The following is a 223762-nucleotide window of genomic DNA, read 5'->3' as shown; positions in this document are numbered from 1 at the left end:
CCGGGTCCGGTTAGAAATCTTCTCAGTCAGGGCGAGCTCTGTAGCTGCCAGCCCCTGACTCGTTGTAACACTGCTCCCCACAGAGCTCCTGATGTTTCTTGCTATGCTGCTTCTCTTCTCTACTCTTGTTCTGTCTTCTTTCTCACTCACTCTGCCTCAGCCCCGGGTTTATATAGGGGAAGTCCTTCCCCTCCCAAGACTGGGCAGGAGGTGTAGCATGCACAGGATCCCTGACCAAAGGACCTCCCACCTGCTCTCAGACGTAATATCTCTATCACTGTGGCAACCAGACCCCTGGGGTGTCACATTCCCCCCTAGTGAAATTTAGTACTCCGGGACTAAACATATTTTTTTAGAAAAACATAACAAGGTATAGCAATAACAATACAACAAGAAAAACACATAAGATGGTTACGGCGTGTCCGCAACCGGGTGCAGTTTTGAAAAGCAAGGTGTCCATTTCACCAAAACAGGGAGACGTAACCAGGTAGGGGCCTGTCCTGCCCCGAGTCCTTAACAGTCTTTAGTCCATCCTGGGTTACGCTCCAACTATGTACAAGGATTCCCGGTAAATCCACCAAGGACTCCTAAAAAGAACTAGAAACACAAAATTATACACAAGCAACTATAAACAAGTAAACATTATAAGATAGCTTAAACATTTAGATCCTCCAACGTGCGGGTAGCTGGCCTCTAGTGGCCCTAGTGGACCTACGGAGCTGACTGTCTGGCCCTGAACTACAGGGTGTAGGAGCTGTCAAGGGTAAACTGGGCAGCTGTCTATGGGCCCTCTGGCTCACTAGGGGTATGGCAGGCTCACTATAAGCAGAGGGTTGACTTTCCGGGTCTGCTTGTGTAGAGTCTTCTGCCTCCTGGACCAGCTGTTCTTCCAGCTCTACCGGTTGCTCCGTAGGTTCTTGGGATGATGGTTGGAGGAAGGTGAGTACGGGTACCACAACTGCACCATTGACTTGAGTCCAAGACCGAGGGAAGTCCCCGAGCACGGTACTAACCATATCTTCCCTTTCCTCTACGGGTCGATGGTCTTCTTGTTCCTCTTCAGGGTTTCTCAGTTGTTCGGGACACTTCTTCAGGTGGTCCCGGGATACAATGGCTGTGGTTTCCCCTCCGTCTTTACTGATGGTACAGACCTTCGGGTTTTCGTGGCTTGAGGGCAGTACGGTGTAAGGGGCCTTCTCCCACTGGTCGTCCAACTTGTGGAGCCGTCTCTTCCTCTTCAAGACCTGCTCTCCGGGTACCAGGGGAACAGCGGGAGCATACTGGTTATAAGTTTTCTCTTGTCTTTCCCTAGCCTGACAGAGACTTCGCTCCACGCTCTCCTGTACTCTCCGGTACTGCTGCTGCCTCTCTGTGTCCCAGTCTGTTTCTGGTGAAGTGTCCTCGGGTGTCAGGACTCCCATTTCCAGGTCAACAGGTAACTTACCAGGTCTTGCCCTCATTAGGTAAGCCGGGGTACAGTTGGTGGAACCTACCGGGATGTGGTTGTATAGGTCCACCAGATCGGGCAACTTTTCAGGCCACAGACTGCGTTCTTCCAGGGGCAACATTTTTAGAAGATCCATTACCACCTGGTTCATTTTTTCACAAAGTCCATTAGTCTGCGGATGGTAGGGTGTCGTCCTTATCTTCCGGCAGCCATACAGATTGCAGAATTCCTGGAAGACCTCCGCTTCAAAGGCAGGTCCCTGGTCCGTCAGTACTTGGTCCGGGTACCCGTGTGGACGGCAAAAGTGCTGCTGGAAGGCTCTAGCTGCTGTTTGAGCCATTAAGTCCTTGACGGGGACGACAACCAGAAACCGGGAGTAATGATCCACGATGGTTAACGCGTAGACGTAGCCACTTCTGCTTGGGGTCAGTTTTACATGATCCAAGGCTACCAGTTCCAACGGTTGCCGGGTGACGATGGACTGCAGGGGAGTCTTCTGGCTGGCGCGGTCCTTCCTTCTCAGGTTGCACGGGCCACAGTCTCTGCACCACTTCTCAATGGTTCCCCTCATGCCTACCCAGTGGAACCGCTCGCGCAGCAGGAACTCCAGCTTCTTCCACCCGAAGTGTCCAGCTCCGTCGTGGTATGCCTCCATCACCATGGCTGCGTCTCTTCGTGGCACCACTACTTGCCAGAGTAATTCATGCGTCCGGGAGTTAACCATTCTGCGGCACAACTTCCCTTTGTAAAGGAACAGTCGACTCTTCTCTGCCCATAGTTGTTTGGCTTCCTCCGGAGCGTCTGGTTCAAGGCGAGCCTCCAGCCGAGTCAGCATCTCCTTCACCAGTCGGACGGCAGGGTCGCTGTCTTGCGTTTCCGCCCAGTTGTAGTGAGGTAAGGGGTTCAACGTAGCAGCCTGCTTACTCCTTACCCGGTGGGAATACTGGATAGTCCCATGACGGTGGAACGCAGGGAGTTCAATCTCTTCCAGTCCCTCCGGATCTTCTCCTTCGTCCGGCAGGTTGGGCATCCTGGACAGGGCGTCCGCGTTAGTATTGGAGCGCCCTGCCCGGTATTTGATTATGAACTCGTAGTTGGACAGACGGGCCATCCACCTCTGCTCCAGGGCACCGAGTCTTGCCGTGTCCAGGTGTGTCAACGGGTTGTTATCCGTGTACACGGTGAACCGGGAAGAAGCAAGGTAATGCTTAAAGCGCTCAGTGACTGCCCATACCACGGCCAGGAACTCTAGCTTGAATGAGCTATAATTCTCGGGGTTCCTTTCAGTGGGTCGCAGTTTTCGGCTGGCGTAGGCGATTACTCGTTCTTTCCCCTGCTGGATCTGGGACAGTACGGCTCCTAGCCCGATGTTACTGGCGTCGGTGTAGAGGATGAAGGGCTGGCTATAATCCGGGTACGCCAAGATTTCATCCCCCGTGAGGGCCATCTTCAGCTGGCGGAAGGACTCTTCTTCTAGCTCTTCCCATTTGAAGGGCGGCTTCTGGTTCTTGGCCTTCCGGGACTGGCCTATCAGGAGGTCCTGCATAGGCGCTGCCTTTTTGGTGAAACCGGGAATAAACCTTCGGTAGTAGCCTACCAACCCGAGGAACTGCCGCACTTCTTTTACGCTGGAGGGGCTTGGCCATCCCTTAATTGCGGTGATCTTATCGGGGTCGGGAGCCACTCCGTCAGCGCTCACCACGTGTCCCAGGTACTGCACCTTTGGTTTCAGGAGGTGACACTTGGAGGGTTTCACCTTTAGGCCGTAACTCGCCAGAGCTTCGAACACCTCCGCCAGGTGTTTCAGGTGGTCCTCATAAGTTTTGGAGTATACAATGACATCGTCCAGGTACAACAGGACCATCTCGAAGTTTCTGTGGCCCAGACAGCACTCCATTAATCGTTGGAAGGTTCCTGGGGCGTTGCAGAGTCCGAACGGCATGCAGGTGAACTCGCTAAGTCCCATCGGGGTGGTGAATGCGGTCTTCTCCCGGTCCGCCTCTGCTACAGGAACCTGCCAGTACCCGCTAGTGAGATCCAAGGTAGAGAAGAAGTTAGCAGACCTTAAAGCAGCCAATGACTCCTCTATCCTTGGTAAGGGGTACGCATCCTTGTGTGTGATACGGTTGATTTTCCGGTAATCTACACACATCCTCATGGTGTTGTCTTTCTTTTTGACTAAAACTAGCGGGGCTGCCCAGGGGCTACAGCTATCCCGGATTACCCCAGCCTCCTTCATGTCTCTAAGCATCCCCTTGGCGTGTTGGTAATGTGCAGGGGGTACGGGTCGATACCTCTCTTTTATGGGAGGATGATCTCCCGTGGGGATGCGGTGTTCTACCCCCTTGACTCGCCCGAAGTCTAACGGGTGTTTACTAAACACTCTCTCATACTCTTGAACCACCCGGTAGACTCCCTGTTTCTGGTGGGAGGGAGTGGAGTCAGTTCCCAAGTGTAGTTGCTGACACCAATCCTCCATTACTTTCTTAGAGCCGTTACCTTCCTCCGGGTGAGATGGAGGCAAGGGTTCCACAGACTGTATAGAGTTTTGGTTGATGGTATATAATTTTGCTAGCGTGGCATACCGGGGCAGGTACACTTCCCTCTCCCCGATATTGATTATGCGAACGGGCACCCTCCCATGGCGTACATTGACCACCCCCCGTGCTGTCAAAATGGTGGGCCTACTGTCTGAGTAAACTGGTTCTACCATTGCCTGGTAATCTCTACCTCTCGGACCAATAGCTGCCCGGCACCAAATCATCATTTCACTTTTTGGGGGCATGGCAATAGGGAAAGGGTCACACATTCTTACGCTACCAATCTCACCGCCGGAGAGTTCCACCTGTTGCCGTCGCATCAGTGCCCGGATCTCTTTCTGGAGCACTCGCTGCTCGCCGGAGCTGGCGTTCTTGGCAACCTGCTGTAGAAGGAAAATCACTTCTGCAAGACAATTCTCAATTACATTAGTTCCTAGAGTTATTTTTGGGTGGCTCTCATGTTTGTCAATGTCTACAATGATCAGTCCCTGTGCTGCCAGTTCGACTCTACCGATTTTGATGGTCACCTCTTTAAATCCGATTTGTGGCACGGGCTGGCCATTGCTGGCGATGATACTCAAGTCGTCGTCAGGGTAGCGGGTAATATCCGAGTCATTCCAGTACTGCTTAAAGAGCACGTACGGGATGGTGGTGACCTGTGACCCGGTGTCCAGTAGGGCACTCATGGGAATGCCATCCAGTACCACAGGCAAGACTGGACGTCCTCCCACATATCTGTCGCGCCAGTTCGATGGGCCTGGTGATCTTTTTCCTGGGGGTTGGCCCTCTACCCCAGGTTGTGCCCGTTTAAAGAACAGTACCTTTCCATATGTCCGGGTTGATTGCAGCGGCGGCAGATGGGTCGTCCGTCCTCGCTGTATCGGTCACTGGGTCTTCCTCTGGCCGGTGGGGTCCTCCTTGGTCGACGCCACGGGATGTCCTCCGGTCCGGATGCCAGCTGGATCTTCCCTGGGGTGGAAACCTGTAAAGACTGCACAGTTCGGGTTAGCGCAGCAACGCTCTTAGCTAGCTCTTGGACCTGATGGCGTAGGTCTGGAGCCGGGTCATTGTCCAAAGCCTGCGCATCAGCTCCCACAGGCCCTGCCGACAAGGGCGCCGCCTCCTGGTGGTAAGTGATAGCTGGGCGCCTGTGGGTCACAACGCCACCCGGTGCCGGTTCTCGGAGCACCCGGATGGCTCTGTCCTTGAACTGTGCAAAGTCCAGATGGGGATCTTGTAAGGCCATTGCCCGCAACTGGGTTCGGTGGGCATTGCAATATAAACCCTCTATAAATTGTTCAGTCAACAGCCTGTCCTCGTTTCCCACCCCATCAGGGTCGGTCTGCTTTATGGCCCTCAGGGCCTCTTGTAGGTTTAGTGCATAGTCCCTTATACTCTCATGCGCTCGCTGCTTGCACCCGTAGAATCTAAGCTTAATCTCGGCTGAGGTGCGGGTATCAAAGGTGTCCTTCAGCCGGGTTAGTATCCCTGCGACAGTCTTCCTCCCAGGTGGCCAGGATTTTACTTCCCTTTTGGCTGCCCCGGTTAGTTGGGCCACCAGGATGCTCACTTTTTGCTCTTCTGTGAGGGGGTACACCTGGAAGAGGCTATCCAGCTTTTCTCTAAAGTCATGCAGGGTATGTGACTCCCCTGAGTACTGGGGTAGCCAAGCTGCTCCCGGGATATAGGGCATGGTGAAGGGCATAACTGCAGCAGCGGTGGCGCTGGCGGGGGTTGAGGCAGTGAAGCTCTCCTCCGTATCCGACATCTTCCTCCCCCCTAGTGGACCGTGGCCTACCTTGCGATGATCCTGTTCCGTAGGCCGCGGCTCCGCAGTGGATCGTCAGGGTTGAGGACCTTCCGTCGCGCTCCGGTGACGTCGGCGTCTGCTGGGCTCCTTCCAGGACCTTACGCAACGTCCGGACGTGAGGCGGGGCTTCAGTTCTCGCGCGCTTTCGGAGTCCACGCCCCTCTTCTTCCCGTGCGGCGTCCTCAAGATGGCGTCCAATGGCGGGAAAACTCCACGGATGGCGGGAAGAAGGTCGAAGATGGCGCCGGATGGCGGGAAAACTTCGCGGATGGCGGGAAGAAGGTAGAAGATGGCGCCGGATGGCGGGAAACCTCCACGGATAGCGGGAATCTTCACCACTGGTAAGTTTGAACAGTCTTTGATTTTCAGGCACGCAGTACCCGGTGGTTGCGGGCACGAAATCCTGCCGACTACGCCAAAGTTGACGCGCCCCTGGGCCTGTGTCGCGCTGCGTTGCGCACGCGGGAGCTTACCCGGAGCCGGATCTCTTGAGGGTTGTAGTCTCGTGGCGGCGACCCGGTCCGTGCCCAGGGAGTCAAACTGAGCGGCGATGTACTAGCAGTAGATGGTTGGTGACTACGCCACCCGTTGAATGCAGCTATGGAGCTGCCGCTGCGGGGCAGACCGCTGAGGCCGGTGGAAGGATGGTGCAGCGTGGATGGTATAACCCCCAACGGGAGGGGTATGGCCTCAGGGCAGCCGACGTGGATGATGGGGGTAGCAGGAACCACTCAGAGACGGTGCGGTGTAGTTCAGGGTCTTTACTGGTGACAAAGATAGACCCTCCCGGAGTACTTGCTAGTGATAGGGGCCTGGTCAGTCCTTGAGCAGATGGGATTTCCCCTGGCCAGGCGGAGTTGTAGGCCTTCCCAACTAACTGTACTCTTCTGGCTACCTTGCTAGAGGCGGGAATAAGTAGCCCACGTCCCTGAGTGTACCGTGTGGTGCTCACCCTTATGGCCGGTGACTCGGGGCCTTCTAATGGCTTCCGCTCCACGATGGCGGTGCTGGTCCCACGCGTGTGACCGTGCCTTCGGGCTTCTGGGCCAGAGGACCTGAAATCCTCTGCCGGACGGTTTCTGCTGCTGGGTAGGAGTTAGTCCCCACAGCCTCGGACTCCGGGTCCGGTTAGAAATCTTCTCAGTCAGGGCGAGCTCTGTAGCTGCCAGCCCCTGACTCGTTGTAACACTGCTCCCCACAGAGCTCCTGATGTTTCTTGCTATGCTGCTTCTCTTCTCTACTCTTGTTCTGTCTTCTTTCTCACTCACTCTGCCTCAGCCCCGGGTTTATATAGGGGAAGTCCTTCCCCTCCCAAGACTGGGCAGGAGGTGTGGCATGCACAGGATCCCTGACCAAAGGACCTCCCACCTGCTCTCAGACGTAATATCTCTATCACTGTGGCAACCAGACCCCTGGGGTGTCACACATGCGTTTTTCCTGCAGAATACATGCGGATCCACATGCAGATTCACATGCGTTTCCGCATGCAGATTGACAAGCGCTTTCCAGGCGATGTTAGCATCACCTGGAAAGTGCTTGATAACTAGGTCACACTATATAAATCCATGCAAACAGCATGGATTTATACAGTGTGAACCGAGAGAGTGTATATACTTACCTCCGATGGCCCGCGCTGTCCTGCTCAATCTGTTCTCCCTCGCCGGCAACTTTGAATTGAAAGACCTGCCGACGTCAGCGTCACGTGACCCGTCACATGACTCTGACGTCACCGCAGGTCCTACAACTCACTGCAAGTGCCGGGAACCAAGCGGGAGCGCTGCGCGGGCCGACAGATGGTAAGAATACATTTATTTTTTATTTTATTCTTCTTTTACAGCTTTTTTAATGGTACCTGGGTGTGGATGAGACTCTCCTCTCCTCTACACCCGGGTACCATCCGCACATTAGAACGCACCAATTACGCAAGTACAGATGCAGTCTTGCGGAATTGGCGCGTTCTAATGCAAGTCAATGGCGGCGAAATCGCCGCGTTTCCGCAAAATTAATTGACATGCTGCGGATTTTTGACCGCAGCGTTAACGCTGCGGAAAAATCCGCATCATGGGCACAGCACATGCGGATTTCCATTGGGGAACATTGCTTCCCTTCTACCATGCATTTTTCATGCGTTTCCGCGGCGTTAACGCAACTGCAAAAACGCCGCGGAAACGCATGAAATACGCATCGTGTGAACTCAGCCTTAATAAACATCAGAGAAACCACACGGGAAAAGCCCCTTTTCATGTTCAGAATTTTGGAAATGTTTTAATCGAAAATTGTATCTTCTTAAAGGGGTTACTAAGAAAAAAAACAAAATAATTCAGCTCAACCATTGAGGAATCCAACGCTCAGGAAACCAGCCATGCAGCAGGAATACAAATCGAGAGCAGAAAAAAATCCAGCTTCAATGACTAAAGACCTTACTGTCTGAAACGTGTCTGCTAGAAAATATTTCCCCCTCTAGAGGTCGTAACATCCATGCTGTTATCTCAGATTTTTTATATTTACTCAATAAAGCAATGTTTTTAGAGGATCATTGAAGCTGGATTTTCTTCTGCTCTCGATTCTTAAAGGGGTTGTCCTCTACTTGGACAATGCTTTGTCATTCCTCATGTTTGGCCTCGTTAAATGTGACACCAGCGCTGATTGGGCTCAGGGCTCACATGGCGAAACAACCTGACCTGAGCCCCGGGAACACAAGTGCTGACGCCGATGGAACGGCACAAGTATGGGGGGTTTGTATAGTTCTTATAATAATTTTTGTAATAAGTATATTGTTTATCCATTATGTATATATTCAGTGTGTTCATTAATAGAGATTTGAATCCTTAGTTCTAGAAATATAGGTTTATCAAAAGATCATAACAAGTCTACTTTTCAGTCGTGCTCTTTGCGGTCAGAAGCATCTAACATTCTGAGATACAGTGGTGTAAAACAAAGTGTTTGCCCCGTCCTGATTTCTTATTCTTTTGCTTATTTGTCACACCTAAATGTTTCAGATCATCAGATTTAAATATTAGACAAAGATAACACAAGTAAACACAAAAAGCAGTTTTTAAATGAAGGTATTTTATTATTAAGAGAAAAAGAAATCCAAAGCTCCAGGACCCTGTGTGAAAAAGTGACACCCCCCCCCCCCACACACACACACACACACACACACACACCACTTAAAACTTAAATTAACTGTGGTTTATCACATCTTTGGGAATCTGAGTTAAATTTCCCTAGCCACAATCAGGCCTGATTGCTGCCACACCTGTTCTCAATCAAGAAAATACTTTAATAGGAATTGCTTGACAAAGTAAGGTAGACCAAAAGATCCTCAAAAGCTAGACATCATGCCGCGATCCAAATAAATTCAAGAACAAATGAGAAAAAAGTAATTGAGATCGATCAATCTGGAAAAGGTTATAAAGCCATTTCTAAAGCTTTAGGACTTCAGCGAACCACAGTGAGAGCCATTATCCACAAATAGCAAAAGCATAGAACAGTGGTCAACCTTCCCAGGAGTGGCTGGCCGACCAAAATTACCCTAAGAGCGCAGCGGCCACTCATCCAAGAGATCACAAAAGACCCCACAACAACTTCCAAAGAATTGCAGGCCTCACTTGTCTCAGTTAAGGTCAGTGTTCAAGACTCCGCCATAAGAAAGAGACTGGGCAAAAATAGCCTGCATGGCAGAGTTCCAAGACTAAAACAATTGCTAAGCAATAAGAACATAAATGCTCTTCTCAGTTTTGTCTGAAAACATCTTGATGATCTCCAAAGACTTTTGGGAGAATACACTGTGGACTGACGAGACAAAAGTTGAACTTTTTGAAAGGTGAATGTCCCATTACATCTGGCATAGTAGTAACACAGCATTTCAGAAAAGGAACATCATACCCACAGTAAAATGTGGTGGTAGTGTGATGGTCTGGGGCTGTTTTGCTGCTTCAGGACCTGGAAGACTTGCTGTGGTAAATGGAACCATTAATTCGGCAGTCTACCAAAAAATCCTGAAGGAGAATGTCCGGCCATCTGTTTGTGACCTCAAGCTGAAGCGCATTTGGGTTATGCATCAGGACAATGATCCAAAACACACCAGCAAATCCACCTACCTCTGAATGGCTTAAGAAAAACAAAATTAAGACTTTGGAGTGGCCTAGTCAAAGTCCTGACTTTAATCTGATTTAGATGCTGTGGCATGACCTTAAATAGGCGGTTCATGCTCGGAAACCCTCCAATGTGGCTGAATTACAAAAATTTAGCAAAGATGAGTGGCCAAAATTCCCCCAGAGCGTGTTAAAAGACTCATTGCCAAACTGCAAATGCTTGATTGCAGTTGTTGCTGCGAAGGGTGGCCCAACTAGTTATTAGGTTTAGGGGGCAATCACTTTTACACACAGGGCCCTATAAGTTTGGATTTTTTTTCCCTAAATAATAAAGAGCTTCATTTAAAAACTGCATTTTGTGGTTACTTGTGTTATCTTTGTCTAATATTTAAATTTGTTTGGTGATCTGAAACATTTAAGTGACAAACATGCAAAAGAATAGGAAATCAGGAAGGGGAAACATTTTCACACCACTGTATGTGTAGAAGCCGTAACCGTATCTTTTGAAGCACAGTATGCTTAGAATATTATCTATAGTCGGCAGCAAGTATTAGTGTTAGCTGCCTGTCATATCTGATTGTGTATATTTTGCATTGCCTGTATAAGCTTGATCGGAATGAATTAGCGTCAGACAGCCTGCTGAGTATCTCACTTGTCTCCTAAACAAAATAAACAGATTTTTACTGCGGACTTCAGGATGATCTCCTATCTCACTTGGTAAAAAGTGAAATATTTCTGTCAATAATTGTTTTTATTTTAACAGGGTCAAACATGTGGAATGTTTGTCCACTACTTGGACAACCCCTTTAAACGTCAAAAATCCCACAGCGGGAGAAGTCATTCTCATACCAAGAGTGTGAAAAATTAATTACTGAAAAATCAATTTTGTTGACCATCAAAAATAACTCCGATGGGGAGAAACTATATATGTTATTGACAAATTGTACAAAAACATATAACATAATTAACCCCTTAATGACCACCAATACGTCTTTACTGACCTGATATATAAGAGAATAGCGTCCTCCAACAGGTGACAATCCAGCTGTACACTATAGCTGACAACTTGCTGCATTGGCCACAATCAGTGTTGGAACCGACCATGGCCGTTTAACTCCTTAGATGCTGCTGTCAATAGTAACTACAGCAATTAGATGATTAAAGGGAAGGTGCCATAAAAAAATGTAAACAATTAAAAAAATGTAAAGTATTAATGTTTTGATTTTCTTTTTTTAAATAATATTATTTGTTTTTAATGAAGTAAAATATGAAAAATAATTTAACAAGGTTTGGTATTTCCACTTTTAAAGACTAGGGGGAGCAGCTGCTGAAATTTTCCATGAAAACCTTGTGTACAACTAGCTCACATTACGACTGCAGTAAATGTGGGCTGGGTCTGCTCTCCTGTGTGTGATGTCGCTCCTCTCCTCCCCTTCTGGGTGTTTGTAACAGGATAAGAGAGGATGAAGTTTAGGATCACAGTGTGGAGCCATTTTGTTGGTGACTGCCAGTGATATTGACAAGTACAGTGTCACCGAGGACGGCCGGCAGCGCCACTTCTGTTAGTGCTGCTCTCTGTATCATACGCTGGGGTTAGATACTGTCTTGGTAGCCCTTCCAAGAATCTGGATTGAGATAATTGAGATTGAGAAAGAAAATAACATACAGCCAGTGTCTGAGTGTATAATTCTTGTCTGCCCTCAGAACCCAAGCAACAGGTACTTTATTACACCCCAAGAAGAAATGGGTGGCTAACATTACCTAAGAAAGAAAGTATTTTAATTGGAAATAACAGTCGTGCTTGAAAGCAGCTCTGTCTAATTTACTAGACTTTTAAAAACAAGGAAAGCTTAACACGAAGACAGCTCTATATTTCATACAATGCCGTGTTATCGCTTTTATGAGTAACACTTATAAGGCTAATATTAAATTATCAAAAATATATATACATAGTACATAGTTTGTAAAGCCGAATAAAGACTTGCGTCCATCAAGTTCGACCTGTAAGTTCTGTAGTTGCTAAAGTTGATCCAGAGGAGGGCAAAAACCCCAAATGATTTAGCCAATCTTCACCTGAGGAAAAATTCCCTCCCGACTCTGAAACCAGCAGTCAGAATAAATCCCTGTATCAACCTACTATTTTATTCTATTTTTAAGTATATGCAGAAATCTGCCTGGTATCTAGAAAAGCATCCAGTCCCCGCTTGAACTGGTGTAGTGAATCCAACATTACCGTCTCCTCACTCAGTGAATTCCATATTCTCACTGCTCTTACCGTAAAGAACCCCTTCCTATGCTGGTGCTGAAACCTTTTCTCTTCCAGTCCAGTCTTATAGGTAGATTTAATTGTCTAAAATAATAATCAAAACAAAGTATAAATATTTACCATAACAATACACGGCGTGTTACACACACTGGGATTATTCACAGCACATGATACACTACACATATCTAGATTCAGGGCTCAGTGTAGTGTATCACATGATGGGATTAGATACACCAGTCCGGGGCGTATCGCACACGATGACGGGATTAGATACATCAGTCCAGGGTGTATCGCACACGATGACGGGATTAGATACATCAGTCCAGTCCAGGGCGTAATGCACACGATGACGGGATTAGATACACTGGTCTGGAGAGTATCGCAAATTTTGTTAGTGACCGCCAGTGATACTGACAAGTACAGTGTCACTGAGGACGACCGGCAGAGCTGATCCTGATGGTGCTGCTCGCTGTATCATAAACTGGGGTTGGATATGTGGACTGTATCACATGCGCGATTAGATACAGGACTAAGTGTAGTGTATCACATTATGGGATTAGATATTGAGCTCAGCAGAGTGTATCATACAGGATGGAATTACATACACAGTTTCTAATGTATGGAGCAGGGCCACACCTTACACCACTGCTCCCATAGAAGTGGACGAGAGGGGTCACACCTTACACCACTGCTCCCATAGAAGTGGACAAGAGGGGTCACACCTTACACCACTGCTCCCATAGAAGTGGACGAAGTGGAGTCACACATTACACCACTGCTCCTATAGAAGTGGACTGAGCACAGTCACACATGACACCACTGCAACCATAGAAGTGGACTGAGCGGGGTCACACATGACACCACTGCAACCATAGAAGTGGACTGAGCGGGGTCACACATGACACCACTCCTCCCATAGAAGTGGATGGAGCGGGGTCAGACATTACACCACTGCTTCCATAGAAGTGAACAGAGCGGGGTCAGACATTACACCACTGCTCCCAAAGAAGTGAACAGAGCAGGGTCAGACATTACACCACTGCTTCCATAGAAGTGGACAGAACAGGATCAGGCAAAAAAAAAAACAAACCTGTTGTCCAAGTCTCAGGAATTCCACATATTCACAGGGATCAAATGGAATCTACAGGACGGTGAGGAGTTGGTCTCCAAAGCATACAACCACATGGAGGTCTGCGGAACACAGAAAAGCCACAAAGGACCATCCATCAACGGTTGGATCAATCCAGGAGAGGAAAAGCCATTCCATAGGTGAGAAATGGATTTTATTCATGACTATTCTAAGAAAACTAACATACAGTTTGTTTCTTCATAGTCATACAGATGCACATTTATGGTCTAGTTTGTATAGCCAATGTGAAGCAGAGAATCTTAGTACTGATAAAAGGTTTCTCTCTGTAAAATAGTTACAGAGAAGGCTTCAAAATGTGATGCATATGGTCCGTGTGTACAATAATTTAGTCTTTGAAGAAACTGACACACGGAAAGCATGGATTATCACACAGGACATCAGTCATACTGACAAACAGGTGGACACACAGGAGACCAGTCATACTGAGACACAAGACGCTGACGGGGATTACTCTGATTGTCCTAATTGTTTGATTTTGGCAGAACATATTGAATAATTGGATCAAATTGATCCTTGGACAGAGTTATTGTCCAAACTACACCAAGACATAAAAAAGGTTTCTGTAAGTACAAGATCCAATAGTAAAAGTGAAGATAATACCTCCACATCATTTGTACCAGACACACAAAATCCAGATATTTCAGTAGAAAGTTTACAGGGAAATGAATTACAAAGGAAAAAATTACATGACAAAGCAGCACAAATCAATCTTAAAATACATGATCAATTAATGAAAATTGTAAAAGACTTTCCAAAGTACAATGATAAGATGGATGCTTTTTATAATGCAGATATTTTTGAATCTAATAAAGATAAATTCAATCTTAATGATGAACAAAAAAACAAGACATTCAGAGTTTGGTTACCCTCACATATGGCAAAAAGATTACAGATCACGCCCAGACTAAATGAGGATAATGAACTGACACATAGTACAAAAGAAGACAGACTTAGACAATTGCTATTATTTACCACAGGAGACTCGCCCTCTCTTGACATTTTGCGTCATTTGAGTGCGAGTATCCATGATGACCCATTTGCTTTTTTGGTCAAATTTGAACAGGTCTATAGAATGGTGATGCCTATTGTGGGGCCTAATGAGGAACCAACATCGATGATCAAATTGTATGTAACAAAATTAAAGTACCTAGATCCTGTATCAGTGCAATTGGCTAGTGTTCAGACATCATTGCAGGAGGCAACATCTTTTATTGACAAAATTAGGAGATCCATGAAGCAGAACCAGGTCAAGGCAAAAATAGCTGTAGTTCATGAGGAAAAAGATAGATAACTGACATCAGAAAAAACTCAACCAAAACCTAAACCCACATTAACATCTAGGAACAGAGATTACACTGAACATAGAGGTAAAAATATCACACAGAGGAGCAATATTAATTGTTATTTTTGTGGTATACTTGGACACTTAAAGTGGCAAGGCAGGAAATTTTTGAGAGCAAAATCAGAGGCAGGTACACCGGGAACAGGTAAGCTTGCAAGGGAAAACTGACTTATTCCAAAATCATCCAACAAACCTTCCGCCCCTCCATTCAATTCTCTCACATACCCTCACACTGACAGTACACAAACACAGTCACCATATGCTCCATTAATCAGACAGATCAGAGAAATGACCGTGAAAGTCAAATTGCAGGGACACTGGTCTGCTCCCATCTCCTCCATCTCTCTGACTAGCAAAGAATGCTCCCACACCCCATCCATTGGAATTTGTGACTCAAGTTACATTGGATGACTGTGGAAGACCATTTCTCAATGTGATTTTGGCAGAACAGAGTGCTGTGTTTCTTATTGATACGGGGGCACAATTAAGTGTTACTAACCTTGATTTGATGGTAAAACCAGAATCTCCAAGTTGTAATATTATCGGATTCAGCGGAAAAGGAAAAACAAACGCAAAGCTCGTTCTCAATGTTATGTTGGAAATACCAGGTTCTTTCAAAACAGGAATTGACATTTGGTATTGTTGTGATTCTGAGAATATACTTGGCACAAATTTTATGCAGAAATTCGAATGGGTAATTGATCTAGGGAATCAAGTGATCTGGAACCTGTAGTCATTGACCCTAGTGAATTTAGCCATGTTGGAAGTATTTGCTTGAATGATGTTGTGTCATCAGATCATTTATGGCCTGAAACTGGTGGTGATGAAGTACTGACTGAAATTGTGCAATGCTTCCCTTCTCTTTGGGCTCAGTTCAGTTATGAGGTTGGGTACAATGAAGGATGTAATTGTGAATGTAGAAGGATGTGATCCTCCTCCACAGCGTCAGTATAAATTGCCTCCAGATTAAATTGGTTCTATGTCTAAGATCATACAGGAATCGCTAGCTCAAGGTGTCATACCTAAGGCTAACTCTGTAAGTAACAATCCTTTATGGTGTGTATAGAAATCTGATGGTACATATCGAATGATATTGGATTTGCGGATGTTTAATAAACATACTCCCAATGTTGCTCCCATTGTTGCAGATACTCATGACATGATGGCAAGGCTAAATGCAAAGGCAAAATATTTCTCTGTACTAGACATCAGTAATGATTTTTCAGTATACCTCTTGAAAAGAGCTGTCAGTACAAGTTTGCATTTACTTTCTTGGATGAGCAATATCTGTTTTGCAGGTTACCGCAAGGAGCACATTTGTCACCTAGTGTTTTTCATCAGGCGTAGGTAAAGGTATTATCCAGATTTTCTAGGCCTGATTGCATACTGCAATATGTGGTGATATTCTGTTGTCTACTGAGGATAAGGAGTCACATGTTTCTCTTTTGACAGAATTGTTTGAACTGTTGTATGATGCAGGGTTGAAATTTAACACTAAAAAGGTCAAATTGATGCAGACCGAGGTCAGGTTTCTGGGAGTGTTGTTGAGTCCAGGAAAAAGACAGCCATTGCAGGAAAGAATAGAGGCGATCGCTTCTCTCCCAATCCCAACCACACACAAGGCATTGCGACATTTTTGGGGTCTTGTAAACTATTCCAGGAATCTCATTGAAAATTTTGCTGAAAAGGCCAGGCCTTTGTACGATCTTTTGAAAGGTGAAAATACTGATTATTTTGGTCCTTGGGATGTTGAACAACAAACCTCATTTGAACAATTGAAAATTAATTTACAGAATGCACCTGCTTTGTCCATAGTAGATTCTTCAGCTCCATTTGTTTTGCAAGTTCACCCATCAGAGACATCGGTGTCTGCTGTTCTGTTACAATTGCAGGCAGAAGAGTGGAGAATTTTAGGCTATTTGGTAGGTGTCTTCTTTGCAGTGAAAGCAACTGAACGCGTTGGTTTTAAAAAAATCATTCTACAAACTCCTCATTCTACACTAAAACTTCTCTTTGAGAAAAATATCCCAGATATCCCACATCAGAGATTTGCTCATTGGTTACTGTCATTGTCTCCCAATCAAATTGAGGTAGATTATAAGGTCAAATATGTTCTTCCTCAGTTGATGCAATATGAAGGGCAAACTCATGATTGTCTCCAGTCTTTTCAGGATCCTATTCCATCATTTTTCAGACGGTAGGCAGAGGTAACAGATGAAGCAGTCTTTGTAGATGGTTCCAGATTCTATTCAGATGGGCACTCTTATACAGGATATGACATTTTTTATCCCAAAAGAGGACAGGTGGTAAAGCACAAGTTACCGAGTCATTTTTCAGCTCAGAGGGCAGAGCTAGAAGCGGTAAGAATGGTGCTACAGCTGAATGAGGCTGATGATCAGTGTCCCATTGTAATCTACAGTGATAGCTCCTATGTTGTGAGATCACTGACAGATTACCTGTCAGTTTTGAAAAAGAGATGCTGTAGATTCTTCTAAGGCTATGTGCCCACGATGCGGAAATGCTCCGGATTTTTTCCTGAGCGTTTCTGCATCTCCCTGGCAAAAAAACGCATGCGGATTGTACATGCACATTGTACATGCGTTTTTCCTGCCAGGGACATGCTGATGTGAAGCGTTCTTCACATGCATTTCCACATGTGGGTTGTCAAGCACTTTCCAAGCGATTTTAGCATCACTTGGAAAGTACTTGACAACTTGGTCACACTATATAAATCCATGCAAATGGCATGGATTTATATAGTGTGACTGAAAGAATGGTAAAAAATAAATATCATACTTACCTTCCGATGGCCCCTGGAGTCTTTATTCAATGTGTCTCGGCTTGCCGGCAGCTCGCGGTACACTGAAGGACCTGCCGACGTCAGCGTTGCGTGACCCATCACATGACTAAATGACGTCAGCGCAGGTCCTTGACTCTACCGCGATCTGCCGGCAAGCCAAGACAAGCACACCGGAGGCCATAAGAAGGTAAATATAATATTTATTTTTTATTTTATTCTTTTTTTCACAGTTTCTATGGTACCCAGGTCCGGAGGATAGTCTCCTCCTCTCCAGACCCGGGTACCATCCGCACATTGAAACGCATGGAATGCGCATCTACAGATCCAGGGATGCATATTCCATGCGTTCCAATGCAAGTCAATGGTGGCGAAAACGCAGCGCTTCCGCAAAATAATTGGTAGTGCTGCATTTTTTTCTGCAATGATAATCCGCAGCGGAAATTTCCGCAGCATGTGCACAGCATTGGGGAGCATGGCAGGCCTTCTACCAAGCGTTTTTTAAGCGTTTCTGCAGCGGAATTGCCGCTGCAGAAACTCTTAAAAAATGCATTGTGGGCACACAGCCTTACAAGACTCTTGTACATAGTGACACACTGAAAACAATTTTTGAGATAGCTTCAAAAACCCCTAATAGTTTTGCAATTGTCAAAGTTCCTGCCCATAAAAATTCTGATGATGAATTATCTGTTGGAAATGCAACCGCAGATACATTAGCCAAAAAAGGCAGCCCTGACAGGAGAAGTGTTTGAGCCTAAACCTCTTGAGGTTTCAGCAGTTCAAAGAACAGACACGCATATCCCTTCTTTTGCGGAAGAACAAGAAAAAGATACAACTCTTGTTGCTTCCCGGGTTTTGTGTCATGACTTAAATGGGGACTTGCGTCCTGTTGTACCAAAACATCTACAGGATGAGTTCACGAGATATAATCATGACAGCTTGGGTCATTTGGGCTAACAGAGATTGTTAGGCATTCTCAAAGAGAGATTTTACTGGGAAAAGATGGAAGAGACTGTACGCAATATTGTTCAATCATGCTTCATTTGTGCCCAAATTAATCCAAGACCAAAATGACAGAAACCGCCACTACTGAGAACCGCACCTGCAGATGGTCCTTGGTCTACGTTACAAATAGACTACATTGGTCCATTACCATCAGGTAAAAATGGTCTCAGGTATGCATTGATTGTAGTAGATGTTTTTTCTAAATGGGTTGAATTTTTACCTGTCAGGAAAGATGATGCTTTGTCTACAGCTAGAGCATTAGTTAATCGTGTCTTTTGTACTTGGGGGATCCCCAGAATAATTATCTCTGATCGAGGAAGTCACTTCACAGGAAGAATCATGTGAGCAGTTTGTACTATTCTAGGGGTACAATAGTTTCATGTACCTTACCATCGACAGTCTGCTGGTATTGTGGAAAGGATGAATAGGATAATAAAATCCAGAATTGCCAAAATGTTATTGGACAAAGGTAATACTTGGGTGGATGTAGTACCTTTTGTACTGTTGAGTGTTGGAGGAACAACTTTCTCCACAACTCAGTTTACTCCTTTTGAACTAATGACAGGAAGAAAAATGCCATTGTTTTTCCCACATGAACCATTTTTGTCCACACCTCAAAAAGATGCTGTTCCAAGGTCCAAATGGTGGCAATTGTTGTAGGAAAACTTGAAAACCATTCTTCTACATCCTGCATCAAGAATGCAGAGGATGAAGCCACCATATGAATCCAAATTCAAAAAAGGGGCTCTAGTCATGATTAAAACTTTCAGGAAGAGTGGACCTTGGGAAAGTAACTGGGAAGGTCCCTTTAAAATAATCGATACCATGGGACGAGTTAAGATCCTAGTGCAACCAGCATCCAACGTGGTTAAAACTACCCGCAGACAACAAAAATTGTGGGTACATGTTGATCAATGCAAATTTTATATTGCAAAATAATGATACTGCATTTCTTTTAGGAAGAAATGGATTCCAAAAAGAGCTGGAATGCAGAATACCATGTCCTTGATGGAAGGGATTCAACATCAATCCTTCAAGAAAAGAAAGTTTCTCAGGAAAGCTACTATCTGATGGGAACCACATTTCTGCTACTTTGTACTATTTTAATTGTGGTCTATGCAGAAGACATTTTATATCATGGAACAAATACTAGTGAAGTGGATGGACATATCAAAGGAACTTTACACTCAAGGAAACCAAAAGGATCAAGTATACAAAATCTAATAGAGGAAGACATACCAGATGATTTAGTAGATATTACTGGAAACATTTGCATGGGTTATGGTGTAAAATGCTGCATTGAGCTACACTTCATACACAACACTGCCATAATATTACATGCTGCCATAGGACCTAAGAGTAAGTTTACACAGTTACAAGGAGATTATATACATAATAATAAGACAGGCACATGGGAATGTAATCCTACAGATGTGTTATACTGGAATATAGAGATAAGAGGTGAAGAGAAAGCTGTGTGGTCGAGTGATATTACTAATGATATGCTCGCAAAAGGGACAGTTAGAACATCCGAAACCGAGATTGTGTTAAAGACACAACGTTTTGGGAAAATTTTTGATCCTTCATTACTTTCTATTACAGAAGGAGATGAAGATTGGGTAAAAACATGGAACTTCCAGAGAACCAGTACAAGTACAGGTATCTGTAGTTTTTACAGTAACAAGTACTATCGCTCCAGAAGTAAGGGTCGCACCACAAGCAGTACATAGTCAAGAAAATATGTCTCCTCTTGAATTGAAATGCAACACAAGGTTAGAGTTACGTCCCGAGTGTTTGTTAACATGGACCAGAAACCAATTATTTTTGGGAAGTTTTTCAAATGGTCCAACAAATGTTATACCCAGAAGTCAATATGGGAATGTGAGATGGTTGGATAAGAATTTTTTTTTTCTCTAGATAATCCATCTCTTAAAGATTCTGGACTTTATCAATTTGTGTTTTAACTAAAAATAATTACAAACAATGTAAAGATGTAAATGTTTGGTCAGGATTAGATAATGTATGTACACAGACAAGGTTTCAACCATCAACTCCTTTCCAAATCAATCAATTCCAATCTAAACCTCTATTAAGGGATGGAGTGTTGATGACTATGGTCTGGACTTTTAGCATGTCTAGTTGGAAAATATCATCCAGATATCCCCAGTGTCAATCACATCTCATCAACATGGAAATGGGAATACAACAATGTTTTGGGAGAAGAACTTCAACACAGGTTAGAAGTAAGAGGGGGATATTAGAAGGTATTTTGGGGGAATTAGGAACAGTGGGAAGTTAAATTAACATTATGGACATACATACACTTAAATCAGATTTGGAAAATATTGGGTATATCGGAGGTAAAGGGGTAAAAATTCAGAAAAGTTTGAATCAACTCCTTGAAAAGATGGTTTTGAACACTGCTGCTGTGCTGGGATCTTCAGTGTCACATCTACAAGATGCTACTTTAGCTCTAATAGAAAGTGAGCAGGAATCCCAAGTGGCCGGAGCATGTCTAGAAATTCAGATTGAATATTCCACCAATCTGAAAATGATTGCACAGGCATTGCAAAGTGAAATTACACCTTTAGGAATAATGAGAATTTTTCATACAGAATATAATTTTGCAATAAATCACACAGATTTGTGGGTAAATAAGTGGTTAGGATGTGAACAGAACATTTGTATAGTAACATCGCTAATCCCAATATCGGGAAGAGAAGAACCCATGGTTCCTATTACTGGGAATTCCTGTTAGTAATACATAATTGCTGTATTATCTATTACAGGACACAGATTTTGCATTTGATGGTACAAACACTGGACAATTAGACATTTCTTCATGCTTACATTTCGTTTCTAAGGTAATGTTCCTACCTGGACAGGATAAAGTCATTTATAACTCATGTTTCCATAATCATACCTCATGTCATGCCAGAGTTGAGAATGTGCACACGATACATGACTTGGTGACTCCAATAAGCTCAAACAAAATTTGTTTCCAAGTTATGTCCAAAAAATATGTTGTTTCTGCATTCTTCTCATCTTGTGTACATGCTGAAAATCTGACAATAGGTTTATATTGTATGGGGGGAAATGTGAAAACTATCTACAAGAAGGAAGAAAGTATTAATATTACGTCAATAGGGACAAGAAATCTGAAAATCCTTCCAATACAGTTCAATTTGTCTCAAATATATAATTTCCCTTGGGATATGTGGACAAATGAGATAAAGAAAGACAAAGGTTTGTTAACAAAACAACTAAAAGAAGCTGAAATTGTATTCAGACATGAACAAGGTAACTTAAATTATGTTGAACATGAATGGACAAGTATGTCAGGCTCATCTTGGTGGAGAAATCTAGGAAGATCGGTAACTAGTTGGTCACAGTCTTCAGAAAAAATGCCAGCAGAAAATGTATTAACAAACCCAATCATAATCATATTTATTTTGGTCTTGCTGTGTATTTTTTATCAGATTTTTATTATGTGTAAAATTAAGAAAATATACAAAAAAAGATAAAGACAGAAATTAATGATATTTTAAGAGAAAATGTTAAAATAAAAAAATATAACTTTTTGATTTTAATTTTTAATTTAGAAGTTTTTGGGAACTCAGATGACATTCAATACAGATGTTGATACAAGGTTTTCAGAATAAAGAATGAATGTGATACGAATGGTGAGAGAATGAGTTTAGGATTGATTATGATAATTTTTAAATCATAATCGGGGGGACTGTAAAATATTAATTTCTTATGATAGAAAAATATATATACATAAGCTTTAACATGCTTAGGCTCTAACCATGCTTAGATTCAAATACAGAGAAAGAATGTGCAGTTATTCTGGTACCTTGGTAGAAGCACCTGTCAAACCTATAGGACTCTTGTCTATATGGGTTATTTGGAGATAACTAATGATCCTTAAAGGTCACTAACCATATGTTTAAAATATACCAACAAGAGGTGATGTGCACGTAGCTAAAATGCATATGTCACAAGTTACTAGTTTTGTTCTAATATGGTAGAAGCTACTAATATACCAGCAAGTCGCCATATTGGGTTATGAAACTGTAAAAATATTCTCCAATGTATGTCTATGAGGCAAGATGGTATATAAGCAGAGCCAGAAATGAATGGGGGAGATCACTCATTCCTCGAGTATCTCCAACACGGATCATGCTTCTATTCTAGATACGTAAGAACCTATAATTGTTTCCTTTCTCTCTTCTAACCTAATACTTCTTTTTTTGTGCTATGAAATATTTTTCTTCATTTTTGTAATCACTTTTGAATGAACATTAAATAAGCTTTTGTTTTATCCACACAATTCAAGATTGTTTTCTTCTCTATTCTCACCGTACCCTTACCTAAAGTAAGGAAGTGTTAGTTTTTCTAACACCAACCAACAACCTTTTCACACTGCTCTGGCTTCAAGAGTGGTATTACGCGACCCATAGCAATTGGGACAGGAAGGTAGTTTGACATGATGTGGGTGCCTGTTGTGCTCCCTCAGCAGGCACAGTTTCATGTTGCCCACGGCCTCGGCGTGCATGTCCACTTCCCCCTCCCTTGTTACGCGCCTTGCCCATTTTAAATGGAGTTTAATATTTGTCATGTTGCCAAAAATGTCTGTATTATTACCACAGTAATATAGGATCATTAGGCAATGACCTGGGACTCAGAGATGCTTCGAGGGGTCTTCCCCATGCTGTTCCCATGTCTTTTCAGCACTGCATGGATGTGTCTGATCATGTCTCACACACCACATGGCCAGATAAGGTTGTAAAATGTTAAAATGTCATTTACCGGTGAATGTATTTTTCACAGTTGAAAGCAATGCAAAAGTGCAAAAACGCATCAAAAACGCTATGTGTGAACATAGCCCAAGATGTGGAGAAGTATTTTTGTTTTTGGTTATTTATTTTGCCTTATATACAAGTCATTACCCTGGAAAGGATGTTCCTTAATATATTTCCCAGAAAAATCCATTTTGTTTTTGTATAATTGTGAATCCGTAAAAGTGGCGTAATACTCTGACAACGTTGTTGACAGCAGTGACCTGGGAGTCAGAAATGCTTCCAGGGGTCTTCCCCATGTCATTTGAGCACTGTTTCCATCGATTTGGGCAATTTTTAGGCCACCTGCAGACCGCCGGGGGGAGCCGCCTGAAAAATGCTCAAGTTTCCCATAGACTTACATTGGGCTCGTTGCTCGGGTCCAGCACCAAAGCATTCCAATTTGCTCGACCCGAGCAACAAGCATTTTAGTGCTCGCTCATCACTGTTTCATTTTAAATCCAGATTAGTGGCCTGCAGAGCTGAAATCACGAAGATTCACTGTCCAAATATTTCTGGATCTACCTGTATTCATATATTTACACTAATGGACAAATATTGCATTTCTTGCCCCCACCCCCCAAAACAAATCCCAAAATGTTCTCCTGCCCCTTTTCCTAACTCCCAATTCGAAAATAGACAAGGACATTTGGCGTTGCCAATCCTTCTTCTTTTGTAGACTTCTGGAGATAAAGCATCTTCAGCCTCGGCTCTTTACCTCCTACAAACATTTTTTATTACATTTTTTAAAGGGAAATTTCAGTAAAATGTCCCCAATCCATTTTTTCCTTCTCCCAATCCATAATGCTGGGGTAAGATTATCTCTACAGAGACCCCTGTACAGGAATATTAGGGCTCCAGAGACATCACATCTATTATACAGAGAATAGCGCTATCTCCATAGCTCTGTACACAAGGACATAGAGATCAGACAAGGTCCTCATATTCAGGCAGCTTCTATTTTACTCCAACCCTCTTTATAAGAACAAGATCAGAGTCTCATTATACCGAGCAGAGAAGCTCCAGGGACAAAGACCCCGTCTGCTCCTAACACGCTGGGGGCCCGGAGTATCCAGCCACGGGGCCCGGATTCTCTCATTTGTGGCCCCAGCGTTTCTTGTAGAATAAATCCCTTTCTCATCCAGTCCTGTAGTAATGACTTTGTTATCAGGTTTTGTAGGAGGGTTCGTCTGACTCCATCTTATGTTATCAATATCTGTGCGAGAAACAGGAGACGTCCGAGCGCAGTTTTACAGAGTGTCCAGAGTCAGTTCTTCTACAGTCTGATAAAGAGCCGCGGTGTCTCTGACCGAACCTGGGAGTATACAGCGTACACACGGCTCCGTAGACACACGGCTCTGCTCAGTACACCTCGTACACGCATGGCTCCGCTCCGTACGCCTCGTACACGCGCGGCTCTGCTCCGTACGCCTCGTACACGCGCGGCTCTGCTCCGTACGCCTCGTACACGCGCGGCTCCGCTCCGTACGCCTCGTACACGCGCGGCTCCTCTCCGTACACCTCGTACACGCGCGGCTCCTCTCCGTACACCTCGTACACGCGCGGCTCCGCTCCGTACACCTCGTACACGCGCGGCTCCTCTCCGTACACCTCGTACACACGCGCGGCTCCGCTCCGTACACCTCGTACACACACGCGGCTCCGCTCCGTACACCTCGTACACACGCGGCTCCGCTCCGTACACCTCGTACACACGCGGCTCCGCTCCGTACACACACGGCTCCGTACACCTCGCACACACGGCTCCGCTCCGTACACCTCGTATACACGCAGCTCCGCTCCATACACCTCGTACACACGCGGCTCCGCTCCGTACACCTCGTATACACGCGGCTCCGCTCCATACACCTCGTACACACGCGGCTCCGCTCCGTACACCTCGTACACGCGCGGCTCCGCACACCTCGTACACACGGCTCCGCTCCGTACACCTCGTATACACACGGCTCTGCTCCGTACACCTCGTCCACACGCGGCTCTGCTCCGTACACCTCGTACACGCGCGGCTCTGCTCCGTACACCTCGTACACGCGCGGCTCCGCTCCGTACACCTCGTACACGCGCGGCTCCGCTCCGTACACCTCGTACACGCGCGGCTCCGCCTCGTACACCTCGTACACGCGCGGCTCTGCTACGTACACCTCGTACACACGCGGCTCCGCTCCGTACACCTCGTACACACGCGGCTCCGCTCCATACACCTCGTACACACGCGGCTCTGCTCCATACACCTCGTACACACGCGGCTCTGCTCCATACACCTCGTACACACGCAGCTCTGCTCCATACACCTCGTACACACGCGGCTCCGCTCCGTACACCTCTTACACGCGCGACTCCGCCTCGTACACCTCGTACACACGCGGCTCCGCTCCGTACACCTCGTACACACGCGGCTCCGCTCCGTACACCTCGTACACACACGGCTCTGCTCCGTACACCTCGTACACACGCGGCTCTGCTCCGTACACCTCGTACACACGCGGCTCTGCTCCGTACACCTCGTACACACGCGGCTCTGCTCCGTACACCTCGTACACGCGCGGCTCCGCTCCGTACACCTCGTACACACGCGGCTCCGCTCCGTACACCTCGTACACACGCGGCTCCGCTCCGTACACCTCGTACACACGCGGCTCCGCTCCGTACACCTCGTACACACGCGGCTCTGCTCCGTACACCTCGTACACGCGCGGCTCTGCTCCGTACACCTCGTACACACGCGGCTCTGCTCCGTACACCTCGTACACGCGCGGCTCTGCTCCGTACACCTCGTACACGCGCGGCTCTGCTCCGTACACCTCGTACACACGCGGCTCTGCTCCGTACACCTCGTACACACGCGGCTCCGCTCCGTACACCTCGTACACACGCGGCTCTGCTCCGTACACCTCGTACACACGCGGCTCCGCTCCGTACACCTCGTACACACGCGGCTCTGCTCCGTACACCTCGTACACACGCGGCTCTGCTCCGTACACCTCGTACACACGCGGCTCTGCTCCGTACACCTCGTACACACGCGGCTCCGCTCCGTACACCTCGTACACACACGGCTCTGCTCCGTACACCTCGTACACACGCGGCTCTGCTCCGTACACCTCGTACACACGCGGCTCTGCTCCGTACACCTCGTACACACGCGGCTCTGCTCCGTACACCTCGTACACACGCGGCTCTGCTCCGTACACCTCGTACACACACGGCTCTGCTACATCCACACTGTAAACCCCTCCTGACCCCACACATAAACTTCAGCTCATCCAGCACCATGACAACCAGCACAGCAGAGTCCTGCATCCACTGAGGCCCCTGATCATGTGACCCCTGACTCCTCCCCTCCTGTGACCTCATCACAGCTCCTGTGCGCACAGAGCAGCCATATATGTGGTGGCGGCTCTGCAGGTGGAGGTATGTGGAGACCCCCCATTACTGGGCGCAGGGGGCATTAACCCCTTCAGCACGGAGACTCTTTTGGGGTCTTGTGTTGCCCCTTTATAAGAATCATAAGGCTTTTGTTCTGTTTCCTGTAATAGATACATACGACCCAACTATGGAGACAGGAAGGGAGGAAACGTATTGTTCTCATAGTACAGGACCCCTTTACTGGCCCCACAGTGTAATGCCCCCATTATGCCCCTTATACAGGATGTATGATGCCCCCCACAGTGTAATGCCCCCATTATGCCCCTTATGCAGGATGTATGATGCCCCCACACAGTGTAATGCCCCCATTATGCCCCTTATGCAGTATGTATGATCCCCCACACAGTGTAATGCCCCCATTATGCCCCTTATGCAGGATGTATGATCCCCCCACACAGTGTAATGCCCCCATTATGCCCCTTATGCAGGATGTATGATCCCCCACACAGTGTAGTGCCCCCATTATGCCCCTTATGCAGGATGTATGATGCCCCCCCACAGTGTAATGCCCCCATTATGCCCCTTATGCAGGATGTATGATCCCCCACACAGTGTAGTGCCCCCATTATGCCCCATATGCAGGATGTATGATGCCCCCACACAGTGTAGTGCCCCCATTATGCCCCTTATGCAGGATGTATGATGCCCCCACACAGTGTAATGCCCCCATTATGCCCCTTATACAGTGTGTATGATGCCCCCACACAGTGTAATGCCCCCATTATGCCCCTTATGCAGTATGTATGATGTCCCCACGCGGTGTAATGCCCCCATTATGCCCCTTATGCAGTATAGTAGATGAAATTCATAGGAACAATAGCAGGGAGAGCAATATATATCATATATCAATCACAATAATACAATAATAAACTCCTACCATTTATTAGGACTAAATATCACGGCCAATCGCCATAAACATAAACAAAAACCGAAGAAAGACGATGTAGAGGCCGTATTGTAAAACTACAATATTCTTTATTAGTATCTGTAAAGATGTGCGGTTGTAGATTTTAATAATCACCTAGGCAGGTTATCGATGCAATTAGTTTTATTCATTCCGGCCACTGTGAACAGCAATTCCAGATAAATGTCCAACAGGCAATTCTCTTAGTCCTCGAGTTTCCAACCTGGGATCAGTAGTTCCACTGCCCCGTACCAGGTGATACCCACTGTCCCCCAACTTTTGGTTGGCCCACAGCTTTTTGTATCTCCCGCAGGTATATCGGCAGTCACAGCATATGCTCCTTCGGATGATGGATATTACGACCGCAGCCGGTGATACCACCCAGCTCTCAGTCCGACTAGCAATGAATCTTCTTTCTCTATCTTCCCTACTGGCGTCTTTGTGCATAGCCATTTGCACTGTGCTCTGTTCACTTCCATAGTAACATAGTAACATAGTTTGTAAAGCCGAATAAAGACTTGCGCCCATCAAGTTCGACCTGTTAGTTCTGTAATTGCTAAAGTTGATCCAGAGGAGGGCAAAAACCTCAAGTGATTTAGCCAATCTTCACCTGAGGAAAAATTCCCTCCCGACTCTGAAACCAGCAGTCAGAATAAATCCCTGTATCAACCTACTATTTTATTTTATTTTTAAGTATACGCTGAAATCTGCCTGGTATCTAGAAATGCATCCAGTCCCCGCTTGAACTGGTGTAGTGAATCTGACATTACCGTCTCCTCACTCGGTGAATTCCATATTCTCACTGCTCTTACCGTAAAGAACCTGTAACGGGTCTGGGAGGCGGAACCTCTGAGCTACTATACAAGGGGGCGGTCCTTGTAAGGGAGCGGGTGGCGACCAGGGAAGACGGGCAGGCAGTCACAGCAGGTGACCGGGACAGTCTCTGGGTGAACGGGCTGGAGGTCACGGCAAGTGACCGGGGTAGTCTCTGGATGAACGGGCAGGAGGTCACGGCAAGTGACCGGGGCAGTCTCTGGATGAACGGGCAGGAGGTCACGGCAAGTGACCGGGGCAGTCTCTGGGTAAAGGGTAGGTATGACCTGTGATGGCTGAGCCTCCAGGTAGGCTAGCAGGCAGATGGTAGATGTGTGCTCCCAGGTGAGCAAGCGAGAGTCTCTGGATAAACGGGTGGTCACAGCATGTGACGGCGGAGCCTCCAGGTAGGCCAACAGACAGGCAGCAGATGAGCGCTCCCAGGTGAGCGGGCAGGAGTCTCTGGAATGGCAGGTGGTCACAGCACGTGACGGCGGAGCCTCCAGGTAGGCCAACAGACAGGCAGCAGATGAGCGCTCCCAGGTGAGCGGGCAGGAGTCTCTGGAATGGCAGGTGGTCACAGCACGTAACGGCGGAGCCTCCAGGTAGGCTAGCAGGCAGGTAGCAGATGTGCGCTCCCAGGTGAGCGGGCAGGAGTCTCTGGAATGGCAGGTGGTCACAGCACGTGACGGCGGAGCCTCCAGGTAGGCTAGCAGGCAGGTAGCAGATGTGCGCTCCCAGGTGAGCGGGCAAGCTGGTCCATAGACAGACTGACAGGAGTAGGAAGGCAGACCGTCGGACCTCAGGCTAGCAAGCAGGTAGGAGGAATGTCAGGCAGGAAACAGACAGCAAACTGGCAGGTTTCTGGCAGGTAACTGGCAACGGGACCTGAGGGCTGAAGCAGAGTAGTGAACAGTGCAACAACATTGCTCGGGCACCTCCATTTTGGAGGAGGTGCCTTATATATGGTGAAGTCCTCCGGCCATTGGCCGGGGACTCCTGAGGACGGCGCGCGCGGCCCCTTTAAGAGGGAGGAAGCGCGCGCGCGTGCGCCCTAAGCACAATGGCCGGGAAGAAGCGCGCGCTGCCAGCAGAGCGGGAGGAGGACGCCGGGCTCGGAGCAGAGGGGTGAGGGAGCAGCGTCCCTGCCTAGCAGAGGGCAGGGACGCCGGCGCTACAGTACCCCCCCCTTTAGGCCCCCCCTTTTTTAGGCCAGAGAGAAATTGATCAAGGATAAGAGGGGCATGGATGTTCTCCCGGGGCTCCCACGTTCTCTCTTCAGGACCAAACCCCTTCCAATCTACTAGAAAAAAGGTCTTCCCTCTTACCCTTTTGGTGGCCAGAATGTTCTCTACCTCAAATTCGTTTTCAGCGGAAACCGGAGCAGGAGGCGTACCTGTAGACTTGGAAAAAGAGTTAAGTACCACAGGTTTGAGGAGAGATACATGGAAGGAGTTAGGGATCCGCAAGTTGGCCGGGAGTTTCAATTTATAGGCCACCGGGTTGATCTGACTGATGACCTCCAGAGGACCGATGAACCGAGGCCCTAACTTATAGGAAAGAATCTTGAGCCGGACATACTTGGACGAGAGCCAGACCTTATCCCCTGGACGGAATTGAGGAGGATCCAGACGTTTTTTGTCAGCATGTCTTTTCATGCGCTCGGATGACAGAAGGAGTGCGGACCGGGTACTCTCCCATATGGAGGAAAATTTGTTAACAAGAGATTCCGCAGCCGGATTGTCCACCGAGGTGGAGACGGGAAATGGGATCCGAGGATGCTGACCGAAGACAACAAAAAACGGGGATTTGGAGGAAGATTCGCTCTCGTGATTGTTGTAAGAAAATTCGGCCCATGGCAGGAGATCCACCCAGTCTGAATGGTGGGCATTAACGAAGTGCCGGAGGTAATTGGTCAGGTTCTGATTGATCCGCTCCACTTGACCATTAGACTGTGGGTGGTAAGCGGAGGAGAAGTCCAGGGTGACGTCTAGCAGTTTACAAGTGGCTCTCCAGAAGCGTGAGGTGAACTGTACCCCACGATCCGACACTATGTGGAGGGGCAGTCCATGAAGACGGAAGATGTGGCGGATAAAGTCTTTAGCCAGCTCGGGTGCAGACGGGAGGCCTGGCAGGGGAACGAAATGAGCCATCTTGGAAAAGCGGTCAGCGACCACCCAAATGACCGTACAACCAGCAGAGACGGGGAGATCAGTTATAAAGTCCATTGCTATATGCTGCCAGGGGGCAGCAGGTACTGGGAGCGGAAGGAGGCGACCGGCTGGCAGATGTCTCGGAACCTTGTTGCGGGCGCAGGACACACAGGCAGAAACAAAGTCTATTACGTCCTTGTGCAGGGTAGGCCACCAGTAGTGCCGAGTAATAAGTTGGAGGGTCTTTTTCTGACCGGCGTGGCCAGCTAGTTTAGACGAGTGACCCCAGTGTAGGATCTTCTCCCAATCAGGTACTGATACGAACGTCTTACCGCAAGGGAGACGATTTAGATTCACGGGAGCCACCTGCATTACTCTGGCGGGATCGATGATGTGTTTCGGTTCTTCCTCGAGATCAGACACCAGAAAGGATCGGGACAAGGCGTCCGCCTTGATGTTTTTGTCAGCCGGGCGAAAATGAAGAATAAAATCAAAGCGAGCAAAAAACAAGGACCACCGAGCTTGGCGCGGGTTAAGTCTCTGGGCATGCTGGAGGTAAGCCAAGTTCTTGTGGTCAGTGTAAATTATTACCGGGTGAAGAGCCCCTTCGAGCAGGTAACGCCACTCCTCCAATGCCAGCTTGATGTCCAAGAACTCTCGATCTCCTATGGAATAGTTGCGCTCAGAAGAGGAGAAGAGTTTGGAGAAGAAGCCACAAGTTACCATTCTCCCGGAAGATGATTTTTGGGTAAGTACCGCTCCTGCTCCAGAGGAGGAGGCGTCAACCTCCAGGAAGAACTGCTTGTTGCCATCTGGGCGATGCAGCACCGGGGCGGAAGAGAAGGCCTGTTTTAAGGAAAGAAAGGCCTCCTCTGCTTCGGGCGGCCACTCTCTGGGATTAGTGCCCTTACGGGTGAGTTCGGAAATTGGGGCAGTCCGGGAAGAGAAGTGCGGTATGAAGAGGCGGTAGTAGTTGGCGAAGCCCAGGAACCGCTGAATGGCCTTCAACCCCTCCGGTCGGGGCCATTTCTCGATGGCAGACAGTTTCTCTGGATCCATTCGTAGGCCGGTCTGAGAAATAATGTAGCCCAAAAACGGAAGCGAGGTCTGCTCAAAGAGGCACTTCTCATATTTAGCGAAGAGGTGATTCTGCCTGAGCCTGAGCAGGACCTGACGAACGTCTCTCCGGTGAGTCTGGAGATCCGAAGAGAAGACCAAGATGTCGTCCAGGTACACCACTACGCAGGAGTAGAGAAGGTCCCGGAAGATGTCATTGACCAACTCTTGAAAGACGGCAGGAGCGTTACAGAGACCAAAGGGCATTACCAGATATTCATAGTGGCCGTCCCGGGTGTTGAATGCAGTCTTCCATTCATCCCCTTGACGGATACGGACCAGGTTGTACGCCCCACGGAGGTCCAGTTTGGTGAAGATTCTAGCCCCTCTCAGACGATCAAATAATTCTGGAATGAGCGGAAGGGGGTACTTATTCTTCACCGTGATCTGGTTAAGGCCTCTATAGTCTATACAGGGACGGAGAGAGCCGTCCTTCTTTTTTACGAAAAAGAAGCCCGCTCCCGCCGGGGAGGTAGATTTCCGGATGAATCCCCTGGCCAAATTCTCCTCAATATATTCGGACATCGACCGGGTCTCAGCAGCGGACAATGGGTAAATACGCCCACGGGGAGGCGTAGTACCGGGTAACAGGTCGATAGGACAGTCGTATGGTCTATGAGGGGGTAATGTCTCTGCCTCCTTTTTATTAAAGACATCAGCAAATGACCAATAGGGAATCGGAAGTCCAGGTAGATTAGTTGGGGTAGGAGAAGGACGGGCGGGATGAACAGGAACCAAACAAGTCTTATGACAGTCCTGTCCCCAGCGAAGGACTTCTCCGGTCTGCCAGTCAAGCACGGGTGCATGACTCTGGAGCCAAGGTAGGCCTAGCAAGAGGGCGTGAGAGAGTCCAGGCAGAACGTGAAAAGAGATGCTCTCAGAATGCAGCATTCCCACCTGCAGAGTTATGGATTCGGTGATGAGTTGGATGGGACGTGGTAAGAGGCCCCCATCCACAGCAGCGACAGATAATGGTATAGCCAGAGGTTTGGTGGGAATGCGGTATTTTTCTACCAGGGCCTGTGAAATAAGATTCCCGGCCGCTCCAGAGTCAAGTTGGGCTAGTTCGAAATAACGATTCTCCCCGCAGATAATTGAGACTGACAGCAGCAGAGATGGAGAGGATGTAACGGGTCCGGGAGGCGGAACCTCTGAGCTACTATACAAGGGGGCGGCCCTTGTAAGGGAGCGGGTGGCAGTCTCTGGGTGAACGGACAGGGAGTTACGGCAAGTGATCAGGGCAGTCTCTGGGTAAGGGGTAGGTACGACCTGTGATGGCGGAGCCTCCGGGTAGGCTAGCAGGCAGATGGTAGATGTGTGCTCCCAGGTGAGCAAGCGAGAGTCTCTGGAATAGCAGGTGGTCACGGCACGTGACGGCGGAACCTCCGGGCTGGCAGGCAGGTAGGTAACGGAGAAGCGCTCCCAGGTGAGCGGGCAAGAGTCTCTGGAATAGCTGGTGGTCACCGCACGTGACAACGGGACCTCCGGGCTGGCAAGCAGGCAGGTAACGGAGATGCGCTCCCAGGTGAGCGGGCAAGAGTCTCTGAGATAGCTGGTGGTCACAGCACGTGACAACGGAGCCTCCGGGCTGGCAAGCAGGCAGGTAGCGGAGAAGCGCTCCCAGGTGAGCGGGCAAGCTGGTCCATAGACAGACTGACCGGAGTTGTAAGGCAGACCGTCGGACCTCAGGCAAGCAGGCAGGTAGCTGATGTGCGCTCCCAGGTGAGCGGACAAGTTGGTCCTTAGACAGACTGACCGGAGTTGTAAGGCAGACCGTCGGACCTCAGGCAGGCAGGCAGGTAACAAGTATTCAGGCAGGAATCAGGCAGGTAACTAGCAGGAAACTGGCAGGAAACTGGCAGGTAACTGGCAACGGGACCTGAGGGCTGAAGCACAGGTGAGACACAGGTGCAAACAACATTGCTCGGGCACCTCCATTTTGGAGGAGGTGCCTTATATATGATGAAGTCCTCCGGCCATTGGCCGGGGACTCCTTAGGACGGCGCGCGCGGCCCCTTTAAGAGGAGGGGAGCGCGCGCGCGCGCCCTAAGCACGGGGGCCGGGAAGGAGCGCGCGCTGAGAGCAGAGCGGGAGGAGGACGCCGGGAAGGAGCGCGCGCTGACAGCAGAGCGGAGAGAGGACGCCGGGCACGGAGCAGAGCGGTGAGGGGAGCAGCGTCCCTGCCTAGCAGAGGGCAGGGACGCCAGCGCTACAGTACCCCCCCCTTTAGGCCCCCCCTTTTTTAGGCCAGACAGAAATTTAGCTAGGATGAGAGGGGCATGGATGTTCTCCCGGGGCTCCCACGTTCTCTCCTCAGGACCAAACCCCTTCCAATCTACCAGAAAAAAGGTCTTTCCTCTTACCCTTTTGGTGGCAAGAATGTTCTCTACCTCAAACTCGTCCTCAGCAGAAACCGGAGCAGGAGGCGTACCTGTAGACTTGGAAAAAGAGTTAAGCACCACAGGTTTGAGGAGAGACACATGGAAGGAGTTAGGGATCCGTAAGTTGGCCGGGAGTTTCAATTTATAGGCCACCGGGTTGATCTGACTGATGACCTCCAGTGGGCCGATGAACCGAGGCCCTAACTTATAGGAAGGGATCTTGAGCCGGACATATTTGGACGAGAGCCAGACTTTATCCCCAGGGCGGAATTGAGGAGGGTCCAGACGTTTTTTGTCAGCGTGTCTTTTCATACGCTCGGATGACAGAAGGAGTGCGGACCGGGTACTCTCCCATATGGAGGAAAATTTGTTAACAAGAGATTCCGCAGCCGGATTGTCCGCCGAGGTGGAGACGGGAAACGGGATCCGAGGATGCTGACCGTAGACTACAAAAAACGGGGATTTGGAGGAAGACTCGCTCTCGTGATTGTTGTACGAGAATTCGGCCCATGGCAGGAGATCCACCCAGTCAGAATGGTGGGCATTAACGAAGTGCCGAAGGTAACTGGTCAGGTTCTGATTGATCCGCTCCACTTGACCATTAGACTGTGGGTGGTAAGCGGAGGAGAAGTCCAGGGTGACGTCCAGCAATTTACAAGTGGCTCTCCAGAAACGGGAAGTGAACTGTACCCCACGATCCGACACGATGTGACGGGGCAGGCCATGAAGACGGAAGATGTGGCGGATAAAGTCTTTAGCCAGCTCGGGTGCAGACGGAAGACCTGGCAGTGGAATGAAGTGAGCCATCTTGGAGAAGCGGTCAGCGACCACCCAAATGACCGTACAACCGGCAGAGACGGGTAGATCAGTAATGAAGTCCATCGCTATATGCTGCCAGGGGGCAGCAGGTACTGGCAGAGGTAGGAGGCGGCCGGCCGGCAGGTGTCTCGGAACTTTGTTGCGGGCGCAGGACACACAGGCAGAAACAAAGTCTATTACATCCTTGTGCAGGTTAGGCCACCAGTAGTGCCGGGTAATAAGCTGGAGGGTCTTTTTCTGACCGGCGTGGCCAGCTAGTTTAGACGAATGACCCCAGTGTAGGATCTTCTCCCGATCAGGTACTGGTACGAACGTCTTACCAGGAGGAAGACGATTTAGACTCACGGGAGCCACCTGCATTACTCTGGCGGGATCGATGATATGTTTCGGATCCTCCTCGAGATCAGACACCAGAAAGGACCGAGACAAGGCGTCCGCCTTGACGTTTTTGTCAGCCGGGCGAAAATGAAGGACAAAATCAAAACGAGCAAAAAACAAGGACCACCGGGCTTGGCGCGGGTTAAGTCTCTGGGCATGCTGGAGGTAAGCCAAGTTCTTGTGGTCAGTGTAAATTATTACTGGGTGAAGAGCCCCCTCGAGCAGGTAACGCCACTCCTCCAATGCCAGTTTGATGGCCAATAACTCTCGGTCTCCTATGGAATAGTTGCGCTCAGAGGAGGAGAAGAGTTTAGAGAAGAAGCCACAAGTTACCATCCTCCCGGAAGATGATTTTTGAGTAAGTACCGCTCCGGCTCCAGAGGAGGAGGCGTCAACTTCCAGGAAGAACTGTTTGTTGCCATCTGGGCGATGCAGCACCGGGGCGGAAGAGAAGGCCTGTTTAAGGGAAAGAAAGGCCTCCTCTGCTTCGGGTGGCCACTCTTTGGGATTAGTACCTTTACGGGTGAGCGCAGAAATTGGGGCCGTCCGGGAAGAGAAGTGTGGTATGAAGAGGCGGTAGTAGTTGGCGAAGCCCAGGAATCGCTGAATGGCCTTCAACCCCTCCGGTCGGGGCCATTTCTCGATGGCAGACAGTTTCTCAGGATCCATTTGTAGGCCGGTCTGAGAGATAATGTAGCCCAGAAACGGAAGCGAGGTCTGCTCAAAGAGGCACTTCTCAAATTTAGCGTAGAGATGGTTCTGCCTTAGCCTGAGCAGGACCTGACGAACGTCCCTCCGGTGAGTCTGGAGATCCGGAGAGAAGACCAAGATGTCGTCCAGGTACACCACTACGCAGGAGTAGAGAAGGTCCCGGAAGATGTCATTGACCAACTCTTGAAAGACGGCAGGAGCGTTACAGAGACCAAAGGGCATTACCAGGTATTCATAGTGGCCGTCCCGGGTGTTGAATGCCGTCTTCCATTCATCCCCCTGACGAATACGAACCAGGTTGTACGCCCCACGAAGGTCCAGTTTGGTGAAGATCCTAGCCCCCCTCAGGCGATCAAATAATTCTGGAATGAGCGGAAGGGGGTACTTATTCTTCACCGTGATCAGGTTTAGGCCTCTATAGTCTATACAGGGACGGAGAGAGCCGTCCTTCTTTTTGACGAAAAAGAAGCCTGCTCCCGCCGGGGAGGTAGATTTCCGGATGAATCCCCTGGCCAGATTCTCCTCAATATATTCGGACATTGACCGGGTCTCAGCAGCGGATAAAGGATAGATACGCCCACGGGGAGGAGTAGTACCGGGTAGCAGATCGATGGGACAGTCGTATGGTCTATGTGGTGGTAATGTCTCTGCCTCCTTTTTATTAAAGACATCTGCATAAGACCAATAAGGAATCGGAAGTCCAGGTAGATTAGCTGGAGTAGGAGAGGGACGGACGGGATGGACGGGCACCAGGCAGGTTTTATGACAGTCTTGTCCCCAGCGAAGGACCTCTCCGGTTTGCCAGTCTAGCACGGGTGCATGTCTCTGGAGCCAGGGCAGACCTAGCAAGAGGGCGTGAGAGAGTCCAGGCAGAACATGAAAGGAGATACTTTCAGAATGCAGCATTCCCACCTGCAGGGTAATGGATTCGGTGATGAGTTGAATGGGGCGAGGTAAGAGGCCCCCATCCACGGCAGCGACAGACAAGGGTACAGCCAGAGGTTTGGTGGGGATGCGGTATTTCTCAACCAGGGACTGTGAAATAAGGTTCCCGGCTGCTCCAGAGTCAAGTTGGGCTAGTTCGAAATAACGGTTCTCCCCGTAGATGATCGAAACTGACAACAGCAGGGATGGAGAGGATTTATTCTTGTCTAGGTGGACCTCTCTGAGCGAACCTAGACACAGGCGTTTCCCGACCTCTCCGGGCAGGCACGGATCCGGTGCTCCTTACTGCCACAGTAGAAGCAGCTCCCCTCGGCACGGCGTGAGTCCTGACGGGTTTTGACCATCTTGGTCTGGTCGACCTGCATAGGCTCAGGAGAGTGTACCTGGGGAGAGATGGAGGGAATGACGGGTTTCTGGAAAGTAGGAGCTAAACGTGGAATCCTTCTCTCACGGGTGACCTCTTTGGCACGCTCCTGGAACCGTAGGTCAATCCGGGTGGCAAGGGTTATTAGATCATCGAGAGAGGTAGGAATGTCCCGACCAGCAAGTTCATCTTTAATACGACCGGACAGACCCTCCCAGAAGACGGATACCAGAGCGTCGTTATCCCAGGCCAGCTCCGAGGCAAGGGTGCGGAACCGTATGGCATATTGGCCCACGGTGAGACCCTCCTGACGGAGGCGTAGCAGAGAGGATGCGGATGAGGTCTTCCGTCCGGGTTCGTCGAAGACTTTCCGGAAAGCCGAGAGAAAAGCAGGCAAGTTGGACACCAGGGGGTCTCCTCTCTCCCATAGAGGATTTAGCCAGGCCAGGGCCTCCCCGGTGAGATGGGACATGATAAAGGCAATTTTGGCCCGGTCGGAATTAAACTGATGGGACAAAAGTTCAAAGTGCAGGGTGCACTGATTTATGAAGCCCCGAGCCTGGACGGGGTCGCCTCCGAAGCGAGGAGGTGCAGAGAGCCGGGGTAGGATACCATAGTATTAGTGGGCAGCGGAGCTGCCGGATTGCAAGATATGGCACTGGCGGAGGTTGTTGGTGGATCAGACAGAGTGTTCAGGCGAGTATTAACATTCCGCAGGTGACCCAGGATGGCCTCCTGTTGGGACCTCTGACGGGACAGTTCAAGACAGAGGTCCGAGAGCGAGGGAGCTTGGGTGCCACCGGGTTCCATGGCCCGAGCAAACTGTAACGGGTCCGGGAGGCGGAACCTCTGAGCTACTATACAAGGGGGCGGCCCTTGTAAGGGAGCGGGTGGCAGTCTCTGGGTGAACGGACAGGGAGTTACGGCAAGTGATCAGGGCAGTCTCTGGGTAAGGGGTAGGTACGACCTGTGATGGCGGAGCCTCCGGGTAGGCTAGCAGGCAGATGGTAGATGTGTGCTCCCAGGTGAGCAAGCGAGAGTCTCTGGAATAGCAGGTGGTCACGGCACGTGACGGCAGAACCTCCGGGCTGGCAGGCAGGTAGGTAACGGAGAAGCGCTCCCAGGTGAGCGGGCAAGAGTCTCTGGAATAGCTGGTGGTCACCGCACGTGACAACGGGACCTCCGGGCTGGCAAGCAGGCAGGTAACGGAGATGCGCTCCCAGGTGAGCGGGCAAGAGTCTCTGAGATAGCTGGTGGTCACAGCACGTGACAACGGAGCCTCCGGGCTGGCAAGCAGGCAGGTAGCGGAGAAGCGCTCCCAGGTGAGCGGGCAAGCTGGTCCATAGACAGACTGACCGGAGTTGTAAGGCAGACCGTCGGACCTCAGGCAAGCAGGCAGGTAGCTGATGTGCGCTCCCAGGTGAGCGGACAAGTTGGTCCTTAGACAGACTGACCGGAGTTGTAAGGCAGACCGTCGGACCTCAGGCAGGCAGGCAGGTAACAAGTATTCAGGCAGGAATCAGGCAGGTAACTAGCAGGAAACTGGCAGGAAACTGGCAGGTAACTGGCAGGTAACTGGCAGGTAACTGGCAACGGGACCTGAGGGCTGAAGCACAGGTGAGACACAGGTGCAAACAACATTGCTCGGGCACCTCCATTTTGGAGGAGGTGCCTTATATATGATGAAGTCCTCCGGCCATTGGCCGGGGACTCCTTAGGACGGCGCGCGCGGCCCCTTTAAGAGGAGGGGAGCGCGCGCGCGCGCGCCCTAAGCACAGGGGCCGGGAAGGAGCGCGCGCTGAGAGCAGAGCGGGAGGAGGACGCCGGGAAGGAGCGCGCGCTGACAGCAGAGCGGAGAGAGGACGCCGGGCACGGAGCAGAGCGGTGAGGGGAGCAGCGTCCCTGCCTAGCAGAGGGCAGGGACGCCAGCGCTACAGAGGATTTATTCTTGTCTAGGTCGACCTCTCTGAGCGAACCTAGACACAGGCGTTTCCCGACCTCTCCGGGCAGGTACGGATCCGGTGCTCCTTACTGCCACAGTAGAAGCAGCTCCCCTCGGCACGGCGTAAGTCCAGACGGGTTTTGACCATCTTGGTCTGGTCGACCATAGGCTCAGGAGAGTGTACCTGGGGAGAAACGGAGGGAGTGACGGGTTTCTGAAAAGTAGGAGCTAGACGTGGAAACCTCCTCTCACGGGTGACTTCTTTGGCACGCTCCTGGAACCGTAGGTCAATCCGGGTGGCAAGAGTTATTAGGTCATCGAGAGTGGTAGGAATGTCTCGACCGGCGAGTTCATCTTTAATACGGCCGGACAGACCCTCCCAGAAGACAGATACCAGAGCGTCGTTATCCCAGGCCAGCTCCGAGGCAAGGGTACAGAACCGTATGGCATATTGGCCCACGGTGAGACTTCCCTGACGGAGGCGTAGCAGAGATGATGCAGATGAGGTCTTCCGTCCGGGTTCGTCGAAGACTTTCCGGAAAGCCGTGAGAAAGGCAGGCAAGTCGGACACCAGGGGGTCTCCTCTCTCCCATAGAGGATTTAGCCAGGCCAGGGCCTCCCCGGTGAGATGGGACATGATGAAGGCAATTTTGGCCCGGTCGGAGTTAAACTGGTGGGACAGGAGTTCAAAGTGCAGGGTGCACTGATTTATAAAGCCCCGAGCCTGAGCGGAGTCGCCTCCGAAGCGAGGAGGTGCAGAAAGCCGGGGTCCGGGGTAGGATACCATAGTATTGGTGGGCAGCGGAGCTGCCGGATTGCGAGTCATGGCACTGGCGGTGGTTGCTGGTGGAGCAGTCAGAGTGTCCAGGCGAGAATTGACATTCCGCAGGTGACCCAGGATGGACTCCTGTTGGGACCTCTGACGGGACAGTTCATGACACAGGTCCGAGAGTGAGGGAGCTTGGGTGCCACCGGGTTCCCTGGCCCGAGCAAACTGTAACGGGTCTGGGAGGCGGAACCTCTGAGCTACTATACAAGGGGGCGGTCCTTGTAAGGGAGCGGGTGGCGACCAGGGAAGACGGGCAGGCAGTCACAGCAGGTGACCGGGACAGTCTCTGGGTGAACGGGCTGGAGGTCACGGCAAGTGACCGGGGTAGTCTCTGGATGAACGGGCAGGAGGTCACGGCAAGTGACCGGGGCAGTCTCTGGATGAACGGGCAGGAGGTCACGGCAAGTGACCGGGGCAGTCTCTCTGGGTAAAGGGTAGGTACGACCTGTGATGGCTGAGCCTCCAGGTAGGCTAGCAGGCAGATGGTAGATGTGTGCTCCCAGGTGAGCAAGCGAGAGTCTCTGGATAAACGGGTGGTCACAGCATGTGACGGCGGAGCCTCCAGGTAGGCCAACAGACAGGCAGCAGATGAGCGCTCCCAGGTGAGCGGGCAGGAGTCTCTGGAATGGCAGGTGGTCACAGCACGTGACGGCGGAGCCTCCAGGTAGGCCAACAGACAGGCAGCAGATGAGCGCTCCCAGGTGAGCGGGCAGGAGTCTCTGGAATGGCAGGTGGTCACAGCACGTAACGGCGGAGCCTCCAGGTAGGCTAGCAGGCAGGTAGCAGATGTGCGCTCCCAGGTGAGCGGGCAGGAGTCTCTGGAATGGCAGGTGGTCACAGCACGTGACGGCAGAGCCTCCAGGTAGGCTAGCAGGCAGGCAGCAGATGTGCGCTCCCAGGTGAGCGGGCAAGCTGGTCCATAGACAGACTGACAGGAGTAGGAAGGCAGACCGTCGGACCTCAGGCTAGCAAGTAGGTAGGAGGAATGTCAGGCAGGAAACAGACAGCAAACTGGCAGGTAACTGGCAGGTAACTGGCAACGGGACCTGAGGGCTGAAGCAGAGTAGTGAGCAGTGCAACAACATTGCTCGGGCACCTCCATTTTGGAGGAGGTGCCTTATATATGGTGAAGTCCTCCGGCCATTGGCCGGGGACTCCTTAGGACGGCGCGCGCGGCCCCTTTAAGAGGGAGGGAGCGCGCGTGCGCCCTAAGCACAGTGGCCAGGAAGGAGCGCGCGCTGCCAGCAGAGCGGGAGGAGAGGACGCCGGGCTCGGAGCAGAGGGGTGAGGGGAACAGCGTCCCTGCCTAGCAGAGGGCAGGGACGCCGGCGCTACAGAACCCCTTCCTATGCTGGTGCTGAAACCTTTTCTCTTCCAGTCTTAGTGAATGCCCTCTTGTTACCGTAATATCCCTCCTTTTGAACAAATCCTGGGCAAGATCTCTATACTGTCCCCTAACATATTTGTACACATTTATTATGTCCCCCCTCAACCTTCTCTTTTCCAGGCTGAATAGTCCTAGTTTTGCCAACCTCTCTGGGTATTGCAGTCCCTCCATTCCCTTTATTAATTTTGTTGCCCTCCTTTGTACCTTTTCAAGCTCATTTATATCCTTTCTATATATTGGGGCCCATAACTGAGCACAGTATTCCAAGTGGGGTCTGACCAGTGCTTTGTACAGTGGAAGAACAATGTTCTCATCCTTTGCAGCTATACCTCTTCTGATACATCCCATTACCCTGTTTGCCCTTACAGCAGCGGCCTGACTTTGGGCACTCCAATTTAGTTTGCTATCAATCAAGATGCCCAAGTCCTTCTCCATCTCTGAATTCCCCAATGATTTCCCATTCAGTGAGTACTGGTGACTTCCATTTTTCCTTCCCATATGTATGACCTTACATTTCTCCTCGTTAAACCTCATTTGCCATTTAATGCTCCACCTACCCAGCTTATCCAAATCCCTCTGTAGGTCTGCACTGTCCTCTTTTGTATTAATTGTTTTACATAACTTTGTGTCATCTGCAAATATTGATATTTTACTATTTATCCCGTTGACTATGTCGTTAATAAAGATATTAAATAACATTGGGCCTAGTACAGACCCCTGTGGTACCCCACTAGTGACGCTTACCCAATCTGAGTTTATTCCATTTATAACCACCCTCTGCCTTCTATCCTTTAGCCAGTTAGCTACCCACTTGCAGACATTTTCCCCCAGCCCCATCATTCTCATTTTGTATACCAACCTATTATGTGGCACGCTATCGAACGCTTTTGAGAAGTCGAGATACACGACATCCACTGGTTCCCCCTGATCTAATCGAGAGCTAACCTCCTCGTAGAAGTCAATCAGGTTTGTTTGGCAGGAGCGATTCCTCATGAATCCATGTTGGTTCGGGATTAAAAGATTATTAGCATCAAGATGCTCCATAATTGCCTCTTTAATGAAGCTTTCAAAAATTTTGCCCACAACGGACGTCAGACTCACCGGGCGATAGTTTCCGGCGTCACTTTTCGCTCCCTTTTTGAATATTGGCACTACATTCGCCTGTCGCCAATCAAGTGGTACAGACCCAGTCTCAACAGAGTCCTTAAATATAAGATATAACGGTCTGTCTATCACATTACTTAGTTCCCTTAGTACCCGTGGGTGTATGCCATCAGGTCCTGGTGATTTGTTTATTTTAATGTTACTGAGGAGTTTCTGTACCTCAACTTGGGTTAGATTAGTCATACTTAGTGGAGGATTAAGCTTGTCACTTCTCATTTCTCCTGTTAGTTCTATTTCCTTTGTGAAAGTTGTCGAAAAAAAATTATTTAATAGATTAGCTTTATCCTCATCTTTCTCTATGATTTTGCCTTCTTCACTTTTTATTGGTCCAATATTATCCGATTTAATCCTTTTACTATTTATATACGTAAAGAACAGTTTGGGATTTGATCTACTTTCCCTAGCAATACGTTTCTCTGTTTCCTCCTTCGCTATTTTTATTTGTTTTTTACAGGTTCTCGTTTTTTCCTTGTAACACATTAGTGCCTCCTTACTGTTTTCCTGTTTTAATCTCTTGAATGCCTCTTTTTTGCTATTTAACGCCCCTTTTGCGTTCTTGTTCAACCATATTGGTTTCCTCTTATTTCTGGCCCTTTTATTCCCATACGGTATATACCTCTCGCACTGAGTATTCAGAATTCTTTTGAAGGTTTCCCATTTACTATTCGTATTCCTTTGATTAAGTACTTTGTCCCAGTCAATAAGTTGAATGTTTTCTATCAGCTGATCAAACTTCGCCCTCCTAAAGTTTAATGTTTTTGTTGTTCCCTTATTGATAACCCTACTGAAGGGCATTTTGAAGTCGATAATATTATGATCGCTATTACCTAGGTGCCCCCCTATCTGTACCTCAGTTATTCTATCAGGCCTATTAGTCAATATTAAGTCCAACACGGCCTTCTCTCTCGTTGGTTCCTGCACTAGTTGGGAGAGATAATTATCCTTAATATTTGTCAAGAACCTTTTTCCTTTCTGAGATCTACAGGTTTCTGTTTCCCAGTCAATATCCGGGTAGTTGAAATCCCCCATTACAATCACTTCATTATGATTTGCTACTTTGTCTATTTGTCCTAATAGCAGATTCTCATTCTCCTCTGTTATATTTGGTGGCTTATAGCAAACCCCCAGTAATATTTTATTATTATTTTTTGCCCCCTCTATCTCTACCCACATGGACTCGACCCCCTCTTCTCCCTCTCCTATATCTTCCCTTAGTCTGGGTTTTAGACATGACTTTACATATAAGCAGACTCCTCCGCCTTTCCCCTGTTTCCGGTCCCTTCTAAATAAACTATAATCTAATAAATTTACCGCCCAGTTGTAGCTATCGTCTAGCCAAGTCTCTGTTATGCCTACGATGTCATACCTCTCCTCCGATATAAGCGCCCGCAGCTCATCCGCCTTATTGGTCAGGCTTCTTGCGTTGGTCAGCATGCAAGATAAAACTTTGGGGTTATTTAGCATCCTATTCTTCTCTAACGATCTAACTGTACTATCCCCACCCCCCTCTCCACCCTCATTATATTCACTTCTCCCCTTCCCCCTTGCTTGCCTCACATCCCACCTATTTCCTTGTTTCCCCCCCTCCCCCGTCTCTAGTTTAAAAACTCTTCCAACCTATTAGCCATCTTCTTCCCCAGCACTGCTGCACCCTCCCCATTGAGGTGCAGCCCGTCCCTACGGTAGAGCCTGTAGCCGACCGCGAAGTCAACCCAGTTCTCCATGAACCCAAACCCTTCTGCCTTACACCAACTCTTTAGCCACTTATTCACCTCCCTAACTTCCCGTTGGCGCTCCTGTGTGGCTCGCGGGATTGGTAGTATTTCTGAGAAAACTACCTTGGAGGTCCTTGCCCTAAGCTTCCTACCTAGGTCCCTGAAATCATTTTTAAGGACCCTCCATCTACCACTCACTTCTTCGCCAGCCCCACCCAGTAACCTGTCAACCCGATCCGCGATGTGCCGGACTCGAGCGCCAGGGAGGCAGCACACCGTTCGGCGATTCCGGTCTTTGTGACAGATTGCCCTATCTGTCCCCCTAATAATAGAGTCACCCACTACCAGAACCTGTCTTGCCTGCCCTACACTTCCCCCCTCCCCCTCATTACTGGAGCATACACTCCCCCGGCGGTCAGAGGATCTGTCGTGCTCCAATAATGCCGGTTCTGAACCAGCCTTCCTATACTTCTTCCCTCTATCCCTCCTAACTGTTATCCAGCTCCCTGCCTGTTCAGCCTGCACTTCCCCTCTATGCTCCACCCCCAGTATTGACCCATTGAGTGTCTGCTCGGTGAGCAGCAAACTCCGTTCCATGTTGTCGATGCTCCTCAGTATCGCTATCTGAGCACTTAGATCCAGAATTTGGGCTTCCAAGTGCACGATATGCTCACATCTCTCGCAGCAGTATGGATCCTCGAGCGGTTGCTCACGGAATGCATACATTGCGCAAGATGTACACTGCACGGCTCCGGCCAACATGGACGTCATTCTAAATATGGGGATACAGTCAGTATATATATACAAGTACAAAACACAATTATTTATATATAGGTGTATGGACGGGGATCAATTAGGGATGTGCAAGTGTATCAATTAGATATCGGCGGGGGATCAGTTAAGTATGGACGGGGGATCAATTAAGTATCAAGTATGAACGGGGGAATCAGCTAAGTAGGTCAGGTGGATTAATTAAGTAAAAAGTAAAGTAAAGAAAAATGAAATACAGTCAGCAATTCAGTCCTAAGTCCTCCCTTCCAAACTCCCTGAATACAAAGTCACTGAAAAACAAGTCACACACTTACTTTCGTTCGCACTTACGCTCCGGACACACGCAGCTCGTTCACACTCGCAAACTAAGAGATTTAGAGAGTTTTTTTTTTTTTTTTTTTTCCTTTTCCAGCAATGCACCCTTCACCTCAATGCACTTCCAAAAAAAAAAAAAAAATTGATTATTGATACTAATAAAGATTATTGTAGTTTTACAATACGGCCTCTAGATCATCTTTCTTCGGTTTTTTGTTTGCCCTTATGCAGTATATATGATGCCCCCACACAGTGTAATGTTCCCACAGTACCGCCATCCCCCCCACACACAGTATAATATATTCCAGTGTCAGTAAATGAGACGAGAATTAGCTTTATGGAAAATGAGTCTATGAGAAACGTATTCAGCTGCAGACTCCGAGGAAGAAACTGCTTGTTGTCTGTGGCCTAAAATATATAGGTTTTATTAGTAGAAGTCAATGAAAATAACTGAATGTTGTAAAATAATAAAAATACCATTGCTGTTAGGGTCCCCGCCAATCTCTGTATTTCCTGGTCAGCCCCAACGAACTTGTGATTATTACAGCCAATCAGCTGCTGACGCAGTGAGTAACACAGCCAGTGATTGGGAGCATGGAGGAGATGTCTGAGTCAGCAATTCAACTTATGTTCCAGTCCATACAAGACTAGAGAATACAACACCTACACCTTCTATCTCCTGATATATTTCCCCTTATTGTCTCCAGTAATTGTATTATTACACAGGATTTTTATGATGTTACATCGGCTCATCTTCTTCTCATTCGGGTCTCTACAATATCAGATGCTGTCGGTGAAGATCTTCTATATAAGAGAATTTTTCAGAATTACCCATCAAAGATGGATATGGACAGAGACAAGATGGCTGAGAGGTTATTACACCTCACCCTAGAGATCCTCTTCCGGCTTACTGGAGAGGTGAGAGATTCTGATGACGTCACATTACATCATTCTTATCTATGGGAATAACAGATGGACAGGACTGGAGAGGTGAGGACTCTGGAAATGTCTGGAGGGAGATTTATTAATGTGTCTCTCCATAACCAGGATTACACAGTAGTGAAGAAGACCTCTAGTGAGTGCCGTCAGGACCCTGTGTCTGAGGGATGGGGAAGACCTCTGTGCCCAATCACGAGGCCTCCACCTCACCCCCTGATACATGAGGACATCGATGACCAGAAGATCCTAGAACTCATCTACAAGATGATTGAGCTGCTGACTGGAGAGGTGACACTGCTGGGAATGCTGGGACATTATACAGTAACGCTATGAAGGGATTGGGGGGGATGACGATATCATTGTATGTGTCAGGTTCCTATAAGGTGTCAGGATGTCGCTGTCTATTTCTCCATGGAGGAGTGGGAGTATTTAGAAGGACACAAAGATCTGTACAAGGACGTCATGATGGAGGTTCCCCAGCCCCTCACATCACCAGGTAATAGACAGGACTAAATACACACGGCCTATAATTATCTGTATGTAAAGAATGAATTCAGTCCCTGTATGTGTTTCCTCCAGATCTATCCAGTAAGAGGACAACACCAGAGAGATGTCCCCGTCCTCTTCTTCCACAAGACTGTAAACAAGAAGACCCCAATGTTCCTCAGGATCATCAGGTAGATGGAGTGAAGGTGTCATGAGATCTCCCCTGTGATTTGTAGATGGATGTGAAGGTCTTGTGCTCAGTCTTGTTTTATCCACCAGTATTATATGTTTTATACTTGTGTAATGAGAACGGTGGAGATGGCAGGATTAGAGCTGATCATAGATGTGACCTCTCCATCTGTCTGTGACTTTTACAATATTTGTTTCAGGGTGAATATCTGACCCATATTGATACTACAGAGACATATGTGAAGGGTGATGAGCGGTGTAAAGAGGAGATTCCTACATATGACTATCCAGGTGAGTAGTAACCACTAAATGCTGATAAGTCACAGATTCTTCTCAGTCACCGGCTGTGGCTGCTTTATGGGTGATGTAGACCGGCTGTATCACAATCGTGTGATCACCATTTCCCTCTAGACCACAACATATTTTAACACCCAAAACTGTCCAAATGACTTTGGGCATTAAAAGCCCTTTTCTATAGAACTTACAACCTGGAGGATCCACGTACCCACTGTGATTAGGAGACGTTGACCCTTGCCTGCCCAGATCTGTAAACTACAAAGCCAAATGTCAGCGTATTGTGATCGACTCACTCAGCTTCTTAAAGAGGCAGACACAGGAACAGTTTCTATTTAAAGTACGGCTGTTATCTCCAGGCCCACCCCACAAATACTCTAAAGGCTGCAAATTTTATCCTATGACCTCCTCCCTCTCTACAGGTGTTCAATCATTCTATCACTAAAGATGGCTGATTTACCCCCTCGTGTGCTGGAACCTTTTTCCTATGTTTAATTACTGGAGCTAACAATCTCAGTGCTACACATCTCTCCTCCAGTACTTTACCAGTGACTTTGTCACATTATGTAGAATGTGCTGAGAAGTTCGAAAATCACTTGAAGAAAAATATTATAATGGACCTCTTAGGGAAAGCGGAGGGTAATGATGCTGTTGGCTTCCTAGAACCCTGATAACTTATTGGATGAATCTACCTTCTCTCCCTTCTGTGCTGCTGAATGTGCTCATATGGTCCCTACATGACCACGTCCCGTCTTTCTGGCCAAACTTCACTTTTATGATCGACAACATTAAATGTGCAGTGAGGCCAAGTGTGAATTTCTGTACAATAACAGCAGAGTTTCCCTTTATCCTGACTTTTCAATTTCTTTTAAAACCAACTAACTTCAAACAGGATTGTGATAAACTATACAGAAAACATTACACCTGTGCCATGATATCTCTCTAAGCTGTGCGTGGCTGATGGCTGTAATATACATTTATTCACGCCTGCAGGAGATGTGTTGGCTCCAGCCCTGGTTTCATGGATTCACTCCACGTCATAAATTCCATTATGTTTTCAATCCTAAGGAATTCAGATTACTGCACAATCTCTCCTGAAATGGGGGCACTAATACTTTCTCTACTCTCCTTGTCAGGACTCAGTAGCTCCAATGGTCCACCATAAATGAGTGCAACTCCAGTTTAGTGTTGGAGCTCCCCCCTCATACATATATTGTTGTTGGGGATGTAACATTTTTTTATTCTATGTCTATTGGTTTACAGATTTTCATTTTGTATGATTTGTGGTGGGATCGGTCGGCCTCACTTATGTTACTCAGTAACTCCTTGGTCTCTTTAAAAAGAGGTCTCCATTGCCTTTTCCAAATGCCAGATATTCAAATTTAAGACACCTCAGCTCTGCACTATTATAAAAAGTTCTCTTTAAATGTCTAATATTTCTTCTTGAAGCTCATCTGACAGAAAATATTGGATTTTACGATAATTTAGAGTTTGTGGCTGCTGGTAATCTATTTACTCCAGGGAGGTTTCTCCACTAGTTACTCTTCTCATTTTTTTTTACTGATTAAGGCTAGGTGCCCACGATGCAGAAATGCTCTGGGTTTTTTCCTGAGCATTTCTGCATCTCCCTGGCAGAAAAAATGCATGCGGATTGTACATGCGTTTTTCCTGCCAGTGACAAGCGGATGTGAAGCGTTCTTCACATGCATTTCCGCATGCGGGTTGACAAGCGTTTTCCAAGCGATTTTAGCATCACTTGGAAAGTGCTTGCCAACTTGGTCACACTATATAAATCCATGCAAACGACCCCAAAGAATGTCAAAAAATAGAAAAATAAATCTATACTTACCATCTGATGGCCCCTGGAGTCTTGCTTCATTCTGTCCTGGCATGCCGGCAGCTTGCGGTACACTACACTGAAGGACCTGCCAGCAAGCGAAGACAAGGAGACCGGGGGCCGTCAGAAGGTAAGTATAATATTTATTTTTTATTTTATTCTTTTTTTCACAGGTTCTATGTTACCCGGGTGTGGAGGAGAGTCTCCTCTCCTCCACACCTGGGTACCATCCGCACATTGAAACGCTTGGATTCCGCATGTACAGATGCAGTGATGCGGATTCCATGTTTTCCAATGCAAGTCAATGGCGGCGAAAACGCAGCGCATCCGCAAAATAATTGGTAGTGCTGCGTTTTTTTCCGTAATGATAACCCGCAGCGGAAATTTCCGCAGCTTGTGCACAGCACATGCGGATTATCATTGGGCAACATGGCAGGTCTTCTACCATGCGTTTTTTAAGCGTTTCTGCAGCGTTTTTGCCACTGCAGAAAAAACGCATCGTGGGCACAGAGCCTAAGACTGTTCAGCCTAATCTTTTCAGTAGAAAATGTGATGTGTTATTGTCTATAGTCACAGTTTTCCCCATCAACCTTTAACTTCTTTAACCCATCTACATGAATCTGGACTTACACAGAGACACCTAGGCTTGGGCCTTGGTGTGACCTGTTGTTCTGTGGAGTGAGATATGAAGAATAGTCAGGTAGCCGGGTCAGAACAAGGAGGGCAGAGAAAATACAAAATCAGAAGACAAAAGAGTAGTCAGAAGTGATGCTCGGTTATTTGTTACTCGAGCAATTTTCCGGCGGTTCCCTCCCCAACCCCCCCCCCCATATCCTCCGTAGGGCTGGAGGGAGTCTAAAAATTGTTCAGATCTATGAAAATAGTGCTGAAATGGCATGGAAACAGCATGGGGAAGACCCCTGGAATCATCTCTGAATCCCAGGTCGCTGCTGTGAACAATGTTACCAGAGTAGTATGCCACTTTTACGGGCTGACAATAAAAAATACAAAAGCGAAGATAAAATGGATTTTCCTGGAAACAACAATTTTTAAGAAACATTCTTTCCAGGATAATGACTTCTATATAATGCAAAATAAATAACAGAAAAAATATTCCTCCACACCTTGGGCTATGTTCACACTTAGTGTTTTTGCACGTTCACATTGCCTTCAACGGTGGAAAATGCATTCACCGGTAAATGTAATTTTAACATTTTACTACCTTATCTGGCCATGTGGTGTGTAAGACATGATCAGATACATCTGTTTCATTTATGAAAGAGAGACTCTGTAAGTCCCATTTTTTTTTCAGGCCTCACTATTTATAAAGCGCCATCAGGCGGCCCTTACTATTGTTTGAGTACCCTGCGGCGGCCACTAAAGCTAGACGGCCAAGCTCTGCAAGTAAGCGCTTCCGGCCGACGGAAGCCACTGGCACCAATAGCAGCTGATTGGCGGGGTTGCCGGGTGCGGGATTATGTGGTCCAGACTCAAGACTACTGAGACTGGACCGTGTGGAAGACAGGGTGGTGCTGGAAACTGACTGGAAGCATTGTCTGCTATCAACCCAACAACCTTTTCACACTGGTCTGGCTTCAAGAGTGTTGTTCTGCAACCCCCTACAAAGTGGGGGTTTGTAGACAGGACGCTAGGTCGACATGATGTGGATGTTTGTTGTGCTACTGCAGCAGGCACAGTTTCACCTTGCCCACAGCCTTAGCCTCTGCGTGCACCATCAGCATCACATCCACTTCCCCGTCCCTTACTACGCGCCTTGCTCATTTTAAATGCAGTATAATATTTGGCAACTTCAACAAAATTTCACGATTATTAACGCAGTAAAAATCTGACCACTTCAGATGAGCAAGTTTTACTGCAATAGCAATATGCTATTGGTTAGCGGCCAAGTCAGGATGTATGTTTTCAACACACAACTGGCACATTTTAAATGGAGTATAATATTTTGCAGATTCCAAAAAATTTCAGGATCATTACGCAGTAAAATCTGACCACCACAGATGGACTTTTTCTATGCTTGCACTACATAGCAATGCTAGTCAAATCAACTAAGTGTGGCTGTATACTGTTAACAAACAAATGGAGCAGTAAAAATAGTGTAGTATATTGCTTTTCACAAAAATTAGCAGGATTAAGAGCAAAAAGGAATATTATTATCCCTGAGAACTAGGGCTATTGATATGAGTTACAGCACCAGAAAGAACATGCAATGAAGCCTAACCTGTAGTGCACTATCTCTCCACAAACTCTGCCTAACCTGCTAACAGCAGTATTAATATACATCAGAATGAGCCATTACAAGGGCTGTTGGTTCAGATGAAATAAATACAACTGGTGTGGAATTCCTGTCTAAAAGCTAGAATTCTCTGCATCGCTCAGCCGCAGCTCTCCCTACTCTGCCTATTTCCGGGGTAGACTGTGATGAGGGCAGGGTCCCTGGTCTTATATAGACCTGATGATGCTATGTGGCCAGCCATTCACTATAATGTCACTACCAACATGGCTACGGCATTACAGTGACTGGCAGGCAATCCCTACATGTTAATTGGCTGCCTAAAAAGTGCCAAACATGTGAGGCCGGGACTCGAGCTCGCTCCCGAAAATTTAAGAAAAAAAAATACTCGCTGAGTACTGAGCATTTCGAGCATTGTGATGCTCAGGTAAGTAACGAGTAGTGACAAGCATGCTCGCTCATCACTAATAGTCAGTAAATGGGCCAAGGCCACATCCGGAAACAAACACACAAGCCAGGCGCTGAGTACAGAGGACTGAACCAGAGGAGAACAAGGCTGTATCAGGCAGCTTCTGGCAATATGCTCCGAGCTTTAGTAGTGTGACTTCAGCTAGATTGCACACACTCATACTGCCAGACTGGATGGTACTACAGGTCCCAAGCACCCTAATCTTAATGGCTGGACAGAGCCTGCACCGCCCAGAGCTTCTGGTTCCGACATCTCCATCACCAGCGCAACCCGCAGAATGAATGAGGCAGTTCCTGGTGACAGAAGCAGACATCGCAGGAGAAGATCCCAGAGGAGACGGGATACACCATTTGCAGAAGCCCTAATATGACAAAATGGCAGAAAACCAGAACATTAGAAATCCCCATAAAGTGACTCCATTTTGGAAATTATAACCCTCAATGAATTAATCTATAGGACTAGTGACTCCACAGACACTTTCCGGAAATTAGCACGCACTGAATTTTGGAGAGTGAAAATTGCACATTGGCCATTTTATTACCCAACACATAGTGCCCATATTGTGCTCCAGGAGGCACACAATAAATTTACTGGGTTCTTCTCACTATAGTAATGCCAAATTCATGGATGCTAAATGTGGTTTCGGCGCACTGCAAGGGTCAGAAGCAAGGGGGGCATTTGTTTTTGGGAGAGCGGATATTGCTGGATTGGTTTATGGAAGCCATGTTTCTTTTTAAGAGCCTTTGAGCCACTAATAATGTGGAAACCTCTGTTTTTCCACTGACAGATAATGGACCTGAGTGGGGACTTGTTTTTTTGCAGGATGAGTAGAAGTTTTTATTGGTATTATTTTCGCCTACATAACATTGTTTGGTGGCTTTTTATTCCATATTTGACAGGCAGAATGAACAAACAGTTGAACACCACGCTCCACTGGTTCATGCTATGAGGTTTTCTATTAGACTGTGAACTGTCATTGTCTTGGTGAATAATAAAATTTTTCTACGTAACTTTCCATTGTTACCGACAGTTTAAGTAGAAATGTTCAAAAATATTACATTCAGGGATATTTTATTCAAACATAATAATTGTTTTTTTCTTGGCAGATGACTGTACCAGGAGATCAGAGGGACAGCTGATATCTTCAATTTTTAAATCCGATGATCTTGAGATCCCACAGGGTACAATTGAAGTGAATGCCATTACTCCAGATATACCATCAACCCTTCACAGCAAAGATCTGTCATCTGATCCTTTGAAACAGATCCTGTCTTCTGATTCATTACCGAATACTAAGGAAAATCAAAGTCACAAAATAAGCATTAAAAATCAAACTGCTCCTAAAGCAAATAATCCATTTTCACGTTCAGATTATGGGAATAGTTTTCCTCTCCAAAAGTTTTTTCTTAAGAATCAAGACATTCACACAGCAGAAAATATATTTTATTGTTCCAAGTGTGGGAAATGTTTTAACCAGAAATCGAAGCTTGTTCGTCACCAGAGAACTCACACAGGGGAGAAGCCATTTTCATGTTCAGAATGTGGGAAATGTTTTATGAAGAAATCATCTCTTCTTAGTCACCAGAGAACACACACAGGGGAGAAGTCTTTTTCCTGTTCAGAATGTGGGAAATATTTTAGACATAAATGTAGTCTTGTTTTGCACCAAGTAACGCACACAGGGAAGAAGTCTTTTTCATGTTTAGAATGTGGGAAATGTTTTAACCTAAAAGCGTATCTTGATAGCCATCAGAGAACCCACACAGGGGAGAAGCCTTTTTCATGTTCAGAATGTGGGAAATGTTTCAGCTGGAAACAGCATCTTGATAACCACCAGAGAACTCACACAGGGGAGAAGCCTTTTTCATGTTCAGAATGTGGGAAATGTTTTAAACGGAAACAGAATCTTGATAACCACCAGAGAACCCACACAGGGGAGAAGCCTTTTTCATGTTCAGAATGTGGGAAATGTTTTAAATGGAAATCAGATGTTGTTATACACCAAAGAACCCACACAGGGGAGAAGCCTTTTTCATGCTCAGAATGTGGGAAATGTTTTAGCTGGAAATCACATCTTCGTAGCCACCAGAAAACCCACACAGGGGAGAAGTCTTTTTCATGTTCAGAATGTGGGAAATGTTTTATCCGGAAACAGAATCTTGATAACCACCAGAGAACCCACACAGGGGAGAAGCCTTTTTCATGTTCAGAATGTGGGAAATGTTTTATCCGGAAACAGAATCTTGATAACCACCAGAGAACCCACACAGGGGAGAAGCCTTTTTCATGTTCAGAATGTGGGAAATGTTTTAACCGGAAACACAATCTTGATTACCACCAGAGAACCCACACAGGGGAGAAGCCTTTTTCATGTTCAGAATGTGGGAAATGTTTTAACCAGAAATCAGCTTTGATTAAGCACCAGAGAACCCACACAGAAGTGAGGCCTTTTTCCTGTTGAGAATGTGGGAAATGTTTTAACCAGAAATCAGATTTGAATAAGCCCCAGAGAATTCATACAGGGGATAAGCGGTTTTCATGTTCAGAATGTTTGAAAAGTTTTAACTGAAAATTGTATCTTCCTAATAAGGCTGTCCAATACTAGGGCAACCACTTGTCATTCCTCATGTTTGGCCTCATTAAAATAAAAACACTCATACTCACCCTCTATGTTGTCGCTGTTCCAGCCGTGTCTGCACTTGTGTACCCGGGGCTATTGTGAGGTTGTTACATCACGCGAGCCCTACGCCCAGTCAGCGCCAGCTTCACTGTCCCCGCCTTCGGACAGATTGAACATCAACAGGAAGCCAGGGCTACAGCTTCTTTCTGAGTTTCTCTTATTGTTCGATGTGTTAAAAGGTGGAGACAGTCATGCCATGGCTGATTGGGCACAGGGCTTACATGACGTAACAACGTCATATAATCCCTGGAAATGCAAGTGCTGACACCGCTAGAACGCCACAGACATGGGAGGTTTGTATAATTGTTTTTATATTAACAGGACCAAACATGAGAAATGAGAAGGGGTTGTCTAAGTAGTGGACAGCCCCATTTAAAGATCAAAAATCCGATACAGAGAGAAGACATTATCATACCTAGAGTGTGAGAAATGAATTTCTGGAAAATCGTATTTTGTTGATCATCAAAAATAACTCAGACGGTTAGAAACTATATATGTTATTAACATATTGTATGTACGTATTGTGTGTATGTAAATGTGAATCAGAGCTCTGTGTATATAAATATGCATATGTAGCAGAGCTGTGTGTATGTAAATGTGCGTATGTAGCTGAGCTGAGTGTGCATGCACTGTCCATGCAGCAGTGTTACAAAGACCACATGGGCCAGAGTTCATCCTATTGATTGCCGTACTCCTTTCCCGTTGGTCTAACACTTCTCAGACCATGCAGGGTAGGGGACCACACTCAGATAAGACTTTATTGGATCAACAACAGTTAACAGCATATACAATCCCATTGGCTCTCTGGGGATTAGAACCTCAGAAACTTTGGGGCATTTAGGGCCAACTACCAGGATGATGAAGATTCCCCAAGGGACCTTCAGAATTTTAAGAGTGTTAGTGTGGAATAATGGGCCAAAATCACACCTGGGCAATGCATGTGACTAGTTTCTCCATACAGGAGGTATCTTGAAGCTGTCATCGCCAACAAAGGCTTTTGTGTGAAGTATTAAATAAACTTAAGTAAGTGAGTTAAATACTTATTCCCTGTGTCATTTCTCATTATTACAAATAGCTTAATTTTTGGCCATCTTTGGTTTGATTTCTTTAAATTGTTGGGTCCAGAAAATATTTGGACAGTGATACAAGTTTGGGCATTTTAGTTGTTTTCCAAAACATATTTAGGATACAATTATATAATCAGTCTGGCCTTAAAGTTCCAACTCTCCGCTTTAATTTGAGGGTGTTCACATCATAATTGGATATAGGGTTTAGGAATTACAGCTCTTTAATATGGGGCTGCATCTTTTTCAAGGGACCAAAGGTAATTAGACAATTATTTCAAAAGCTCTTTCACTGGCTGTATGGGCTCTTCCCCCATTAATCCATCATCAATTAAAGGTAAAAGGTCTTGTGCTGATTCCAGGTGTGGCTTCGTATTTGGAAGCTGTTGCTGTGAACTCATAACACAGAAATGAGCTCTCAATGGAAGAGAAAAGATCAAATCTACAAATGATCAGAAATATTAGGAGTTGCTAAATTAACAGCATGGTATATTTTGCAAAAAAAAAGTTCACTTCTGAGCTTGGGGACTCAAAAAGGTGTGCACGCCCACTGAAGGCAACCGTGGAGGATGATTGCAGAATCCTTTAAATGATGAAGAAAAGCCCCTTCACAATATGAACCTACGTGAAGAAAACTTTCCAGGAAAAAGGTGTTTCAGTGTTTAGGCCCACCATAAAAGAGCAGACTTCATAAGAGCAAATACAGAGGGTTCACCACAAGGTGCAAAGCATTCTTTGGAGAGATGAAACTAATATCAACCTGTATAAAAAAGATGGGAAGAATAAAGTTTGGAGAAGGCTTGAAACGGCTCATGATCCAAACACAGCACATCTTCTGTAACACATGGTGGAGGCTGTGTGAAGTTTCAGGCATGCTTGGTTTCCAATGGCCGATATTTTCTGCTCAGATACCACCAAATGCAGTAAGGTTGATTGGACGGTGTGTTACGATATCGGCACAGTACTTCTGGAAACCAGTGGCCAAAGGAGCACGAGCAGAAGAGCAAGCAGTAGCAGAAGTTCTTGTAGTTAGCAAAAGGAGTTGTAGGAACAATCCGTAGATGGGTGAGAACAATCTAGGAAAGAATGTTCAGGAGCTTGGAGACTGGAAACTAAGCTAACACCTAGACACAATACTACTTGTCACATACATCATCAAATTCTTTATACACAGATGGTAGTTTAGAAGATTAATCAGGATTGTGAAGACCCGGGGTCTTCCGTGGGCGTAACGCTACTCAGACAGCACAGGGTGAGGGTAAAACAGCGTGGCAATACTTTATTGACCCACAAACTGACAAACACACAGAACAATCCCATCATATACCCAAGACGGAACATTACACAGTCTCACCCTTCCTTCTTCGACTGCCTAGGATAGAACAACTGCACCTTTGGAGACTTCCAGGGCCGACTACCTCAACCAGTGGCCCCCCGCTTCTGGTGGGCCCCCACAGAGAGGAGGTAGCAGTAAGCTTAGGAAGCTAGCAGTCCATCAAGGTACAAGGCCAGGAGACCTGAGGGTCCCAACCTGGCCTCTCCGAGTGTTTCCATGGGGCCAGGCGACCGGTGGGTCCCTCCTGGCAACTCTAAATGTCTCCATGGGTTCTAGGTGACTGGTGGGTTCACCCTAGCAACGCCCAAACAACATCCATGGGACCAGGTGACTTCTTTGTCCTCTCCTGGTCTCCCCAAAAGTATCTATGGTATCTCTGATGGTTAAATGGAGCAAATCCATATCTGACTAGAATCATGTGAAATACAAATCGGTGTCTCTTTGGATGCCGTGCAATCCATCTGCTGTCCTGAAGGATGTCTCTCATTCTCCTTTCATCTTTCTGATGTTCCTTGATTCTCTGTCCCAAGTCCCACAGCTACAGAAACACATGCTCCCTTCTGCTTCTCTGGGCTCAAGTCTCTTGAATGGGCAGAACTCCTTTCACCCACCCCCTCCAAAGCTAAGTGTGCATTAGTGGAGGTATCTTTCTCCGGTCGACCGCATCACCTGGGTCTACATGTGAGATTCCCTGTGGTGAAGGCTCTGCCGGATCTTCTTTCAACACTTACACAATAGGCCTAGACGACTTTTGAAAAATGGTTAGAGGCTGCTTAGATAGTAATGAAATTAGTGGAATGCTGAACACTTTACAAGCTAAATTAGTGTACATAAACTGAAGAGCAAGCAGAACATTAATAAAACAGCCAGCAATCTCTAATAAAACCCAATAATGTATTTCTTTTGGATTACCACATCTAATCATCTGGCTAATTAAAGTATTACACTGTATCGGCACAAGAATCCTCTACAAACTCTTCATTTGGTGAAGCCTGTGGGAAGGGTACAGTAGATGGAAAAGACATTTCTTTGGTTTCCAAATTGATAGTGGGATTTTGAGTCTGTAGCCATGGAAACCCCAGGATTATTGGAAAATGTGGAGATGAGATTAGTAGGAAGGATAAAACCTCATGGTGATTAGGTTCCATAACATCTCTAAGGGTTCAGTCTCTTGATTCACTGGTTCCGAATTTTGTGTAGATCTGTCAACAGTTTCCATGATAATAGATGAAAGTCTGTTTTGAATTTTTACCCCATGTTCATTTGCGAAAGATGTCCATAAAATTGCCTTTTGCTCCTGAATCATCCATGGCAGATGTGGAAATCATTTGAGAATCAACTTGAAACTTGATAAAAATAAAGCAATGAGAGTCCTTGTTTTCTTTTTTACTGTTGGGTGCAATAGAAGAAATTGAATGGATGACCACATTCACTGGAGGCGCTGGTTCAGACAAGACTGATTCTTCTTCGGAAAAGTTGAGATCCACTGCCACTGCTTTATGTAGTCGAGAAGGACAATTGACGAGAAAGTGGTCAGTGTTGCCACAATAAAAACACAGATTTTCCCAAAGTCTCCGTTCTTTTCTCTAAGCACTTTCACGTTTTAATAGGCGGTTAACTTGCATGGGTTCAGCTTCAGATACGTGAGGACTTTTTATCATTTTAGCCTCCACTGTAGACTGCTCACTAGTGAGGAGACTAAAATGGAGTTGCTAGAGTGAGGTCCTGAAAAATCAACTCCAAATTAAGAGTTTGGGTATAAATTTGCCGGGAGGGTCGTGACAATGATGGAGCAGAAAACAAAATCATCAGCATTGACAACACAAAAGTGGTGTAAATTACAGCAGAAGTGTCCTCCAGTGACCTTGGACTTTCCTGTATATATACAGGTGCTTCTCACAAAATTAGAATCTCATCAAAAAGTTAATTTATTTCAGTTATTCAATACAAAAAGTGAAACATATATTGTATAGAGTCATTACACACAGAGTGATCTATTTCAAGTGTTTATTTCTATTAATGTTGATGATTATGGCTTACAGCCAATGAAAACACTAAAGTCATTATCTCACTGAATTAAAATACGTTATAACAACAGCTTGAAAAAATGATTTTAAAATCCGAAATGTTGTCCTACTGAAATGTATGTTCAGTAAATGCACTCAATACTTGGTCGGGCTCCTTTTGCATCAATTACTGCATCAATGCGGCGTGGCATGGAGGCGATCAGCCTGTGGCACTGCTGAGGTGTTATGGAAGCCCAGGTGGCTTTGATAGCAGCCTTCAGCTCGTCTGCATTGTTGGGTCTGGTGTCTCTCATCTTCTTGACAATACCCCATTGATTTTCTATGGGGTTAAGATCAGGCGAGTTTGCTGGCCAATCAAGCACAGTGATACTGTTGTGTGTAAACCAGGTATTGGTACTTTTGGCAGTGTGGACAGGTGCCAAGTCCTCCCGGAGAATGAAAATTCCATCTCCAAAAAGCTTGTCGGCAGAGGGAATCATGAAGTGCTCTAAAATTTCCTGATAGACGGCTGTGCTGACTTTGGTCTTGATTATTGATGAGCGAGCATGCTCGTTATTCGAGATTTACAAGCATGCTCAGGCGAACACAGAGTATTTTCAGAGTGCTCTGTGTTATGTTTGAATCACTCTCGTGTGCCTTATTTGCAACTGTTTGACAGCTTTAATACATGTGAGGAATGCCTAAGAAACATACATTCCTCACATTTATTAAAGCTGTCAAACAGTTGCAAAACATGCACACAGTAGTGATTCAAACATAACACAGAGCACTCTGAAGATACTCGGTGTTTGCCTGAGCATGCTCGGCGAAATGATTAACAGAACATACTCGCTCATCACTAGTCTTGATAAAACACAGTGGACCTACACCAGCAGATGGCATGGCTCCTCAAACCATCACTGATTGTGGAAACTTCACACTAGACCTCCAGCAGCTTGGATTGTGGCCTCTCCACTCTTCCTCCAGACTCTGGGAACTTGATTTCCAAATTAAATGCAAAATTTACTTTCATCTGAAAACAACACCTTGGACCACTGAGTAACAGTCTGGGTCTTTTTCTACTTGGCCCAGGTAAGACGCTTCTGGCATTGTCTATTGGTCATGAGTGGCTTGACACAAGGAATGCGACACTTGTAGCCCATATCCTGGATACGTCTGTGTGTGGTGGTTCTTGAAGCAACTACTCCAGCAGCAGTCCACTCCTTGTGAATCTCCCCCAAATTTTTGAATGGCCTTTTCTTAACAATCCTTTCAAGGCTGTGGTTATCCCGGTTGCTTGTGCACCTTTTCCTACCACACTTTTTCCTTGCACTCAACTTTCCCTTAACCCCTTTACCCCCGAAGATAGTTTGCACATTAATGACCAGGCCAATTTTTACAATTCTGACCACTGTCACTTCATGAGGTAATTACTCTGGAACGCTTCAACGATCCCACTGATTCTGAGATTGTTTTTTCATGACATATTGTACTTCATGATAATTGTAAAATTTCTTCGATATGACTTGCGTATATTTGTGAAAAAAATCGGAAATTTGGCAAAAATGTTGAAAATTTTGCAATTTTCAAACTTTGAATTTTCATGCCCTTAAATCAATAGTTAATAAATAACATTTCCCACATGTCTAATTTACATTAGCACAATTTTGGAACCCAAATTTTTTTTGTTAGGAAGTTATAAGGGTTTAAAGTTGACCAGCGATTTCCCCTTTTTCCAACAAGATTTAGAAAACCATTTATTTAATGACCACCTCACATTTGAAGTGACTTTGAGGGCCCTTTATGATAAAATACCCCCCTTAATAACCATCGGACCCCCGCGATGAGAATCGTGGGTCCCGATGGTTACCATGGTACCTTGAGATCATGTGATGATCCCATGGTACGGTGGCCTATGGGATCCAGCAATAAGCTGGCTCTCACAGGTACAGTCAGTGAGTCAGACATGACTCACTGACAGGTCTCATACTACCTCTTGAAGCTCATCAAGAGAATGCCAGGAGTGTGCAAAGCAGTCATCAAAGCAAAAGGTGGCTACTTTGAAGAACCTAGAATATAAGACATATTTTCAGTTGTTTCACACTTTTTTGTTAAGTATATAATTCCACATGTGTTAATTCATAGTTTTGATGCCTTCAGTGTGAATGTACAATTTTCAAAGTCATGAAAATACAGAAAAATCTTTAAATGAGAAGGTGTGTCCAAACTTTTGGTCTGTACTGTATATACAGTATACATTAAAGTACAACGTGTACCACCGACTCCCCTGCTATGGATTTTTAATGGATGAAATAAAGGAGGATTTTTTAGACCGGTGAGTGTTCTCTTGTTTTTCTCCGTATTGTTACTTGTTCAACAATAGTCTGTGTTGAGCAACCAAAGAAGAACACAGTTTAAAAAAAGTCAACATAAAAATAAAGGTATATTGCTCTTGGCCATCAGAAAGTATGTCTGGCATAATTAAGAAAAAAAGCTGTGTCGTCACAAAAGGATGAATGGACAAATGTACTGAGACATTCTTAATAAAAGTCTGCTGCCATCTACCAGGATGATGAAGCTGAAATAAGGCTATATTCACACACGCTGGCTTTTGCAATGTATTTTGCTACTGATTTTTATGCAAATTTTCAGCTGCGGTTTGCAATACCAGCAAATTCTATGAGAAACCAGAATTCTCTGCTCACACATTTTTATTTTTTTTGCTGTGTATTTTGTGACTTGGTTGTGTTTTTTGGAAAATAGAGCATGTCACCTCATTCAGTGTTTTTGCAGCAGAAAACGCACCAGCGTTTTTGCTGCGTTTTTTCACCCATAGGAAGTAATGGGTGGTCAAAAAAATGCAGCAAAACCGCAACAAAACCTGCGTTTTTTAAACAGCTGTTTTCCTGCCAAAGAAAAGATAACAGCAGAAAAAAACACGTGTGTGAACATAGCCTAAGGGTTTACATTTCAGCAATACAATGATTCCAAACACACAGCCAAGGAAACTCTCAATTGGTTTCAGATAAAAATAAAGCTGCTAGAATGACCCAGCCAATCACCTGACCTGAATCCAATAGAAAATTTATGGAAGTAAATAAAACTCAGAGTTCATAGAAATAGCTCAAGGGACCTTCAGGATGTGAATAGTGCTTGTGTGGAAGAATGGGCCAAAATCACACCTGAGCAATGCATGAGACTAGTTTCTCCATACAGAAGGTGTATTGAAGCTGTCATCACCAACAAAGACTTTTGTATGAAGTATTAAAAAAATTGCAGACGGCAACTTCAATACTCTTTCCCTGTGTCATTTCTCATAACTTAATTTACGGACATCTATGGTTTGATTTCTTTGCCTGTTTGGATTGCATTGGTTGTTACTGACATCTGCTGAAAATTTCATATCAATGGCACCTTTAGATACTTGGGTCCGCTAAATATTTGGACAGTGACACAAGTTTTGGCATTTTAGCTGTTTACCAAAACATATTGAAGATACATATGTACAAGAGAGGAGGAATCCAGCAGTGACACATCATTCCAGGTAAGTATATATAAAGCTTTACTTGTATTTCACCATTAAAAACATCCAGAAGCAGTAACTGGCTGGTCAGCAAGATAAAATAGGTATCGGGACGGACCTTTGCGTTTTGGCAATAAGCCTTATTCATGGTCTGAACATGATACTTCTAGCTCCCTATATATGATATGTCTATGCACTCTTTGAATGTGACCCATGTCATGGGCTAATTGGAGATTAATCGTCAGCTGGTACCTAAAATTAAAAACACAAAAAATATATACCCAAAAATAGAATATATAGATGACTGGGATGACAATGATCCCAGTCATCTATTCATGAACATTAGGGATTTTTTACAGAGACAAGCAGTTGGCATCGGAGACAAATTTTCACCTTCCCAGGCTAATATAGCCATGTACAAATGGGATGAACAATTTTTATATGGAGACTGTAATTTTCAATCAAGTATCATATGGTACGTCTGTTTTATTGACGACATTTTGATATTCTGGTAGGGTACACGAGAGGAAATAGAGAACTTTGGTCACTACATTAATAACAATCCTTTCAATTGAAGGTTCACTAATTTTTCTCATTAAAAAAAAATAAATAATTTTCTTGATATTAATCTTACTGTTAAACAAGGTAGTAGTAGAATATATTTCGCACCATACAGAAAACTTGTGAATATTCACATAAATCTAAAAACATTTATCCCCTTAGTGACAGAGCCCATTTTCACCTTCCTAACCAGGTGAAATTTTTGAAATCTGACCAGTGTCACTTCATATGATAACTCTGGAACGCTTCAACGGATCCCAGTGATTCTGAGATGGTTTTCCATGACACATTTTACTTTATGTTAATGGTAAATTTGGGTCCATATATTTTTGCGCTTATTTGTGAAAATATCGGAAGTTTGGGGAAAATTTCCAAACTTTCAATTTTTATATCCTTAAACCAGTTAGTTCTGCTGTACAAAATAATTAATAAATAACATTTCCCACATGTCTACTTTACATCTACATAATTTTTCAAATGTCACTTTATTTTGGTAGAATGTTAGAAAGGTTAAAACTTTAGCAGCAATTTCTCATTTTTGCAAGAAATTTTCAAAACCTTTTTTTTTAAGGACCTATTCAGATTTCAAAGAACTTTAAGGGGCCTATATACCGTAAACTCCCCAAAAGTGATGCCATTTTAAGAACGACATCCCTCAAATATTTCAAAATCGCTGTCAAGAAATTTTTTAACCCTTCAGGTGCTACACAGGAATTAATGCAAAGTGGAATTAAAAAAATATTAATTTAAATCTTGCCTCTGAAATGTTACTTTAGCCCCAATTTTTTACTTTACAAGGGATAGCACGACAAAATGGACACCAAAATTTGATTTGTTACACAGTTTATGTGGGCAAAAACCTCTGTTTGGACAAATGGCCGGGTTCGGAAGGGAAGGAGCACTATTTGAATTTTGGAACACAAATTTGGGTAAAATAAATTGTGGGCACTGTGTCGCATTTGCAGGGACCCTGAGGTGCCCAAACAGCAGAAATCCCGCACAAGTGACCCCATTTTGGAAACTACACACCTCAAACATTTTTTTACAGGGGTATAGTGAGCATTTTGAACCCACAGGTACCACACAGATAACATTAGGTCGACATATTGAAAATTTTCATTTTAATTTTTTCAATGTTGTTTTAGTTCCAAATTTGTAATTTTCACAATGGATAACAGGAGAAAACGGACACCATAATTTGTAATGCAATTTCTACTGAACGCGATGATACCCCATATGTGGTCAAAAACTACTGTTTGGGCATATGGCAGGGCTAGGAAAGGAAAGAGAGCTATTTGTCTGGAATAGATGAATGCCATGTCGCATTTGGAGAGCCCCTGGCATAGAAAAACAGAAGAAACCTCCCAATGAATTCATCTAGGGGTGTACTGAGCATTTCTAACCTACAAGTGATTCACAAAACTTCATAACATTTAGGTGTGAGAACAAAAAATATATTTTTTCCACTAAAATACTGTTTTAGCACCAAATTTATAATTTACACAAGGGATAATGGGAGAAACTGGACCCCACAATTTGTTAAGCAATTTCTCCCAAATGTGGCAGTACCCCATATGTGGTTGTACACTAGTGTTTGAGAACAATAATCAGAAACCCAAAGCAGAAACACCAATCATGAGCTCAGTCAAAAACCTTTATTTCACAAGCAATTGGTTACATGGTGGCACTGCAGAAGCGGGTGCCCACACTATATATATATTTACACACACAAGTATCCTGAACCACAAAGGAGCAAATATGTACAAGTAGAGTGAGGCCAAGCGTATAAAGCAATAGACCTAGTGCAGCATGTCAATGATCCTGGGGTAGCCTAAAAATAATAACATATAGATGAGCTTAACTGTATAGCATAAGAGGATTATAGATATAAAGTGGTCCTACACAGGCGGCGAGTCAACTGATGGGATCAGGGAATGAATCCCTCTTGTAAAGATTTAAATAGAGTCAATGACTAATGAAGGATGTGTAATGTAAGGTACGGCGTGTTCCAAAGAGGGGGAAGGGGGGAGGGGAAACAATGGACACAACACCAGATCAATGGCAGACAGCGTTATATATAAGAAAGGGGCTTAATGACCGGCTGTGGAGAGAAGTGCCCAGAAGATGCTGGTTAGATGTTAGAGGTCGTGTTCAACATGAGGGCCAGGTCAAAACTTGTAGACAATCAGACAAGATAGGTAATATGCCTTATACTTCTGCTCTAAGTGGTCCAGGGTACCGAGTGTGGAGCAATAGCTAAAAGCTAAAACCCAAAACCTAAAAGCCAAAACCCAAAGCAGAAACGTCTTCCATGACGTCATGTTCTGTGTTTCTGCTTTGGATTTTGGCTTTTAAAACGCAGATGTCTAAAAGCCACCCTGAGGTGGCAGAACCGTTCCCCCTCCCCATGTGACACCATTTTGGAAACTTCACTGCCTATGAAATCAATCTAGGAGTGTAGTGAGTATTATGAACCCATAGGTGCCTTACAGAATTTTTTAACATTGGGTTGTGGAAATGACATTTTAGTGGTAAAAATGCAATTTTTGTATTTGCTGCAAATTTGTCAGGTACACAAGGGTTAATAGATGAAACTGAACCCCATAATTTATTGCACAATTTCTCCTGAAAGCGGTGATGTCCCATATGTCATCAGAAACTAGTTACCTCAGGGGCCGATCATAGCCATGGTGACTCGATGTCATCATGATGACATCCGGGTGACCAGAGCTAACAAGTTATTTAGGTCATGTGCAGTGCATGATCTACCTAACTTGTGTCAGTGCAGCACGAACAGTTATAAAGCATAGCGAAGCTCTTACATTGCTGCTATGCTTTATAACTGTAATCACAGCTGTGAAAGTGAACATCACATAGTGGGACTAAGTAAAAAAAAAAGTACAGAAAAAAAATAGTAAAAACTTTTTTAAAAAAATTACAAAATAATAGTAATAAAAAATACATGCATATACAGTACAGACCAAAAGTTTGGACACACCTTCTCATTTAAAGATTTTTCTGTATTTTCATGACTATGAAAATTGTACATTCACACTGAAGGCATCAAAACTATGAATTAACACATGTGGAATTATATAGTTAACAAAAAAATGTGAAACAACTGAAAATATGTCTTATATTCTAGGTTCTTCAAAGTAGCCACCTTTTGCTTTGATGACTGCTTTGCACACTCTTGGCATTCTCTTGTTGAGCTTCAAGAGGTAGTCACCGGAAATGGTCTTCCAACAATCTTGAAGGAGTTCCCCAGAGATGCTTAGCACTTGTTGGCCCTTTTGCCTTCACTCTGAGGTCCAGCTCACCCCAAACCATCTCAATTGGGTTCAGGTCTGGTGACTGTGGAGGCCAGGTCATTTGGCGTAGCACCCCATCACTCTCCTTCTTGGTCAAATAGCCCTTACACAGCCTGGAGGTGTGTTTGGGGTCATAGTTCTGTTGAAAAATAAATGATGGTCCAGCTAAATGCAAACCAGATGGAATAGCATGCCGCTGCAAAATGCTGTGGTAGCCATGCTGGTTCAGTATGCCTTCAATTTTGAATAAATCCCCAACAGTGTCACCAGCAAAGCACCCCCACACCATCACACCTGCTCCTCCATGCTTCACGGTGGAAACCAGGCATGTAGAGTCCATCCGTTCACCTTTTCTGCGTCGCACAAAGACATGGTGGTTGAAACCAAAGATCTCAAATTTAGACTCATCAGACCAAAGCACAGATTTCCACTGGTCTAATGTCCATTCCTTGTGTTCTTTAGCCTAAACAAGTCTCTTCTGCTTGTTGCCTGTTCTTAGCAGTGGTTTCCTAGCAGCTATTTTACCATGAAGGCCTGCTGCACAAAGTCTCCTCTTAACAGTTGTTGAAGAGATGTGTCTGCTGCTAGAACTCTGTGTGACATTGACCTGGTCTCTAATCTGAGCTGCTGTTAACATGCGATTTCTGAGGCTGGTGACTCGGATAATCTTATCCTCAGAAGCAGAGGTGACTCTTGGTCCTCTTTTCCTGGGGCGGTCCTCAAGTGAGCCAGTTTCTTTGTAGCGATTTATGGTTTTTGCAACTGCACTTGGGGACACTTTCAAAGTTTTCCCAATTTTTCGCATTGACTGACCTTCATTTCTTAAAGTAATGATAGCCACTCGTTTTTCTTTACTTAGCTGCTTTTTTCTTGCCATAATACAAATTCTAACAGTCTATTCAGGAGGACTATCAGCTGTGTATCCACCAGACTTCTGCACAACACAACTGATGGTCCCAACCCCATTTATAAGGCAAGAAATCCCACTTATTAAACCTGACAGGGCACACTGTGAAGTGAAAACCATTTCCGGTGACTACCTCTTGAAGCTCATCAAGAGAATGCAAAGAGTGTGCAAAGCAGTCATCAAAGAAAAAGGTGGCTACTTTGAAGAACCTAGAATATAAGACATATTTTCAGTTGTTTCACACTTTTTTGTTAAGTATATAATTCCACATGTGTTAATTCATAGTTTTGATGCCTTCAGTGTGAATGTACAATTTTCAAAGTCATGAAAATACAGAAAAATCTTTAAATGAGAAGGTGTGTCCAAACTTTTGGTCTGTACTGTATATACTGTACATACAACTATATTGTACCGATAAATATTTTTTATGAAAAAATAAATATAAAAAAAGTACACACATTTGGTATGGTCGCGTCCAGAATGACCCGACCTATAAAACGGTCCCACTAGTTAACCCCTTCAGTGAACACAGTAAAAAAATTATTAAAAAACAAGGCAGGGGGCGTGGCCTGAGGCTTGATGTGAGCAGATACATGGACTGAGCTCCCGCTCATAATCCTGTAATCCCAGCCTGCACCGACAGAAAACAGATTTATACCAATGATCCTACCACCTAACACACTCCGGGACCTGTGAGGAGTTGATTTCGGCGTCCCCTGAGGAGAATGACCCGTCAAAAGAGCCACACTGGCAAGGAGGACAGCCAGCCCAACAGGGAGATAAGATGTTGGAGGCTGCATCTCGTCTGAGACGCTTTGCCCGGGTGACAGAGGTGGCCATAGAGGATTCTCCTAAAGGTCACCCGGGGGAGGAACAGGAGGAGCAGGGAGAAGCGTGTGTTCCTGATAAAGAGCAGATGACGCAGCAAAAAAATTCAGCACCAACTTTCCTGGGTATAAAGTAAGGAATTTACTTGGTGCCGGCAGTAAACTTAGAGCATACCACAGACCAGAAACCCACCATGAGGGATGTGCCATCTGTGGTCAATATGTCCAACAAGTCCCTGACCAGCATTACCACCCATATGGGATTTATGAAGGAAGATATGTCATCTATAAGGAGAGACATTCAAAGGGCGTTTGAAAGAATTAAAGAAACAGAGGGCAGAATTAGTAATATTGAGGATCAATTGTCTCCTATGTAAAAGGATATGAAAACATACAAGCAAAATCTGATTACCCTACTTAATAAAACAGTTGACTTGGAGAAAAGACCCTGTAGAAACAATCTACTCCTTATAGGAGTCGCAGAAAGAGCTGAAGGCAAAAATCCGGTTGAATTTATGGAGACCTGGTTCAGGGATGTGTTTGGAAGAGAGGTTCTGTCTCCTTACTTGGCAATAGAGTGTGCTCATAGGGTGCCTTTCAGACCCCCTCCACCAGGAGCTCCGCCACCACCCTTTGTATTGAAGTTACTGCATTATAGTGATACAATCATGTAACTGTCCTAACTTATCCAAGACCAAGGTGGCCATCTTTCCTGACATCTCTGCTGAAGTGCAGAAACGCAAAGCACAATTTACACCTGTAAAGAAAAGGTTGCGAGACTTACTACTCCCATATTCTGTGATGTATCCGGCACACCTGAGGATTGTAGTCTCAGGAAAGGTGCTCATCCATGAATCTCCCTGGGAAACTACAGAATGACTGGACATCAGCGAAGCTACATTGAAAGTGGATAAATCCGGACCTCCATAAACATCAACACTTTGCTTTGTTGGCTTTTAAATCTTGATGCCATTTGATATGGACAGCGGGAATCTCTGAAAAGGTTTTGAAGAAGAGCTTTTTTTTTTTAGGTCAGGCTTTGGACTTATAAAGGCTCCCAATCTCCCCTCCGGGAAGAAATGTCTGTAATGTTTGATTGGTTGTATTGCAATGTTAGAGGTTAATTATGCTATGTGTTAAAAGGGGTGCATGCAAAAAAGAAGGGAGGGTGGAGGAACAGCTCAAAACGGTCTACTGGTTATTCTGTTTACCTGCGCACATATGGCTAAGCTTGTAAATATTATAGCGTGGAAGGTTCGGGGCATGGGAGACACCTAAGAGGTGGCTGTATATACTTGGCTACATCAATACCAACCAGCTATTGTCTGTTTGTTGGAAACACATTTGACTCATGAAACAAAACAAATAATAGGTCGTGGATAGGCTATGCTTTTCATTCAGTATTTTCTTCTCATGCCAGAGCGGTATCTGTTTTGATTCATAAATCAATCCCATTTAAATGCCTTAAAACGGCATTGGATACTAAGGGACGGTATATTGGTATATTAGTCTATATACAGAATTAAAATAATTTTGGTAGCTTTATATAAACTCCCTCCATATAAAGATAAAATTATTAAAAACGTATTATACTTTACATTGGGGCCTCCTAAGACTTCAGTTTTTTGATGGGAGATTTCAATAATTATTTCCACCAGCATTGGGATAGACTACATATGGGTAACATACCTGACCCAGCCTCCTCTACAGGGATGGCTAGATTATTTTCAGAAATTGGGTATGTGGATATTTGGAGACAGAGAAATCCCTCAATTAGACAATATTCATGCTACTCAATGTCACACCATTCCTTGTCAAGGATTGACTTGGCAATTGGACCAGAATCTCTGAATCCGTTAATTCATTAAGTGAAATATTTACCCGGGGGAATCTCAGACCATTCTCCGATATGTGTGCAATTGAGAACAGGTGGCATAGAGGGGGCAATGAAATGCCCGTGACGATTGAATCCATATTGGCTAATGTTGGTGGGTAATTCTTTAAAAGAGGATCTGATAGAATTTTTGAAATAAACAAGGAATCAACATCAAAAATCAAGATGAGTTGATTGAGAAATGTCATCTAAGCCCTAATCAGACATTACAATTGGAACAAGTTAGACGCTCTATCATGAGTCACCTGAAAGACACCTCCCTAGAAATTACTACTAATGGCTTTGATTGCTTAGTGAGGGCCACGAGGACGTCATCATCTATCTTTCTGTAATGAGGGATGTGATGTTGGGAGTAAATACTGAATTATCTTTCAAACACTGGGAGAAAATTTAATGATCAAGACATTGGAGTTAAGATAAGAGAAAGTTGGAGAAAAAACTGTAAAGCAATAACTAATGAGATGTGGAGGGAAACCCAATTTAAGATCATTCATAAAGTCAGATCCGCCTTTGATCTCCCCAAAACGCCCCTTAAACCTGATAGAATTCTACGGACTTATTACATGGGCTTTGGCTGTGTTCAAGACTACGCATCTTCTGGGGGGCTATTCTAGATTGCATTAACCCCTTTATGACCTGGAACGTATTAGTACGCCCCAGGTCATCACCCCCAGTTCAGCGTGGGCTCCGGCGCTGAACCCGCACTGAACCGGGCACATGTCAGCTGATTTATACAGCTCACATGTGTCCGCAACAGCCAATGGGGGAATTGCGATCCACCCGCAGCTGTTAACCAGTTAAATGCTGCTGTCAATCTCTGACAGCGGCATTTAACATTGGCGCGCCGGAAGCACGGCATTAGCCCCGCCCATCGGTGACCCTGTCACATGATCTCGGGTCACCGATGGGTTGGCATGACAACCCGGGGTCTGTAGCAGACCCCTGTGGTTGTCATGTCCTTATTACTATGAGCGCCGCCCAGTGGTCGGCGCTCATAACAAGTGAGCATTTCTGCTGCATACAGGCGATCTGCTCACCACCTGTATGCAGCAGAGGCAATCGGACAACTGCTGCTTCGAATCTCCCATGGAGACTATTGAAGCAAGCAAAAAGTGTAAAAAATGTTTTTAAAAATATAAAAAAATAAAACAAATATAAAAGTTTAAAATCACCCTCCTTCCACCCCATTCAAAATAAAAAAAACAACAAACAAACACATATTTGATATTGCCGCATTCAGAATTGCCCGATCTATCAACATAAAAAAGAATTAATCCGATCGGTAAATGGCGTAACGAGAAAAAAATTCTAAATGCCAGAATTACATTTTTTTGGTCGTTGCAACATTGCAATAAAATGCAATAATGGGCGATTAAAATATAGGATCTACCCCAAAATAGTATCAATAAAAATGTCAGCTCAGCTCGCAAAAAATAAGCCCTCACCTGGCTCCAGATCCCGAAAATTGGAGACGCTACGGGTCTCGGAAAATGGCATTTTTTTCACCACTTAAAGAACCTACACATGTTTGCTGTCCAAGAACTCGTAATGACCTGGAGAATAATAATGGCAGCTCAGTTTTAGCATTCAGTGAACGTGGTAAAAAAAACAACTGTAGAATTGCATTTTTTTTACAAATTCACCGCATTTGGAGTTTTTTTCCCATTTCCCAGTACACAATATGATAAAACCAGTGATGCTGTTCAAAAGTACAACTTGTCCCACAAAAAATAAGCCCTCACATTGCCATATTGACCAAAAAATAAAAAAGCTATACCTCTGGGAACAAGGGGAGCAAAAAATGAAAATACAAAAACGGAAAATCCCAAGGTCCTTAAGGGGTTAAAGAAATGTGGAACTTTAAAACACAACTCCCTCTTATGATGATATTGTTTCACTACTGGCCTAGAGATAAAACGAAAGAAGGAAGGTTTTCGTTTAAGATCCCTCCATTATTCTATGTTTTGGTTCTATTGGCAAAGCGTATGTTACTAGGCTGCTGGTTGGAACCTTCAACTCCGACTTTACAGGATTTCATCTCACAATTAACAAATCTATTATATCTAGAAAGAATAGAAGCAGAAAAAAATAAGAAACTCACGAGCAAATACTTTGTTAAATGGAAAAACTTTTATTGGAAAACACTGTAATCAAGAAGAAATCACATATTGTAACGTCGTTCGTTAATTCTGTTTGGTGTCACACAGAGATTGAGAGGGTCCCTAGGAAAACTACAAGACCCAACAGATGATTCTGCAAATATTGTCTGATACATACGAAGCTACTGGGAAAAGTAATAGATATTACAACATAATGAGAAACCAACTTGCATAAGGCTGAGTTCACACGATGCGTATTTCATGCGTTTCCGCGGCGTTTTTGCAGTTGCGTAAACGCCGCGTAAACGCATGAAAAACGCATGGTAGAAGGGAAGCAATGTTCCCCAATGGAAATCCGCATGTGCTGTGCTCATGATGCGGATTTTTCCGCAGCGTGAACGCTGCGGTCAAAAATCCGCAGCATGTCAATTAATTTTGCGGAAACGCGGCGATTTCGCCGCCATTGACTTGCATTAGAACGCGCCAATTCCGCAAGACAGCATCTGTACTTGCGCTATTGGCGCGTTCTAATATGCGGATGGTACCCGAGTGTGGAGGAGAGGAGACTCTCCTCCACACCCAGGTACCATTAAAAAAGCTGTAAAAAAAGAATAAAATAAAAAATAAATGTATTCTTACCTTCTGTCGGCCCGCGCTCCGCTCCCGCTTGGTTCCCGGCACTTGCAGTGAGTTGTAGGACCTGCGCTGACGTCAGAGTCATGTGACGGGTCACGTGACGCTGACGTCGGCAGGTCTTTCAATTCAAAGTTGCCGGCAGCCGGGAACTTTGTAAAGCAGGACAGCGCGGGCCATCGGAGGTAAGTATATACACTCTCTCGGGTCACACTATATAAATCCATGCTGTTTGCATGGATTTATATAGTGTGACCTAGTTGTCAAGCACTTTCCAGGTGATGCTAAAATCGCCTGGAAAGCGCTTGTCAATCTGCATGCGGAAACGCATGTGAATCTGCATGTGGATCCGCATGTATTCTGCAGGAAAAACGCATGCACAATCTGCATGCGTTTTTTCTGCCAGGGAGATGCAGAAATGATGCAGAAATTTTCTGCTTCATTTCTGCATCGTGTGCACATACCCTAAAGGTGTGAAATGGTTAGACAAAGATTAATAATCAATAGCATGTAGATCAGGGAAAGGAAGGAGGAGGAGAATAAGAACAAATTAGCAAGGAAGGATTGGTCTATTTCACAAGGTATGGCTGAAAGCTCAAGAATCAACAGCAAGACCCATTTAGATTGATTTTTTCTTGTGTTTGTTTGGATTATTTCATGATCATCTTATCTCTAAGGCGGAAAACAAGCAGTTCTTTACAAAGCAAAAATATTTTGAACAGAGGGAAAGTGTGAGGCATCTTCTCTCTACCGTAGATAAATCACAGGAGGGTCCATCTTATGTCACGGAAAATCGAGACACCACATCAGGAAACAATGTGCTAAATGCCTTTCATACTTACTATTCTAATATTTATGAATCAAGATTTAGAGGAAATGCAGTCGAACTTGGATTGTTTCTTGAGGATATAAAATTACCTAAGTTTAAAGAGGAAAGTAGATCCTACCTAGAAAACCCACTGACAATGTCTGAACTTGAGGATGCATTACAGTCCCTTGGTAATGAAAAGGCCCCCGGCTCTGATGGACTGTTATGTGAATTTTTTAAAAAATGTAAGGATCTCCTAATCCCTAAACTATGAGATACTTTTAATGAAGCATTAGAATTGGGTCACATGCCAAAATCTATGAATGATGCAATTGTAGTTATCCTTTTGAACCCAGGGAAAGACCTGCTGTCATATCGTCCCATTTCTCTTCTATCTGTAGACACTAAAATTATTGCAAAGGCCCTGGCAAATAGATTATTTCACATTATTACAGAGATTATTCATCAGGATCAATCAGGCTTTATGCAAAACTGGTCCACAGCAATGAATTTAGAAAGGCCTCTTTTGAATATTCATAAATCAGATGTAATAATAGGACATAAAGCTATTCTTTCTTTCTTTCTCTATGCAGCTAAAGCATTCGATGGCGTAGAATGGAAATACCTGTAGAAGGTTCTGAAAAGGTTTGGGGTGGGTCCCAAATTCCTATCATACATACAGGTTTTGTACTCAGGACCTCAGACTAAAATAAGAACTAACGGTCTCTTATCTGCTTCAATCGTGATGGGGAGGGGCACACAGCAGGGATGCCCCCTGTCTCCACTCCTGCTCGCGATAGCCATTGAACCTTTGGCCTATATGTTGAGTGCTAGCCCGGATATTGTAGGCTTTAAATATGGTAACTTAGATGAATGAGTTCACTCTATGCTGACGATTTACTGATATATATACAGTTGAAACCAGAAGTTTACATACACTATATAAAAAGACACATATGCATACTTTTCTCAAAATCTGACATTAGTGATGAGTGAGCATGCTTGTTTAACCCTTTAAACGAGCACGCTCGGGTATTCGCTGAATAGTTTTGGCGTGCTCGGCATTTCAGTTGAAGCAACCGCGTCTGCATGTGTCGCGGCTGTTACACAGCTGTGACATATGCAGGGATTGCCTGTTTGTTAGGCAATCCCTTCATATGTCACAGCTGTATAACAGCAGCGGATGATGGCGGAAGCTGGTAAGATTGTGTCAATATCCACCATGAAACGTGTACTGTATCAACATGGGCTGAAAGGCCACTCTGCCAGGAAGAAGCCATTACTCCAGAAGAAACAAAGAAGGCAGATTAATGTTTGCAAATGCACACAGGAACACAGACCTTAATTTTTGGGGACATGTCCTGTGGTCTGATGAAACTAAAATTGAAATTTTGGGGCATAATGACCATTGTTGCGTTTGGAAGAAAAAGGAAGAAGCTTGGATGCCTAAGAACACAATCCCAACTGTGAAACACAGGGGTGTCAGCATCATGTTGTGGGTCTGTTTTGCTGCAGGAGGGACTGGTGCACTTCACAAAATAGATGGCATCATGAGAAAAGAAGATTATGTGGCAATAATGAAGCAGCATCTGAAGACATCAGTCAGGAAGTTAAAGCTTGGGCGGAAATGGGTCTTCCAAATGGACAATGACCGAAAGCATACTGCCGAAATGGTAACAAAGTGGCTGAAGGATAACAAAGTCAATGTTTTGGAGTGGCCATCACAAAGCCCTGATCTCAATCCTATTGAAGATTTAGGAGCAAAGCTGAAAAGGCCGGTGCGAGCAAGGTGACCTATAAACCTGGGTTAGATACAGCAGTTTTGTCAGGAGGAATCGGCCCAAATTCCGACCAACTATTGTGAGAAGCTTGTGGAAGGATATCCCAAACGATTGACCCAAGTCATTCAGTTTAAGGGTAATGGTACCAAATACTAATGAAATGTATGTACACTTTTGATTTTGCAGTAAGTTATAAAAATTCCTTAAAACAGTCTCTCTCTCTCATTATTCTGGCATTTGGCAAATATTATAAATGATGGTAATCCTAATTTACCTAAAACGGGAAAGGTTTATTCTGATTTCATGTCCGATATTGAGAAAAACCTGCAAATGTGTCTTTTTACATAGTGTATGGAAACTTCTGGTTTCTACTGTAGGTGATATCCAGAAGTCTACTGATCCTATTCTGAACATTATTGGAGAGTTTGGTGAATGGTCAGGCCTGTCCATTAATTGGGATAAGTCGGTTATTCTACCATTTGATGATATCCCTAATTCGAGCATATTAGAACCTACACGAATACGAACGGTTGAGAAATTCTAATACCGAGTATAAGTATAACAAAAAGATCTCCGGATTACATTGCACTGATTCTATATCTTCTTCTGGAAAAGTATAAAAAGAAAATCGATGCGTGGTGGAGATTACCATTATCAGCTGTAGGAAGAGGGAACTTATTAAAAATGACATTGATGCCCCAACTCTTATACATTCTGCATAATGCCCATTTTCAGAAAATTCATAGCAAGTTTCATTCTCTTATATGAAAAAGAAATCGGCTAGGATAAAATGTGAATATCTACAAAGTGACAAGGAATCTGGTGGATTGGCGATTCCTAATGCACTAATATATTATATTGCAGCGCAATTGTCACATTTGGGTGGGTGGCATAGCGCTGCAAACCCAAATAGTATTAAGGGGTTAATTACCTCAGGAACACGGTGGAATATTCCTATTCATATAGTGGAACTGAATGACCTCGCACACAAGAAATCAATATACCCTACACTTGCTCTACTCTACAAGGTCTGGGATAGGGGTAAAGATATAATGGAAATAGGAGACTGCAATGAATCTACACCTATATGGTTTAATAATAAATATGCTGAGTTCTGTAAATTAGAGGGATTTTGGAGTTGGGAGGATAAAGGAATATATACGATATAAAACATATTGTGTGAAGGAATACTTAAGTCCTTTGATCAATTAAAGGGGGGATTTGGGTTGACAAACAATTGTATAAATATCTACAGTTTCGGCATTCATTTAATGCACAATCAAGATGGACTCCCTTTTGGGTAGAAAATAATACTTTTGTTAAGTTGGTATTAGAGAAGGGAAATCCTAAGGGTCGTATTTCTGATATTTACTGAGTCCTTCTTGATAATTATTTAACAAAATTTCCTTCTCCAGCTAGACAAAAATGGATGGAGATATAGGTCCAATTTCTGAGGATCAATGGAGAGCAGTATTAGAACTGCAAGTTATCAGGCGGTAATGGGCAAGCTGAAAGGATATATAGGAGAGATGCATGTATGTCATCCCTATGGTATGTTATTTTATTATTGTATGTACTGGTTTCTTGTTTTATAAAAAACAAAAAAAAACAACTAATGAATAAATCTCAATAAAAATGTATTGGATTAAAAAAAAGATTAGAAAAAAGGCTTCTACCCTGTGTGGGTTCTCTGGTGCCTAATCAAATTGGATTTCTGGTTAAAACATTTCCCACAATCTGAACATGAAAAAGGCTTCTCCCCTGTGTGGGTTCTCTGGTGCTTAACCAAATCCGATTTATGGGTAAAACATTTCCCACATTCTGAACATGAAAAGGGCTTCTCCCCTGTGTGGGTTCTCTGGTGCGTAACCAAAGCTGATTTAAGGTTAAAACATTTCCCACATTCTGAACATGAAAAGGGCTTCTCCCCTGTGTGGGTTCTCTGGTGCGTAACCAAAACTGATTTATGGTTAAAATATTTCCCACATTCTGAACAAAAAAAAGGCTTCTCCCCTGTGTGGGTTCTCTGGTGCTTAAGCAAACCTGATTTCTTGTTAAAACATTTCCCACATTCTGAACAGGAAAACGGCTTCTCCCCTATGTGGGTGCTCTTGTGTCTATCAAGAATCATTTTACGATTAAAACATTTCCCACATTCTGAACAGGAAAAGGGCTTCTCGCCTGTGTGGGTTCTCTGGTGGTTATCAAGATGCTCTTTCCGGTTAAAACATTTCCCACATTCTGAACAGGAAAAGGGCTTCTCCCCTGTGTGGGTTCTCTGGTGGTTATCAAGATGGTCTTTCCGGTTAAAATATTTCTGTAACATACCTGGCGGCGTCCTTGCATGGTGGTCCATCTCCCACTGTGCAAGAGGGCGCACTTGATCTCCTGTCCAGAATGTCTCTCTGGCTTCCCTCCATGCTGTCTGTTTGTGTCTGTTTCTGCTGCTTAAGGGCGGCGCCCGATCACTTCCTGCCTTTTGTACCTGCTGTGGGTCACACCCCTTGTGCGTCCTCAGCCTATTGCTGTCTGTCACTTGGTATATAGCTCAGCAGCTCCCTTCTATCCCTGCCTGAGCATAGTGTTTCCTTCAGTGTGTGCTTGCACTCTGAAGGTGCCAGGTCCCGTCTCTTGTCTCCTGCTTTTTGTATCAGTTCCCGTGTCTGAACTGAGTCCTGTATGTCTCCTGCTTTGCGGTATCAGCTCCCGTGTCTGAACTGAGTCCTTTCTGTGTTCTCTTGTCTGTCCTGTCTGAACACGCTCCTAGCCTGTTCCTCCTGCCTTCTAGGGGCCGATTACCTAGACCCGTTCCTGTATCTTGTCTGACCTGTCTGTACTCGCTCCTAGCCTGTTCCTTCCGCCTTTTAGTGGCCGATTTCCTAGACCCGCTCCTGTGTCTGGTCTGTCCTGTCTGAACACGCTCCTTGCCTGTTCGTTCCGCCTTCTAGTGGCCGATTTCCTAGACCCGCTCCTGTGTCTGGTCTGTCCTGTCTGAACACGCTCCTTGCCTGTTCGTTCCGCCTCTCTGGGGGCCGTATTCCCAGACCCGCTCCTGTATCCCTCTGCAGTGTCGGTCTCCTCCGTACACTCAGTTCCAGTCTGAACTCTCTCCTGTCCTTTACCTGTTTTGCCTCTATGTCCGTTCCCTTCCTTTTTCTGCAGAGTCTGAACTCGTACCTAACTCCTGCTTGTTGTCTCTGCAAGTACTGTGTGAGTATCTGGCTCTGTCTTTCCCTTCCTGTCTGTTCCGTGTGAACAGAGCCCTGTCCTCCCTGCTCAGCCTTGTCTGCACTCTAGCTGTGCTTGCCTGTAACCCTCTGCCTGTATTGTTCCTGAGTCCCGGTGTGTACTGGGTCCTATCCCGCCTGTGTTCCTACCTGCTAGTGCCTCCCTGTCTGCACTCTAGCTGTGCTTGCCTTTACCCCCCTGCCTGCATACCCGCCTGCCTGCATACCAGTCGTGCCTGCCTATACCCTCCAGTCTGTGTGCCAGCCTACCAGCCTGTTCCTGTATTTCCCTGTGTGGGTCAACAGCCGTGTCCGGGGTCTGTCCTGGAGTAGCACCTGGTCCCTCTGCTCGGTTCCTCCTTGGTGCACTGGCGTCGTATGCCGTCGTGCGACCCTGGTCGGATCGGGTGAATACTTAGTCACGCCCCTCCAGGCATTCACTCTCCGGCACGGTCCAGTGGAATCACTACCAATCACACGCACACGCCGCTTAGCCCGGGCGTGTGCATAACAGCATGCTCAGGCCATGGTTCCCGTTGAGCCCCACGGCCTTCGCTCTTTGAGAAGTTTTTCCAGCGAATACATGCATTAAAATAAAATAAATAAATTTTTTTTCCCCCTTTAGCTGAGTTCCAGGCGAATTACGCACCCGTCCAGATGGATCTATCAGCTCTCGTTCCTGCGGATCCGCCACGTTACTATGGGGATCCAAGACAGTGTCGTGCATTTGTGGAGCAATGCATGCTACACTTTAAGGCCTACCCTCTCTATTTTCCTTCCGATTGGGCTAAAGTGGCCTTTATGATTGACTACCTAGCGGGTGATGCCTTGAAATGGGTCACCCCCCTATGGGAAGCATGGGATCCTGTCATCCTTGACCTGCAGGCCTTCCTGGTGGCCTTTCGTATGGTCTTCGAGGACCCTAACTCTGAAGCCCCTGCTGAAGCTTCACTTCCCAATATCCCGGAGCAGCCCCGACGGGTAATGTGTGTGGGTAGCGCAATAGTCCTCCAGCCCAATGAGACTACTGCCCACCCAGAATCCTCACAGGGTGACTACGCTTTCCGGAATACTTCTCTCAACCTCAAGAGGCAGTCCAGACGTGCTAGACTTAGAGGCAAGCCGTCACGCCAGGGTCTGTCCTCCCTGAGACCTCCTGACCCCAGCCTTGGAGTCCCTACTGAAGCTTCATCTCCCTGTATCCCGGAGAAACCCCAATGGGTAATGTGCGTGGGTAGTGCACCAGTTCTCCTGGCCGAAGAGACTTCTGCCCATCCAGACTCCACACAGGAGAACTTCCTGCACCCGGCATCAGATGCTTCTTTCTCTTTAACCGGTGTGCATGTCCAAGGATGCTCCAAAGCTGTGGTTACCTCAGAGTCTGTGCACCTCTACTACCTGGCGGAGGATCCCCTGTTGCCTCCTGAACCCTCCGGGATACCACTCGATGACAAATGGAGAGAGACTTCTCTACACCCGGTACTCAATACTTTGTCCGCTTCGTCCTGTGAGCCTGACAATGGGTACCCCAAAGTGGTAGTTACCTCCGAGTCTCTACACCCCTCCGACCAGGCGGAGGATCTCCAGTTGTCTCCTGAACCCTTCGGGGTGCTACCTGGTAGCGAAAGGACAGAGACTCTCCTATACTCTGTACCTGATACCTCGCTCGCTTCGTCCAGTGAGTCCAACTTAGTGTACTCCGAAGCAGAGGTTACTCCTGAGTCTCTACACCCCTCCGACCAGGCGGAGGACCTCCAGTTGTGTTCAGAATCCTTTGGGGTGCCACCTGGTGGTGAATGGACAGAGACTTTCCTATATCCTGGATCTGATACCTCGCTTGCTTCGTCCAGTGAGTCCGACCTAGTGTACTCTGAAGCAGAGGTTACCCGTGAGTCTCTACACCCCTCTGACCAGGCGGAGGACCGCCAGCTGTCTCCAGAACCCTTCGGGGTGCCACCTGGTGGTGAATGGACAGAGACTTTCCTATACTCGGTACCCGATACCTCGCCTGCTTCCTCCAGTGAGTCCGACCTAGTGTACTCTGAAGCAGAGGTTACCCGTGAGTCTCTACACCCCTCTGACCAGGCGGAGGACCGCCAGCTGTCTCCAGAACCCTTCGGGGTGCCACCTGGTGGTGAATGGACAGAGACTTTCCTATACTCGGTACCCGATACCTCGCCTGCTTCCTCCAGTGAGTCCGACCTAGTGTACTCTGAAGCAGTTGTTTTCTCTGAGCCTCTGCACTCTTCTGACCCGGCGGAGGACCTCCAGTTGTTTCCTGAATCCTCCGGGATACCACCAGATAACAAAGAGACAGTGACTTTTCCTCATTATGTACGTGATAACCCGTCTATTTCTTCCTGTGAGCTTGACAAGATGTACCTCGAAGCAGAGATTACCCTTAAGTCTCTGTCCCCCTCCAACCCAGTGAACGACTGGCCCTCGAATTCCCTGTGGAAGATTCTGGCAGGCCTGAAGAAGAGGGGGCGTAAGGGGGGAGGTACTGTAACATACCTGGCGGCGTCCTTGCATGGTGGTCCATCTCCCACTGTGCAAGAGGGCGCACTTGATCTCCTGTCCAGAATGTCTCTCTGGCTTCCCTCCATGCTGTCTGTTTGTGTCTGTTTCTGCTGCTTAAGGGCGGCGCCCGATCACTTCCTGCCTTTTGTACCTGCTGTGGGTCACACCCCTTGTGCGTCCTCAGCCTATTGCTGTCTGTCACTTGGTATATAGCTCAGCAGCTCCCTTCTATCCCTGCCTGAGCATAGTGTTTCCTTCAGTGTGTGCTTGCACTCTGAAGGTGCCAGGTCCCGTCTCTTGTCTCCTGCTTTTTGTATCAGTTCCCGTGTCTGAACTGAGTCCTGTATGTCTCCTGCTTTGCGGTATCAGCTCCCGTGTCTGAACTGAGTCCTTTCTGTGTTCTCTTGTCTGTCCTGTCTGAACACGCTCCTAGCCTGTTCCTCCTGCCTTCTAGGGGCCGATTACCTAGACCCGTTCCTGTATCTTGTCTGACCTGTCTGTACTCGCTCCTAGCCTGTTCCTTCCGCCTTTTAGTGGCCGATTTCCTAGACCCGCTCCTGTGTCTGGTCTGTCCTGTCTGAACACGCTCCTTGCCTGTTCGTTCCGCCTTCTAGTGGCCGATTTCCTAGACCCGCTCCTGTGTCTGGTCTGTCCTGTCTGAACACGCTCCTTGCCTGTTCGTTCCGCCTCTCTGGGGTCCGTATTCCCAGACCCGCTCCTGTATCCCTCTGCAGTGTCGGTCTCCTCCGTACACTCAGTTCCAGTCTGAACTCTCTCCTGTCCTTTACCTGTTTTGCCTCTATGTCCGTTCCCTTCCTTTTTCTGCAGAGTCTGAACTCGTACCTAACTCCTGCTTGTTGTCTCTGCAAGTACTGTGTGAGTATCTGGCTCTGTCTTTCCCTTCCTGTCTGTTCCGTGTGAACAGAGCCCTGTCCTCCCTGCTCAGCCTTGTCTGCACTCTAGCTGTGCTTGCCTGTAACCCTCTGCCTGTATTGTTCCTGAGTCCCGGTGTGTACTGGGTCCTATCCCGCCTGTGTTCCTAACTGCTAGTGCCTCCCTGTCTGCACTCTAGCTGTGCTTGCCTTTACCCCCCTGCCTGCATACCCGCCTGCCTGCATACCAGTCGTGCCTGCCTATACCCTCCAGTCTGTGTGCCAGCCTACCAGCCTGTTCCTGTATTTCCCTGTGTGGGTCAACAGCCGTGTCCGGGGTCTGTCCTGGAGTAGCACCTGGTCCCTCTGCTCGGTTCCTCCTTGGTGCACTGGCGTCGTATGCCGTCGTGCGACCCTGGTCGGATCGGGTGAATACTTAGTCACGCCCCTCCAGGCATTCACTCTCCGGCACGGTCCAGTGGAATCACTACCAATCACACGCACACGCCGCATAGCCCGGGCGTGTGCATAACAATTTCCCACATTCTAAACAGGAAAAGGGCTTCTCCCCTGTGTGAGTTCTCTTGTGTCTATGAAGAAACTTTTTACGATTAAAACATTTCCCACATTCTCAACATGAAAAAGGCTTCTCCTCTGTGTGGGTTCTCTGGTGATCAACAAAAACTGATTTCTGGTTAAAATATTTTCCACATTTGGAACAAAAAAATCTATTGTCCGCTGTTTGTATTTTTTGAGGTTTAAGAATAGACTTTTCGAGGGTAAAACTATTTCCATTTTCTGAACATAAAAATGATTTCTTTGCTTTAGGAGCAGTTCGTTTTTTAATGCTTATTTTATTTTCATTTTCCTTAGTAGTCGGTAATGAATCAGAAGATAGGATGTGTTTCATAGGATCAGATGATTGATGTTTGCTGTGAAGGGATGATGGTATATCTGGAGTAATGGCATTCACTTCAATTGTATCCTGTGGGATCTCAAGATCGTCAGATTTAAAAATCTCCTGTCTCTCTGATCTTCTGGTACAGTCATCTGCCAAGAAAAAAAAAACAATTATTAATTTTGAATAAAATGTCCTTGAAATTTATGGTTTTGAACATTTCTACTTAAAATGTCTAAACAAACACATCCCTGGGCTACATGCTAATCCAGGAAAATCAAGAAATATATGCTCAAGTTTAAAAATCAATTTTATTAGACACAAATCTAAAAAATAGAGGAATATTTAAAATATTTTAAATATTCCTCTATTTTTTAGATTTGTGTCTAATAAAATTGATTTTTAAACTTGAGCATATATATCTTCATTTCCCTGGACTAGCATGTAGCCCAGGGATGTGTTTGTTTAGATTGATTTAGAAGTGGTATGCAATCTTTATTTATTTTTCTATGGGATTCGTGTTAATTGTGCTTAAAATGTCTGTAGAAATGGCAAGTTATTGACAGAATGACAGTTCACAGTCTAATAGAAAACCTCATAGGATGAACCAGTGGAGCGTGGTGTCCAACTGTTCATTCTGCCTCCCAAATATGGAATAAGAAGCCATCAAACAATGTTATGTAGGCAAAAATGATACCAATAAAAACTTCTACTCATCCCACACAAAAACAAGCCCCCACTCAGGTCCATCATCTGTCAGTGGAAAAACAGAGGTTTCCACATTATTAGTGGCTCAAAGGCTCTTGAGAATCAACATGGCTTCCATAAACCAATCCAGCAATATCTTCTTTTCCAAAGTCAGATCTCCCCCTCACGTCTGAGCCTTGCAGTGCGCCCAAAACACATTTAGCATCTATGTATATGACATTACTATAATGAGAAGAACCCACTTAATTTAAGGTGTTTGTGTCTCCTGGAGCACAATCTGAGCACTATGTGTTGGGTAATAAAATGGCCAATATGCAATTTTTACTCTCCAACATCCAGGGCTAATTTTCGGAAAATGCCTGTGTAGTCAAAATAATCAATACTCCTATAGATTAATTCACTGAGAGTTGTAATTTCCAAAATGAAGTCACTTTATGGGGATTTCTACTGCTCTGGTTTTCTGACATTTTGTCATATTAGAGCTTCTGCAAATGGTTTGTCCCATCTCCTCTGGGATCTGATCCTGTGAATCTGCTTCTGTCACCAGGAGATGCCTTACTCATTCTGCAGGCGGCGCTGGTGATGGGAGTAATTAGAGTATGGGGCTCGGTGGCTCTTGGCAATCTAAACTATCTTAAGGGACAATATTTTCTGGCAGATTAGTTTCAAGAAGAAATATTAGACATTTAAAGTGAACTTTTTATAATAGTGCAGAGCTGAGGCGTCTTAAATTTAGAGCTTGGGCATTTGGAAGAGGCAATGGAGATCTTTTTGAAAGGCTACCAGGGAGTTATAGAGTCACATAAGTGAGGAAGGCCGATCCCACTACAATGAAGCTATCATACTGAATGAACTGGTAAAAAAAAAAAAAAAAGAATATAAAAACATGTAACATCCCCAACAACAACAACGTATGTATGAAGGGAGAAATCCAACACTAAACCGGAGTTGCACTCATTTATGGTGGACCATTGGAGCTACTATGAATTCTGACCAGCAGAGTAGAGAAAGTATTAGCGCCCCCATTTCAGGAGAGATTGTGCAGTAATCTGAATTCCTTAGAATTGAAAACATAATGGAATTTATGACGTGGAGTGAATCCATGAAACCAGGGCTCGAGCCAACACATCTCCTGCAGGCGTGAATAAATGTATATTACAGCCATCAGCCACGCACAGCTTAGAGATATATCATGGCACAGGTGTAATGTTTTTAGTGTAGCTTATCACAATCCTGTTTGAAGTTAGTTTTGTTGAAAAGAAATTGAAAAGTCAAGATAAAGGGAAACTCTGCTGTTATTGTACAGTGTCTTGTAAGGACCATATGAGCACATTCAGCAGCACAGAAGGGCGAGAAGGTAGATTCATCCAATAAGATATCAGGGATCTAGGAAGCCAACAGCATCATTACCCTCCGCTTTCTCTTACAGGCCCATCATAATATTTTTCTTCAAGTGATTTTCTAACTTGTCAGCACATTCTACATACGCTGTCATTTGGCTTTGTAGTTTACAGATCTGGGCAGGTAACGGACAGTGTCTTCTAATCCTAGGGAGTAGGTGGATCCTCCAGGTTGTAAGTTCTATAGAAAAGGTCTTTCACAATTTCACAAAGTAATTTGAACATTTTCGGATGGAGGAGAATGTTGTGGTCGAGCGGCAAAATGGTGATCCACGATTGTGATACGGCCGGACTACACCACCGATAAAGCAGCCACAGCCGGTGACTGAGAAGAATCTGTGAGTTCACTGCATTTAGTGGTTACGACTCACCTGGGTAGTCATATGTAGGAATCTCCTCTTTACACTGCTCATCACCCATCACATATGTCTCTGTAGTATTAATATGGGTCTGATCTTCACTCTGGAACAAATATTATAGAAGTAAGATGGAGAAGTCACATCTATGATCAGCTCTAATCCCGTCATCTCCACCGTTCTCATTACACAAATATAAATATTTGTGGATAAAACAAGACTGAACACAAGACCTTTACAGCCGTCTACACATTGTAGGGGAGATCTCATGACACCTTCTCTCCATCTACCTGATGATCCTGAGGAACATTGGGATCTTCTTGTTTACAGGCCTGTGGAAGAAGAGGACGGGGATATCTCTCTGGTGTTGTCCTCTTACTGGATAGATCTGGAGGAAACACATACAGGGACTGAATTAATTATTTTCATACAGATAATTGTAAGCTGCGTGTATTTAGTCCTGTCTATTACCTGGTGATGTGAGGGGCTGGGGAATCTTCATCATGACGTCCCTGTACAGATCTTTGTGTCCTTCTAAATACTCCCACTCCTCCATGGAGAAATAGACGGCGACATCCTGACACCGTATAGGAACCTGACACATACATTGATACCGTCATCTCCACAATCCCTTCATAGCGTTACTGTATAATGTCCCCACATTCCCAGTAATGTCACCTCTCCAATCAGAAGCTCAATCATCTTGTAGGTGAGTTCTAGGATCTTCTGGTCATTGATGTCCTCATGTATCAAGGGGTGAGGTGGAGGCCCCGTGATTAGTCTCAGGGGTTTTCCCCATCCCTCAGACACAGGGTCCTGACAGCACTCACTAGAGGTCTTCTTCACTACTGTGTAATCCTGGTTATGGAAAGACACATTAATAAATCTCACAACAGACATTTCCAGAGTCCTCACCTCTCCAGTTCAGTTCATCTGTTATTCCCATAGATAAGAATGATTAAATGTGATGTCATCAGAATCTCTCACCTCTCCAGTAAGCCGGAAGAGGATCTCTAGGGTGAGGTGTAATATCCTCTCCGCCATCTTGTCCCTGTCCATATCCATCTTTGATGGATAAATCAGGAAAATTTTCTTATATAGAAGATCTCCACTGAGAGGATCCGGTGTTGTAGAGACCTGAATGAGGAGATGATGAGCCGATGGAACATCATAAAAATCCTGTTGGTATAATACAACTATTGGACATAATGAGGGGAAACATATAAGATTTATGATTTTACAGTATTTAGTTTTTTCTTTACATCTAGTAATAAAACCTTTATATTTTAGGCCACAGACAACAAGCAATTTCTTCCTCGGAGTCTGCAGCTGAATACGTTTCTCATAGACTTATCTTCCATACCACTAATTCTCGTCTCATTTTCCGACACTGGCATTAGCAGTACTGCAGGAGATATTAATTTCACGTGAAATGAGAAATAACTACATGATGAGGCAACATCTTCTACTACGGTTCTAAAAACATATTTAGTCACAAACCATCACTAAACACATCAACACCGGCTGTCTGTATGAATGTTTCCCGTCTTCCCCGGACTGTAATCTTCTATCATAGAATCATAGAATCATAGAATGGTAGAGTTGGAAGGGACCTCCTGGGTCATCTGGTCCAACCCCCTGCTCAAAGCAGGATTCACTAGATCATCTCAGACAGATGTCTGTCCAGCCTCTGTTTGAAGTTACCGCTCATGTCTGATTAACACACAGAAGTTTGAGGCTTTTATAAAAGCTGTTTTGATTGCACAAACACCGCGGACAGCAATTATTTGATACCAAAGTCTACGTGTACAGTGTATTATGGGGTTTATTTCTGGCCTTAGGCTTTCCTATATTACAAGAAAAACCCCAGAAAAAAAGCAGATATTAAAATGTTTCAAAAGAAAATGGTCACCAACAATTCTTGTAAAAAGAAAAAAACATGCAAAAAGCAGAAGACACATATTATTTTTTAACAAGTTAAACATTTGTTTTTGTTTTTATATGAACTCTTTTGGGCACCAGAACATAGATGTACACAGCAAGGATGAGACAGGTGCGGCTGCAACAAAATCTCTGGCAGCTTAACCACTTGCTCCTGCAAAAAGCTAACATGGCATCTAAGAAGGTGTGACAGAGTTTGGCCCAATGCCCCTTCTTCCCCAAGTGCTCAATGGTATAGTTCCTACAATACTTAATAATGGTTTCTGGGCCTGCAATGTACAAAAGTCTATTAGGCCGGGCCAGAGGCAGCGTCCAATAAGTTACCTTTTAACGCCACCCTTAAATATTAGACTAAAGTTGCATGAAAGCACTGATTTGGGGGGTTTTGGTCGACTATATAATGTATTTGGGGGCCTCCCTACAGATGCAGTCAGTCATACAGACCACAGGAAAGCTGGAATATTTGTGTGTATGGGGGAGTCGGGAGAGATAGCCATCTGCCAAATGACCATTCAACCAATACTTATCTCATGTGTATGGGGTCGTTACTATTGCACTGACAGGCAGTGATAATACACGGCACTACAGTAGTACAGTGCATCACCTGAGCAATCAAAGGTTTGTATGTTGTATGATCGCACTAATGAAAGTTGTTTAAAAAAGTTTATAAAAAAGGTTTAAAAAAAAGTTTAAGTGAAAATATCACAGTTTTAGCAAAAATAAATATTTGTCACTATAGGGAAAACATGCATGTAATGGGAAAATGGAGAGGGAGGTCAGCTCACTGTTTATTCAATGCACTTTGTCTAAAGATCACTGGAGCCGCCCTGGTCAGGGACATTTCAAGTAGAGAAAGGAGGAGGGATGAATTCTCCAGCATTGTCTATATTGTTAAAACCTCTCATTTATTGTAAATTCATAAAAACAGTTGTGATGGCATACCACCAAGTGCCCACATACCAAACCAATGCTTATTCCTGATTTACAACATGTGAGTCTCTGTGATACTTTTATATCCTTCCCTTTCCTGGGTGTCCATTGATTACTGAGCACTTCTCAGACAATTTGACCCTGTACTGTATGGAAGGAAAAGATAATTGTCACAGTTCCACCCCTCACTGTGTCTGGGATGCAGTTACTGACAGCTCAGCTGTCCAATCTTGTACAGGGGCATGCTGGAGCGGTCGGTACTTTGACAGCTCGGTGGTCCAATCTGGTACAGGGGCGTGCTGAAGCAGTCAGTGTGTTGATTGACAGCTTGGCTGTCCAATCTGAGACTGGGAGGCACTGGCTATCTCCAGGTGTTCATCATTCCAGGTGACTGCCAGGCTACATATCTAGCTGTTTCTCCCTGACCTCTGCCAGACGTACATTCAGCTAGTGTGAGGTTTGTTTCTCTGTGCCTAAGTGTTCTGTGTATTGATATTCTGTTGCCTGACCTTGGACCTTGTTCTGACCATCCGTCTGTTTAACCCCTTCTGCTCTGATCCGCTATCCTCCTGGTATTCTGACCAACGTAACGTTACCTGACTAAGCCTTTGCCTCTTCCTTCTGTTTATGACGTACCCTCCTGGCTTTTAACTCCGGACTCCTCGGCTATTCCGTCTCACAGCTTGGCTGTGAAAAGTGACTCAGCGTCACAATAATACACAAATACAACTCATGCATGAGATATTCAATAAAATCAAATACAATTAATTGCACTGTAATATTAAATCCTGTCTGATGTTCATTCCCTGTGGGGCTCTAGTTTGTAATTTAAAAATCCAATGTGACTCTCTATTTAACATTTTTCTTTTCATATCTCTGCCTTTTAATGGTTTATAAGCCTTTTCTATTCCTAAAATCTGAAGGATATGATATCCGCTTTATACATAGTAACATAGTAACGTAGGTTGAATAAAGACCTAGGTCCATCAAGTTCAACCTTTCTCCCCCAATTGTACTCCCTACGCTAACACTAAACTAACTTACTGGAACCAGGCCTCACAAATGTATTACCATTTTTATTATTACTGCACTATTACAGTTACAAATGAACCAGTTTATAATTTTTTAATTAGTTTTATTTTTTGTATTACTCATATGGTATTACTAAAATCCCTGTACTTAAATCTGTTGATCCAGAAGAAGGCAAAAACCCCAGGACACATTCAGACAATTTGCATCCTTCTTGACCCCGAGAAAAAGCGATCAGTACAAGAACCCTGGATCAAATGTACTACTATAGGTGTAACATTTTGTATAATTTAACTGTAACCCACAATGTTACCTGTGTCAAGGAAATCATTCAGCCCTTTTTTGAAAGCTGATATAGTGTCTGCCATTACTACCTACTGTAGTAGGGAATTCCACAGCCCAACTGCTCTTACTGCAAAGAACCATTTCCTGTTTAGGTGCCGGAATCACCTTTCTTTCACCCGTAATGATTGCCCCCTGGTCCTTAGTATAGTCTTTGGAAGGAATAAGTCATGTGCTAGACCTTTGTATTGACCACACATATATCTATACATGTAGATGAGATCCCCTCTGAGGCGTCGTTTTTCTAAGCTAAACAAGCTCAACTTTTTCAACCGCTCATCATATGAGAGGTCTACCATTCTATATAATAATCTAGTTGCTGCCTTTGAACTGACTCTAACTTCTGAATATCCTTTTTAAAATGTGGAGCCCAAAACTGGATCCCATATTCCAGATGTGGCCTCACCAGTGATTTATAAAGGGGTAACAATACGTTGGGATTGTAGGATTTTATTTCTCTTTTTATACACCCTAAAATCTTGTTTGCTTTTGCGGCTGCTGCTTGACATTGAGTACTGCTGCTCAGCTTACTTGTAACCAGAATACCAAAATCCTTCTCCTGTTCTGTAGTCCTGAGTATACTCCCACTTAATGTATATGCAGCAATAGGATTACTCCATCTTATGTGCATTACTCTACATTTATCTACATTAAACTTAATCTGCCAAGTGTTTGCCCATTCAGTCATCTTATCCAGATCGTTCTGCAATATCGTAATGTCAAGATCAGATTTTAATATCCTACATAGTTTGGTATCGTCAGCAAAAACTGTCACTTTACTTACAATTCCATTCCCAAGGTCATTAATAAAGAGGTTAAAAAGAATTGGTCCTAGCACAGATCCCTGTAGCACCCCACTGCTGACTATGTCCTATTTAGAGAATGTACCATTTATGACGACTCTTTGTTTCCTATCATTTAGCCAATTCCTTACCCATCTACATATAGTTTCCCCAAGTCATTGCTTCTGTAGCTTCAGTATAAGGCTGCTATGTGGTACAGTATCAAATGCCTTTGCAAAGTCCAGGTAAATCACATCAGCCACATTAGCAACATCTAGATTTGCACTTATCCCCTCATAGAACCCCAACATGTTGGTTAGACACAACCTATTTTTCATGAATCTGTGCTGATTATCATTTATTATATTATTCTCTGCAATATATCTCTGCAGGTCATCTCTTATGATGCCCTCAAAAACTATGCACACTACTGATGTCAGACTTACCGGACGGTAGTTACCTGGATCCACCTTCTTACCTTTCTTAAATATCGGTACATTTGCTATCCTCCAATCCTGTGGCACTACCCCTGTTACAAGAGTGTCTAAGAATACGAGATGCAGCGGTTTGTCAATTACTGAGCTCAATTCCCTCAGTATCCGTGGATGAATACCATCTGGTCCAGGGGATTTGACAATGTTTAATTTGCTCAGACGCAGGCGTACTTCTTTTTGTGTTAAACTAGTTATATTAGGAGGTGAACTTTGATTTTTGCCCTCTTGAAAGAACCCTGAAACAGACTGTTTGTTGGTGAACACGTATGAAAAGTGTCTGCTTAATATCTCAGCCTTTTCTTTGTCCTCTATAATTATCTTGTTATTATTGTCTTTTAAGGGGCCAATACCATCTGATTTACTCTTTTTGGCATTGATGTATGCATAACATTTTTGGGAATTTAATGTCTCTGTCAATTTATTTCTCTGTAGATAATTTTGCTAGGTTGATTTCTTTTTTACATTTCTTATTTAGGTCTTTATACTACTGAAATGCTATTTCAGTATTCTCGGCCTTCAAGATTTTGAATGCCCTTTGTTTTTGTCTTATTTATCCATAATGGTTTCTTTTTATTCCTGGTTCCTTTTTATTCCAGGGTATAAATTTTCTACAGGAATCTAGTAGTATTTCCTTAAACATGACCCATTTACATTTGGTATTCCCAGTTACCATGATATGGTCCCAGTCTACACAATTAAGCTCTTCCCTTAATTTGTTGAAATCAGCTTTCCTAAAGTTCCAGGTTTTAGCATTTTCGTTTTGAAATGTTTTATTAAATATTACATTGAAACTTATCATATTATGGTCGCTGTTTCCCAAATGCTCCCGGACCTCTAGATCTGAAATTGTATCTGGTCTATTTGACAGCACCAGATCCAGCAGATTACCTCCCCTGGTTGGTTCATCTACCAACTGAGAGAGGTAATTGTTCTGAACTGTGGATAAGAATTTGCAGCTTTTAGAATAAAAGATTCTATGTCCAAATGAAAATCTGGATAGTTAAAATCCCCCATAATAAGGACCCTATTATTATTTGCTGCATTTTTAATTTGTTCCAACATTTCGTCCTCTAGAAGTTCAGCTATATTAGGAGGCTTGTAACAAACTCCTCTTAGCAGCTTTCCATTATTGCCATCCCCATGTACATTCACCCAAATTGACTCTACATTGTCGCAGCTCCCACCAATGTTGTCATTGAGCACAGATTTTAAGTTGGATCTTACGAAAATACACATCCCTCCACCTTTTTTCTCTTTCCTGTCCTTTCTAAATGTAGTGTATCCCTCTATATTTGTCACCCAGTCATGGCTTTCATCCAGCCAGGTTTCTGTAATACCCACCACATCGTATTCTCTGACCGACATAAGAGTCTCCAGTTCAGCCATTTTGTTTGCAAGACTTCTTGCATTTGCTAGCAGACATTTAATACAATTAGCAAATTTCCTACTCCTACTCAACTCCTTACTTTCCTTGCTTATCCCAGCCCCCCCTACTCTCCCACTCTGTCTAGTCTATCTAACCCCCTTATAAGCATGACTACCCTCCCCCCAGATCTTAGTTTAAAAGCTCCCCCATCCGTCTGACCATTTTTTCCCCCAGCAAAGCTGTACCTTCCCCTATTGAGATGCAACCCATCCCTACCGTAGAGCCTGTAGCCAATAGCGAAATCGGCACAGTTCTCCATGAGCCCAAACCCTTCCTTCCTGCACTAATTTCTAAGCCACTGATTTATCTCCCTAAGCTCCCGACGTCTTTCTAGTGACGCAGGTGGAGAAAGACGCAGGTGGCACCGGCAGTATTTGTGAAAACACCACCTTTGAGGTCCTGGTCTTCAGCTTCCCTGTACTCATTTTTAAGGACCTTCCACCTCCCTCTAACTTTGTCATTAGTACCAATGTGTACCATGAACAGTGGGTTTTCCCCAGCTCCACCCAGCAATCTGTCTATCCGATCCGCAATATGTTGAACCCGAGCATCCGCGTTATGTTTTTGTGAAAAGTGTCTTGAAACCACAGACACGTTTAATGTTGTGGGATTGATGGTGTCGGATAATTGTCTGCTAATATAGGTTTTTGCGGACCTGACGTGCATCCCACATATTGTAGTTAACTCTCTATACACTCTATTAAATAGATGACCCCTATAGTGTTACAATTGATGAAATTGTGTATTGCAAATTGCTGTCCCATTAGGTTTTCTTCAAATGTGTCGGTTTTATAAACATAGTTGCATGCTTTACAGGATGAATGTCCACATTTAAAAAAAAAACTTATAGGATAACCAAGTCACATTGCGTTTGATATTTGTTTCTTGAAAATAACTAGTTGAAAGTATTCCGCCAAGTGTAGAAGCCTTATTGGATACAAAACTCAAAATATGCAAAAGAATTTACAAAGTCTGGAGGAAGGATCTCAGACATCAAAAAAACTAAGTTTGAAAGAGATATCAAAGACTACGAGTCAAATTCAATTTACACATGGAAATGAAACAAACCAAGAGCTACTGTTCTGAAATACAGGTCACACAATAAATTCAAAGGAAACAGAGGAGAGCGGAGGTCAGCTTCACAAATCCTAATGTGTCCATGGGTTCCTCTAATTAAAATTCTCTGAGGACTTATCTGATGCATCAGTGGGATCAACTAAAGACAGATGGAACAAAAATAAATTCTCAAGTACTCCCCACAATTCAGCACAAAACAACGGAGAGGGGCGAGCAGAAAGCACAAAGGTGCCCGGACATGTGCGTTCCATGCCGGAGTGCATCACAGTCTCGGAAGCATGCGTTCCACACCAGAGCGCATAATGGTTTTAGATTGCATTCCACCAACATAGGATTTTTCTATCTCTGAGATCAGCGTCATGGGAGACTAAAAACAAGTATTGCACATTCTCCCATCATGCAATAAGCATGTAGGTCTACTTTATCACTACAAAAAATATGGGATGATGGCCCACAGTATATTCCTAAATGGTCAAATTTCCCCTCTATTGCACAATTAGAGATACACAAGGATCACCACACTTGTTAATTATGAAATAGTATAAGTGGAATATAATTGATAAGTAATAATTCAGATATAGAAGCTCAGATATCTCGATGAAGTACAACAATATGTAAACCCCATTCACAGGGAACCAAGTAGCAATGGGTAGAGTATACAATCCAAAAATATAATCCAGAATGGGTCTGTATTCACACTAAACAGGCATAGGAAATTTGCTCATTGAGTCCCTTAGACTGGATTCACTGGCCCCTAACAATCCACTCACTTTCTTTTTTGAGGATACATCTATTGTGATCTCCTCCTCTCACATTGGGTTTAACAACCACAATGATACAAAAGGAGATGTCTCCGGTTTCACCGCAATGTACACTGTTCATGTCTCTCGCTAATGGGGTTTCCCAACCATGGCATATATCACCCAAATGCCCCCCACCCTCCTCCTAGACTCCCTCTTGATCTTGCCTACATAATCTAGGGGGCAGGTGCATGTGACCATATATACTAGTCCTGAGGTTTTACAATTCGAATAATCCCACTGGAAAAAAGATTTCAACCATGGAGGAGCTCAAGAAACATTTACATGGTCTCATCCAATTACATGTACAATGTCCTTCAAATCTAAAGAAACAGCAGATTCCTCTATCTAGCCAAGTCCCCTTGGGTGCAGGTTTTTTTATAGAAATTATGCACTAAATGGTCCCTAATGGACCGACCCTTTCTGAAAGTTATTGTAGGAATAGATCCCACAGCACCCTCAGGTCCGGGATAGTCACAAGTATATCCCAGTGTTTTCTGAGGATATGAAAGATACAGTCACTCTGTCATAAGTTTTTCTTACTCGTGTAGTCCAATATTTTTCTTAGTCTCATGGATTGGTATGGAGTAGCGTTTGGCTCTCCCATTTTTCTGCAAACGATGTGAAATCCAAAATGTTCCATGAGTACCCTTTTTCCCTGAATCTGATGTTCAGGTCTATTGCCTGTATATTAAAATCTGTGACATTAGAGCAGTACCCTCTCAACCATAAAAATTGGCCCTTGGGTATTCCTCTTTTTATGGAGATGGGTTGGTGGTTATCCCACTTCAATAGTTTATTAGTGCTTGTAGGTTTATGGTAGATGTGTGTTCTTAGGGTCCCATCCCAATCTTTCTTGATTAGTACATCCAAGAACGGCAACTGGTAATAATTAAACTCTGATATAAATCTCAGGCCCACTCTATGGATATTGAGTTCCCTGACAAATTCAAAACATTGTTCACTCGTCCCTGACCAGATGATAAAAATGTAGTCAATATATTTGTATCATACCCCAATATATGGATGTCATCACTTATGATCATCCCTGAATATTGTGGATTCCTCCCACCAGCCCAGGAATAGGTTAGCAGTACCCCTGAGCTGGTGGAAGTACTTCCTGTCAAAAAGCAATACGTAATGAGTAAGAGTGAATTTTAGAAGATTCTCCATGAAGTCATTATGTCTGCTACACTCCATTGATCTCGATTTCAATAAATGTCTTACTCCTCTGATACCATCCTCATGCGGTATATTAGTGTACAAAGCCTCGATATCTAGAAAGGCCTGCTCCCCTACATGCATGTATATGTGGCGCCCCTGCGAGTTCAGTCGCCACAGAGGTACTGCATCTCACCCAGAGGTGTGGTATCTCACTCTCAGGTAAGGATAGAGTGCTGCCCAGGACCCAAACACTTGCATCCAACACTACACTACTCCAGACCAGCAGGAGGGGCAAGATGCCTCGTGCTTCCTGCTGAGCCCTGTCCCTGGCTGGAGTGGGGGGGACCAAAATAGGGGGAACCATGTAGTGGGTGTGGGTGTGGGTGGAGGAAGAAGTTCAGATGAGCACTTGTTAGGACAGTATATAGAGTGAAGCCATCTTGAAAGGACAGGTCAGTCAGTCAGAGCAGTCTGAGAGGAAGAGTTGGGAGCAGGAGCTCTGCAAGTGCTCGGCTCAGGAGGAGGGCCTAGAGAGAGGCCCAGGACAGACTGAGGAGGAGAGGAGCAGGAGGAAGGCTCCAGGAACGAGGAAGGGATCCCAGGGGTACGGGCAGTGCTGGAGGCCACCCGTACGCCCGAATCTGCCAGGCGGTGGAGGGATCGAGCCGCAGAGGGGACCGGCCCCTAACTAGTGACAATTACAAAGTTCAACTAGAAACCGGAGGCTTCTGTACTTTCAGGGTGCAGTTGCCACATCCGCACTCAAGTCGCCAAAAAGGTAACCACATAGGATCCAGGGAACTCCAGGTTGCCCAGAAAGATCCGAGGATACCGGCTTGGGACATTGTTTGGCGAGGCTCAGGGCAAGGAGGGTGAGCGCCAGTGTGGCACCCCTGAGGGTTCAGTCACCACAGGTGTACTGCACCTCATGGAAAGAGGTGTGGTACTTCCTCTCCGAGGTAAGGATGGAGCACCACACCGGACCCCACCACACATCCACACTACACACTCCCATTCTGAAGGGGGTTTAGAGCACAATGTGCTGCCCCGGTCCTGAATGGAGGAGTATGGGGGGAACCAAAAGTAGGGGGAATCTTAGTGAGTGAGGATGGAGGAAGCACTTTACGGTTACACCAATGGATCCATATAAATATGGAGCCCATCTTTAATACAGGGTCTTTGGTCGCAGTTCCCTGGAGGAGCCAGACAGTACAAGCTGCAGATGCCTCAGGAGGCTGCGATGCCCGGTCTCAGGCCTTGAGATAGGGGACTTGGGCAGAATTGAGTCACAGCAAGCTCTGTCCAAGTAAGAGGGCCTAGGAGGGGAGCAGAGGAGAAGAGCTCCACAGGCGAAAGGATCTCAACGGGTGCTGACGGAGCGGAGTCGCCACCGGCTACCCTTGTTCTGACTGGGTCAGAGAGACTCCCGCCGCAAAAGGGGGTACCAGTCCCCGATTATCTGACTTTGTACTCCATGTCTCTGTCAGAAAAGTCCGGAGGCTGAAGTGGATCCCAGGGGGAATACGGACGGAGGGGAGTCACCACCTGTATTCCTTTAATCTGTGTCTATCCAGAGGGACCCCAGCCTTGAGCCATGTTTACACTCCAGTCACCAATAAAGGACTTAGGCGGTCCGGGTGCTAGAAGTCACCTTCAACGGACATTGCAGTACCTGTACGGGACTTTAATGGGGCACGAGGCGGTTCTAGTACGGTAGGAGAGAGGAACATTCCGGTGCAGGGGTTTTGTCTGGTGCAGCCGAGCTACCCGGAGTGTGCTGAACCCCATCCTGGTGGCCGCAGTATGCCGTGAGGAACAAAGAGAAGCTTTGTGGCTGAAAACAAGTCTACCGTGAGTAAAAACCTGGATGACTTAATACACCGCCTCTTCTCTCTCATTTCTGCGCGGCACCGCGACCACCATTCCTCTGCACTGCACTTCTTCTACCCTGCCCTGAGGCCTAGCTCCACCTGCGGGGAGCTATAACATCCTGGCAGCCAAAACACCGGCCTTAGAGGACTGCTGCAGCGCTGGTGGTCCTCACCAGAAACCACAGGTGGCGTAGTCGACAAATAACCACTCTTCCACTAAAGCCCATATTTTTAATGTGTGCACCCTGGGCACGGACAGGGCCAAGGCCGCGACTGCATCCACCCCTACAAACACTGGCCCGCTGTCCGAGTACACCTTTTCCCAGGGAGGGCTGACGCTACCGAGTAGTGGGTCACACACCAGCGCAGGAAGACGGCTGAGAAGGACATATAGAACGGGGTCCTGTCAGGCACTCTTGAAATACCTGAGGGATTGCTGAACCCCTGTCCGGTGAAATCAGCACGACGTGGGTGGTTGTAATCCGGAAAGTGTAACCTGAGGAACTTAACAACTGTGAGTAAACCCTGAAGACTGCACCCCGCTGTCTCTGAGAAATAATTGCTGCGCCATCACCCCCTGCACTACACCGCACCACAATTGCAACATCTATAACATCTCAGCACAGCCCTGGAGCTAAGGTCTACCTGTGGAGAGCTAAATCAACTCTGCTGCATTAACAACAGCTCCAGAGGACCTGCTCCGCAGCGGCGGCTCCCTTTAGCCGCATACCACAGGTGGCGTCATGAACATTTATATAAAAACTATAAATCCCCTGTAAATTATCACCTTTTTATTGACCGCCCTGGGTCATGGACCGGGTCACCGCCACTGTGACATCTCCCCTAGCAACGACCGGCCGGGCACCGAGTACCCCACGACCCAGGGGGCGCGTCATATACATGCTCGAGGGTATACATATAGGGGAGCAGGCAAAGGTAAAACCAATTCTAGAGGGATTATTCCAACTGTAAAACCTCAGGACTTATTCTAACTGTATGACCTCAGGCGGTACTGTGGGTACATTACACTGTGTGGGGGCATCGTACATCCTGCATAAGGGGCATTACACTGTGTGGGGGCACCATACATCCTGCATAAGGGGCATAATGGTGGCATTACACTGTGTGGAGGCATCATACATACTGTAAAAGGGGCATAATGGGGGCATTACACTGTGTGGGGGCATCATACACAATGCATAAGGGGCATATTGGGGGAATTACACTGTGTGGAGCATCATACACACTGTATAAGGGGCATAATGGGGGCATTATACTGTGTGGGGGCATCATACATCCTGCATAAGGGGCATAATGGGGGCATTAAACTGTGTGGGGGCATCATACATCCTGCATAAGGGGCATAATGGGGGCATTACACTGTGTGGGGCATCATACATACTGTATAAGGGGCATAATGGGGGCATTACACTGTGTGAGGGCATCATACATCCTGCATAAGGGGCATAATGGGGGCATTACACTGTGTGGGGGCATCATACATCCTCCATAAGGGGCATAATGGGGGCATTACACTGTGTGGGGGCATCATACATACGGCATAATGGGGGCATTACACTGTGTGGGGGCATCATACATCCTCCATAAGTGTGGATGTAGCAGAGCCGAGTGTGTACGAGGTGTACGGAGCAGAGCCGCGTGTGTACGAGGTGTACGGAGCGGAGCCGCGTGTGTACGAGGTGTACGGAGCGGGCCGCACGTGTACGAGGCGTACGGAGCGGAGCCGCGCGTGTACGAGGTGTACGGAGCGGAGTCGCGCGTGTACGAGGCGTACGGAGCGGAGTCGCGTGTGTACGAGGCGTACGGAGCGGAGCCGCGCGTGTACGAGGCGTACGGAGCGGAGCCGCGCGTGTACGAGGCGTACGGAGCGGAGCCGCGCGTGTACGAGGCGTACGGAGCGGAGCCGCGCGTGTACGAGGCGTACGGAGCGGAGCCGCGCGCGTACGAGGTGTACGGAGCCGCGCGCGTACGAGGTGTACGGAGCGGAGCCGCGCGCGTGCGAGGTGTACGGAGCGGAGCCGCGCGGGTGCGAGGTGTACGGAGCGGAGCCGCACGCGTGCGAGGCGTACGGAGCGGAGCCGCGCGCGTGCGAGGCGTACGGAGCGGAGCCGCGCGCGTACGAGGCGTGCGGAGCCGAGCCGGGCGCGTACGAGGCGTGCGGAGCGGAGCCGGGTGTGTACGAGGTGTACGGAGCGGAGCTGCGTGTGTACGAGGTGTACGGAGCAGAGCCGGGCGTGTACGTGGCGTGCGGAGCGGAGGCGGGCGTGTACGTGGCGTGCGGAGCGGATGCTGCCCCTCTCCAGGAGCGATCACAGCAGCACGGCATGAGACATTCTTGTACTACACAGACTGTCCTGACAGAACACAGCTCGTCAGGACACAGCCCCAACCTCCAGCGACAGCCGGACAGTCCCATTGGATCGGGGACGGTTGGGGGGTTTCTGTATATAAGTTGTGTGTGATAATTGTAGAATTATTAATGTCTTAGCACAGGGGTCGACAAAGTTGTTCAGAATCTAGGAGCCAGCCAAAAAATTTAGGAGCCAGAATTTTTTATAGTATATAGATATAGCGACTGGGGTATATACATATATACACAGGTGTATATACATATATACAATGATGTATATACATAGAGACACTGCTGTATATACAGCACGATATACATATATACTGGTGGATATACATATGTACACCAATGTACATACATATATACTGCAGTATATACAGTGCTGTATATACACCAGTATATACTGCAGCTGATGATTGCAAGTAAAATGAAGACCTTTTAATAACACACACATTGGAGGGGGTTGCTGGGTAACGTATGTAGTGTGTGGCCATGTGATTTTGGGGACACTGCAGCATTACACACCGGGCAGTGCTTCAGCGGCCACAGAGGAGGGGTCAGCGGCGGGCGATCACCATGGACAGAGGCTGATGTTTGTCTTGCTGCCCCTCGCGCTGCTTTGTGCGCAGCACTCGGCGGAGCGCCACCTGGCGGCCGCAGGCGGTTGTGCAGCCGTGCAGCGCTACCCCCTCCCGGCCATCAGGTTCCAATCGCCGCACTCACAGCAGACGAGAATTTCCTCACACAATACCATGGGCAGTGAATGTGCAGCGCGGCGGCTGCACGACTGCGGCCTCATTGTACACGGCCGGGGAGGGGGGATGGTGGGGCACACACTGTATGTACATATAGACCCCCTCAAACACGGCGTCTCCCCGGGGAGCACGGCCTTTGTATGTACTTACACAGGTAGCGGGAGATGAGAACGGGCCCCCGGCCACAGCGATCCTTCCCCCGTAACCCAACTCTCCCTGTCCAGTCCCGGAGCATAAGGGGGGCGGAGCAAAGTGGAGAAGGCGGCCTGAGCGATACTGTCCCTGCTTCCTCCGATTGGATGACTCCGTGCAGGAGGTGGGATTGGATTGAGAGTAATTTTTTTTTTTCTTCTCAACTCCTCAAGCACCAGGCAACATTTTCTAGGCGCCAGACAACATTTTCTAGGCGCCACTGGCGACCAGGCGCCTGGGTTTGTCGAGCCCTGTCTTAGCATATAAGGATGTACCTGAGTGTTTGTGCCGGGGTCCACATGCATGGAGGGGCTTGAGGCGGTGCTGGCTGTATTATGCAGACGGCATCTGCCTGTAACAGTAGTAACCAGAAACTGCTAGAAACTCTGCACCAAAATGAAGCAAATCCTTATTCTGGGACCTTCGCCTTGTACGTAACACCCCCGGATCCGGTACAAGCCGGGCAGATGGTCTCATTCATGTCATTTTCTGCTTAAGGTTCTGCGGTTTTCTGGCCAACTATAAAAAAGAAAAAGCGTAAAACAATATTTGTTTCTGCTGCATTGACATAAGTACAATCTTTCATTACATATAAATCTATTACACGTCGGGTCAATGCTGTAAAGGACAGTAAAGTGCCAGGGTTGTGGTTGTGGTTTTTGGGTCTCTCTACTTCCCTCCCAAAAATGCAATCAGAAACTTGTAACTACTGATCTCTCCACAAGAAAAAGCCGACAACTCCATCAATGGGATCATTTTATAAAATTAGGTCTTCGCAAGATGAAAATGGTCTCACAAACCACATTTTTTTTTAAATGTTCTTAAAAAAACAAACAAACAAACAAAAATAATAACCTTACTTTGATTTTTCCCCCATTTTTCAATACTTTATGTGCTAAATTGAATGTTGTCATTCCAAACAACAACTAGTCCCACAAAACACAAGCCCTCCGTCTATGTGAATGAAAAAACAAAGTTATATTTTTTTGGGAAAAAGGGGAGGAAAAAAACAAAAAATTGCTCTTGTCAGAATAATATAATTGCTATATATATATATATTTTTAAAAAATTGAATAATTTTACCCCAAAATTGTGATCTGTTATAATATTATCATTCTTCATGCGAGATTAATCATTAGTCTGTAAATAAATCCAAACATCTGGGAGATGTAGAACAATATATCTCTGATTCTCTTCTGCCAGGATAAGCGCCTCCTTTCTGTGATGGAGAAAACGCTTGAAAGATTCAGAAAGTCCGATGAGTTTTTGGAGCTTATTGTAAAGGGCCTTAATGAAGACCTGGGAAAGAAACCACCAGAAACAAAGGATCCAACCAGGTAAGTTCTATTTATCCCATCTGATAAAATGATCAGCTTTATTTCCATGGGATTGTTCTGTAGAAGAGATGGGACCTGCAGCATTTTCATCCTGAACTTCACTATGTAGAGATGTAGCAAAGCTTAATGTGACAATTCACACACCGCATTGATAAACTGTCTCAGAAGGTTAGCTCTCATAACAGAATTAACATCACTTATAGTGGAACTAAACTTACAATTTATTTTCAGAATTGTGAAAATTATGTCACTTTGCAAAGCACTTCATTAGTTTCTTTGATGTCATATCCATAAAATGATCATATTAAAGTGGCCTCCAGACCCTGCTTTTCCCCAGTGCAGGAGCGTTGCTGGGGTCCTAAGAGATCAGGGACCCCAGCCCCAAAGTACATTTTTCCCCATATAACCTCCCTGCCACTTAAAAGAGGATTTATACATATATAATTACAGTATACCACTGCTACTAATCTGAAATACACTATACAAAGACCAATATTCCCAAAATTACTACTATACAAGGCCAAAATGATCCTGCTACACAATGTCCTCTACCATCACCACTACACAGTGAGTCCATATATGAAAGAAGACCCCGCAGGGTAAAAGACCATCAAAGGAGTCCAGGGAGTATAAAATCTATCAGATTTATTCAGCAATAGAAGAATAGGATGATGGGGGAAGGGACACAACACATATGTGATTGTTAGACATGTAAGCAAAAAAACCAAGGCACGCAAGGAAGGGGCCATTCCAGGTATAATGGCTGTCTATAGGATCATCATGGGTGTACTAAAATATCCCAAAATAGACACCGCATATATTCCACTGGGGGCAACAGTAATCATATGCAGGTGCATCTCACTAAATTAGAATATCATCAAAAAGTTAATTGATTTCAGTTCTTCAATACGAAAAGTGAAACTCCTATATTATATAGAGTCATTACAGAGAGAGAGATCTATTTCAAGTGTTTATTTCTGTTAATGTTGACGATTATGGCTTACAGCCAGTGAAAACACAAAAGTCATTTTCTCAGTAAATTAGAATAATTAACAAAAAACAACTGCAACGGCTTCCTAAGTGTTTAAAAATGTTCCATAGTCTGTTTCAGTAGGCTCCACAATCATGGGGAAGACTGCTGACTTGACAAATGCCAAGAAGGCAGTCATTGACAGCATCCACAAGGTCCCAGAGTTCCAATTTTCCTTTGGAAATCAAGGTCCCAGAGTCTGGAGGAAGAGTGAAGAGGCCACAATCCAAGCTGTTGGAGGTTTAGTGTGAAGTTTCCACAATCAGTGATTGTCATCTGCTGGTGTAGGTCCACTGTGTTTTATCAACACCAAAGTCAGCGCAGTCGTCTACCAGGACATTTTACAGCACTTCATGCTTCCTTCTGCTGACACCTGTCCACACTGCCAAAAGTACCAATACCTGGTTTAAAAACAACAGTATCACTCTGCTTAATTGGTCAGCAAACTTACCTGACCTTAACCCCATAGAGCATCTATTATAGAGAATCTATGGGGTATTGTCAAGAGGAAGATGAGAGACACCAAACCCAACAAAGCAGACGAGCTGAAGGCTGCTATCAAAGCCACCTGGGCTTCCATAACACCTCAGCAGTGCCACAGGCTGATCGCCTCCATGCCACATTGCCGCATTGATGCAGTAATTGATGCAAAAGGAGCCCTGACCAAGTATTGAGGGCATTTACTGAACATACATTTCAGTAGGACAACATTTCGGATTTTAAAAACATTTTTCAAGCTGATGTTATAAAGTATTTTAATTTACTGAGATAATGACTTTTGTGATTTTATTGGCTGTAAGCCATAATCAGTGGCGTACCGCCAATGGTGGCAGGCCACACCACTGCTATGGGGCCCGTGAGCCTCGTGGGAGCGAGGAGGATAGGTGAGTATTGGGGGGTGGGAGGTTGCGGCGGCGGAGGAGCGGGCACACGCAGTAGCGGCTGCTGTAGCTACCACGTGTGCCCGCTGCTAAAGGGACATGAATATTCCCTCTTCTCCACTTCCATGGGCGTGGAGAAGAGGGAATATTCATTCTCTTTAGTAGCGGGCACGGAGGAGCGCTGAGCTGTGGCTCCTGCTTACAGTTCCCGCTACTAAAGAGAACGCATATTCACGCTTGTCAACGCTCATAGTCCCGGTGTGGAGAGGAGTGAATATGCCGGCAGCAGCAGCAGCTCACCTCGGCAACTGAGAGCGCGCGCTGCTCAGATACCAGCATGAGCTGCTGGCAGACAGAACACAGGAGCTCTGGAGCAGAGGTGAGGAAGGAAGGTGAGTATAAGTGTTTATTTTTTGTGTGTGCAGTGATGGGGCCACACATACCAGGATTGGGGAGTGAGGGGGCCACACATACCAGGATTGGGGGATGAGGGGTGCCATATGTACCAGGATTGGGGGATGAGGAGTGCCATACATACCAGGATTGGAGGATGAGGGGGGGGCTATGCATACCAGGATTGGTGATGAGGGAGCCATACATACCAGGATGGTGAAATTTTCCAGTAGCTGCTGCATTTCCCACCCTAGGCTTATACTCAACTCAACACATTTTCCCAGTTTTTTTGTGGTAAAATTAGGGGCCTCGGCTTATACTCGGGTCGTCTTATTTAAAACATACGGTGTTTTAAAATCAGTGAGTACGTGGTGCCCATAATACTGCAGGACTGTGTGGTGCATTATGCTATATGGGGGCTGCATTTTACCCTTTGAGGTGTGAAATATACTGTATGGAGGACTATGGGGAGTGCATTATATTCTATCGAGGACCATGGGAAGTTCATTATACTATGTGGAGGATTATGGGGGGTGCATTATACTATATGGAGGATTTTGGAGGGTGCATTATACTATATGGAGGATTATGGGTGGCATATTATACTATATGGAAGTCTATGTGGGGCCATTATGATATTTTGAGGGCTATGTGGGGGGCCGTTATACTGTATGAAAGCAATTATACGGTGTGAAGGTTTGTGTGGGGTCCATCATACTGTTTGGAGGGCTGTGTGGGGCCATTATACTGTTTGGAGGGCTAGTGTGGGCCATTATACTGTATGTAGGCCCATTATACTGTATGGAGGGCTGTGTGGGAGTCACAGTTGGGGGAATCATACTGTGTTAGGGTCACCATACTTTGCCTTGGGAGTTGAAGTGGGGTACAATAAAGTCATTATACTGTTCATGTAGAGGCTAATGTGGAGGAATGCACCATGGGGGTATCATACTGTGTTTGGGGGGCACTTTTATTGGCATCATACTTCATGGGAGCAATGAAAGAGGGATCTAGGACTTCAGTAGGAGGAAAATTAGAAAAACGAAGTAAAGGCTGGAAAGTTGTGAGATCGGCTCTTCTGTGACACAGACAAATATTTCTTTATTTTTTTGGTGGGGGGGTCCAATTAGAGCTTCTGCTATGGGGTCTCATGATTTCTATGTGCTCCCCTGGCCATAATCATCAACATTAACAGGAATAAACACTTGAAATAGATCACTTTGATTGTAATGACTTTATATAATATATGAGTTTCATTTTCAGCATTGAAGAACTAAAATAAATAAACTTTTTGATGATATTCTAATTTAGTGAGATGCACCTGTATATATAAGGGGTGTGGGTGGCATCATACTATAAGGGGCTATGGGAGTCATCATGCTATATATAAGGGGCAGTGGGGCCATCATATTATATAAAATGGGGAGTGGGTGCCAGAATACAGTTTATAAGGGGCTGTGGGGCCATCATACAGTATAAAGGAAGCTGTAGGGGCCATAATATAGTGTACAAGTGGGTGTGGGGGCCATCATACAGTATATATTGGGCTGCGGGGGCCATCATATAGTACTGTATATATGGGGCTGTGAGGGCCATTATACAGGATATAGAGAGTTGTAGGGACCATCATGCCAGTTCTAAGGAGTTGTAGAGACCATCATACAGTGCATAGGGAGCTGCGGAGACCATCAGACAATGCATAGGGAGCTGTGGGGACCATTATGCAGTGCATAGGGAGCTGTGGGGACCATTATGCAGTGCATAGGGAGCTGTGGGGACCATTATGCAGTGCATAGGGAGCTGTGGGGACCATTATGCAGTGCATAGGAAGCTGTGGGGACCATTATGCAGTGCATAGGGAGCTGTGGGGACCATCATACAGAGCGTAGGGAGCTGTGGGGACTATCATACAGTACATAAGGAGCTGTGGGGACCATCATACAGTGTAAAAGGAGCCGTGGGGACCATCATACAGTGTATAAGGAGCCGTGGGGACCATCATACAGTGCATAAGCTGCTGCAGGGACCATCATACAGTGCGTAGAGAGCTGTGGGGACCATCAGACAATGCATAGGGAGCTGTGGAGACCATCATACAGTGCCTAAGGAGCTGTGGGGACCATCATACAGTGCATAGGGAGATGTAGGGACCATCATACAGGACATAGGGAGCTGTAGGGACCATCAGACAATGCATAGGGAGCTGTGGAGACCATCATACAGTGCCTAAGGAGCTGTGGGGACCATCATACAGTGCATAGGGAGATGTGGGGACCATCATACAGGGCATAGTGAGCTGTGGGGACCATTATGCAGTGCATAGGGAGTTGTGGGGACCATCATACCGAGTGTAGGGAGCTGCTTGGACCATCATACAGTGCATAAGGAGTCATGGGGACCATCATACAGTGTATAAGGAGCCGTGGGGACCATCATTCAGTGCATAAGGAGCTGCAGGGACCATCATACAGTGCGTAGAGAGCTATGAGGACCATCATACAATGCATAGGGAGCTGTGGAGACCATCATACAATGCATAGGGAGCTGTGAAGACCATCATACAGTGCATAGGGCACTGTGGGGACCATCATGCAGAGCGTAGGGAGCTGTGGGGACCATCATACAGAGCATAGGGAGCTGTGGGGACCATCATACAGAGCATAGGGAGCTGTGGGGACCATCATACAGTGTCTAGGGAGCTGTGGGGACCCTCATACAGTATCTAAGGAGCTGTGAGGACCATCATACAGTGTGTAGGGAGCTGTGGGGACCATCATACAGTGTATAGGGAAGTATGAGGACCATCATACAGTATCTAAGGAGCTGTGGGGACCATCATACAGTTCATAGTGAGCTGTGGGGACCATCAAACAGAGCGTAGATAGCTGTGGGGACCATCATACAGTGCATAGGGAGCTGTGGGTTCCATCATGCAGAGCATAGATAGCTGTGGGGACCATCATACAGTGCATAGGGAGCTGTGGGTTCCATTATACAGGGCATAGGGAGCTGTGGGGACCATCATACAGAGCATAGAGAGCTGTAGGGACCATTATGCAATGCATATGGAGCTGTGGGGACCATCATACAGTGCATGGGGGAGCTGTGGGGATCATCATACAGTGTCTAGGGAGCTGTGGGGACCCTCATACAGTATCTAAGGAGCTGTGGGGACAATCATACAGTGTGTAGGAGGCTGTGGGGACCATCATACAGTGTCTAGGGAGCTGTGGGGACCATCGTACAGTATCTAAGGAGCTGTGGGGACCATCATACAGTGTATAGGGAGCTGTGGGGACCATCATACAGAGCGTAGGGAGCTGTGGGGACCATGATACCAGTGCATATGGAGCTGTGGGTACCATCATACAGTGCATAGGGAGCTGTGGGGACCATCATACAGAGCGTAGATAGCTGTGGGGACCATCATACAGTGCATAGGGAGCTGTGGGGACCATCATACAGTGCATAGGGAGCTGTGGGGACCATCATACAGAGCATAGAGAGCTGTAGGGACCATTATGCAATGCATATGGAGCTGTGGGGACCATCATACAGTGCATGGGGGAGCTGTGGGGACAATCATACAGTGTCTAGGAAGCTGTGGGGACCGTCATACAGTGTCTAGGGAGCTGTGGGGACCATCGTACAGTATCTAAGGAGCTGTGGGGACCATCATACAGTGTGTAGGGAGCTGTGGGGACCATCATACAGTGTATAGGGAGCTGTGGGGACCATCATACAGAGCGTAGGGAGCTGTGGGGACCATCATACCAGTGCATATGGAGCTGTGGGTACCATCATACAGTGCATAGGGAGCTGTGGGGACCATGATACAGAGCGAAGATAGCTGCGGGGACCATCATACAGTGCATAGGGAGCTGTGGGGACCATGATACAGTGCATATGGAGCTGTGGGGACCATCATACAGGGCATAGGGAGCCGTGGGGACCATCATACAGAGCGTAGGCAGCTGTGGGGACCATCATACAGAGCGTAGGCAGCTGTGGGGACCATGATACAGTGCATATGGAACTGTGGGTACCATCATACAGGGCATAGGGAGCTGTGGGGACCATCATACAGGGTATAGGGAGCTATGGGGATCATCATACAGTGCGTAGGGAGCTGTGGGGACCATCATACAGTACATAAGGAGCCATGGGGACCATCATACAGTGTATAAGGAGCCGTGGGGACCATCATTCAGTGCATAAGGAGCTGCAGGGACCATCATACAGTGCGTAGAGAGCTATGAGGACCATCATACAATGCATAGGGAGCTGTGGAGACCATCATACAATGCATAGGGAGCTGTGAAGACCATCATACAGTGCATAAGGCACTGTGGGGACCATGCAGAGCGTAGGGAGCTGTGGGGACCATCATACAGAGCATAGGGAGCTGTGGGGACCATCATACAGATACAGAGCATAGGGAGCTGTGGGGACCATCATACAGTGTCTAGGGAGCTGTGGGGACCCTCATACAGTATCTAAGGAGCTGTGGGGACCATCATACAGTGTGTAGGGAGCTGTGGGGACCATCATACAGTGTATAGGGAAGTATGAGGACCATCATACAGTATCTAAGGAGCTGTGGGGACCATCATACAGTTCATAATGAGCTGTGGGGACCATCAAACAGAGTTTAGATAGCTGTGGGGACCATCATACAGTGCATAGGGAGCTGTGGGTTCCATCATGCAGAGCGTAGATAGCTGTGGGGACCATCATACAGTGCATAGGGAGCTGTGGGTTCCATTATACGGGGCATAGGGAGCTGTGGGGACCATCATTCAGAGCATAGAGAGCTGTAGGGACCATTATGCAATGCATAGGGAGCTGTGGGGACCATCATACAGTGCATGGGGGAGCTGTGGGGATCATCATACAGTGTCTAGGGAGCTGTGGGGACACTCATACAGTATCTAAGGAGCTGTGGGGACAATCATACAGTGTGTAGGAAGCTGTGGGGACCATCATACAGTGTCTAGGGAGCTGTGGAGACCATCGTACAGTATCTAAGGAGCTGTGGGGACCATCATACAGTGTGTAGGGAGCTGTGGGGACCATCATACAGTGTATAGGGAGCTGTGGGGACCATCATACAGAGCGTAGGAAGCTGTGGGGACCATCATACCAGTGCATATGGAGCTGTGGGTACCATCATACAGTGCATAGGGAGCTGTGGGAACCATCATACAGAGCGTAGACAGCTGTGGGGACCATCATACAGAGCGTAGGCAGCTGTGGGGACCATGATACAGTGCATATGGAACTGTGGGTACCATCATACAGGGCATAGGGAGCTGTGGGGACCATTATGCAGTGCATACGGAGCTGTGGGGACCATCATACAGGGTATAGGGAGCTATGGGGATTATCATACAGTGTATAGGGAGCTGTGGGGACCATCATACAGTGCATACGGAGCTGTGGGGACCATCATACAGGGTATAGGGAGCTATGGGGACCATCATGCAGTGTATAGGGATCTGTGGGTACCATCATACAGTGCATAGGGAGCTGTGGGGACCATCATACAGTGTGTAGTGAGCTGTGGGACTATCATACAATATACAGGGTGCTATGGGGGCACTCAGGACATTATTTCTTTTAAATGGGTGCATCATCCGAAATTTCTTCTTTCACCACCCCGAAATCATCGTCCATAGACTTGAAGAAGAACTTTGTAGTTGGGTGTAGTTTGATTGTGGCTTTAAGGGGGCATTATTACTTAAAGGGGATACTCAACGGTATTTGTTGCTTGGAGGGAACACTTCAGATATTGAAACTTTCATAAGAGCATATCTGGCATTATTACTTGCTAGGTAGCACAGTGGGGTCTTTACTACTTTCTATGGGACGCTATTATTTTTATAGGTCCCCTCTATCTGGCACACAGTCTTTGTAGCATTAATTGGTGGAGGGTAATCATAGTAATGACATAATTTTTGAAGTATTGAGGTTTCTATTCCACGTCGGAAGAGCAGGCAGCATGGGGAGGTTGTGCAGGGTGGGAATAGATGGGGACGGTGCTGGAAATGTGAGAAGTCAGATGGTCTTTGTACAGTGTGTTTTTTATGTAGAGGCAATGGTCATATCATAATACTATGTACTCACTGTGTAGTGTTGATGGTAGAGGGCATTGTGTAGCGGGATTATTATTGCCTTGTATAGAAGTAATTTTGGGAATATTGGTCTTTCAGTTGTGTATTTTAGGTTAGCATCAATGGTGTACTGTAATTATATATGTATAGGTCGTCTTTTAAGTGGCGGGGAGGTTGTATGGGGAAACACCTACTTTGGGGCTTTGGCCCCTGATCTTTTAGGACCCTAGCAACGTCCCGGTATACAAGGGATATCGGGCACAAAGTGTTCTGGAGGTTTCCTTTACAGTATGAAGCATTTTCCACACAGTATCCTTCCTCTGTAATATACTCCAGGACTGGTGAGGCGCACTGTCGCTCCCTATTTCGCCATAACTCGGCCTCAGCTCTGCAGTGCTGATCAGCAGGTCTGCTTACTTGTTCTTCGGTTTCGCACTATGTCTTCCACTACTGGCGCCCTTGAACCCTTGCACTCGTGACTCCCACTAGTACATCATATTCAGTGCTGCTTTGGGGTCCGTAACTCGGCGTCCAATCCAAGGACCCTTCTCTGTAAGGCCACTCTGTCTCATCGGTCCAAAAAAGTCGGGCGCACTTCATGGCCGCCTCATATAGAATGAATGGAGCAGCATTTTAGCATGCGGACCACCGTTCCAATCTAAAGGGGATGAAGGTTCCTGTAGATGGGAGCTTGTTTTCATTGGACAACCCCTTTAATTTTTCACACCCTGTTTCTGCATTTAAGTCTATTTTTTGGTAAATATTCGATGACCTGGTGTAATTTGTGATGTGTTGTTCTTCACCTGAGGTTGTATTGATCTCATTTTATAACTTCTAAGGACCAGACTTTTTTTTAATATATCCTGAATAGAACACAATAGAATTGTATGGAAAACATTATTGTGTTCTTCACAATTCAAGGCAGCGTGTCCTTATGAGATCTTTTTCTTGAAGGTATATGGCCCTCAGGTTCTTTATCACCATGCAATCTGAAGAGCCAACTTAGAGTAAGAGTGGCCACCACTGGGCATACACCATGGTGCAGTAAGGGCTAGCAATCTGTCCCTCCAATTGTGTGGGTACTTATTGCTTAGGGAATGTCAGTCCAATTCTTCTTTTTAAGAGGGTTCACTGTATGTGCATCTCTGTGCCCGAAGAATATTAACCTGGTGTTACTGTATTACTGCTGTTCCAAGTGGCAAGCACATGGTTCTCTTAGAGACAGGACCCTTGTTTAAACCCAAGTAGACTTGAATTGGAAAGGCCACTGGTCTGGACCAGGACTCTGGTTGTGTCCGGTGATGGCGGCATGCACGGTTTCTATGTACGTGTCTGTGTGTAGTCAGAAAAGCATTTCAGTGGTGGCCTAATAACTGCAAGGACCGACGGAGGTGTTGGACAAAGGTAAACGAGTGGCTGCAGAACGGTTGGTAAATGTGGCCACTTCATGGGAATATTGGCCACTGATGACTGAGGCCTCCCTCCTGGTTTGGTCCTGGAGCCCCCCGGCCACTTGTTGAGCATCTTTCCTGTTTTTCACTGTTACACAAGACCCTGTGTCTCCTGTATTCTGCGGCTGCGTCCCGTTCTTCAGTCTTCTTTCTGTAGCATGGTGTGTACGACGTCCTGGATACAATGTTACTGCTCCATCACAGACTGAACCCCAGAACAATTGTCATGGAATTTGGTACCAGAGTTCTCTCTGTGTATGGAGCCCCCATATTTTGTGATTACTCTTATCATTCTCACTGTGTAAGGTGAAATCCAGGAAAAAAACACACAAAACAATATATATATATAAAATTAATTTTTTTATTGAAATAGCAATAAGCAACATTGTAATGAAAATATTACTGGTCCTTTAAGAAATTAAACTATGGTCACAGTCACTCTCAGATTGGCCCCGTGGAGACCACAAAACGAGCTGCGGTCATTGGGGACCACCTGAGGGTCATTGGGACCCAAAGATCCAGAAGAAGGCAAAGAAACCCCCCCAAAACAATTCTGATTCAGGGGGGAAAAAAATTCCTTCCTGACCCCATTTCTGGCGATCGGATATTTCCCTGGATCTCATGTATCCTGCTGCATATTGCTGTATATAACATAGGCTTACGTCATGTGAACAATGGCCAAATAGCTGTTGGCTGAGAACTCGTCCTGTATGATAAAATCTGCGATGGAGGTTCCTAATACGGCTTCCAACGAAGATGTGACATCATCCAAATGTGTATAAGAACTAGCGAGTGATAAAGGAGACAATGGCTGGTAGGTAATAAGTCATTACCTGTCTGCCAATATCTTCTTCTGGAAGACTTCAAGATATCATGTATTACATATTACATATTATTCTGAAAGAGCACCGTGTAATACCACATGTGTCCTGGAGAGGCCGCTACGTCCAGCTAAACACAGCTGATTGCTGAGGGGGTTCACTGCCGGACCCCCGACTATCAACTGATCGCCTGCAAGTCCTCATTTGGGGGCAGGAGTTGTTCACACTTGGCATATTTTGTGATTCATGAGGGGAGGACAGTAGCTGGATAGAGACTTTTTCTATAAAGTCAGATTAAAGGGGTTTTCAGGAATGTTTTTATGTAATATATAGGAGGTTCCCAGTGGTAGAGAAAACACACAGAGCTTTACTTTCTCCTGCTGCTCCAGCTCTGGATCTTCAGCGCTTCCTGTGCTCTATTGTGACAGGCTGCAGGGGTGATGGCTCAACTTCAGCACACATCATTGCTGCAGCCAATCACTGAGCTTAGAAGCTCTGTCAGCGTGGCCCACTGAGCCAAGTGATTGGCTGCAGAGCTGCAGTCATGATGTCACCCTTGAAGCCTGTGACTAAAGATCAGCGGCAGCGGTGAAGTGCTGGAGCTGGAGCAGGAGGTAGTAAAGCTTCATCTCTTCTACGTAAGTGACGATTTATAGGATTTATATTTAAGTGATGAAAAATAATTTGCTTGTGTCGCCACTTTCCGAGATCTGAAAGCCGCGGCGTTTTCGTGTTTCGGGAATGGGGCTGCGTGAGGGCTCGTTTTTTGCACCACAAACTGATGGTTATATTGATATCATTTTGGGGTATATACAATGTTTTGATTGTCTGTTATTATATATTTTTTTCTTGTTGCAACGACTGAAAATCTGTAATTCTGGCATTTTATGTAATGTTCTAGTTACGCCGTTTACTAAATGGATTAATTTATTTTATATTTTGATGGATCTGACTTTTACAAACGCAGCGATACCAAATATGTGTATTGTTTAAATGTTTTATATTTCTTAATTTTTAATGGAGGGAAAACTGGGATGGTTTGAACTTTTATACTTTTTAAATTTTTGTTACTTTTCACTGTATTTGTTCGTCTCTTTAGGGGGCTTGAACCTGCGATCATCTGATTGCTTGTGCTATATACAGCATTGCTATATATAGCAGAAATCACGGTCTCCTATGAACACTAGCAACAGGCTGGCTGTCACAGGAATCCAGTGATGACAGACACAGGGATCTTCAGTGATCAAGTCACGGGTGCGCCAATGAAGAGATGGAATGGTGCACCCCCTGCTGGCGCACATTAAATGCCGCTGTCACACACTGATATCAAGATTTAATAGGCTAACTGTCGTGGGCAGAGCTCTGCTCAACCTGCGACTGTTAGAGGCATATGATTGCTGAATAACACAGCCATCATCTGCCGAGAAAGATGCAGACTCGGCGTGTGAGCCTGCAAGAAATGCGGGGAGCTGAATTATGACGGATATAGTCCTTCATAAGTTAAGATGCATTTCTTAGTTAAAGAGTGACCGTCATTAACTGTATTTTCTAGACTATATGACGCACTTTTTAACAACAAAAAATCTTGCTCAGTATTGTGTGCGTCCTATAGACCAGAAGCAGCGTCCTATCAAGTATGCTTATCATGTGTCTGGCACCTGCCGGAGCAGATTTCAGCTGATCGTGGGGGTGCCAGGGGTCAGACCCTCCGATCTCATACTGATCAGCTATCTTACAGATAGGTCATCAATTCTTAAGTTCCAAATAACCCTTTAAGGGGACTAGGAATGAAATCACCACCAAGGCACCAACAGAATAATAAATATGTCCTTGTATAAACTGTTGGTTCATTATAAGCTCGTTTTCTACACAATGTAGAAATGAATGATTTATACAGGGGCATCTTTATAAACTCATTACACAGTGGTATTTCACAATGGTGGTGGTTTAGGGGCCTGAAATGAAGTGATGGGTTACCTTTAATACATACATGAACATTCACACACATACACACTCACTTCAACACACACATACATACACACACAAACACACAGACACAAATACACACTCACCTCTATACACATACAATAAACACACGTGCACACACCCCTTCAGTGCTGCAGTGCTCAGTACACAAACACACAGACCGTTAGTCCAGGGACACACAAACCATCACACAGCCACCCCTTTATTGAAGGGGTCACAGATACACACCCCTTCAGTGCTGGGGTCACAGACACACATCCCTTTGGTACTGAGGTCACACAAACAGACACCAACACACACCTTCAGTGCTGCATTTCAGGGGACATGTACACGTGTGCCAAACACACGTGCGTACACCCCTTCAGTGCTGCAGTTTTGAGGACACAAACACACACCCCATTAGTGCAGGGACACACAAACCATCACATATCCACCCCTTTATTGATGGGGTCACAGAGACACCCCTTCATTTCTGGGGTCACAGACACACATCCTTTTGGTGCTGAGGTCACACAAACAGACACACACCTTCCGTGCTGGGGCCACACACACAGCCCTTCAGTGCTGCATTTCTGGAGACATGTACATGTGTGCCAAACACACGTGCACACAACCCTTCAGTTGCTGCAGTGTTGAGGACACAATACACACCCCATTAGTGCAGGGACACACAAACCATCACACAGCCACCCCTTTATTAATGGGGCTATAGAGACACAGCCCTTCATTGCTGGGGTCACAGACACACATCCCTTTGGTGCTGAGGTCACACAAACAGACACACACCTTCAGTGCTGGGGCCACACACACAGCCCTTCAGTTCTGCATTTCAGGGAACATGTACACGTGTGCCAAACACACGTGCACACACCCCTTCAGTGTTGCAGTGATGAGGAAACAAGCACACACCCCATTAGTGCAGGGACACATAAACCATCACACAGCCACCCCGTTATTGATGGGGCCATAGAGACACACATCTTTATTGCTGGGGTCACAGACACACATCCCTTTGGTGCTGATGTCACACAAACAGACACAGACGCACACTTTCAGTGCTGGGGCCACACACACAGCCCTTAAGTGCTGCATTTCTGGAGACATGTACATGTGTGCCAAACACACGTGCACATACCCCTTCAGTGCTGCAGTGTTGAGGACACAAACACACACCCCATTAGTGCAGGGACACACAAACCATCACACAGCCACCCCTTTATTGATGGGGCCATAGAGACACAACCCCTTCATTGCAGGGGTCGCAGACACACATCCCTTTGGTGCTGAGGTCACACAAACAGACACACACCTTCAGTGCTGGGGCCACCCACACAGTCCTTCAGTGCTGCATTTCAGGGGACATGTACACGTGTGCCAAACACACGTGCACACACCCCTTTAGTGCTGCGGTGTTGAGGAAACAAGCACACACCTCATTAGTGCAGGGATACGCAAACCATCACATAGCCTCCCCGTTATTGATGGGGCCATAGAGACACACATCTTTATTGCTGGGGTCACAGACACACATCCCTTTGGTGCTGAGGTCACACAAACAGACACAGACACACACCTTCAGTGCTGGGGCCACATACACAGCCCTTCAGTGCTGCATTTCAGGGGACATGTACACGTGTGCCAAACACACGTGCACACACCCCTTTAGTGCTGCGGTGTTGAGGAAACAAGCACACACCTCATTAGTGCAGGGACACGCAAACCATCACACAGCCTCCCCGTTATTGATGGGGCCATAGAGACACACATCTTTATTGCTGGGGTCACAGACACACATCCCTTTGGTGCTGAGGTCACACAAACAGACAGACACACACCTTCAGTGCTGGGGCCACATACACAGCCCTTCAGTGCTGCATTTCAGGGGACATATACACGTGTGCCAAACACACGTGCACACACCCCTTCAGTGCTGCAGTGTTGAGGACACAAGCACACACCCCATTAGTGCAGGGACACACAAACCATCACACATCCACCCCTTTATTGATGGGGTCACAGAGACACCCCTTCATTTCTGGGGTCACAGACACACATCCCTTTGGTGCTGAGGTCACACAAACAGACACAGACACACACCTTCAGTGCTGGGGCCACACACACAGCCCTTCAGTGCTACATTTCTGGAGACATGTACATGTGTGCCAAACACACGTGCACACTCCCCTTCAGTGCTGCAGTGTTGAGGGCACAAACACACACCCCATTAGTGCAGGGACACACAAACCATCACACAGCCACCCCTTTATTAATGGGGCCATAGAGACACAGCCCTTCATTGCTGGGGTCACAGACACACATCCCTTTGGTGCTGAGGTCACACAAACAGACACAGACACACACCTTCAGTGCTGGGGCCACACACACAGCCCTTCAGTGCTGTATTTCTGGAGACATGTACATGTGTGCCAAACACACGTGCACACACCCCTTCAGTGCTGCAGTGTTGAGGACACAAACACACACCCCATTAGTGCAGGGACACACAAACCATCACACAGCCACCCCTTTATTGATGGGGCCATAGAGACACAACCCCTTCATTGCTGGGGTCACAGACACACATCCCTTTGGTGCTGAGGTCACACAAACAGACACAGACACACACCTTCAGTGCTGGGGCCACACACACAGCCCTTCAGTACTGAATTTCAGGGAACATGTACACGTGTGCCAAACACACGTGCACACACCCCTTCAGTGTTGCAGTGATGAGGAAACAAGCACACACCCCATTAGTGCAGGGACACACAAACCATCGCACAGCCACCCCGTTATTGATGGGGTCATAGAGACACACATCTTTATTGCTGGGGTCACAGACACACATCCCTTTGGTGCTGAGGTCACACAAACAGACACGCACTTTCAGTGCTGGGGCCACACACACAGCCCTTAAGTGCCGCATTTCTAGAGACATGTACATGTGTGCCAAACACACATGCACACACCCCTTCAGTGCTGCAGTGTTGAGGACACAAACACACACCCCATTAGTGCAGGGACACACAAACCATCACACAGCCACCCCTTTATTGATGGGGCCATAGAGACACAACCCCTTCATTGCTGGGGTCACAGACACACATCCCTTTGGTGCTGAGGTCACACAAACAGACACACACCTTCAGTGCTGGGGCCACCCACACAGTCCTTCAGTGCTGCATTTCAGGGGAGATGTACACGTGTGCCAAACAAACGTGCACACACCCTTTTAGTGCTGCGGTGTTGAGGAAACAAGCACACACCTCCTTAGTGCAGGGACACGCAAACCATCACACAGCCTCCCCGTTATTGATGGGGCTATAGAGACACACATCTTTATTGCTGGGGTCACAGACACACATCCCTTTGGTGCTGAGGTCACACAAACAGACACAAACACACACCTTCAGTGCTGGGGCCACATGCACAGCCCTTCAGTGCTGCATTTCAGGGAACATGTACACGTGTGCCAAACACACGTGCACACACCCCTTCAGTGCTGCAGTGTTGAGTACACAAACACACACCCCATTAGTGCAGGGACACACAAACCATCACACATGCACCCCTTTATTGATGGGGTCACAGAGACACCCCTTCATTTCTGGGGTCACAGACACATATCCCTTTGGTGCTGAGGTCACACAAACAGACACAAACACACACCTTCAGTGCTGGGGCCACACACACAGCCCTTCAGTGCTACATTTCTGGAGACATATACATGTGTGCCAAACACACGTGCACACACCCCTTCAGTGCTGCAGTGCTGAGGACACAAACACACACCCCATTAGTGCAGGGACACACAAACCATCACACAGCCATCCCTTTATTGATGGGGCCATAGAGACACAACCCCTCCATTGCTGGGGTCACAGACACACATCCCTTTGGTGCGGAGGTCACACAAACAGACACACACCTTCAGTGCTGGGGCCACCCACACAGTCCTTCAGTGCTGCATTTCAGGGGATATGTACACGTGTGCCAAACACAAGTGCACACACCCCTTTAGTGCTGCGCTGTTGAGGAAACAAGGACACACCTCATTAGTGCAGGGACACGCAAACCATCACACAGCCTCCCCGTTATTGATGGGGCCATAGAGACACACATCTTTATTGCTGGGGTCACAGACACACATCCCTTTGGTGCTGAGGTCACACAAACAGACAAACACCATCAGTGCTGGGGCCACACACACAGCCCTTCAGTGCTACATTTCTGGAGACATGTACATGTGTGCCAAACACACGTGCACACTCCCTTTCAGTGCTGCAGTGTTGAGGACACAAACACACACCCCATTAGTGCAGGGACACACAAACCATCACACATGCACCCCTTTATTGATGGGGTCACAGAGACACCCCTTCATTTCTGGGGTCACAGACACACATCCCTTTGGTGTTGAGGTCACACAAACAGACACAGACACACACCTTCAGTGCTGGGGCCACACACACAGCCCTTCAGTGCTGCATTTCAGGTAACATGTACACGTGTGCCAAACACATGTGCACACACCCCTTGTTGCAGTGATGAGGAAACAAGCACACACCCCATTAGTGCGGGGACACACAAACCATCACACAGCCACCCCGTTATTGATGGGGCCATAGAGACACACATCTTTATTGCTGGGGTCACAGACACACATCCCTTTGGTGCTGAGGTCACACAAACAGACACACACCTTCAGTGCTGGGGCCACACACACAGTCCTTCAGTGCTGCATTTCAGGGGATATGTACACGTGTTCCAAACACACGTGCACACCCCCCTTCAGTGTTGCAGTGTTGAGGACACAAACACACACCCCATTAGTGCAGGGACACACAAACCATCACATATGCACCCCTTTATTGATGGGATCACAGAGACACCCCTTCATTTCTGGGGTCACAGACACACATCCCTTTGGTGCTGAGGTCACACAAACAGACACAGACACACACCTTCAGTGCTGGGGCCACACACACAGCCCTTCAGTGCTGCATTTCTGGAGACATGTACATGTGTGCCAAACACACGTGCACATTCCCCTTCAGTGCTGCAGTGTTGAGGACACAAACACGCACCCCATTAGTGCAGGGACACACAAACCATCACACAGCCACCCCTTTATTAATGGGGCCATAGAGACTCAGCCCTTCATTGCTGGGGTCACAGACACACATCCCTTTGGTGCTGAGGTCACACAAACAGACACAGACACACACCTTCAGTGCTGGAGCCACACACACAGCCCTTCAGTGCTGCATTTCAGGGGAGATGTACACGTGTGCCAAACACACGTGCACACACCCCTTCAGTGTTGCAGTGTTGAGGAAACAACCACACACCCCATTAGTGCAGGGACACGCAAACCATCACACAGCCTCCCCGTTATTGATGGGGCCATAGAGACGCACATCTTTATTGCTGGGGTCACAGACACACATCCCTTTAGTGCTGAGGTCAAACAAACAGACACAGACACACACCTTCAGTGCTGGGCCACACACACAGCCCTTCAGTGCTGCATTTCAGGGGACATGTACACATGTGCCAAACACACGTGCACACACCCCTTCAGTGCTGCAGTGTTGAGGACACAAACAAACACCCCATTAGTGCAGGGACACACAAACCATCACACAGCCACCCCTTTATTGATGGGGCCATAGAGACACAACCCCTTCATTGCTGGGGTCACAGACACACATCCCTTTGGTGCTGAGGTCACACAAACAGACACACACCTTCAGTGCTGGGGCCACCCACACAGCCCTTCAGTGCTGCATTTCAGGGGAAATATACACGTGTGCCAAAGACACGTGCACACACCCCTTCAGTGCTGCAGTGTTGAGGAAACAAGCACACACCCCATTAGTGCAGGGACACGCAAACCATCACACAGCCTCCCCGTTATTGATGGGGCCATAGAGACACACATCTTTATTGCTGGGGTCACAGACACACATCCCTTTGGTGCTGAGGTCACACAAACAGACACAGACACACACCTTCAGTGCTGGGGCCACACACACAGCCCTTCAGTGCTACATTTCTGGAGACATGTACATGTGTGCCAAACACACGTGCACACTCCCCTTCAGTGCTGCAGTGTTGAGGACACAAACACACACCCCATTAGTGCAGGGACACACAAACCATCACACAGCCACCCCTTTATCAATGGGGCCATAGAGACACAGCCCTTCATTGCTGGGGTCACAGACACACATCCCTTTGGTGCTGAGGTCACACAAACAGACACAGACACACACCTTCAGTGCTGGAGCCACACACACAGCCCTTCAGTGCTGCATTTCAGGGGAGATGTACACGTGTGCCAAACACACTTGCACACACCCCTTCAGTGTTGCAGTGTTGAGGACACAAACACACACCCCATTAGTGCAGGGACACACAAACCATCACACATGCACCCCTTTATTGATGGGGTCACAGAGACACCCCTTCATTTCTGGGGTCACAGACACACATCCCTTTGGTGCTGAGGTCACACAAACAGACACAGACACACACCTTCAGTGCTGGGGCCACACACACAGCCCTTCAGTGCTGCATTTCTGGAGACATGTACATGTGTGCCAAACACACGTGCACACTCCCCTTCAGTGCTGCAGTGTTGAGGACACAAACACACACCCCATTAGTGCAGGGACACACAAACCATCACACAGCCACCCCTTTATTAATGCGGCCATAGAGACACAGCCCTTCATTGCTGGGGTCACAGACACACATCCCTTTGGTGCTGAGGTCACACAAACAGACACAGACACACACCTTCAGTGCTGGAGCCACACACACAGCCCTTCAGTGCTGCATTTCAGGGGAGATGTACACGTGTGCCAAACACACGTGCACACACCCCTTCAGTGTTGCAGTGTTGAGGAAACAAGCACACACCCCATTAGTGCAGGGACACGCAAACCATCACACAGCCTCCCCGTTATTGATGGGGCCCTAGAGACACACATCTTTATTGCTGGGGTCACAGACACACATCCCTTTAGTGCTGAGGTCAAACAAACAGACACACACCTTCAGTGCTGGGCCACACACACAGCCCTTCAGTGCTGCATTTCAGGGGACATGTACACATGTGCCAAACACACGTGCACACACCCCTTCAGTGCTGCAGTGTTGAGGACACAAACACACACCCCATTAGTGCAGGGACACACAAACCATCACACAGCCACCCCTTTATTAATGGGGCCATAGAGACACAACCCCTTCATTGCTGGGGTCACAGACACACATCCCTTTGGTGCTGAGGTCACACAAACAGACACACACCTTCAGTGCTGGGGCCACCCACACAGCCCTTCAGTGCTGCATTTCAGGGGAAATATACACGTGTGCCAAACACACGTGCACACACCCCTTCAGTGCTGCAGTGTTGAGGATACAAGCACACACCCCATTAGTGCAGGGACACGCAAACCATCACACAGCCTCCCCGTTATTGATGGGGCCATAGAGACACACATCTTTATTGCTGGGGTCACAGACACACATCCCTTTGGTGCTGAGGTCACACAAACAGACACAGTCACACACCTTCAGTGCTGGGGCCACACACACATCCCTTCAGTGCTGCATTTCAGGGACATGTACACATGTGCCAAACACACGTGCACACACCCCTTTAGTGCTGCGGTGTTGAGAAAACAAGCACACACCCCATTAGTGCAGGGACACACAAACCATCACACATGCACCCCTTTATTGATGGGGTCACAGAGACACATCCCTTTGGTGCTGAGGTCACACAAACAGACACAGACACACACCTTCAGTGCTGGGGCCACACACACATCCCTTCAGTGCTGCATTTCAGGGACATGTACACATGTGCCAAACACACGTGCACACACCCCTTCAGTGCTGCAGTGTTGAGGACACAAACACACACCCCATTAGTGCAGGGACACACAAACCATCACACAGCCACCCCTTTATTGGTGGGGTCATAGGCACACATCCCTTTATTGGTGGGGTCAGAGACACACATCCCTTTTTTGGTGGGATCACAGACACACATCCTTTTAGTGCTGGGGTCACAGACACACATGCCTTTATTGGTGGGGTCACAGACACACATCCTTTTAGTGCTGGGGTCACAGACACACTTCCCTTTAGATCTGGGGTCACACAAACCTTCAATGCTGTGCCTACACACACAGTCACATGCACGCACACCTACCTTCTTGCTGAATCCCAAAAAGTCTACTCACTTGATAATTGCCAGACGTATGATAGTTACTCCACAGATCTCAGAACAGCCTTGAGGAAGGTCAGGAAGAAAGAAAACAATGCAGCTAATAATCATCTGGAAATATCATGGGGATGAGGACACAGTCCATACAGCACACACTGCAGATCTCTTCCTGATCCTACTCTGCTGTTTGTGCTGTGACACAATGCTGTGCAGCCAGTCCTCCTCCCTTTCCGATGTGACCCGATCCCCAGCGTTCAGTGATGAGCTACTTACCTGGACTGGTCCTCTTCAAGCTGTGACACAAGATGGCTCAGGAATAGAAGAACTTTGTACATTCTGTAGCAGTTATGTCATGTGAGGTCTATGATGTCATGTTCTCGGTGCTGTCATGTGCTTTGTGATGTCATCATAACGGACACTGCTGTTTTATGTATCAAGTTTACACTTCAGGAAATAAATTACTTAATAAAAAAGTCACAGACTGCAAATATCCCACAGCCCCATGTTATAATTCATGACAGCTATTTAAATGAACCTTTATTTTAATCCATATAATCTACTGCTATATGAAAAACACTCGAGACCTGAACTGGAATTTTAATTGTCGTGCATGCAGCATGTAAGAGCATGTTCACACATGGCCACTAGCCAGAAAAAAAACGAAGACAGAAATACAATACACAAACACCCTGCAGTAAATAAATAAATCGCAATAGTGCATGAAAATAATAAAGCGTACTTAGTTAACATAATTTTGATTGAAATAATGCGAAAGCCATCCCGCCTCGTCACGGCGACCGTTATGGGACAGTCCTAACTCTAATATTTAAAACTTTACCGATGGCTTTCACATTATTTTGATCACAATTCTGTTAACTAAGTCCCCTTTGTTATTTTCATGCACTATTGCGGTTTATTTTACTGCAGGGGATTTGTGTATTGTGTTTCTGTCTTTGTCTTCTACTGCTATGTGAGTTACAGGAAAACACTGGACTAAAATCACTGACTGCGGTGGAATCCCCAATAAAATGTACATTTTATTTCCTTAAATAACATTTTCCTATACACACCTTACCTAATAACCGTGACATTTTGTGGAGCGTGCCAAATATTACCCTCCATTTAAAGTCTGCCAGCTGTGTTTTCTTGAATCTATTCACACTTGGTCGCAGACCAATACCACACTACAAGGCCAGTGCCTAAAACCGTGGTCATCAGACGTGATCCCATATTACTGCCGTAAACATCCTGAAATTTTTGGGAACTGTCAAATATTATACTCCATTTAACCCCTTTAAAGCATGGGGCGTAATAGTACGCACTAGGCTATCACCCCTGGTTCAGTGAGGGCTCCGGCGCTGAGCCCCCACTGAACCGGGCACATGTCGGCTGATTTATACAGCTGACATGTGCCCCCAACAGCCGCGGGTGGAATCGCAATCCACCCGCGGCTGTTAACATGTTAAATGCCGCTGTCAATCTCTGACAGCGGCATTTAACAGCGCTGCGCCGGAAGCGCATCACTTACCCCGCCCATCGGTGACCCCGTCACGTAATCGCAGGTCACTGATGGGTGGGCATGACAACTCTGGGTCTGCAGCAGACCCCAGTGATTGTCATGTACTGACTCTATGAGCGCCACCTAGTGGTCGGCGCTCATAGCACAGGAGCATTTCTGCTACATAGAGCTGACCTGCTCATCCCCTCTATGTAGCATAGGTGATTGGACAGTTGCTGCTTCTAGTCTCCTAATGAGACTATAGAAGCAAGCAAAAAGTGTACAAAAAAAATGTTTTTGAAAATATTAAAAAAAAATAAAAAATATATAAAAGTTTAAATCACCCCCCTTTCCTCCCATTCAAAATAAAATTCTAAAAATACCACCCGCATACACATATTTGCTATTGCCGTGCTCAGAATCGCCCGATCTATCAATATAAAAAAGAATTAATCCGATCGGTAAACGGCGTAACGAGAAAAAAATTCTAAACGCCAGAATTATGTTTTTTGGTCGCCGCAACATTGCAATAAAATGCAATAACGGGTGATCAAAACATCGGATCTACCCCAAAATGGTATCAATAAAAACTTCAGCTCGGTACGCAAAAAATAAACCCGGTCCCAGATCCCGAAAAATGGAGACGCTACGGGTCTTGTAAAATTGCGCCATTTTATTTTTTTAATTATGGCACTTTGCAAAGCACTTCATTAGTTTCTTTGGCGTCATATCCATAAAATGATGATATTAAAGTGGCCTCCAGACCCTGCTTTTCCCCAGTGCAGGAGCGTTGCTGGGGTCCTAAGAGATCAGGGACCCCAGCCCCAAAGTACATGTTTCCCCATATAACCTCCCTGCCACTTAAAAGAGGATTTATACGTATATATTTACAGTATACCACTGTTACTAATCTAAAATACACTATACAAAGACCAATATTACCAAAATTACTACTATACAAGGCCAAAATGATCCTGCTACACAATGTCCTCTACCATCACCACCACACAGTGAGTCCATATATGAAAGAAAACCCCGCAGGGTAAAAGACCATCAAAGGAGTCCAGGGAGTATAAAATCTATCATATCTATTCAGCAATAGAAAAATAGGATGATGGGGGAAGGGACACAACACATATGTGATTGTTAGACATGTAAGCAAAAAAAAGCCAGGCACGCAAGGAAGGGGCCATTCCAGGTATAATGGCTGTCTATAGTATCATCATGGGTATACTAAAATATCCCAAAATAGACACCGCACATATTCCACTGGGGGCAACAGTCATCATATGCAGGTGCATCTCACTAAATTAGAATATCATCAAAAAGTTAATTTATTTCAGTTCTTCAATACAAAAAGTGAAACTCCTATATTATATAGAGTCGTTACAGACAGAGAGATCTATTTCAAGTGTTTATTTCTTTTAATGTTGACGATTATGGCTTACAGCCAATGAAAACACAAAAGTCATTATCTCAGTAAATTAGAATAATTAACATAAAACACCTGCAACGGCTTCCTAAGTGTTTAAAAATGTCCCATAGTCTGTTTCAGTAGGCTCCACAATCATGGGGAAAACTGCTGACTTGACAAATGCCAAGAAGGCAGTCATTGACACCATCCACAAGGTCCCAGAGTTCCAATTTTCCTTTGGAAATCAAGGTCCCAGAGTCTGGAGGAAGAGTGGAGAGGCCACAATCTAAGCTGCTTGAGGTCTAGTGTGAAGTCTCCACAATCAGTGATGGTTTGGGGAGCCATGTCATCTGCTGGTGGAGGTCCACTGTGTTTTATCAACACCAAAGTCAGCGCAGCTGTCTACCAGGAAATTTTACAGCACTTCATGCTTCCCTCTGCTGACAAGCTTTTTGTAGATGGAAATTTCATTCTCCAGCAGGACTTGGCACCTGTCCACACTGCCAAAAGTACCAATACCTGGTTTACACAACAGTATCACTGTGCTTGATTGGTCAGCAAACTCACATGACCTTAACCCCATAGAGAATCTATTATAGAGAATCTATGGGGTATTGTCAAGAGGAAGATAAGAGACACCAAACCCAACAATGCAGATGAGCTGAAGGCTGCTATCAAAGCCACCTGGGCTTCCATAACACCTCAGCAGTGCCACAGGCTGATCTACTCCATGCCACGCCGCATTGATGCAGTAATTGATACAAAAGGAGCCCTGACCAAGTATTGAGTGCATTTACTGAACACACATTTCAGTAGGACAACATTTCGGATTTTAAAAACATTTTTCAAGCTGATGTTATAAAGTATTTTAATTTACTGAGATAATGACTTTTGTGATTTCATTGGCTATAAGCCATAATGAGTGGCGTACCGCCAATGGTGGCAGGCCACACCACTGCTATGGGGCCCGTGAGCCTCGGGGGAGCGAGGAGGATAGGTGAGTATTGGGGGGTGGGAGGTTCCGGCGGCGGAGGAGCAGGCACACTCAGTAGCGGCTGCTGTAGCTACCACGTGTGCCCGCTGCTAAAGGGACATGAATATTACCTCTTCTCCACTTCCATGGGCGTGGAGAAGAGGGAATATTCATTCTCTTTAGTAGCGGGCACAGAGGAGCGCTGAGCCGTTCACCTGTTGGCATATTCACTCCTCTCCACGCCGGAACTATGAGCATTGACAAGCGTGAATATGCATTCTCTTTAGTAGCAGGCACTGTAAGCAGGAGCCACGGCTCAGCGCTCCTCCGTGCCCGCTACTAAAGAGAATGAATATTCCCTCTTCTCCACGCCCATGGAAGTGGAGAAGAGGTAATATTCATGTCCCTTTAGCAGCGGGCACACGTGGTAGCTACAGCAGCCGCTACTGAGTGTGCCCGCTCCTCCGCCGCCGCAACCTCCCACCCCCCAATACTCACCTATCCTCCTCGCTCCCCCGAGGCTCACGTGCTACATAGCAGTGGTGTGGCCTGAGGGTGTTCACTGCCAGATCCCCGACTATCAACTGATCGCCTGCAAGTCCTCATTTGGGGACAGAAGTTGTTCACACTTGGCATATTTTGTGATTCATGAGGGGAGGACAGTAGCCGGATATAGACTTTTTCTATAAAGTCAGATTAAAGGGGTTTTCAGGAATGAGGGGTGCCATATGTACCAGGATTGGGGGATGAGGGGTGCCATACACACCAGGATTGGTGATGAGGGAGCCATACATACCAGGATTGGGGGATGAGGGGGCCACACATAACAGGATTGGGGGATGAGGGGTACCATATGTACCAGGATTGAGGGATGAGGGGTGCCATACATACCAGGATTGGTGATGATGGAGCCATACATACCAGGATGGTGACATTTTACAGTAGCTGCTGCATTTCCTACCCTAGGCTTATACTCAACTCAATACGTTTTCCCAGTTTTTTTGTGGTAAAATTAGGGGCCTCAGCTTATACTCGGGTCGTCTTATTTAAAACATATGGTATTTTAAAATCAGTGAGTATGTGGTGCCCATAATACTGCAGGAGTGTGGGGTGCATTATACTATATGGGGGCTGCATTTTACCCTTTGGGGTGTGAAATATACTGTATGGAGGACTATGGGGAGTGCATTATACTATATGGAGGATTATGGGGGGTGCATTATACTATATGGAGGATTTTGGAGGGTGCATTATACTATATGGAGGATTATGGGTGGCATATTATACTATATGGAAGTCTATGTGGGGTCATTATGATATTTTGAGGGCTATGTGGGGGGCCGTTATACTGTATGAAAGCAATTATACGGTGTGAAGGTTTGTGTGGGGTCCATCATACTGTTTGGAGGGCTGTGTGGGGCCATTATACTGTTTGGAGGGCTAGTGTGGGCCATTATACTGTATGTAGGCCCATTATACTGTTTGGAGGGCTAGTGTGGGCCATTATACTATATGTAGGCCCATTATACTGTATGGAGGGCTGTGTGGGAGTCACAGTTGGGGGAATCATACAGTGTTAGGGTCACCATACTTTGCCTTGGGAGTTGAAGTGGGGTACAATAAGGTCATTATACTGTTCATGTAGAGGCTAATGTGGAGGAATGCACCATGGGGTATCATACTGTGTTTGGGGGGCACTTTTATTGGCATCATACTTCATGGGGGCAATGAAAGAGGGATCTAGGACTTCAGTAGAAAAACGAAGTAAAGGCTGGAAAGTTGTGAGATCGGCTCTTCTGTGACACAGACAAATATTTCTTTATTTTTTTGGTGGGGGGTCCAATTAGAGCTTCTGCTATGGGGCCTCATGATTTCTATGTGCGCCCCTGGCCATAATCATCAACATTAACAGAAATAAACACTTGAAATCGATCACTTTGATTGTAATGACTTTATAGAATATATGAGTTTCATTTTCACCATTGAAGAACTAAAATAAATAAACTTTTTAATGATATTGTAATTTAGTGAGATGCACCTGTATATATAAGGGGTGTGGGTGCCATCATACTATAAGGGGCTATGAGAGTCATCATGCTATATATAAGGGGCAGTGGGGCCATCATATTATAGAAAATGGGGAGTGGGTGCCAGAATACAGTTTATAAGGGGCCGTGGGGCCATCATACAGTATAAAGGGAGCTGTAAGGGCCATAATATAGTGTACAAGTGGGTGTGGGGGCCATCATACAGTATATATTGGGCTGCGGGGGTCATCATACAGTACTGTATATATGGGGCTGTGAGGGCCATTATACAGGATATAGGTAGTTGTAGGGACAATCATGCCAGTTATAAGGAGTTATAGAGACCATCATACAGTGCATAGGGAGCTGTGGGGACCATCAGACAATGCATAGGGAGCTGTGGAGACCATCATACAGTGCATAGGGAGCTTTGGGGACCATTATGCAGTGCATAGGGAGCGTGGGGACCATTATGCAGTGCATAGGGAGATGTGGGGACCTTTATACAGGGCAAAGGGAGCTGTGGGGACCATTATGCAGTGCATAGGATGCTGTGGGGACCATTATGCAGTGCATAGGGAGCTGTGGGGACCATTATGCAGTGCGTAGGCAGCTGTGGGGACCATTATGCAGTGCATATGGAGCTGTGGGGACCATTATGCAGTGCATAGGGAGTTGTAGGGACCATCATACAGAGCGTAGGGAGCTGTGGGGAGTATCATACAGTACTTAAGGAGCCGTGGGGACCATCATACAGTGTATAAGGAGCCGTGGGGACCATCATACAGTGTATAAGGAGCCGTGGGGACCATCATACAGTGTATAAGGAGCCGTGAGGACCATCATACAGTGCATAAGGAGCTGCAGGGACCATCATACAATGCGTAAAGAGCTGTGGGGACCATCAGAAAATGCATAGGGAGCTGTGGAAACCATCATACAGTGCCTGAGGAGCTGTGGGGACCATCATACAGTGCATAGGGAGATGTGGGGACCATCATACCGAGCGTAGGGAGCTGCGGGGACCATCATACAGTACATAAGGAGCCATGGGGACCATCATACAGTGTATAAGGAGCCATGGGGACCATCATTCAGTGCATGAGGAGCTGCGGGGACCATCATACAGTGCGTAGAGAGCTATGAGGACAATCATACAATGCATAGGGAGCTGTGGAGACCATCATACAATGCATAGGGAGCTGTGAAGACCATCATACAGTGCATAGGGCACTGTGGGGACCATCATACAGAGCATAGGGAGCTGTGGGGACCATCATACAGAGCATAGGGAGCTGTGGGGACCATCATACAGTGTCTAGGGAGCTGTGGGGACACTCATACAGTATCTAAGGAGCTGTGGGGACCATCATACAGTGTGTAGGGAGCTGTGGGGACCATCATACAGTGTATAGGGAAGTATGAGGACCATCATACAGTATCTAAGGAGCAAGGAGCTGTGGGGACCATCATACAGTGCATAGTGAGCTGTGGGGACCATCATACAGAGCGTAGATAGCTGTGGGGACCATCATACAGTGCATAGGGAGCTGTGGGTTCCATAATACAGAGCTTAGATAGCTGTGGGGACCATCATACAGTGCATAGGGAGCTGTGGGTTCCATCATACAGAGCATAGGGAGCTGTGGGGACCCTCATACAGAGCATAGAGAGCTGTGGGGACCATTATGCAATGCATAGGGAGCTGTGGGGACCATCATACAGTGCATGGGGGAGCTGTGGGGATCATCGTACAGTGTCTAGGGAGCTGTGGGGACCATCGTACAGTGTCTAAGGAGCTGTGGGGACCATCATACAGTGTCTAGGGAGCTGTGGGGACCATCATACAGTGTATAGGGAGCTGTGGGGACCATCATACAGAGCATAGGGAGCTGTGGGGACCATGATACCAGTGCATATGGAGCTGTGGGTACCATCATACAGTGCATAGGGAGCTGTGGGGACCATCATACAGTGTATAGGGAGCTGTGGGGACCATCATACAGAGCGTAGGGAGCTGTGGGGACCATGATACAGTGCATATGGAACTGTGGGTACCATCATACAGGGCATAGGGAGCTGTGGGGACCATTATGCAGTGCATACGGAGCTGTGGGGACCATCATACAGGGTATAGGGAGCTGTGGGGACCATGATACAGTGCATATGGAACTGTGGGTACCATCATACAGGGCATAGGGAGCTGTGGGGACCATTATGCAGTGCATACGGAGCTGTGGGGACCATTATGCAGTGCATACGGAGCTGTTGGGACCATCATACAGTGCGTAGGGAGCTGTGGGGACCATCATACAGTGCATAGGGAGCTGTGGGGACCATCATACAGTGTGTAGTGAGCTGTTGGACTATCATACAATATACAGGGTGCTATGGGGGCACTAAGGACATTATTTCTTTTAAATGGGTGCATCATCAGAAATTTCTTCTTTCACCTCCCAGAAATCATCTTCCATAGACTTGAAGAAGAACTTTGTAGTTGGGTGTAGTTTGATTGTGGATTTAAGGGGGCATTATTACTTAAAGGGGATACTCAACGGTATTTGTTGCTTGGAGGGAACACTTCAGATATTGAAACTTTCATAAGAGCATATCTGGCATTATTACTTGCTAGGTAGCACAGTGGGGTCTTTACTACTTTCTATGGGACGCTATTATTTTTATAGGTCCCCTCTATCTGGCACACAGTCTTTGTAGCATTAATTGGTGGAGGGTAATCATAGTAATGACATAATTTTTGAAGTATTGAGGTTCCTATTCCACGTGGGAAGAGCAGGCAGCATGGGGAGGTTGTGCAGGGTGGGAATAGATGGGGACGGTGCTGGAAATGTGAGAAGTCAGATGGTCTTTGTACAGGGTGCTTTTTATGTAGAGGCAATGGTCATATCATAATACTATGTACTCACTGTGTAGTGTTGATGGTAGAGGGCATTGTGTAGCGGGATTATTATTGCATTGTGTAGAATTAATTTTGGGAATATTGGTCTTTCAGTTGTGTATTTTAGGTTAGCATCAATGGTGTACTGTAATTATATATGTATAGGTCCTCTTTTAAGTGGCGGGGAGGTTGTATGGGGAAACACCTACTTTGGGGCTTTGGCCCCTGATCTTTTAGGACCCTAGCAACGTCCCGGCATACAAGGGATATCGGGGGGCACAAAGTGTTCTGGACGTTTCCTTTACAGTATGAAGCATTTTGCACACAGTATCCTTCCTGTGTAATATACTCCAGGACTGGTGAGGCACACTGTCGCTCCCTATTTCGCCATAACTCGGCCTCAGCACTGCAGTGCTGATCAGCAGGTCTGCTTACTTGTTCTTCGGTTTCGCGCACTATGTCTTCCACTACTGGCGCCCATGAACCCTTGCACTCGTGACTTCCACTAGTACATGGGTCTCAAACTCGATAGAGTAAATGGGCTGCACTTAAAAAAAATTGTAAGCTGGCGGGCCGCATTCCTTTCAAATTTAATACAGTACAAAATTATTGTTAAACAATTATCTATTTGATCTACTATAACAATTCTCCATTACGTTACTATAATACTGCTAGGTTTAAACTTAACGGAAATTTGCCGGCTTACTCCACATGCTTATTTTAACAATCCAGTTTTCCACTTCAAGTGTCGCAGAATTCAATCTGGCTGTTCAGTTGGCAGCATTTGCCAGATACGAGAATGTCAAGATTGGGCTTGAAATCATGGGTGTCGGCCAATCGCAATGTTGCACGAAGATGTTCATCTGTAAGTCTTGACCATAATGCTGATTTGTTAAGCTTCATTGAAGAGAAAAACTGTTCTTATACAGTACAGACCAAAAGTTTGGACACACCTTCTCATTTAAAGATTTTTCTATATTTTCATGACTATGAAAATTGTACATTCACACTGAAGGCATCAAAACTATGAATTAACACATGTGGAATTATATACTTAACAAAAAAGTGTGAAACAACTGAAAATATGTCTTATATTCTAGGTTCTTCAAAGTAGCCACCTTTTGCTTTGATGACTGCTTTGCACACTCTTGGCATTCTCTTGATGAGCTTTCAACTCATTTGGTAAATAAAAGTATGAGTTTTCATGGAAAACACAAAATTGACTGGGTGACCCCAAACTTTTGAACGGTAGTGTACATCTATAGATATAGACATAAAGTTCAAAGGAAAACACAGTTTGAGGTATAAATTTCCACAATAAAACAAGTGTTGTGTGCATAAAGTCTTATTGTGAAGGGTGTGTCCTTGTTAATCTCTGAATCTCTGAGACTATTGGAGCAGAATCATAGAATCATAGAATGGTAGAGTTGGAAGGGACCTCCTGGGTCATCTGGTCCAACCCCCTGCTCAAAGCAGGATTCACTAGATCATCTCAGACAGATGTCTGTCCAGCCTCTGTTTGAAGACGTCCATTGAAGGGGAACTCACCACCTCTCGTGGCAGCCTGTTCCACTCATTAATCACCCTAACTGTCAAAAAGTTTTTTCTAATATCTAATCTGTGTCTCCTCCCATTTAGTTTCATCCCATTGCTTCTAGTCTTTCCTTGTGCAAATGAGAATAAAGATGATCCTTCTACAATGTGACAGCCCTTGACATATTTGTAGACAGCTATTAAGTCTCCTCTCAGTCTTCTTTTTTGCAAGCTAAACATTCCCAAATCCTGCAACCGTTTCTCATAGGACATGGTTTGCAGACCGGTCACCATTCTGGTCGCTCTTCTCTGAACTTGCTCCAGTTTGTCTATGTCTTTTTTAAAATGTGGTGCCCAAAACTGTACACAGTATTCCAGATGAGGTCTGACCAAAGAGGGGTAAAGACCGATAATGACTTCACGTGATCTAGACTGTATGCTTCTGTTAATACATCCCAGAATTGTATTTGCCTTTTTTGCTGCTGCATCACACTGTTGACTCATGTTCAGTCTATGATCTATTAGTATACCTAAGTCTTTTTCACATGTACTGTTGTTTAGCTCTATTCCTCCCATTCTGTATATGCTTTTTTCATTTTTATTGCCCAGATGTAGTACTTTGCATTTTTCCCTGTTAAAAACCATTCTGTTGGTTGCTGCCCACTGCTCCAGTTTATTTAGGTCTTTTTGAATCCTCTCCCTCTCTTCTCTAGTATTAGCTATCCCTCCTAGCTTTGTGTCATCAGCAAATTTAATCAGCTTACCCTCAATTCCTTCATCTAAATCATTGATAAAGATGTTGAACAGTACAGGTCCCAGGATGGAGCCCTGTGGTACCCCACTTGAGAACAGAAGCTTCAGGCCGGAGTCACACTACACGGAGACAAAATTGTCCCAATCCTCACTGATGAGAGTCGCACGAGTGTTCTTCGTATGGTAATCCATGTGTAATGCGATTGCAATGCAATAATGTGATAGATTGTCACCCATCATCAGTATGCAACGCTTTTTTTTCTCTGCAACTAATTCTCCAATCATTTACAGGACCATTTACAGTGTTCTGTGCTACAGAATGATGATAATGTGTTCATAAAAATCGGATGCCACATGGATGGTCTGTGTGGTGTCCGATTGTTTCTCGCACCCATAGGCTTGTATTCATAGGCGGATTATAATGAGGGCAATCCGGGTGACCGCCCGGGGCCCCGAGCCTCCAGAGGGCCCGCGGCTCCGGGCGGGGTGTCTATGTCCGGATTGCCCTCATTATATGTGCGGGCCACCGCCGCGGCACATACCGGCAGCAGTGGCAGGAGGGGGTGTCCGGGCCAGACCACTCCCCCAGCAGCGGCGCGCGGCCGCTACTTCTTCATCGGCCGGGCCAGCACTGCAGCAGTTAACTTCCCTGTGCTGGCCCGGCCGCGTCACTGCTAGGAAACACGGCCCTGTGCGCGGCCATGTCTCCTAGCTGTGACGTCACACGGTGTGCGCCCGGCCTGCACTGCTACTTACCACCGGAGAGGAGCAGGAGCCAGGAGGACTGGAGCCGAGCTGGAGCCAGGAGAACTGGATCCGAGCCTGGGGATGGTGTGTGTGTGTGTGTGTGTGTGTGCATATATATGTATGTATGTATATGTGTGTGTGTGTGTGTGTGTGTGTATGTATGTATGTGTGTGTGTGTGTGTGTGTATATATGTATGTATGTATGTATGTATGTGTGTGTGTTTATGTATGTATGTATGTATGTGTGTGTGTTGTAAGGCAGCGCTAGTCATCATACTGGGGTTACTCGCTTCGCTGCGTCAATCAATGCACACGTGCAATGTCTTTACGTATTTTCTCACAATGCTGCAGTTTATTACTTCATAAGCCACAGTTCGCCCGGTCCAACTCCGTGGCACGCCGACACACATTAACACAATGTTCATGAGCCAAGTGGCACACAGGCCCACTTGCTCCAGGTTACAGCTTACAGCAAGGTAAAAATAGCAATGTTCATATCACAATGTCCATATAGCACGGGGTATTACCTTTGCCGGGTTTAGCTGTCTCAGTCCATTACGCTTGCCACCACTGTGGCTTTGTGGCTTCCCAGGTAGGGGTCTCTAGCCGTCGTCCCCTCAAAGGCCACTGACATCCACACAGGATCCAGGCTCTGCCTTTCAGGACTCTTACTCAAGCCGGCTCTCCCTCAACGGCCACTGACATCCACACAGGATCCAGGCTCGACCTTCCAGGTGCCAGGCTTCACTCCAAAGCCGCTGCCTTCCAAGGCCACTAGCATCCGCACAGGATCCAGTCTTTGCCTTTCAGTCTGCCAGGCTTCACTCGGCCTCACTAGGCCTCTCACAAACGGTGTCCCACTCACAAGGAGCACAGGCCTCACGCCTCACACCGAACACCTGTCTCAAATTAAGCAGGGTTTATATATGCATCCTGTGCACACACACACACACTGATAGGACCTTGCTGATGTCACAGTCATGTGATCAGACAGACATTCTGTGCACGCAGGACCTGTGCTATGTCACAGTCATGTGACCAGTCAGTTAAAGAGGAAGGTACATGGTTAGGTAAAACACATCCTGGACCATTTACAGTAATGCTAGCAAGCTGCTGCATTACATATCCCCCCCCCCTCTGTTCAAACTTGTGGGGTTGAACACATAATATACACAATAACATTATAACCCCCAGCTCACATAGAGACCATGTACTTTACAATTGTGCTACTCAGCCTCTGGAACCTTAGTCAATGACATTAGCCCATTCCTTAGGGACCTACCATTTGTCACTGTCACTGACTTCGTCAGGTCACCTTTCCGGGTCGTAACCTTGTCAGGTCTTCCCCGCTCCCAGCGGTGAGTCATAATCTTGTCAGACCTCCCCCGCTCCCAGCGGTCAGTCGTAACCTTGTCAGGTCTTCCCCGCTCCCAGCGGTCAGTCATAATCTTGTCAGACCTCCCCCGTTCCCAGCGGTCAGTCATACAGCGGTGTGACTCACATGCCCTGGTATCTAAGGTCCGGTTCGAGTCCGTAATGTCCCGTCCTCTATTGGGTCATTTGTATGGGCCTTTCAAACCTGAGTTACTGGAGGTCTCATTACCTCTAAACCCACGCCCACTACTCTCAGGACATCTTGAAAGGTTCCTAACTCCAGCTATAGCTGTTCTGTTATTTAGGGGGCCCTTTCTCTGTCTGGTCTCGTAATTTCTAGACGGCTGCCATCTTCTGTTACTCAGATGATGCTGTCTATCCACTCGCAGTCTAGCGAGATTCAACTGTTCTACCTCTCGCAGGTAGGTCACTTGGTACTCCAACAGCATGCGCATATATCCCAGGCTTTCTTCTGTACCTACAGCGGAGAATGATACCATGCCGTCTTCGTCTGGTTTCCAGTCCTGACGATCACGTGGACTGCTTACTTTCACCACACCAGACTTCTTGACCATCATCTGCATGGCTTGACCATTTCTCCCAATGAGCTTCCTCACCAAAACATGCGGCACCCGGACGACCTCTTCACGCATACTGTGAGCTTTCCTCATCAACTCCAGTTGTCTAACGGCTTGTTCCGTCTTCAACCGGAGAAACCGTTTCGTGCGAATACATCGCCAGTGCATGTCACTTAGGATAGCCACCCTCTTCACTGTGACTACGGTCGTGGACAAGACCACCAGCTGTTTAGCTTCTGAGGTCAAGTACACCTTACAGGCTCCCACGGCCTTCTTAAACTCCTCATGCACGGACTCACGGGTGCATTCTTCCCTCAAATCCTCAGGTACATCTACGAGGCACTTTTACCGAGACGTTTCGGTCTCACCAGTGGTTTCCAGATGACCAACCAGCTCAGGTTTCAGGGACAACTGACCTCCAGCTTCTTCACCCTGTATGCTTCTCCTGAGCTGACTCACAGCTACAAATTCACGAATTTTCGTCTTGACCACTTCCATCTCATATTTATCTGTGGTTAACACTCTCTTAGCTCTCCTCAGGTCCACCTTCTCATGGTATAAGGGAGTGGGTGCAACGTGTTCGCCCTTTTCCTTCTCCAAGAAGGCCTTGTTCACTGAGTGATACTTTGTCAGGCGACTTTTGAGCCCGGAAACTTCTTCCTCTAGCTCCGCCACTCGCCTCTCAGCGGCCCGTCTCTGAAGCTCTTCCTGCTTCAACTGCTCTTCCAGCTGCAGAGTTTTCTCAGACCTCACCGTCTCCAATGCGCCCACTCGGCTCTCAATAGCTAGTCTCTCACGCTTCTCTTGCGTCCACTGGGTTTGTAGCAACTCCTTGAGCTGCTTGATCTCGGCTCCGACATCCACCGAACCCTCCGAGCCCACATCACTCGAGGGGGTATCTGCTTCATACCTCCCATCACCAGCGGTCAACTCCTGGCACTGGTCTGTGGCTTTTCCGATGGACTCCTCCATCCTCTCTCGCTCAGCTTCCATCTTGCTGACTGTTTCCTTAAGGTACGTCTCCGCCTTCTGGAGAGTATCACAGGACATCTGTAGCTCCTTCACCTGAGCTTCCAGATCTAGGGTCTCTCCCAGGAGACCAACATTCTCCTCACGGGTGTCTTGCAGAGTGGTCTCAACCACTTGGCGCACTTGCTCTGCACCCGCCTTATTCTCCTCTAGTTTTTTCTTCACCTTGAGGAGATCCTCATAATCTCTCTTACTCTGTTGCAGTTCACTACTGCGTTCACCACACTCCTTCTTGGAGTCACACAGCTCCTGGTTGAGCTGTTTGTGCAGTCGTTCTAGGATTTGTTCACGTCCAGAAACACCATCCTGCTGCGCCTCCTTCTCAAGCTTCAACTGCAAAACCTCTTCCTTGATTTTGTGGCGGTCCTCCTTAATTGCGTAGAACATTTCCTTCCAATGGTTAATTTCCGCGTTGCTTCCCTCCACGTCTCGCTGCCAGTTCCTCATAGCCTGGTATATTTTCTGCTGTTCAGACTCCAGGTTCAGCTGGTCTGCGGACACGTTCTCCAGGTTTTCACATAACTGCTGCACGTCACTCTGACACTGTTGCCTGATAGGCTCCAGCTCTTGGTCATGACTGGCCACCTTCTCTTTCAGGGCGGTCAGATCCTGATCCGTCAGTCTCAGTACCGTACCGGAGGTTGCTACTGGCAACGTCATCTCCTCTTCTACCTCTACAGGAGGACCCACACTTGAAGCAAAGGCACACAGTACTACATTCTCTTTATTTTCATTTTCAGCGAGGACTACCGGAGCAACCTTTTTGTGGCCCTTGCGCCGTCGACGACGAGAGGGGGACTCTCTCCCCTCGTCTAGCCCCTCCTGACTGAACTCACTTTTTACTTTCATAGTGTCACAGTCAGCTACGGGGCCTGTGTCACTCCCCATGGTGTTGTGGACTAACAGGTCACCTCCCACTTTGACGTCACCCCCTTCTACTGGAGTTACCCCGTTATCAACGGTCACATTGTCATTTTTAGGAGGTACCAACCCACAACCAGTAACAATTTTCAGTTTTCTACACTCCACACTCTTGTGAAAATCCGTCCCTTTTTTAGACTCCGCCCCCTTTTTAACAACCACACCGGCAGGGTAATTTTTACACAAAAAATCAGCAGTAGTCTTAGGACTCAGTTCACAACATCTCTTACCACCTCCCCGGGGACTCTGCGACAACGATGGCGCCCCTGGAGAGTTCATAGAATGGTCCACTGCCGCCATTCCATATGGTGCCCACAGCTCCTGTGGTTCCTGCACCATGTCCAGTTTCATGTCCAGTAGACGTTTCTCAAATACCTGCTCCGGTTTTAACAGGCACTTTAATCGCTCTAATCGCTCAATAGCTTCAGACCCAGTTGCTGCTCCTTTCACAGCCATTGTTATCTGCTCCTGCATTTCCTCAGGACACTATTCACACACCTCTCTCCCCGGAAAAAATCTTCGTGGCCCCGCCGAGCTACAGCAAACCGGATTTGAGTGCGACGCCAATCTTCGCAACCCCGCCGAGTTGCCGCAAGATGCTTTAATCCACACTCGTCCTGAGCCGTTGCCCCTAGCAACCGGGCTGCAGTTGCCCCTAGCAACCGGGTTGCAGTTGCCCGCATCCTCGAACCATATGTAAGGCAGCGCTAGTCATCATACTGGGGTTACTCGCTTCGCTGCGTCAATCAATGCACACGTGCAATGTCTTTACGTATTTTCTCACAATGCTGCAGTTTATTACTTCATAAGCCACAGTTCGCCGGGTCCAACTCCGTGGCACGCCGACACACATTAACACAATGTTCATGAGCCAAGTGGCACACAGGCCCACTTGCTCCAGGTTACAGCTTACGGCAAGGTAAAAATAGCAATGTTCATATCACAATGTCCATATAGCACGGGGTATTGCCTTTGCCGGGTTTAGCTGTCTCAGTCCATTACACTTGCCACCACTGTGGCTTCCCAGGTAGGGGTCTCTAGCCGTCGTCCCCTCAAAGGCCACTGACATCCACACAGGATCCAGGCTCTGCCTTTCAGGACTCTTACTCAAGCCGGCTCTCCCTCAAAGGCCACTGACATCCACACAGGATCCAGGCTCGACCTTCCAGGTACCAGGCTTCACTCCAAAGCCGCTGCCTTCCAAGGCCACTAGCATCCGCACAGGATCCAGTCTTTGCCTTTCAGGCTGCCAGGCTTCACTCGGCCTCACTAGGCCTCTCACAAACGGTGTCCCACTCACACGGAGCACAGGCCTCACGCCTCACACCAAACACCTGTCTCAAATTAAGCAGGGTTTATATATGCATCCTGTGCACACACACACACACTGATAGGACCTTGCTGATGTCACAGTCATGTGATCAGACAGACATTCTGTGCACGCAGGACCTGTGCTATGTCACAGTCATGTGACCAGTCAGTTAAAGGGGAAGGTACATGGTTAGGTAAAACACATCCTGGACCATTTACAGTAATGCTAGCAAGCTGCTGCATTACAGTGTGTATATGTATGTGTGTGTGTGTATATGTATGTATGTATGTGTGTGTATATGTATGTATGTGTGTGTGCAGGCAGATATCATTGTGTGATGTTTGTTTATATGTATTTTTGTGTTTCAAATGTGTTTCAAATGTGTTTATTCGTGTATGTATATCTGTATATGTTTGTGTGTGTGTGCGACTGCATGCGGCCTCCTGCTGAGTATAGATGGCGCCGTGCGGCCTCCTGCTGTTTCTGGGGTGGGGGGGGCGCCGTGTGGCCTCCCACTGTGTATAGATGGCACCGTGCGGCCTCCCGCTGTGTATAGATGGCGCCGCGCGGCCCCCTGCTGTGTATAGATGGCGCCGTGCGGACCCCTGCTGTGTATAGATGGCGCCGTACGGCCCCCTGCTGTGTATAGATGGCGCCGTGCGGCCCCCTGCTGTGTATAGATGGTGCCGTGCGGCCCCCTGCTGTGTATAGATGGCTACGTGCGGCCTCCTGCTGAGTATAGATGGCGCCGTGCGGTCTCCTGCTGTCTCTGGGGGGGCGCCGTGCGGCCTCCTGCTGAGTATAGATGGTGCCGTGCGGTCTCCTGCTGTCTCTGGGGGGGGCGCCGTGCGGCCTCCCGCTGTGTATAGATGGCACCGTACTGCTCCCTGCTGAGTATAGGTGGCACCGTGCGGTCTCCTGCTGTCTCTGGGGGGGGCGCCGTGCGGCCTCCTGCTGAGTATAGATGGCGCCGTGCGGTCTCCTGCTGTCTCTGGGGGGGGCGCCGTGCGGCCTCCCGCTGTGTATAGATGGCACCGTGCGGCCTCCCGCTGTGTATAGATGGCTACATGTGCTCAATATTGAGTCATACAATTAATGTAAGGCTATGTGCCCACGATACAGAAATGTTCCGGATTTTTTTTAGCGTTTCTGCATCTCCCTGGCAGAAAAAACGCATGCGGATTGTACATGCGGATTTTACATGCGGATTGTACATTCATTTTTCCTGCCAGGGACAAGCGGAAGTGAAGCGTTCTTCACATGCATTTCCGCATGCGGGTTGACAAGCGATTTTAGCATCACTTGGAAAGTGCTTGACAACTGGCAATCAGCATGGATTTATATAGTGTGACCGTAAAAGAATGGTAAAAAATAAAAAATATATACTTACCTTCTGATGGCCTGCCGACGTCAGCGGTCGCATGACCCGTCACATGACTAAATGACGTCACAGCAGGTCCTTTTCAGACCATCGCGAGCTGCCGGCAAGCCAGGACACATGGGATAAAGACACCGGGGGCCATCAGAAGGTAAGTAGAATATTTTTTTTTTATTTTATTCTTTTTTTACAGGTTCTATGGTACCCGGGTCCGGAGGAGAGTCTCCTCTTCTCCAAACCTGGGTACCATCCGCACATTGAAACGCATGGATTACGCATCTACAGATGCAGTGATGCGGATTCCATGCGTTCTAATGCAAGTCAATGGCGGCGAGAACGCAGCGCTTCCGCAAAATAATTGGTAATGCTGCGGATTTTTCCGCAATGATAATCCGCAGCGGAAATTTCCGCAGCATGTACACAGCACATGGGGATTATCATTGGGGAACATGGCAGACCTTTTACCAAGCGTTTTTTAAGCATTTCCGCAGCGGAATTGCCGCTGCAGAAACACTTAAGAAACGCATAGTGGGCACACAGCCTAAAAAAAAAATATTATAATTAATATTGTGCCAAATTAATTTCACGTGAACTATCACAGGGAATCATGTGACATGTCACGTGATAAATCAGGTGTGTGTGTGTGTGTTGGTGGGGGGGGTGTCTGGGGGGGGGGGCCGCGCCTTCTAAACTGCCCGGGGCCCTTACTACTCTTAATCCACCCCTGCTTGTATTAGCGAGTCTTGCGCGATATACGCCTGCAATCACAGCACGCACTCCGAATACGCCTGAGAAACAAAACGGTGATCTGAGCTGCCTCATAGAATAACACTGGGCCGAGTGCTGTGCGATGTTTTATGTGTTATACGGTAGTGTGACTCCGGCCTTACCTGACATATCTGCTTCTAGAAGGATGTGACATGGAAGGAGGAAGAGCAGCAGAATCCTGTAGTTCTGGATGAAGGACTTGTACAGGCAACCAGCTAAACACTGATAAAGAGAACAAGTAACGGGAGCATCTCTCCAGGGAAAGTTGCCAACAATGTCTGACTGTATTCACACAGATACAGAAGACTTTATTCACACACATATAGATGACTTTATTCACACAGATACAGAGGACTTTATTCACACAGATACAGAGGACTTTATTCACACAGATAAGGAGGACTTTATTCACACAGATACAGTTGTGCTCAAAAGTTTACATACCCTGTAGAATTTTTGCTTTCTTGGCCTTGTTTCAGAGAATATGAATAACAAAAAAAAAATTTCTCCACTCATGGTTATTGGTTGGGTGAAGCCATTTATTGTCAAACTACTGTGTTTTCTCTTTTTAAATCTTAAAGACAACCAAAAACATCCAAATGACTCTGATAAAAAGTTCACATACCCCAGTTCTTAATACAGTGCATTGTCCCCTCTAACATTAATGACATCATGAAGTCTTTTGTGGTAGTTGTGGATGAGGTTCTTTATTCTCTCAGATGGTAAAGCTGCCCATTCTTCTTGGCTAAAAGCCTCCAGTTCCTGTAAATTCCTGGGCTGTCTAGCACGAACTGCGCTCTTGAGATCTCCCCAGAAACCCTCAATGATATTGAGGTCAGTAGACTGAGATGGCCACTCCAGAACCTTCTATTTGTTCTGCTGTAGCCAATGACAGGTCGACTTGGCCTTGTGTTTTGGGTCGTTGTCATGTTGGAACGTCCAAGTACGTTCCATGCGCAGCTTCCGGGCTGATGAGTGCAAATTTGCCTCCAGTATTTGCTGATAACGTGCTGCATTCATCTTTCCTTCAACTTTTACCAAGGTTCCTGTGCCTTTGTAGCTCACACATCCCCAAAACATGTGATCCACCTCCGTGCTTTACTGTAGGAATGGTGTTCCTTTCATCATAGGCCTTGTTGACCTCTCTCCAAATGTAACGTTTATGGTTGTGACCAAAAAGTTCAATTTTGGTCTCATCACTCCAAATTACCTTGTTCCAGAAGTTTTGAGACTTGTCTCTGTGCGGTTTGGCATATTGTATGCGAGATACTTTGTTGCATTTGCGCAGTAATGGCTTTCTCCTGGCAACTCGACCATGCAGCCCATTTTTCTTCAAGTGCCTCCTGATTGTGCATCTTGGAACAGCCACAGCGCTAGTTTTCAGAGACTCCTGAATTTCAGCTGATGTTATTTCTGGGTTTTTCTTTGCATCCAGAACAATTTTCCCGGCAGTTGTGACCGAAATTCTCGTTGGTCTACCTGACCGTGATTTGGTTTTTACAGAGCCCCTGATTTTCCATTTGTTAATCACATTTTGAACGCTGCTGACTGGCATTATCAATTCCTTGGATACCTTTTTGTATCCCTTTCCTGTGTAATACAGTTCAACTACCTTTTCCCGTAGATCTGTTCACAATTCTTTTGCCTTCCCCATGACTCACAATCCAGAAACGTCAGTGGCTGGATGAAAGATGCAAGAATCTGTCTGGATCCCAGATACCCACTCAGCTTTTATGCACACACATTGATTACAAGCAAAAAGGTCACAGGTGAGGATGTTACCTTTAGTAGCCATTCAAATCCATTTGTGTCAAATTCTGTGTATGTTATCAGGCCAAAATCACCAGGGTATGTGATGTCTGCTATTTCAACTTTCTTCTCTGCTAGATACCTAAAACTCAATATGGATAAAACTAAATTCATCATCTTTCAACCATCTCGCTCAACCCCCCATCTGACCTATCCATCAAAGTCAATGGCTAGAGGGTAGAGACCATAGACACATACTGCTAAATAGGGAATCATATTGAATTTTTATGTTAGAAACCCGAGTACCCTTTGGATTGAATCTCAGGTAGGATCTAATACTACAATATTAATAACAGTTATGTTTACAGCTTCGACATGGTATATCGTTCGTTTTTATATTTATTCTGTATTTGTATCACAATATTTTTATTTTTTCTACATGCCAATGATACTATCTCCCGCATCCGCGCATTCCTCAGCAAACACTCTGCAAAAACACTAGTGCATGCCCTCATCATCTCCCGCCTTGACTACTGCAACCTCCTGCTCTGTAGCCTCCCTTCCAACATTCTCGCGCCCCTCCAATCTATCCTAAACTCTGTGACTTAGCCTCCTGGTACTTACCTGCACGCAACCTCCGATCCTCACAAGATCTCCTTCCCTACTCCCCTCTTATCTCCTCTTCCCAACAATTGCATGCAAGATTTCTCCTGTGCATCTGTAGCGCCCCGAGGGTTCGGCCGCTACAGGGCTATTGCACCTCAACCAGAGGTGTGGTATTCCACTCCTGGGTAAGGATGGAGTATGGACCAGGGCTCATTTAGCTGCACACATATACACTCCTCATGTCCGGGGGACAGCTCTACGGTGCTCCCATTAGTATGCAGGCACGACTGACTATGTCCCTGGCTGGAGTGGGGAGGGGGGGAACCCTAGTGATGTGGGAGCAGATAGGGGCTGGTTTCTGGGCATAGGAAGGAGCTCATTGGATGCAGGTCACCTGAGCTCAGATACGGAGGAGGTATAAAAGGTGGGCACCATCTTGGAATTCAGTTCAGTCTGTGAGGAGAAGACAAGGAGCAGAGGCTCTGCAGGAGCTCTGCTCCAGAGCCAGGCCCAGGGACACGGGCAGGGCACGAGAGGGAGAGAAAGAAAAGGAACAGAACAGAAAGGCCCAGAAACACGAAGGTAGAAGGGACCCTAAGGACCCAGGAGATTACGGGTGACGGGTCAGGCAAGGAAAGGGTACCGGATCCCAAGTTGGTGGAGGCAAATAATCCTCAGCCAAGAATCGGAGGTCGTGATCATTTAATGGTGCGACCCCTCGCTAAACCTACTAGGAAGGCACCACATAGGGCCAGGGAAGCTGGCGCCAAGTTCTCCCAGAGAAGGCCGGAGGCAGCTGGACAGAAGTTTGGTCACTGGTGGGGCACGGCCAGAGAAAGGATAGAAGGGAGTTCTGTGCCATGCTCCTGAATTGCCTGGGGGTTGACCGAGCCCCTCACCTGGTGGACGCAGCACGGCTTGGGCGGTCACTACCTGTACAGAAGTGGCTTGGAGTATACGAACTGTGAGTAAAAGACCCTGGACTGCAACACATTGTCTTTGTGTTTCTTACCTCGCCAGCACTAACGGTACAGGGACGCCCTGCACCACCACAACCCCCACCATCTACGCTCACTGCCCTGAGGCTACACTCCTCCCGTGGGGAGTTGAACTATTCCCTGCTGCACCCACAACACCAGCCTCAGCGGTCTGCTCTGCAGCGGCGGTTCACTCTGACCGCAATCCACGGGTGGCATAGTCGGACATTACAAAATATATAGAAGACTGCCACTGGTCTGACCACCCTGAGCCACGGGACTGGGTTGCCACTACTACCCCCATCAGCACCGTACACTAGAAGGCCCGGTTCCGAGTACCCCACGGCCCAGGGGGCGAGTCACATCTAATTAGCATTTGGTACCATTGCCCTTAAACTAAATGACTTGGGTCAAACGTTTGGGATATCCTTCCACAAGCTTCTCACAATAGCTGGTTGGAATTTGGGCCCATTCCTCCTGACAAAACTGGTGTAACTGATCCAGGTTTGTAGGTCGCCTTACTAGCACCTGCCTTTTCAGCTTTGCCCATAAATTTTCAATAGGATTGAGATCAGGGCTTTGGGTCATTGTCTATTTGGAAGACCCATTCACGCTCAAGCTTTAACTTCCTGGCTGATGTCTTGAGATGTTGCTTCAGTATTGCCACATACTCTTCTTTTCTCATTCTATCATCTATTTTGTGAAGTGCACCAGTCCCTCCTGCAGCAAAATAACCCCACAGCATGATGCTGCCACCTCCGTGTTTCACAGTTGGGATGGTGTTCTTAGGCTTCCAAGCTTCTCCCTTTTTCCTCCAAATGTAACGAAGGTCGTTATGCCCAAAAATTCTATTTTAGTTTGATCAGACCACAGAACATGTCTCCAAAAAATAAAGTTGTCCAGCACTTTTCACTGTGGCCCAAATATCCCGCAATGTATTTACCCTGTTCAGATAAGGGTTTTTGTAAGGGTTTTGCTCACAGGCATCATGTGACCCCCGGTTGCATCCGGCTCTTCCTTCCACTGATGTCACATCAAGTGAGGCGCGATATCAGTGACGTGGTCCCCGCAGTGGATGCTGGGCTGTGGGCAGGGTTACACCACACGTCACACCCAGCATCCACCGCGCGCTTTCCCAATGAATGAGGAGAGGGAAATCATGCGGTAGATGCTGGGTGTGACACACTGGGTAACCCTGCCCACAGCCCATCACTCACTGTGGAGCGCAGAACTGAGTCAAGCCCGGAACTTGACGTGACATCAGCGGTCAACAGTGGAGAGGTCAACAAGGCCTATGAAGGACAACAAAGGATATTTACAAAAACCCTTATCTGAACAGGGTAATTATATTGGGGGGCATTTGAGCCATAGTAAAAAGTACTTGCCAACTTCTTTTAGGTCTTTGTTCCTGTGTGTATTTGCAAACATTAATCTGGCCTTTTTTATGTTTCTTTTGGAGTAATGGCTTTTTCCTGGCTCCGCTCCCTACACCTCATACACACACGGCTCCGTACACCTCGTACACGCGCGGCTCCACTCCGTACACCTCCTGCTCTGCTCCGTACACCTCGTACACACACTGCTCTGCTCCGTACACCTCGTACACACGCGGCTCTGCTCTGTACACCTCGTACACACGCGGCTCCGCTCCGTATACCTCGTACACACACGGCTCCGCTCCGTACACCTCGTACACACACGGCTCTGCTCCGTACACCTCGTACACACGCGGCTCCGCTCCGTATACCTCGTACACACACGGCTCCGCTCCGTACACCTCGTACACAAACGGCTTCGTACACCTCGTACACGCGCGGCTCCGCTCCGTACACCTCGTACATACACGGCCCTGCTTCGTACACCTCGTACACGCGCGGCTCCGCTCCGTACCCCTCGTACACGCGCGGTTCCGCTCCGAACACCTCGTACACACGCGGCTCCGCTCCGTACACCTCGTACACACACGGCTCTGCTCCGTTCACCTCATACACGCGCGGCTCCGCTCCGTACACCTCGTACATACACGGCTCCGCTCCGAACACCTCGTACACACGCTGCTCCGCTCCGTACACCTCGTACACACACGGCTCTGCTCCGTACACGCGTGGCTCCGCTCCGTACACCTCGTACACGCGCAGCTCCGCTCCGTACACCTCGTACACACGCGGCTCCGCTCCGTACACCTCGTACACACGCGGCTCTGCTCCGTACACCTCGTACACACGTGGCTCCGCTCCGTACACCTCGTACACACGCGGCTCCGCTCCGTACACCTCGTACACGCGTGGCTCCGCTCCGTACACCTCGTACACACGCGCAGCTCCGCTCCGTACACCTCGTACACACGCGGCTCCGCTCCGTACACCTCGTACACACACGGCTCTGCTCCGTTCACCTCATACACGCGCGGCTCCGCTCCGTACACCTCGTACATACACGGCTCCGCTCCGAACACCTCGTACACACGCGGCTCCGCTCCGAACACCTCGTACAGGCATACCTCCCAACTCGTGAAGATCAGAAACAGGAAAATTTTGGACACGCCTCTGGCCACAACCCAATCGACACCCATTTACTAGTATCTTTTTCCGCTGGCAGGAGCAGTTGTCAGAGGGGCGCTAACAGCGAGGGAAATTCAGCCAGATGGCCGAGACTGCAGTGTGTAGACCCAAATCCAGGACTGTCCACTGTATTCCGGACAGTTGGGACTAGAGATGAGCGGATGGATTCCTGAGTCTCTGGTCCAGTGTCCAGGTCAGTGCTACCTGTGGACGGGAGACCGGGAGTCTCTTATCTTTCAGGGCAGCGCAACGTCATCTGTGCGTCCTGCTCATCTCTCGTTGGGACCTGAGGATTAGTTTTTGTTCCCTCATTCACAAGCGGAGTCGCAATGATTTCATTAGAGCTGGTGGCTCAGCTGGGGCCGCTGTGGCTATAATGTATTAAGGTTGTGGATTCAAGACCCAGGGACTCCCAGAAAAATATATATTTTTGTAATTGTTCACAAATTTTCTACTTTTGTTTAGAGGGTCAAAAAATCATTTTCTTCACCTCAGTATACAGGCACCATAAAAATACATTGCTATATACAATGTATTTCCATGGAGATGCATACTCAGCTTCTGTACTGTCTGTGCTTTTTTGACTCTACAATGCATTGCCTGCAATCTAGAGTTAAGTTAACGAAATCCTCCTCTGTTCACCATTGAGAGCTGTAGCTCAGTGGTTAGAGATAAAGCCTCTGACTACTGAGATGTAGGTCTGAGTCCCAGCAGAGGCCACAGCAGGCAAAGGAAGAGGGGAGTGTAATATAATGTAATTTATTCACTGACCAGTGAGTGGCCTGCCCCCAAGGAGGAAGAGCTACACCCCAACACCAGAGAGGTGAGTATAAATAGAACCGTAGTGACAGGACAGTCCTGCAGAATACGGGACGGTTGGGAGCTATGCGTACACACTCTGTGCTCCTCGTACACACGGCTCTGCTCCGTAAGCCTCGTACACATGTGGCTCCGCTCCGTACACCTTGTACACGCGCAGCTCTGCTTCGTATACACGGCTCCGCTCCGTACACCTCGTACACACGCGGCTCTGCTCCGTACACCTCGGACACACGCGGCTCTGCTCCGTACACCTTGTACATACTCTGCTCCGCTCCGTACACCTCGTAAACACGCTGCTCCGCTCCGTACACCTCGTACACACACGGCTCTGCTCCGTACACGCGTGGCTCCGCTCCGTACACCTCGTACACGCGCAGCTCCGCTCCGTACACCTCGTACACACGCGGCTCCGCTCCGTACACCTCGTACACACGCGGCTCTGCTCCGTACACCTCGTACACACGTGGCTCCGCTCCGTACACCTCGTACACACGCGGCTCCGCTCCGTACACCTCGTACACGCGTGGCTCCGCTCCGTACACCTCGTACACATGCGCAGCTCCGCTCCGTACACCTCGTACACACGCGGCTCTGCTCCGTACACCTCGTACACATGCGGCTCTGCTCCATACACCTCGTACACACGCGGCTCCGCTCCGTACACCTCGTACACACACGGCTCTGCTCCGTACACCTCGTACACACACGGCTCTGCTCTGTACACCTCGTACACACGTGCCCCCACAGTGTAATGCCCCCATTATGCCTCTTATGCAGGATGTATGATGCACCCACACAGTGTAATGCCCCCATTATGCCCCTTATGCAGGATGTATGATGCCCCACACAGTGTAATGCCCCCATTATGCCCCTTATGCAGGATGTATGATGCCCCCACACAGTGTAATGCCCCCATTATGCCCCTTATGCAATATGTATGATGCCCCCACAGTGTAATGCCCCCATTATGCCCCTTATGCAGGATGTATGTATGATGCCCCCCACAGTGTAATGCCCCTATTATGCCCCTTATGCAATGATTTATGATGCCCCCACACAGTGTAATGCCCCCATTATGCCCCTTATGCAGGATGTATGATGCCCCCACACAGTGTAATGCCCCCATTATGCCCCTTATGCAGGATGTATGTATGATGCCCCCCACAGTGTAATGCCCCATTATGCCCCTTATGCAGTATGTATGATGCCCCCCACACAGTGTAATGCCCCCATTATGCCCCTTATGCAGGATGTATGATGCCCCCACACAGTGTAATGCCCCATTATGCCCCTTATGCAGTATGTATGATGCTCCCACACAGTGTAATGCCCCCATTATGTCCCTTATACAGGATGTATGATGCCCCCACACAGTGTAATGCCCCCATTATGCCCCTTATGCAGTATGTATGATGCCCCCACACAGTGTAATGCCCCCATTATGCCCCTTATGCAGGATGTATGATGCCCCCACACAGTGTAATGCCCCCATTATGCCCCTTATGCAGGATGTATGATGCCCCCACACAGTGTAATGCCCCCATTATGCCCCTTATGCAGTATGTATGATGCCCCCACACAGTGTAATGCTCCCATTATGCCCCTTATGCAGTATGTATGATGCCCCACACAGTGTAATGCCCCCATTATGCCCCTTATACAGGATGTATGATGCCCCCACACAGTGTAATGCCCCCATTATGCCCCTTATGCAGTATGTATGATGCCCCCACACAGTGTAATGTTCCCCCAGTACCACCTGAGGTTTTACAGTTGGAATAATCCTTCTGGAATTGGTTTTTCCTTTGCCTGCTCCCCTACATGTAGACTCTCGAGCATGTATACATCCATGTAGGGGAGCAGGCCTTACTAGATTTCAAGTAAAATGAAGAAAATCCCAGCACTCACATGTATACAATCTGTTCATTTATTCCACATGTAGGAAGGCTACAACAAGACGTTTCAGCCCCTCACAGGCTTTTTTCAATTGTGGATAACAAGGAAAACTTTCACATATATATAAAGGAATTCAAAGGAAATGACATCATAAGGAAGTTTTTACAAAAAAACAACAAAGGAATATACAATAGAATATAACACAAAATACAACATACAGAAGATGATAAAGTATCATAAAAAGCAAAATATAATAAAAAACAAGTAACATCTCCATGTTGATATAAAAAAATGAAAATTAAATGTCACATTTTAAATAATCTAATCCACCTAATCATGATATATAGATGAACAATCCACAGATTGCTATAAATAGTATAATTTTATAGAATATTTTTACACATCATTAATTATATATATTTTCTTTGTATTTCTGTTAATTTTATAATTTTTTTATGTATTTTATAATGCTCACCCTATCTAATTAGTGACCCCAATATATTATCACCAATCATTAAAATGTTACCAACATACAAGTCATGTCATATATAATGTAATATCACAACTGTAACGTCACAAAAAGCAATTATTACATAGAGAGTTCCCTATATAAACATCATATCAAAGAGAGATTTTTGCTGAAGAAATTTTAATTAATTTATTTACTATTATTATTCATCTCATAATGCTCTCAAGATTGAAAAGAAACTAATCTCTATGTGTATATACTAAATAACTAGATCTTTCTATGTAGAATCAGATCACAATTATATCATCAAATATCGTGCTCATAATCATCCAACTATTAATCCTATTGTGAGGATAAATTAATTCCAGGTGATGGAAAGTCTCAAAAACATGAAATTTCATATCACAAATAATACATTATTTGTGATATGAAATTTCATGTTTTTGAGACTTTCCATCACCTGGAATTAATTTATCCTCACAATAGGATTAATAGTTGGATGATTATGAGCACGATATTTGATGATATAATTGTGATCTGATTCTACATAGAAAGATCTAGTTATTTAGTATATACACATAGAGATTAGTTTCTTTTCAATCTTGAGAGCATTATGAGATGAATAATAATAGTAAATAAATTAATTAAAATTTCTTCAGCAAAAATCTCTCTTTGATATGATGTTTATATAGGGAACTCTCTATGTAATAATTGCTTTTTGTGACGTTACAGTTGTGATATTACATTATATATGACATGACTTGTATGTTGGTAACATTTTAATGATTGGTGATAATATATTGGGGTCACTAATTAGATAGGGTGAGCATTATAAAATACATAAAAAAATTATAAAATTAACAGAAATACAAAGAAAATATATATAATTAATGATGTGTAAAAATATTCTATAAAATTATACTATTTATAGCAATCTGTGGATTGTTCATCTATATATCATGATTAGGTGGATTAGATTATTTAAAATGTGACATTTAATTTTCATTTTTTTATATCAACATGGAGATGTTACTTGTTTTTTATTATATTTTGCTTTTTATGATACTTTATCATCTTCTGTATGTTGTATTTTGTGTTATATTCTATTGTATATTCCTTTGTTGTTTTTTTGTAAAAACTTCCTTATGATGTCATTTCCTTTGAATTCCTTTATATATATGTGAAAGTTTTCCTTGTTATCCACAATTGAAAAAAGCCTGTGAGGGGCTGAAACGTCTTGTTGTAGCCTTCCTACATGTGGAATAAATGAACAGATTGTATACATGTGAGTGCTGGGATTTTCTTCATTTTACTTGTAATCTCTCCACGTGCACCACTACTACTAACGAGGATTACGGAGTGCCGACTATTCTTTTTGTATTCATATTACTAGATTTCAAGGCTTTGTACAGTAATATACCACATGAGGATGGTATCAGAGGAGTAAGACATTTCTTGAAATTGTGATCAATAGAGTGTAGCAGACTTAATGACTTCATGGAGGATCTTCTAAAATTGACTCTTACTCATAACTTCTTTCTTTTTGACAGGAAATACTTCCACCAGCTCAGGGGTACTGCGATGGGGAGCCCTTGTGCCCCGTCGTATGCTAAATTATTCCTGGACTGGTGGGAGGAATCCACAATATTCAGGGATGATCATAAGTGATGGCAGCCATATATTGGGGTATGGTATAGATATATTGACAACATTTTTATCATCTGGTCAGGGACGAGTGAACAATTTATTGAATTTGTCAGAGAACTCATCAATAGAGTCGGCCTGAGATTTACATTGGAGGTTAATTATAACCCTTTGCCTTTCCTGGATGTACTAATGAAGAAAAAACTGGATGGGACCCTAGGGACACTCATATATCATAAACCTTCAAGCATTAATGGTCTATTTATGGTCTATGAAAGTGGGATAGCCACCACTCCCTCCTCCTAAAAAAAGGAATTCCCAAGAGCCAATTTTTATTGTTGAGAAGGAACTGTTCTAATGTCACAGATTTTAATATACAGGCAATAGACATGAACACCAGATTCAGGGAAAAGGGTACTCCTGGTACATTTTGGATTCCTCATGATAGTTTGCAGAAAAGCGGGAGAGACAGACACTCCTCCATACCTAACCAAGACACCAAGAAAAAGATGGGATAACACGAGTAATAGGAAGTTATGACAATAAGAGTGACCACTTCTTTAATATCCTCAGAAAACACTGGGATATACTTGTGGCCGACCCAGACCTGAGGGTGCTGTGTGATCTACTCCCACAATAACTTCCAGAAAGGGTCAGTACAATTAGGGGCCGTTTAGTGAATAGTTTCTACTAAAAACCTGCACTCAAGTGGACTTGGCTGGATAGAAGAGTCTGCGGTTTCTTTAGATGTGGAGAATGTTGCACATGTAATTGCATGAGACCATGTAAATCTTTCTTGAATTTCTCCATGGGTAATACCTTTTTTAAGGGATTATTGCAACTGTAAAACTTCAGGACTTATATATATGGCCACATGCACCTGCCCCCTAGATTATGTAGGCACGACTTAGAGGGAGTCTGGAAGGAGAGTGGGGGAGCATTTGGTCGATATATATGCAATGGTTGGGACACCTCATTAGCGAGACACCTGAACAGTATACATCGAGGTGAAACCGGAGACCTTCTTTTGTATCATTGAGGTGTTTAAGCCCAATTTGAGAGGTAGTGATCACAACAGATGTATCCTCAAAAAAGGAAAATGAGTGGATTTCCATACTGAATCCAATAGCCCCTAAGGGACTCAATAAGCAAAATTTCCTATGCCTGTTTTGTGTGAATACAGCCCCATTCTGGATTACATTTTTGGATTTTATACTCTACCCATTGCTACTCAGTTCCCTGTGAATGGGGTTCACATATAGTTGTACTTCATCGAGATATCTGAGCTAGTGATGGGCGAGCCCTAAAATGCTCGGGTGCCCGATGCTCGGGTCAAGCACATTGGAATGCTCAGGTGCCCGACCTGAGCAACGAGCCCAATGTACACTGTGCAGAATTATTAGGCAAGTTGTATTTTAGAGGATTATTTTTATTATTGATCAACAACTATGTTCTCAATCAACCGAAAAGACGCATAAATATCCAAGCTTAATATTTTTGGAAGTTGGAGTGTTTTTTTTTTAGATTTAGCTATTTTAGGAGGATATCTGTTTATGCAGGTAACTATTAGGCTATGTGCCCACGATGTAGAAATGAAGCAGAAAATTTCTGCAGCATTTCTGCATCTCCCTGGCAGAAAAAACGCATGCAGATTGACGAGCGCTTTCCAGGCGATAGCATCACTTGGAAAGTGCTTGACAACTAGGTCACACTGTATAAATCCATGCAAATAGCATGGATTTATACAGTGTGAACCGTAAAAATTAAAACAAATAAAACTATACTCACCCCCGAGGCCCCGGCGTGGCTGCAGCGCTCGTTCCTGTCTGCTTCCTGGATGCCGGCATATCGCGAGACAGAGCGAGCGGTGAAGGACCTGCGGTCACATGACTGTGACGTCACCGCAGGTCCTTCAGCGATGCCGGCATTCAGAGAGAAGCCTTCGGAAAGGTGAGTATAAACTTTATTTGTTATTTTATTCCTTTTTCACAGGTACAATGGTACCCAGGTCTGGATGAGAGTCGTCTCTCCTCCAGAACTGGGTACCATCCGCACATAGAGACGCATAGAAGCCGCTTGTACAAATGTACAGTCGCGTTTTCTATGTGTCTCAATGCAAGTCAATGGCGGGAGTTCCGCTGCGCTTCCGCAAAATTAAATGACATGCTGCGGATTTTTGTACGCAGCATAAACGCTGCGGAAAAATCCGCAGCATGTGCATAGAACATGCGGAATCCCCTTGGGGACCATGGGGTGCGGATTACCTAGCGTTTCACAAGCATTTATGCTGCGGAAATTCCGCAGCATAAACGCTTGAAAAACGCTATGTGGGCACCCAGCCTTACTGTGCAGAATTATTAGGCAACTTAATAAAAACCAAATATAATCCCATCTCACTTGTTTATTTTCACCAGGTAAACCAATATCAGTGCACAAAATTTAGAAATAAACATTTCTGACATGCAAAAACAAAAACCAAAAAAATTAGTGATCAATATAGCAACCTTTCTTTATGATGACACTCAACAGCCTTCCTTTCATAGATTCTGTCAGTTGCTTGATCTGTTTTCGATCAACATTGCGTGCAGCAGTCACCACAGCCTCCCAGACACTGTTCCGAGAGGTGTACTGTTTTCCCTTCCTGTAGGTCTCACATTTTATGATGGACCACAGGTTCTCTATGGCGTTCAGATCAGGTGAACAAGGCAGCCATGTCATTATTTTTTCTTCTTTTAGACCTTTACTGGCCAGCCACGCTGTGGAGTAGTTGGATGCATGTGATGGAGCATTGTCCTGCATGAAAATCATGTTTTTCCTGAACGATACCGACTTCTTACTTACCACTGCTTGAAGAAGTTGTCTTCCAGAAACTGGCAGTAGGTCTGGGAGTTGAGCTTCACTCCATCCTCAACCCTAAAAGGTCCCACAAGTTCATCTTTGATGATACCAGCCCATACCAGTACCCCACCTCCACCTTGCTGGCGTCTGAGTCGGAGTGGAGCTCTCTGCCCTTTATTGATCCAGGCTCTGGCCCATCAAGAGTCACTCTCATTTCATCAGTCCATAAAACCTTTGAAAAATCAGTCTTAAGATATTTCTTGACCCATTCTTGACGTTTTATCTTATGTTTCTTGTTCAAAGGTGGTCGTTTTTCAGCCTTCCTTACCTTGGCCATGTCCCTGAGTATCGCACACCTTGTGCTTTTTGATACTCCAGTAACGTTGCAGCTCTGAAATATGGCAAAACTGGTGGCGAATGGCATCTTGGCAGCTTCACGCTTGATTTTCCTCAATTCATGGACAGTTATTTTGCGCCTTTTTTGGCAACACGCTTCTTGCGACCCTGTTGGCTATTTGCCATGAAACGCTTGATTGTTCTCTGATCACGCTTCAAAAGTTTGGAAATTTCAAGACTACTGCATCCCTCTGCAAGACATCTCACAATTTTGGACTTTTCAGAGCCCGTCAAATCTCTCTTCTGACCCATTTTGCCAACGGAAAGGAAGTTAACTAATAATTAAGCACACCTTATATAGAGTGTTGATGTCATTAGTCAACACCCCTCCTCATTACAGAGATGCTCATCACCAGATTTACTTAATTGGTAGTTGGCTCTCAAGCCTATGCAGCTTAGAGTAGGACAACATGTATAAAAAGTATCATGTGATCAAAATACTCATTTGCCTAATAATTCTGCACGCGGTGTAAGTCTATGGGAAACTCGAGCTTTTTTCCAGTGTCTCCCCAAGAGGGACTAAAAATTGCCCAAATCGATGCGAACAGTGCTCAAATGGCATGGGAAGACCCCTGGAAGCATTTCTGACACCCAGGTCACTGCTGTCAACAATGTTGTCAGAGTTATTACGCCACTTTTACGGACTCACAATAAAACATACAAAAACAAAGGATTTATGTTAATGAACATCCTTTCCAGGGTAATGACTTGTATATAAGGCAAAATAAATAACCAAAAACAAAAATACTCCTCCACCTTATAGGCTATCTTCACACGTAGTGCTTTTGAATCGTGACAAATGCTTTCACCAGGAAATGTCATTTTAACATTTTACAACCTTATCTGGCCATGTGGTGTGTGAGACATGATCAGACACATCCTGTTTCATTTATGAAGGAGGGACTCTGAAAGTCACAAAGCCTATTTTTATAGGGCCATCAGGCGACCTTTACTATTCTTAAAGGGCCAGCAATCGGCCCTCACTATTCTTAGAGAACCATTAGCCGGCTATGCTTTGTTGTTCCCATTATTAAAGAGTGGGTCTCCTATACTGTTATTGCATATGCAGTGAGTGGCAGGGCTGCCCAAAATTTGGACGCACCCCAATATCCCTTTGAAAATTTGGACGCACCCCAATACCCCTTTGAAGAGACTTAGAGGAGGGCCTCCTGAAAACAATGCTCCCATTATTAGAAAGTTGGTCTCCCATTGTGTTTGCCTATGCAGTGAATGCAATGGTTTCCAAAAATTTGGAGGCACTCCAATGCCCCTTGGAAGAAACGTGGAGGTCAGAGGGCCTCCTGAAAACAATGTTCCCATTATTAGGAAGTGGGTCTTCCATTGTGTTTGCCTATGCAGTGAATGCAAGGGTTGACAAAAATTTGGAGGCACTTCAATGCCCCTTGGAAGAGACATGGAGGTCAGAGGACCTCCTGAAAACAATGCTCCCATTATTAGAAAGTGAGTCTTCCCTTGTGTTTGCCCATGCAGTGAATGCAAGGGTTGCCAAAAATTTGGAGGCACTCCAATGCCCCTTGGAAGAGATGTGGAGGTCAGAGGGCCTCCTGAAAACAATGATCCCATTATTAGGAAGTGGGTCTTCCATTGCGTTTGCCTATGCAGTGAATGCAAGGGTTGCCAAAAATTTGGAGGCACTCCAATGCCCTTTGGAAGAGATGTGGAGGAGGGCCTCATAAAAAAATGTTCCCATTAGAAAGGAGCAGGTCTCCTATACTTGTAATGCCCATGTACTAAGTGTATGGGCTGACAAACATTTATCCCTGGGGGGTTTACATGAACATACTGTATAAAAAAATTTTTTTACGGGCATCATAAACACCCTTCAAACAAAATTATGTGGGTGTTGCATAACGGACCACGCTCACCCTGGTAATATGTTGGTGGAGGATGAGGATAAGGAGGAGGACAAGAGCAAATAGCCCAAATCAGGAAGCGTATACCCATGTGTGGGTGTGAAGAGGTGCATAGGAATGCATCTCCCAAAAAAGACACTGGATTTGAGTTTATGTTACGCTGCTATCATTCGGTGGTGTTGAGAAGTCTGGCCCAATCCAGCCCTTGTTCATTTTTATAAGAGTCAGCCTGTCAGCATTTTCAGTTGTCAGGCGGATGCGCTTATCAGTTATAATTCCACCAGAGGCACTAAAAACCCTCTCAGATAAAATGCTACAGTGGTGGCCAAAAGTATTGGCACCCCTGCAATTCTGTCAGATAATACTCAGCTTCTTCCTGAAAATGATTGCAATCACATTCTTTGGTATTATTATCTTCATTTAATTTGTCTTCAATGAAAAAACACAAAAAGAATTGTCCTAAAGCCAAATTGGATACAATTCCACACCAAACCTAAAAAAGGGGTGGACAAAAGTATTGGCACTGTTTGAAAAATCATGTGATGCTTCTCTAATTCATGTAATTAACAGCACCTGTAACTTACCTGTGGCACCTAACAGGTGTTGGCAATAACTAAATCACACTTGCAGCCAGTTAACATGGATTAAAGTTGACTCAACCTCTGTCCTGTGTCCTTGTGTGTACCACATTGAGCATGGAGAAAAGAAAGAAGACCAAAGTACTGTCTGAGGACTTGAGAAACCAAATTGTGAGGAAGCATGAGCAATCTCAAGGCTCCAAAGACCTGAATGTTCCTGTGTCTTCCGTGTGCAGTGTCATCAAGAAGTTTAAAGCCCATGGCACTGTGGCTAACCTCCCTAGATGTGGACGGAAAAGAAAAATTGACTAGAGATTTCAACGCAAGATTGTGCGGATGGTGGATAAAGAACCTCGACTAACATCCAAACAAGTTCAAGCTGCCCTGCAGTCCGAGGGTACAACAGTGTCAACCCGTACTATCCGTCGGCATCTGAATGAAAAGGGACTGTATGGTAGGATACCCAGGAAGACCCCACTTCTTACCCCGAGACATAAAAAAAGCCAGGCTGGAGTTTGCCAAAACTTACCTGAGAAAGCCTAAAATGTTTTGGAAGAATTTTCTCTGGTCATATGAGACAAAAGTAGAGCTTTTTGGCAAAAAGAATCAACATAGAGTGTACAGGAAAAAATAAGAGGCATTCAAAGAAAAGAACACGGTCCCTAACAGTCAAAAATGGCGGAGGTTCCCTGATGTTTTGTGGTTGCTTAGCTGCCTCTGGCACTGGACTGCTTGACCGTGTGCATGGCATTATGAATTCTGAAGACTACCAACATATTTTGCAGCATGTAGGGCCCAGTGTGAGAAAGCTGGGTCTCCCTCAGAGGTCATGGGTCTTCCAGCAGGACAATGACCCAAAACACACTTCCAAAAGCACTATAAAATGGTTTGAGAGAAAGCACTGGAGACTTCTAAGGTGGCCAGCAATGAGTCCAGACCTGAATCCCATAGAACACCTGTGGAGAGATCTCAAAATGGCAGTTTGGAGAAGGCACCCTTCAAATATCAGGGACCTGGAGCAGTTTGCCAAAGAAGAATGGTCTACAATTCCAGCAGAGCATTGTAAGAAACTCATTGATGGTTACCGGAAGCGGTTGTTCGCAGTTATTTTGGCTAAAGGTTGTGCAACCAAGTATTAGGCTGAGGGTGCCAATACTTTTGTCTGGCCCATTTTTGGAGTTTTGTGTGAAATGATCAATGATTTGATTTTTGCTTCATTCTCTTTTGTGTTTTTTCCTTGCAAGCAAATTAAATGAAGATAATAAGACCAAAGAATTTGTGATTGCAATCATTTTCAGGAAGAAACTGAGTATTATCTGACAGAATTGAAGGGGTGCCAATACTTTTGGCCACCACTGTAGCTCCAAGACGAAGAGAGCCATTTCATTTCACATATGCAGCTTGGATGCCCAATAATAATAAGGCACAGAGGAATCACAGAGGACGTTGGTACGGTCGGCAAGGTACTCCCTCAGCATCTTCCCAAACTTTGCACCCCTTGTGAAAGTACCCCGCGCCTCAGGGCCTGTGCGATGGGATGGGCTGAGAAAATTTTCCCAGAACTTTTACAGTGTTCCCCTGCCTCTGCTGGATTGGAGTTGTGTCTCTCTCACCTGTAGTCCTTGGTTGTCCAACGAACTGTGACCTCTGCCGTCATCGTTTTCAGATGGGAATTTTTTTAATAGTTCTGCAACAAGGGCCTTCTGGTACTGCCACATTTTTGTAGACCTGTCCGCCTCAGGAATAAGAGATATAAAGTTCTCCTTGTAGCGTGGGTCTGGAAGTGTCACCAACCAGTAATGACTGTCACACAAAATTTTGAGAACGCGAGGGTCATGGGAAAGGCAACGTAACATAAACTCAGCCATGCGTGCCAGACTGCTAACAGGCAAGACTTCCGTGTCCTCACCAAGAGGACGACTGACCATGCTCTCCACCTCCTCCTCCTCTCTGTCCTCAGGCCATCCACGCTGAACAGATGGTATTACAGTTGTGCAGGTAGTACCGTCTATAGCGCAGGAAACTAGCACCTGTTCTTCCTCCTCCTACTCCTCTTCCTCATTGTCACCCAATCCACGTTGGGATGAGATGAGGCTGGGCTGTGTGTAATCACCATGTATGGTTCCTTGCTCCATCTCATTGTTCTCCACTTGCAATGCATCCTCTTTGATTGTGAGCAGAGAGCGTTTCAGAAGACAGAGAAGCAGGATGGTGATGCTAATTATGGCTTCATCACCGCTCACCATCTTGTTGGAGTCATCAAAGTTTTGGAGGATGGTACATATGTCTGACATCCATGTCCACTCCTGAGGTCTTATGTGTGGAGTCTGAACTAAATATAGACGGCCTTGTTGATGCTGGTTCTCAACAACTGCCCTCTTCTGCTCACAAATCCTTCCCAGCATCTGCACTGTGGGGACATCACACACCAGTCTGTGAGCCGGAAGCTGCAAACGCTGCTGAAACACGGCAAGGGCTGCGGAAGCTGTAGGTGACTTTCTAAAATGGGCACACCGGCGGCGTATTTTAAAAACTGATCCGGGAGCTCCGGGTATGATTTGAGAAACCGCTGAACCACGAGGTTAAGCACATGGGCCAGGCATGGTACGTGTGTGAGTTTGCCTTGCCTCAGAGCCGCCACTAGGTTCCGGCCATTGTCACACACGACTATGCCTGGCTGTAGGTTCAGCGGTGTGAGCCAAAGATCTGCCTGCTCTTTCAGAGCGGTCCACAACTCAGCATTGTTTGTCACCTAAGCATATTAGCTTCAGCACAGCCTGTTGCCGCTTGGCCGAGGCAGTGCTTCCAGCTTGTGACTGATGTGGTCATTTCGGAAATGGAGGCTGAGATGCAGGAGCTGTAGACTGTGGGGGCAACCCTGATTGACCTAAAGCCCGCAATCTTAGGCGTCGGGAGGACGTGTTCCATCCCAAGGTCCGACTGGGTCCCGGCTTCCACTATGTTAACCCAGTGTGCCGTCAGCAAGATGTACCGTTCCCTGCCCACGAGCACTTGTCCATGTGTCCCTGGTTAGGAGGACTTTCACGGTAACTGCATTATTGAGGGCACGGCTAATGTTTTGGGACACGTGCTTGTGTAATGCGGGGACAGCACGCCGGGAGAAATAGTGGCGGCTGGGGACCTAGGGACGGCCACTGCCATCAGATTGCTGAATGCTTCTGTCTCCATGAGCCTAAAAGGCAACATTTCGAACGCAAACAGTCACGAAATGTGGGAATTTAGTAGAGTGGCCTGTGGGGCGTTGGCTGCGTATTTGCTCTTGCGTTTTAAGGACTGGGGTATGCACAACTGAACGCTGCGCTGGTACAAGGATGTGGACATGCTTCCTGACCCTGCTACTTGAGAGTGTGCAATTACAGGTGCAGGGCAGGAGGCATCTTCGCATGCACCATGGACAGGTGATTGGCTTGCATGCACAACAGTGGAAGAAGCGGTGGTGCCACCCGCAAACACTCTTCCTGGACCCTGGAGTTCGGCCCACAAAGTCGGGTGCTTTGCTGCCATGTGCCTGATCATGGTGGTGGTGGTCAGGCTGGTAGTTTTGCCATCCCTGATGCTGATGCTGGCCTGGTAGGTGGTGCAAATGGCCTTTGTGTGGTTATCGGCAGAGTCTTTAAAAAACAACCAGACTCGGGAAGACCTAACAGTTGTACTGGCAACTTCCTTCGTGTTGGTGTTACGGTGAACGTTTGCCAGCCTTCTGTCTGCGGCCACCACACTACTTCTTCCTGCCTGTTGGCATGCTCTGCCTCCCTCCCCCTGTGTCCTGCTGTCCTCGCTCTTCCACTTCCGCACCCTGGTCCTCCTTTTGAATTTCTGGCAATTGTGTCTCCTCATCGTCCACCTCTTGTGACACTTGTCACCTTCGTGTGACCGTGGCTGCTCAAATATTTGGGCATCGCTACATGTGATCTCCTCTTGCCCCTCTCAAGTGGACTGGGCAAGAGACCCGAATCTATAAATGGAAAAGTGAACAGCTCTTCGGAGTGTCCAAGTGTGGGATCTGTTGTCTCCAGGCACTCGGCATTATCTGCTATTCAACCAACAACCTTTTGACACTGCTCTGGGTTCAATAGTGGTGTGCTGCGGTCCCCTAGGCATTGGTAAGGAAGGTCAGGCGAGAAGATATGGGTGTTTGTTGTGGCACAATTTCAGCTTGCCCACGGCCTCGGCCTCTGCATGCACCATCACCATTACGCCCAGTTCCCCGTCCCTTGCCACGCGCCTTGCCCATTTTAAATGGAGGCCAATATCTTCCACACTCACTACAAATGGCTGAATTTGGAGCGAAGTTATATGTGATCTATGTGACGGAGAAACCACAGTTTTAAATACCTGGCCTGTAGGTAACTATTTTAAACAGCAAACCGGTGTCAAACACTTCGCTGACACACTGAAACAAATTTTTAATGGAGGCCAGAAATGGTAGTATTTTCTGAAAACGTATATATGATCCGTGTGACGGAGAAAATACAGTTTTAAATAGCTGGATTTTTAGCACTGTATTATTGAAAGGACCTGGCTGTATTCTGCAGTGCCAACAAGCAAATGTCGCAGAAAAACTGTGTTCTCTGGATTGCTTTTTAAGCAAATAATGAGGATTAAGATCCAAAAAAAAATTATTCCTGGCCCCTGAGACCTGGGCCTTTGTCTAGAAATATCTAACAGCAGCAGAAGGCAGAATTGGAATGGAGCCTCTTGTGCTATATGCACTGCAGTCTGCTATATACACTGCCTGCCTGCCTATGTACACTGCCTGCCTGATATCTCTGAAGATGGATTAGTCCTCACGACTGTTTGTTGAGATGTATATGTTTGGATCTGTTCTACCTACACTACCTAATAAACAAGCGAATCTCTCCCTAGCTCAGCAGTACCTCTCCCTACTCTGCCTGATTGCGGAGTAGACTGACGAGTACAGCGGCGCCAGGTCTGATATAGACCTGATGACGCTGTGCGGCCAGCCAATCACTGTAATGCCACAACCAACATGGCTGCGGCATTACAGTGAGTGATAAGCTATCCCTGCATGTTCATTGGCTCTGTAAAGAGAGCCAAACATGCAGGGAGGGGACCCGAGCATCCGCCCGAGCATCTCGCAAGTACTCAGCGAGCTCCAAGCATCTCGAGTACTGAGATGCTCGGGCGAGTACCGAGTACTTGCGAGTATGCTCGCTCATCACTAATCTGAGCTTCTATATCAGAATTGTGTTATCAGTTATTTCCCACATATACTATTTAGTAATTAACAAGTGTGGTGATCCTTTTGTGTCTCTAATTATGTATTAGTGGTCAAATTTGACCATTTAGGAATATACTATGGGCTATTGTAGATGGAAGTGACCCAAAGTGTACATATACTGTATATACAATGTGGAAAATAAGTATTTGACATACTGACTATTTTGCCAGTTTTCCCACCTACAAAGAATGGAGAGGTCTCTAATATTTATTGTAGGTACACATCAACTGTGGAAGAATCTAAAAATAAAAAACAGAATATCACATTGTATGATTTTTAAATAATTAAATTACATTTTATTGCATGAAATAAGTAATTGATCATGTACCAACCTGCAAGAATTCTGGCTCTCACAGACCTGTTAATTTTTCCTTAAGAAGCCCTCCTACTCTTCTCTTCTTACCTATATTAATTGCTCCTTTGTTACATGTATAAAAGACACCTGTCCACACACTCAATAAATCAGACTCCAACCTCTCCCCCATGGCCAAGACCAAAGAGCTGTGTAAGGACACCAGGGACAAAATTGTAGACCTACACAAGGCTGAGATGGGCTACAGGACAATTTGCGAGCAGCTTGGTGAGAGGGCAACAATTGTTGGCACAATTATTAGTGATGCGCGAACGTGCTCGGATAAGGGGTTATCCAAGCATGCTTTGGTGCTAACTGAGTATCTTTGGCGTACTCTAAAAACATGTTCGCATTACCATGACTTCATGTCTCGTGGCTGTTAGACATCCAAAACATATGCAGGGATTGCCTGTTTGTTAGGCAATCCCTGTATGTGTTGTAGGTGTCTAACAGCCATGAGACATGCAGCCACGGCGAAACAAACATATTTTTTTAGCATGTAGATTATTTATTATCAGAAAATGGAACAAATACAAGATGACTGTCAATCTTCCTCAGCCTGAGGCTCCATGCTACATTTCGCCTCGTGCAGTAAGGATGATTCTGAGAAAGGTCTGGAATTCGTCCAGAACTACATGGTAGGACCTGGTCAGTCATCTGAAGAGAGCTGGGAACACAGTAACAAACATTACCGTTAGTAACACACCATGATGCCATGGATTAAAATCCTGCAGGGCACCCAAGGTTCCCCTGCTCACACCAGCACATGTCCAGGCCTGTTTGAAGTTCGGCAGTGACCATCTGGATGATCCAGAGGAGGCATGGGAGAAGGTCATGTGTATCAGATGAGACCAAAATAGAACTTTTTGGAATCAACTCCCCTCGCCGTGTTTGGAAGAAGAAGGATGAGTACAACCCCAAGAATACCGTCGCAACTGTGAAGCATGGTGGGGGGAAACATCATACTTTGCGGGTGCTTTTCTGCAAAGAGGATAGGAAGACTGCACCTTATTAAAGGGAGGATGGGGTCATGTATCTCGAGATTTTGCCCAACAACCTAATTCCCTCAGTAAGAGTATTGAAGATGGGTCATAGCTGGGTCTTCCAGCATGACAATGACCTTAAACACACAGACAGGGCAACTAAGGAGTGGCTCCGTAAGAAGCATTTCAAAGTCCTGGACTGGCCTAGCCAGTCTCGAGACCTGAACCCAATAGAAAATCTTTGGAGGCAACTGAAAATGTTGTGCATCGACAGCCCCGAAACCAGAAAGATCTGGAGCAGATCTGTATGGAGGAGTGGGCCAAAATCCCTGCTGCAGTGTGTGCAAAGCTGGCCAAGAACTACAGGAAACGTCTAACCACTCTAATTGTCAACAAAGGTTTCTGTACCAAATATTAATTTCGGTTTTTCTTTTCTATCAAATTCTTATTTCATGCAATAAAATGCAAATTAATTATGTAATAACCATACAATGTGATTTTCTGGATTTTTTTTCAAGATTCTGCCTCTCACAGTTGAAGTCTACCTGCGATAAAAATTACAGACCTCTCCATTCTTTGTAGGTGGGAAAGCTTGCAAAATCCGCAGAGTATCAAATACTTAATTTCCACTCTGTATGTATGTTGGTGTGTGTGTTGCCGTGGTAGCCCTTTCAAGAAGAGCTAATTTGGATTAAGATATATTATCTCTAAATCTGCCATTTTTGTTCAAATGAAATAAATACGATGCATTGGAGAAATAACACACAGCCAGTGTCTGAGTGTATAATTCTTGTCTGCCCTCAGAGCACAAGCAACAAGTATGGACAAATTCATAAATAAATGTGGTCTCCGACTGGGAAGGAGGTTACATCCATGCATGTAAAGGACATATGTATACAAAATAAAAGGACACCTGTGCCAGAAATTCATAACCCCATTGACATAGCTGAAGCATTTTGTTGCTGTTATAGCTCGCTGTATAATATTCATGGACAATACCACGACATGCCACCTAATATTCTTGAAACAAAATATGGACACTGCTTTTCCTTCCAGACAGACCCCTGAGCAGGATTTACTAGACAAAGCTTTCACTGAACAAGAGATAGGAGAGGCCAATAAATCATTCCCTATCGGGAAGAGCCCTGGGCCAGATGGATTCAATAATAGATTTTATAAGATATTTGTACCCATGTTATTACCATTTTAGCCGAAGAGCTCAATAATATCTCAGAAGACTCCCCTCCTTTGCCCCCAATCAGTTAAGAGTCATATAATGGTTTTTCTCAAAGCCTGGAAAAGAACCAAATGCCTGCCCTAATATTCATCCAATATCATTCATTAATGTAGATGTCAAAATATTCTCTAAAATAATTGCACCATGGCTCTCCCACTACCTACCCTCAATTGTTAGCAGCGATCAGGTTGGCTGCATTAAAGGTAGAGAGGCTCGTGATAATACGGATAAAACATTGTTAATTTCACATGCAAAAAAAAACCAGGGGATCCCAATGTGCCTTGTTTTTGTCAACACTGAAAAGGCGTTCAACAGAATGCACTGGACTTTCTTGAAGAGCATATTGCCACAGATTGAGTTGAGCTCTTTCTTGTTATCTAAAATTCTATCCTTCACTGACCCTAAAGTGATAGGGTAACCGGCCTTCTATCTGACACATTTTCTATTAAAAAGGGGACGAGACAAGCGTGTCCCTTATCACCTCTGCTATACACATTGATGATGGAACATTTAGCTGTAGAATTACATAAAATTCCTGATATTAGTGGAGTTACTATAGGCTCACACAGCGTCGGACTGGAGTACATTGGGCCCACCAGAGAAAATCATTCTTGGGGCCCACTACGTAGCTACATAGAAATAAATATAAGACCTCCAATTGTGTGGTAACACGCTAATATCAGGGTATAATATAAGATAGTACACTTCTTATTGTTATAGAAAGAGATGGCGCCCACATTTTGGTGCAAACTCAATGATAAATGTCCCCTGATGTGTAATAACAGCTAAACCAATGTTTTATAGCACCAGCGTAGTGGATGGGATTTTATGACATCTCATCCATACGCTGAGAAAATCCAGAGCGTGAATTAACCGATGCTGCGGATATTCACCACCGACTTCATCCTTTGCAATACAAAAGGATCAAGTCAGGCTACATTCCCACAGAGTGAAGCCGCTGCGGCCCCGACACTGCAGTAGAGTCGCAGCACTTCCGCCCTCATTATGCTAATGAGCAGCGCCATTTTTTTTTTCTCCTGTGGACTTTCCTAATAGATGTTAGTCTATTGGGAAAGTCCACATGTGGACCCGCAAGAGAAATTGACATGCTGTGGATCTGAAAGACGTGCCACTTGTCAGAATCCGCGGGTGATCCGCAGCCTGAGATGCACACATAGTGGACATGGGATTTCTAGAAATCCCATCCACTATGCTTTAACATCTGGCCACTGCAGTTTTGACACTGCATAAACACACAGTTTCAAAACCGCAGAGAATCCTGAACGTGGGAACATAGCCTCAGTGGTAAAGGTGAACCAGCAGTAAAGACAACAATATCTGCACTATATCTGTGTGGATATTACCGCTGTTAATTTGCTATGGGTTTTCCATTGTAGAAATTCTGCAGCAAATGCATAATGTGAATGTATCCACTAATAGTGGTGGGGGCCCTAAATCACTTATGTATGGCGTTATTACTGATATAAAAAAAGAGCTTTCCCTTACTTAAATCTCTCTGCCACATTTAAGGCCATAACTTCTTATCAAGGGCCTCACTTTGCTAGTAACTTTTAGTAAGACTTTTAGTAAGTCAGGGGTGATACAGGGAGAGGGGACTAAGTCAGTCATGGGTGATACAGGGAGAAGGGGCTAAGTCAGTCAGGGGTGATACAGGGAGAGGGGGCTAAGTCTGTCTGAGGTGATAAAGGGAGAGAGCTCACATGGGTTGATACAGGAAAGGGGTCGCAGTCAGAGGTGATACAGGGAGAGGGGGCTCAGGTCAGGGATGATACAGGGAGAGGAGGTGCAGTCAGGGGTGATACAGGGAGAGGGGGCTCAGGTCAGGGGTGATACAGGGAGAGAAGGTGCAGTCAGGGTGATACGAGGAGAGGGGGCTCAGGTCAGGGGTGATAAGGGGAGAGGGGGCTCAGGTCAGGGGTAATACGGGGGATGAGGATCAGTTAGGGGGTGCAGTCAGGTGTGATACAGGGAGGGGGTGCAGCCAGGGGTGATATGGAGGGAAAAGCCTCAGTCAGAGGGGATAAGGGAATGGGGTGCACCGTGCAGTCAGTCAGTTGTGAAAGGGGCGATGAGGGAATATGGCCCCCATTCATCCTTAAGTAACTTAACCCCTTCCCCTCTATCATCCCTGACTAAAGGCCCCCCCATTTGTATTTACTCACTGTTAGGCTGGCAGGGGGGACCTCCTTCAATCATTGCCAGCAGCTGTAAGGCTGCGTGCCCACTATGCGTTTTTCAAGCGTTTTTGCCGCGGAATTTCCGCAGCGAAAACGCTTGATAATACATGCCCCATGGTCCCCAATGAGAATCCGCATGTGCTGTGCACATGCTGCGGAAATTTCCGATGCGGGTTATCATTGCAGAAAAATACGCAGCATGTCCATTATTTTTGCGGACACGCAGCGTAATTGCCGCCATTGACTTGCATTGAAATGCTTAACATCCGTATGTATACATGTATACATGCGGATGTTAATGCGGTTCAATGTGTGGATGGTACCCGGGGCTGGAGAAGAGGAGACTCTCACCTCCAGACCCAGGTACCATGGTACCTGTAAAAAAAAAAGAATTTAAAATAAAAAATAAATATATATTTACATAGAATTATATAGAAGGTTTGCTGTGTCTGTTAACGTAGTGTCCAGAGGCTGGAGGCGCTACCAGGAGACAGGCCAGTACACCAGGAGACGTGGAGGGAGCCATAGGAGGGCAACAACCCAGCAGCAGAACTGTTACCTCCTCCTTTGTGCAAGGAGGAACAGGAGGAGCACTGCCAGAGCCCTGCAAAATGACCTCCAGCAGGCCACAAATGTGCATGTGTCTGCACAAACGGTTAGAAACCAACTCCATGAGGGTGGAATGAGGGCCCGTCGTCCATATATGGGGGTTGTGCTCACAGCCAAACACAATGCAGGACGCTTGGCATTTGCCACAGATCACCAGGATTGGCAAAGTCGCCACTGGCGCCCTGTGCTTTTCACACATGAAAGCAGGTTCACACTGAGCACATGTGACAGAGTCTGGAGACGCCGTGGAGAGCGATCTGCAGCCTGCAACATCCTTCAGCATGAACGGTTTGGCAGTGGGTCAGTAATGGTGTGGGGTGGCATTTCTTTGGAGGGCCGCACAGCCCTCCATGTGCTCGCCAGAGGTAGCCTGACTGCCATTAGGTACAGAGATGAGATCCTCACACCCCTTGTGAGACCATATGCTGGTGCGCTTGGCCCTGGGTTCCTCCTAATGCAGGACAATGGCAGATCTCATGTGGCTGGAGTGTGTCAGCAGTTCCTGCAAGATGAAGGCATTGAAGCTATGGACTGGCCCGCCCTTTCCCTAGACCTGAATCCGATTGAGCACATCTGGGACATCATGTCTCGTTCCATCCACCAACGTCACGTTGCAGCACAGACTGTCCAGGAGTTGGCGGATGCTTTAGTCCAGGTCTGGGAGGAGATCCCACAGGAGACCATCCGCAACCTCATCAGGAGCATGCCCAGGCATTGTAGGGAGGTCATACAGGCACGTGGAGGCCACACACAATACTGAGCCTCATTTTGACTTGTTTTAAGGACATTACATTAACCTTGGATCAGCCTGTAGTGTGTTTTTCCACTTTAATTTTGGGGGTGACTCCAAATCCAGGCCTCCATTGGTTAATACATTTGATTTCCATTAATGATTTATGTGTGATTTTGTTGTCAGCACATTCAACTTTGTACAGAACAAAGTATTCAATGAGAATATTTCATTCATTCAGATCTAGGATGTGTTATTTGAGTGTTCCCTTTATTTTTTTGAGCAGTGTATATAGGTTTTATTACTAGATGTAAAGAAGAAAACTAAATACTGTAAAATAATAAATCTCCTCATATGTTTCCCCTTATTATCTCCAGTAATTGTATTATTACTGTTATGCACACGCCCGGACTGACTGGGGTGTGCTTGATTAGTGATCCCACTGTACCATGAACCGAGGAGTGCCTGGAGGGGCGTAACTAAGTATCAACCCGATCCGACCAAGGTCGCATGGCAGCTCAGTCGACTCCGTGCACCAGGGAGGAACCGAGCAGAAGGACCAGGTGCTACTCCAGGTCAGACCCCGGACATCGCTGTTGGAATGCAGGAACTGGGGAATGCAGGAACAGGCAGGTTAGGCTGGCATACAGACAGGTGGGTATTGGCAGGCACAGTTGGTATGCAGACAGGTGGGTACTGGTAAGCACGGCTGGTATGCCGACAGGGAGGTACTGGCAGGCACGGCTGGCGTGCAGATAGGGAGGCACTAGCAGGTTGGAGCGCAGGCTGGATAGGGTCCAGTACAGACTGGGATACAGGAACAGAGCCGCAGATGCGGTAGACAAGCAGAGTAAAGCGAAACCGCCGGAGCGGAGGACAAGGCAGAGCAGAGCGAAACCGCCGGAGCGGTGGACAAAGCAGAGCAGAGAGGAACCGCTGGTTCGGTGAGCAAGCAGAGCAGAGCGAAACCGCCGGAGTGGTGGACCAGGCAGAGCTGAAAGAAACCACTAGTGCGGTGAGCAAGCAGACAGAGCGAAACCGCAGGTGCGGTGGACAAGGTAGAGCAGAGCAAAACCGCCGGAGCGGTGGACAAGGCAGAGCAGAGAGAAACCGCTGGTGCGGTGAGCAAGCAGACAGAGCGAAACCGCAGGTGCGCTGGACAAGGTAGAGCAGAGCGAAACCGCCGGAGCGGTGGACAAGCAGAGCAGAGAAGAACCACCGGAGCGGTGGACAAGGGGGAGCAGAGCGAAACCGCAGGAGCGGTGGACAAGCAGAGCAGGACAGGGCTGAAGGTGCAGGCAGAGAGGACTGGGCTCTGTTCACATGGAACAGACAGGAAAATACAGGAAGACGGTTAGAACACAGGAGGTAGATATGGAGGAAGGGAAAAGGGACAAGCAGAACCAGATACACACAAGGTACTTACAACGAAGTAGCGAGTGGACTCTAAAGTCACAAACAGAAGTAGAGAGACAACGAGTTGGAGCTAGGTGCAGGTTCAGACACTGCAGAAAAAGGGAAGGTACGGATATAGAAATAAACAGACAACAGGCTAGGAGATAGTTCAGACAGGAACTGACACTGGAACGAAGTCACAGGTAACAGGCCTGGGAATACAGCCCCCAGGATGGCGGAAACAGACAAGATGAGAACAGGACCTGGCAACTCAGAGGCGAAGGAGCACACTGATTGTTAGTGTTGCTCAGGCACCACCTTCAGGGTGGAGGGGGTTTAAATATCCAGTGACTCACAGCAATAGGCTGGGGATGCATTAGGAGCGCGCCCACAGCAGCTATAAGAATCAGGAAGCAACCGGGCCGCCGCCCTAAGCAGTCAGACAAGGGACAAGCACACAGCATGAACTGGAGCAAGGTTTGCAGGCTGGACTGATGGGTAAGATTGCGGTCTTGCATAGTGGGAGGTGGTGCACTATGCAAGCACGCCACCAGGGATGTTACAATTACACAGGATTTTTATGATGTTACATCGGCTCATCTTCTCATTCAGGTCTCTACAATATCAGATCAGTGAAGATCTTCTATATAAGAGAATTTTCCTGATTTTATCCATCAAGGATGGAAATGGACAGAGACAAGATGGTGGAGAGGATGTTACACCTCACCCTAGAGATCCTCTTCCGGCTTACTGGAGAGGTGAGAGATTCTGATGACGTTACATTACATCATTCTTATCTATGGGAATAACAGATGGACAGAACTGGAGAGGTGAGGACTCTGGAAATGTCTAGAGTGAGATGTATTAATGTGTCTCTCCATAACCAGGATTACACAGTAGTGAAGAAGACCTCTAGTGAGCGCTGTCAGGCCCCTGTGTCTGAGGGACGGGGAAGACCCCTGAGCCCAATCACAGGGCCTCCACCTCACCCCCTGATACATGAGGACATCAGTGACCAGAAGATCCTAGAACTCGCCTACAAGATGATTGAGCTGCTGACTGGAGAGGTGACACTGCTGGGAATGCTGGGACATTATACAGTAACGCTATGAAGGGATCGGGGGGATGATGGTATCATTGTATGTGTCAGGTTCTTATAAGGTGTCAGGATGTCGCTGTCTATTTCTCCATGGAGGAGTGGGAGTATTTAGAAGGACACAAAGATCTGTACAAGGACGTCATGATGGAGGTTCCCCAGCCCCTCACATCACCAGGTAATAGACAGGACTAAATACACACGGCCTATAATTATCTGTATGTAAAGAACGAATTCAGTCCATGAATTTTCTTTCCTCCAGTTCTATCCAGTAAGAGGACAACACCAGAGAGATGTCCCCGTCCTCTTCTTCGACAGGACTGTAAACAAGAAGATCCCAATGCTCCTCAGGATCATCAGGTAGATGGAGAGAAGGTGTCATGAGATTTCCCCTATGATGTGTAGACGGCTGTGAAGGTCTTGTGCTCAGTCTTGTTTTATCCACCAGTATTATATGTTTTATACTTGTGTAATGAGAACGGTGGAGATGGCAGGATTAGAGCTGATCATAGATGGGACTTCTCCATCTGTCTGTGACTTTTACGATATTTGTTTCAGGGTGAAGATCTGACCCATATTAATACTACAGAGACATATGTGAGGGGTGTTGAGTGGTGTAAAGAGGAGATTCCTACATATGGCTGGCCAGGTGAGTAGTGACCACTAAATACAGAGAAGTCATTGATTCTTCTCAGTCACCGGCTGTGGTTGCTTTATCAGTAGTGTAGTCCGACCTTATCACAATCGTGTGATCTCCATTTTGCCTCTAGATCACAACATTCTCCTCCACCCAAAACTGTTGAAATGACTTTGGGTATTGAAAACCCTTTTCTATAGAACTTGCAACCAGGAAGATCCACCTCCCCCTGGGATCTCAAATTTGGACTCATTAGACCAAAGCACAGATTTCCACTGGTCTAATGTCCATTCCTTGTGTTCTTTAGCCCAAACAAGTCTCTTCTGCTTGTTGCTTGTCCTTAGCAGTGGTTTCCTAGCAGCTATTTTACCATGAAGGCCTGCTGCACAAAGTCTCCTCTTAACAGTTGTTGAAGAGATGTGTCGGCTGCTAGAACGCTGTGTGGCATTGACCTGGTCTCTAATCTGAGCTGCTGTTAACCTGCGATTTCCAAGGCTGGTGACTTGGATAAACTTATCCTCAGAAGCAGAGGTGACTCTTGGTCTTCCTTTCCTGGGGCGGTCCTCATGTGAGCCAGTCTCTTTGTAGCGCTTGATGGTTTTTGCAACTGCACTTGGGGACACTTTCAAAGTTTTCCAAATTTTTCAGACTGACTGACCTTTGTTTTTTAAAGTAATGATGGCCACTCGTTTTTCTTTACTTAGCTGCTTTTTTCTTGCCATAATACAAATTCTAACAGTCAATTCAGTAGGACTATCAGCTGTGTATCTACCAGACTTCTGCACAACACATCTGATGGTCCCAAGCACATTTATAAGGTAAGAAATTTCACTTATTAAACCTGACAGAGCACACCTGTGAAGTGAAAACCATTTCCGGTGACTACCTCTTGAAGCTCATCAAGAGAATGCCAAGAGTGTGCAAAGCAGTCATCAAAGCAAAAGGTGGCTACTTTGAAGAACCTAGAATATAAGACATATTTTCAGTTGTTTCACACTTTTTTGTTATGTATATAATTCCACATGTGTTAATTCATAGTTTTGATGCCTTCAGTGTGAATGTACAATTTTCATAGTCATGAAAATACAGAAAAATGTTTAAATTTAGAGAAGGTGTGTCCAAACTTTTGGTCTGTACTGTATACCCGTGCCTTCGGAGATGAGTATATGGTGCGTATATATTCATAGAAGGGGCCTACAAAAGACATTCCTCTCAACACTATATACATCCAATCCCATCTTACATTGTCAAAAGCTTTTTCAGCATCTATTGCAGGTAAAGCTGGTGTTTCTCTCGTCCTTGGGTTAAAATTTATCTTGTCAAGTGTCAATAGTACTTTTCTAATGTTTATCGTGGCCGGTCTACCCTTGATGAAACCTGACTGTGTGCGTGATATTAGCTTTGGCATGATGGTGGCCAATCTATCTGCCATTATCTTGGAGAGTATTTTGTCAACATTTCTGAGAGAAATCGGTCTGTATGAGCCCGGGCCCATTGGGTCTTTTCCTGGTTTATGTAATAATTTGATATAGGCCATGACGCTTGAATTAATCATTCCTTTTCCCTCCAGTATGTCATTAAATAGATCTGTTAAAAGAGGGGCTATGTCTTCTATTAGCGTTTTGTAGAATTCACTTGTGTATTCATCTGAGCCTTGTGCTTTGCTGTTGTGGAGTTTTTTGATGGTGGTTATTTTCTCTTCTAGTGTGATTTTGGCGTTTAGGTGTTGTTTAAACTCATCTGTCAGTTTTGGTAGTTTAACCCTTTCTAGTAAAGTGCTATTTCCAAACTTTTCAGTAGAGGTGTTGCTATACAGATCTCTGTAAAAGGATCCTAGTCTTTCTGTTATTTTCCTGGGATGTTACCCTTCGAGTCCTTCAAACATTGGGGGCCTTGTACTGTTAACTTATTTCTCACCAGATTCGCCATCATTTTCCCTGATTTATTTCCATATTTGGATAAGTTAATTTCGAGATCCCGCTGGTATAATTGTTCCCTTTTTTCCACCCACACGATCTTTGTTCCTTCAACCACTTTTCCCTGTTATGTTTATTCATACTGGTTTGAAATTTGGTGTAGGCATCTCTAAGTTTCTCAGAGGCCTCCTCGAATTTTTTTTGAGTGTTTCTTTTTTTGCCACAGACATATGACATTATTCTGCCTCTTGTTACTGCTTTTACCATTTCCCATAGTCATTTATTATTTTCCCTATTCTCTTCGTTATCTATTAGAAAATCTGACCACTAATCCTTTACTCTTAGGGTGAAGCCTTCATCATCTTTCAATAAGGAGGAGTATCTCCATAAAAAATCTGAACCTTTTGGCGTGTATCAGCTATATCTAACAGTATCAATGCATGATCAGATATTACTATGTTTTGCATCTGGGTATCCTCTACCCTTCTTAGTATGTTTGCCGATATGAGAAAATAATCTATTCTGGATAGCGAGCCACACGCATGCGAATAGTGAGTGGACTCCCTATTCTGAGGGTGTAGTAGTCTCCATGCATCACCTAACCCCGTAGACAAACAAAATGGGTAAAACTCTATCCTGTCTTTTGGCGGTTTTGGTCGCCTTTTGATAGTTCTTCCTGTCCTCCTCAACATTGACCACCTAACTTAGAGCACCTCCCATTATTCTATTTGTGCCCAGGTCTGCTATTACCGTTTTCTCCTGTTGATGGAAGAAGATTTTATTATTTGTATTTGGTGCATAGACATTGTATAAGCTATACGTTTCTCCCCTACAGGTAATGACAGAATATGAAGTCTACCGTCTTCTCCCACATAAGTTTCACTCATCTGCCCATTTATATTTTTATTCATTAATGTGAGCACCCCTGCTTTCTTATCAACCGATGATGCCCCGAAAACTTTACCCACCCACATTTTTTTCATTCTCCGGAAATCTTTTTTTTCTAAATGGGTTTCTTGGAGTAGAGCTACATCTGGCTTCAGGCGTTTCAGGTGACAAAGAATCATCATACGCTCTTGCGGAGAGCGTATCCTTTTAACATTCCATGAAATTATTCTCATAATTTTTTCCAACATTTTTTTGGGTTACCTTTTCCCCCAACTGTCTGGTTTTTCTCCCCCATTTTTTCCCTTTTCTCCCCCTTTCCCTGCTTTCAGCTGCAACTGTTCAAGTGAGATAACGTGTGTAGATGAACCGCTCCAGGATTGTATTTTATTATAGATCCCTACAAACAAAACTTGGCTTTTTTAAACTCTAAACATGAACCAAACTTGATGACCATGTTAATAAATGACCCTAAGCTTATATACAGTATTTTAAGCTTCTTTGACTTCACTTCTTCCTGGTCAAATCTCCCTCACCACGGCACCTCCTGTATCATTTTATTTATTTATCTATCACCCCCTTTTTTTTGCCACATTTTCCTTTCAGATTGTTCCTATAGCCCCTCTTTTCAAATTATACCCTTATTATTGTCTCCCCCCCCTCCCCCAGACTCGTCCAACATATTACATGAAAATACAAAACATTCAGTACCCTCCTACCAGTTAGCCCTTAATGGATATTACTGGGGAGTGACCAAGATCTGGATGAGGCAAGGTGGTGAGACACTTGGAGGGTATATGTGAGGAATATCACAGAGTCTTATATAATCAACGTCCTGAGTAGACTCCCATATCTTTCCCCAAGAGTGCTTTTACTCACTGTCCCAACAGTTCTTTCTTTTCATGGGGTTTTTGATCTCCTGTCTTGCCTCTGCTTTCTCGGTGAATTTGATGAGGAGGGGGGTGATCACCCGATGTCTTCTTCAGGTGTTCCTTGCGACTCTCTAGGATCTGTTCTTCGTGCATAGGGGCTGTCCTGTTGTTGTAGATTCAAGATGTTATCCATGAACGCTTCCGCTGCTTTCGGATCTGTGAAGGGTCTGGAGGATCCATCCCACAGTCTTATATGAAGAATTGCTGGATATCTTAATTGAAAACGTATATTTTTGCTAAATAAGACTGAAAAGATTAAAGCAAAGGATCTGCGTTGTCTGGTTACTTCAGCTGAAAAGTCTTCAAATAGTGGAAGTTTTACCCCTCGGACCAACAGGGGCTGTCTGAGGCGGCGATATTTCTGTATAATGTCATTTTTATCAGAAAAATCAAGATACTTTACTATTACTTGTCTTGGTCTTTTATTGTCCCCTTTCTCCATATTTCCTGGTGGACCAATGCGGTGCACCCTTTCAGATTTGCGTCCTGTTGTGATGTCCGGTGCTTTGGGTATGTCTATTTCACAGAGTTTTTTCAGCTCTTCATAGGGGAATGTCTCTGGCAGTCCCACTATTCCGAGATTACTCCTTCTGGATCTGTTCTTCAGGTTGTCTATTCAGTCTCTCAATACAACATTTTCTCTTGTAAGTCTAGCCAGACTCTCTTGATCAGTGTGCGCATCGTCCTCTATTGCAGATATCCTTGTTTCTATTCTGTTTATTTACTCAGTGGCCTCATGTAGCTGTTCCTGCATTGCCTGCAGTGCCTGTGTCACTGATTATTTCAAGGTATGTAATATCTCAGGTAATAGTTTATCGGCCACCTCCGAGGCCAGTCTCTTATAGTCCAATCTCAGTACCTGGGTGTCTCTGTTAGCATCGGTGCCAGTGTTCATGTGCGTTTCCAGCCTGCTTTCCTCTGCAGTGGCGCGAGCGTCTGCATGTACCAGCACCATGACACCTCCCTGAAAGCGCGGGCTGTCTTGTTTTTGGCATTGCTGCGCAGTAGATATCATTCCATGTAGGTGGGACGCGTGCCCCACCGTTCAGTCTTCCTGACTTGCCTGGTTACGGAGCCTATCGCCGCTATTTGTAGCCGGTACTTTAGTAAGGTCTGTGGAGGTGCCGGGAGCTCAGGAGTCATCCTCCCTACATTACCAGCGCTGGAACCAGAAGTCCTCAATTTTGCATTTCTTTTGGAAATCAAGATCCTAGAGTCTGGAGGAAGAGTGGACAGGCCACTATCCAAGCTGCTTGAGGTCTAGTGTGAAGTCAGTGATGGTTGGGGAGCCATCTCTTCTGCTGGTGTAGGTTCAATGTGTTTTATCAAGACCAAAGTCAGCGCAGCCGTCTACCAGGACATTTTACAGCACTTCATGCTTTCCTCTGCAGACAAGCTTTTTGGAGATGGAAATTTCATTCTCCAGCAGGACTTGGCACCTGTCCACACTGCCAAAAGTACCAATACCTGGTTTAAAAACAACAGTATCACTGTGCTTGATTGGCCAGCAAACTCGCCTGACCTTAACCCCATAAAGAATCAATGGGGTATTGTCAAGAGGAAGACGAGAGACACCAGACCCAACAATGGAGACGAGCTGAAGTCTGTTATCAAAGCCACCTGGCCTTCCATAACACCTCAGCAGTGCCACAGGCTGATTGCCTCCATGCCACGCCACATTGATGCAGTAATTGATGCAAAAGGAGCCCCAACCAAGTATTGAGTGCATTTACTGAACATACATTTCATTAGGTCAACATTTCGGATTTTAAAATCATTTTTCAAGCTGGTGCTATAAAGTATTCTAATTTACTGAGATAATGACTTTTGTGTTTTCATTGGCTGTAAGCCATAGTCATCAACATTAACAGAAATAAACACTTGAAATAGATCACTCTATTTGTAATGACTCTATATACTATGAGTTTCACTTTTTGTATTGAAGAACTGAAATAAATTAACTTTTTGATGATATTCTAATTTAGTGAGATGCACCTGTATAAAACCAAGAGGCTTGGTTTTTATGACAGAAAATGTGTTGGTATTAATACAAACCGTATTGGAATCCCAAGGCTTTTCATTTCCGGAGCCCAGCCCGCCTAAACGTGTCAGCTTCCATTTTTACCATTATACCTCTGGAAGAACCTTTCCTCCAGCCACGGGGCAGCAGCAGCGGCTTTTTATGTTCTTATAGGTGTTGTGCCTACACACAACAGCCTTAGGTTAGTGCTATCATCGATTATAACCTATCCCTAACCAGACGGTACTGCCCTATTTTGTGTGCGCTTCTGTCCCTCTCCAGAACTTTTCAGTCTATAGCAAAAGTGACTATTTTGATTCCACAGCCACTTTCTGGAAATTATCAAGAAGTGCATGTTGGAGAGTGAAAATTGCAAATGTGTCATTTTATTACCCAACACATAGTGCTCAGATTGTGCTCCAGGAGACACACACCGTAAATTAAGTGGGTTCTTCTCACAATAGTAATTCCAAATACATGGATGCTGAGTATGGTTTGGTCACACTGCAAGGCTCAGAAGCGAGGGGGAGATTTGACTTTGGGAGAGCGGATATTGCTGGATGGGTTTATGGAAGCCAAGTTGCTTTTCAAGAGCCTTTATTAGACTATGAACTGTCATTGTCTTGGTGAATAATGTAATTTTTTAAAGAACATGCATTTTAAGGAGTGTTTGTAGAAATGTTCAAAAATATAAATTTTAAAGATATTTTATTTAAAATTAATAATTGTTTTTTTTCTTAGCAGATGATTATACCAGGAGAGCAGAGGGACAGCTGACAACTTCAATTTTTAAATCAGATGATCTCGAGATCCCACAGGATACAACTGAAGTGAATGCCATTACTACAGATATAACATCATCCCTTCACAGCAAAGATCTATCATCTGATCCTTTGAAACAGATCCTGTCTTCTGATTCATTATCAATTACTAAGGAAAATCAAAGTCACAAAATAAGCATTAAAAAACAAACTGCTTCTAAAGCAAAGAAGCCATTTTCACTTTCAGAACCTAGAAAAGGTTTTCCCCTCGAAAAATCTTTCCTTAAATATCAAAAAATTCACACAGCGGAGAATAGATTTTCTTGTTCCAAGTGTGGGAAATGTTTTAACCAGATATCAGATCTTGTTTCTCACCAGAGAATTCACACAGGGTAGAAGCCTTTTTCACGTTTAGAATGTGGGAAATGTTTTAACCGGAAAGCGCATCTTGATTGCCACCAGAGAACTCACACAGGGGAGAAACCTTTTTCCTGTTCAGAATGTGGGAAATGTTTTAACCAGAAATCAAATTTTATGAAACATCAGAATACTCACACAGGGGAGAAGCCATTTTCCTGTTCAGATTGTGGGAAATGTTTTAATCAGAAATTAGATTTTGTTACTCACCAGAGAACTCACACAGGGGAGAAGCCTCTTTCATGTTCAGAATGTGGGAAATGTTTTAACCGGAAAGCGCATCTTAATAACCACCAGAGAATTCACACAGGGGAGAAGTCTTTTTCATGTTCAGAATGTGGGAAATGTTTTACAGAGAAATCAAGTCTTATGAAACATCAGAAAACTCACACAGGGGAGAAGCCATTTTCCTGTTCAGACTGTGGGAAGTGTTTTAATCAGAAATCAGATCTTGTTACTCACCTGAGAATTCACACAGGGGAGAAGCCTTTTTCATGTTTAGAATGTGGGAAATGTTTTAACCGGAAAGCACATCTTATTAACCACCAGAGAATTCACACAGGGGAGAAGCCTTTTTCCTGTTCAGAATGTGGGAAATGTTTTAATCAGAAATCAGATTTTGTTAAGCACCAGAGAATACACACAGGGGAGAAGCCTTTTTCATGTTCAGAATGTGGGAAATATTTTAAACAGAAAGCTCATCTTGTTATCCACCAGAGAACTCACACAGGGAAGAAGCCTTTTTCCTGCTCAGAATGTGGGAAATGTTTTAACCAGAAATCAAATGTTGTTATACACCTAAGAACCCACACAGGGAAGAAGCCCTTTTCCTGTTCAGAATGTGGGAAATGTTTTACAGAGAAATCAAGTCTTATCAAACATCAGGGAACTCACACAGAGAAGAAGCCCCTTTTTCCAGCTTAGAATATGGAAAATGTTTGACCAGAAATCCGATTTGGTTAAACACCAGAGAACCCACATAGCTGAGAAGCCTTTTCCATGTTCAAAATGTGGGAAATGTTTTGTGAATAAATAATCTCTTCTTGGTCACCAGAAAACTCATACTGGGGAGAAATCTTTTTCATGTTCAGAATGTTGGAAATGTTTTAACCGAAAATTGTATCTTCATAAAGGGGTTGTTCACTACTAGGACAACTCCTTCTCATTCCTCATGTTTGGCCTTGTTAAAATAAAAACACTCATACGCACCTCCCGTTCTGGCACTGTTCCATTGGTGTCACAACTTGCTTTCCCGGGGCTCACATAAAGTTGTTACATCACACAAGCTCTGTGCCCAATCAACGCCGCCTTCACTATCCTCGCCTTTGGATGTATTGAACATCAACAGGAGGGACATAGCACCAAGAGAATGCACACACTGAAAGCACTCTCGTCAGACCGTGTTCCTGGGGGAATTATAAGCAATTTACAGCCTCCAACATGACTTTCGATATGGGAAAGAAAGAAGAGATCAGAGGTTAGTCTGAGGTCCTCCACCTCTGTCAGCATGCCTGGTGTGCAGCGTTTCTTATGGAAGGTCTTATCTTCCTGCTCTGGAGCTATTACTGCCTCACCTCAGCATGGAAAAAAGCAGTCTAAACCCTCATGATGCCAGACAGCTCCAGCCTGTAAGTCCTGCAGCAATTTCTCTCTTAATGTAGGCCTCACAAGAAAACAGCTCCACAAATCTACCTGTACGCTCAACAAAGCCCCCATACTGTGCAGTGCTTGCTTCACAGGGACATTTACCCCCCAGCCACAGGTTATTCTGATGTGGGGAACAACATAACTTATTTGTATATCAGATTGTATCTATCCCTACTAAAGAAGATATGGAGCAATATATTCAGAGGCTGGAGACCACATACAATACTGAAATACGTCCCCTCACTTCTATCCTGTCACAGCTTACTGACGAGGTACAGAGATTAGAGGATAATGTCGTCCAAGTTAGAGGCCATCATAATGTTCAGAAACTAACACTGGAAATTCACAGCCAGTAAATAAACCATCTGTTTAATATGGTTGATGATCAAGAAAATCGCAATAATATCTGGATAAGGGGTATACCTGAAAGCATCAATGCACAAGTGATTATGCCAACACTGCGATCATTATTCAATAATATTCTTGGTGATCCTATTGATAAGGAGCTGGAGATTTTAAAGGCGCACCGTACAATAGGCAATCATGGCCCAGATCCTGAGCGTCCAAGGGACATTACCTGTCGCATACATTTTTTCAATGTAAAAGAGGCCATTGTGAGGAAAGCAGAGAAGTTGAGTCCTGGTGATTTCAATGGAAAACGCATATAATTGCTCACATATCTATCCTGAATGACACTTGCTAAAAGAAGGGTATTGAAACCACTACTTGATGCCCTCTGGGAAAATGGCCTGATGTACTCCTGGGGGTACCCATTCTAGCTGTAAATTTTCAAAGATCCAAGCAACATGAGACCTATTTGTGATGCCCTGGACATTCCATATATCTGACTGGCCACCTGCTCCACCATTGCCACAGAGAGTTCCAGCACATCACAGAAGGCGTTCAATGGATCAGGAACTTGATGTTGATGCAACCAGATGGGAAAGGAACCTGCCAATCATATGAGCTCCTGAAATGAATCTGGTCTTCCTTGATGAGAGAGACAGTTTTCAGATGATTACTTATTTCTTTAAGCATATAATTAGATACAGTTGTGCACAAAAGTTTACATACCCTGGCAGAATTTTTGCTTTCTTGGCCTTGTTTCAGAGAATATGAATGATAACAAAAAAACTTTTTCTCCACTCATGGTTATTGGTTGGGTGAAGCCATTAATGTGTTTTCTCTTTTTTAAATCTTAATGACAACCAAAAACATCCAAATGACCCTGATCAAAAGTTCACATGCCCCAGTTCTTAATACCGTGTATTGCCCCCTTTAACATCAATGACAGCTTGAAGTCTTTTGTGGTAGTTGTGGATGAGGTTTTTTATTTCCTCAGATGGTAAAGCTGCCCATTCTTCTTGGCAAAAAGCCTCCAGTATTTGCTGATAACATGCTGCATTCATCTTTCCTTCAACTTTTACCGAGTTTCCTGTGCCTTTGTAGTTCACACATCCCCAAAACATCAGCGATCCACCTCTGTGCTTTACAGTAGGAAAGGTGTTCCTTTCATCATAGGCCTTGTTGACCTCTCTCCAAATGTAACGTTTATGGTTGTGGCCAAAAAGTTAAATTTTGGTCTCATCACTCCAAATTACCTTGTTCCAGAAGTTTTGAGGCTTGTCTCTGTGCTGTTTGGCGTATTGTAGGTGAGATACTTTGTGGCATTTGCGCAGTAATGGCTTTCTTCTGGCGACTCGACCATGCAGCCCATTTTTCCTCAAGTGCCTCCTGATTGTGCATCTTGAAACAGCCACACCGCTAGTTTTCAGAGAGTCCTGAATTTCAGATGATGTTATTTGTGGGTTTTTCTTTGCATCCCGAACAATATTCCTGGCCGTTGTGGCTGAAATCTTTGTTCGTCTACCTTTGCTGTGCTATACAGTTCAACTACCTTTTTCCATAGATCCGTTGAAAATTCTTTTGCTTTCCCTATGACACACAATCCAGAAACGTCAGTGCACACACACTGATTACCAGCAAACAGGTCACAGGTGAGGATGTTAATTCTGCTGGGGTATGTAAACTTTTGAGCAGAACTGTACCATTGCTACAGCTGTGGATGCAAAAGGTCTAATATCCCATATTTATAGGCAGTTACTGGCCCTATATTTGGATAAATATCCTTTGATAGTTAAGACAAAATGGGAGGAGGATGTGGGTCCCTTATCTGAGGAGCAATGGGGGAAATACTGGATTTGACACCGAAACTTTCATTGTCAGAGTCACAAAGATTGTCCCGAATTCTTCTGATTCATAGGGTATATAGATCCCCAAGTATTTTATTTAAAATTGAAATACAAACGGATGACGCATGTCTTAGATGTGATCAAAATGACGCCCACCTGATGCATATGACGTGGGAATGTGTAAATATTGGCGACTACTGGAAGGGTGTGATCGCTCTTGTACTATCTGTATTTGGGATACAACTTCAGTTGGAACCTAAAATCTGTATCCTAGGACTCCTGGGAGAGGATGTAGACCCAGACTCCATATGGCAATAGCTAGCTCAGGAGTATTATTCCAAGCCAGAAAGTTGTTGGCACTACATTGGATAGACAATTCTCCCCCAACGATAACAGAACTAAAATCCAGGATAAATAACACTCTATGGTTGGAAAGGGGATCTTATATTAAAGGAACGCTCTCAAGAAATCCATACACATATAGGAACAATGGTTAATTACCCCAGGTATTGCTTCAGAAAAGCTCAGAAATACTATACTAGACCGTTTGTCTATTTCCTTATAGTAAACCAGGAATTTATATCCAAGGTGTCAGCAAATAATAATTGTCTCAGTCCACACAATTGCCTCTTCTTAGATATATTCTTTTTCTTTTGATGTCGCAATAGGGAAAAAAATAAACAGTCAGGAATATTTCAGATATTTATGTGCAAATGTAAAATTACTGTTCCAAAACATTGTACTATAGAGCGATATTGGAATTTATATCATTGTAAACCGGTTCTTGTATTGTTTACTGGTTTTTCTTTCTTTTTATTTTTTTTTGTCATAAAGTTTATTTAAAAAAAAAACAAAATGTTGGTCTTTCTTTGTTTTGTTAAATAAAAATGATCTGATTGAAAAAAAGAAAGGAGCGAAGGTCTTTACTAGATCAAACATATTGTTATGAACTGCAACATAAACTAAGGAAAGATAGGGGAAAGCTGTCCCTACAGTAAGACTAAGCTGAATCCCTATGATGTAGCGGGCTGCCTGTTCCTTGTGAACAGACCCGTCTTCGTCCTCGGCTAGTCTGAATGGAGACCTATAGAAACAAGGGAGGGGTCCCTAAATGAACTAAGGACTGGGAAAAAAATGGGACACCTCCTAAACAGAAGTTGTTGCAGAGCAAAAAGGACAAACTGACAAAAAGTACTAAAGGTCTCAGAGGACCAAGAACTGACAGAGATAGGCACCGAAGCACCTGGCTAGAGAGACAGTCTAAACAACACTGAAGTCCAGCAAAGCCAGAAGGGCGGAGCTGGAATATATAGGCAGCTGGTCACGTGACCGCAAAACACAAGATAGCAAAAACTAACAGGAGGGTTCTAACACATATACAAAATATCAAGATCACATGTGAAGGTACTTGTATGAATTCGCAAATAAATGTGGTCTCTCATTGGCAAGAAGGTTACATCCTCAGATGCAAAGGACATACAGTATAGATGAAAAGTTTGGACACACCTTCTAATTTAAAGATTTTTCTATATTTTCATGACTATGAAAATTGTACATTCACACTGAAGGCATCAAAACTATGAATTAACACATGTGGAATTATATACTTTACAAAAAAGTGTGAAACAACTAAAAATATGTCATATTCTAGGTTCTTCAAAGTAGCCACCTTTTGCTTTGATGACTGCTTTGCACACTCTTGGCATTCTCTTGATGAGCTTCAAGAGGTAGTCACTGGAAATGGTTTTCACTTCACAGGTGTGCCCTGTCAGGTTTAATAAGTGGTATTTCTTGCCTTATAAATGGGGTTGGGACCATCAGTTGTGTTGTGCAGAAGTCTGGTGGATACACAGCTGATAGTCCTACTGAATAGACTGTTAGCTGCTTTTTTCTTGCCATAATACAAATTCTAAGTAAAGAAAAACGAGTGGCAATCATTACTTTAAGAAATGAAGGTCAGTCAGTCTGAAAAATTGGGCAAACTTTGAAAATGTCCCCAAGTGCAGTTGCAAAAACCATCAAGCGCTACAAAGAAACTGGCTCACATGAGGACCGCCACAGGAAAGGAAGACCAAGAGTCACCTCTGCGTCTGAGGATAAGTTTATCCGAGTCACCAGCCTCAGGAATTACAGGTTAACAGCAGCTGAGATTAGAGACCAGGTCAATGCCACACAGAGTTCTAGCAGCAGACACATCTCTTCAACAACTGTTAAGAGGAGACTTTGTGCAGCAGGCCTTCATGGTAAAATAGCTGCTAGGAAACCACTGCTAAGGACAGGCAACAAGCAGAAGAGACTTGTTTGGGCTAAAGAACACAAGGAATGGACATTAGACCAGTGGAAATCTGTGCTTTGGTCTGATGAGTCCAAATTTGAGATCTTTGGTTCCAACCATCGTGTCTTTGTGCGAACCAGAAAAGGTGAACGGATGGACTCTACATGCCTGGTTCCCAATGTGAAGCATGGAAGAGGAGGTTGGATGGTGTGGGGGTGCTTTGCTGGTGACACTGTTGGGGATTTATTCAAAATTGAAGGCATACTGAACCAGCATGGCTACCACAGCATCTTGCAGCGGCATGCTATTCCATCCGGTTTGCGTTTAGTTGGACCATCATTTATTTTTCAACAGGACAACAGGCTGTGTAAGGGCTATTTGACCAAGATGGAGAGTGATGGGGTGCTACGCCAGATGACCTGGCCTCCACAGTCACCAGACCTGAACCCAATCGAGATGGTTTGGGGTGAGCTGGACCGCAGAGTGAAGGCAAAAGGGCCAACAAGTGCTAAGCATCTCTGGGAACTCCTTCAAAATTGTTGGAAGACCATTTCCGGTGACTACTTCTTGAAGCTCATCAAGAGAATGCCAAGAGTGTGCAAAGCAGTCATGAAAGCAAAAGGAGGCTACTTAGAAGAACCTACAATATAAGACCTATTTTCAGTTGTTTCACACTTTTTTGTTAAGTATATAATTCCACATGTGTTAATTCATAGTTTTGATGCCTTCAGTGTGAATGTACAATTTTCATAGTCATGAAAATACAGAAAAATCTTTAAATGAGAAGGTGTGTCCAAACTTTTGGTCTGTACTGTATGTATCCAAAATAAAAGGAGCACCAAGACTATAAATTCATAGCCCCACTGACATAGCTGAAGCATTTTGTTGCCATTGTAGCTCGGTATATATTATTCATGAACAATACCACGACATGCCGCCTAATATTCTTGAAACAAAAATTGATAAATATATTATGGACACTGCCGTTCCTTCCTTACAGACCCCTGAGCAGGAGATACTAGACAAAACTTTCACTTAACAAGAGATAGGAGAGGCCAATAAATAATTCCCTATCGGGAAGAGCCCTGGGCCAGATGGATTCAATAATAGATTTTATAACATGTTTGCACCCCAGTTATTACCATTTTTAGCCAAAGTGTTCAATAATATCTCAGAAGACTCCCCCTTTTGCCCCCCAATCACTTAAGGCTCATATAATGGTTTCATCAAAGCCTGGAAAATAATCAAATACCTGCCCTAATATTCATCCAATATCATTAAATAATGTAGACGTCAAAATATTCTCTAAAGTAATTACATCACGGCTCTCCCACTATCTACCCTCAATTGTTAGCAACGATCAGGTTGGCTTCATTAAGGGCAGAGAAGCTCGTGATAATAAAAATAAAACGTTAATTTCACATGCAAAAAACAGGGGCTCCCAATGTGCCTTGTTTCTGCCTACGCTAAAAAAGCGTTCGACACAGTGCATTGGACTTTCTTGAAGAGCACCTTATGACAAATTAGGTTGGACTTTCTTGTTATCTAAAATTCTATCCTTATACACTGATCCTAAAGCAATAGGGTAAACGGCCTTCTATATGACACATTTTCTATTAAAAAGGGGACGAGACCAGGGTGTCCCTTATCACCTCTGCTATACACATTGGTGATGGAACATTTAGCGGTAGCATTAAATACAAATCCAGATATTAGTTACTATAAACTCACATCACTATAAACTAGCTCTACATGCAGACGACTTGTTGCTCTATGTTTCAAACCCAATGATCTTATTTCTCTCTATAATAAAGGAATTCGAATAACTCGGCCATGTAAGCAATTTTAAAGTCAACTACTCTAAAACAGAAGCCATAACATAACTTTTAACCCTGAACTGACACAATAACTAATTTCTAACTTCCACTTTAAGTGGCAGAAAGACACAATTAAGTACCTGGGTATACAAATTCTGGGGAACTTGGATGATCTGTATCTTTTAAATTATATCCCCCATCCTTGAACAAATGGTTAAAAATCGAATGAATTATAACTTGAAACCCTTGTTCTGGTTTGGTCGTATTAGTGTGATCAAAATGGACATTTTACCAGATCTTCTTTATATATTTCAGACCGTTCCGGTCTGCGTTCCTCAGACCTTTTTCTCCCGTCTCAACAATTCTAACAGCAAGTTTGTATGGGGAACATCGAGGCCTAGGATACGTGTTAAATATTGTGAAGAAACAGGAGGGAGGGTTAGGGAGTTGCAACGCTGAATCCAAACAGGGTGAAGATAGTCCACTGAAGGGTGCCGGTCCGGCTGGTGAGCACAGACATATGAAGAAAACAAAAAGGAGAAAATCATCTCTCCAACAGGTAAAATATGAAAAAAATGTATTGGATCATTTAAAAAAACAAAAAATGTAAAATTCTTATGCGTTTCTGGCGCTAGGGTTGCGCCCTTAGTTATAGCAGATGAGAAAAGGACAATGAAGTCATATATATACAAGCACAATGGATTCACATGACATGAAATGAGAAATCAATTAGACATGCAAAAGGTGTGAAGAAAATCCCAGCCACAGTTCACATTGAAGGCAACGAGATCAAATACAGACAAGATGATCATTATAAGCGTCACATAACAAGCCAGAAATGCAAAACACCATGATGGTGAAAAATAAGATAGAATTAGACCTCATGCTCTTATTCATGCATATCCGTATCCCCCTCTGTATATAAACTGTTTATTGCAGGACAGTTGTGTGAAGACCACCGGTGTTAGCTGCCAGGGGATTATCCCATATAGGAACACAACACCGGGATTAAGTGTACAGGTGTGAGATCACAGGGTCCGAACATCACAAATGCCATCAACTATAGCAACGGAAGGTGGGAGGATATACTGATTATAGAGGGACAGGAACATGTATGCATGAGATGGATGATAGATTCAGTATAGAGCATCGCAATAACAATGTCCAATAAACAGAGAAAACGCATATCAATGTCTAAATTGTGAATAGAAATATTGTTCTTATCGATCTGACACACGTAAAAATATAATATAAAATAATATGCACAATAACCAATATGGAGAAACTATAAACCTATAACAATGAACATGTAAAGGGGAAAAAAATGCAAATCAAAATTGATTACATAGTAGAGAATTTACAAGGAAATCCACCCGCATCTGATCTGGTGCAAAGTATAATATCCTGGCAAAGGGTCATAGAGCCGCAGATATACCGAGCATTATCTGTCATATCACCGGGAGGCAAATAGATGCATCATTGTAAAACAGACGAGAACAAGTACAGAACACTGGTGAGATTACTGTGGAGCATTGTAATGGCGAATCAGATTACTGTGGAGCATTGTAATGGCGAATCAGATTACTGTGGAGCATTGTAATGGCGAATCAGATTACTGTGGAGCATTGTAATGGCGAATCAGATTACTGTGGAGCATTGTAATGGCGAATCAGATTACTGTGGAGCATTGTAATGGCGAATCAGATTAGATGGAGCGTACAAATCCATGATATCCAAGAGCTGAATGTATAACAGATCAATGGCAATGAGAGACGTCTGCATAGAGTCTGATGGAGAACCTGATCGTGAGGCTATAGATGGAGCAAGCATTTCTATCTGTATCAACGAAAAACAGGTAATTACACTATAATAAAACTGACAAAAACAAATAACTGATGCAGAACTTAATCGTGAAGCTGTGGATGTAGCGGGAATTTCTATCTGTATCAACGAAAAACAAATAATTGAATTATATTGCGAGAAAACTGACAAAAATAAATATATGAGAAATGGAAGATAAATAAGCTGCAGAACATTGCAATGGAAATACTCCGTCATTGCTGAAAAATCTTTAAGATATTTGCATCATTTATGTGCGTTGTGCGAAGATGAATCAGCGATGATAGCGCAATATACCGAAAGGCAAATAAGTACGCCGGCAAATAATAACTGGAAAAACACAAAATAAATTCAGAAAACCTGGAATGTCACCATATAGATGTCTGCTGGGAATAAACCAGTATGAATTTCATCAATAGATGTAAAACAGGTCATTGCGGAAATTCATTACCCGAAGGGTATTTAGTATTTAAACGTCAGATCCAGAAGGCTTCATGCATATTAAGGTGTTTCTGTCTGTTTCCACCCCTTACCGGATAATTAACTTTTTCAAGACCAAAGAAAGAAAAATGTGTGAGATCATTATTCTGTATGGACATGACATGTTCTGATGCCCCGGAGTATGTGCTATTAGAACTGTTGATATTGGAAATCTGCTCCGGTGCTCTCTATGAATCCTACCAATTTGTATAAAACAATGTTGTCCACTATTCTGGAGGAAGGCATTTATTTGTCGGTGTTTAATGACAAAATTCAGCGCTGGCTGTTACCTGATTATCCCATTTTACCCAATTTTCATGGGCTCCCCAAAACACACAAGGGTATCTCCCCCCCCCCCTTTGCCCTATTATCTTGGGTATGGGTTCATTGAATGAGAATTTAAGCCAATGGCTGGTGAACATTTGTATCCTCTGGTTATTCAAACACCAGGCCATGTGAAAGATACTACGTCTGTCGTGAGGGTTTTTGACAGGTTCGTGTGGCAGGAAGAATATAGGTTTGTCACCAGCAATGTTGTCAACCTGTATTCCTCCATCCCTCACGCATTGGCCATCATTGCTGTTCAACACCATTTAAATAAATATAGCAACATCTCATAAAGTGGACAGCACTTTCTCAGGTAACACATTACAGTTGTCTTCCAATTCTCAACTTACTCTATACAGTTCGCAGGGGCGACTCAGTATAGTTGGAGGGAAGCACTCCGATGCTGTTCAGCGAATGTGACCCGTGCTACACAAAATATGTAACTTCCAACATAAATGCTGATCCATCCTCTGTGGATTCTTTTATGCCTAAGGGGAGACCTGCCCACATACCCCCTGTGATGACATCATGGGGGCTGGTCTCCAGCCTTCATATTTTTATTAGATATCTGTTTTCTGCGATAACTTATCATGGGTTGATCATAGAGGCCCGAAAGTGATACCATATTTTCCGTTATGATTTTACCTTTCTACAGAGACCACAGACGGTATAGCTGCCGTCTGCTATTTTGTTACTTTTGCGCCACAGCGCCCAGAGGGGCTTACAGAGATGGGAAAATATCCATATTGTTCCTTAGCTGACCCTGCCACCCAAAATATAGGCCCCATTATTATCGGACATATGGAACTTTAGTTATTCCATATCGGCTTTGGGCCGTTTGCAGGCCTTTGTTACATTCCCTTTGAAGCACTGAGAATACAACCTTCTCAGTTAGCTGTAAATCTATCACAAGGCTGTGTCAATTGGGTTTGGTAGCACCTTTTGGGCCAGCATTTGCTGACAAGGCCCTTCTCATGTGTGTGTTGATTTGCATAGAGGCAACTGGCCAAAGTGTCAGCTCTTCTCCCGTGGACAATTACTATAGGGGAGGAGGGAAGAGGAGTCTGGGAGTGAGACTTCTTAATATCTATGACAGGGGAGAAGAAAAGATTTTCAATATTTCCATGACAATCTGTTTTTCATTGATATAGCTAGAAATGCTTGCTATACCTATAGCCTCACGATCAAGTTTTGCATCAGACTCTATGCAGACGTATCCCATTGCAATTGATCTGTTATACATCCAACTCCTGGATAGCATGGATTTGTACGCTCCATCTAATCTGATTCACCATTGCAATGTTCTACAGTAATCTCGCCAGTGTTTTGTACATACTTGTTTTCGTCTGTTTTACAATGATGCATCTATTTGCCTCCCGTTGATATGATTGATAATGCTCGGTATATCTGCGGCTCTATGATCCTTTCCCAGGATATTATGCTTTGCACAAGATCAGATGTGGGTGTATTTCCTAACATCGGTGGTTTTCACACAAATTTCCTGCAATAAACAGTTTATATACAGGGTGGGATACAAATATGCATGAACAAGAGTATGAGGTTTAATTCTATGTTCCTTGTATATAGTATTACTTGCATGTAGTAATATGTAGTCTGGTCATGGTGTGGTGGTATTTGTTCCTTGTATGTGGTGTTCGGTCACTATTTGGTGGTAATATGTGGTCCGGCCACGGTGTGACGGTTTTTGTCCCTTTGTATGTTATATTATTTGAAAAAATGTATGTGACACATTCCCTTAAAGAAAAATAAAGAAAAATATACCTAAATAGAGTACTGGATATTTTAAGAAATGTTTAATAGGTTAGAGTAGAGTAGGGCCCTGCCTGAAGAGTCTACCTTGTCGTGGCGGCGGCTTACAAAATCTTTTGGCCAAAACAATAGCTGCTGCTATGTACAGTGCCTTGTGGAAGTATTTGGCCCCCTTGAACTTTTCTACCTTTTGCCACATTTCTGGCTTCAAACATAAAGATATAAAATTCTAATTTTTTGGGGAAGAATCAACAAGTGGGACACAATTGTGAAGTGGAACGAAATTTATTGGATATTTTAAACTTTTTAAAAAAAAATAAAAACTGAAAAGTGGGGCGTGCAATATTATTCGGCCCCTTTGAGTTAATACTTTGTAGCTCCACCTTTTGTTGCGATTACAGCTGCAAGTCGCTTGGGGTATGTCTCTATCAGTTTTGTACATCGAGAGGCTGAAATTCTTGCCCATTCTTCCTTGCAAATCAGCTCGAGCTCATTGCGGTTGGATGGAGGACGTTTATGAACAGCAGTTTTCAGCTCTTTCCACAGATTCTCGATTGGATTCAGGTCTGGACTTTGACTTGGCGATTCTAACACCTAGATACGTTTATTTTTGAACCATTCCATTGTAGATTTTCCTTTATGTTTGGGATCATTGTCTTGTTGGAAGATAAATCTCCTTCCCAGTCTCAGGTCTTTTGCAGACTCCAACAGGTTTTCTTCCAGAATGGTCCTGTATTTGGCTCCGTCCATCTTCCCATCAATTTTAACCATCTTCCCTATCCCTGCTGAAGAAAAGCAGGCCCAAACCATTATGCTGCCACCACCATGTTTGACAGTGAGGATGGTGTTTTGAAGGTGATGAGCTGTGTTGCTTTTACGCCAAACATATCGTTTTGCATTGTGGCCAAAAAGTTTGATTTTGGTTTCATCTGACCAGAGCACCTTATTCCACATGTTTGGTGTGTCTCCCAGGTGGCTTGTGGCAAACTTCAAACGAGACTTTTAAGGATATCTTTGAGAAATGGCTTTCTTCTTGACACTCTTCCATAAAGGCCAGATTTGTGCAGTGTACGACTGATTGTTGTCCTATGGACAGACTCTCCCACCTCAGCTCTAGATCTCTGCATTTCATCCAGAGTAATCATGGGCCTTTTGGCTGCATCTCTGATCAGTCTTCTCCTTGTTCGAGATGAAAGTTTAGAGGGACGGCCGGGTCTTGGTAGATTTGCAGTGGTCTGGTACTCCTTTCATTTCAATATGATCGCTTGCACAGTGCTCCTTGAGATGTTTAAAACTTGGGAAATCTTTTTGTATCCAAATCCGGCTTTAAAATACGCCACAACAGTATCTCGGACCTGCCTGGTGTGTTCCTTGGTCTTCATGATGCTCTCTGCACTTGAAACAGAACCCTGAGACTATCACAGAGAAGGTGCATTTATACGGAGACTTGATTACACAAGGTGGATTCTATTTATCATTACCAGTCATTTAGGACAACATTGGATCATTCAGAGATCCTCACTGAACTTCTGGAGTGAGTTTGCTGCACTGAAAGTATAGGGGCTGAATAACATTACCCGCCCCACTTTTTTAATTTTTTTAAAAAGTTTAAAATATCCAATAAATTTCGTCCCACTTGATGTTGATTCTTCCGAAAAAAATTAGAATTTTATATCTTTATGTTTGAAGCCAGAAATGTGGCAAAAGGTAGAAAAGTTCAAGGGGGCCAAATACTTTCATAAGGTACTGTATGTGATCTGGTGTTCTATGAGAACTGTTAGGGTATGTGCACATGGTCAGGAGCTGCTGTGGGTTTGACACTGCAGCTTATGCAGCAACAAACCTGCAGCGGCCAGGTGTTACAGCATAGTGTATAGGATTTCTAGAAATCCCATGTCCACTATGCGACGCTGTGCACCAATGGATCACCCACGAAAACTGGCATGCGTCGCGTCTTTCAGACCCGCATCATGTCAATTTCTCTTGCGGGTCCACATGTGGACTTTCTCCACAGTCTAACTTCTATGAGGAAACTCCGCATGTACTAAAAAAAAATTGCACCACTCAATTGCATAAAATGAGGGCAGAAGCCGCACGGCTATCCCGCAGCTTCGGGGCCGCAGGCGCCTCCTGAGCGTGGGCACATACCCTTAATGTGTGATTGATAAGGATGTGGTGCAGAAGTGGAGTTTTTCCAAGAGTGGGCGGTGTGACTGTGGAAGGTTCGAGGAGTGGAGGTGGAGCTGGGGCGGAGTCTCCAGGGTGCCTAAAAAGTTTTTGCCAGTATGGGGCCGGGCCTGAAATTCCTGGTGGCAGTCCTGCACACATATACATACACTCATATACTAATCTTTTATGATATTGGGGTCTTCTGGAGAGGGCTGCAGAACGCACTGTGGCGGAGGAAACACAGCAGACAGGACTGATTTCAGCTTCCTGCCCCTGCGTGCTGTCCGATGCTATGGACTCTCCTCGCCCAACCCCCTACTCTTAGAGGAAATTCTGCTGAGAAAGGAACAGCAGGAGACAGAAGACCCACTGTAAGTCCACGCAGGAGGACAGACACAGCAGCCAATGAGCGCTCTTATCAGTCTGATGGGGAAGCTTTCATTGGCCACCAGCCTCTCTCCTGCATGACATGCCCCATTTTTCAATGGCCGCACTTTGCCCAGGGTGTCAAAAATCATTACGGGTGGGAGTGGACGGGGTTAAGCAGCATCAGCCCTCAGTCAAGGGGCTCCATAGCAGCTGCGTGGTCTACTGCCTGAGCACTGCGCCCCTTCCTGCATAGGCCCCCCTTCACCTCTGGGCCCGGGTGCAGCTGCATCGGCGGTGTGTCCACCCCTGGCTGAACCCCTCGCTGCGGCTCTGAGCAAATGTAATATTATTTACACACAAACGAGTGGTAAAGAAATCAGTGAGACACCTGTAGGATAAGAACGTAAGAACCATTACACCCTCAGAGGACTTCCCTCGTGGGTACAGTGAACGAAATGGGGTCATTTTAGGGGGTCGTATGTTCATCACACCTCAAGGGCTTTGCTATTGGCCGCTCCGTACACCTTGCACATACATGGCTCCACTCCGTACGCACAGTTCCGATCTGTACACCTCGTACACGTGCGGCTCTGCTCCTTACGCCTCGTACACGTGCGGCTCCGTTCCCTACGCCTTATACACGCGCGGCTCCGCTCCCTACGCCTCGTACACGCGCGGCTCCGCTCCGTACGCCTCGTACACGCACGGCTCTGCTCCGTACACGCGGATCCGCACCGTACACCTCGTACACACACGGCTCTGCTCCGTACACCTCGTACACGCGCGGCTCTGCTCCGTACACCTCGTACACGCGCGGCTCTGCTCCGTACACCTCGTACACGCGCGGCTCCGCTCCCTACGCCTCGTACACGCGCGGCTCCACTCCGTACGCCTCGTACACGCGCAGCTCCGCTCCGCACGCCTCGTACACGCGCGGCTCCGCTCCGCACGCCTCGTACACGCGCGGCTCCGCTCCGCACGCCTCGTACACGCGCGGCTCCGCTCCGTACGCCTCGTACACGCGCGGCTCCGCTCCGTACACCTCGTACACGCGCGGCTCCGCTCCGTACACCTCGTACACGCGCGGCTCCGCTCCCTACGCCTCGTACACGCGCGGCTCCGCTCCGTACGCCTCGTACACGCGCGGCTCCGCACGCCTCGTACACGCGCGGCTCCGCTCCGCACGCCTCGTACACGCGCGGCTCCGCTCCGCACGCCTCGTACACGCGCGGCTCCGCTCCGCACGCCTCGTACACGCGCGGCTCCGCTCCGTACGCCTCGTACACGCGCGGCTCCGCTCCGTACACCTCGTACACGCGCGGCTCCGCTCCGTACACCTCGTACACGCGCGGCTCCGCTCCGTACACCTCGTACACGCGCGGCTCTGCTTCGTACACCTCGTACACACGCGGCTCCGCTCCGTACACCTCGTACACGCGTGGCTCCGCTCCGTACACCTCGTACACACGCGGCTCCGCTCCGTACACCTCGTACACGCGCGGCTCTGCTTCGTACACCTCGTACACGCGCGGCTCCGCTCCGTACACCTCGTACACACACGGCTCCGCTCCGTACACCTCGTACACGCGCGGCTCTGCTTCGTACACCTCGTACACGCGCGGCTCTGCTTCGTACACCTCGTACACACGCGGCTCCGCTCCGTACACCTCGTACACGCGTGGCTCCGCTCCGTACACCTCGTACACACGCGGCTCCGCTCCGTACACCTCGTACACACGCGGCTCCGCTCCGTACACCTCGTACACGCGCGGCTCCGCTCCGTACGCCTCGTACACACGCGGCTCTGCTCCGTACACCTCGTACACACGCGGCTCTGCTCCGTACACACACGGCTCTGCTCCGTACACCTCGTACACACGCGGCTCTGCTCCGTACACACACGGCTCTGCTCCGTACACACACGGCTCCGCTCCGTACACCTCGTACACACGCGGCTCCGCTTCGTACACCTCGTACACGCGCGGCTCTGCTTCGTACACCTCGTACACACGCGGCTCCGCTCCGTACACCTCGTACACGCGTGGCTCCGCTCCCTACGCCTCGTACACGCGCGGCTCCACTCCGTACGCCTCGTACACGCGTGGCTCCGCTCCGCACGCCTCGTACACGCGCGGCTCCGCTCCGCACGCCTCGTACACGCGCGGCTCCGCTCCGCACGCCTCGTACACGCGCGGCTCCGCTCCGTACACCTCGTACACGCGCGGCTCCGCTCCCTACGCCTCGTACACGCGCGGCTCCGCTCCCTACGCCTCGTACACGCGCGGCTCCGCTCCGTACGCCTCGTACACGCGCGGCTCCGCTCCGCACGCCTCGTACACGCGCGGCTCCGCACGCCTCGTACACGCGCGGCTCCGCTCCGCACGCCTCGTACACGCGCGGCTCCGCTCCGCACGCCTCGTACACGCGCGGCTCCGCTCCGTACGCCTCGTACACGCGCGGCTCCGCTCCGTACACCTCGTACACGCGCGGCTCCGCTCCGTACACCTCGTACACGCGCGGCTCCGCTCCGTACACCTCGTACACGCGCGGCTCCGCTCCGTACACCTCGTACACGCGCGGCTCCGCTCCGTACACCTCGTACACGCGCGGCTCTGCTTCGTACACCTCGTACACGCGCGGCTCCGCTCCGTACACCTCGTACACGCGTGGCTCCGCTCCGTACACCTCGTACACACGCGGCTCCGCTCCGTACACCTCGTACACGCGCGGCTCTGCTTCGTACACCTCGTACACACGCGGCTCCGCTCCGTACACTTCGTACACGCGCGGCTCCGCTCCGTACACCTCGTACACGCGCGGCTCCGCTCCGTACACCTCGTACACGCGCGGCTCTGCTTCGTACACCTCGTACACGCGCGGCTCTGCTTCGTACACCTCGTACACACGCGGCTCCGCTCCGTACACCTCGTACACGCGTGGCTCCGCTCCGTACACCTCGTACACACGCGGCTCCGCTCCGTACACCTCGTACACACGCGGCTCCGCTCCGTACACCTCGTACACGCGCGGCTCCGCTCCGTACGCCTCGTACACACACGGCTCTGCTCCGTACACCTCGTACACACGCGGCTCTGCTCCGTACACACACGGCTCTGCTCCGTACACCTCGTACACACGCGGCTCTGCTCCGTACACACACGGCTCTGCTCCGTACACACACGGCTCCGCTCCGTACACCTCGTACACACGCGGCTCCGCTTCGTACACCTCGTACACGCGCGGCTCTGCTTCGTACACCTCGTACACACGCGGCTCCGCTCCGTACACCTCGTACACGCGTGGCTCCGCTCCGTACACCTCGTACACACGCGGCTCCGCTCCGTACACCTCGTACACACGCGGCTCCGCTCCGTACACCTCGTACACGTGCGGCTCCGCTCCGTACACCTCGTACACACGCGGCTCCGCTCCGTACACCTCGTACACACGCGGCTCCGCTCCGTACACCTCGTACACACGCGGCTCCGCTCCGTACACCTCGTACACACGCGGCTCTGCTCCGTACACCTCGTACACACGCGGCTCTGCTCCGTACACCTCGTACACACGCGGCTCTGCTCCGTACACCTCGTACACACGCGGCTCCGCTCCGTACACCTCGTACACGCGCGGCTCTGCTCCGTACACCTCGTACACGCGCGGCTCTGCTCCGTACACCTCGTACACACGCGGCTCCGCTCCGTACACCTCGTACACACGCGGCTCTGCTCCGTACACCTTGTACACACACGGCTCTGCTCCGTACGCCTCGTACACACACGGCTCTGCTCCGTACACCTCGTACACACACGGCTCCGCTCCGTACACCTCGTACACACGCGGCTCCGCTCCGTACACCTCGTACACACACGGCTCCGCTCCGTACACCTCGTACACACGCGGCTCTGCTCCGTACACCTCGTACACACGCGGCTCCGCTCCGTACACCTCATACACACACGGCTCCGCTCCGTACACCTCATACACACACGGCTCTGCTCCGTACACCTCGTACACACGCGGCTCTGCTCCGTACGCCTCGTACACACGCGGCTCTGCTCCGTACACCTCGTACACACGCGGCTCTGCTCCGTACACCTCGTACACACGCGGCTCCGCTCCGTACACCTCGTACACACGCGGCTCTGCTACATCCACACTGTAAACCCCTCCTGACCCCACACATAAACTTCAGCTCATCCAGCACCATGACAACCAGCACAGCAGAGTCCTGCATCCACTGAGGCCCCTGATCATGTGACCCCTGACTCCTCCCCTCCTGTGACCTCATCACAGCTCCTGTGCGCACAGAGCAGCCATATATGTGGTGGCGGCTCTGCAGGTGGAGGTATGTGGAGACCCCATTACTGGGCGCAGGGGGCATTAACCCCTTCAGCACGGAGACTCTTTTGGGGTCTTGTGTTGCCCCTTTATAAGAATCATAAGGTTTTTGTTCTGTTTCCTGTAATAGATACATACGACCCAACTATGGAGACAGGAAGGGAGGAAACGTATTGTTCTCATAGTACAGGTACAGGGCCCCTTTACTGCCCCACAGTGTAATGCCCCCATTATGCCCCTTATACAGGATGTATGATGCCCCCACAGTGTAATGCCCCCATTATGCCCCTTATGCAGGATGTATGATGCCCCCACACAGTGTAATGCCCCCATTATGCCCCTTATGCAGGATGTATGATGCCCCCACACAGTGTAATGCCCCCATTATGCCCCTTATGCAGGATGTATGATGCCCCCACACAGTGTAATGCCCCTTATGCAGTATGTATGATGCCCCCACACAGTGTAATGCCCCTTATGCAGTATGTATGATGCCCCCACACAGTGTAATGCCCCCATTATGCACCTTATGCAGGATGTATGATGCCCCCACACAGTGTAATGCCCCCATTATGCCCCTTATGCAGGATGTATGATGCCCCCACACAGTATAATGCCCCCATTATGCCCCTTATGCAGGATGTATGATGTCCCCCACACAGTGTAATTCCCCCATTATGCCCCTTATGCAATATGTATGATGCCCCCACACAGTGTAATGCCCCCATTATGTCCCTTATGCAGGATGTATGATGTCCCCACACAGTGTAATGCCCCCATTATGCCCCTTATGCAGGATGTATGATGCCCCCACACAGTGTAATGCCCCCATTATGCCCCTTATGCAGGATGTATGATGTCCCCCACAGTGTAATGCCCCCATTGTGCCCCTTATGCAGGATGTATGATGCCCCCACACAGTGTAATGCCCCCATTATGCCCCTTATGCAGGATGTATGATGCCTCTTATGCAATATGTATGATGCCCCACACAGTATGATGCCCCCATTATGCATCTTATACACACAGTGGCTTGTGAACGTAATTGCCCCCTTGGCATTGTTCATGTTTTGCTCCCTCACAGCCTAAAATTTCACTGTTTTTTTGAGGATTTGTATCAGTTCATGTTAAGAACATGCTGACAACTGTGAACATTTGGTTTTATTTGTTATGACGCAAACAACAAATAGGACAATGTGATGAGCCGTCCTTGTTCTAAAGACTATCAGACTTTTCCAGCATGGATCACCCGTGCCATCGATCTTGTTGTGTTTTATTAGTGATTTATTTACTTGTCAGTTCAGCCTTAGGAATCAATGCTTCCGTTCAGTGACCGTATCTCAGGGGCCTTAAGCCATTATTTTCTCAGCCACTAGGCTCATTGTGTGGATGGGGAAAGTAGATCCTGGGGAGCCATCACCACAGGAAGTCGCAAATGCAGACCCATGTGATGAGTTCAGCCTGAGGAAAAATACCTCCACTAATGCACACTTAGCTTTGAGGGGGCTGATCCCAGTGAAGGACAAAAAGAAGCCACATTGTTCAGTGAGGTCTTGTAGCCCAGGGATGGATGGATGGTCTATGGAGTTTTGGAGATCAGTACCGACTGGGCTGGATAAATGTGCTACAGTTGTGGGATCTGTCGTTTGGATTTAAACTTTCTTAATGGACTGTTGCTTCTAGATACCTGTGCTTCCTTCGTTTTATCTGTCATCTGGAGGATCATGGAATATGAATACAGACTATACTGGCTGGAGATATTTAAGCTGTAGGCCAACAAAAAGTTGGGAGACAGTGGTTATCGCCTGGTACGAAGGCAATGGAACTACCGTCCCAGGGAAGGGATCTTGTGGACTGAGACAATTGTATTCTGGCCATTTACCTGGAGTTGTTGTAAAAACCTTGATGTAAGGAATAAAATATTGATGAACCGTTAACCTGCCTAGATGAATCTTTACAATGCACAACCTCAGGTCTTCACAAGTGGTGGCAACAGTGGGATCACCTATATCTGGACAGGATGCCAGGGAAATTTACTGAATGATGTCTTGGCAGAAGAGATGGCAGACTCAATCTACAAGAGGCTCAGGAAGGAATTGCGGAGAGCCCTTTGCTCTGAGTGAGAGCTAGAGTGGTTGCCGGAGGACAGCCGGGTGACCCTTATACAATGCTTGGACGACTGGGACCGGGAACAACTACAGGAGGAGGTCAGTTCAGACGTGGAGGAGGGCATATCTGTGGAGGGACCACAGCCCAGGCCTGTCATCCAGATGGTGGAGGGTTGACTGACTGAGTTGAGGAGGATGCTGGACGTGCTAGGAGAGTGGGCCATGGAGATAGAGTGGGCGGCAGTGCTAAGCAAATATCTGGGTGTTCATTTAGCAGTACTCCCACACTCCCCAGCACAGAGGACAGTGGATAACAGGAGAGAGGGGCCTGCATCTTTAAGGTACAGGGATATACCACAGTTCAGTGAGGACACCTCAGATATTGATGAACATCTCCGGTTATTTAAGAACGTCTGCCTGCTGCATGAGGTGTCAGTTAGTGACTGGCCCAGATTTTTACACATTGAGCGCATTACTAGAGAGGTATACCGTCACACCTGAAAACTACCAGGAGGAAGTTTCAGGAGACTGACAAGCTCGGTGCACACACGCCTCGGGAGTTTGCTAACACACTACATATGGCATGCACTCGGTGGATAGAAGGACTGAGGGCTCGGGAAGCAGAACATGTCTTGGATATATTCATGCTGGAACAATTTGTCTAAACTCCCGGGTGACTTAAAAGAAATAGTGGCGGATTGAAAACCACTCAGCCTGGATGAGGCTGCAAGATTGGCTGATGAATGGTCTGATAATCGACAAGGGCTATGTGGAAGTACAGCCAACGAGACCCATGGATCGGCCAGAGGAGGAACTGTGGGGATTTCGAACTTCACAAAGATGAGGAAGTTTCCCAAGCCCCCAAGTACGGTCTGCGTCAAGGCGAGGGGGACTTAGGCTGCCATAACTGTGGACGTATGGGACACTTTGACAGGGAATGCCGGGAATGTTTTAGCCCACATCACAACCTAGGAGCAGGATTGGTGTGACACTGGCCCAATGTCGTAACCTGAAGCCAAGGACCGGTTCACACTTCATCAGCCGAGAATGAGCAGAGCAATCTCAACATGCAGACTAACCCCCCCACCCCAGTGGTGAGTAATACACAAAATGCAATGACTGTTTCCATGAAGGAATTTGACCTGGGGGAGGTAAATGACATTAGGGAGGAGGCCCAGAGACTTCGGGAAACTGACTCTCCCATCACCCTGGTCAGCCCACATATTGTCCCCCCAGAACAATATTTACCTGGCCGCCAAGTGACCATCCCCCTAGCTGGTGGTCAGCACTCTGGGGTTGGTTGCAATGGATACAAATTTGGTTCTCATCGGGTACGTGTTGAGTTTCCCAGGACAAACCGGAGATCAAGGGGTGGATATGGAGGACCCTGCGGGAGGAATAGACACCTGTCCCAGCAAACTAAATACAGAATTCTTGTCTCAGGGCTTCCCCCCCCCCCCCCATTGGGGAGTTGGCAGGATCGGAAAGATCATTTGAGAGAAGCTGGAGATGTCTAGTATGCTGATGTACACCAGGGTGGAATGGGGATTGTGGAGTTTATTCACAAGGGTGACATGGAATATGCTTTGAGGAAACTGGATGATACAAAGTTTCATTGCCATAAAGGTGAGACCACTTAATTTCGTGTCCGTGCTGAAAATGTGGGGAAGAAGTGTGAGGAACTGGCCTTGTTCTAAACAGGGCTGTGGAGTCTGTAAGCCAAACCTCCAACTCCGACTCCTCAATTTCCATGACACCGACTCCACTACTCTGACTCCCTCATACATGGCTCATGTTTAAGTGATAAATTTACTGTAGCACAGATTAATCTCAGCTAAAAGTCTAGACTATTATATCAGGAATAGGACAGACATTTATAGGACATTTCATAACTTTCCCAAATTCTTATGAAAAAATATTCCCCGCAAAGTGCATTGAACTACTGTAACCAATTTATTATATACTTTAGGAGTCGGAGTCAGTCCATTTCATACCTACTCCGACTCCACCATTATGGGCTCCGACTCCACCATTATGGGCTCCGACTCCACCACTCTGACTCCACAGCCCTGGTTCTAAAGACTATCAGACTTTTTCCAGCACAGAGCACCTGTGCCATTGATCTTATTGTTGTGTTTTATTAGTGATTTTTTTGCTCGTCAGTTCATCCTCAGGAATCAATGCTTTCATTCAGTGACCTTATCTCAGGAGCCTTAATCCATAGTTTTCTCAGCCCCTAGGCCCATTGTGTGGAAGTAGATCCAGTGGAGCAGTCACCACAGGGAGTTTCACATTCAGTCCCACGTGATGAGTTCGTTCTGAAAAAAATACCTCCACTAATGCACACTTAGCTTTGACGGGGCTGACTGATCCCAGTGAAGGAGAAAAAGAAGCCACAATGTTTAGTCAGGAGTTTTGTGGAATGTCGTCAAAGGGATAGGATCGAGACTAAGGTCTTGTCTTGTAGCCCAGGGATGGATGGATGTTCTATGCCAGTGGTTGTGAACCTATGGCACATGTACCGTAGGGGGCCCACAGAGCCCTCCCAATGGGCACACGTGCCATTTCCTCAGCAGTGCCACTGCTACCACTCTCCTGTCCTTAACAGCAATCTTCAAGTCTGACCACAGATTCTCAATTGGATTAAGGTCTTGGCTTTGACTACAATGCTCCAAAATATATACACTTTTCCCCTTAAACCACTCGAGTGTTGCTTTAGTAGTATGTGTTGGGTCATTGTCTTGTTGGAAGGTGAGCCTCCATCCCAGTCTCAAATCACTGACAGACTGAAACAGGTTTTGCTCAATAAAATCCCTGTATTTTGCACCATCCATGTTCCCTTTGACTCGGACCATTTTCCATGTCCCTGCTGCTGAAAAACATCCCCACAGCATGATGCTGGCATCACCATGTTTCACTGTGGGGATGGTGTTCTTGGGGTGATGAGCTACAGTGAAGGAAATAATTATTTGATCCCTTGCTGTATTTGTAAGTTTGCCCACTGACAGACATGAACAGTCTATAATTTTAAGGGTAGGTTAATTTTAACATTGAGAGATAGCATATCCAAAAAAAATCAAGAAAATCACATTGTATAAATTAGATAAATGTATTTGCATTTTGCAGTAAGAAATAAGTATTTGATTCCCTACAAACCATTGAATTCAGGCTCCTACAGACCAGTTAGACGCTCCTAATCAACTCGTTATCTACATTAAAGACAATTGTCTTACATAGTCACCTGTATAATAGACTCCTGTCCACAGACTCAATCAGTCAGACTCTAACCTCTGCAACATGGGCAAGATCAAAGCGCTTTCTAAGGATGTCAGGGACAAGAACGTAGACCTGCACAAAGCTGGAATGGGCTACAAAACCATAAGTAAGACACTGGGCGAGAAGGAGACAACTGTTGGTGCAATAGTAAGAAAATGGAAGCAATACAAAATGACTGTCAATCGACATTGACCTGGGGCACCATGCAAAATCTCACATCATGTGGTATCCTTGATCATGAGGAAGGAGAGAGATCAGCCTAAAACTACACTGGGGGAACTTGTTAATGATCTCAAGGTAGCTGGGACCACAGTCACCAAGAAAACCATTGGTATCACTTTATACCTTAAAGGTTTAAAATCCTGCAGTGCCTGCAAGGTCCCCCTGCTCAAGAAGACACATGTGCAGGCCCGTCTGAAGTTTGCCAAAGAACACCTGGATGATTCTGTGAGTTATTGGGAGAGGGTGCTGTGGTCAGATGAGACAAAAATTGAGCTCTTTAGCATTAACTCAACTCGCCGTGTTTGGAGGAAGAGAAATCCTGCCTATGACCCAAAGAACACCATCCCCACTGTCAAGCATGGAGGTGGAAGTGTTTTGTTTTGGGAGTGTTTCTCTGCTAAGGGCACAGGACTACTTCACTGCATCAATGGGAGAATGGATGGAGCCATGTACCGTAAAATCCTGAGTGACAACCTCCTTCCCTTCGCCAGGACATTAAAAATTTGTCGTGGCTGGGTCTTCCAGCAAGACAATGACCCAAAACATACAGCCAAGGCAACAAAGGAGTGGCTCAAAAAGAAGCACATTAAGGTCATGGAGTGGCCTAGCCAGTCTCCAGACCATAATCCCATAGAAAACTTTATGGAGGGAGTTGAAGCTCCGAGTTGCCAAGCAACAGCCTCAAAATCTGAATGATTTTGAGAAGATCTGCAAAGAGGAGTGGACCAAAATACCTCCCGACATGTGCGCATCCCTCATCATCAACTACAAAAAACATCTGACTGCTGTGCTTGCCAACAAGGGTTTTGCCACCAAGCATTAAGTGTTGTTTGCCAGAGGAATCAAATACTTATTTCTCACTGCAAAATGCAAATAAATTCATCTAATTTATACAATGTGATTTTCTTTCTTTTTTTTTTTGGATATTCTATTTCTCAATGTTAAAATTAACCTACCCTTAAAATGCCAGAGCCCTACAAAATGACCTCCAGCAGGCCACAAATGTGCATATGTCTGCACAAACTGTTAGAAACCGACTCCATGAGGGTGGTATGAGGGCCTGACGTCCACAGATTGGGGTTGTGCAGGATGCTTGGCATTTGCCACAGAACACCAGGATTGGCAAAGTCGCCACTGGCGCCCTGTGCTCTTCACAGATGAAAGCAGGTTCACACTGAGCACATGTGACAGACGTGACATAGTCGGGAGACGCCGCACAGCCCTCCATGTGCTCGCCAGAGGTAGCCTGACTGCCATTAGGTACCGAAATGAGATCCTGAGACTCCTTGTGAGACCATATGCTGGTGTGGTTGGCCCTGGGTTCCTCCTAATGCAGGACAATGCCAGACCTCATGTGGCTGGAGTGTGTCAGCAGTTCCTGCAAGATGAAGACATTGAAGCTATGGACTGGCCCGCCCGTTCCCCAGACCTGAATCCGATTGAGCACATCTGGGACATCATATCTTGCTCTATCCACCAACGTCACGTTGCACCACAGACTGTCCAGGAGTTGGCGGATGCTTTAGTCCAGGTCTGGGAGGAGATCCCACAGGAGACCATCCACAACCTCATCAGGAGCATGACCAGGCATTGTAGGGAGGTCATACAGGCACGTGGAGGCCACACACAATACTCAGCCTCATCAGGAGCATGCCCAGGCGTTGTATGGAGGTCATACAGGCACGTGAAGGACACACACAATACTGAGACTCATTTTGATTTGTTTTAAGGGCATTACATCAAAGTTGGATCAGCCTGTAGTGTGTTTTTCCACTTTAATTTTGGGGGTGACTCGAAATCCAGGCCTCCATTGGTTAATAAATTTGATTTCCATTGATGATTTTTGTGTGATTTTGTTGTCAGCACATTCAACGTTGTACAGAACAAAGTATTCAATGAGAATATTTCATTCATTCAGATCTAGGATGTTATTTGAGTGTTCCCTTTATTTTTTTGAGCAGTGTATATATATGTATATGTGTGTGTGTGTGTGTGTGTGTGTGTGTGTGTGTGTGTGTGTGTGTGTGTGTGTGTTGTAAGCTGGACAGGTCGTGTCCTCAAGGTGCCAAGCCTCGGTGATGTAGAACTCAGAAAAGCAGGCTCCAGCACACATAGTGCTGAGAGGTTTTTAATAGGCCCGGGTTTTATGAGCAGCAGAGAGACCTGGGTGGGATCAGCTGCTCACTTACCTCCAGTCCAGATTTTGGAAGGACTGATTTAAGACAGCTGTGTCTGTCTCAGTCTGTCTGTGTGTTTTGCAAGGTGAGCAGACCTTGCATGTGCTGATCAGACTCTGCTGAAGGCAGTGAAAAGGACTTCATTTAAACGTCTGTGGCCGTTCTGTATGGACTTGTTATTTTTGAGTTTTGTTTTGTTATACCTTGTTTTGTGCCAGGGAAAGGCTATTTTGTGTTTGTGTCCTGAGCGGTTTATGCAAGCAAAATAAACCATCCTGGATTTCTAATGAAAACGCTCCCTGTGCCTACCTCAACCGCAGCTGAGTGAATACTAAACCCTACAATTGGTGCTAGAAGCAAACGCACGAATCCCAAGAGGCAGTGTGACTGCTGCAGGAAACCGTATATGTCCTGGGTGAAGGCCGCCAGCCAACAACAGTTGTCCGGCAGCACGGAGGAGCTGATAAGTTTTGGGAGTTGGAGGGTTCTGCGTATGATCTTACTTGTCCCCAGTACTGCGCTTTTCTGGACAGAGTGTTCAGATGTTGCTCCTGGGATCTGTTGTAGCCACTCTTCCAACTTAGGTGATGAAGTGACGAGACCCAGGTGAGGAAAACTGTGAGAGGGGCGTTGCAAAAGATGTCTCCGGGGGATGACGTTTCGTGTTCCTGGCCGTGTTTCAGAGAGTGGCGGACCGTGAGAGACTACCACCGGAGCAGTGGGCGGAGGTTCTAGCGCCATATCTGACAGGGGAACCACAGAAGGCGTACGTTGATTTGGCCTGCAAGACGCTAAGGAATATAGCAAACTTAAGTCTGAGATCCTGGTGCGGCTGGGCGTAACACTGGCAGTCAGGGCACAGCAAGTCCACCTCTGGGACTTCCACAGGGACAAACCTCCCTGGTCACAAATGTGTGACCTTCTGCACGTGGTTCAGAAGTGGCTACAGCCAGAGACTTGTTCCCCAGCCTAGATAGTCGAGAGAGTGGTCATAGATTGGTTTATCCACTCTCTGCAGAAGTCGATTCAGTCCTGGGTTGCCCAGAGAGATCCCCAAAATACAGATGACCTGGTGGGCCTAGTGGAGAGGTACCGGGCGGTAGAGGGCTCCCTGACTGATCAAGCCGGGGTTAGGTCACCTTTCTGGGGTTCACAAAGGGGGGGATGGCTCCCAAAAGAAGGGGACTAAATCCTCACTGGGTGGCGTCCAAAGTCCCAGGAGGTTGCTGAATCACAGCTGGGTAATCAGTCCCATACCATCCTCTGTTGGAGGTGTCATATCTTTGACCATATAGCTGCCCGGTGTCCCATGAACTCTGCGCCAATGGACTACAACATAGGCTGGCGTTGCTCCTATTTGGCCTACCCCGCCTGCAGCGCGGTTCCTCAACATGGCGAGGGCCCTCAGGCGTGCTCAGTGTCCGTAAAAGTGTAAGTGTCTGGACTGTTGGACTCAGGAAGTTTGATGACCCTGATAAGGGCCACACTCATTCATCGGTTGGTTCCTGGGAAGGTGGTGGGTGTCCAGTGTATCCATGGGGATGCTAAAAACTACCCTGTAGCTCGGGTGTATGTAAACACGGACTGTGGCACCACAGCTCAGGAAGTGGGGGTCATTAAAGACTTGTTGCACCCGATAATAATCGGACGGGACTTTGCATTATTCTGGGACATGTAGGGGAAAGCGGGGACACCTGGTTGCTCGGACCACCGCCAGATCACCCCCTGAAGAAACCTCACCACAGGCCGTAACATACGAGTTTCCCATGTGTTTGTTTGTTGGCGATGAGGATGAGACTGCGTCCCCTGAAGCCAATATCCCTGAGCTGGAAGTGTCCGAGGGAAACTTCGGAACCACCCAACTCAGGGACTTAACTCTCTGAAAGTGGCGTTCCAAAATGTTACCGTGTTAAATGGAGTGCCTCAGGAGCCGGGGGCCGACAGTCGGTTCCCTCATTTTGCTGTGAATGGGGATTTGCTGTACAGAGTAACCAAGCCAAGGGTTCAGGTAATAGAGCAGTTGTCGGTGCCAGGGCCCTATAGACGCAGTGTGTTAGACATAGCTCATTCCCATGAGTTAGGATTTTAGTTTTCAGGTGGAGCATAGGCCTGGGAAACAACATGGGAATGCTGATGCCCTATCAAGGGTCTATTGTATGTTGGCAGAAGGTGCCAAGCCCCCCGGTTTGTGCAGAAGGGGGGTATGTAAGGTTGCAGCTGGACAGGTCGTGGATGGGAGGTATATGTCCCCGAGGTGCCCAACCTCAGGGATGTAGGATTTTGAAAAGCAGGCTCCAGCACACATATTGCTGAGAAGTGTTTAATGGGCCCGGATTATGGGGCTGGGTTTTAGGAGCAGCTGAAAGAGCTGGGTGAGATCAGCTGCTAACTTACCTCCAATTCAGGTCTTGGAAGGTCTGATGCAAGCAAAATATACCAACCTGGATTTCTAATGAAAACGCGCCTTGTGCCTACCTCAACCGCAGCCGAGTGCATGCATGCAGTGGGGAAAATAAGTATTTGATACACTGCCGATTTTGCAAGTTTTCCCACCTACAAAGAATAGAGAAGTCTATAATGTGTAATTTTTAACGTAGGTATACTTCAACTGTGAGAGACAGAATCTAAAAATAAAAAAACAGAAAATCACTTTGTATGATTTTTAAATAATTAAATTGCACTTTATTGCATGAAATAAGTATTTGATCACCTACCCACCAGAAAGAATTCTGTTTCACAGACCTGTTAGTTTTTCTTTAAGAAGCCTCCTACTCTGCACACATTACCTGTATTAATTGCACCTGTTTGAACTCGTTACCTGAATAAAAGACACCTGTCCAAACAATCAATTACACTTCAACCTCTCCTCTATGGCAAGACCGAAGAGCTGTCTAAGTACACCAAAGAAAATATTGTACACCTGCACAAGGCTGGGATAGGCTTGAGAAAGGTCAGAAATCAGCCCAGAACTACACAGGAGGACCTGGCCAATGACCTGAAGAGAGCTGGGACCACAGTCTCAAACATTACTGTTAGTAACACACTGCGCCGTCATGGATTAAAATCCTGCAGGGCACGCAAGGTCTCCCTGATAATGCACATGTCTAAGCCCGTTTGAAGTTTACCAATAACCATCTGGATAATCCAGAGGAGGCATGTGAGAAGGTCATGTGGTCAGATGAGACCAATATAGAACTTTTTGGTATCCACTCCATTCGCCATGTTTCGAGGATGATGAAGGATGAGTACAACCCCAAGAACTGTCTGATCTGTTTTGGACACACATATATCTATTAATCTCTTGATCCCTCAATCATCATATTGCTAACATACTAGATCTGTACAGCAGCCTATGTATACATTTACCTTTGATTGGTGCTATCTTAGATGTGGCCAATACTGATATTGCTATTTGAGCTATGCACATGTACTTTATAAACTGCTTTAGGACTGGATTATCCATATATAGCTATTGTGTATATCTTCTATAGCCACCTTGCGAGCATTTCTAGTGTAGGAGCTTGGATTATATACATTACTGTCTTTATGATGCACTAAGCACGTTACATGTATTGCTGCTTCCCTGATTGATGCATTGGCACTTTATTATCTTATAGGATCGTGTTGTGTACCTATTGTGATCCTTTTGGGTGTACTGTTTGAGGAACCATGTTGCATTTGCATTAGGCTTTGCCTACTTAATATCGATTATTCTTTAGACCCTGGTTCTCCGTCTATGACACACAGTTCCCTGCCTTACTGACGTATACTCCCTGATTTATGTAGTACTTGGTGTCACCGTCTTCCTCCCTTTATTTTATTCCATTGGAAATTGCCTGTTTTTATACCTTTTCTGTAATAAAATTATAATTTCATCTTGACACTCTCCTGATTCCTTTTCCTCTTTTGGGTTATATGGTTGTTGAAGAGCGCTTACTGAGACCAGTTCCCCCTATCTTTGGTCACTTGGGTGCATGTTGAGGTATCAGAGGAACTGTTTCTATTTAAATGTCCAGGCTGGTTTATTGGTGCTTCATAAACCATGTCACAAGGAAAGGAAATAAACAGCCGTTCAGTGCAGGCAAAACAAAGTAAACAGTTCCAGCAATGGTACTTTAGAAATAGTCCAGAACACACAGGCTGTATAGCATTCAGTATACCAGCTCAGTCTCGAGACATCACACAGGATGCTCTACCATATGTGCAGGGGTATAGGAATCCAGCTGCAACCATTTTTGGACCAGATGCAGCACATCAAACGTGGGAGCAAGGGGGTTTGTCTCGGTGGTACGCCCAGGAGTGAACCCGTTGTGGCCTGACAGTCATTGTCGCTCACAGGCTCACCAAAATTTCAGTTTTCAGTTTCACATATTCTTTGCCATCTTGTAAGGCTAAGTCATAGAACGCCTTCTGGGGCTCCCCTGGTAAGTAACGTGCCAGCATTTCCACCCATTGCTCTCACTGGAGTTTTTTTTTCTCGGCGACCCTTTCAAAAACTTTCAAAAAGGTATCAATGTCGTCACCCGGGGTCATTTTCTCCAAAACTCTCCTCACAGCCTTACGGATGGAATAATTATCAGCTGACCTTGGAGTCGGAGCTGCCGCCGTGCCACAAACCGCCTCTGCGAGCAATTCAAACTGATGCTGCTGTTTTAGGTGCTGCTGTTGCTGGATCTGTTGCATAAGCAGCTTATTTGTCTCCTATTGTGCCAGCTACTGTTGTTGGTGCTACTGCTGCTGGGCTTGCACCAGGTGTTTAATCAGGTCCTCCATGCTGTCTGACATTGCTCTCTGGCTTATGACTGCCTTCACCCAGGAAATGCAGCACCTCTGTAGCAGTCACACATGTTCCCTGAGAATGCTGCCCGCAATTCTAACACCAAATGTGGTAACACTACTCACTTGGGTGCGTGGTGAGGTATCACAGGAACCGTTTCTATTTAAACATCCAGGCTAGCTTATTCGTGCTTCATAAACCATGCCACAAGGAAAGAAAATAAACAGCCTTTCAATGCAGGCAAAACAAAGTAAACCGTTCCAACAATGGCACTTTAGAAACAGTCCAGGTCACACAGGCTGGATAGCATCCAGTATACCAGCTCAGTCTTGAGACATCACGCAGGAGGCCTTCTTACGTCCACACACAGACCATGTGTGAGAGAAACAGACTACATTTTACAATTTGAACTACACCCAGGGGTAGGGTGTGCGGGCAGCCAGACCCGTGCATCTGTTCGGCTGCCCGTAAACCTGACCTGGATGCACAAACAAGCCTCTTACTACTATGTGCACTAGAGCAATGCTTATGGTTTATATCACAGAGAACAACCACCTCAGTGATACATACCTCCCATCAACTATGGGATCTGTGATTTCTATCTACGCCACTGTGTATAGAATGTGTATAGGATAAATGAGTATAATATAGTTATTATGGACGCAAGTTAATTAACATAGGGATAACAGACTCATTGCACAATGTTACGGATATTTCTTGTTGCTAAAACTGATTTTTTTTTTCACTTTAAACATTTTTTAAACAACTCTGATTAGTGGAATCATACAGCATACAAGCCTCTGATTGTTCAGGTGATGCACTGCACTACTGTAGTGCGGTGTATTGTCACTGCCTGTCAGTGTAATACTAATTGCCCCATACACATGAGATAAGTGTTGGCTGAACCGTCATTTCGTAGTTGGCTATCTCTCCCGACTCCCCCATACACAAATATTCCAGCTTTCCTGTTGTCTGTATGAGAGAGTTGCCTCCTGACTCCTCTAGGTGAGGATTATCTACAGGAAGAACAAACGGGTTAGCCTCTGAAATTCAGGATGCCAGATCCTTCTCTACCTTGACATCATCTGTCAGGAGGCCCCCAAATACTTTATATAGTCGATCAAACTGCCCAAAATCAGTGCTTTCATGCCACTTTACTCTTTATGTGTATGGGGGTGTTAAAACGTAACTTATTGGACGCTGCCTCTGGCCCGACCTAATAGACTTTCATACATTGCAGGCCCAGACACCATTATTAGGTGCAGCTGCACCTGTGCCATCCCTGTGGTGTACATCGATATTCTGGTGCTCATGGGCGTGGAGAGCAATTAATATTAATTTTCCTTAATAGCGCGCACACTGTAGCAGCAGCGCGGCTCCTGCTGCCGTTCTACGGTCTGTCTGCCTGCTATTAAAGATCATGAATATTCACTAGAATCCACTCCCATGGGTTGTAGTGCATATTCATGGTCTCTAATATCGGGCACACAGACCGCAGAGCGGCAGCAGGAGCCGCGCTGCGGGTACAGTGTGCGTGCTATTAAGGAGAGTGAATGGTCACTGCTCCCCAAGCACACAGTTCTGGTGCGGGGAGCGGTGACTATTCCGGCACAGCATCTCACACTGTGTGACGGCGCATGGCAGTAATGCCATGCACGGCTCACACAGTGAGAGTGTCGGCAGCAGAGCAGGACGCAGCGCTGGAGGAGAGAGGAAGTGAGTATAATTGTTTATTTTTGTGTGTGCAGCGTGATGGGAATCAGGGGGTGCCAAGCATACCAGGATGGGGATCAGAGGGTGCCAAGCATACCAGGATGGGGATCAGGGGGTGCCATGCATACCAGGATGGGGATCAGGGGGTGCCATGCATACCAGGATGGGGATCAGAGGGTGGCAAGCATACCAGGATGGGGATCAGGGGGTGCCATGCATACCAGGATGGGGATCAGGGGGTGCCATGCATACCAGGATGGGGATCAGAGGGTGGCAAGCATGCCAGGATGGGGATCAGGGGGTGCCATGCATACCAGGATGGGGATCAGGGGGTGCCATGCATACCAGGATGGGGATCAGGGGTGCAATGCATATCAGGAAGAGGGATAAGGGGTACCATGCATACCAGGATGAGGGGTGCCTAGCATACCAGGATGGGGATCAAGGGGTGCCATGCATACCAGGATGAGGGGGGGGGCATGAATACCAGGATGAGGGGTGCCATGCATACCAGAATGAGGGGTGCCATGCATGCCAGGATGGGGATCAAGGGGTGCCATGCATGCCAGGATGGGGGATTGGGGTGCCATGTATACCAGGATGGGGTATTTGGGTGCCTAGCATACCAGGATATGGATCAAGGGGTGCCATGCATATCAGGATGGGGATTAGGGGTTCCATTCATATCTGGATGGGAATGAGGGGTGCCATGCAGATGGGGATGGGGGCCACATATAACAGGAAGGAGGGGGCCATATATACCAGGATGGGGGATATTAACAGAATTGGGGAACATTGCCCCTATAACTGTGTCAGCAGACCCCCTTTCCTTAACAGTGCATCATGACCACAAGTTTTTGCTTAATTTTTTTTTCTATATTCCTCCTCTAAAACCTAGGTGCGTCTTATGGTCCGGTGCGTCTTATTGACCGAAAAATACAGTATTTTTTTTAAAAATCAAATGTTTAACGTGTTAAAAAATAAAATGTGTCTTTTGCTTTTCACAGAATTATTGGTGCCAATTTTCTTTTGAAACATTTTATTATCTGCGTTTTTCTGGTGTTTTTCTTGTAATATAGGAAAGCCTAAGGCCAGAAATAAACCCCATAAATACTGTACATGGAGACTTTGATATCAAATAATTTCTCTCTGTGGTGTTTGTACAAACAAAAAAGATTTAGAAATGCCTCAAACTTCTATGTGTGAATCAGACATGAGATCTAACGTGATAGAAGATTACAGACCAGGGAAGACGGGAAACATATAGACGGCCGGTGATGATGTAGTCAATGATGAACTCTGGCCAAATATGTTTCTAGAGGCGTAGTAGAAGATGAAGATGTCGTCCTCATCATGAAGTAATTATTTCTCATGTCATGTGTAATGAATATCTCCTGCAGTATTGCTAATGCCGATTCCAGTGTCTGTAAATGAGACGAGAATTAGCTTTATGGAAGATGAGTCTATGAGAAACGTGTTCAGCTGCAGACTCCAAGGAAGAAACTGCTTGTTGTCTGTGGCCTAAAATATATAGGTTTTATTACTAGATGTAAAGAAGAAAACCAAATACTGTAAAATAATAAATCTCATATGTTTCCCTTATTATCTCCAGTAATTGTATTATTACACAGGATTTTATGATGTTACATCAACTCCCCTTCTTCTCATTCAGGTCCCTACAATATCGGATCCTCTCAGTGAAGATTTTCTATAGAAGAGAATCTTCCAGATTGTCCATGTCCATCTTTGATGGGTAAGAGACAAGATGGTGGAGAGGATATTACACCTCACCCTAGAGATCCTCTTTCGTCTTACTGGAGAGGTGAGAGATTCTGATGACGTCCCATTACATCATTCTTATCTATGGGAATAACAGATGGACAGAACTGGAGAGGTGAGGACCCTGGAAATGTCTGTAGTGAGATTTATTAATGTGTCTCTCCATAACCAGGATTACACAGTAGTGAAGAAGACCTCTAGTGAGCGCTGTCAGGACCCTGTGTCTGAGGGATGGGAAAGACCCCTGAGCCCAATCACGGAGCCTTCACCTCACCCCCTGATACATGAGGACATCAATGACCAAAAGATCCTAGAACTCGCCTACAAGATGATTGAGCTGCTGACTGGAGAGGTGACACTGCTGGGAATGCTGGGACATTATACATTAATGCTATGAAGGGATCAGGGGGATGATTGTATCATTGTATGTGTCAGGTTCCTATAAGGTGTCAGGATGTCTCCGTCTATTTCTCCATGGAGGAGTGGGAGTATTTAGAAGGACACAAAGATCTGTACAAGGATTTCATGATGGAGGTTCCCCAGCCCCTCACATCACCAGGTAATAGACAGGACTAAATACACACGGCCTATAATTATCTGTATGTAAAGAATGAATTCAGGCCCTGTGTTTCAAGCAGATCTATCCAGTAAGAGGACAACACCAGAGAGATGTCCCTATCCTCTTCTTCCACATGACTGTAAACAAGAAGATCCCAATGTTCCTCAGGATCATCAGGTAGATGGAGAGAAGGTGTCATGAGATCTCCCCTATGATGTGTAGACGGCTGTGAAGGTCTTGTGCTCAGTCTTGTTTTATCCACCAGTATTATATGTTTTATACTTGTGTAATGAGAACGATGGAGATGGCAGGATTAGAGCTGATCATAGATGGGACTTCTCCATCTGTCTTGTGACTTTTACAATATTTGTTTTCAGAGTGAAGATCTGACCCATATTAATACTACAGAGACATATGTGAGGGGTGATGAGTGGTGTAAAGAGGAGATTCCTACATATGACTACCCAGGTGAGTAGTAACCACTAAATGCAGAGAAGTCACAGATTCTTCTCAGTCACCGGCTGTGGCTGCTTTATCGATGGTGTAGTCCAGCCGTATCACAATTATGTGATGACCATTTTGCCACAAGACTACAAAATTCTCCTACACCCAGAACTGTTGAAATGGCTTTGAGCATTGAAAGCCCTTTTCTATAGAACTTACAACCTGGGAGATCCACCTACCCCCTGGGATTAGAAGACACTGACCGGTACGTTCCCAGATCTGTAAACTACAAAGCTAAATGACAGCGTAAGTAGAATGTGCTGACAAGTTAGAAAATCAGTTGAAGAAAAATGTGATGGGCCAGTAAGAGAAATCGGAGGGTAATGATGCTGTTGGCTTCCTAGAACCCTGATATCTTATTGGCTGAATCTACCTTCTCTCCCCTCTCTGCTGCTGAATGTGCTCATATGGTCCCATATGAGCCACTCTCTTGTTGCCTTGGCTGTATGTTTTGGGTCATTGTCTTGCTGGAAGACTCAGCCACGACCCATCTTCATTGCTCTTACTGAGGGAAGGAGGTTTTTGGTCAAAATCTCGCAATACATGACCATATCCATCTTCCCTTCAGCACGGTGCAGTCGTCATGTCCCCTTTGCAGAAAAGCACCCACGAAGTATAATGTTTCCCCCCCATGCTTCACAGTTGGGACGATGTTCTTAGAGTTGTACTCATCCTTCTTCCTCCAAACACGGCGAGTTGAGTTAATTTCTAAGAGCTCAATTTTTGTCTCATCTGAACACAGCACCTTCTCCCAATAACCCACAGAATCATCCAGGTGTTGATTGGCAAACTTCAGATGGGCCTGCACATGTGCCTTCTTGAGCAGGGGAACCTTACGGGCACTGCAGGATTTTAAACCTTTAAGGCATAATGTGTTACCAATGGTTTTCTTGGTGACTGTGGTCCCAGCTGACTTGAGATCATTAACAAGTTCCCCGTGTGTAGTTTTAGGCTGATCTCTCATCTTCCTCATGATGAAAGGTACCCCACGATGTGAGATTTTGCATGGTGCCCCAGATCGATGTTGCTGACAGTCATTTTGTATTTCTTCCATTTTCTTACTATTGCACCAACAGTTGTCTCCTTCTCGCCCAGCTTCTTACTTATGGTTTTGTAGCCCTTTCCAGCTTTGTGCAGGTCTTTGATCTTGTCCCTGACATCCTTAAAAGCTCTTTGGTCTTGGCCATGTTGTAGAGGTCAGAGTCTGACTGATTAATTGAGTCTGTGGACAGGAGTCTTTTATACAGGTGACTATGTAAGACAGCTGTCTTTAATGCAGATAACGAGTTGATTGGGAGCATCTAACTGGTCTGTAGGAGCCAGAACTCATAATGATTTGTAGGGGATCAAATACTTATTTCTCACTGCAAAATGCAAAAAAAATTATCTAATTTATACAATGTGATTTTCTTGATTTTTTTTTTGAGGGGGGGATATTCTATCTCTCAATGTTAAAATTAACCTACCCTTAAAATTATAGACTGTTCATGTCTTTGTCAGTGGGCAAACTTACAAAAACAGCAAAGGATCAAATACTTATTTCCCCCACTGTATGTCTAAGCTGTGCGTGGTTGATGGCTGTAATATACATTTATTCACGCCTGCAGGAGATGTGGTGCCATGGCTCCAGCCCTGGTTTCATGGATTCACTCCACGTCATAAATTCCATTATGTTTTCAATCCTAAGGAATTCAGATTACTGCACAATCTCTCCTGAAATGGGGGCGCTAATACTTTCTTTACTCTTCTGTTCAGAACTCATCATAGCTCCAATGGTCCATCATAAACGAGTGCAACTCTGATTTAGTGTTGGAGCTCTTCCCTTATACATATGTTGCTATTAGGGGATGTAACGTGTTTTCTTTATTCTATTTGTATGATTTGTGGTGGGATTGGCTGGCCTCACTTATGTGAGTCTGCAATTCCCTGGTAGTCTTTAAAAATAAGGTCTCCATTGCCTTTCCAAAATGTCAGAATCTAAATTTACTAGCTGTTCTGTGGAGTGAGATGGGAAGAAGAATAGTCAGGTAGCCGGATCAGAACCAGGAGGGCAGGGAAAATACAAAATCAGAAGACACAAAAGTAGTCAGTAAACGGGCCGAGGTCACAACAGAAAACAAATACACAAGCCGTGAGCTGAGCACAGAGGACTGAACCAGAGGAGAACAAGGCTGGATCTGGCAGCTTTCGGCAATATGCTTCCAGCTTTAGTAGGGTGTGGTGCTCTCCAAATGGCTGAAGCAGGGAGCAGATTACTCCAGCTGGACAGAACACACACCCATACTGCCAGACTGGATGGTACTACAGGTCCCAGCAACCCTAATCTTAGTGGCTGGACAGAGCCTGCGCAGAGTTTCTGGTTCTGACGTCTCCTCCATCACCAGCGCCGTCTGCAGAATGAATAAGGCGGCTCCTGGTGACAGAAGCAGATGTCCCAAGAGCAAATCCAGATGAAATGGGACAAACCATTTGCGGAAGCTCTAATATGACAAAATGGCAGAAAAAAGGAGCAGTAGAAATCCCCATAAAGTGACTCATTTTGGAAATTATAACCCTCAGTGAAATAATCTATAGGAGTAGTGACTATTTTGACTCCACAGTCGCTTTCCGGAAATTAGCACGCAGTGGATGTTGGAGAGTGAAAATTACAAATATACTACTTTAATACCCAACACATAGTGCCCAGATTGTGCTCCAGGAGACACACACCGTAAATTAAGCGGGTTCTTCTCACTATAGTAATGCCGAATACATGGATGCTATGTGGTTTGGGCACACTGCAAGGCTCAGAAGTGAGGGGAGATTTGACTTTGGGGGAGCGGATATTGCTGGATTGGTTTATAGAAGCCATGTTGCTTTTCAAGAGCCTTTGAGCCACTAATAATGTGGAAACCTCTGTTTTTCCATTGACAGATGATGGACCTGAGTGGGGGCTTGTTTTTTGTGGGATGAGTAGAAGTTTTTATTGGTATTATTTTTTCACTACATAACATTGTTTGGTGGCTTTATATTTCATATTTGGGAGACAGAATGAACAAACAGTTGAACACCACGCTCCATTGGTTCATCCTATGAGGTTTTCTATTAGACTGTGAACTGTCATTATCTTGGTGAATAATTCAATATTTTACATAACTTGCCATTTCACAGACGTTAAGTAGAAATTTTCAAAAATATAATATTCAGGGATATTTTTATTCATAAATAATAATTGGTTTTATTCTTGGCAGATGACTATACCAGGAGATCAGAGGGACAGCTGACATCTTCAATTTTTACATCAAATGATCTGGAGATCCCACAGGATACAATTGAAGTGAATGCCATTACTCCAGATAAACCATCATCCCTTCACAGCAAAGATCTGTCATCTGATCCTTTGAAACAGGTCCTGTCTTCGGATTCATTACTGACTACTAAGGAAAATCAAAGTTACAAAATAAGCATTAAAAAACAAATTGCTCCTAAAGCAAAGAAGCCATTTTCACTTTCAGAATATGGAAATAGTTTTCCCTTCGAAAAGTCTTTTCTTAAATATCAAAACCTTTACCCAGCAGAGAATAGATTTTCTTGTTCCAAATGTGGGGAATGCTTTAACCAGAAAACAGATCTTGTTAGCCACCAGAGAACTCACACAGGGAAGAAGCCATTTTCATGTTCAGAATGTGGGAAATGTTTTGTGAAGAAATCATCTCTTCTTAGTCACCAAAGAACTCACACAGGGGAGAAGCCTTTTTCATGTTCAGAATGTGGGAAATGTTTTAACCGGAAAGCACATCTTGTTATCCACCAAAGAAATCACACAGGGGATAAGTCATTTTCATGTTCAGAATGTGGGAAATGTTTTAGCCATAAATCAGCTCTTGTTAGTCACCAAAGAACTCACACAGGGGAGAAGCCTTTTTTATGTTCAGAATGTGGGAAATGTTTTAACCGGAAAGCACATGTTGTTAGCCACCAGAGAACTCACACAGGGGAGAGGCCTTTTTCATGTTCAGAATGTGGGAAATGTTTTGTAGATAAATCAAATTTAGTTGGGCACCAGAGAATTCACAAAGGAGAGAAGCCTTTTTCCTGTTCAGAATGTGGAAAATGTTTTACCCTGAAATTAACTCTCAATAAACATCAAAGAACTCACACAGGGGAAAAGCCTTTTTCATGTTCAGAATGCGGGAAATGTTTTGTGAAGAAATCATCTCTTTTTAGTCACCAAAGAACTCACACAGGGGAGAAGCCTTTTTCATGTTCAGAATGTGGGAAATGTTTTAACCGGAAAGCACAGCTTGTTATCCACCAAAGAAATCACACAGGGTATAAGTCATTTTCATGTGCAGAATGTGGGAAATTTTTTAGCCAGAAATCAGATTTTGTTATGCATCAGAGAACTCACACAGGGGAGAAGCCATTTTCATGTTCAGAATGTGGAAAATGTTTTACCCGGAAAACAAATCTAGTTAGCCACCAGAGAACTCACACAGGGGAGAAGCCTTTTTTCTGCTCAGAATGCGGAAAATATTTTAACCACAAATCAAGCTTTAATAAGCACCAAAGAACCCACACAGGGGAGAAGCCTTTTTCCTGTTCAGTATGTGGAAAATGTTTTACCCTGAAATTAACTCTCAATAAACATCAAAGAACTCACACAGGGGAGAAGCCTTTTTCATGTTCAGAATGTGGGAAATGTTTTGCAGATAAATCAAATTTAGTTAGGCACCAGAGAACTCACACAGGGGAGAAGCCTTTTTCCTGTTCATAGTGAGGAATGTTGTGTGAAGGAATAATCTCTTAGTCACCACAGCAGTCACACAGGGGAGAAGCCTTTTTTATGTTCTTAATGTGAGAAATGTTTTACTTGGAAATCAACTCTTAATAAACATCAGAGAACCCATACACGGGAGAAGCCTTTTTCATATTCAGAATTTTGGAAATGTTTTAACTGAAAATTGCACCATGTTTGGCCTCATTGAAATGAAAACACTCATATCCAGATCCCGCGCCAGCGCCGTTCCAGCGGTGTCGGGACTCACGTTCCCGCGGTGTCGGGACTCACATTCCCGGAGCTCACATGAGGTTGTTACATCACTTGAGCCCTGCACAAAATCAGTGCCGGTGTAGCATCGGCGTCTCTGCCCCGTACTAGGCAGAGACGCCGTCCCTCTCACCTCCCCGCTCCTGGCGCGGCGTCCTCCAGCGCTTCTCTCCCCGCTGCTTCCGGCACTCGCTCCTTCCCCGGCAGTGTGCTTAGGGCGCGCGCGTGCGCTCCCCCTCTCTTAAAGGGACCGCGCGCGCCGTCCTAAGCAGTCCCCGGCCAATTGCCGGAGGACCTCCCATATTTAAGGCACCTCCTCCAAAATGGAGGTGTCCGAGCAATGTTGTTGCAAAGCCTTCACTCTGCTTCAGCCCTCAGGTCCCGTTACCAGCCAGTCACCTGCCAGATTCCTGCTTGTTACCTGCCAGTCACCTGCCGGATTCCTGCCTGTTACCTGCCAGTTAGCTGCCTGATTCCTGCTTGATACCTGCCTGATATCCGTTTACCTGCTTGCAAGCCTGTGGTCCGACGGTCTGCTTTCCTACACCTGTCAGTCTGTCTATGGACCAGCCTGCTCGCTCACCTGGGAGCGCTCATCTGCTACCTGCCTGCTAGCCTACCTGGAGGCTCCGCCGTCACTTGCCGTGACCACCTGCCTGTCCAGAGACTCTCGCCTGCTCACCTGGGAGCGCTCATCTGCTACCTGTCTGCTAGCCTACCTGGAGGCTCTGCCGTCACTTGCCGTGACCACCTGCCTGTCCAGAGACTCTTGCCTGCTCACCTGGGAGCGCTCACCTGCTACCTGTCTGCTAGCCTACCTGGAGGCTCTGCCGTCACTTGCCGTGACCACCTGCCCGTCCAGAGACTCTCGCCCGCTCACCTGGGAGCGCTCACCAGCCAACTGCCTGCTGTCCTTCTACCCAGAGACTGTCCCTGTCACTTGCCGTGACTACCTGCCCGTCTTCCCTGGGAGCCACCCGCCTCCTTACATGGACTGCCCCCTTGTATAGTTGCACAGAGGTTCCACCTCCCAGACCCGTTACAGTTTGCTCGGACCATGGAACCCGGTGGCCCCCAGATCTCCGATCTGCACCAGGAAGTCTTACGTCAGAAAACTCAGCAGGAGGTGGTACTGTCCTATCTATGGTCCGTTAACTCTCGTCTAGGCGCATTGTGTGACTTGTCTATGTCTACCTCTGGTCCAGCCGTGCCCATTCCTGCGGTACCGCAATCCAGTCCCTTCATGGTACCCGACTATGGACCTCGGCTTCTGGCACCTCCACGCTTTGCTGGCGAACCTACTTTAGCTCGGGGTTTCATAAACCAGTGCACCCTGCACTTTGAGCTATTGGCATACCAGTTCATCTCCGACCGAGCCAAGGTGGCCTTCATCATGTCCCATCTTACTGGGGAGGCACTGGCATGGCTAAATCCCCTGTGGGAGAGAGGGGATCCCCTGGTATCCGACCTGCCGTCTTTCCTCGCTGCTTTCCGGAAAGTCTTCGATGAACCTGGACGGAAAACCTCTTCTGCCTCCTCACTGCTACGTCCCCGCCAAGGGAGTCTCACCGTGGGCCAATATGCCATACGGTTCTGCACCCTCGCTTCTTAGCTTGCCTGGGAAAATGAGGCTCTGGTGTCCGTCTTCTGGGAGGGTCTTTCCGGTCGGATTAAGGACGAGTTAGCTGGTCGGGACATTCCTACCACTCTGGATGACCTGGTGTCACTAGCTACCCGGATTGGCATCCGGTTCCAAGAACGTGCCAAAGAGACTACCTGGGAGAAAGACTTTTCTTGCTCTGCTCCTACTTCCCTGAGACCTGCCTCTCAATCAGTCACTCCGCGGGCGCCCTCGCCTGAACCTATGCAGATCGACCAGACCAAGATGGTCAAATCTCGCCAAGAATCTCGCCGAGCCGAGGGAAGCTGTTTCTATTGTGGCAGTATGGAGCACTTCATCCGTTCCTGCCCGGAGAAGCCGGGAAACGCCAGTGTCTAGGACCGCTCGGAGAGGTCGTCCTAGACAAAAGTAAGCCCTCTCCGTCTCTGACTTTACCGGTCTCTATTGCTTGGGGAGAAAACCGTCACTTTGAACTTGCCCACCTGGATTCTGGAGCTGCTGGAAACCTCATCTCCCAGTCTCTGGTAGAGAGATACCGTATTCCCACCAAGTCCCTGGCTGAACCATTATCAGTCGCCTCCGTGGATGGAAGACTTCTCTCGGAGACCATCCTGCTCGTCACTGAACCCATAACCCTGCAGGTGGGAATGCTGCACTCTGAGGAAATCTCATTCCATGTGTTGTCCGGACTTTCTCACTCCCTGTTGCTAGGTCTACCTTGGCTCCAGACACACGAACCCGTATTGAACTGGCGATCCGGTGAAGTACTCCGATGGGGTCCAGACTGCCATAGGACCTGCCTGGTTCCGGTCCGCCCAGTTCGCCCTCCGCCTACTCCAGCTAATTTACCAGGTCTACCGGCTCCTTACTGGCCCTATGCGGACGTCTTCGGTAAGAAGGAAGCAGAGACGTTGCCACCCCATAGGCCATATGACTGCCCGATCGACCTGGTACCTGGCACCACTCCTCCCCG

General features: G+C 46.1%; 4 protein-coding genes across 6 annotated transcripts; 3 read left to right on the top strand and 1 right to left on the bottom strand.

Annotated features, from left to right (window-relative positions):
* The first annotated feature begins 26634 nt into the window (after positions 1 to 26634).
* Positions 26635 to 179928, top strand: LOC141236820 (gastrula zinc finger protein XlCGF66.1-like). Of its 3 annotated transcripts, XM_073668280.1 has the most exons (8): positions 26643 to 26727; positions 170117 to 170314; positions 171747 to 171892; positions 172022 to 172201; positions 172285 to 172408; positions 172493 to 172590; positions 172789 to 172879; positions 179362 to 179928. In XM_073668280.1, exons 3-8 carry the CDS (start codon positions 171815 to 171817, stop codon positions 179775 to 179777), a joined length of 987 nt encoding a protein of 328 aa, XP_073524381.1. In that variant the 5' UTR covers positions 26643 to 26727; positions 170117 to 170314; positions 171747 to 171814; the 3' UTR covers positions 179778 to 179928. The 3 variants fall into 3 exon arrangements, with proteins under 3 accessions (XP_073524382.1, XP_073524381.1, XP_073524385.1); XM_073668281.1 differs by lacking the exon at positions 170117 to 170314 and having other exon boundaries at positions 26635 to 26727; XM_073668284.1 differs by lacking the exon at positions 26643 to 26727 and having other exon boundaries at positions 168602 to 170314; positions 179365 to 179928.
* Positions 46161 to 54495, top strand: LOC141236818 (uncharacterized). Its single transcript, XM_073668278.1, has 6 exons — positions 46161 to 46367; positions 46497 to 46676; positions 46761 to 46884; positions 46968 to 47065; positions 47264 to 47354; positions 53021 to 54495. Exons 1-6 carry the CDS (start codon positions 46290 to 46292, stop codon positions 54373 to 54375), a joined length of 1926 nt encoding a protein of 641 aa, XP_073524379.1. The 5' UTR covers positions 46161 to 46289; the 3' UTR covers positions 54376 to 54495.
* LOC141236819 (uncharacterized) lies at positions 82504 to 86770 on the bottom strand. Its single transcript, XM_073668279.1, has 6 exons — positions 86313 to 86770; positions 86004 to 86183; positions 85797 to 85920; positions 85616 to 85713; positions 85341 to 85431; positions 82504 to 83013 (listed from the first exon to the last, which is right to left on the bottom strand). Exons 1-6 carry the CDS (start codon positions 86388 to 86390, stop codon positions 82595 to 82597), a joined length of 990 nt encoding a protein of 329 aa, XP_073524380.1. The 5' UTR covers positions 86391 to 86770; the 3' UTR covers positions 82504 to 82594.
* Positions 179929 to 214949: 35021 nt separating the features above from the next.
* Positions 214950 to 221014, top strand: LOC141236817 (uncharacterized). Its single transcript, XM_073668277.1, has 5 exons — positions 214950 to 215428; positions 215512 to 215635; positions 215715 to 215812; positions 216013 to 216103; positions 219370 to 221014. Exons 1-5 carry the CDS (start codon positions 215174 to 215176, stop codon positions 220893 to 220895), a joined length of 2094 nt encoding a protein of 697 aa, XP_073524378.1. The 5' UTR covers positions 214950 to 215173; the 3' UTR covers positions 220896 to 221014.
* Positions 221015 to 223762: the final 2748 nt, after the last annotated feature.

The sequence above is a fragment of the Phyllobates terribilis genome, unplaced genomic scaffold, assembly GCF_046119375.1.
Source record: "Phyllobates terribilis strain yellow unplaced genomic scaffold, ASM4611937v1 Scaffold_715__1_contigs__length_759695, whole genome shotgun sequence".
Taxonomy (NCBI): domain Eukaryota; kingdom Metazoa; phylum Chordata; class Amphibia; order Anura; family Dendrobatidae; genus Phyllobates; species Phyllobates terribilis.
Note: the sequence above shows the minus strand (reverse complement) of the source record. Positions and strands in the feature narration are given on the sequence as shown.

What these genes read in the sequence shown, in the direction of transcription:
- LOC141236817 (XM_073668277.1), top strand. Translation starts at nt 215,174, where the DNA reads ATGGACAGAACTGGAGAGGTGAGGACCCTGGAAATGTCTGTAGTGAGA. An exon ending in TTGAGCTGCTGACTGGAGAG is followed by an intron (nt 215,429 to 215,511) that starts GTGACACTGCTG and finishes TGTATGTGTCAG; the next exon opens with GTTCCTATAAGGTGTCAGGA. An exon ending in CCAGCCCCTCACATCACCAG is followed by an intron (nt 215,636 to 215,714) that starts GTAATAGACAGG and finishes TGTTTCAAGCAG; the next exon opens with ATCTATCCAGTAAGAGGACA.
- LOC141236819 (XM_073668279.1), bottom strand. Translation starts at nt 86,390, where the DNA reads ATGGATATGGACAGGGACAAGATGGCGGAGAGGATATTACACCTCACC. An exon ending in CCAGCCCCTCACATCACCAG is followed by an intron (nt 85,714 to 85,796) that starts GTAATAGACAGG and finishes TGTTTCCTCCAG; the next exon opens with ATCTATCCAGTAAGAGGACA. An exon ending in TCCTACATATGACTACCCAG is followed by an intron (nt 83,014 to 85,340) that starts GTGAGTCGTAAC and finishes TTTTCTTGGCAG; the next exon opens with ATGACTGTACCAGAAGATCA.
- LOC141236820 (XM_073668281.1), top strand. Translation starts at nt 171,815, where the DNA reads ATGGAAATGGACAGAGACAAGATGGTGGAGAGGATGTTACACCTCACC. An exon ending in TCTTCCGGCTTACTGGAGAG is followed by an intron (nt 171,893 to 172,021) that starts GTGAGAGATTCT and finishes CTCCATAACCAG; the next exon opens with GATTACACAGTAGTGAAGAA. An exon ending in TTGAGCTGCTGACTGGAGAG is followed by an intron (nt 172,202 to 172,284) that starts GTGACACTGCTG and finishes TGTATGTGTCAG; the next exon opens with GTTCTTATAAGGTGTCAGGA.
- LOC141236818 (XM_073668278.1), top strand. Translation starts at nt 46,290, where the DNA reads ATGGATATGGACAGAGACAAGATGGCTGAGAGGTTATTACACCTCACC. An exon ending in ATGTTCCTCAGGATCATCAG is followed by an intron (nt 47,066 to 47,263) that starts GTAGATGGAGTG and finishes TATTTGTTTCAG; the next exon opens with GGTGAATATCTGACCCATAT. An exon ending in TCCTACATATGACTATCCAG is followed by an intron (nt 47,355 to 53,020) that starts GTGAGTAGTAAC and finishes TTTTCTTGGCAG; the next exon opens with ATGACTGTACCAGGAGATCA.